Genomic DNA, 274,042 nt, shown 5'->3' with positions numbered 1-274,042 from the left:
ATTACTATATTCCATATAATAATTAAAATACTTACATACCTTGGATATAAAGTATCTATCTATCTATCTATCTATCTATCTATATAATTGTTATTTCTTTTAGTAAAAAACCTACATATGTTTATTGCCACAGTGTTTTTTCATGATAAGGCTTTTCATGGTAAAATCATTGTAATGAAGAGCTTCCTATATACATTTCACAAGAATAGGCATTTTAAACAAATCTTGACCCGTTTATAAAAGGATTTAGAGTGACAGCAAATTATCAGTTGTGTTTCTTATGTCAGAGCATGAGATGTCTTTGAACAATACTTCAGATCATTTCTACAACAAAATTGCCTTTGTCGTATTGTTCTTAGTCATGACAAATAGCAGCTTTTATACAATCTGCTCCGATAAATCTGGGTTTCAGTGCGATTTTACTGTGTAATTAAACAGGCTGAGCAGTGTGGGATTAAAGAAGAGCCTGATTGGCTGAGAGCATCACTGAAAGAAAAACAGAAAACAGTAAAATAATTTACTTAAACACTTCTGTTATTTTTTCAGATGGTCTGATAATGCTACTGTGGCTCTGTTTAACAAGTGAAACAGTAGAGTAAGTTTTCTGGTAGAAAGCTTCTTTCCTAGTTAGTTAAAAACTAAATGAAAGCAGGCTTTATCTCAACAATATAAATCTTTCATTTAAATTGGCAACATTAAAAGATTAAAAGATTATGTTGGAGTATTGTAGTACTGTACATAGGGGTAGAGTAATATATCTGGGGCATACTCTCACAAGTGAAACTTAATTTAAACAGACAGGGAGAAAAAAAATGATCAGTAATGGTGTCTCCACCGGCAGAGACTCTTATCTACCTCTCAATCCAAACTCAGTATACTCCGTCGCAGTTGAACTGCCACAACAATATTAACCCACACACATAAAACATATAACTCATCACAAATTAGCAACAAAAGCTCCCCTAGATAAGCCCAATCAAAACAAAAGTCAACCGCTAGGCAGGCTGGGAGTTTAGGAATCTCCTAAGCCCTCCCACACAAGCCACACAACATTTGTAAAATGTCGATTGACCATATCTTTGTTTTTTATAAGAGACACTGTGGACACACTGACATGTGAAATGGTTAGGATGTTATCTGTTATATGTAAAAACCCTATAAAAACTCCCAGCATGAAAAAAGACATCCATCTGTTTTCTGTGAATCAACTGAAAGAATTTGGTGTCAGGAGTAATTTGCAGTCATTTAGATGATGTCACAATAAAGAAACCTGCTTAGAACCACCTATTCATAGAGCCCCTCTCACTAGATCATTTAAAGAAAGAACATTTCGCTCAGCTGGTTGAGAACCTCAAACTGTACACAGCAGGATTAGCCATCAAACTTCATCTGAAGTAGGGATCTGTACCTACCATAACATGGGGTGTAACAGCAACAGCTTATTTGCGTAAAAGTGACACAGAGGCCTTAAACAGCTCATTATGAAAGGGACTGAAACTGGAGCTGAAGCTGGCGAGATCTCTTTAAGTGAGAGTGATTTTGTGTAAAGAACTTCATAAAAATGTTTTGTATAGAATAAAGGCCTATGCTACCTTGTGTTAAGATATAAAATATCATTAAAAAGAATAACCACCAATTTATTTTTTATTTTCTTATAGTCACATTTATGATTGTCAAAGCTTTAGACAGCTGTGTGTTCTAGACACAGTGCAAAGTCCATTACAGGAGCTGTGTGAGATCTGGCAGAAGCTGCTGAAGCTATCTCGGAGGCAGATATAGGAAAGGAAGGAACAGGGCCATTGAGCACAGCCTCAACTTAGAGCTGCATGATGAGAGTCACTCGAATGGAGCTACGTGAGGAGCCCCCCCGCCGTGAACAACATCACCACAAGCAAGTGGCTGCTTAAAGGGGATTCATTTCACTAGAATCTGCCTTGAATTGTTTTTCACCTGCTACCTACTGTACAGTTCCATTTACTGCCCTCTGGTTAGAAGGGCTGCCAGCAACTTTTAGATTTTTAATGCAGAACAGACGAGTATGAATAATAAAACTAGAAGTAAAATTAGTAAAATTTTGAGTTAAGGGACAAATCCACCAACATCTTCTTAAAAATTGCTTCTTAAGCAGCAAAATAGTAACATCAAACTGTGTTGTTAAGAATAGTTAATCCAATATGTTTTCATTGTAATCTTTTGCCTTTTTTTTAATTAGCATAAGAACACTGAAGTTTTCTCTTGCACCCTATAAGAGAAAGCAATCTGAAACCAGCTGAACTATTTCGTCTACAAAGGCTGATGCATGGCTGTGATTATGCCCATTCAATCTCTCAACTCCTGCTGAAATGGCCCAGTGGCTAAAAGCCCCAAGGTGGAAAATACATGCACAGTTGGGGGTGCTGATCTAAATGTCAGGTATATCTCTTAACTGCTGGTTCTAAGTTTTGGCAGCCTAAACACTGATATTAGGTATGATCATTTTTTGCAAATAATAATTTTAGCAACATTTTCAAAAGGTTCCAGGAAGGTTAGCCTGTTACATTACATAAATAATGTTCCAGGACTGTTCTAAGAACATGTGAAATAACAATGGTTTGCATTACAACATTATTACAATGTTTCCCACCTAGCATTGCCAGCTGGACCAATACAAACATTAAGGTAACATTCAATCTAACACTCACTGTGTATGTTAGTTCTTAAAGTTCCAGTACTGTGTTAGTAGGAGGGGGAAGTGTGGGGGTGTCAGGATGCTGGGTGAGTGTGTGCTGGTAGCAGGATTGGGATAGGGGTAAAGCAGGGAGAGAATTCAGCATCCTTACAGCCTGATGGATGGAGCTGTCCTTCAGTCTGCTGGTCCTCACCCTGAGACTCCACAGTCTCCTCCCTGATGGCAGCAGGCTGAAGAAGCTGTGTAGTGGGTAGGAGGGATCTCCCGCCAGGCGGAGAGCTGTACAAGTCCTGACGGGTGGGGGGAGAGCTGCCAATGATCTTCTCAGCTGCTCTGCCCGTACCACACGGTGAAACAGCTGGTCAGGATTCTCTTGATGGCCCCTCTGTAGAAAGTGTTCATGATGCGGGCGGGGGCTCCAGCTCTTCTCAGCTTGCGGAGAAAGTAGAGACGCTGATTTGCCTTCCTGGCCAGTGATGCTGAGTTGGTGCTGCAGGAGAGGTCCTCTGTGACGTGCACACCCAGTAACTTGGTGCTGCTCACCCTCTCCACAGCAGTTCTGTTGATGGACAGAGGTGTGTGCTGTGTGTGAGTTCTCCTGAAGTCCACAACAATCTCCTTGGTCTCCTCTTCGTTCAGTGAGAAATTTTTGTTTGGTCAGACCAAATCTTCGGTCTGGACCCTGGTTTGCAGTACCTTTCAAACCAGCTATTTTGGTTTAGACCAATCTGAAAAGTCTAAAGGTCTGGAATAACAAGGTACAGAAGGTGTGAAAGCACCTACATATTATATAGAGAGACATAATTTTATGGTGCCATAATTTGTATCCAAGAGTCTAAAAGAGTTTTAATTGACTCATTCTCCCATGGTGGGTAGAATGACCCCTCCTCTTCCCCATTACTCAGTGTGATACTAGTCAGTGATGTGTAGGCAGTACATCAAAAAAGATGTGGTTGCTGGTTCCACATGTCTCGTAGGAAGCACATGCTAGCACTCATCCTCCCACTGTGGGGAGTATTGTTTGATGTGGGTAGTCCTATCTAGTGGGAATTGTGGAATTGTGTCCCATCTAGCAGTGATGAAATTGGTGAGAAAATTATATAAATACAAATTTTACTAATCCTGAAAGGATATGTGTGACTGAATGCTTATAGGCAGCGTTATCGACAAATAGAAAGAAACAGAGGAATAGTAGCTTACTTACAGCTAAAGAATATCCATTAGGCTCTCTCTCAACGGCAGATTTATCACCACCAATGTTCAGGTAGCACTCTACTAAACAGACCAAAAAGCTTCAGACCGTCAGTCACTGTCTACAGAGAACCCAACATCCAACACCAGAAATGAAGATATGACAGAAGGCAGGTCGGGGGCTAGAAATATCTGAACCACACAGTTTACAGATTTCTCCAGGCATGCCATCGCCTGCTGCACCATTCACTGATATGCCAAATGTCATGGGACAGGCATTGGTATTTTGTCTAGCACCAGGAACTAGTAGGACTTTTGCCATGTGCCCTGGGAGCTAAAGAACACCCCTCCTAACAACTGCATTCAGCTACTTTAAGTACATATGTACAAATGCACACATAGCTGGTCTAGTCCTTAAAAATAAATAATTCCAATACAATAGGACTCTCAGCAGATAAACATGGCCCTATTTGCACCATGCCTAATGCCAAGTCAAGAAATCATGAAGTAAACTAAAACATGTTAAACAAACCAAAAACAAACCAATATATTATGTTTTAATTAAACATAGCTTGGAAATGTTTACATCCATCATGGATGTAAAACCACTACTTTTGTTGAAATTTATTTGTATATAATATTAGCTTAGCTCAATATAAGCTATTTTCACAGGGGCCTTAAACATTTGCACAATATCTATATAATTCTACTATGGGGATCAAATAACTGCCATTTTCTATTAAACCATGTTGTTGTGTATAAAGTCTTGTTGTTCAGATACTGGTATGAGTTCAGTTCGTCAGGGGAGATATAATTACCTGAGGGCAAAACCTTTAACATACAATTAAAGGCTGTTGTGAGAACATCATTTAAAAGGAAGGACAAAGTTAAACTGATCCTGTCATTTTTAGCTAAATGGCTAATAACAGCCAAGCAATCCTGTGCTGGTCTTGGGTTTAGATGATTAAAGTTGTAAGATGAAAAACATCAGGTGATTTTTACAGCCTTTTTTCCGCACTACAACAGCAGCAACAGTTTGATGGTAGTCCGGAGGGTGTGAGAGGACTAATATATAGAAAAGGAAAAGTCAAGATTTTGTGCAGTTTCTTATTATATTTAATAATGTTATGCGCTCTAATAACTTGTTTCTCTTCTTTATAATTGTGCTATTCTGGTGTTGTGTAATTCCATTATTTTTTTTCAACAAGACAATGCAAAACCACATGCTCCACACATCACTGTGGCATGGCTGTGGAGAAGGAGGGTTTGGGTGCTTGACTGGCCATTCTGCCTTTCTAAATTGTGAATAAAAGAGAATGTCATACATCAGTGTGTAGTGATTCACCCGGGGCTACCTTAGGTAAACCTGTAGATCATATATTATGATTAAATGCATAATTTACTGAGCTGCAGTAACTCTGTGTTCTCGCTGTGCTCTCAGTACTTTTAATTCTTTACTGTTTTCTTTCATCTACTTTTCTATGAGTATTTAAAAAATAGTTGAATGAAACCAGAAAGAAGAAAAATATTAATTTTAAATATATATGTGTATGTATTTGTTAAGTTCACTGTACTTAAAATTATATTACATGAACTTAAAATTTATTAGGTAATCGGTTACAACAAAAGTTTTGAGTTTAGTCAACTTATCGGGTTTTACTGTGCATTTGATCATTTGTTTAGCTTTAACAGAATGTTCCCTCTCTACCTTACAGTGTACAATTCTCTCTCTGTAACTTCATTATTCCACTTGCTAATTTCACTTAGGAACACGACTAACAAAAAAGCTTGAAGAGCCACTGGAGAAAGGAGCTACTAGAGTTAGAGACTCTTCATTACTGTCAGACTGATGAGTGTAAATTTAGTCTTATCTTCTTCTCCAAATACGAACCTGCCCTCTAATTGTTATTATTCTACTCTGCATCACTGGAACAGAAACTTTGTGATGAGCAATAGAGGATAGTTTTAATAACAGAGTTAAATAAGACAATGTACTTTAGTTAACTCTGTGTGTTCCTTTTATCTGCTGAAACAGATGTACAACTTAAAAACAGACACCACTGATTTTTTTCCCAGAAAAACTATTGCAATTAAACATGTGGGAACCATGTTCTTTTCTTTGTTGGCCTTATTCTATTTTCAGTAAATGTGCCTTTTTCACAGGTATAACAAAATAAAAATTGCAATCATTTTCTTGGAAAACTCTTCATTTTCTGGATTTTTTAGGGGTGCTAACACGGTTGTCCATGACTTTATGTGTGTGGTTAATGTTGCTATTCTACAAAAACATGACTTTGCCATAAGATATTAGGAAGATGCTGAATTACGGATACTTAACAACTATAAAACCAAAAAATCATCAGTGTTTGGTGATGTTAGAACTATCGGCAAATAGGAGAGAGGAATAGTAGCTTACTTACAGCTAAAGAACACCCATGATGCTCTCTCTCAACGGCAGATTCATCACCACCAATGTTAAGGTATCCTCTACTCTACAGAACACAGACATGATGGAACAAAATGTTTTAGACCTTCAGTCCCTATTTACAGAGGACCCTACAGATCTGATGACCCAACAATTTTGAATAGATGGTAAGATGTTGTATTTAAGAACCTACAGTGAAACCCCTGAAAACCTTGTTCTAAAGTCCATATTTAGATTTTTGTTTGGATACTAGCTAATGCCAGTAATTTACAAGAGATGTTAGCATTAGATATTCTGAGATTTTTAGCCACGTTGTGTCACATCCTGCATTAAACAACACATCAAAGTCAACTGAGGCTGATTTCCAGGTGACACTGGTCCTTTTATATGTGGCATTAATGCTACATTCCAGCTTTCAAACATGGTGGTGGTAGCAAGATGGATTGTGGTGCTTTCATCCAGTGCCGTTTCATTCAGAAAACACTGCAGGAGAAACTCAGCTAAATAAACGATGTTGAGTTCTAACTGTAACACTGAACCTCCTTTAGGACAGAGCCAACCATTACTGTGCATCAACGAAATGTTAATTGTTTTATAAAAATAAATGCTGACAAACAGCTTTGCATTTCTATTTCTCAGATACTTACACACACACACAAAATGTGGTAAGTACAATTAGTAGACAAGGAGATTTGACCTACTAAGCCATGCTGTCAGCCTGTGTTTTCTGAAACAGTAATTACAGGTTGAACATGAGCACACACACACACACACACCAATTAATTATGTACCCAAGACTTGGCAGTAGAAAGAGGCAGCTCATGCTACCAGCTGTGTGTAGCTGTGCTGTGGTCTATAATGAGAGATCTGTTTTCTTCTTAGACGATATTTGTTGTGTGACCAGAACCAGCTTAAATCACAGCACTTTCTCCTTCCTCATCAGTGTGTGTGAGTGTATTCCAACTCAGAAAATATTTCAGGTCAGTACAGATGTGAAGACCTAATTTCTGTTTAAGATACAATTTGGGATAAACTAAAAAAAAAACAACAACTAGGAAATAGCTTTGAAATTTTGCGTGGTTTCATTCAGGGAGGTGACTGGACATGCTATTGGTCAGCTGATATAAAATGACCCTAGTAGAGCTTTGATATTTAAAGTTGTCTTGGTTGCTCTAAGTGTTTCCTCCTCATTCCTTTGAGATCTTGCTGCACTTGACATCACTAATTAAGGCTTTGGACCTGGATTTCAGTAAGCCACAATGAGACAATGAGTCATGTAAAAAGTGCCGTATAGACACATCTCAATGTCTTCATGAGGGAGATTCACCTGGAATAGTTTTCTCAGCGTCTTAAAGGAGTTCCTGCAGGTGCTGAACAATAGTTGCTGCATTTCCTTCCAGCCCTAATCCTAACCTGACATTACCTTAAATAATACCAACAAAAGTGTATTACATGGTAATAATTGTATATTATTTTCATTGTTACCACACCAATACAAGGTTAATCAATTCCTGTTGTTGGTTGCTGACACTGTTGAGCAAATGCAAATATGCATGACTTAGGTGGTCAATAATTCATGTAAGAGTGCAAGTCGGCAATGTTATGAATTATCCCTCTGGAGCAGAGAATTAAAAAAGAAGAACCTAAAGGAGAGAAAAAACAGCGAGACAACGGAAGGTTTTCATCTACAATATTACAATATTCTTTTTCATTATCAACCAGGCATTCAGTTTATGATCTGGGTTTTCAAAATGTGCCCAATAGCTAGCATTAGATAGACTACCAAATATAATTTAAATATTCATTAAAGATATCAGGACTGTTCAGTATTTATGTGTTAGACTAAGAGGCTGTTGTGGTAGATAATAATGGGCGATATTAATTAAAGTTGGGGACTGAAAACATCTAGGATATAGCCTTCCAGTACATTCATGGACCTGGAAATACTGCGGTATTTTGTCCCCTCTCTACTGAGGAATACTACTGCTTACTGTTTAAAATAAAAGCTTTAAAGACTGCAGCTTAAAATCATCAATTTTTATTTACACCTTTACACAGTTGAAGGAGTTCTTTTTTATATAAAATAAATGGCTGACAGTGTGTGGTGGTCTATGCTGTTTTTAGCCAGAAGAAGTTAATTAATAATTGATAAACTGTGGTGTTTTCCCTGTTCTTCTTTATTTCCTCCTTTATTTCCCTCTGTCTCTCAGACAGCTTGGTGATGGTCACTGGCAGTTGGAAGCAGTGGTCGTGACGGCGCATTTGGAGGTATGATTTATTCCATTAGGCGCTCATTCCCTCGTCGCCAGTCTCCAATCAGCGGCCGCCACTGTATGAGGAGTTTGCGGGTTTTGGAGAGACTGAGCGCGCATAATCAACTCATCTGGGCTTTGAGGCAAAATGAGCAGAGTATTATTTGCTTTTCTGAATAGGGTCCTTTAATGGACCGGTATTAGACCGCATCTAAAGATCTGCGCAATCCAGGATCTCCAGTGATCAGACCCGTTAAACGTTGATACGGGCTATTAGTGAAATAGCCAAGATCTTAACGGTGGTTCACGCTAATGTCCCTAAGGTGAAGCTCTCGGGACCATTTAATAGATCTGTCTGCAAACACCTTGAGGCTTTATGATGTTCTTAAATCATCCACATATCAGACCCCTGCCTTAATCCTGCACAAGCTGAAGATCCAGCGGAAAATAAATCAACCCATAAAAAGTATCTCAGACATCCAGTCTTGAAGAATTGTCTGAAATGTATCCGTGACACATCGATCTGTGAGCTCATAATTCTGTCTCCCGCGTATAAAACATACCTGCCTCTCTGCAGCACAGATATCAGCTTTATGAATGAGTCGCTTCACTGCAATACGGTGGGCTGGAGTTCCTCCGACACGGCGCGTGTTTTTTGTTTTTCCACCCGTATTTCTTCACAGCCAGCCCCTCGCATCAGGATTGGCTGGGTTTGTCTTGACACTTAAGCGTAGTCATGTTTCATAGGCTGTTGGCTGTTGGTTGGTTGTTGTTAGCTGGAATGATTCTTGGGCTTTTAACTATAGATTCAATCTTTTAATTTGTACTATTTGTACTACTCTAATATTTGTATACAACAAACATCATTGAGTGGCATGATCAATTGATACCAGTCAATACCAGCCCAAGGGGAACTGGTTTGCTAAAATAAGAGAGGGCAAACCAATGTGACCTGTGAGTGCAGTACGAGTCAATAGTTTCAACGTTTTAATTCTTTTACTTTTTTCCTACATTGTAAATGAATAGTGAAGTGATCCAGACTACGAAGGAACACATAAAGAATCACGTAGTAACTTTAAAGTGTTAAACAAATCAGGACTCAAGTATACCAACTCTACCTCTTCAAAACACAACTAATGCTCTCAAACATATTAAGAGCCAAGCAATTCAAGTAATTAACTCTTGACAAGGAAAGAGAAGTAGAGATATAGAAAAACAAAAACAATGAATGAGCAGTTGTGTTAGTACTTTTGTCCATACAGTGTACCAGCCATCCCAAAACAGGTGTAGGGGAGATAAACAGTGTGTCTCAATTCAGGGGCTGCATCCTTCGAAGGACGCGGTCTATGAAGGTGTGTCCTTCGAAAGGATGGGTAGGCTACAATGGCAGTACTGAAATGGGACAGTCTCCCCTACGGAGTATTTCCTGTTTCCTGTTTGAGATTCTACCCGCCACAACCAAAGTCAGAGCTGAGAAATGAGGCAGAGATTTAGATTTTCGTTTTGCTTCAGACCACAAAATACAAACCTAATTAATTCCAGGTTAATTAAATGTGCAGTTACTTTAATGTTTTAAATGTGCACGGGTGGAACTGAACATAAACAAATAAAAGGGCGTTTGAAATGAAGTTGGAAAAAAGAGAATAAATTAGAATAAAGTATTATTTAGTTATTTATTTAGTATTTACTATATATATATAAATATAGTATATATATATATATATATATATATATATATAGTATTATGTAGTTTCAAGATATATAAATACTATATATATAAACTAAACAATACTTATAAATAAACCAAATAATACATTAATACATACACACACACACACATATATATATATATATATATATATATATATATATATATATATATATATATATAAACTGAACAATATAAATGATATAATATATAAATAATATTTATAATATCTATAAGTATTTATATATCTATAAACTACATAATACAGCCGACTCCGGCCTTTTCATGCTGAAATAAGCCGGCACGCAATGAATCTTGGGATACTGTAGTTTGTGAAGGATACACCCGGTGCATACTTCGTTTCAGAGGAAAAGAAGGCTGCATTTGTCGGCCGCATTCGAAGGAGTCTTCCAAATGGGACAGCCAAGTCCCACAGTGGTGACGTAATCGGCCTTCAAATGAGTCCTTCGAAGGATGCAGCCCCTGAATTGAGACACACCTAAAGTGTACTGTCTTCTAGACTACTGGTCTTTAGGCCTTTCTCTCGCTTCCAAGGTCTACATTTCCAGTCTAGACACGTCAGTGAAAACTCAATTATGTTTGGAGCGCTTATTCTTTTTTTGCAGCACAACTCGACAGAACACGATAGCACCTGGCCCTTACACGGATCTCCTCATCTACAACATTTGACACTGAACACAAAAAATCATAAGGCACAATAATTGCAGGCACTTAAGTAAGTATTAAGGATTAGTAAATGCAAGTAAAGTGGGTGTGGCATGCTAGAATAAATAAAACCTAGCCTGTTCATTTTTGTTTGGAAAGTAAGTTTAACTGAGCCTTTAGTGTTCAGTGTCCAGGTTAATTTAAATAATACACAAACCAACACCTGTGGGAGCAGGTCTGTCTTGTACCCCCTTAGTTATAAAGTGTTGCTACCCTGTATACTGGCAAAGAAGAAGAAGTGCCATATTAGCTGCCCTTCACTTGGCAGTGTGTAATCTTAGGTGCCCCTTTCTTACAATAAACGATGAAAATGTTCAGAGCAGAAATATTCAATTATGGGTGGCCTTCCAAAAGATTGGTGACATTATAAAACATATGTACTGATGACACAGTTAGGAGCTCTCAGTTCCTCTGATAGAAATTGCGCATCCAGTGAAAAATAAAATGTGATGCAGTTCTGTAAAGGTGTTTGTTTTTACACCAGAATCAGAATTTGTTTAGTGTGAAAATGGAAAAATAAAACATTGATAAATAGACATTGCTGACAGCTGACTTTCTGTGTAATATATGCCCTGTGAGAAAATATTGTGGTGGTGCTGAGTCTGGACGGGTTAGCATGCTTGTGGTCACCATTTTTCTGCAGTTGGGTTTATTTAGGGAGGTTTTATGTTATGTTATTGTGGGGGGTGTTGTTTTATATGTATGTGTTTAAATTGTGTCGTTGTTTGGGTTGGATGGTGGATAAGAGTCTCCACTTGAAGAGCTGCAGTTTTATAAGAGAATTGCTGCTTATTGGTCATTCTGATGGGGAGGAAAAAAACACAAAATACGGAACCAGTGTCCCCTAGGGCGTTTTCACTGGGGAAGGTTTTACCAAAGTGGTACTGTGATGAGTCTTAAGGTCCCTCCAAAAACGCTTTGATAAAATTATGAATTTACTTCATTGTGACCCTGATTTCATTGTGTGTGTGCTAACAAATGTTTTCTGCATTTTGGAAAGGTGCCCGTATGTTAGACTAATATCTCCTCTGCATTGTCTGTAAATTATTACATTTCAATACACCCTTTGGGGTAGATTAGATTATGCTAACTGTGATTAACTGTGTTTTATATTAAATTAATTTTTTAACAATGACATAGTAAAACTAAAAAACACTAAAATGCTGCTCAGTGCTCTTTGTCTTCAAAGCTGTCAGGCTTTTTTATCTATCTATCTATCTATCTATCTATCTATCTATCTATCTATCTATAAAGCATTAATTTTTACTGTTAGTAATGCTGTTTTCTCTACACATCCTCTATTGGATGTTTAAATGGAGCTCACAACCCTCACCTCCTTCTGCAGTGTGAGATGAAGAAGGGTTACAGCAAGCTATAAAACTAAGTTTAGATCTTAATCTAAATCAAGGATGAAGATTATGTTACACCATTGCCTTTTGCCTATACTGGTGGCCCCATGTCTTCAGGTTGGTGCTGCCGTTTAAACAAACAGCACTGTGTGGGATTCTACTGGCATCAGGTATCAGGGGGCTTTGTGGTTCTACGGGGAGCCGCAGCCCTAGGTCAGATCAGCTGTGCACACGATCTCCAGATGATGAATCCATGACATCAGCCAGACGGAGCCTCCGTTAAAGTGACGCTCGCAGGCCGGTCCGCCGGGGGCGGGAGCGTCTATATAACCTGAACTTTAACAGAGCACAGCGCTAAATCTTCGCTTTACAGGGTCAGGAGCGGTCAGCAGGCGAGCGGCGGGACGAACAACTCCACTGGTCGCTGTTAAACTATTAGCTGCCAACGGGGTTTTAAGACCGACCGCTGTACCAGGGTCCTACAACTAAGGTAAACTGAGCTTTGGGTTTTTGTAGAAAGTTTTGTTCACTTTTATCCACTTTCTGCATTTTACTGAGTTTTTAACTCCCGTTCTGACGAAGTTCTATTGGGTATGTGTTTTTAGAACCAGGGTCCAGCTGAAGTGGACATGAGGGCAGCGTGCCTCATCCTCCTCTCCTTCCTTGCGCTGTGCAACCTGAGCGGGACGCAGTGCCAGAACATCCCCGCTGCTGAAGAGGAACCCGAAGAGCGCCCGAGCCTGGAGGAGATCCTGCAGCGCGCGCAGACCCTGCTGATGCGCGCCATCATCAAGAAGATGGAAGAGGAAGGCAATGCAGAAGGTGGGCTTTAGAAATTATCATAGAGTAGTGAGGGTTATGAATTAATTATGTTCAAGTAGGCTACGCATGCACGTGCAGTTTAATGCTGTGTTGCACTGGAATAGTGTAGTAAATCCACAAACCATCAACAGCAACACTGTACCTTTAAACCTTAGATAGCAATTACATGGACTTTACTTGGACCCAAAATCATTCAAGAAAATGCATTTTCAGCCTTATGCAATGCATTTACCTATAAATGCAAAACTACATTATTAATTATAAACTTTCAAAATGGGATAGTAACGTTATTACGACTGAAATGCTTCAACATAGGCACACAGTGGGCAATAATAACCACCAACCAAAATATAATATTCTGGTAATACAAAGTTCTATCTGTGGTAAATATATTACAGTGAGACATAAAAGAGACATAAAAGTTTCGGTATTTGCGTTTGACATAAGGCTAAATTCAGGTAGCAGGTCCAAAACTTGTCTTGGTTAGTTTTAAATTACACTCTTAAAAAAGGCACAGAACTGCCGCTGACTATACTTTTACTACCTTTAAGGGACCTTTAGTATATTTAATATTTGGGGGAATATTTGTAATATTAATTTGCAGTTGTTGTTTTTTTTACTTTTAAGGGACGATTTGAATTCGAAAGATCATATTGCCCCATTCAGTTTAATTTGGCACCGTTTAAACAAAAATGAACATCTACAATACATTTTATGGCAATCCACAGTGAGTAAAGCTATTCATTCCTAAGGAGCAATCTGTTTTTTGTGCAATCTAGATTTACTGTGATAAAAGGAAATACCACAAAACTAGTGAAGTCATAGTTTTTAAAGTATCTTGTGATTTTTATTCTTCTGTCTAGCACAATCAATGCCGAATTTGGTATAAATGAATGAAGAATAAAACACTCACTTTATTGATGGCACTTCAACGGATCTGGTTGAAAAACTCCCACGTGTTTATAAAAAAAACATTATTTAAGGTTTTTAATCGTATTTTTTTCGGTCCCCAGAAACGTTCGCTCCTCAGTCAGAGTGGCTGGAGAAAAGGCAGCATCCGGGGAAGCGCCAGCACCCGGGCAGGCGCGAGGAGGAGGAGGAGGAGGAGGACGGAGATTACCCCGAGCTTCAGAAAAGGCAGCACCCGGGTAAGCGCTGGATGCTGGAGCAGATGATGGAGACCCCCGGCGCGCAAAACGCGCTTCTAAACGAGCTGGCCAAGCGCCAGCACCCGGGGAAACTGCTCGTGCTGTACAGCAAGCGGCAGCATCCCGGCCGGCGCGAGGCGGGCGCGGAGGAGCCGGACTCCGGTGACCTGTGGGAGATGGACAAGCGGCAGCACCCGGGCAAGCGCTTCTGGGACGCCTCGCCTTCAGACGCGTCGGCAGGCACTCCCTGCGACCTGCTAGCTTCTTCCCCAGGGTGCAGCAAAGCCGGCCTGCTGCTCGAGTTGCTGCACAGCGCAAGCAAAAGCCGCGCGGAGGAAAAGCGGCAACACCCGGGCAAGAGGATGATCCTGGAGGAAGATCTAAGTGATGTGGAGTAGAGAGATGAAGAGAATTAAAACCGCATCTATAAACAAATTTCCCCTCTGAGAGCCACATGAGATCTGAAGCCGTAGTTTAGAGACGTTTTTGTCTTTTCTGTGTTTTTTTTTTATTTTAGGCAAAATGGAAAAAATGCTTTATCATTCTTGTGTGTCCAGATATGTCACTTATGCTTTCAGCTTTAAATAAGTTTCTGTACTAGTTAAGATCAAATATGTTTAGCTGGCAGCTGGTTAGGCCGTGTCTTTAAAATAATAAATAAATGAATAAATACCGAAAATAGTGCAACACTTTCCAAACTAAGCTAGGCTGACATCTCATGTGGCCATACTCCCAGAATGAACCGGTTTCTGCTTTCCACAATAAAGCTATTTGTGTTAGTTCTGTAAAACTGGAGTGAATATTTCCCCGCGAAATGGGAGGCGCGAATTATTTTTCTACAGTATGTACGTGCATGAGTTTGAGAACTTGTCGATCTGTAAATTATTTTTGTTTCTATGGTTATACAGCATAATTGTAAATTATAATGATGTATAATAAAAATGCTTTCCATGAGAATGACTGCACGTGCATCGAGGAGAACACCAGCAGAGAGTACATGTGCGTGTATGTGTGAGTGCGTGTGCGCGTTAAACAGGCTGCATGAACACAATGCCAAACATAGTCAGACTTTTATCTTAAACTAACAATGTGGGTCTTTACAGTTTTTAAATTAGGCACATGATTATTTTACTAAAATGTTGTTACTGGAAAAACGATCATGGCATTTCCCAAACTTCACCATATGTTTAACTGCATGCAGGAAAAGTGCATTTATCTAAAACAATCTTTATTGCACTCTATTTGTTAAAGGGTCAATACTTAAGCTATTTTCTTTACCAACTCATGAATTGACCAGGGTGTGTCATTATGTATTAAGTGCTGAATAATGTGCTAAGTTGAAGCACTGACAAAAGTGATTTAACCAATGTTTTGATATGGAGCAGAACTGTTTCTGTTTTGCTTCTAAATCTGCTCATTTCCAGTGACGCCAGTTTGCCAGCTATGCAATAATAGCAGGCAGAGCTCCAACCACAGAATAGAGCAAGCTAACTAGAAACTACAGTGTTAGAGGAAATACAACTGAAAAAGCATTTGAATCTGTCTAAAAAGCTGCGTGAAGTCAAAATTGGCAACTTGTTTGATATATGAGGACAGTTTTTGATATATGAGGACAGAGCCCCAGGAGTAGGAGTAGCTACAGGATGGATGCAGGCTAACTAGCTAATTATCTCCTGAACAGGTAAGACCTCAGCTGTGTTTTCTGTTAAACTAAGCAGTAATTCAAGCAAAGGGTGTTTATGGGATAATAGACTTAGATAGCTAGCTAGCTTTGGCTAATGCAGCCATCAGTGTAGTTGGCAGAGTCATTTAAAATCAGTTTATAACGTAAAATTCTTTAAACATTGCAAATGTACTTTTAGCTGATAAGCCTACAGAGTATAGAGACTTACAGTGTATCACAAATTTGAGTACACCCCTCACATTTCTGCAGATATTTAAGTATATTTTTTCATGGGACAAAACTGACAAAATGAAATGTCATGTGACACAGTAGTGTTACTAGGTCTCAGGTGTGCATACACAGTAAAATCCACAGTGTTAAAATCACAGTGTAAACATGCTTTAACTCTCTAGGGGTTTTTCTAACAACCCTCGGTGATAAACAAATCACAGATTTGGTGTTATTATTCAGAGTTAAAATAATAGGGCTCCGCCCCTTGATTCTGCTGTGTTTGTGTGTGTGTGTGTGGTTTAGCTTTGTTGTGGTGGTTCCCCTGATGGAGCCATATTCACCCTCTTGGTGTTGGGTTGGATGGTGGATAAAGGTCTCCATCCAAGAGTTATTGTGTTATTATGGGGAGAACCACTGCCTTTTTTTTTTTTCTTTTTTTTGGCAGTTTTTGATGGTCTCTCTTGTTCTAAATAAAGCTTAGATAGTATGAAAAGGTAATTTATTATGTGGTGTAGCTCACATTTGATAATGTTTTATAGATACTCTGGTTAATTGTTTTTTGGGTGAAAGTCAGAAGATACACAAATATAAATTCAAACCAACTTAAAAAATATGAATCAACAATTGTTGTTGTACCATGTTTTACAACCCTACAGTGTTGAATTATGAGAGTTACATAGGGTTTATATATGATTCCATAAGCTGTTGAATTAACTCAAAATTTTAACTCTTGTGGTAGATTTATTTTAACACTATAGTGAGTGGGACCATATGTTATCTAGGACAGTGTCGAATTAAACTCTTACAGAGTTAATTTGACACTGTAAATTTTGCTGTGTAGGGAGCAGGTGTTCAATTTTGTTGTACAGCTCTCACACTCTCTCATACTGGTCACTGAAAATTCCAACATAGCACCTCATGGCAAAGATCTCTCTGAGGATCTTAAAAGATGATTTGTTGCGCTACATGATCTTCCAAGGCTACAAGAAGACTGCCAACACCCTAAAACTGAGCTGCAGCACAGTGGCCAAGATCATCCAGTGTTTTAAAAGAGCTGGGTCCACTCAAAACAGACCTTGCGTTGGTCGTCCAAAGAAGCTGAGAGCATGTGCTCTGTGTCACATCCAAATGCTGTCTTTGAATGATAGGTGCAGGAGTGCTTTTAGCATTGCTGTAGAGATTGAATCCATACACCACACACTACATCAAATTGGTCTGCATGGCACACTAGAACAAAGTATCTTCTGAAGTCTGTACACAAGAAAGCCCACAAGAAATGCTGAAGACATGTCAACAAAGGACATGGATTATTGGAACCATGTCCTATGGTCTTATGAGACCGAGATTAATTTGTTTGGTTCAGATGGTCTCAAGCATGTATGGCAGCAATCAGGTGAGGAGTACAAAGATAAGTGTGTCATGACTACAGTCATGGTAGTGGGAATGCCATACTCTGGGGCTGCATGAGCGCAGCAGTTGTTAGGGGGTTATGTTTCATTGAGAGACAAACTCCAATATGTACTGTGAAATATTGAAGCAGAGCATGATCCCCTCCCTCTGGAAACTGGGTCTTAAGTCGGTGTTCCAGCATGATAATGACCCTGAACACACCTCTAAGATGACCAGAAGAGCTGAGGGTAAAGATGATAGACTGGCCATGACTCCAGATCTAAACCCAATAGAACATCATTGGGGCATCCTTAAGCAGAAGTCTCGAATATCCACCAGCTCCGTGATGTCATCATGGAGGGGTGGAAAAGGATGAAAGTGGCAACCTGTGAAGCTCTGGTAAACTCCATGCCCAGGAGAGTTAAGGCAGTTCTGGAAAATAACATTTTGACACTTCAGGAACTTTCACTAAGGGGTGTACTCACTTGTGTTGCCTGTGGTTTAGACATTGATGGCTGTATGTAAGTAATTTTGAGGGAAGAATACATTTATATATACAGTTATATACGCTGCAGACAGACTACTTTTAATTGTGTCAAAGTGTCATTTTGTCAGTGTTGTCCAATGAAAATATTCCTAATTATCTGCAGAAATGTGAGGGTTGTAATCACTTTTGTGTAGGTTTAGTTTGCTCAACGTAGCAACCCTTGTGTTTTGAAATTGATGCCATTTAGAACTTAGTGTCGTTAAGATATACCTCCCCCCCTAGGCCAATATACCTCCCAGCCGAAAATTAACTTTGTGAGTAACAACCTGGTAAATTGTTCTGAACTAGAACCCAAAGCCTTATAACCCAGGTTGAAACACTTACACAATATCAGCATTAGAGCTTAACCACCTGTATGTAGGTCAAATATGTGGTAACACTTTATAATACTGTTCCATAGTTAATAGGTAACTAAGCAGTAACTAAGCAGTAACTAATTAATAGTGCTGCATTAACACCTAAATATTTTCTATTAACTACCAGGGAGTACTGAATAATTACTCAGTAGATAGTACTGAACTAATGATTATAGTACTTCATTATTAACTTCACAATAATTACTGAGACTTACATATCTCCCAGAGAACTACTTACTAATTATGTCTCCTTTATAATAACTATCCATTAATTACTAATTAATTACTGCTCAAATCAACATTAATTACTGAAAACCCTTACATCCCACCTGGGGAACTATAGATCTAAATCAGGCATATTTGAATTAAATGCATATTAATTAAAGGCATATTTGAATTAAGCAAGTGACACCATTTGTAGTAGTGGTAACCTTAATTACCTTATTATCCTCAGTTACTTCCAAATATTAGCAACATATAGTAAAATACTTCAGTGTGTATTACTCTGCATAACAATCATTTTTGGAATAAAAAAACAACAATATTATTGCATAGAAGACCTTGATGAAAGTTCTCCAGAAGGCATCTCAGACTCTAAGAATGACTGTAAGACTGTAATAATGTAACAATCATTGCTTTAACACTAGGTATCAGCCTTATAAAAGTGCATCTTCAGCGTTTGCAGTCTCACAGAGATTTATTTCACTGCGCACTACAGCGGACGCAGCTCTCCTGGTCCTTCGTGTAAATTCTCTGCTGTGCTGCTGCTGCTGCTGCTGCTGGAAGAGGGTTAAGAGAGACTCTGCTGCTTTCATATTTCTGTATTTGATTGAAAATAAACTAGTAATCAAGATATTGAGATCTTTTCCAGCTTATTTTACCCCTGGATCAGAGGAGGACTCTTTGTGGGTTGTTAACCAGCTTTAGGATGTGTGTTAGCTAGCTAAGTTAGCTAAGTTAGCGTTAGCCAGCTAAGTTAACTAGGTTATGTGTGTGTTAGTTAGCTAGTTTAAATGTGTGTTAGTTAGCTAGGTTATGTGTGTTCGTTTGCTAGCTAAGTTAACTTTTATGTGTGGGTTAGTTAGCTAGGTTATATGTGTGTTAGTTAGCAAGCTAAGTTAGCTAGAGGAAATGTGTGTGTGTTAGCTAGGTTAATTGTGTTAGCTAGTTTAAATGTGTGTGTGTTAGTTAACTAGGTTAAATGTGTGTTGTTATTATTATTATTATTATTATTAATAATGTATATTTCCCTTTATAATACTGTGACATGTTCTGCAGTAACTCCTAAAGAAGAACACAGTACCTCCTCAGTAATTAGTAATTAGTTACCATTTTTCTCACTTTATAATACTGTGGTATGATTTGCAGTAACTCCTAAAGAAGAACACAGTAACTCCTCACTAATTAGTAATTAGTTAACATGTTTCTCACTTTATAATACTGTGGTATGATTTGCAGTAACTACTAAAGAAGAACACAGTAACTCCTCAGTCATTAGTAATGGGTTACCATGTGCTGCTGTTAACTCCCGAAAAAAGAAGACAGGGACCCCTTATTAATTATCTATGAAGAACACAGGGATGCCTAGTTCGTTATCTAACACAAATATTTATTCATTTAAACATGATTTCCCCCAGAATAAGGATGTAGGACACAACCTACAGTAAAGCTGTATGTGAGCCATCACATCTCCAGGAGGACTGAAGAAGAGCACAGGTTTAGAATAAACACCTGTAACACACTGACAGAACATTACAAAAATGGGGGTTAAGCAGACTACTGCACATTTCAGTGTGTCTAACATTTGGAAGATATTGAGCATACTAAGGTAAGTAAGGTTAATATATGATGTGTCACTGACTTTAATATCACCACTGATAGAATAACCTGCAGCAGCAGATAAACACACTGATAGAGGCTAGCGGTCTGGCGCTGTGGAATTACCGTAATTACCCTAATAATGCGCACTCAAAATCTGTGAGACTGCAAGGCTAAAGATTAACGTTTATAAGGTTGGTGCTTAAAATTAAAGCAGTGACCATTAAAACAAAATTGAGTACAGTCAGTCTTAGAGTCTTCTGGAGAACATAAATAATGTCTACTATGTAATAATATTACGTTATAAAGTTTTTTTTTTTCTTTCAAAAAAGGGGTTTAAGCAGATTACGACACACTGTAGTATTTTACTATATGTTGCTAATATTTGGAATATAATGATGATAATAAGGTAATTAAGGTCACTACTACTACAAATGGTGTCACTGGCTTCAAATATGCCTTTAATATCACCACTGATAGAATAATTGTTTGTGTAGACTGTGTAGGTGGGATGTAAGGGTTTTCAGTAATTAATGTTGATTTGAGCAGTAATTAATTAGTAATTAATGGATAGTTATTATAAAGGAGACATAATTAGTAAGTAGTTCTCTGGGAGATATGTAAGTCTCAGTAATTATTGTGGAGTTAATAGTGAACTACTATAATCATTAGTTCAGTACTATCTACTGAGTAATTATTCAGTACTCCCTGGTAGTTAATAGAAAATATTTAGGTGTTAATGCAGCACTATTAATTAGTTACTGCTTAGTTACTGCTTAGTTACCTATTAACTATGGAACAGTATTATAAAGTGTTACCCAAATATGTAAACTGATGCATTTGTTTTTGTGACATCTCAAAAGCAACAAATTTAAATTAATCTGTTTTTGCAGAACAAAGGAGTAAGTACATTTTAAAAATATTTAACCTTGCTTTTGCTGGAATAGCTGTAGAGAGAAGGCTTTTTGTGAGCCTTCAGTGCATTGCTTTTTTAGTGCATTTCCAGAGTGGTTTGGTTTTTGAAAGCTGTGTTGTTTCTAAAAAATGTGTATCATTTAGGTCTTGCTGCATATAAGCAATTAGAAAGGACAAACTATGAAACCTAGGCCAGTCTCCCTCCCACGCCTCAACTTCAATGAAGCTCCAGAACTGAGCTAGTCTTACTGCCTGGATATTACTGAAGCTCATTAAAGAACATCCTGTCTGACTACTCCTCACTTGTTGAGCTGGTTGAAGGCATAACTGAATATAGATATCTCACCCACAGCCTACAGGTTGGAACTCCCCAGAAGAACACAGGGCACCGTTGGCCTCTGAACCAGTAAAGGTGGAAGATGAGGATAATAAGTAGACACTTGGTGTTCAGCGTAGGACTGATCAATAAAAAGCATAAGAGTAAGTGGGTTATATTGATAGGCGTGAGCTGTGTGGTGCCTGTAATTGGGCTGAAAAAGAGACTGGCATGACTGGAATTAATGAACCTATGTGCAAGTACCTTTTCTAATTGCCTCGTTAGAACAGTGAAGGATTGATCTGGCTGTTTTACCTCTAACACAAGATGAAAATCTTCTTCTACTATACACACACAGGCAAACACAGGCACTTCTACATATACACACTGCACACAAGGTCTGTGTATACACACACATAATATTAAAACCATGGACAGTGGAAGAGTCTAAAGATAATTGCCATTTACATTGGCACCTGTCAATGGGTGAGATATTTTACCATTTTATTTACTCATTAACTCATTAAGTCATTTAAAACTCAAAACAATCCGAACACCAGCATCTTCTCTGGGCCACATCCGATTTATCATTATTGAAGTTAGATGTCAGCCTCTCTTCACTTATGATACTTAATTTTTTTTAAATGTTGTCCCTTTGGCCTTATATGAAGACACTACCTGTACCATCTGGTGGTCATATGACAACAATACACTCAATAGATTCAAAATAGGATGATGGGAATTCCAGTCAATAGTTTCTACAGCCAGTCCAGAAAGAAACATGGGGAAGGTAAAAATTCATATCCAATTTTATGTTTGAAACTAGTTTATTTACTTGTAGAAAGGTCAAATTTAGCAAGGATCATTTATAAATGAGTTTTTGTAGGTACAATGAAGTGAGCAGGATGGAAAAAAATCTTGAATGAACAACTAATGCCCAAGAAACCGTGTTTTTTTTTTTTTACATTTAGACGGGGGTTGGATCTTGACCAAGTTTAGGTCACTAATGCACTCTCTTTTTGTCCAAAAAAAATAATGTAAAAAAAAAAATGAGTAGGTGCGTGAGGATTAAAGTATTGAAATATATGGAGGTTTGCACTCCTGAATAAATATCAGTGTAGTGGCTGTTTCTGCTCGGAGAAATGAGGCGGAGGTACAAAAAGCAGCTAATGGCCTGCGAGGTGATGTGTGGGAAGGAGCATGAATTTACTTCAAAACTGAGGCTTACTAAAAAAAAAAGGCCCTAATACTTATCTGTACTAAACCCTCTATTAATAGAAATAGAACACAAGAGCATGATGGTTTTACTCAGGATGTTCTTTAAAATTGCAAACATATTTGATGAGCAATAAGAGCCATTTATTTGATGAGCAATAAGAGCCATACATTATGTATAAGTTACATATACATCACATTATTGTTCTCTAATCAAGAGAGTGTTAAATCAAAGAGACATCTAAGTTAATATGATGATAAGTAAGTCAATAAATATATTTAAAAATCATTATTTTCAGCATTTTCGGATGTAAAATATTGAGCTGAATTAAACAAATCAAACATGATGTCTTTACACTGACACGTCACGTCTTGGGATGTTGCTGAACTGAATGTAGATTATACTTTCATTTGTCTATAAGAACAGACAATTCCAGCTGGATAGTGGAAAGCAGTGCCTTCTCGGCACATACAACACTGTTGGTCGAGGAATGTTAAACACACACACAACTTCAGAAATGGAATATGTTCCCATTGAATCAGAATAGTCAAAGATCAGATGTACTTAATTAAGAGCATGGAGAGAGTCACTACTAAAGTCTGTGTTAATATTATCAGGGAATGCTGCAAGAATCCTGGACTGCAGAAGTAAACGAATGAATTAAATCTGGTTCTGTAACCAACCTAGACTAAAATTTTAAGAGTCGCTTGCAGTGCAACAAAATGAAAAACAAAGTAGATAATAAGGATGGGTGCCGAGTGGGTGCCCACTGATGACGGACTAAAAGATGTGCAAAACTGTAAACTGTACAGCAACAGATTCAGATCTAATTCTCTTCTTTATATACAGGGTGGAGCAGCTGGAGGTAGAGGTGTGTAATAGAGTGGAGTACAGTGAGTATCAGGGCCGGAGTGGGCCTCTTTTTCAGCCCGGTAGTTTCATGCCCAAATCCGGCCCACTTTTTCCACGGAGGAGGAATTTGAATAAATGAAACTATTCAAACTATTCAGCTAACTCTTACAATGTCTTTTTATTGCGTATACGTTCAAGTATATGTTGGTAACAAAACACCCTTCACTTAAACGTGTTTTAAGGTAAAGATTTAAAAGGTAAAAGATGTGATAAATATAAAAAGTATTTACATTTGTACAGGATCAATAAGTTGAAATTAAAAATAATTTGAAATCAAAGTTGCATATTTTCCCCAATAGAGAGGTGTTCTATTGTTAGGTTTACGCTAAACTTTTAAGTAGCTTTACTACGCATGTGCACTGGTTTCTGCAACTTTATTAAAAATTGTGTCATTGTCTATGGACAAGAGAATTTTCTTCTCTGTGTACATTAATATGAAGGCCTCCAGGAGTTCCTGAGACAGTGAGTTTCGTAGCCTATTTTTCATACATGTTAACTTAAGAGAAACTACGCTCGCATGCAACCTGAGTGCTTGAAAGGGTCAACAGAAACTTATATTCCAGCCCAATTATATGGTAAGCATCTGGGTTTGCTGCTCCGAAGCTAAAAAAACATTCCATTAATGAGTTCGGCTATTAATATATTACACTTCTAAATTATGTTTATTATTTTCAGCTTGAAACTGGACATTTGTGATTAATTGTGTGTATTGGGCTCTACAAAAAAAAACTCCGCTAAGTCAACATTGCAAACATTGCTGCAGCTGGAGTCTGTCCTCTGTAAAACCAGTTTGTTTATTTTGCACATTTGGCAGCTTCTTTTTCCATCTTCTTTCTTTTTTTAAATTTGGCTTTTTCGGCTCCGCCTGGCCTCTTTTTACCCTCCATCACAGCTAACTGACGCTTCGTGCTATTCTGTTGTTGTATTTAATTTTATCGCTCCAGGGGATAATTCCTTTAGATGGTTGAACCCATCTAATGCGATGTAGGGGATGTGCTGTCAGATGAATAGAGAATGCATACATACACTGTAAACCCGGATAAGTTGAATTTACTTTAAAAATTTGAGGAAACCGGTTGCCTTAAAAATGTTAAGTAATGGGTTAAGAAAACTTAAGTTAACATAACTTAGAACATCAAGTTATTACAATTAAACAGGAAGTTGATTTATTTTTGTTATATTGTAAGACTGCAGTTAAATGGAGAATGCAAGAATAATATTAGATAAGTGAAAGATAAGTGTCAGAATTATTTTTCCCGTCCAACCGTCCCAAACTCGAGATTGTCATGAGCTGGCCCATCGGGAATCCTCCCGAATCTCCGATTAGCCACTCCGGGCCTGGCGAGAATACATAGTGTTTAAATACTTCAACAGCACTGCTGTATCTGATCCAGTCGTACCAGCATCACAACATACACTAACACACCCAGAACCTGTAACTGATCTGGCCCAACAAATCATAGAATTGCTTGTAGAAATATTTAATGGAAAGCAGAGTAGATCATGTGATGACTGTAGTAAGAAAGTCATCACTTTATTGTCAGTAAATAGCAGAATAAGCCCCCGCCCCCACACACACCTCTTTACCCCCACCCCCGCCCCACAACACCCCTTTACCCCCCCACACACCTTTTCAGTCCAGTGCAGGGGATCGAACTGCTGACCTTTTAAATGGAAGCCATGTCTCTATCCTTTATCCTTTACGTCACAAATGACCCAAGAGGCTAACCAGTCCCAGAGGCATTAACAATACCAGGTCACTGTGCAAAATGGATGGAGTTTAGCAGATGGAATTTAATGGATGGAGTTTAGTTTACCTGGTCTTCAGGTAAGGGATGCATCAGTCAAATAAATTAATGTCAAGGTATAATAATTTTGTCTCATATTTTATTAGTTTCTACTTCTAGGATGTAAAGAAAATCTGATGTAATTTAGGACATATTAATGCAGAAATATAGACAACTCTAAAGGGTTCACAAATGTTCCAGCACCAATGTATGTTGACTTTAAAAGCAATTGGATGCTTAATTGATTATAACTTGGTAAAAGGTTTCATTTGTGAAAAGCTGAGCCTTCCACAGAAAAACATGATTAGAAAAAAGTATATAAATTGCATATATTGCAAATTTTAAAGCAGTAAAAATCAACTATACACAAAATAATTGCTTGATCATCTCTTATTCTCATGGGACAATAAAATGAATTGTGCCCTTGGTCATTTAAGGTGGGTGAGAAATGTCAGACTCATTGAAAATCTATTTGTATAAATATCATCTCTTATTGATGGTGGGACATGCTCCTGTTTAACAAATGCATAATTAATTGATTTTTTTTTTTTTGAAAAAGCATAATCAATATTACTTATTAGCTGAGCACAATAAGATCAATCCTACACATCCACGCACACAAAACCATAGTTTTTTTTTTTTACTCCTGGGTCTCTTTGAGTAAGTCAAGTCAAGTCAAGAGGCTTTTATTTTCATTACATCTGAGTACAGGTACACAGTGTAGTGAAATTACATTCCTCCGGAACCATGGTGCAACATAGAACAACAAGCAATAGACAACATAAAGTGCAGGAGTGACGACAGTGCATATAAAATTATAACACTAAATAACAATAAATACAATAAATACAAAAGACGAGACAATTTAAAAGACAGGACAGTGCAGTACCGATACAGTATAATGAAGTGTATAGTGAGGATAAGGTGCAGAGATGTGTAACATACTGTAACATATAGAACATATATAATCACAGCAGTTACTGAGGTAGATTTATAGTTTATAGTTTTTGAGAGTCACAGCTAATATTGCTAAAAGGGATAAAGACATGTGTGACTCTGTGTGCCGAGTGTGTGTGGGTAAAGTTCAGTCTTTGTGTGTAAACAGGGGGGGGGATGTTCAGCTCTGTCTCTGTGTGTTGAAGAGTCTGACTGCCTGGTGGATGAAGCTGTTGCAGAGTCTGGTAGTGGAGGCTCGGATGCTCCTGTATCTTCTGCCGGACGGCATCAGAGCGAAGAGTCAGTGTGAGGGATGGGTGGGGTCATCCACAATGCCGGTGGCTTTGCGGATGCAGCGTGTGGTGTACATCTCGGTGATGGAGGGAAGAGAGACTCCGATGATCTTCTCAGCTGTCCTCACTATCCACTGTAGGGTCTTGCGGTCTGAGGTCTTGCTTTCTGCAGTCCCTCTGTAGAACATGGTGAGGATGGGAGATGTGCTTTCCTCAGTCTCCGCAGAAAGTAAAGGCGCTGCTGGGCTTTCTTTGTTATGGAGCTGGTGTTGAGGGACCAGGGGCCTCATGTACTAAAGGTGCGTTGTTGTTGGAGATGGCAGTGTTGGCATTATTGGAAAATATTGCTAATGGCCGAATTTATATAATAATAATAATTATTATTATTATAACATTATACTCTGCGTAATTGAGGGAGGAGGGAGGATTGGCAGGTATGATGTTTGATAAATCCGGAATTTTTTGTGTGTACGGAACTTTTCAGGTCATGAGGCCCCAGGTGAGGTTTTTTTGCAAGGAACTTGGTGTTTTTCACAATTTCCACAGCAGAGCCGTTGATGGAGTAAGTGCGTTGGCACAGTAGTCATTGAGGCAGGACACTTGGGGCTTCTTTGGCACAGGGATGATGGTGGTCGTCTTAAAGCACATCGGAACGACTGCAATGCTCAAAGAAACATCGAAAATGTTTGTGGGAACATCCGTGAGCTGGTCTGCACATCCTCTGAGCACTCTGCCAGGTATCTGGTCCTGGGGCTTTCCATTGGTTGACTCTGAGTAGAGTTCTTTGCACATTAGCTGAGGACAGGTACAGTACACAGCAGAGGTGTGGTCTTCCGTGCCGTCGTATAGTTCTGTGCTTCCCTGTGTAGAAGGTGTTTAGTGCATCTGAAAGGGAGGCATCACTGTTACAAGCAGGTGAAGGTGTCTTGTAGTTGGTGATGGCCTGGATGCCCTGCCACAGGCACCAACTATCAGTGTCCTGGAAGTGGTTGTGGATCTTCTCTACAGCCTTGTTCCCTGACTTGAAGGCCTCATCCCGGATTCTCAGCAGCACATGCACCTCGGTTTTGGAAACAGTAACATCCTCAATGCACTTGCTGATGTAGCCAGTCACTGATTCAGGTTGATAGAGTCATCAAAAGTAGCAGCTTCTCTGAACATGTCCCAGTACAGTGTGCTCAAAACAGTCCTGAAGAGCAGAGATGGCTCCTGGAGGCCAGGTTGTTACTTGCTTCTTCTCTGATTTGGCACGTCTGATGAGCTGTCTGTTTGCTGAGATGGGCTCCGCTCTGTACATGCCGGGAACGTTTGTGTGAACAAGATCCAGAATGTTAGCCTCCTGTGTTTGCAAAGTCCACGTGCTGGTGAACAGGGGCGTAGCAGCAAATTCTGGGCCCTGTACACTCTCAATGTCAGTGGGCCCCTATCAATGCCAGTACACGAAGAATGTGAGCAAAAAAAGGAAAAATTAGGTTTTAAGCTACAATCTCTGGCGAAAATGTATGGCAAAAAGCATAAGAACAATTATTTTTGATTATTATTGAGATCACAGTTATTTAACATGATTATTCATTGGCTTTGGTAACATCATGAATTTATTGAGTGTTGACAATAGCTTTTGAGCACATCACTGCACTGCAATGCTAAGGCTTTTTACCAGACCAAAGTAATACATTGCTTTATTGCTTAATATAATACTAGTGTGCACTTGAGTGCGCACAGTGATATGGGTAGGCTATATACATGTTGATATACAGTATGCAGCATGAATACTGCTGGGTGGAATATTTATTAAGTCTCAGCATAGCTCTGCTGTGTTAGTAGACAATAGGCTATAGCACACGCACTGAACCAAAAGGCTAATTAACTTACTTTAAACCTAGGTAAACAAATTGCATTTAGGCAGCAATTATACCAGTCACCATCTTTCTCTCTTTCTTTCGAGAACCAACATACCAACGTAAGGTGTGGTCGGAGGGGGGGGGGCTCTCCCTTGAATACTTAAACAACGATCTCACCTTGTCTTTGCTCATCTCTAACCTCAGGCTCATCTTCAGAAGAGCCGCCAGGACTGACCACTGCTGCTCCTGCGCCACTGTTTGTTTCTGAAACTGGTTAATGTCGATAACTAACGTTAGGCGGCTTATATTTACAGCCGCAAGCAGACTGGTTGCCAGCTAGCTAAGCTAACACATGAGCATACAAATATCAGCAGCAGCTGTCTGGAGTGGACTACAGTGACTTTAATTGGACTTTGCATAACAAGCAAACTCAGTTCACTTTATGGAAAAAAAGCCGTCTGATTTCCAGTGTTGGGCACTGATTTACTAACTGAGTTACTCCACTATAAATGTTACTAGTTACCAGTACAAGTAACTATTGCGTTACTTTTGTGTTACTCGCCCCTGTAATCACAAATAATCACTTTTTTCTGTATTCTGTTTTTTTATTAGTTACATCCAAGTAAAGGTGACTTTACAACCTAAACATGTAACTTCACATTACATTTACTATTGTTAGAAACATTTATGCTAGAAATGTCTGAATTATATACATTTGACAAAAACATCAGTTATCAGTTATCACCTAATATTTTAAATAATATAACAAACTACAAATGAACAGAAGTCAGGTTAGATCAGTGTTTCTCAACCCAATTCTTACATGTTCTACTGCATATTCCCACTGTTCTGCATATTCTACAGCTTTCTCTGCTTTAAAGGCACTTAATAAAGTAAGTGGCGGTATGATGTGTCTAATACACTGCTGATATACATAATGATTAATTTATGATCCATAGGGGGCTTTTAACAAGTAAACTCAGTAAATGACTGTTTATTAGCTAATCAGTTGGATCTGATGGAAAACACAGTTTTAGGGCAGGGATCAGGGTTAAGAAACTGCTTTAAACTACCAACATAAAGTATTGTACTAAATTCTGTCTATCCCCTACATCCAGCTTCTAGCTAACTTGTTAGCTAAATGTTTTCCGTTCATTAGAGCTCACAGTAAGTCCTGTAATCCTAAATTAATAAACACAGTTTGAAAGTAAAAGAGTGATTAGCTGATCAGGTACAGGGCAAGTGGAACATTACATATATTTTACTTTTTTTTTCTTAAACCTTGACTGCCTATCTGGCTAATTCCAAAGTTAAGCTAACTGACTCACACAGCTCCAGTTTATTAATCACACAGTGATTTAAATCTGTGTGTGCTGATTCAGAGATGTTTTTTAACCAGATGTCAGAAACATATCATCACAGTTTACATGGTTAGCTCTGTTACCTTTCTTTTAGAACAATCTCTGTATATCCATATGTATTTTAAATCAGCTGCTGTTGAATCCCGCTGCTAAATCTCACAGTGAAGGGGGAGGGGCTTCCCCCCACCAGCACAGTGACTCCCCTCCTCTTGCCGCAAAACCTACTGAGAGGCGGAACTTAATTGCTGAACCGGCTCCGTGATTGGCGTTAAGAGATTTTCCATTTACACACAGAGGTCTGTCTCCACACTAATAGTACAGCTGAGCTAAACGGAACGATATCATTTCCATCAAATCCACCGGTTTCTACGCCAATGGGCTAAAGTAACGTGCAGTAACGGGGTGTCGGAAATGGTAACGGCGTTATAGTGACAGTCACAGTAATTAGTTAGATTACTCGTTACTGAAAAAAAGTAACAACATTGTAACACCATTTATTTCAACGCCGTTACTCCCATCACTGCTGATTTCTACTTTTTGGGCAGATTTCTGCTTTATGGACTAGATCCCAGATCATTCAATCTGGGTCACTGACCTTGTTGCTGGTCGCTGTCGGGTGGACTAAACCATTTTGCGCCTCCAGGAGAGGGCCTCCAGAATGTCCAAAATGTTGAGAGGACTGTGATTAAAGTTCATTTCCTCAGTTGATGTTATCAATATATTTGAAAGATTAATTAATAAATAGTTTATTGGAGGGCCCAATTCAATAATATAAACATCACAACAAAAAAAATAAAATCAGGATTTTCTAGACGGGCCCTGGGTAGTCAGGTTCATTTTTCTCCCCACCACCACACCCATGCTGGTGAAATCTAGGCAGCAGAGCCTTCAGGTTACTGTGATTGAAGTCACCAGCAACAATAAACAGTCTGTCTGGTGTGAGTTCTGTAGTTTAGTGATGGCAACATACAATTTGCGCAGAGCACCGTTAGCATTAGCATTAGGTGCTACATAGACTGCTATGTACACTGTGCTATTATGTACTCAGTGCTCAAAACTCTGATATGGCTGTCAATAATCTGACGGAAGTTTTAAGCTGTCTAATCACAGCTCAAGTTGTCATAATAAGTAGTTAATAAGTGTCCGTTCTGAAAAATATAGAGTTAAGATAGTTGTCCATCATAAATAATCAGCTACTTCACCAACAAACAGCATGTTTTCACATGGATGACCAGCGCTCATCCACACTGACCATGAAATACCAGTCTAAGCCATCTGAAACAGCAAAAACTGCTGGATTGTTCAGCAGGGAGTAATATATTCAACAATTCAGAACAAATCAGTGCCAGCAGTCAGTCCTGGTGTTTCCTCACTGTTCCTCTGTTCAGATACGTTACGAAGTTTGGTACCCCAGGTGTGTCTATGTGTGTGTGTAAGTGTGTGTTTTATATAGGCACTTATTGGTAACCTGCAGTAAAACAATTCACAGAGGCTACAGTTACACAAGTAGAATGATGATGGGAGCGACATTAGTGCATCTGACTGATATTCTCTAAATTAAGCTTCAGTCTGCTGTTTCCATTAGCCTCTGCTTAAACATTTTATCATATGGTGCGAAAATCAATGTTACATCGACCTCCACTATCTAACCCAAAAAAGTTTACATGAAAATGATTGCTTTCTCTTTGGAAGAGCATTAAAGGGACTATATGTACATTTTTACTTTATTCTCTGCTTGCTTCTTTATGTACCTGAACAGACTTTGGTCTGAGTGTATCAAGTGCAGCAGAGCTGCTGGAGGTTTTAAACAGAGTCTCTGCAGGATTGAGAATACAGACAGCAGCTTCCTTTAACAGAATAATAACAGACTGTCTAGGGAACAATATCTGAGTTAGGATTCGTTTAAAGTTCTCCTTCCGCTAAAATTCTTGTTGTTTTATGAAATACAGTAGGTCTGTTCCTGTGTTATTTATGCAAATAACACATAAGTGTTTTATGCTTTGCCCAGTAATTCAGAGCTAAGACACAAATGGTTAGAATTTGTCTATGGTACAACACCAGCGTAGTACAATTACGATAGGTAGGTGTGTATTTAGAACAGTTCTGTTTACACTAGAGAAAAGTAGAACCTCGGGGTGGATTTTTACTTTCTGGACCTGGATTACCCACCTCTGTGAGTAACTATATGTTTTACATACAATATCTGGTGGATTTTGTGTTTTACAGAGACTCTAAGACTATGTCAGTGGCTGAACTGCACTTAGCAGGGCATTACACATGTTGTAAAGTAACATATGACATTGCAAAGACTGTTATTACTGTAAAAATGTTTGTCCTCTCTGTTGTCCTCTCGCTGCATTGCAGTGCTTCTAGCTAATCAGAGGCAATATGTTCGCATGTATAAATATTCATGAACAAGAGCCGGAATCCTATAATTTCTCCCCGCCCACTCTTCCTCGGAAAAAAAACATTTTTTTTTCACAAAACACAGCTCACATGATATTCATTCATAGTAGAGACCACAGCTAGATATATTAAAATAAAATAAAAATGATGGAATGAAACCTTTAAGGATAGTACACAGAATATTCCATTTAACTTAACATTCAGGTACAGTACCAGTCAAACGTTCGGACACACCTCAATAATTTTTTGAAGACTAATAATAAAGATGGGTGATTTGGGATGAGCTGGAGCTTCACAGAAAGAAGGAAAAGCAGCAACTATTGTTTAGCACCTGCAGGAACTCAGGAACTTCAAGACTCTGAAAAAACTATTCCAGGTGACTCTCCCTCATGAAGACCCTGAGATTAAAATAACAAGAGTGTCCAGATCTGTCCTCAAAATTTAATGTGCTTCTTATAAATTCTAAAATATAAAATATATTATTTTTGTTTATAAAAGAATTCTGCATGTGTTCCTGTATAGCTTTAATATAGTGTTCAATATTAAATGTAAAATGTAAAAAATAATAGAAAGAAAGAAAACACTGAATGAGTGTGCAAACTCATGACTGACTAGATATTACATTGAATGCTAGTTTATATAGCTGATAATTTTTAAATATTCTACAGCAGTCTCTCAATTAACAACTCTTCAACAATAAGTGAAGACAACGGTGCAGCTGTTCTTATTTCGGATCAAACAGTGCCTCCTCCTGGTGACAGTGTTAACACAAACAGAATACATACAGATTTACTTGTTTCAACTAAAAAACAAGAAAGCAATTTTTAGTAACAATAAAAAAGGGTTAAGCTCTGAAATTCACCCATTCACCCCACATAACATTGTAGTGATTAATACAACCTATTTTTTGAGTGACAGCACTAATGTAAATATAATTGTTTAATTTTGCCAACCTAATACTTTTTTTAAATAGTGGGTATGGGTTAAGATCTCTTTGAGGCTCTCAAGCAGACCACAGGGACCACTGGTGAACCAAGTGACCAGCCTACTGAAATTACTCCAAAAGGGCATGAACAACTCATCCAGGAGGTTACAAAACAACTCAGAACAACAAGTAAAGAGCTGCAGGTCTCACCTGCCACCTGTTTGTGACCGTAAAGGACCAATGTGTAATTTATTTTCAGTAGTAAATGATACAGTGATGAAGATGTATCATCAGATATTAAGGAAACATGTTGAGTGAAAGCACTGGCAGCTCTTGTCAGCAGGGCTTCAGCAGTACATTCCTATTTGGAGTGTGCAGTCCGTCCTGGGTATCTGTGTTTGTTTTGTCCTGTCTCCTCCTGCTGCTCATTCCCCAACACTAACTCCACCTCCGAGGTAGCCAGCACTTACTGCAAACGATCTGTGGTACAAAGCTTTTTTTTAAGCTATGTAGCTGCTAAGGTTTAACTGAACCAGCCCTGCTAGCTTCCAGAGTGAATATTGGCAGTCAAATCAAATTAAATCAAATTTATTTGTATAGCGCTTTTTACAACTGTTTTTTTACAAAGCAGCTTTACAGAAACATGATCACAGGACAAAGAAACAGGCAAAACATTAAACATAGAAAATACAGGATACAGAACCCCCAGTGAGCGCGGAGGCAAGGAAAAACTCCCTCAGAGTTGCAGGAGGAAGAAACCTTGGGAGGAGCAGGACTCACATTTGATGGGGGACCATCCTACACTGGTCAAATGGCTTTTAAATTTATTTACAGTGCATCCAGAAAGTATTCACAGGGCTTCACATTTTCCACATCTAGTTACGTTACAGCCTTATTCCAAATTGTATTAAATTAATCTCTTTCCTAAAAATTCTACACAAAATACCCCATTATGACCATGTGAAAAAAGTTTTCTTGAGAGTTCTTGAGAAAATGTATTAAAAAAAAAAAAAAAAAAGAAATCATATTTACATAAGTATTCACAGCCTTTGCTTATTTCTTTGTAGAACCACCTTTGGCAGCAACTACAGCCTCAAGTCTTTTTGAATATGATGCCACAAGCTTGGCACACCTCTCTTTAGGCAGTTTTGCTCATTTCCCTTTGCAGTACCTCTGAAGCTCCATCAGGTTGGATGGGAGACGTCTGTGCACATCCATTTTCAGGAAGAGTCCTGGTGGTTCCAAACTTCTTCCATTTACGAATGATGGAGGTCACTGTGCTCATTGGGACCTTCAAAGCAGCAGAAATTATAGCAATAAGTTTGTTATTTTAACTAAAGCTGTCTCAGTGCTATGATGAGGCCTAAATCCAGATTAATTTTTTTTATAGATCTGGTTTCTTTAGTTTGTCTAGTTCTACTGGGTCTACAGGAGAGAACATTAGAGTTGATAAGTCTGGAAGCTTATCTGTAAATTGTTGGGCTGTAAAAGGCGTTATTGAACGTTTCATAGAGTAGCTAGGGGATGTACGTATATTATGACTAAGATGTAATTTAAATGAAATAAGGTAATGATCTGAAGTTGCGGAGGATTGAGAATGAATATTCAGGTTATCTATGCTCACACCCAGGGTCAAAACTAAATCCACAGTATGATTACAGTAATGAGTAGGTCCTGTTTTAATTTGAATAATACCAACTGAGTCTAAAATCGATGTGAATGCCTTTTTTAATGGATCATCCAACTTTTCGAAATGAATGTTGAAGTCTCCAACTATAATCACTTTATCATTACTTACTGCTAAATCTGTGACAAAATCACTAAATTCTAGATAGAACCCTGGTGGTCTGTAGATATTAATTAAAGAAAATGCATTCTTTTTTGTAACTGGTTTAATTATACTAGTATAAAGAAGCTTAAAAGAAGTAAAATTATCATAGTGTTTCTGATTGCTAACTAAAGTACTTAAAATATATTGAGAAATGTCTAAGTATGCTGTAAATATACTAACAGATGTATGTACTTATTTAAAATATATTAAAACTACATACTTTTATCAAATGTTAGAAAGTAAACTTTGATCATACTTTCATTCTAATTTGTATTCTATTTTTAGTGTATTTTAAATAAATATGCTACTTTGAAGTACACTTTTAGTTTAATGTAATTTAATATACTTCTAAAATACTTATTTCTAAATATACTTTTGCACATTTTAGCAAAGTGTGTTAAAAACAACTGTTACAGCAGTGCACTTAAAGTACAATGTATCAAACTTTTTAGAAAGTATATTAAATTAATACGTTGGTCAAATGTTTTAGAAATACACTGAAGTATTACATTAATATAACAGTTAAAATGTATTTCAATGCTCTGTAATTATAATTAGGAAAATAAATTTTACATTTAAATTCTAAATATAAGTAAATTATAGGATACAGTGTTAAATTTCCATTTTAAAATAATTTTCCAATTTTAAAATATGTTAAAAGTTATGCAAAGTTATTTTATTATATATATGTTGGATGTATATATTTGTGTAGTGTATTCTTGCAAATATATGTTGAATTTTAAACAAGCTTTAAAAAGGTAAAATGAATAAGTAGAGCTCACATTCATCAACACTATTTTATTTCACATATCATTTGAACAAGCAAAGACTATCATCCTGCAATCTTTTAACATCTCTTCTAAACTCATCATCAAGTTTGTAATCAAGAATAACTGTGTTTTACATCACACCAAGCAGATACAAAATTCTAGTCACACAGAAAGGACTTTAACCATATACTAGACAACCATTTTTAGTCCCTTTCAACATTATTTGGCAGTGGAATAACATACATCTTGTCTTTTGACATAACCAGCACACATTTTCTTTTGAGTGAGCAAGGATGCACTGCAAATACATTGGTTGTTGGTGTCAACAACTTCAGTCATAAATGTAGAAGATATGTTCAGCTGAATATCTCTGCAGAGCTGTCTGCATTTTGCAAGCTCCTTTACCAAAACACAGGGGACAGCAGGAGCTTCATCTTCTGATTTAACAGCCACCAAACTCATGATTTTGCAGAAGGTTCCGTCTGTTAGCTGTACAACTGAGTTGTTTCTCTTTGTTAGATTTGTGCTATTGTAAGAATGATACACAACACTGTTTGAAATGAAACGGTTGTAAAATGAACCTGAATGCACTTTTACTCCAAGTAAATGTTCAATAGCCATCCTTTGCAGCACAGATGTACTATTATTTTTGGGCAGCCAAAACCTCTCACACAACCTGCAAACTCTTTAGACCTCTTTGTTTGGCCAGCGATACCATTGAGGTTTTCAAACAGCTGTCTCACATTGACATCTGCATTTTCCATTATTTTCTCAGCTTTTTTGGAGAGGCTTCTCCACCTGAGGAATCTCCTTACTATTTGAGTAGGCACAAATGTTGTTCCAGTAAAAAAACTAAGCAGAGTTCCATTAAACGACTCAAATGGAAATGTTGACGTCGCCCACAATGGCACACTGTCTGCCATGTGCATCAACAAATGCACATTGAATGAAACATTAGCAGCACCATATAGTTTCTCAAAGTTAAACACAAATTTACGAAGTGCTTGTTCTGCCATATCCACATGGCTCAGTTTGATGGCATCCTGAAGAAGAATTTGCATTGCAAAAACTAGTAAAAAAAGATGATTCCCATACTACTTCTTCAAAATGCCGTTTAAGACAGGCATTGAATAAAAGAGCAAAAATGACCTCCATTCACTAGCTTTCCAAAATTTCCGGTCATTGATTGACCTTGGAGCCCTTGTGACCTCTACAGGGGGTTTAATGGCAAGCAGTTGCTTGTCTATATTGCTGGCATTTCTGCCCAAGTACCAGTCTTTGTCATGGTGCTTACTGTCTAGCCAGAGAGATGCCAGCTGTCTAGTGGTCCCCAAGCAGACACAGTGTTGATACTCAGGAACAAAACCTGTGATGATATTAAAGCTCTCAAGTTCCATAAGGGGGGATGGGCCTTTTACACCCATTACTGGTTCTTCTGGTGTTGCTAACATTGCATGCTCAAAATGATTTTGCTCTCTTCTAAGAGGTGGTTCTGGTGTCTCTCAGGCATATGGGCCACCACCAGGGTGGAGGCAGAAATCACACCCATATTTTCCATTGAATTGTTTTGTATTTTTAAGGAGGGGACGTGCAACAGAATCTGCACAACAGATCAGTGTATGGACTTTACTTGTGTGTTCTTTACTTGAGTCTTTCCATATAATTCCAGTTTGTTCCAGACATTTGAGCTCTGCCACAAAAGTTGTCAAGAATGTGATCATATTTGGATTGCTTTCACCAAACCATAAGCATGGGATGCATATGTTAGCTTGCCGATCTTTTGGTGGAAGTTCTATGATTTGACACTGAATTGGCCATATCTGATAATTATTGCTTTCAAAAACTGGAACTCCATCACAGTTCCATATGACCGAAATGTCATCATCTCCCATTTTGCCACTCTGTTTCAGGTTTTTATATTCTGCTCCGCATTGTATGTCACAAATAAGGCCAGTTTCTGATTGTTTTTTGCATACACTGACATTAGGTTTCTCCAGAATGTCCACTATCTGCCTTGCCAGACTAAGTACAAGGAAATAAGAACCAACTGCAAGAAGAGCAGTTTGTTGGAGCTGTCTCACTGGGTCCTCTGTAGCTTTCACATTTAATGCAATAGAAATGTGGCACATAGTGGCCAAACTTTCCATAGGCTTTATCAAAAAGATACAGGGTGGCTGGCACTAAACCAGGAAAATGTTCAGAAGATACTGAAGAGCTACACCACTCAGATTGTGCCTCAGTACATATGATATGAGCAACAGCAGGCTCTGTCCTTTAGTGAGTGAAGCACCAGGGTACACAGGGTCATCAGCCTGTTCTATCTGTGAAAGAAGACAAATAAAGAAATTATTACATGCATATATCATATAATTAAAGCAATTTAAGCCTATGTTCTACAACCCCAATTCCAGTGAAGTTTGGATGTTGTGTAAAACATAAATAACAACAGAATACGAAGATTTGCAAATCTATTTCAACTTGCATTCAATTGAATAAACTACAAAGACAAGACATTTAATGTTGAAACGGATAAACTTTATTGTGTTTTGCAAATATTCACTGATTTTGAATTTGATGCTGCAACACGTTTACCACTGTGTTCCATCACCTTTCCTTTAACAACACCCAATAAGCGTTTGGGAACCGAGGACACAAATTTTAGAAGCTTTAAACATGCAATTTTTTCCCAGTCTTGCTGGATGTACAACTTCAGCTGCTCAATAGTCCTTTCCCAACTATTCTGGAACGTTTTGCATTTATTTGTTTGAACATTCACTATATTGTTTTTGTAATGTATTCAATTGAATATAGGTTGAAAAGGATTTGCAAATCAATGTGTTCTGTTTTTATTTTTGTTTTACGTCCCAACTTCATTGGAATTGGGCTTGTAAAATATTTAATATTTTATTATCATTATTATGATGATGGTCATATGAAACATGCAATATAATATACACAGAAACAGTGGTATTGATGAGTTTTTCTAAAGGGCCCACCAGTTAAAGGAACCATAAAGCGCACCAGATTATAAAGTGCACTGGATTATAAGCATTAAGCCAAATAAAGGTCAGATAAGAAAAATAAGGCCTGCTATTTAAAAGAATAAAAAATCAACAAAATTTTATAATAACAGGAAAATAAATATGAAATAGAAAAATAAGCAACTAATTTCAAAATATAAAAACAACAGTAGACAAACAATAAACTAATATTACCAAAAAAAAAAAAAAAGTAAATCACTATGAAGCGTTACACTGATAGAAGTTAAGGAGCAGCGGGCAGCGTGACGGTTCTAGTGCAATAATTAACATGCAAATACACAACAGAGTGCCGTGTACCACATAAAATTGGTTCGAGGTCAGTAAGCATTTGTCAAAATGAAAGAATTTAAGTGCAAATTAAAATTATTATATACTACTATCTTTTATGATAATAAATTATATAGTCCTAAAAGTATGGTATAGATCATAATATTAAATTACCTTCAATGAGTTTAAACGTTGATTCTCATGCAAACAGGAAATATATAATAAAAGCTGATATATATATAATAAAAGCTGATATATATATAATAAAAGCTGATATATATATATAACAAAAGCCAATATACATATAATGAACTCTGATATATATATATATATATATATATATATATATATATATATATAATGAAAGCGATTTATATAATGAACTATGATATATATAATGAACTCTGATATATATATATATATATATATATATATATATATATATATATATATATATATATAGAAAGCGATATATATATAATGAAAGCCGATATATATATATATAATGAACTCTGACATATATAATGAACTATGATATACAGTATATATATAATGAAAGCTGATATTTAAGAGGTAAACGGGTGGTCCGCACAGTAGGCCTGAGAGACTGAAGGTGGCGTTGTGGTTCAGCCGGCCGCAGCTCCTCACGCAGGGGAGGCCGACCACCGGCAGGCAGCGCGGCGCATTCTCTCCACGGAGGTGCAGCGCAACCGCCCCGCGAGCTGCTTTCGCTTTCCCCGAGCCGAGGATGGTCCACCAGCGTTCATTATATATATATCAGCTTTCATTATATATATATCGGCTTTCATTATATATATATCAGAGTTCATTATATATATCGGCTTTCATTATATATATATCAGAGTTCATTATATATATCGGCTTTCATTATATATATATCAGCTTTCATTATATATATATATATCAGAGTTCATTATATATATATCGGCTTTCATTATATATATATCGGCTTTCATTATATATATATCAGCTTTCATTATATATATATATCAGAGTTCATTATATATATATTGGCTTTCATTATATATATATCAGGTTTCATTATACATATCAGCTTTTATTATATATATATCGCTTTCATTATGTCACGTCTGGTGCTGTTAGTTCATCTGTCCCTTCCACACCCAGCTCTAACGGAGGCTCTCAGGTTAACAACTACACTACCCAGAATGCACCACCCGCTGACATCACGCACACACCTGATCACATGACACCTCACCTGCTTCCTCAAGGAAGTCCTGAATACTGATTACTGGCACTATTTAAGAGCACACCACACACACACACGCCGCGTATTGTAGGTTCTCCTCATTACAAAGCGTTTCTATATCTCTTGTCTCAGCTATTTTCGTGTATGACCTTGCCTTTTGTTTTCTCGACGCCGATTATTGCCTTTGCCTCTGATATTGGATTTTCTGTGTTTGACCTGGACTGTGTTTTCACTACTGCCTCTTGGATTATCTCTGCTACTGGATATCTCGTGTATGAACTCTGGAATGTTTCATGATTATGGTTTGGTTTATTTTATAATAAACATAGTTTTATCAGTATCTGTACGTGTCTGCATTCTGTACAAACCATGACAGAATACGCAGCCGTTCAAGATTAGGTAACAGATACTGGGGCTATTAGATCTGGTTTAGCCAACCAGGGTAGGGTAGGGTACGCTCGCTGGTGTGACCCAAGCCGTTTCTGAGCTAGCCCGCCAACAGGCTACACAGCAGCAACAGCTTTCTGGGCTGCTAGCTAACCTCAGAGGCTTAACTGAGCCTAGCCCCAGCCCGTTAGCTGCCTCCAGTATGCCCAACTTTTTCTGTGTATAAACCGGAGATTTTTGATGGGGATCCGGAAAAATGCAGCGGTTTCCTTTTGCAATGCTCTGTGTTTTTTAGTAATTCACCACCCACAACCGATAATGCTAAGATCGGTTTTATTATCTCCTGACTTTCTGGTAAGGCACTAGAGTGGGCTACAGCTATTTGGGAGGAAGTTTCTGGGGCTAGTTACGCTGATTTTTTTACCCTTTTTCGCTCAGTTTTCGATCATTCTCGCTATGGACAGTCGAATGGAGAACTTTTGCTGGCTCTCAAGCAAGGTCAGAAGCCGGTGGCTTCCTACGCGTTGGAGTTCCGCACTCTAGCAGCTGGTAGTGGATGGAATAACGCAGCTCTGCTTAACGTGTTGAGATGCGGACTCAACCCTGACATACAGAGGGAGTTAGCCTGCAGAGACGATTCGCTTACCTTGGATCAGCTCATTTTTCTCTCTATTCGTTTGGACCAACTTCTCTCACGCCGCCCCAAGACCAGCTCACGCACTCAACAAGCTCCTGTGACTCTGCCCCGTACTCCCACACCAGAGAAAGCTGCGCTGTCTGCCCCAGAGCCCATGGACGTCCAGAAAACAAGACTAACTCCAGAGGAGCGGCAGCGCCGGATCCGGCTTCATTTGTGCCTTTATTGCGGGGAGGCTGGTCATTTCAAGGCTGAGTGTGGTCTCCTGACCTGACCTGTGAAAGCTCAAGCCCTGAGACAGCGCGTGGAGTGCGTGGTACATAAGCAAAACTCAATTCTTTGTTCCAAGTGTTTCTTATTACAAGTAAATATTATGTTACCTGATGGTATGCTCTCTGTCCCAGAGCTTGTAGATTCCGGGTCGGAAGGGAATTTCATCAGTCTGGACCTGGTTAAGGAGCATGGCGTACCCACCGAGAACTTCTGCGTCCCCTATCCATTCATGCTGTGGACGGGAAGACGGTTCGCTCCAAGCCAGTTACTCTGCAGACGCTACCAATCACCCTACAAGCCAGCGCTCTTCATTTTGAGGAACTGCCACTCTTCGTGCTTCCCAGCACCGAGCATCCAGTTATCCTGGGCATGCCATGGCTCAAGACCCACGATCCCACGGTTTCCTGGCGCGATGGGGATGGGTCTCCACTTCTGTGGAAAGTCCCGAGGTTTCTGATCCCCCTGTTATTCCCACTGAATACTCAGATTTTCTAGAAGTTTTTAGTAAAGATAACGCTACTTAGTTGCCTCCTCATCGCTCCTGTGACTGTGCTATCGACCTAGTGGAGGGTGCCACTTTACCCATAGCTAGAGTTTACCCCCTCACTCTCGATGAGGAGAAGGCTATGACTGATTACGTCACCGAAGCTTTAGCTCAGGGTTTCATTCGCCCGTCGAAGTCTCCTGTCGGTTGGGGCTTCTTCTTTGTGAAGAAAAAAGATGGGGACTGAGACCCTGTATAGATTACCGAGGTTTGAATGCTATTACTAAGAAGTTTGCGTACCCATTGCCCCTCATTCCATGCGCTCTATAACGCTACCTATTTTACCAAGCTGGATTTACGTAGAGCATATAATTTGATCCGCATTAGGGAGGGGGACGAGTGGAAAACCGCGTTTACTACTACTAATGGCCATTATGAGTATTTAGTGATGAGTTATGGTCTCGCTAACGCCCCCGCAGTGTTTCAGTCGTTTATGAACGACATTTTTAGAGATATGATTAGAAAATATGTCACCCTTTTTATAGACGATATATTGATCTATTCGTCGGACCTAGATTCCCACGTGCAGCACGTGCGCTCGGTTCACCTACGACTTTTGGAGAACAACCTCTATGCTAAAGCCGAGAAATGCGAGTTCCATCTTCAGAGAGTCGCATTTCTCGGCAATGTCATCAGCTCCCAGGGAGTTCTCATGGATGACTCTAAGGTAGATGCCGTAACTAGCTGGCCCGTTCCCCAATCCATCAAAGACCTTCAACATTTCTTAGGATCACATTCTGCCCTTACTTCTGGTCACCCCGTTGTTACACGTACGCTACAACTGATCTCAGCTCGCTATTGGTGGGAAACCATGCGAGCTGACATACAATCATTCGTAGTTTCATGTTCCGTCTGTGCACAATGCAAAACACCCAAAACCCTTCCAGCTGGTAAACTACGTCCTCTGCCTGTTCCTGAAAGACCATGGTCACACATTGCCGTAGATTTTGTTACTGATCTACCTGAATCAGAGGGGTACACTACTATTCTCACAGTCATGGACAGATTTTCTAGGGGAGTTAAATTTATCCCTTTTTCTGCACTACCTAATGCTCTTCAGACAGCTCAGGCCATTTATACACACATTTTCAGACATTTTGGGGTCCCTGAGGACATTCTTTCTGATAGAGGCCCACAATTTACCTCTAGAGTTTGGAAATCCTTCTTTGAACACTTAGGTGTCCACGTCAGTCTTACCTCTGGGTTTCATCCCACCAGTAATGGGCAATGTGAAAGGGTAAACCAGGAACTAGGCAAATTTCTGAGATTATATTGTTTTAAACATCCTTCTGATTGGTCTCAGTACCTCATTTGGGCTGAGATGGCATAGAACTCTCTCATCAACTCCACATCTGGTCTCACACCTTTTCAGTGCATTCTGGGGTACCACCCTCCGTTGGCTCCATGGACAGCGTCGTCTGCTGAGATACCTGCTGTGGACGACTGGATGAAGCGGAGTGAGCAGGTGTGGGAGGAGATGCATCAACAGGTTTCGGAGGTTTTACGCTAGTATAAGGAGCAGTCTGACAGACACCGAGGTACCACCCCCCAATACCAGCCCGGAGACGGGGTTTGGTTATCGACCCGGGTCCTGTAAGAAACTATTGCCCAGATATATCGGCCCATTTAAAGTTTTGTCTCAAGTTAACGAGGTAACTTAACCGATCGCTAACAGTTTGTGAGGATAAATGATATGTCTTCCAGTTATACCAAGGTAAGATATGGAATTCCACAAGGCTCTATATTTGGACCATTATTATTTATGTTATATATGCTCCCACTGGGCAAAGTTATTAGAAAACATGACGTAAATTTTCATTGTTATGCGGATGACACGCAGCTCTTCATATCAGCCAAACCTGATGACAGAGTCAGATTAAAGAAAATCGAGGATTGTGTAAAAGATGTGAAATCGTGGATGTCGCACAACTTCCTCCTATTAAATTGTGAAAAAACAGAAGTTCTCCTATTAGGCCCCAAAGCTGCTAGAAATAAATTATTAGACTTAATGCTAAATCTGGCCGACTTCTCAGTCACACCTGGTTCAGCAGCTAAAAACCTTGGAGTTATTATAGATTCAGATCTAGCATTTGATAAACACATATCTAATGTTACTAGAACAGCTTTTCTACACCTACGTAACATTGCCAAGCTAAGAAATGCCTGATCCAATTACCTCAAGGCTAGATTATTGTAATGCGCTACTGTCTGGATGTTCCTGCCGTAACTTAAATAAACTTCAGCTAGTTCAAAATGCTGCAGCCAGGGTCCTCACTAAAACGAGAAAATTTGACCATATTAGTCCAGTCCTATCAGCACTGCACTGGCGTCCAGTCAAATTCCACATAGACTATAAAATTCTCCTGTTAACGTATAAAGCCCTACACGGGCTCGCTCCTGAGTATTTACGAGACCTCATCTCCTATTATGAACCACCGCGATTACTTAGATCTCAGGGTGCTGGTTTCTTAGTAGTTCCTAAAATTCAGAGGAGCTCTGCAGGAGGAAGAGCTTTCTCTTATAAAGCGCCTCAACTCTGGAATAATCTCCCCGAATATGTTCGGGACTCAGACACAGTCTCAATCTTTAAGTCTAGACTGAAAACTTACTTGTTTAGTTTAGCTTTTGGTAATTAATGTTTTTTCCTTTAGATAAGGCTGCAGATTCAGGGGTTCATGGACAGAGGGAATTGTGGGTAAACTGAGATGCTGGTGCTGTTGTTCTTTCACTGCACACGGTCACTCAGGTTTGTGGAGGGTGGAGTGGGTGGATGCCAGTGTTTCAGGGAGCCTCCATGTCTGTTACCTTCTGGCTCTCTCCCTTTAGTTAGGCTGTTTTATTCAGTTCTGCCGGAGTCATTTGCCACACTCTGATAATGTTTTAATATTCTCCGTTTTACATAAATCCAGTCAAAACTAATTCCATCTCTCTGCCTTCCTCCGAGTTACTGACTGCCCACCTGTTTGACCCGATACCGATGCTGGACCCTTGCTGGGCTCTCGCGTCTCCTGTCCGGCCAGACTGATGGAAGTTTCTGAATTCAGCTCTTCTCCACCACCACCACAGATCAGCTGCTCATCGACCATCTTACTCTCCACTACAGATTACATCCAAGCCATTAGTGGCGCGCTATTATAGTCCTGAATATATAAAACCTATATATGTGGATGTATAAAATACTTTTTAAATTTGAATTTAAAAGCTGTTGACCAGTGGTAGGATGGTCCCCCCTTTAATGTGAGTCTTGGTCCTCCCAAGGTTTCTTCCTCCTCCTGCAGCTCTGAGGGAGTTTTTCCTTGCCTCCGCGCTCACTGGGGGTTCTGTATTCTGTATTTTCTATGTTTAATGTTCACCTGTTGTAAAAAGCGCTATACAAATAAATTTGATTTGATTTGATTTATATATATATATATATTTATATATATATAGATGCTGGAGACGCTTTAACCTGCCTGTGTGCACATAAACTGAAAAAAAGACTCGAATCACTCGAATGAAAGAAACCGTGAGAACGAACTGTTACATTGTTATATATATGTAATATATATAATATATAAATATATAATATAATATATATAAATATAATGCCCAATAAAATCCAAATGTTAATTTATATTTTTGGATAAAATATAAATGGATAACTGAAAAAAACGCTTTGCCAGCCAAATTGTGATCATACCTGAGGTGGGAACATTTATTTTTTAAAGGCTTAACGTTATCTAATCAACTATCAGATCAAATAATACAAACACAAATATTTTTTAGGATTTTTTCATGAAAAATATGATCCAAATGCCACCTATCTCACAGAACCACCAACTTATTCAAGTAAACAAATTCAAATTTGGCATACAGAAAACATGCAAACTACAACAGGCACATAATGGTAATATTATTTAATTAATGTATGTAAAATGCTCACCTTTTTGTTTTGCAATCTTCTGTATTTGGTTGTTTCACTGTATTTGCTTCCAACTACAATACTCAGAACGCACCACACCATGACATCACGCTCACTCCCGATCACATGACAGACCACATGACACCTCCAGGAAGTCCTGAGTACTGATTACCCCTCAGTATAAATAGACCATGCTCAGGCTCACTCCTCGCCGAGTAATTGTTATGTTCGTCCTGCAATACAAAGCGTTTCTCTAGCCCTCTATTGTTATTCTGTGTATGATCCTGTTTTCATGTTTTCATGTTTTTCCGACTTTGATTTATGCCTACACCTGTGTATTGGATTTCCGTGTATGTCCTTGACTGTTTATTGTTTGTAGATTACTGCCTGCTCTGTGATACCTCCTTGCCTGTGTATGAACTTTAGACTGTCTCTCGTTTATGGTATGGTTCCCCTACGTTATATATCTCTGGTATTGTACCTGCTCATCTGTATACCAACTGGTTCTTTTAATAAAGCCTTTAATTTGTATCCGCACAAGTCTCATCCTTGTCTGGCCCTGACATATTACTCGGCCACGATGACAGAGTCTGTGGATACGGAGTCTATTAAATCTGGTTTGGCTAACCAGGGCAGGCTACTCGGGCTACACCAGCAAACGCTGGCTGGTGTAACCCAAGCTATAGATGAGCTAGCACACCAGCAGGTTAGTCAGCAACAACAGCTAACCGAAGTGATTGGACACCTTCGGGGTTTATCTGCCCAGACCACTAGCCCTGTAGCTAACCCAGTAGCTACACTCTAAGAAATATAAGTACAGATTTGTACTTAAAAGAGTACAAAGCTTGTCGCTGGGGCTGTACCTTATATTGAGGCACAAAAAAGTACCTTTCAGTGAAAGTCCTTTTTTGTACCCATGGTTTTTGTGGCAGTAAAGATTATAAAGATTATAAACATTATCATCAACTAAATATGGCTCAAAAACTTGATGATACAAAATTGTCTGGCTTTCAAATAAAAAATGTGCAATTTAAATATATATTGTTCATTAGTACAGTGATGCAGAATACTGAATGTACCCTTTGGCTGGTTAAATGGTACAAATTTGTACTTATTGCTGTTAGAAATGACTTTGTACTTCAGAGGGAACAAATCTGACCCCGTAAAGACCAATATTGTACCTTTGAGGGTACAATTATAAAGAGTGTACCTTCGAGTACAAAAAAGTACTCATATCGTACCTCTGTTTTTTAGAGTGTACACAGAACACTACTCCCGGATCAAGTACCTCTGTCTGTAAACCCGAAGTATATGATGGCAACCCGTAGAAATGCAGTGGGTTTCTTCTCCAATGCTCTGTGTTTTTTAGTAACTCCCCACCTGCTACTGATCGAGCTAAGATCGGGTTTATTGTTTCTCGGCTCTCCGGTAAAGCTTTAGAGTGGGCCACCGCCATCTGGAAAAGTATTTCAGAGTCCAGCTACGACTCTTTTTTGATTACTTTCCGCAGTATTTTTGATCATACACGCTATGGGCAGTCTAGCGGGGAACTCTTGCTAACCCTTAAACAGGGAAAAAGACCTGTAGCAGCTTACTCTTTAGAGTTTAGAACGCTAGCAGTGGTTGGAATGACCCAGCCCTCATTAATGTTTTTCACCACGGACTCCACCCTGAAATTCTGAGGGAGCTAGTTTGTAAGGATGACTCACTCACCCTGGATCAGCTCATCTCCTTGTCCATCTGCCTGGATCAGCTCCTTTCCAGAAGACCCAAAGCTACAACCCAGTTTCCCGTGGTTACGGAAAACCCAAGCCTGCACTGCACTCCAGTTCCTGTAAACGCCACCTCTCCGGACTCCGAGCCCATGGACATTAAAAATTCCAGACTGTCTGCTGCGGAAAGGCAGCGCCGGATTTGTCTCCGCCTGTGTCTCTACTGTGGTGAACCAGGTCATTTCAAGGCCGTGTGTGAGCTCCGACCCAATTCTACTAAGGCGTCAGCCCTGGGACACATGGTACGTACCCAAGTAACTGAACATAGAGCAACATTTTTTACGTTACCTGTTGTAATCACCACTCAAACAGATATGTTTTGTGTCTCAGCACTTTTAGATTCCGGGTCGGAGGGTAACTTTATCAGCTCGGACCTGGTTCAGGAGCACGCCATATCCACACAAGAGCTTCCACGACCCATCTCCATCCACGCTATTGATGACGGTGCGCTCCAAACCCATCACCCTTCAGACTCTGCCTCTCATCGTCCAGACCAGTGCTCTACATGTGGAGGAACCAGTCGGATCAGGTTTCTTCTTTGTGAAGAAGAAGGATGGGGGATTGAGACCCTGTATCGATTATAGAGGTCTGAACGACATTACTAAAAAATTCGCCTACCCGCTCCCACTCATTCCGTCCGCCTTAGAACAATTATGCAACACGCAGTATTTCATGAAGTTGGATCTCCGCAGCGCGTATAATCTGGTGCGCATTAGGGAGGGGGATGAGTGGAAGACAGCTTTTACCACGACTAATGGCCACTACGAGTACCTGGTAATGAGTTATGGCCTTGCTAACGCTCTAGCTGTCTTCCAATCGTTCATGAATGATGTTTTCCGTGATTTTCTTGGCCATTTTGTTGTCGTTTATAGACGACATTTTGATCTATTACCCTGATCTTTCCACGCACATCCGACAGGTTCGCCAGGTGCTCCAACGTTTACGGGAGCAAAATCTCTTCGTCAAAGCTGAGAAATGTGAATTCTATGTACAAATGTTATTAGTTCGAATGGTGTCCTGATGGACGATGACAAGGTCTCAGCCGTCACTAGCTGGCCAGTGCCACAAAGTATTGAAGAAATCCAGCGATTTCTAGGTTTTCTAATTTCTATAGACGGTTCATCCGTAATTTTAGCTCTTTCGCCGCTCCTCTTAGTACGCTCACCAAAGGCGCCGCTAAGAAACTAAAGTGGTGTTCCGAAGCGGAGCGCTCATTTACTGAGTTACAGGCAGCATTCACCACAGCTCCCATCCTCAAGCACCCTAAACCCGAGTTGCCTTTCGTAGTGGAGGTGGATGCCTCCGAGTCCAGTGTAGGCGCGGTCCTCTCGCAGCGTAGTGGGTCGCCACCCAAATTGTTCCCCATAGCCTTCTACTTGTGCAAGCTCACTCCTGCAGAGCGTAACTATGGTATCAGGGATAGGGAACTTCTAGCGGTCAAGCTAGCCTTAGAAGAATGGCGTCACTGGCTGGAAGGCTCCGCCCATCTGTTTACTGTACTCACTGACCATAAGAATTTGGAGTATCTCCGCACTGCTAAGCGTCTAAATCCCCGTCAAGCATGATGGTTTCTATTTTTCTCGAGATTCAATTTCTCTATCTCGTTTCGCCCAGGCAATCGTAATAGCAAAGCTGATGCGTTGTCCAGAGTCTTTTGCGCTTCGGACAGTGCATCTCCCTCGCAAGAACCTGAGCGTATTTTGCCTCCCTCTGTTCAGATCGCAGCCATTCAGTGGGAATTAGATGAAAGTATTCGCCGACATAATGCTAATCAGCCTGGTTCGGATGATTGTCCGCCCAATAAAACTTTCATTCCTACTCAATTTCGAGACAGGTTAATTACCTGGGCTCATTCCGCGTTAACTTCAGGCCATCCCGGTGTCACGCGCACTTTACAGCTCCTCTCAGCCCGCTATTGGTGGGATTCTATGCGAGCTGATGTTCACAATTTCTTCACCTCATGCTCCGTCTGCGCACAGTGCAAAACCCCGGAAAACCTTCCAGCCAGTAAGCTACTTCCTCTCCCTGTACCTGAGCGACCTTGGTCGCATAAAGCTGTAGACTTTGTTACTGACTTACCTGTATCTGATGGTTATACTACTGTGCTTACTGTGGTAGATCGATTCTCTAGAGGGGTTACGTTTATTGCTTTTTCTGCCTTGCCTAGTGCCTTTCAGACTGCACAAGCCATATATACACATATCTTTAGACATTACGGTATTCCTGAAGACATACTCTCTGACCATGGTCCACAGTTTACTTCTCGTGTGTGGAAAGCATTTTTTGAACATTTAGGGGTACATGTCAGTCTCACATCTGGTTTCCATCCTGAATGTAACGGTCAGTGTGAGAGGGTTAAATCAAATCAAATAAAATCAAATTTATTTGTATAGCGCTTTTTACAACCGGTGTTGGCACAAAGCAGCTTTACAGAAACATGATTACAGGACAAAGAATCAGGCAAAACATTAAACATAGAATATACATAATACAGAACCCCCAGTGAGCGCAGAGGCAAGGAAAAACTCCCTCAGAGCTGCAGGAGGAGGAAGAAACCTTGGGAGGACCAAGACTCACATTAAAGGGGGGACCATCCTACCACTGGTCAAATGGCTTTTAAATTAATTTTAAAAAGTCTTTCATACATCCACATAGGTTTTATATATTCAGGCGTATAGCAGCTCCACTAATGGCTTATAGAGTAAGATGGATGATGAGCAGCTGATCTGTGGTGGTGGATGGAGAAGAGCTGACTTCAGAAACTTCCAGTCTGGCCAGACAGAAGACATGAGAGCCTGAGGGTCCAACATCCCTCGGTATCGGGTCAGACAGGTGGGCAGTCAGTAACTCGGAGGAAGGCAGAGAGATAGAATTAGTTTTGACTGGATTTATGTAAAACAGAGAATATAAAACATTATCAGAGTGTGGCAAATGACTCCGGCAGATCTAAATAAAACAGCCTAACTAAAGGCAGAGAGCCAGAAGGAAGGGGTTAATCAGGAAGGGGTTAATCAGGAACTCAGGAAATTCCTCCGTATTTACTGCCACAAACACCCTACTGACTGGTCCCAGTTTCTTATCTGGGCTGAAATTGCACAAAACTCCCTCGTAAATTCCACTTCTGGTCTCATCCCCTTTCAGTGTGTTCTGGGTTTTCAGCCTCCCCTTGCTCCCTGGACTGCTGTGTCTACCGAGGTGCCTGCTGTTGACGAATGGATGAAATGCAGTGAGCAGGTGTGGGAGGACACACAACGTAAGGTTTCCGAGGTACTACGAGCGTACAAGGAAAGGGCTGACAGATGTCGTGGTGACACCCCCAACTACCAACCTGGAGATCGGGTGTGGCTTTCTACCAGGGACTCGGGTTTGAGGGTAGTTGCAGAAAACTCCTGCCCAAGTTTATTGGTCCCCTGAAAGTTTTGTCTCAAGTTAATTAATTTACGTACAAGCTGGAGTAACCTCCTCAGTATCGCATTAACAATTCTTTTCATGTGTCTCTCCTCAAGCCTATGGTCCCGGGTCCGCTTGCTGACGCTGCACCGGCTGACGTGCCACCCGCGGCAGTGGAGGGGGAGGACTCGTCTACGTATGCTATCCAGGAGGTGCTGGATTCACGCAGGCGTGGAGGTATTCTCCAATACCTCATTGACTGGGAGGGATATGGTACGGAGGAGCGCAGTTGTGCGGCTGCCAAGGACGTGCTGCATTACTCGTGGAGTTTCATGCTCGTCATTCTGGTAAGTCTGCCCCTAGGTCCCGTGGACGTCCCAAGCGCTCCCCGGCCAGCTTTGCTCCAGTTCGTCGGGTCTCCCGTTCCAGGGGACCTCGCCTGTCCGGTACCTCCGCTGCGCCATCTGCTAAACAGCTGACGATAAACAGCTTTTGTTTAGTAAGAGCCTTAATTTAACCTTAAATGACATAACCTGATAAAAAAAAATTTGCAGTGTGTGTGTGTTTGAGGGGGTGGGGGATTGAGAGAGAGAAAACATACAAAGTGGAATTTCAAATATTTTGTTTATTTTGTTTGAATGTTTTTTTCTTTTCTTTTTTTTTTTAGGCAAAGAATGCAAATCTTTCCCAGGCAGCAAGAGCTGACGTGATGAAACGTTTGAAGACTACCCTTATTTCCTTTTTTATAATCATCTGCATTGGCCGATATTTCAAACCGTTACTTGCTGATTTATTTATTTTATGCTGTAAAGGACCAAATTATGGTGGCCACAGTACTACAGTTAGCTAAGACTGTCTGCAGTACTTTAACATTCATTGATTTAAGCTAATTTTTTATTTATTTGTATTTCTTTCAAAACACATTGAAGCTGTAACCAGTCTATGTAAGAACTATAAATGTGAAATTAGATTTCTCATGAGATACATTTCATTTTATTGTTTGCATACTGTTGGTTAAAAGCTAAAATGAATGGCAAATAAATGTTAGATTTGTTTCTAAAGTTATACCCCGTGTCTAGACCCTCTGTATGTTATAATAGTGTATATCGGTATAGGCCCAGAATTCCCACATTGGTGCATCCAACAAAAAAACCTTCTGACATCCACACAAGATACTTCTGACGAGATAAACATTGACACGGTTGACACAAATATTGACATGTTTGAACAGAAAAGTTTACTTTATATGTTTTCTAACTTTTTATCTTTTTTTTTTTAATGATTTTTCTTTGAAGGCAACTTAAAGTTTCTTCTCTGTTTTTAAGGATGATGACGATAATGTTGGTGTGTCACATTCAAAATTCTGTGGTCCACTTGCTGCATCAACTCACAGAGAGGTAAGTCCTAAATTAGTCAGTCAACCTACGATTTACCTTGAGAAAGCTGTATAGTGGCAAGAATGCACTTACTCTGTATTGTCAAAACTATCTGCTTGCCTGCCTGGCATCTGGTGGCATCCTAGATCACGACACCACAGTGCTGGAATGCACTGAGCTCCTGAGAGCGACACTTTCTTTCAGTAGTGTTTGTAGAAGCAGTCTGCAAGACTAGCTGCTTGCTTGGTTTTATATAGCTGTGGCCATGGAAGTGATTACCTGAATTCAGTGAATTGGGTGGGCGAGCAAACACTTTTGTTAATACAGTGTACAATAAAATAATTATTTATAATGCCTCTTATGCAGTTATTGTGATTTGTTTTGTATTCTTATAAGTTGTTATTGTTCAAAAAACGCTTCTGTTTACATTGGTGTGACTAGTTTCATATATTTAAATATTCTTGGGTTGTCAACTTTAAAGCGATAACGCACGTGATTAATGTGGAATCAGTAACGCGTTATCATTTTTTTTACGCAAGTTAACCACGCAACATGGTTTGACCCCAACTTCCGCTGAAAACTAACTGCACTGATATGATATTTTTTATATTGCAGTTGTTTGATGAAGATAGTAAAGAAGAAGAAAGCCTTCTAGGTTGTCACCAGCCAGAGAAAATCATGGTAGAAATTGATAATGATGCCATAATTACATCCCTCTGTGGTAAGTGCACATTAAGATTTGAGGTTGGAATAAGTTATTTTATATGTGAGAAGTACTATGAGAATTTAAGGCTGTCATAGAGAGTAAGCAAGTGATATCACATTTGTTGTCCAGTAGAAGTATCAATAGCATATACTATGCATATATCCAAGTGTGGATGGGTGTAAACCATTAAAAAATTAACTGTAGCTGCTGTTGCAGGATATTTTTTAACACTTAAGAAAGCCCCGAGTTTCACCTCTTTGTGGTGCCATTCATGTGCATTCATCTCATAAAATATTTCCAATACAATTTGAAGGCAGCACTTTTGTAATCACAAAAACTCTTAAGAACAACTGGCTTTGTTGAAATCAGTGTAAGGAAACCCAATTTTGGCTACGTATTGATCTCCAAAGACCATTGATTCTTCTGTCGTTTCAATTCTTTGCTGATCAGTTGTTTCCTTGCAGGTTTGGCCGTTTACATGATACCATTGCTGTTAAAGTTTGTTTTGCTTTCACATTGCCAGTGGTGTGCCACTTTGCTTTCTGCTCTGCTTGACACTGGCCAGTTGTTGTTTTGTGATTGCTTCTTGCACAGAGGATCACATGCTGATAATAGGTGGGCTTTTTCAAATAATGTCACATCTGTAATCTGTGTTGGTTCGAGAATCTCTAATAGAGACCAACCTGTCCGCTCACAGTAGTAGTGATGCTAACACCTAAAGTTCCTTTGCTTTTTTAGCAAGTGTGGTTAGTGGTTAGTTACTATTTTAGCCATTTAGCTCAATTCACCTCCATTCACGACTTACTCGCCAGCAGATTTCAATGTCAGGAGCATCAACTTCATCATCTGTACCAGATGACGAGGTTGAAATGGTACGTTAAAGCTCATTGCTTTGCTAAGCCACTATATATTTGTATATATATATATATATGTTACACTCCCCGAGCCCAGGGTCAGTGTACCTGTAAACAGGGTGAAAAGGATGAGACACGTGGAAACATGGCTTGTCTGTTCAGCAGCATCTCAAGTCTTTTTTTATTAAACAACAGCAGTTTCTTATTTTTATAATCTCTGTCTCATGTTTTTTCAATATTAATTACTGGTATCAACAATATGAATTGAACATAAAAGAAAAGAAGATAAAATATAGCTGTACATATACAATTATATAGACACACCCATATATAAAATATACATTTAACACAAAATATATGCATATATAGATACATCTCTTAAACTACATCATGAATTTCATGTATACTAAAGGCTAATGATACTTTATAGCCCAACTGAACATATTCCTTAGTACTAAAGGCTTAATAGGACATTCCTTCTGGACATGTGTAGCTAGCTTACTTGGTGATACAGTGCAATATTTAAACACTTATAGAGCATAAAGTTAACACATCAGCAGATACCCTTTTTATGTTTTAAGAGCTTTACAGAAATATATATATATATATATATATGTTGTGTCTGTAAAAATATATTTATAAAGTCACACGAGTAGAGAGATGTTTAGATGCCAACAGGCTAACATGCTTAGGAAAATATCTAAAGGACAAAAAGGTAAGTAAGACTAACATACTGCCTTTTAACTGTTATTATATAAAAATATAATCAAAAACAGGCTAATTTGCTGCAGTTTCAATTTATACAACCAAAGAACCATAAAAAATAATGAAAATAAAACGCCAAGGAGTACTGCTTTAAAACACGAACACTAACACAGCCACCATTTTCTGATCTCCGACTCCATTTTCTAGACAAAGGTCTAACGTTAACAGATTTATGAACTTCTATTGTGCTTAAACTTAACTCATATGTAAAAAAAAATATGTGTTTATACAGTCTACAGACCGACTGAGTGTAGAGTTTGTGTACTTTTACCACATTTCTCACGTGTAAACAGGGTGAAAAGGATGAGACACGAGGAAACGTGGCTTGTCTGTTCAGCAGCTTCTCAAGTCTGAGAAGCAGAGCTGCTAGCTGCAGTAGATATCAAATGCCACAGTGCACCCTACAGGACATCTCAGGCAACAACAACATCTGATTTGAGCTCTCACAGCAGTTCATAAGGTAGCAGAATAAAATAAACAAAAAATGATAACAATAACAAAAAAATAATTACAAATGTGACCATCACTTTGTGGGCGTCACACATACATACATACACTCAATATATGGCAGCCACTAGGTCCATACGTCTACATTTAACATTGGAAGTCTGCAAAGGTTACTAAAAGTTAAAAATTTCATGTATATTTCTGTTATAATTTTGGTATTTCATTTATGTTATGATATAACAGGTCTTGGAAAAAAGGACACATTTTATATACAGTCAATGTCCTTTTAGAATGGTTTAATGTGGTGTTGACAATCCATCTTTGCATGGCATCAGTGTTGATTATTGATATTTCCTCTTTTTTTTGTCTTATCACACAGCAGTCCTTGGCCAAGTCTAATGTCAAGGTTCCCAAAAGATCCTACCAAAGACTCAACCGAACCAGGATGAGCATCTTTGCGCAGGAGCTGGCCGTGTTGGTCTTTACCAAAGAAACCTTGAGAGAATCCACCCTTACCGGAAAGACTTCAAAGGGAGCTCCTCTTAAAAGACAGCTTGATGTGGAGAAGGTGCATGCCATAACAGGTAAGCCAATGAAAAGGGATGTGTATTGTTCCAGCAAGTTTACCAGTCAACAACTTTTCTTAACTGAGGTTAAAAATAATGTTTCACTGTGTAATTTGTAATTTTAGTTTAAAAGCAGTTGTAAAAACTATAACAAACTTTTAATTAGATCTACTTGCACAGTAATCATACTTGTTAATAATGCTGATATGTTTCTGCTCATATATTTTTTCTTAACTCTTAATATTGATTGAATTCTAGATTTTATTTTACCAAAATACCAAGTACCAAAAGCAGTACAATACCAGCAGAGGTTTTTTCCTGTTGTAAGACAATACACATGATACAATTTTCTTAGGTATGTGTAAGCTGAAGTATAATTAATTTGTTTTCTGTAACAGATGCAGTAATGGAAGAATTTCCCAATACATCAGCCTCAGATGTGCGGACTGCAATAAGAAGAAAATGCAACAATGAGCAGTTCACAGTGAAAAAAACTGATTGACTGATGCTGTTTATGTCAAGTCAAGTCAAGTCAAGTAGTTTTATTGTCAATGCTGCATATGTACAGGACATACATAGAATTGAAATTACGTTACTCTCCTTCCCAATTTTACAGCAAGTACAGATAATGGATAATAAAGAAAAAGGGGAGACACTATGTGTACAATACAGCAGCAGGGACACAAATAGACATACATGAGACAAAAACAAGGTGCAGTAGTGGTGGGGGTGAAATAGATATATAAATAGAAATAAAAAGAAATAAAAATATAATCTAAATGAGTGGGAGACACTATATGTACAATACAACAAAAACACAATAGACATTTGTGAGACAGAAGATAATAGTGCAATATTAATGGTGATTAAGATCAAGTGACAATATAAATTGGACAATGTAAAACATTTGCCACTTCATTTAGATTGCATTGGAACTGTTGCAACAAGTTACAAAGGGAAGATATTTCTTAGTTTTATTTTTATCATTTGTCCTTTAAGTACATGCCCCTACAGAGAGTTAGTTAGATCTCTGTTTGCTGAAAACGTTAAGATAAAAAAACAAAAGGTTTAGAAAATACGGTTTGTTTGTATGTTTCACTTGTGTTGATGTGAGCTGTTGCTGTAATAACTTGCTAATTTCTCCTAAGACTGTGGTCACTTGTAATGGAGTGCTGCATAGTCAAGCAAAGATGTACAATTAAATGTTTGCATTAATCAGCATACGTTTATTCTTGTTTCTTTTTACAATAAGTATGAGCAGTGAGTGAAAACTTAAATATTATGTATTTGTATTCATGATATAACAATGAAGTAAGCTTAAAATATATTTTCTGTAACAAAATATACTGATTGAAATGGATACATTTGTAATGACATTATAAGCTAATAGATTCAAAACACTTCTGCATATGTATTTGCGTATTTAATGTATAATTAAAAAGTTAACTTAAAATACATTTACATTTAAAACTCAATAGTCTGCATTGTCTAGTCTTTCTTTAGTTAAATTAAAATACATTTTAAATGTCAAATAAAAATTGTAGTACAGTATATTAAAATATATTTTTATACTCAGCAAAGTATACTAGAAGTGTGCTACTCACAAAAGACAGGAACAAGAAGCATATTTGAAGGCTAATGTAAATATATTTAACATCAATTTTTAGTGCATTGCTAATATACTTGGTATATAATAGTGATACTATTGTAATACTCATTAAATGTATAATGATTTTACTGTAAGCATATTTAAAATAAGGGGTTACATACATGAAGTAGTATATTTAAATGTTAATTAAGTATATTTGAGATCCATTTTAGTACAGTTAAGTACACTTAGAACAAATTAAGTAGAACTTTTGTACAATTTTTATACAATAAAAGTATAATAAGTACAAAAATAGTTGTTCCATTTTAGCACACTTTAAGCATACTGACTAATCGTGCAGCTACAAGTACACTTTAGTGCACTATAGCATAATGATGTTTAGTATACTTTAATATACTTTTTTTTCACTAGGGTCGGATTGTGTAAATAATTATAGTCTGCAGGGGTGGCTTCATTTAATGCTACATATTCATTTGGCCTAATCCAGGTTTCTGTCAGACACAGAACATCGAATTTCTGATCAGTTATCATTTCATTCACTAGAACTGCTTTTGAATTTAGAGATCTAATATTAAGTAAACCAATCTTTAGGTTTGAAGTGTTAGTGCTACAGTCTGGATGTGATTGTTTAATATAAGTTAAGTTATTTGGATTGACTGTTTCAGTTTTTTGACATTTTTGTTTGACTCGGGGGACAGACACATTCTGAATTCATTGGTATCTTGGTAACTTCTCTTTGCAGCTCGCAGACGGTCGGTTAAGCCTCTCTGTCTGTGGCCTGGTCCTGGCTCTGGATTGTCAGCACTAACACTACTTTGCCGACTAGCTGAAAGACTATGAGCTATGCTGCATGAAAGTCAGGCAGCACCCTCCTGCGTGGGGTGGACACCATCCCTACCTAAAAGACCAGGCTTGTCTTCAAAGTATAGCCATCTATAAAGCCCACATGATTTTCTGCACACCACTTGGACATCCAGTGGTTCAGCGAAGAAAGCCTGCTGCAAGCTTCATCACCACGCCTCATTGGGATGGGGCCAGAGCAGATTACCTCCTCGGACACCGTCTGGGCCTGTTTAATCACCTCTTTAATATTACCCTTAGGTACTTCAGACTGCCGCAGGCGAATACCATTGGCCCCTACATGAATTACTACCCTCGAATATCTCCTATTCTCTAACAGCCTAAGGTTGCCACTAATGTCCGGTGCTCTGGGTCCCAGTAAACAAGTAACTGTTGCCTCTGGTCTAAAGCAGTAGCTAAATTCACGTGTCGGACTATAGAGTCTCCTATAACCAGAGTACCTTTTTTTATATAATTTTATTGTAATTTTGTAATTGTTATTGTAATATATTTTTCCCCATTTTCTCCACAATTTACATGGCCAATTACCCAACCCACACATTAGGACTCCCCCTATTACTAGTGATGCCCCAACACACTAGAAGGGTGAAGACTAACACATGCTTCCTTCGATACATGTAAAGTCAGCCACCGCTTCTTTTCAAGCTGCTGCTGATGCAGCATTGCCGAGCAGCCAGTGCGCTCAAATGAAAGCACAGCGCCTCGGTTCCAGTACATCAGCTCACAGACGCCCTGTGCTGTGGACATCACCCTAGGAGTGATGTGGGGAGAGAGTGCCATCTACCCACCTGGAGGGAGCAGGGCCAAGAGTAGAGCAAGCTAACAGCAGCACACCAGCAGAGCAGCAGACTAGAGTGCAGAGTAGCAGAGCAGACAGTAACTTTGAAAGGTGGAGACTTAGAGCTCAGAAAGACTACAAGACTAACCCAGAGCTAGATACTTTTCTCCTGAACAGGTAAGATAACTGGCTAGCTAAATCAGTCAGGTAATTTATCGCAACCACCAGGTTAGCTTACTTGGAACTGGTGTTCCAAATAAATAAAAAAATTGAGTGTTCACATTCATTTTAATGGTCTGTGTGCAGCTGGGATAACAGGGCAGAGGGTATCTGAGAGACCTAGATAGCTTAGCAAGGTGTAGCTGTCTCAAAGGTGAAGAGCCTGGGCGGTGCTTAGGTCTGTCTCAGGTGGTCATGCAAAGCACGGGGGGTGAAATTAGATCTCTCTCGGGCGGTCCAGTGAGGAGTCCAGACGCATGTCTCTCAGGCAGTCCGATACAGTGCGGAGTCCAAACGGATCTCTCTCAGGCGGACCGGTACGGCATGGAGTCCGTGCAGAGCAAGGGTGTTGAAAATAGAATCTTCAGGCGGTCCGTTACGGAGCGCAGTCTGCCTGGAGCCCGGGGGTAAAGCAAGATCTCTCTTGGGCAGTCCGCTACAGAGCGGAGTCCATTTGCAGCACAGTGTCTGACATGGCATGAAGTTAGCGTGGAGCACAGGTGGTGAAGGTAGATCTCTCTCAGGTCCAGCACGGCACACAGTCTGCAGGGAGCACGGGGGGTGAAGCTAGATCTGGCTCAGGCTGTCCAGTACGGTGCGGAGTCCACACAGAGCATGAGTGGTGAAGCTAGATCTCTCTCAGGCGGTCCGGTATGTCGCGGAGTCCGCACGGATCTCTCTCAGGCAGTTCGAAACAGTGCAGAGTCTGCACGGAGCAGGGGGGGTGATAACGCGGGGTGAAGCTAAATCTCTCTCAGGTGGTCCGGTACGGCGCAGAGACCGTACGGAGCATGGGGGTGAAGCTAGATCTCTCTCAGGCTGTCCGGTACAGCGCGGAGACCGCATGGAGCACAGAGGTGAAGCTAGATCTCTCTCTGGTACAGTGCAGAGTCTGTGTGGAGCACAGGGGTGAAACTACCCAGATAGCAAGTGTAAGTTGGCTCAACGTCATTGTTTACGTTGGTTTGACGTTGGGTGTCAACCAATATTTGACGTCTCAGTGCGGTTTAAAGTGACAGTGTTTGTAAACAGTAATTATGTTGGGCGTCAACCAATGTTTGATGTTTGGCCTAGGTTGGCCTAATGTTGGCTTCTGACCAGTTAACATTAGCAAGACAAGGGCTTTGTAAACCTTTATATAGTAAAATCTATTAGCCCACAAATATGTATAACTGAATGTAAAAAGAATGTTACGTATTAAATAACCATCAAGAATGTGAAAAAAACAACAATAAATGATTGCTAAAATAATTTACTGAATGTATTTTGAAGTGGAAAAAACATGTATGTGATACATAACTAACACTAATATAAAAAAAACCAGTGGACATGGAGTCAGTCACTGAAAGAGAAAAAGAAGACTATTCTAAATGAATTATTTACATTTTAAAATTATACATATTTATTGCTAGTTAGTGCAAAGTAGTTTAAAAGCCAAGTAATAATTACATCAAGCTGAAATATTTTGCCTTCCTTCTACAAAATGTATTTCTGTTAATTTGATTTAAAAATAAATAAATAAACAGAAAGAGATTATGTAGAAGGAATGTTACATATTTAACTTGATGTAACTATTGCTTGGCTTGGCTCTATATATATATATTCCAACATTTTCGGCCACAACTGTATATACTGTATACTTTAAAATATATTTTGAATAACAGCATTATATTATAAATTATTATATATTATCTTAATTTAACCTTACCCCGCTACATTTGAGTTTATCCAACTGCGTTTAGGTGAATTCAGCTTCAACTAATTTAAATATGAACACACACAAGCCTGAATTAACGGTCGTTTTTCCCTGCGTGTAAATGACCACGCGCTTCAGAATCTCAGCATTTGTTTCATGTACAGCCTGTGCATGGTTTAAAGCACATGTGTCAAACACAAGGCCCGTCCTTTTATGTGGCCCGCGAGAGCTTGTAAAATGTTAGTGTCTATAATAAATAGGTCAGAAGCGTGCTTTGACCAAAAACTACATTTCCTACAATGCTTGTCGATTGTGTTACCCGCGAAGTTACGGCTTACTGCCACTACACGGCAGTGTAGTCATTGATGTGGAAACCCTGCCAGAGGGAAGGCGTAACTTCGCGGGTGTAATTGAGACATACAAATGTTTATCCCATAATGTCCAGAAAAAGAAAAGTTGTCACATGTTCAAAAATCTGTCACATGTTCTTAACAGCTCACAATTTTTTATTTTATATTTATTAAGGCTTATTTCAATATCAAACGTTTTGATCAAAGTTAATATAACTTGATGTCATTATATTCACTTGAATAGTTTGGTTCTTGATTGATGGAGTTTTTGGATTTCATAACATGACAAATTAAAAGGATTTATGTTAATAGAGCAACAAGCAAACATTTTTTCCATGCAACTGTAATATTTGATTGAATAAATAATATATTGAGAGTTATTTAACATTAAGGAGTAATTACATTCATTTTATATTACATTTGGTTACATTTTATTACATTTCTAAGTTACATCTGGCCCTCAGAGGACAGCCAATATGCCAATGTGGCCCTTGGCTAAAATGAGTTTGACACCCCTGGTTTAAAGGCTTAGACTTCACCTGTGACAGCTGAAGTGCTCCGTGTACACAACACACACACACACACAAACAAGATGGGAGTCAAAGTGCCAACGTTGTTTTGGATGCACACACCTGTTTTGGAGCATGACTGGAACACGGCAAGCTGCGGTGTGTGTGTGTTCTGTGCCCTGTGTGTCTGTCTGTGGGTTTTTGTTTGTTTCCGTGAACACGAGCCATGGAGGAGCCATGATCCAATATTCGTGTGTGAGACTTGACAGTTTGGGAATAAACTAAAGACCAAAGTGAGACTGACATTGGAAAAACGTTGGCATTTTGACGCCGACCTCCGCTGCTTAACGACCTTTATCCAACGTTCTAAAAATACTGCCAACCACAGACCAACGTTGCTCTGACGTCGAATTTCTACGTGTGACATAGGCGACATTTGCCAATGTTGGGCCAAAGTACTTGCTATCTGGGTAGATCTCTCTCTGGCGGTCAAATACAGCATGATGTAACTTTAGGTCCCTCTCATGTAACATACAGTCAATATAACGCTAGATACAGGTTTAAGAAGAGTTTAGAATTGCCGTATTTCTCCTCTCTCCGCTCGCTTGTATTCTAAGTTCTCCGTCTCTCCTACTTTGTATAGATTCAGCGTCCTAAATTTGTGTCTGGCTAGGGGTGGTCGGGGCCAAGGGCGTATGAGCCACCCTATAGGGTCCTAAAACAACATTTGTGGAATTACTTTTAATTACAAGTAATCCCTTTTTTCTGTTTATTATTAGTTACATCCAAGTAAAGGTGACTTTACAACCTAAACAAGTTACTCCACATTACATTTACTATTGTTAGAAAAAAAAATATGCGTGCAATGTCTGAATTATACGGAGCCCCTAAAGGGACGTGGTGTATTTTTCTTTTTACATAGAAAGTGGTGAGCACCACTTACTAAGTCGTGGGCACCACATACTAAGTTGGAGCACCACATACTAAGTCGTGAGCACCACATACTAAGTCGCGAGCACGACTTACTAAGTCGTGAGCACCACATACTAAGTCGTGAGCACCGCATACTAAGTCGTGAGCACCACTTACTAAGTCGTGAGCACAACATACTAAGTCGTGAGCACCAGATAATATATAAAGATAATTCAGATAATTCTATAAAAATATGCCAGTTATCACCCGATAGTTAAAATAATAACAACAGATTTGGTTATTATTATTATTATTATTATTATTATTATTATTATTATTATTATTATTATTATTATGCATTGGCAGGTCAATTCTGTTGTATAGTTACATTTTCTTCAATCTTTAAAAAGAAACATATTAGCATTGGATCCTGTGCTTTAAATTTTTATGCACTTCTATAATGGAAAACACACAATTTTAGGGCAGAGACCAGGATTAAGAAACTGCTTTAAACTACAGACATAAAGTACTGGACTAAATTCTGGCCATCCACAACATCCAGCTAGCTAACTAGCTTTTTTTCCCATTATAGTATACAGTAAGTCCTGTAATCCTAAATGAATGAACACAAATTGAAAATGAAATAGTGATTAGCTGATAAGGTACATCAGGGCAAGCTGAACATTACATAGTTTATTTTTTCCTTAAACCTTGAATACCTATCTATCTAATTCCAAAGTTAAACAAATCCACCTGTCTCTAATATCCCCCCGGTTCCTATGCCAATGTTCGGGGCAGACTACTCTCTGTGGTGTTTTGAAATTGGACTGCTGTGATTATTTTACGTGACTTAAAGGGTTTGGAGTTGCCTAGTCAAAGTCTGGTTGATATGCTGTGGTATGACCTTAAACAGAAAATTTTTGCTCGAAAACCTTCCAGTGTGTCTGAATTCTGAAAAGAAGAGTGGACAAAATTTCCTCCACAGAGATGTGAAAGACTCCTTGCCAGTTATTTGTAAAGCTTGATTGCAGTTGCTGCCACCAATCAAGTTATTAGGTCAAGAGGGCAAATACTTTTTCACACAGGGCTAGATTGGATTGGAATTTTTTTCCCTATAGTAAATACAATTATCATTCAATTCATTCATCATTTTTTATATTTACTCTTATCTTAATCTGATATTAACGTTTGTTTGATAATTGGAAAAATCTCAGTATGACAAAAAAGCAAAAACAAAAGAAATCTTTAGATGGGGAAAATACTTCTTCACGCTACTGTATGCACTGTTTAATTATTACATTGATTTTGAAGTTTTTGTTAATGTTTTTCAAGTAAATTGCCTTAAATATGTTGTTTCAATTCATGTATTTAGTTAGCAGTCATTATCCTATAAGAAGTGCAGATTAACATAGAACACATTTTGTTGGCAATTCTGCCTGATCGCAGTGTCCCTTCCGAGCTGCCGTATCAAAATCTTTAGATGGGGAAAATACTTCTTCACGCTACTGTATATGCACTGTTTAATTATTACATTGATTTTGAAGTTTTTGTTAATGTTTTTCAAGTAAATTGCCTTAAATATGTTGTTTCAATTCATGTATTTAGTTAGCAGTCATTATCCTATAAGAAGTGCAGATTAACATAGAACACATTTTGTTGGCAATTCTGCCTGATCGCAGTGTCCCTTCCGAGCTGCCGTATCAACTGAACGTGGGTCACATGACCCACCGTGTGATGAGGCTGCGCTGCTGCTGCTGTCGAGCTGAGTTTCACCTCCTGCAACTTCACACACTCTTACACGCCCCAACACACATTCTCCCATTCCCCGGAGCCGCAGCGGACTGCGGTAAGACCCCGCCGCGGCTCTGAGTGACTGTACGCCGGTGTAATTGCGTGTTTAAATTGTGCGGAGGCTCCTTCCGCCGCGGCTCTGCTGCTGTGTTATGCTGTAACGGGGGTTATAACAGTATCAGCTCCGACACAGTGCCGTTACTGAAGGTTTTTTACTGTCTCTAAAACGTTTAACCGCTATAATGTACTATCCTACAATCTCTCAGGACTGTCGGAACAGTCCGAGCTCATTTATTATCATTATAATACAGCGTTCATACACGCCCAGTTAACCTGCACGCAGCTAGCTAGGTTAGTTGGCTAACGTTAGCAAGCTAAGCTAACCGTTTAAGCTTTTGTTAACGCGTTATAAATCTCATCGGGTATTAATCGTTAGCTAACTAACGTAGCTAACTATATTAGTACACACCGTCTGTCGTTCTAAATAAGACTTAGAGTACCAGTAATTCGAAAACACCTTAAATTCTGTGTTTTTTAAATGTTCTGTATTGTATATTAATACCAAAGTCATCTAAACATCTGAAATTATTTAGTAAACAAAAAAGTGTTAAACAAACCAGAATATGTTTTAGATTTTTATTTTTTTTAAAGAAGCACCTCTTGCTTATTTGACTATCTCTGCATTTTCTGTGTTTCTATAAATAAATAAGTAAACAGGAGAAAAAGAAACATGATATTCAGATGTTTTATGAGTAAATACTGATCCTGAATGCTGAAGCTGTAAGGTTTAACACTGATTGATAGAGAAGACAAAAGAAGAGATTAGCAGGGTCTGGTCTTAAACAACAGTAGAGATGAATATAGACTCCTTTGTGTGTGCTGTAACTAATTATTAATGATACCTAATTACTAACATATTTACTGTATTTCTCTTTTCAGAGTGATGGAGAAGGTCTGGAGTGTGTGCTGCCTTCAGTCAGATATGCTATGAGCTTTTGGATATCACCCATTGTGCCATAGTACACCCAGCACATTTGTTCAACCCTTGACCCATGGCCTCTAGTTACCCTCCTCCGTTTGAAGGCTCAGCTGAGGTAAAGGAGGGCTTCCTTTGCCCTCTTTGTCTGAAGGACCTGCAGTCTTTCTATCAGCTGCAGGACCACTATGAGGAGGAGCACTCTGGAGACAGCCACCATGTTGGAGGACAAATAAAGAGTAAGTGCTTTTTAATACATTACCTTGGTTAAGTGGTTCAATCAATGCTTGACTTGGCCAACAGATTTTAGTGTTACAATACCAAAATTATGATATTTGATAAGATACTCCTCTAAATATCTCTACGTATTTCAAAGCAAAATCCAAAAATGTCAGAAATTAAGCTATTTTTTGTTTTTTAAATTTATAATTAAAAAAGGAAAAAAAACATAAAGATGAATACATTAAGAATAAACATCATTGTTAACATCTTTATTTATTTATTTTTCCTTTTCTCTTTAGTAAGAACATAATAGGTCTTTGAAATATCTTTGATAGTTAACTTTGTATTTGCAAGTAGAACTCACTGATTAATCTTTTAATGATATTATGGCATTATACATCTATGGTAATCGCAATTCCTAGCAATAGAAATTCGTATTATATATGAGCCATGATTAAATTTACTAGTACAGCTGAGAGTGCCTGATTTTTATTATTATTTTTAGTTTTTCTTAAAGTTAAGGTACAGGAAGTTTGGGCCAGTCCAATTGTATAGAGAGCCCTATTAGTGGTTATTTAAAAAAAATAAAAAACAAAAAAAAACATAGTTATTAGCCTACTGAAAAAGACACAAAAACACTCCCACTCCTCTGAGTTATTTTAGAGGATATAAGCATGATGTAATTGTTTTCTATAATATTCAATAAAGGAATTCTCAGAATTATTAAAACAAGTCTGCAGTTCTGTGTAGAAGATGCTTTGCTATTTGGAGCTGTTTCTCGTCTTTCTCGTCTGGTCTGCAGGTATAAAACATACTTAAGAGACGGGTATTGATGTTCATGGCTTATCTGACTGTCAGATTCGTATGCTAAATAATTCCATATTTGGCTTTATGCGTGTACTTTATGTAGAAACTGAGGACTGTCGGGAAAAACGTTGGTATTACGCTGTGTTCTGTGCAAACACACTGCCCCCGGTGGCACTCCTATTTAAAAATATTCTCATTCTTACCAGTACCAGTACTGCCGACCTCACTCGAAATTCCATAATTCATGTTACCAAGCTGGCTTTACTCACAAGATAAACACCTTACAATTTAAACCAATGTGGGTCTTCCCAAGTTGTCCCCTGAGGTACTCTTACTTTTGTTGTGATTTTTTTTTTTTTTTGTAATGTGGTAAAGCCAGAGGCTGCGGTCTGAGTTCTCGTTTGATAAAATAAACAAGTCTGAAGCTTGTTTTCGGTACATTTATACTTCTGACTGCCACTACTTCCACTACCAGTCATTACAGTACCAGCACAACTGGTGCACTATTCTATTATAGGAATCACTTTGATATATTTTCTATGTTGTCACTCAGGTTTAGTGCAGAAGGCAAAGAAGGCCAAAGACAAGCTTCTGAAACGGGATGGAGACGAGAGAACTGAGACCAGCTATGAGTCTTTCTACTGTGGAGGAGTGGACCCCTACATGTGGGAGCCTCAGGAACTGGGTGAGACTGAGGGAATTACTGCTAATGACAGAGCACAATATACCTGGCACATTGTAATTGGAGAACTTTGTATTTCTCTGATACCGATAGAAACGTTGGACTGATAATATCAGAAAAGGAAAAAATAAAAAAAAAAGTCTGAATGAATGAATTCACAATGTCACAAACTTATTTGTAGCTGAAACTATTGCATAGTCATCAGTTGACATTTATTATTTCAGTATTGTCTTTTCCTTTTCCTAATAAAACGCACCTTACATTTTTTTTATACGTTGGCTAGTCAAGTCTAAGTTAGTTCATTCTGTTTGATTAGGAGCCACTCGGAGTCACCTGGATCTTTTTAAGAAACACAGAGCTGCCAGGATTGATCATTATGTCATCGAGGTCAACAAGCGAATCATTAGGTTGGAGAAGGTAAATATTTTGTAAAAAATACTATGTATATTTAATTATGGCACAGTTGTGTCAGTGGTTTGGTTAACAATTTAACTTTAGTGTGTTTGGTCATGTGACTGGTTATTACACCTTTTCATAAGTGTGAGAATCAATATTTTTATGTCACTTTTTGTCATTTTGGTCAAGAATAATAACTATTTATAGTGTGTTCATGTTTGGAATTCCTTTTTTTAAACATTTTTAACATTCTAATAACATTTTATATTTTGTATAATTGAGTCCATTCCTGTAACTCCCTTTTCATTCAGCATCTTTAAAACCATTTCAGCTGTAAACTTACTAGCCACAAACCCGTTGAATAAAGAAACATAAAAGGAAGACAACTTTTTGAGCAACAAACCAATCCAAACATCAGTATGTAGCTGTATAAATTAATGCACACATGCATTAGGGTTAAGGGTTAACACAGAAACAGATCATCATAGCCTTAGATATGAATTGATATGAACTGAATTCTATAACTCGAGCAACGTAAATAATAACCAAATCATGTCTTTGTTTTTTCTAGCTTACTTCCTTCGACAGAACCAACATGGACGCTGGGAAGATAAGAGGTGGGGCAGAGAGATGAAAAGATATTGTTACTGTGGTCATTACAGTGTTGTGACCAAAACATGGTTTATTATTGTTATTTTAATTTCAGCTTTGGAGAAGTCAGTGGTGCCGTGGGTGAGTGATCACGATGTACCGTTCTGCCCCGACTGTGGTGGCAAGTTCAACATCAGGAACCGACGCCATCACTGCCGGCTCTGTGGATCCATCATGTGCAGGAAGTGTATGGAATTTGTGCCGCTGCCGCTGGCCTGTAAGTTGCATTGTGCACACTTTCATAGACAAGAGTTGCAGATGTTTCAGCCAAATGTTAAAAAAATATTTTAAATATTATTTTAATACTGTTGTGAGAGGGCCATGTCTACCACTGGTTTAGTGTTTCCTCTTCCTTAATAACAATCTATAAACTCATGTGAAATGAGGAGCACCCATTGCTGGAGTTTTGACTTCTCTTCTGCGAAGCCATACTGTTGGTTGCAGTATGTGCTTTAGCGTTTTCTTGATGAAATATCCAATGCCTTCCTGTCAAAGAAATTGTCTGGATTTGAGCATATATGTTTTTCTAAAACCTCTCTATACTATTCAGTTGATAATAGCTTTCCAGATTACAAAAAGGTAATAAAGTATTTATTTGAATTTGTAAGTGCTTTTATACAAATATTACAGATAAGGATTGTGTGCGTAAATATTTATATATAATGTAAAGTACACTGTATGATTGTTGTCAGGTAAACTAACCAGCAGCACCCGAGAGGCACTGTTTGTGCCAGGCAGTCCAGGGAAGGGGGGGTCCCCAAGTGCTGGAGGTCCTGCAGCACCACAGCAGCAGCTTCCACGTCGTGGTTCTATCAGCAGCCTATCTTCAGTCAGCTCCGTGCTGGAGGAGAAAGATGAAGACCGCATCCGCTGCTGCCGCCACTGCATGGAAGCTTTGCTCCGTCACCAACACAAGCTGGAGGAGAAAGATCATGTGCCTGACATTGTCAAACTTTACGAGGTACAGCCTGAATAAGAGCTGAGGTCAGATATGGTGTGCACAGGTGTTGTAGCTGTCTATGCTGTTCTTCAGCCATGTGTCGCATTTACCTTAAAAGAACACATTATTTATGGTACTGCTCCACTGACATGTAAGGGGAGAAAAGCAACTCTAACATTGCTACGCCTGGATTAGCGCACGACAAAATCTACTTTAAATATCGACCAGACTGCTTCTCTTCTCTGCATTTATCCTCACAAAGAGCTTTAATCCAGGGTCACACTAAACAATGTTTGCCCCAATTCTAGTCCCAATTACCTATCCAGTTCAGTCTGTTTAATTGGCTCTGTTCTGCGCATTTTTTTTATAAAGTTTTCATGTGGTGTTGTTTTTTTGGATATTATTTAGAAAAAGATTTAACACTTTGTTGATTAGATTTCCTCAAACTAATTGTTTTTTATTTTTCTTTGTTCTTACTGACACTGGCAAAATTCCCATTCGTTTCCTCCCATTGCTATGCTGTTTCTTTATGTTGAGTTTGTCCTCCTGTGTCTTCCTGTTCGCAGAGACTGAGGATCTGCATGGACAAGGTGGATGAGAAAGCTCCAGAGTACATCCGCATGGCCGAGTCACTCCAGTAAGTCTTCCTGCTTTTGGTGTGTAAGCAGCACCATAAATTTAGTTTATAAGTTTAGCACTGGCCCATTTCCCTGAGTGTCAGTGTAGCCTCTTCTCTATATATACAGCTGCTAGAAACTCAGAAAGTCAACTGTTTAGTTGAAATAGTATTTTGCTTTCTTGTTTCCAATAGGGTTGTGAACATTCTGATACATTGTGGTTGGGCTCTGTGACTAAACTTCAGGGAAAAATGTTACTTATTTAACTTCAACAACTTTGCAAATTCAATTCTATTCAAGTATCCCTTTCACAATTAAAAAAAACTAACAGTTGGCAAAAAACTAAATGTTAGTTCAAAATGTCTAATATACACCAAAAAGTGTAATAATTTTTACTTTAGCATTTGAAAGAAATGGTTACTAAGCCTTTACTCACATTAGGCACGGTTCGGTTGAATTGTGCTCGCTGCTGAGTGGGCTTGCCGGAGTTGTGCCGAATTAAGCACCCCCACCAGGGTGCAAATTACAAGGGGTCAGCCCCCCCCCCCCCAATTAAGACTAAAGGGGTAAAAACATTTAAGTATACGTCTTACATATAATGGTAATAACTACAAAAACAGTGCCGTATCTATGCCTGGAAGAATATTGTGATATGATTTCAAGCACCCCTTAAGTGGATCATACCATTTCATATTAATAAGCATTCCTTTCCTTTTGCCTGCCTCATTATTAGTATGGTGGCTTGCGTCATGTTAAGGTACATACGCTGCTTAAGCTACAGCATTACGTGTAAGTAGCTTTCTATGTACTTAGCTTTTTTAAATATGCACTTTAAACACACTTTTCCTTACATAAATAACTATTACTAACTATTAAAAAAATATTTCTAGATGAAGAATATCAGTTATGTAATAAAAAAACAGCGTTGGCAACCCCTGTTCTATAACTTATTAGTTTTATGATTCACCATCTACTTACTTACTTGTTATGATCCATTATATTGTAAATCCAGGTGCGCCATGACAAAAAAAAAAATAATAATGCCTAGGCGTGTTCTTTATGGGGCGCGTTTTCAAGCGCCTGTGTTTGGCAGGAAGTGACAGGAGGGTAGATTAGGAAGGAGTGGATGGGCGCCTGATTAGTGCTGTGCTTCTGTTTTTTTGATGTGTATTATCAGGGTCGTTGCCTGGGTATGTAAAAATCCGGGGCTCAGCCCAGTTAATTATATTAGTTTATCAGCTGATCCGGCGGAAAGCATACACTTTTAGAGCAGAGACCAGGGTTAGGAAACTCATTTAAACTAAGTATAGTACTAAATTCTGGCTATCCACAACATCCAGCTTCTAGCTAACTGGTTAACTAAATACATTTTCGTTAATTATAGCTTACAGTTATCCTGCAATCCTAAATTAATAAAAATACAGTATTCTCCTGAAAATAAAATAGTTATTGGCTGATCAGGTAACTTACATCAGGGCAAGTTAAAAATATAACGTGTAGTTTTTTTTCTTCCTCAAACCTTGATCTGTGTGTTTTGATTCAGAGACGAGTCTTTTTAACCAGCTATCAGAAACAATCTCATCACAGTTTACATGGTTAGTTCAGTTACCTTTCTTTTAGAAAATATCCAGATATGTTTTGACATCAGCGCTGAAACCCGGTTCAAGAACTCTCAAAAATCGTTCCCCAGTGATCGTGGGGGGGCTGGGGCGGGGCTTCCCTACAAAACCAGCAAGCTGATTGGCTGTTTCTCCTGAAAGGCGGAACTTTATCCTTGAACTGGCTCTGTGATTTGTGTCAAGAGATTTTTCATTCACAGCGGACAGCGACCTGTCTCCTCACTAATAATACAGCTGAGCTGAGCGAAACCATTCGGGGCTACTGGAAATGTATTTAGCGCTAAAGCCCCGTAAGTCCAGCCCAGGCAACGCCCCTGTGTATTATCATACATGAACAAACAGCTCTTACAGAAAATGCCGTCTAGAAATAATTTTTCGTCATCGATTTTGCGCCCCTCTAGTGCAGCGCCCCTATGCGTTGCATACGCTTCATACCCCCTTTTTGCTCCACTGCCAATAGCATTGTGTGTGTAGACATTACAGTAAGGAAGCGAGACACTGTAAGGAATGTAAGATTTCTTTTTAGTGTAGGGCTGCAGCTATCGATTATTTTAGTAATTGAGTACTCTACTAAAAAATCGATTAGATTAAACAAGTAATTGGATAAAACATATTTGCTCTCCTAAAATGTAATTAAAAATACACAAAAGAAAACAAGAAATTTTACTTAATAATGAATGATCAGTTGTTGTTGTTTTTTTTAATTTACAGCATACATTTCCACACTGCAAAAACAATCATAAATAAATAAAACCCAAACTAGACATAAATACCACAAGTAATAATTGTAGTAGTAATAATAATAATTAATAATATATTAATTACTAGAAAAGGAAAGTTCGATAACGAACTTTAAGTTGGCTTGGAAAAGTACGTTAAATAGTTAAATAACGTTGAATAGTTAAAATGGTTGCTAAGATATTTCTGTCTAAAGCGTGTGAAGAGTGGTTGCTATGCTGTTGACTTTCGGCTAAATGTTGAAGTCCAAAAAGTTTTGGCTAACATGGTGAAAAGCTTATAATTATCTTATAAAGTAAAGTGTTGCTAAGTGGTTGCTAGGTAGTTGCTAGGCAGTTGCTAATGTAGTCCACATCGTTGCTTAGTGCTTGCTAATTGGTTGCTAGGCAGTTGCGAACATATTCCAGGTGGTTGCTAAGCTGTTGCTAACTTGTTGCTAGGCAATTCCTAACGTATTCCAAATGGTTTTTAAGTGGTTATTAGGCAGTTTCTAATATTTTCCAGGTGGTTGCTAACTGGTTGCTATGGTATCTGGGGTGTTTGCTAAGGTGTTGCTAGGTGGTTGCTAAGGTGTTGCTATGGTATCTGGGGTGGTTGCTAAGGTGTTGCTAGGTGGTTGCTAGAGGGTTGCTAGGTGGTTGCTAAGGTGTTGCTATGGGATCCGGGGTGGTTGCTAAGGTGTTGCTATGGTATCCGGGTTGGTTGCTAAGGTGTTGCTAGGTGGTTGCTAAGGTGTTGCTATGGTATCCAGGGTGGTTGCTAAGGTGTTGCTAGGTGGTTGCTAGGGTGTTGCTAGGCGGTTGCTATGGTATCCAGGGTGGTTGCTAAGGTGTTGCTAGGTGGTTGCTAAGGTGTTGCTATGGTATCCGGGGTGGTTGCTAAGGTGTTGCTAGGTGGTTGCTAAGGTATTGCTATGGTATCCTGGGTGGTTGCTAAGGTGTTGCTAGGTGGTTGCTATGGTGTTGCTATGGTATCCAGGGTGGTTTCTAAGGTGTTGCTAGGTGGTTGCTAAGGTGTTGCTATGGTATCCTGGGTGGTTGCTAAGGTGTTGCTAGGTGGTTGCTAGGCAGTAGCTAAGGTGTTGCTATGGTATCCTGGGGGTTGCTAAGGAGTTTCTAGGTGGTTGCTAAGGTGTTGCTAGGTGGTTGCTAAGGTGTTTCTAGGTGGTTGCTAAGGTGTTGCAATGGTATCCGGGGTGGTTGCTAAGGTGTTGCTAGGTGGTTGCTAGGCGGTTGCTTAGGTGTTGCTATGGTATCCGGGGTGGTTGCTACGGTGTTTCTAAGTGGTTGCTAAGGTGTTGCTAGGTGGTTGCTAAGGTGTTGCTATGGTATCCAGGGTGGTTGCTAAGGTGTTGCTAGGTGGTTGCTAAGGTGTTGCTATGGTATCCAGGGTGGTTGCTAAGGTGTTGCTAGGTGGTTGCTAGGTGGTTGCTAGGGTGTTGCTAGGTGGTTGCTAAGGTGTTGCTATGGTATCCAGGGTGGTTGCAAAGGTGTTGCTAGGTGGTTGCTAAGTGGTTGCTAGGGTGTTGCTAGGTGGTTGCTAAGGTGTTGCTAGGTGGTTGCTAAGGTGTTGCTTTGGTATCCAGGGTGGTTGCTAAGGTGTTGCTAGGTGGTTGCTAAGGTGTTGCTAGGTGGTTGCTAAGGTGTTGCTATGGTATCCGGGGTGGTTGCTAAGGTGTTGCTAGGTGGTTGCAAGGTGGTTGCTAAGGTGTTGCTAGGTGGTTGCTAGGGTGTTGCTAGGTGGTTGCTAAGGTTTTGCTAGGTGGTTGCTAAGGTGTTGCTATGGTATCCAGGGTGGTTGCTAAGGTGTTGCTAGGTGGTTGCTAAGGTGTTGCTATGGTATCCGGGGTGGTTGCTAAGGTGTTGCTAGGTGGTTTCTAGGGTGTTGCTAGGCGGTTGCTATGGTATCCCGGGTGATTGCTAAGGTGTTGCTAGGTGGTTGCTAAGGTGTTGCTATGGTATCCGGGGTGGTTGCTAAGGTGTTGCTAGGTGGTTGCTAAGGTGTTGCTATGGTATCCTGGGTGGTTGCTAAGGTGTTGCTAGGTGGTTGCTATGGTGTTGCTATGGTATCCAGGGTGGTTGCTAAGGTGTTGCTAGGTGGTTGCTAAGGTGTTGCTATGGTATCCTGGGTGGTTGCTAAGGTGTTGCTAGGTGGTTGCTAAGGTGTTGCTAGGTGGTTGCTAAGGTGTTGCTAGGCAGTCGCTAAGGTGTTGCTATGGTATCCTGGGTGGTTGCTAAGGAGTTTCTAGGTGGTTGCTAAGGTGTTGCTAGGTGGTTGCTAAGGTGTTGCTAGGTGGTTGCTAAGGTGTTGCAATGGTATCCGGGGTGGTTGCTAAGGTGTTGCTAGGTGGTTGCTAGGGTGTTGCTAGGTGGTTGCTAAGGTTTTGCTAGGTGGTTGCTAAGGTGTTGCTATGGTATCCAGGGTGGTTGCTAAGGTGTTGCTAGTTGGTTGCTAAGGTGTTGCTATGGTATCCGGGGTGGTTGCTAAGGTGTTGCTAGGTGGTTGCTAGGCGGTTGCTAGGCGGTTGCTAAGGTGTTGCTATGGTGTCTGTGGTGGTTGCTAAGGTGTTGCTAGGTGGTTGCTAAGATGTTGCTATGGTATCTGGGGTGGTTGCTAAGGTGTTGCTAGGTGTGTCTGACTGGTCGCTAGGCAGTTGCTACCATTTCTAAAGTGGTTGCTAAGCAGTTGCTAACGTTTTCCAGGTGGTTGCTAAGGTGTTGCTATCTGGTTGCTAGGCAGTTGCTAACGTATTACACATGGTTGCTAAGTGGTTGCTAGGCAGTTGCTAATGTTTTCCAGGTGGTTGCTAAGGTGTATCTAACTGGTTGCTAGGCAGTAGTAGATAAAAAGAAAGAGTGTTAAATGTAGAAGTACAGAAAAAGGGAGAGCCTGAAATAGAGAAGTAGAGAGAAAATCAGCGTGAGAAGTAGAGAAAGAACACCCGAGAATGTGAGAAAAAGAGTGACAAGTAGAGAGAAATATTGAGCGAGAGAAAGAGAATTAGGGAAAAAGAGAGATCGAGAAATAAAGAAGTAGAGAAAGAAAGAGGATGTAGTAGAGAGATAGATAGAAAGAGAAAGCAAGACAGAAAAGTAGAGTGAAAGAGAAGTAGAGAGAAGAGCGAGAAATAAAGAGTAAGAGAGAAATAGAGAAATAGAAAAGTAGAAAGAAAGAGACATAGAAAAGTAGAAAGACTGAGAAATAGAGAAGTAGAGAGAGAGTGAGAAAGAGAGAGTGAGAAATAGAGAAGAAGAGAGCAAAAGAGAGTGAGAAATAGAGAAGCAGAGAGAGAGTGAGAAATAGAGAAGTAGAGAGAGAGTGAGAAAGAGAGAGTGAGAAATAGAGAAGTAGAGAGAGTGAGAAATAGAGACGTAGAGAGAGAGAGAGAAATAGAGACGTAGAGAGAGAGTGAAAAAGAGAGTGAGAAATATAGAAGTAGAGAGAGTGAGAAATATAGAAGTAGAGAGAGAGAGTGAGAAATAGAGACGTAGAGAGAGAGTGAGAAAGAGAGAGTGAGATAGAGAAGTAGAGAGAGTGAGAAATAGAGTGAGAAATAGACGTAGAGAGAGAGTGAGAAAGAGAGTGAGAAATAGAGACGTAGAGAGAGAGTGAGAAATAGAGTGAGAAATAGAGACGTAGAGAGAGAGTGAGAAAGAGAGTGAGAAATAGAGGAGTAGAGAGCAAAAGAGAGTGAGAAATAGAGAAGTAGAGAGCAAAAGAGAGAGTGAGAAGTAGAGAAGTAGAGAGCAAAAGAAAGAGTGAGAAATATAGAAATAGAGAGAGAGTGGGAAAGAGAGTGAGAATTAGAGAAGTAGAGAGCGAAAGAGAGAGTGTGAAAGAGAGAGTGGTTGCTAAGCAGTTAATAGGTGGTTGCAAAGCCCTGGCTGGGGTGCCGGGGTGTCCAAACTTTTGACTGATAGCTGCTCCATACAGCAGCTCCTCCATACACTCACAGTACTGGAGGAGCAGGGGAGAGAAGGGGTTCCGTGCGCAGAGCTGCTCGTGTGCGAGATGGAACTCTGGGCCCCCCATTCATTTCTATGGGAAAACTTCGTACGAAAATTGTACGAAAACCGTACGTCGTATCACTTCGCAACCTCCTATTAATTTTAAGATCTCGGTAAGATCTATAAGCTCGCCAAATTTGGTCTTCGTATCTCAAAAATTGTGGCGGTTACGGACGTTTAAAATTTCGCCCCATTCATTCCTATGGGGAAAAAATGCGTACGTTTACGAAGTTTTTACGAAAACCGTACGATAAATCGCTCCAAAAAGCACAAGCACGCTAAGTTGGCATAGGTCCTACGATCCGTGAAAGTTTCGTGATTCTACGTTGAAAGCTCTAGGAGGAGTAGCGTACAGAAAAAAAGGCGTAAGAATAATAATAATAACTAGAAAAGGAAAGTTCGATAACGAACTTTAAGTTGGCTTGGAAAAGTACGTTAAATAGTTAAATAACGTTGAATAGTTAAAATGGTTGCTAAGATATTTCTGTCTAAAGCGTGTGAAGAGTGGTTGCTATGCTGTTGACTTTCGGCTAAATGTTGAAGTCCAAAAAGTTTTGGCTAACATGGTGAAAAGCTTATAATTATCTTATAAAGTAAAGTGTTGCTAAGTGGTTGCTAGGTAGTTGCTAATGTAGTCTACATCGTTGCTTAGTGCTTGCTAATTGGTTGCTAGGCAGTTGCGAACATATTCCAGGTGGTTGCTAAGCTGTTGCTAACTTGTTGCTAGGCAATTCCTAACGTATTCCAAATGGTTTTTAAGTGGTTATTAGGCAGTTTCTAATATTTTCCAGGTGGTTGCTAACTGGTTGCTATGGTATCTGGGGTGGTTGCTAAGGTGTTGCTAGGTGGTTGCTAAGGTGTTGCTATGGTATCTGGGGTGGTTGCTAAGGTGTTGCTAGGTGGTTGCTAGAGGGTTGCTAGGTGGTTGCTAAGGTGTTGCTATGGGATCCGGGGTGGTTGCTAAGGTGTTGCTATGGTATCCGGGTTGGTTGCTAAGGTGTTGCTAGGTGGTTGCTAAGGTGTTGCTATGGTATCCAGGGTGGTTGCTAAGGTGTTGCTAGGTGGTTGCTAGGGTGTTGCTAGGCGGTTGCTATGGTATCCGGGGTGGTTGCTAAGGTGTTGCTAGGTGGTTGCTAAGGTGTTGCTATGGTATCCAGGGTGGTTGCTAAGGTGTTGCTAGGTGGTTGCTAGGGTGTTGCTAGGTGGTTGCTAAGGTGTTGATTTGGTATCCAGGGTGGTTGCTAAGGTATTGCTAGGTGGTTGCTAAGGTGTTGCTAGGTGGTTGCTAAGGTGTTGCTATGGTATCCGGGGTGGTTGCTAAGGTGTTGCTAGGTGGTTGCAAGGTGGTTGCTAAGGTGTTGCTAGGTGGTTGCTAGGGTGTTGCTAGGTGGTTGCTAAGGTTTTGCTAGGTGGTTGCTAAGGTGTTGCTATGGTATCCAGGGTGGTTGCTAAGGTGTTGCTAGGTGGTTGCTAAGGTGTTGCTATGGTATCCGGGGTGGTTGCTAAGGTGTTGCTAGGTGGTTGCTAAGGTGTTGCTAGGCGGTTGCTAAGGTGTTGCTATGGTGTCTTGGGTGGTTGCTAAGGTGTTGCTAGGTGGTTGCTAAGATGTTGCTATGGTATCTGGGGTGGTTGCTAAGGTGTTGCTAGGTGTATCTAACTGGTCGCTAGGCAGTTGCTACCATTTCTAAAGTGGTTGCTAAGCAGTTGCTAGGCAGTTGCTAACGTTTTCCAGGTGGTTGCTAAGGTGTTGCTATCTGGTTGCTAGGCAGTTGCTAATGTATTACACATGGTTGCTAAGTGGTTGCTAGGCAGTTGCTAATGTTTTCCAGGTGGTTGCTAAGGTGTATCTAACTGGTTGCTAGGCAGTAGTAGATAAAAAGAAAGAGTGTTAAATGTAGAAGTACAGAAAAAGGGAGAGACTGAAATAGAGAAGTAGAGAGAAAATCAGCGTGAGAAGTAGATAAAGAACACCCGAGAATGTGAGAAAAAGAGTGACAAGTAGAGAGAAATAATGAGCGAGAGAAAGAGAATTAGGGAAAAAGAGAGATCGAGAAATAAAGAAGTAGAGAAAGAAAGAGGATGTAGTAGAGAGATAGATAGAAAGAGAAAGCAAGACAGAAAAGTAGAGTGAAAGAGAAGTAGAGAGAAGAGCGGGAAATAAAGAGAGAGTAAGAGAGAAATAGAGAAATAGTAAAGTAGAAAGAAAGAGACATAGAAAAGTAGAGAGAGTGAGAAAGAGAGAGTGAGAAGTAGAGAGAGAGTGAGAAAGAGAGAGTGAGAAATAGAGAAGAAGAGAGCAAAAGAGAGTGAGAAATAGAGAAGGAGAGAGAGAGAGTGAGAAATAGAGAAGTAGAGAGAGAGTGAGAAAGAGAGAGTGAGAAATAGAGAAGTAGAGAGAGTGAGAAATAGAGACGTAGAGAGAGAGTGAGAAAGAGAGTGAGAAATAGAGAAGTAGAGAGAGAGTGAGAAATAGAGACGTAGAGAGAGAGTGAAAAAGAGAGTGAGAAATATAGAAGTAGAGAGAGTGAGAAATATAGAAGTAGAGAGAGAGAGTGAGAAATAGAGACGTAGAGAGAGAGTGAGAAAGAGAGAGTGAGAAATAGAGACGTAGAGAGAGAGTGAGAAATAGAGACATAGAGAGAGAGTGAGAAAGAGTGAGAAATAGAGAAGTAGAGAGAGGTGAGAAATAGAGACGTAGAAAAGAGTGAGAAAGAGAGAGTGAGAAATAGAGAAGTAGAGAGAGAGTGAGAAATAGAGACGTAGAGAGAGAGTGAGAAATAGAGAAGTAGAGAGCAAAAGAGAGAGAGAGAAGTAGAGAAGTAGAGAGCAAAAGAGAGAGTGAGACAGAGAAGTAGAGAGCAAACGAGAGAGTGAGAAGTAGAGAAGTAGAGAGCAAAAGAAAGAGTGAGAAATAGAGAAGTAGAGAGAGAGTGGGAAAGATAGAGTGAGAATTAGAGAAGTAGAAAGAGAGAGTGAGATAGAGAAGTAGAGAGAGAGTGAGAAATAGATAAGTAGAGAGAGAGTGAGAAAGAGAGACTGAGATAGAGAAGTAGAGAGAGAGTGAGAAATAGAGTGAGAAATAGAGACGTAGAGAGAGTGAGAAAGAGAGTGAGAAATAGAGACGTAGAGAGAGAGTGAGAAATAGAGTGAGAAATAGAGACGTAGAGAGAGAGTGAGAAAGAGAGTGAGAAATAGAGGAGTAGAGAGCAAAAGAGAGTGAGAAATAGAGAAGTAGAGAGCAAAAGAGAGAGTGAGAAGTAGAGAAGTAGAGAGCAAAAGAAAGAGTGAGAAATATAGAAATAGAGAGAGAGTGGGAAAGAGAGTGAGAATTAGAGAAGTAGAGAGCGAAAGAGAGAGTGAGAAAGAGAGAGTGGTTGCAAAGCCCTGGCTGGGGTGCCGGGGTGTCCAAACTTTTGACTGATAGCTGCTCCATACAGCAGCTCCTCCATACACTCACAGTACTGGAGGAGCAGGGGAGAGAAGGGGTTCCGTGCGCAGAGCTGCTCGTGTGCGAGATGGAACTCTGGGCCCCCCATTCATTTCTATGGGAAAACTTCGTACGAAAATTGTACGAAAACCGTACGTCGTATCGCTTCGCAACCTGCTATTAATTTAAAGATCTCGGTAAGATCTATAAGCTCGCCAAATTTGGTCTTCGTATCTCAAAAATTGTGGCGGTTACGGACGTTTAAAATTTCGCCCCATTCATTCCTATGGGGAAAAAATGCGTACGTTTACGAAGTTTTTACGAAAACCGTACGATAAATCGCTCCAAAAAGCACAAGCACGCTAAGTTGGCATAGGTCCTACGATCCGTGAAAGTTTCGTGATTCTACGTTGAAAGCTCTAGGAGGAGTAGCGTACAGAAAAAAAGGCGTAAGAATAATAATAATAACTAGAAAAGGTAAAGTTCGTGAACGAACTTTAAGTTGGCTTGGAAAAGAACGCTAATAACGTTAAAAAGTTAAAATGGTTGCTAAGCTTTTTCCGTCTGAAGAGTGTGAAGAGTCATTGATATGGTGTTAACTTTTGGCTAAACGCTAAATGCTAAAAACGCTGAAATCTAAAAACATTTGGTTAAACGCTGAAATCTAAAAACATTTGGTTAAACGCTGAAATCTAAAAACGTTTGGTTAAACGCTGAAATCTAAAAACGTTTGGTTAAACACTGAAATCTAAAAACGCTTGTTTAAATGCTGAAATCGTAAAACTTTTGGTTAAACTTTTGGTTGCAAATGTGTTGCTAGGCAGTTGCTATCATTTCTGAAAAGGTTGCTAAGCTGTTGCTAGGCAGTTGCTAATGTTTTCCAGGTGGTTGCTAAGCTATTGCTAACTGGTTGCTAGGCAATTGCTAACATATACCAGGTAGTTGCTAAGGTGTTGCTAGGTGGTTGCTAGGGTGTTGCTAGGTTGTTGCTAAGGTGTTGCTATGGTATCTGGGGTGGCTGCTAAGATGTTGATACGTGGTTGCTAGGGTGTTGCTATGGTATCCGGGGTGGTTGCTAAGGTGTCGCTAGGTGGTTGCTAGGGTGTTGCTAGGTGGTTGCTAAGGTGTTGCTATGGTATCTGGGGTGGTTGCTAAGGTGTTTCTAAGTGGTTGCTAGGTGGTTGCTAAGGTGTTGCTATGGTATCCAGGGTGGTTGCTAAGATGTTGCTAGGTGGTTGCTAAGGTGTTTCTATGGTATCTTGGGTGGTTGCTAAGGTGTTTCTAGGTGGTTGCTAGGTGGTTGCTAAGGTGTTGCTATGGTATCCGGGTTGGTTGCTAAGATGTTGCTAGGTGGTTGCTAAGGTGTTGCTAGGTGGTTGCTAAGGTGTTGCTATGGTATCTGGGGTGGTTGCTAAGGTGTTGCTAGGTGATTGCTAGCTGGTTGCTAAGATGTTGCTAGGTGGTTGTTAAGGTGTTGCTAGGTGGTTGCTAAGGTGTTGCTATGGTATCTGGGGTGGTTGCTAAGGTGTTGCTAGGTGATTGCTAGCTGGTTGCTAAGATGTTGCTAGGTGGTTGCTAAGGTGTTGCTATGGTATCTGGGGTGGTTGCTAAGGTGTTGCTAGGCGGTTGCTAGGTGGTTGCTAGGGTGTTGCTATGGTCTCCGGGGTGTTTGCTAAGGTGTTGCTAGGTGGTTGTTAAGGTGTTGCTAGGTGGTTGCTAAGGTGTTGCTATGGTATCTGGGGTGGTTGTTAAGGTGTTGCTAGGTGATTGCTAGCTGGTTGCTAAGGTGTTGCTTTGCGGTTGCTAAGGTGTTGCTATGGTATCTGGGGTGGTTGCTAAGGTGTTGCTAGGCGGTTGCTAGGTGGTTGCTAAGGTGTTGCTATGGTCTCCGGGGTGTTTGCTAAGGTGTTGCTAGGTGGTTGCTAAGGTGTTGCTAGGTGGTTGCTAAGGTGTTGCTATGGTATCTGGGGTGGTTGCTAAGGTGTTGCTAGGTGGTTGCTAAGTGGTTGCTAGGTGGTTGCTAAGGTGTTGCTATGGTATCTGGGGTGGTTGCTAAGGTGTTTCTAGGTGGTTGCTACGTGGTTGCTAAGGTGTTGCTATGGTATCTGGGGTGGTTGCTAAGGTGTTGCTAGGTGGTTGCTAGGTGGTTGCTAGGGTGTTTCTAGGTGGTTGCTAAGGTGTTGCTATGGTATCCAGGGTGGTTGCTAAGGTGTTGCTAGGTGGTTGCTAGGCAGTTGCTATCATTTCGAAAGTGGTTGCTAAGTGGTTGCTAGGCAGTTGCTAATGTTTTCCAGGTGGTTGCTAAGTGGTTGCTAACTGGTTGCTAGGCAGTTGCTATAATTCCTAAAGTGGTTGCTAAGTGGTTGCTATGCAGTTGCTATCGTTTTCCTAGTGGTTGTTAAGGTGTTGCTAAGTGGTTGCTAGGCAGTTGCTATAATTTCTAAAGTGGTTGCTAGGCAGTTTCTAACGTTTTCCTGGTGGTTGCTATGGTGTTGTTAAGTGGTTGCTAGGCAGTTGCTATCATTTCTAAAGTGGTTGCTAAGTGGTTGCTATGCAGTTGCTATCGTTTTCCTAGTGGTTGTTAAGGTGTTGCTCAGTGGTTGCTAGGCAGTTGCTATAATTTCTAAAGTGGTTGCTAGGCAGTTTCTAACGTTTTCCTGGTGGTTGCTAAGGTGTTGCTAACTGGTTGCTAGGCGGTTGCTATAATTTCTAAAGTGGTTGCTAAGTGGTTGCTAGGACGTTGCTAATGTATTCCAGGTTGTTACTAAGTGGTTGCTAGGAAGTTGCTAATGTATTCCAGGTGGTTACTAAGTGGTTGCTAGGCAGTTGCTAACGTTTTCCAGGTGGTTGCTAAGGTGTTGCTAAGTGGTTGCTAGGCAGTTGCTAACGTTTTCCAGGTGGTTGCTAAGGTGGTTGATAAGCAATTATTAGGTGGTTGCAAAGCCCTGGCTGGGGTGCCGGGGTGTCCAAACTTTTGACTGATAGCTGCTCCATACAGCAGCTCCTCCATACACTCACAGTACTGGAGGAGCAGGGGAGAGAAGGGGTTCCGTGCGCAGAGCTGCTCGTGTGTGAGATGGAACTCTGAGCCCCCCATTCATTTCTATGGGAAAACTTCGTACGACATTTGTACGAAAACCGTACGTCGTATCACTTCGCAACCTCCTATTAATTTAAAGATCTCGATAAGATCTATAAGCTCGCCGAATTTGGTGTTCGTATCTCAAAAATTGTGGCAGTTACGGACGTTTAAAATTTGGCCCCATTCATTCCTATGGGAAAAAAATGCGTACGTTTACGAAGTTTTTACGAAAACCGTACGATATATCGCTTCAAAAAGCACAAGCAACCTGAACCGCTATAGGTCCTACGATACTGTAAAATTTCGTGGTTCTACGTCAAAAGCTGTAGGAGGAGTAGCGTACAACAAAAAAAGCGCGGAATAATAATAATAACTAGAAAAGGTAAAGTTCGTGAACGAACTTTAAGTTGGCTTGGAAAAGAACGCTAATAACGTTAAAAAGTTAAAATGGTTGCTAAGCTTTTTCCGTCTGAAGAGTGTGAAGAGTCATTGATTTGCTGTTAACGCTAAATGCTAAAAACGCTGAAATCTAAAAACATTTGGTTAAATGCTGAAATCTAAAAATGTTTGATTAAACGCTGAAATCTAAAAACGTTTGGTTAAACGCTGAAATCTAAAAACATTTGGTTAAACGCTGAAATCTAAAAACGTTTGATTAAACGCTGAAATCTAAAAACGTTTGGTTAAACGCTGAAATCTAAAAACGCTTGTTTAAATGCTGAAATCGTAAAACTTTTGGTTAAACTTTTGATTGCTAATGTGTTGCTAGGCGGTTGCTATTATTTCTGAAAAGGTTGCTAAGCTGTTGCTAGGCAATTGCTAATGTTTTCCAGGTGGTTGCTAAGCTGTTGCTAACTGGTTGCTAGGCAATTGCTAACATATAACAGGTGGTTGCTAGGCAGTTGCTAAGTGGTTGCTAGGCAGTTGCTAATGTTTTCCAAGTGGTTGCTAGGCAGTTGCTTAGTGGTTGCTAGGCAGTTGCTAACGTTTTCCAGGTGGTTGCTAAGTGGTTGCTAGGCAGTTGATAACATATTCCAGGTGGTTGCTAGGCAGTTGCTAAGTGGTTGCTAGGCAGTTGCTAACGTTTTCCAGGTGGTTGCTAAGTGGTTGCTAGGCAGTTGCTAACGTATTCCAGGTGGTTGCTAGGCAGTTGCTAAGTGGTTGCTAGGCAGTTGCTAACGTTTTCCAGGTGGTTGCTAAGCGGTTGGTAGGCAGTTGCTAACGTTTTCCAGGTGGTTGCTAAGTGGTTGCTAGGCAGTTGCTAACGTTTTCTAGGTGGTTGCTAGGCAGTTGCTAAGTGGTTGCTAGGCAGTTGCTAATGTTTTCCAAGTGGTTGCTAGGCAGTTGCTAAGTGGTTGCTAGGCAGTTGCTAACATTTTCCAGGTGGTTGCTAGGCAGTTGCTAATGTTTTCCAGGTGGATGCTAAGTGGTTGCTAGGCAGTTGCTAACGTTTTCCAGGTGGTTGCTAGGCAGTTGCTAAGTTGTTGCTAGGCAGTTGCTAACGTTTTCCAGGTGGTTGCTAAGTGGTTGCTAGGCAGTTGCTAACGTATTCCAGGTGGTTGCTAGGCAGCTGCTAAGTGGTTGCTAGGCAGTTGCTAACATTTTCCAGGTGGTTGCTAAGTGGTTGCTAGGTAGTTGCTAACGTATTCCAGGTGGTTGCTAGGCAGCTGCTAAGTGGTTGCTAGGCAGTTGCTAACGTTTTCCAGGTGGTTGCTAAGTGGTTGCTAGGCAGTTGCTAACGTTTCCAGGTGGTTGCTAGGCAGTTGCTAAGTGGTTGCTAGGCAGTTGCTAACGTTTTCCAGGTGGTTGCTAAGTGGTTGCTAGGCAGTTGCTAACGTTTTCCAGGTGGTTGCTAGGCAGTTGCTAAGTTGTTGCTAGGCAGTTGCTAACGTTTTCCAGGTGGTTGCTAAGTGGTTGCTAGGCAGTTGCTAACGTATTCCAGGTGGTTGCTAGGCAGTTGCTAAGTGGTTGCTAGGCAGTTGCTAACGTTTTCCAGGTGGTTGCTCAGTGGTTGCTAGGCAGTTGCTAATGTTTTCCAGGTGGTTGCTAAGTGGTTGCTAGGCAGTTGCTAACGTATTCCAGGTGGTTGCTAGGCAGTTGCTAAGTGGTTGCTAGGCAGTTGCTAGCGTTTTCCAAGTGGTTGCTAGGCAGTTGCTAAGTGGTTGCTAGGCAGTTGCTAACGTTTTCCAGGTGTTTACTAAGTGGTTGCTAACTGGTTGCTAGGCAGTTGCTATAATTTCTAAAGTGGTTGCTAAGTTGTTGCTAAGTGGTTGCTAGGCAGTTGCTAACGTTTTCCAGGTGGTTGCTAAGGTGTTGCTAAGTGGTTGCTAAGCAGTTAATAGGTGGTTGCTAAAACCTGGCTGGGGTGCCGGGGTGTCCAAACTTTTGACTGATAGCTGCTCCATACAGCAGCTCCTCCATACACTCACAGTACTGGAGGAGCAGGGGAGAGAAGGGGTTCCGTGCGCAGAGCTGCTCGTGTGTGAGATGGAACTCTGGGCTCCCCATTCATTTCTATGGGAAAACTTCGTACGACAATTGTACGAAAACCGTACGTCGTATCACTTCGCAACCTGCTATTAATTTAAAGATCTCGGTAAGATCTATAAGCTCGCCGAATTTGGTGTTCGTATCTCAAAAATTGTGGCAGTTACGGACGTTTAAAATTTGGCCCCATTCATTCCTATGGGAAAAAAATGCGTACGTTTACGAAGTTTTTACGAAAACCGTACGATATATCGCTTCAAAAAGCACAAGCAACCTGAACCGCTATAGGTACTACGATACTGTAAAATTTCGTGATTCTACGTCAAAAGCTGTAGGAGGAGATGCGTACAACAAAAAAAGCGCGGAATAATAATAATAATAATAAGAAGATTACGAAGAACAATAAGTTGGCTTTTCCAAGCCAACTTAATAATAAGAAGATTACGAAGAACAATAAGTTGGCTTTTCCAAGCCAACTTAATAATAATAACTAGAAAAGGAAAGTTCGATAACGAACTTTAAGTTGGCTTGGAAAAGTACGTTAAATAGTTAAATAACGTTGAATAGTAAAAATGGTTGCTAAGATATTTCTGTCTAAAGCGTGTGAAGAGTGGTTGCTATGCTGTTGACTTTCGGCTAAATGTTGAAGTCCAAAAAGTTTTGGACTGGTTGCTATGGTATCTGGGGTGGTTGCTAAGGTGTTGCTAGGTGGTTGCTAAGGTGTTGCTATGGTATCTGGGGTGGTTGCTAAGGTGTTGCTAGGTGGTTGCTAGAGGGTTGCTAGGTGGTTGCTAAGGTGTTGCTATGGGATCCGGGGTGGTTGCTAAGGTGTTGCTATGGTATCCGGGTTGGTTGCTAAGGTGTTGCTAGGTGGTTGCTAAGGTGTTGCTATGGTATCCAGGGTGGTTGCTAAGGTGTTGCTAGGTGGTTGCTAGGGTGTTGCTAGGCGGTTGCTATGGTATCCAGGGTGGTTGCTAAGGTGTTGCTTGGTGGTTGCTAAGGTGTTGCTAGGTGGTGGCTATGGTGTTGCTATGGTATCCGGGGTGGTTGCTAAGGTGTTGCTAGGTGGTTGCTAAGGTGTTGCTATGGTATCCAGGGTGGTTGCTAAGGTGTTGCTAGGTGGTTGCTAGGTGGTTGCTAGGGTGTTGCTAGGTGGTTGCTAAGGTGTTGATTTGGTATCCAGGGTGGTTGCTAAGGTATTGCTAGGTGGTTGCTAAGGTGTTGCTAGGTGGTTGCTAAGGTGTTGCTATGGTATCCGGGGTGGTTGCTAAGGTGTTGCTAGGTGGTTGCAAGGTGGTTGCTAAGGTGTTGCTAGGTGGTTGCTAGGGTGTTGCTAGGTGGTTGCTAAGGTTTTGCTAGGTGGTTGCTAAGGTGTTGCTATGGTATCCAGGGTGGTTGCTAAGGTGTTGCTAGGTGGTTGCTAAGGTGTTGCTATGGTATCCGGGGTGGTTGCTAAGGTGTTGCTAGGTGGTTGCTAAGGTGTTGCTATGCTATCCTGGGTGGTTGCTAAGGTGTTGCTAGGTGGTTGCTAGGCAGTTGCTAAGGTGTTGCTATGGTATCCTGGGTGGTTGCTAAGGTGTTTCTAGGTGGTTGCTAAGGTGTTGCTAGGTGGTTGCTAAGGTGTTGCTAGGTGGTTGCTAAGGTGTTGCTATGGTATCCGGGGTGGTTGCTAAGGTGTTGCTAGGTGGTTGCTAGGCGGTTGCTTAAGTGTTGCTATGGTATCCGGGGTGGATGCTATGGTGTGGTTGCTAAGGTGTTGCTAGGTGGTTGCTAAGGTGTTGCTATGGTATCCAGGGTGGTTGCTAAGGTGTTGCTAGGTGGTTGCTAAGGTGTTGCTATGGTATCCTGGGTGGTTGCTAAGGTGTTTCTAGGTGGTTGCTAAGGTGTTGCTAGGTGGTTGCTAAGGTGTTGCTATGGTATCCAGGGTGGTTGCTAAGGTGTTGCAAGGTGGTTGCTAGGTGGTTGCTAGGGTGTTGCTAGGTGGTTGCTAAGGTGTTGCTATGGTATCCAGGGTGGTTGCTAAGGTGTTGCTAGGTGGTTGCTAAGGTGTTGCTAGGTGGTTGCTAAGGTGTTGCTATGGTATCCGGGGTGGTTGCTAAGGTGTTGCTAGGTGGTTGCAAGGTGGTTGCTAAGGTGTTGCTAGGCGGTTGCTAAGGTGTTGCTATGGTGTCTAGGACATTTGCTAAGGTGTTGCTAGGTGGTTGCTAAGATGTTGCTATGGTATCTGGGGTGGTTGCTAAGGTGTTGCTAGGTGTATCTAACTGGTCGCTAGGCAGTTGCTACCATTTCTAAAGTGGTTGCTAAGCAGTTGCTAGGCAGTTGCTAACGTTTTCCAGGTGGTTGCTAAGGTGTTGCTATCTGGTTGCTAGGCAGTTGCTAACGTATTACACATGGTTGCTAAGTGGTTGCTAGGCAGTTGCTAATGTTTTCCAGGTGGTTGCTAAGGTGTATCTAACTGGTTCCTAGGCAGTAGTAGATAAAAAGAAAGAGTGTTAAATGTAGAAGTACAGAAAAAGGGAGAGCCTGAAATAGAGAAGTAGAGAGAAAATCAGCGTGAGAAGTAGATAAAGAACACCCGAGAATGTGAGAAAAAGAGTGACAAGTAGAGAGAAATATTGAGCGAGAGAAAGAGAATTAGGGAAAAAGAGAGATCGAGAAATAAAGAAGTAGAGAAAGAAAAAGGATGTAGTAGAGAGATAGATAGAAAGAGAAAGCAAGACAGAAAAGTAGAGTGAAAGAGAAGTAGAGAGAAGAGCGAGAAATAAAGAGAGAGTAAGAGAGAAATAGAGAAATAGAAAAGTAGAAAGAAAGAGACATAGAAAAGTAGAGAGAGTGAGAAAGAGAGAGTGAGAAATAGAGAAGTAGAGAGAGAGTGAGAAAGAGAGAGTGAGAAATAGAGAAGTAGAGAGAGTGAGAAATAGAGACGTAGAGAGAGAGTGAGAAAGAGAGTGAGAAATAGAGAAGTAGAGAGAGAATGAGAAATAGAGACGTAGAGAGAGAGTGAAAAAGAGAGTGAGAAATATAGAAGTAGAGAGAGTGAGAAATAAAGAGAAATAGAGACGTAGAGAGAGAGTGAAAAAGAGAGTGAGAAATATAGAAGTAGAGAGAGTGAGAAATATAGAAGTAGAGAGAGAGAGTGAGAAATAGAGACGTAGAGAGAGAGTGAGAAATAGAGACGTAGAGAGAGAGTGAGAAAGAGTGAGAAATAGAGAAGTAGAGAGAGTGAGAAATAGAGACGTAGAAAAGAGTGAGAAAGAGAGAGTGAGAAATAGAGAAGTAGAGAGAGAGTGAGAAATAGAGACGTAGAGAGAGAGTGAGAAATAGAGAAGTAGAGAGCAAAAGAGAGAGTGAGAAGTAGAGAGCAAAAGAGAGAGTGAGACAGAGAAGTAGAGAGCAAACGAGAGAGTGAGAAGTAGAGAAGTAGAGAGCAAAAGAAAGAGTGAGAAATAGAGAAGTAGAGAGAGAGTGGGAAAGATAGAGTGAGAATTAGAGAAGTAGAGAGAGAGTGAGAAAGAGAGAGTGAGATAGAGAAGTAGAGAGAGAGTGAGAAATAGAGTGAGAAATAGAGACGTAGAGAGAGAGTGAGAAAGAGAGTGAGAAATAGAGGAGTAGAGAGCAAAAGAGAGTGAGAAATAGAGAAGTAGAGAGCAAAAGAGAGAGTGAGAAGTAGAGAAGTAGAGAGCAAAAGAAAGAGTGAGAAATATAGAAATAGAGAGAGAGTGGGAAAGAGAGTGAGAATTAGAGAAGTAGAGAGCGAAAGAGAGAGTGGTTGCTAAGCAGTTAATAGGTGGTTGCTAAACCCTGGCTGGGGTGCCGGGGTGTCCAAACTTTTGACTGATAGCTGCTCCATACAGCAGCTCCTCCATACACTCACAGTACTGGAGGAGCAGGGGAGAGAAGGGGTTCCGTGCGCAGAGCTGCTCGTGTGCGAGATGGAACTCTGGGCCCCCCATTCATTTCTATGGGAAAACTTCGTACGAAAATTGTACGAAAACCGTACGTCGTATCGCTTCGCAACCTGCTATTAATTTAAAGATCTCGGTAAGATCTATAAGCTCGCCAAATTTGGTTTTCGTATCTCAAAAATTGTGGCGGTTACGGACGTTTAAAATTTCGCCCCATTCATTCCTATGGGGAAAAAATGCGTACGTTTACGAAGTTTTTACGAAAACCGTACGATAAATCGCTCCAAAAAGCACAAGCACGCTAAGTTGGCATAGGTCCTACGATCCGTGAAAGTTTCGTGATTCTACGTTGAAAGCTCTAGGAGGAGTAGCGTACAGAAAAAAAGGCGTAAGAATAATAATAATAATAATAATAATAATAACTAGAAAAGGAAAGTTCGATAACGAACTTTAAGTTGGCTTGGAAAAGTACGTTAAATAGTTAAATAACGTTGAATAGTAAAAATGGTTGCTAAGATATTTCTGTCTAAAGCGTGTGAAGAGTGGTTGCTATGCTGTTGACTTTCGGCTAAATGTTGAAGTCCAAAAAGTTTTGGACTGGTTGCTATGGTATCTGGGGTGGTTGCTAAGGTGTTGCTAGGTGGTTGCTAAGGTGTTGCTATGGTATCTGGGGTGGTTGCTAAGGTGTTGCTAGGTGGTTGCTAGAGGGTTGCTAGGTGGTTGCTAAGGTGTTGCTATGGGATCCGGGGTGGTTGCTAAGGTGTTGCTATGGTATCCGGGTTGGTTGCTAAGGTGTTGCTAGGTGGTTGCTAAGGTGTTGCTATGGTATCCAGGGTGGTTGCTAAGGTGTTGCTAGGTGGTTGCTAGGGTGTTGCTAGGCGGTTGCTATGGTATCCAGGGTGGTTGCTAAGGTGTTGCTTGGTGGTTGCTAAGGTGTTGCTAGGTGGTGGCTATGGTGTTGCTATGGTATCCGGGGTGGTTGCTAAGGTGTTGCTAGGTGGTTGCTAAGGTGTTGCTATGGTATCCAGGGTGGTTGCTAAGGTGTTGCTAGGTGGTTGCTAGGTGGTTGCTAGGGTGTTGCTAGGTGGTTGCTAAGGTGTTGATTTGGTATCCAGGGTGGTTGCTAAGGTATTGCTAGGTGGTTGCTAAGGTGTTGCTATGGTATCCGGGGTGGTTGCTAAGGTGTTGCTAGGTGGTTGCAAGGTGGTTGCTAAGGTGTTGCTAGGTGGTTGCTAGGGTGTTGCTAGGTGGTTGCTAAGGTTTTGCTAGGTGGTTGCTAAGGTGTTGCTATGGTATCCAGGGTGGTTGCTAAGGTGTTGCTAGGTGGTTGCTAAGGTGTTGCTATGGTATCCGGGGTGGTTGCTAAGGTGTTGCTAGGTGGTTGCTAGACGGTTGCTAGGCGGTTGCTAAGGTGTTGCTATGGTGTCTGTGGTGGTTGCTAAGGTGTTGCTAGGTGGTTGCTAAGATGTTGCTATGGTATCTGGGGTGGTTGCTAAGGTGTTGCTAGGTGTATCTGACTGGTCGCTAGGCAGTTGCTACCATTTCTAAAGTGGTTGCTAAGCAGTTGCTAACGTTTTCCAGGTGGTTGCTAAGGTGTTGCTATCTGGTTGCTAGGCAGTTGCTAACGTATTACACATGGTTGCTAAGTGGTTGCTAGGCAGTTGCTAATGTTTTCCAGGTGGTTGCTAAGGTGTATCTAACTGGTTCCTAGGCAGTAGTAGATAAAAAGAAAGAGTGTTAAATGTAGAAGTACAGAAAAAGGGAGAGCCTGAAATAGAGAAGTAGAGAGAAAATCAGCGTGAGAAGTAGAGAAAGAACACCCGAGAATGTGAGAAAAAGAGTGACAAGTAGAGAGAAATATTGAGCGAGAGAAAGAGAATTAGGGAAAAAGAGAGATCGAGAAATAAAGAAGTAGAGAAAGAAAAAGGATGTAGTAGAGAGATAGATAGAAAGAGAAAGCAAGACAGAAAAGTAGAGTGAAAGAGAAGTAGAGAGAAGAGCGAGAAATAAAGAGAGAGTAAGAGAGAAATAGAGAAATAGAAAAGTAGAAAGAAAGAGACATAGAAAAGTAGAGAGAGTGAGAAAGAGAGAGTGAGAAATAGAGAAGTAGAGAGAGAGTGAGAAAGAGAGAGTGAGAAATAGAGAAGTAGAGAGAGTGAGAAATAGAGACGTAGAGAGAGAGTGAGAAAGAGAGTGAGAAATAGAGAAGTAGAAAGAGAGTGAGAAATAGAGACGTAGAGAGAGAGTGAAAAAGAGAGTGAGAAATATAGAAGTAGAGAGAGTGAGAAATAAAGAGAAATAGAGACATAGAGAGAGAGTGAAAAAGAGAGTGAGAAATATAGAAGTAGAGAGAGTGAGAAATATAGAAGTAGAGAGAGAGAGTGAGAAATAGAGACGTAGAGAGAGAGTGAGAAAGAGTGAGAAATAGAGAAGTAGAGAGAGTGAGAAATAGAGACGTAGAAAAGAGTGAGAAAGAGAGAGTGAGAAATAGAGAAGTAGAGAGAGAGTGAGAAATAGAGACGTAGAGAGAGAGTGAGAAATAGAGAAGTAGAGAGCAAAAGAGAGAGTGAGAAGTAGAGAGCAAAAGAGAGAGTGAGACAGAGAAGTAGAGAGCAAACGAGAGAGTGAGAAGTAGAGAGCAAAAGAAAGAGTGAGAAATAGAGAAGTAGAGAGAGAGTGTGAAAGATAGTGAGAATTAGAGAAGTAGAGAGAGAGTGAGAAAGAGAGAGTGAGATAGAGAAGTAGAGAGAGAGTGAGAAATAGAGACGTAGAGAGAGTGAGAAAGAGAGAGTGAGATAGAGAAGTAGAGAGAGAGTGAGAAATAGAGTGAGAAATAGAGACGTAGAGAGAGAGAGTGAGAAAGAGAGTGAGAAATAGAGGAGTAGAGAGCAAAAGAGAGTGAGAAATAGAGAAGTAGAGAGCAAAAGAGAGAGTGAGAAGTAGAGAAGTAGAGAGCAAAAGAAAGAGTGAGAAATATAGAAATAGAGAGAGAGTGGGAAAGAGAGTGAGAATTAGAGAAGTAGAGAGCGAAAGAGAGAGTGAGAAAGAGAGAGTGGTTGCTAAGCAGTTAATAGGTGGTTGCTAAACCCTGGCTGGGGTGCCGGGGTGTCCAAACTTTTGACTGATAGCTGCTCCATACAGCAGCTCCTCCATACACTCACAGTACTGGAGGAGCAGGGGAGAGAAGGGGTTCCGTGCGCAGAGCTGCTCGTGTGCGAGATGGAACTCTGGGCCCCCCATTCATTTCTATGGGAAAACTTCGTACGAAAATTGTACGAAAACCGTACGTCGTATCGCTTCGCAACCTGCTATTAATTTAAAGATCTCGGTAAGATCTATAAGCTCGCCAAATTTGGTATTCGTATCTCAAAAATTGTGGCGGTTACGGACGTTTAAAATTTCGCCCCATTCATTCCTATGGGGAAAAAATGCGTACGTTTACGAAGTTTTTACGAAAACCGTACGATAAATCGCTCCAAAAAGCACAAGCACGCTAAGTTGGCATAGGTCCTACGATCCGTGAAAGTTTCGTGATTCTACGTTGAAAGCTCTAGGAGGAGTAGCGTACAGAAAAAAAGGCGTAAGAATAATAATAATAATAATAATAACTAGAAAAGGTAAAGTTCGTGAACGAACTTTAAGTTGGCTTGGAAAAGAACGCTAATAACGTTAAAAAGTTAAAATGGTTGCTAAGCTTTTTCCGTCTGAAGAGTGTGAAGAGTCATTGACATGCTGTTAACTTTTGGCTAAACGCTAAATGCTAAAAACGCTGAAATCTAAAAACGTTTGGTTAAACGCTGAAATCTAAAAACATTTGGTTAAACGCTGAAATCTAAAAACGTTTGATTAAACGCTGAAATCTAAAAACGTTTGGTTAAACGCTGAAATCTAAAAACATTTGGTTAAACGCTGAAATCTAAAAACGTTTGATTAAACGCTGAAATCTAAAAACGTTTGGTTAAACGCTGAAATCTAAAAACGTTTGTTTAAATGCTGAAATCGTAAAACTTTTGGTTAATCTTTTGATTGCCAATTTGATGCTAGGCAGTTGCTATCATTTCTGAAGTGGTTGCTAAGCTGTTGCTAGGCAGTTGCTAATGTTTTCCAGGTGGTTGCTAAGCTGTTGCTAACTGGTTGCTAGGCAGTTGCTAACATATTACAGGTGGTTGCTAAGGTGTTGCTAGGTGGTTGATAGGTTGTTGCTAGGGTGTTGCTATGGTATCCGGGGTGGTTGCTAAGATGTTGCTAGGTGGTTGCTAGGTGGTTGATAACTTGTTGCTAGGTGGTTGCTAAGGTGTTGCTATGGTATCCGGGGTGGTTGCTAAGGTGTTGCTAGGTGGTTGCTAGGCAGTTGCTATCATTTCTAAAGTGGTTGCTAAGTGGTTGCTAGGCAGTTGCTAACGTTTTCCTAGTGGTTGTTAAGGTGTTGCTAAGTGGTTGCTAGGCAGTTGCTAACGTTTTCCAGGTGGTTGCTAATTGGTTGCTAGGCAGTTGCTAACGTTTTCCAGGTGGTTGCTAGGCAGTTGCTAAGTGGTTGCTAGGCAGTTGCTAACGTTTTCCAAGTGGTTGCTAGGCAGTTGCTAAGTGGTTGCTAGGCAGTTGCTAACGTTTTCCAGGTGGTTGCTAAGTGGTTGCTAGGCAGTTGCTAACGTTTTCCAGGTGGTTGCTAGGCAGTTGCTAAGTGGTTGCTAGGCAGTTGCTAACGTTTTCCAAGTGGTTGCTAGGCAGTTGCTAAGTGGTTGCTAGGCAGTTGCTAACGTTTTCCAGGTGGTTGCTAAGTGGTTGCTAGGCAGCTGCTAATGTTTTCCAGGTGGTTGCTAGGCAGTTGCTAAGTTGTTGCTAGGCAGTTGCTAACGTTTTCCAGGTGGTTGCTAAGTGGTTGCTAGGCAGTTGCTAACATATTCCAGGTGGTTGCTAGGCAGTTGCTAAGTGGTTGCTAGGCAGTTGCTAACGTTTTCCAGGTGGTTGCTCAGTGGTTGCTAGGCAGTTGCTAACGTTTTCCAGGTGGTTGCTAAGTGGTTGCTAGGCAGTTGCTAACGTATTCCAGGTGGTTGCTAGGCAGTTGCTAAATGGTTGCTAGGCAGTTGCTAACGTTTTCCAAGTGGTTGCTAGGCAGTTGCTAAGTGGTTGCTAGGCAGTTGCTAACGTTTTCCAGGTGGTTGCTAAGTGGTTGCTAGGCAGTTGCTAACGTTTTCCAGGTGGTTGCTAGGCAGTTGCTAACGTTTTCCTAGTGGTTGCTAAGGTGTTGCTAAGTGGTTGCTAGGCAGTTGCTAACGTTTTCCTAGTGGTTGCTAAGGTGTTGCTAAGTGGTTGCTAGGCAGTTGCTATCGTTTCTAAAGTGGTTGCTAAGCTGTTGCTAGGCTGTTTCTAACGTTTTCCTGGTGGTTGCTAAGGTGTTGCTAACTGGTTGCTAGGCAGTTGCTATAATTTCTAAAGTGGTTGCTAAGTGGTTGCTAGGCAGTTGCTAACGTTTTCCAGGTGGTTGCTAAGGTGTTGCTAAGTGGTTGCTAGGCAGTTGCTAACGTTTTCCAGGTGGTTGCTAAGGTGTTGCTAACTGGTTGCTAGGCAGTTGCTATAATTTCTAAAGTGGTTGCTAAGTTGTTGCTAAGTGGTTGCTAGGCAGTTGCTAACGTTTTCCAGGTGGTTGCTAAGGTGTTGCTAAGTGGTTGCTAGGCAGTTGCTAACGTTTTCCAGGTGGTTGCTAAGCAGTTAATAGGTGGTTGCTAAAACCTGGCTGGGGTGCCGGGGTGTCCAAACTTTTGACTGATAGCTGCTCCATACAGCAGCTCCTCCATACACTCACAGTACTGGAGGAGCAGGGGAGAGAAGGGGTTCCGTGCGCAGAGCTGCTCGTGTGTGAGATGGAACTCTGGGCCCCCCATTCATTTCTATGGGAAAACTTCGTACGACAATTGTACGAAAACCGTACGTCGTATCACTTCGCAACCTCCTATTAATTTAAAGATCTCGATAAGATCTATAAGCTCGCCGAATTTGGTGTTTGTATCTCAAAAATTGTGGCGGTTACAGACGTTTCAAAATTCGCCCCATTCATTCCTATGGGAAAAAAATGCGTACGTTTACGAAGTTTTTACGAAAACCGTACGATATATCGCTTCAAAAAGCACAAGCAACCTAAGTTGGTATAGGTACTACGATACTGCAAAATTTCGTGATTCTACGTTTAAAGCTGTAGGAGGAGTAGCGTTACAGAAATTGTGGCGAGAATAATAATAATAACTAGAAAAGGTAAAGTTCGTGAACGAACTTTAAGTTGGCTTGGAAAAGAACGCTAATAACGTTAAAAAGTTAAAATGGTTGCTAAGCTTTTTCTGTCTGAAGAGTGTGAAGAGTCATTGATATGCTGTTAACGCTAAATGCTAAAAACGCTGAAATCTAAAAACATTTGGTTAAACGCTGAAATCTAAAAACATTTGGTTAAACGCTGAAATCTAAAAATGTTTGATTAAACGCTGAAATCTAAAAACGTTTGGTTAAACGCTGAAATCTAAAAACATTTGGTTAAACGCTGAAATCTAAAAACGTTTGATTAAACGCTGAAATCTAAAAACATTTGGTTAAACGCTGAAATCTAAAAACGCTTGTTTAAATGCTGAAATCGTAAAACTTTTGGTTAAACTTTTGATTGCTAATGTGTTGCTAGGCGGTTGCTATCATTTCTGAAAAGGTTGCTAAGCTGTTGCTAGGCAATTGCTAATGTTTTCCAGGTGGTTGCTAAGCTGTTGCTAACTGGTTGCTAGCCAATTGCTAACATATAACAGGTGGTTGCTAAGGTGTTGCTAGGTGGTTGCTAGGGTGTTGCTAGGTTGTTGCTAAGGTGTTGCTATGGTATCCGGGGTGGTTGCTTAGATGTTGCTAGGTGGTTGCTAACGTGTTGCTAGGTGGTTGCTAAGGTGTTGCTATGGAATCCGGGGTGGTTGCTAAGGTGTTGCTAGGGTGTTGCTAGGTGGTTGCTAGGGTGTTGCTAGGTGGTTGCTATGGTATCTGGGGTGGTTGCTAAGGTGTTGCTAGGTGGTTGCTAGGGTGTTGCTATGATATCTGGGGTGGTTGCTAAGGTGTTGCTAGGTGGTTGCTAGGGTGTTGCTAGGTGGTTGCTAGGGTGTTGCTATGGTATCTGGGGTGGTTGCTAAGGTGTTGCTAGGTGGTTGCTAGGGTGTTGCAAGGTGGTTGCTAGGTGGTTGCTAAGGTGTTGCTATGCGGTTGCTAAGGTGTTGCTATGGTATCCTGGGTGGTTGCTAAGGTGTTGCTAGGTGGTTGCTAGGTGGTTGCTAAGGTGTTGCTATGCGGTTGCTAAGGTGTTGCTATGGTACCTGGGGTGGTTGCTAAGGTGTTGCTAGGTGGTTGCTAGGGTGTTGCTATGGTATCCGGGGTGGTTGCTAAGGTGGTTGCTAGGTGGTTGCTAAGGTGTTGCTATGGTATCTAGGGTGGTTGCTATGTGGTTGCTAAGGTGTTGCTATGCGGTTGCTAAGGTGTTTCTAAAGTGGTTACTAAGTGGTTGCTAGGCAGTTGCTAACGTTTTCCATGTGGTTGCTAAGTGGTTGCTTAGTGGTTGCTAAGCAGTTTCTATCATTTCTAAAGTGGTTGCTAAGTGGTTGCTAGGCAGTTGCTAACGTTTTCCATGTGGTTGCTAAGTGGTTGCTAGGCAGTTGCTTTAATTTCTAAAGTGGTTGCTAAGCTGTTGCTAGGCAGTTGCTAACGTTTTCCAGGTGGTTGCTTAGGTGTTGCTAAGTGGTTGCTAGGCAGTTGCTATCATTTCTAAAGTGGTTGCTAAGTGGTTGCTAGGCAGTTGCTAACGTTTTCCTAGTGGTTGCTAAGTTGTTGCTAGGTGGTTGCTATGCAGTTGATAACGTTTTCTAGGTGGTTGCTAAGGTGTTGCTAAGTGGTTGCTAGGCAGTTGCTAACGTTTTCCTAGTGGTTGTTAAGGTGTTGCTAAGTGGTTGCTAGGCAGTTGCTATCGTTTCTAAAGTGGTTGCTAAGTGGTTGCTAGGCAGTTGCCAACGTTTTCCAGGTGGTTGCTAAGTGGTTGCTAAGCTGTTGCTAGGCAGTTTCTAATGTTTTCCTGGTGGTTGCTAAGGTGTTGCCAACTGGTTGCTAGGCAGTTGCTATAATTTCTAAAGTTGTTGCTAAGTGGTTGCTAGGAAGTTGCTAACGTATTCCAGGTGGTTACTAAGTGGTTGCTAGGCAGTTGCTAACGTTTTCCAGGTGGTTGCTAAGTTGTTGCTAAGTGGTTGCTAGGCAGTTGCCAACGTTTTCCAGGTGGTTGCTAAGTGGTTGCTAAGCTGTTGCTAGGCAGTTTCTAATGTTTTCCTGGTGGTTGCTAAGGTGTTGCTAACTGGTTGCTAGGCAGTTGTTATAATTTCTAAAGTGGTTGCTAAGTGGTTGCTAGGACGTTGCTAATGAAATCCAGGTGGTTACTAAGTGGTTGCTAGGCAGTTGCTAACGTTTTCCAGGTGGTTGCTAAGGTGTTGCTAAGTGGTTGCTAGGCAGTTGCTAACGTTTTCCAGGTGGTTGCTAAGGTGTTTGCTAAGCAGTTAATAGGTGGTTGCTAAGCCCTGGCTGGGCTGCCGGGGTGTCCAAACTTTTGACTGATAGCTGCTCCATACAGCAGCTCCTCCATACACTCACAGTACTGGAGGAGCAGGGGAGAGAAGGGGTTCCGTGCGCAGAGCTGCTCGTGTGTGAGATGGAACTCTGGGCCCCCCATTCATTTCTATGGGGAAACTTCGTACGATAATTGTACGAAAACCGTACGACATATAATTTCGTGAAGCATATTTTCGGAAAGAACGCGATATGTTCTATAAACCAGCCGAATTTCGTCTTCGTATCTTGAAAATTGTGACGTACACGAGCTTTCGAATTTCTCCCCATTCATTTTCAATGGGAAAAATTTCGTACATTTACGAAGTTTTTACGAAAACCGTACGATATATCGCTTCAAAAAGCACAAGCAACTTAAGTTGGCATAGGTTCTACGATCCCTGAAAATTTCGTGACTGTACCATAAAAGCTGTAGGAGGAGTAGCGTTGCAAAAAACATGGCGAGAATAATAATAATAATAAGAATAAGAAGATTACGAAGAACAATAAGTTGGCTTTTCCAAGCCAACTTAATAAGAAGATTACGAAGAACAATAAGTTGGCTTTTCCAAGCCAACTTAATAATAATAATAAGAAGATTACGAAGAACAAGAAGTTGGCTTTTCCAAGCCAACTTAATAAGAAGATTACGAAGAACAAGAAGTTGGCTTTTCCAAGCCAACTTAATAATAATAAGAAGATTACGAAGAACAAGAAGTTGGCTTTTCCAAGCCAACTTAATAATAATAATAATAATAATAATAATTGAATAATTAATACTTTTATAAATTAAGTTAAATTATTTCAACTTAGGATTTCTAAGTTTTTTTCTAAGTATTAAATATAGGGCATTAATCAATAATAAAGGCATAAACATTGGCTTTATGTTGTGCGTCTTAGCTTCTCAACAGCAGAGATCTCACTAGTTCTGTCAGTAATGGATATAGGATGTTTTTGTAAATATATCAAGCCCTGTGGAATAATTGTGACAACAAAAGTATTAAAAATGTTTTTTTGTTGTTGTTGTTTATTTACATTTTACACTACTCAGACCTAATTTTACATGTATTTGTTTATAAACTCAACAGCGCTGTGTTTACTGTTTACATAAAGCCTGTATTAAGTCTAGAACATGTCTCTGTTGAAATAAACTAACCACACACATTAGACAGTATTCCTAATAATCCACACTCCACAGGGCTGTCGTTATGTTAAGGTACATTAATGTTAATCTCATTGATTTATTATAAGTTAAATTTAACTGCTCTCTGCTCCAAAAACCTCCGCCTCCTCCACTTCCTGCTTCCTGTGTGTATGACGTAATGCTAAACGCGCTTTTTCACATTAAAAGTCTGCGCTAAATTCTGTGCTCTGCGTTTTAATTAATTAAACGATTACTCGAGGCACAGAAAATGAATCATTATTTTTTTTTAATCAACGAACTCGAATTACTCGAGTAATTGTTTCAACCCTAGTTTAGTAAAGCGCCTGCGCTGTACTTGTTTCCATTTACATCCCCCCCCCCCAATTATCATTGTATAATTCGCACCCTGACCCCCACCATGAAAAGCACCCTCTTCTTAATAAAAGCGTAGAAGCCACCTCTACCAACCCGGCATGGTTCAGAGCGATCACACTAGCCAGTTGAGCCATGCTTAGGAAGGTGACCGTGCCCTAAATCACCCTCAATCAACAGGGTATGTCATACTGTACAATTTAATTATTAAATCCGTTCTATAAAATAATAAACACAATATAAAATTGAGTTTAAAGGATATACATGGCAAAAAAAATTAAACCTGTCCAGAATGTTAAAATTATATAAACTGTTTGTTTATATAATAGTCTGTTGTATACTAGAGCACAAGGTTAAGATTTGTTTTGTCAATTTGTGATTTTTTAAATATTGAATGTGTTGCAGTAGCTTCTTTGGTTTTATTAATCATTCATGCAGATTTGTGAACTATGTTGTAGCCATAGACATAATTTAGTATTCATTTGTCTCTTGCAGTGCCGGTGAGATCACCTATAACCTGGAAACTGCTGGTGTTCTTAGGATGGAAGTGCAGAAATACTATGAGCACATTGATGCTCTGAGGTTAGTCGAAGGCAGAAGTCACAAACGTCAGAGTAGTGCTGGGCGATATACCGGTTCATACGGCATACTGGAGGGGAAATTGAAACCGGTATGCATCATACAGCCATAACGCCAGAGGCCCTACAGAGTCCCGTGTGGAACAGCACTGCAGAAAAAGCATACAGCTTAACTAGGTAACATATTGGAGTGACTGGAGTATATAGACATGAATACGAACTGGAGTGAGAGGAATGGAATTGATCCACAGTTTGAACAAACGTTCCTCTCGTACCCCAGACAAGCCCAGACTTGGTCCTGAATGCGGAGTCTTGTGCAATAGAGCTTTTGAGAAATAGCTCTCTTAAATACTTAAACAAGGACTTATAAAATAAGTAAGTAAGTAAAATAAAAAAAATACTGTGTTCTACTGTGAAACTGGCAGAATTTAGAAAAATACCATAATATACATTTTTGGTGATACCGCCCAGCACTATGTCAGAGCTGCTCTCAGTCTTAGAAAAGTGCACATGAAATTAGAACGGATGCTATTGAACATGCTTGTGTTTTGTAGTAAGAAGATTTTAACACTAGGGATGAAAGATGATGTGCAGCCTCACCAGAGGACACTCCAACTGCAGAGGATGGTGCGCTACTCAGCCACATTGTTTGTACAGGTGAGACACTATATATATATATATATATATATATATATATATATATATATATATATAATAACTATATATGTGTGTGTGAAATGTGGGTTGAAAAATTTAAAGGGGCCGAATATTTTTGCAAGGCAGTGAGTGTGAGTGTGAGTGTGAGTGTGAGTGTGAGTGTTCCCCCACCCCCACCCAACTCGCACTCCCAACCCTAATCCAGCATGCCCACTGTTTTACAACTAACCACTGTGTGCCGTTCAGCAGAGCGCTGAGAAGGGGTTAGACAGCCATGGCCCCGCCCCCGGAGTGAAAATCATGAATCTGATTGGTTAGATTGTCTTACGACTTTGCTAACAGACTCATTACTACACTCTTCTCAAAATCAGGAGAAGGATCCACGCAGACACACGGGGGCAGAAGCAATTTTAAAAAGTTCTGATTGGTCAGTACCGCTGTCAGTCAGATAAGAGTCCTATAGCAATATTATTCGCCCCCTTGCATTAATACTTTGTAGCGCCACCATTCTTCCTTGCAAAACAGCTGGAGCTCAGTGAGGTTGGATGGAGAGCGTTTGTAAACAACAGTTTTCAGCTCTTTCCACAGATTCTCCATTGGATTCAGGTCTCTAACACCTGGATACCTGGATTTATTTGTGAACCGTCCAATTGTAGATTTTGCTTTATGTTTTGAATCATTGTCTTGTTGAAAGATAAATCTCCGTCCCAGTCTCAGGTCTTTAAACTTCTCAACAACAGTATCTCAGACCTGCCTGGTTTGTTCCTTGGTTTCATGATGCTCTCTGTGCTTTAAACAGAACTCTGAGACTATCACAGAGCAGGTGCATTTATACAGAGACTTGATTACACACAGGTGGATTCTATTTATCTATCATCATCATGCATATCTCAGAACAGTTTTAGTTATACTGAACTGATCTCAGTAAGGGAACTTGGTCACGGTTCAGTTCATTCTCAGAACACAGCTGCCCTGCCCCCGCCCAACGCACCGATCTGTTGTCTGTCCAGTTCAGACTTCCAGCTCCGACCCAGTCGGAGATCTCTCTCTCGCACGTGCACACACACACACACACACACACACACACACACTGCTCCTCATCCCTGAGATTTTTTATACTCCTCAAATTAGGTTCGAATGCAGAAATTCTCACAACCAAGCTGAGACATTTACAATCCAATTTATCTTACAGCACCCAACGTTAATTTTATCTCCCCTCAAACATACAGGTATATACTATTATTTTAATTGACACCAGTAATATACATATAATTGCATTTTGCATTTCTTACATTAATTTTTTTATTTACATTTAAATATCCACTCTAAACGTTTGCGTCTGAAGAATAACAAATGTTATTAATCGCAGTTAATCACAGAATTTTGTTGTGATTAATAGGATTATTTTTTTCATCGATTGACACTACTTATATATATATATATGTATTATTTATTATAGTTATTATATTAGTTATATATATATATATATATATATATATATATACAGTGCCTTGCAAAAGTATTTGGCCCCCTTGAACTTTTCAAATTTGTGCCACATATCAGGCTTCAAACATAAAAATCTGAAATTGTAATTTTTTCGTGAAGAATCAACAACAAGTGGGACACAATCATGCAGTGGAACGAAATTTATTGGATATTTTAAACTTTTTTTTAGAAATAAAAAACTGAAAGGTGGGGCGTGCAATATTATTCAGCCCCTTTACTTTCAGTGCAGCAAACTCACTCCTGAAGTTCAAAGAGAATCTCTGAATTAACTTCATTTAGGTCAACATTGGATAATAATAGTATATACCTGTATGTTTGGGTGCTGTAAGATAAATTGGATTGTAAATGTCTCAGCTTGGTTGTGAGAATTTCTGCATTCGAACCTAATTTGATTAGTATAAAAAAATCTCAGGGATGAGGAGCAGTGTGTGTGTGTGTGTGTGTGTGTGTGTGTGCGCGTGCGAGAGAGAGAGATCTCTGACTGGGTCGGAGCTGGAAGTCTGAACTGGACAGACAACAGATCGGTGCGTTGCGCGGGGGCAGGGCAGCTGTGTTCTGAGAATGAACTGAACCGTGACCAAGTTCCCTTACTGAGATCAGTTCAGTATAACTAAAACTGTTCTGAGATATGCATGATTGTTTTTTTCAGTTGGTTATATAGATGTAATTACGAAGACAGTTGCTCTTTTCCATCCAGCCCCTCTGTCCACTTAAGCAAAGTGTGTGTGTGTGTGTGTGTGTGTGTTTATCCTACAGGAAAAGCTTCTGGGTCTGATGTCTCTTCCTACAAAGGAGAAATATTTGGAACTGAAAGAGAAAAGGAAAGTGGAGCAGGAGAAAAGAATCCAGCAGGAGAGACTGGTGAGTAGTTCTATTATAAGACCGAATATATAAATATATATATATATATATATATATATATATATATATATATATATATATATATATATATATATATATATATTTATATTTATACACAGGTCCTTCTCAAAAAGTTTGCATATTGTGATGAAGTTCATTCTTTTCCATAATGAAATGATCAAATTAAACTTTCATATATTTTAGATTCATTGCACACCAACTGAAATATTTAAGGTCTTTTATTGTTTAATACTGATGAATTTGGCATGCAGGAGCAAGAGGGTAAGACACAGAAAGAAATTTCTGAATGAATAGGCTGTTCCCAGAGTGCTGTATCAAGGCACCTCAGTGGGAAGTCTGTGAGAAGGAAAAAGTGTGGCAGAAAACGCTGCACCATGAGAAGAGGTGACCGGGCCCTGAGGAAGATCATGGAGAAGGGCCGATTCCAGACCTTGGGGGACCTGCGGAAGCAGTGGACTGAGTCTGGAGTAGAAACATCCAGAGCCACCGTACACAGGCGTGTGCAGGGAATGGGCTACAGGTGCCGCATTCCCCAGGTCAAGCCACTTTTGAACCAGAAACAGCGGCAGAAGCTTCTGACCTGAACAGAGAAGCAGCACTGGACTGGTGCTCAAATTTTGCATGTCATTCGGAAATCAAGGTGCCAGAGCCTGGAGGCAGACTGGGGAGAAGGAAATGCCAAAATGCCTGAAGTCCAGTGTCAAGTACCCACAGTTAGTGATGGTCTGGGAGCCATGTCAGCTGCTGGTGTTGGTCCACTGTGTTTTATCAAGGGCAGGGTCAATGCAGCTAGCTATCAGGAGATTTTGGAGCACTTCATGCTTCCATCTGCTAAAAAGATTTATGGAGATGAAGATTTTATTTTTCACCACGACCTGGCACCTGCTCACAGTGCCAAAACCACTGGTAAATGGTTTACTGACCATGGTATTACTGTGCTCAATTGGCCTGCCAACTCTCCTGACGTGAACCCCATAGAGAATCTGTGGGATATTGTGAAGAGAAAGTTGAGAGACACAAGACCCAACACTCTGGATGAGCTTAAGGCCGCTATCGAAGCATCCTGGGTAGGGCTGGGGCGACGCGTCGACATAATCGACGTCATCGATTACGAAAATACATCGATTTGCATAACGTGCGTCGGCGCGTCGTAAACATGGCGGCGCCTGGGGAGAGCATTAGAGGTTAGATCGGTCCCAAAAATTCCGACTGGCTGTTTTCGGGCTGTTTGAATGAGCGAAATATGATCAGAATTATGTTAAATTACACTGTAACATAGAGGCATAGAACTATTATTTAATTAAAATGATTTTTAAGAACAGCTAAACACAGTGCTGCAGGTCAAACGCGGAGGAGTTCACGTGCGAGAGAGAGAGAGAGAGACAGAGAGAGAGAGAGATTTGCGTGTTCTGGTGAGAGCTACTCACAGGTGAAGGTTCTCTTTGATCTCCTCGTGCTCATATTCTAGTCCCATTCATAATTCTGCAGCTCCCTCAGTGTTTTCTGCCGTATTTTGCGGCTAGCGCGAGAGCTTACAACTGACACCGCGGACCGCGAGGTGCCGCCGCGCTTGTGCCGAATCCGACTCTCTGCTGAATCTGACTCCCGCTTCGCGGACAGAATCGGCACAACACCCCCGCTGTAGAACTGCGGTAGTGAAAACAGCGCTTATAAATAAATTAGTTTAGTTTCACTTTCAGTTTTCGTTATTTTCGTTTTTTTTTTTTAAATAAAAATATAATTAAAAAACAGATGCCTACATCTCGGACTATTTTCTGGAGCCCGGGTCGGATTTCCGGTCGGGCCTCGGGTCATGTCGGGTTCGGACCAGAGAATCTAAGCTCTAGAGAGCATGGACTCCGGAGAGCAATCTCCAGCTACAAAAAAACGCCAGCGGGCATCTAAAGTTTGGGAGCATTTCACGCAAAAGGGCAACAATGTGGTCCTCTGCCATATGTGCAAAAGGAGCACTTGAAGCGCAAACATCCAGGAGCACTATGTCAACAGGGTCACACAGTAAGTTACCGTTTACATCAGGGTCTCCGCGAGTGTCCTTAAAAAGACTTAAGACTGTCTACCAAAGGTTTTAAACCTGCCACAGGCAGAAATTATACAGTTTTGGTTTATATTTGTGCATGGCATTTCGCAGTTTCCAGAAACAGTAGCATTATTCATAAGTTCAGGCCTTAAGTTATTTTAGCTAGCGCCGTCGGCGCTGCGGTGTTACACCGTTTTCTGTCACCGTCGGAATTTTGTGACCAGTGCTCACGGTTATGAGCGTTCATTGGCAAAACGGAAGCTTTCTATACCTACACCTTACCCTCAGCCCTAAACTAAACCGTTTTGGCCAGTCGGGGTAAACATTAGAAACGAACACGTTTCGAATCGGCCAGTGCACCGGTCTGCTGAGAACTACTTGCCAGTGGTCACAAAATCTAGCGGTCACAGAAAACAACACACGGAGGTGGTGTATGGGAGCTTATCCATTTTTAGCGTTATAGATCTAAACAACGTGTTGTACATGTAAGGGATTATAAGTGTGGGGTTTGGTTTAGTAGGCTTGTGTTGTTGTTGTTGTTATTATATATAAATATAGTAATTTATCGTTTGCTTTAAAACGTAAAATAATAATTATTTAAATATGTTTCTCAATAAATAGATTAGTCGACTAATCGAAAAAATAATCGTTAGAATAATCGTTTAAAAAATAATCGTTAGGGACAGCCCTAATCCTGGGCCTCCATAACACCTCAGCAGTGCCACAGGCTGATTGCCTCCATGCCACGCCGCATTGAAGCAGTCATTTCTGCAAAAGGATTTAGACCAAGTATTGAGTGCATAACTGAACATAATTATCTGAAGGTTGACTTTTTTTGTATTAAAAACACTTTTCTTTTATTGGTTTTTGAGATACTTTTTTGCCAAAATCATCAATATTAAAACAATAAAAGGCTTAAACTACTTCAGTTGTGTGTAATGAATCTAAAATTAATGAAAGTCTAATGTTTATCAGTACATTACAGAAAATAATGAACTTTATCACAATATGCTATTTTTTTGAGAAGGACCTGTATAAATCTATGTTAAAAGAGAACTCCTGTGTGAAATGGACTTGGCTTGTAGTGAAACATGATAATGAGTTTAAAAAAATTCATCACTGTTCTTTCTCTGCATTCCCAAATACAGCGCTTTTAGTCGATTATCCCAACAGGTGTACAATGCTATTGATAGGGTTTGCCATGAAAAGAAATGGCTATTTTTACACCATCAGTCACCTACAAGGTGATGACAGAACAGGCTCCTTCCTACCTGCACTCACTCCTGAAGGCTTATGTTACCTCCCTGCCGACGCGCTCCTCCAATGAACGTCGCCTCGCTTTACCAAACAAACATTCACACAAAGCAATCCAGACTGTTCTCATACAGAGTTCCCCAATGGTGGACTATTTCACTATTTCCCTTTGACCTTCATTAGGCCCTGTCAAAAATGTTTTACCTTAAACTTCTATTACACTTTGTACATCACTGTTGTAAGTTGCTTTGGACAAAAGTGTCTGCCAAATGTAATGTAATAAACAAGCTCAAAGTAGGCCCTCCTTTCAAAGGTCCTGACATTTAGGAGAACTTTGGAAGTGCACATCTTAATAAAGCTTTAGACAACCATCTTACCTGTCCCGGTTTAGAACAGCTGATATTTGAGAGCAGCCCACACATGCATTTAATGCATTAAGGTCACAAAAAGATGCTGTTTACTGCTGTTACTTATTTTAATTAACTTTCAGAGCTATGTTAACACAGTTACTAGTAAATAATTAAGTTTTCCAATGGAACAGTGTTTGTTATTGCTGCCTTTCTCCTTCTTCCACCTACAGGCAGCCCTGGAGTCACAAAAGCGTCATTCTGAAATCGACAAGAACCGTACAACCCTCAACGCTAATGGAGATGCCCTCCGGCCCGCCGGCGGCCCTCGCATGACCAAAGCCGGCGGCTGGTTGCCCTTGTCAGACACTGCCCACTCGCGCAGCCGTGAACTGGACGACCCTCTGCTGCAACAGATTGACAATATCGAGTCGTTCCTGAAACAGGCGAGGGCGGCCAATAGGACGGACGAGATCGCCATGCTTGAGGAGAACCTGCGGCAGCTGCAGGACGAGTTTGACGCCCAGCAGACTAGCAGAGCCATTGAGCTGTCTCAGCAGCTGGCTGATGAGGAGAGCCTGCAACAGAGCCAGATCCAGTACCTCCAGAAAAAGAAGCTGGAGGGTAAAATGCCCATTAGAGCACAAACCTTGGATTTCGGAGAAGTGAGAAATGCAGCAGAACGTACAGAGAAGGAATTCGATTCCAGAGAAAATCTAAATGCAAGCCCAGTGCTTAGTACACTGCTTAAGACTCAGTCAATTAAATCATTCCCACGTTTACCTGGGAATTCGCCACCACTGCAGAGAGATGAGCGCGCACCGACACCCCCTGCTGGAGAGACCCAGAACAGCAGCGGCACTGCTTCTCTAAATCCATTCGATGAGGCAGATTCCACGCCGATTGAGGAAGATCCAACAAACCCATTCAGTGAAGAAATCCAGAAAGAACACAGCCAAGTGTTGAGCACACAAAACAAAGAGTACAACCCTTTTGAGGACGAGGAGGATGAGGAAAAGGAAGGGAATAACAGTGGCTCTGGAAATCCCTTTGAAGATGAAGATGACAATGGTAACGACAACCAAGGTAACCCTTTCAAGACACCTAACAAAACTCTTAACAAGACACCAGCAGCTTCAACCAATCCCTTTGACAATGACCATAATGAAGGCCCAGCAACGGACGACATAATCGAAGAAGAGTTACTCCTGCAGCAGATCGATAACATCCGAGCATACATTTTCGATGCCAAGCTAAGCGGTCGCACCGATGAAGTGGAACTGCTGTCACAAAACCTGAGAGAGCTACAGCGCACCCTACAGCAGCAGAAGAGAAAAACACACTGACCTCCATCCACCTTTCCTCCTTAGCCTTTCTCCTGATGTACAGTAGTCAGGACACATTTAATGTCCTGAATTGTCTTGCCATTTGTCACAGTTAAAAACAGACATACATACATACATACATATATATACACACACACACACACACACACACACACACACACACACACACTGTGCTGGGGGTCCACAGTCCAGCAGGTTTGGTGCTGCTCAAAAACACCTATTCAATGTGGACCAGATGTTTCTAAGCAGTAGACTGTGTGACCCTTTAAGACCAGGAGCAGTTTTCATCCCCTGGACTATAGTTCCACTCACTCACAGAATCACAAAGGCATGAACTTCTAACTGGACACTGCTTTCAGATCTTGTTATGTATAAATAAGTGGGGTTGAAACAAGACTTAACAGATAAAACCTGGTGAGAATTACTGATCTGAACAAACTATTATTTCAGGGTTCTTCAAATCCGTTCCTGGAGGGCCATATTTATTCATTTCTGGAGCTTTGTATAGCAAAGAACTTGACAAATTGATATTTATTGCCATACACGGCTTAAAATTATGTATATATCATATATAAGGTTCAGAGGTTAAACTAAGGCTGCACAGTTTATTATTTCAGTATCTTCATTGTAATTTAAGCAAAAATCAGGATTTTTTCTCAGAAACTCACAAAGGTCCATATCTTAGAATTGATTATATTTACTCCTTAAATACACAGACTGCATTGTTAATTATCATGGCATGTTGGATCATTGGCTCATTTACATGTGGGGTAGGGCTGCATGATACTAAACAATACAGATATTGCATTATTTGTGTGTACTGCTACATTTTGGATTATGCAGTGTTTTGAATGAAGATTTCCTGTTGAATGGGACATTGTAGGCTTAAGTGTAGGCTTAATCTCGGGAGTGTCTCGGAAACTAGTTCGGAAAATCATTTGCAGATGTGCACAGACAGTTTTTCACTACAGGAAATGTTCTGCATAAAAAAGAACTGGCATCTGTGTAGAGAAGGTCAAATTACAGTTTAAGAAACATGTTCTGAATCATTTATAAAACCTATAAAAGTAATGAATAGGTTGTAGCTTTTAAATGTGATTTTTTTTTTTTTGGTGCGTTTACTATGCTCAGATTTACACGGCGTGGCACGCTGACCCTCCTTCACCCTCAGAGAATTTCTATTCGTATTTCAACCTGCGATCTCATTAATTAAGTCTGTGACATGACAAACTGTAAATTACCCAGAAAATGACCATGTGGGCTCACGCCAACATTTTCTGGACTTTTTTTCAAAGAAGCTGTCTGGTAAAGGGTAAACTGATTAGAATGTGTGTTAACATTAGAGCTGTAAGATACATTTTATAATATTTTTATAGTTATTGTAGTTATAGTTTTTTTAAGTAAATAAGAAATAGAAAAGGCTTCAATTAGTTTGTGAATATAAAACAAATTAAAAATGCATTTCCTGCGTGCACCAGCAGACTGAGGACTTTGATCCTCTGACAAAATGAGGCTGGAGGTAGAGTGACATACAAGCTGACAGTAAACACATATTAAACTGCTTCTTAACCTGAAAAACATTAGTGCAGCCAAGTGCCAACAAACCGTAGAGAAGCTTAAACTAATTTGGAATTTTCATTGTATTTTACTTCAGGTTATCTAATACTGTTTTCACATATCAGATGTTTTGTCTGTACTAAACGTTTAACACATGCAGCTTCTCTCTGTAGTGAGTTACCGTTTGTGTGTGTTTTGCTGGACACTGGCCTTCAAAGACTGGATTTGAAGAACTCTGCATTTCGTTCTTGATTATTTAGTGCTTTTTTAATCTTTTGATATTGTTTGCTAATCTAATACAAACAGCCTAACACCTTGTGAGCCAAGCCAACAAACATGCCGATTCAAGCACCTTGATTGAAAATCATGCACTTTTAACACAAGGTAACCATTAATGGAGAACTGCTAGCCTTTCACTAAAGCCACATTAGAGTTGACATCAAGTTTTGTTATGGCTAATTGTTTATTTAAAGAACTGGACATTCTACTGCTTTTTAGTTTCAGCAGGCTGGGAATTACACTATTGTTACATGTGAGAATTGAGGCTTTCTCTGAAAAAAGAATTAACAAACTTCCTGAAAGATTTTCATACTTTTGTGGTATATGTGTGATACTTCACTCATTGGCAGAAATAAATTACGCACCAGGCAACAGGATGACCTGTACATCACTGAGCTTTTAGTCTTCTTTCACCACTAGCAGGGGTGACTGTGTTATGTAAAAGCTCTTCAGATCACAACAGAGGTTGGGATAGTGTGTCACCCAGCAAATGCAGGATTGACATGTTACCACCAAGCCTTCATACTTAAACCCAATAGTTGTGGGATCCCAAATTTTACCTGTATTTCTCACATAGCAGTCCAGGTTTACCCTCTCAAATTCTGTCAATTAAGCAAAATGTCTTTGAGTGTATGGTTGAGGCATGTCTAGCAGTCATTGATCTCTCTCTGGGAGGTGCACTACCCAGAAGTAGATGTTGATGTTACTGCATGCTGAGCTTTGCAGCAATCCAGGGCCGTTATATTTTTGACAGTAAGCGTTTAACTAATGACCAGCAGGCTATTTATTTATAAGTTACTGATTAACACTAGCATGTAAACATGGAAACACAAAGCTGAAGCATGTATGATGACCCTGCATGCAGACCTTATGAGCAGCATAACATCTTTGGTGGAATTAAAGAAAGTGAGTATGTTGGTAAACTAACAGATTCTAAATGCAAACTCTGAACGAAAGCCTTTTTCATGTGTTGGCCTCAGTGTGAAGTTAAACTACAAACTTGTGAAAGTGGTGGAATGTCCCATGTAAACAGTCCCAGCATCATAACACCTGACTTAACATGTTTATGCCACTAAATGCAACTTCTTCTAGCTGTGCATAACTTCTCTACATGGTTATGCTGTACCTTTACAGACTTCTACATTTTTAATGCCATTGTTGGATGTATGCTTTATTATTTTAGCTAAACTTTAGCTACAAAATTGACATTTTATATAACACTAAATCAGTTATGTGCTGTTTAAAATGTTCTTACTCTACAAACATTTCACTTTAATTGAAGAGCGTAGCTGTTCATTTCATGGTTGTGTTAGGGTTAAGGCTTATGTATCATAAACCAGCAGTATTCCACTACGCAGACAACTGCACAGGATCAAGCGTGGCGCCTTTCTGAAACATGTCTTGATGTCCTTCTAACAAGGAGTAGGCTGAAGTAATGTGTAACCGTCTATGAAGTGTCTGGTGACTGAATAAAATGCCTGTAAACATTTTAGAGCTATCAGAACATAAACACTGCACTAATAAAAAATGACCAAGTAAGAACAGAAGGATTAGATTGATCTTTTTTTTTTTTGCTTATTTGCAATTAATATTGGAAAGAGGTTGTGCTCAGTTAGTGGGGGCCCTGGTGACAAACCTTGGCACTGCAACACTTCTCTTCCTGTTAGTCTAGACAGAGCAGGGCTTTAGCATCCACTCAGTGGCCACTGTCACAGATTATAGTATTAAACACTTTATTTCTCATTCTTAATGTAACAAAAGACAAAAACAACTATGCCAAGGCTGAAATTTGTTAACTCTTCAGCTCTTCTGCATGACCTGAACATAGAGCTGAAAGCCCTGACATGAGTATTTTTTTCATGAAGTGAGTTTAATCCTTTAGTTCTACTCCGATCGTTCCCTTTCCCGACGCCTCTCAAAGTCCTTAGTCCTCAGAACTAGATGCCATTTTTGCTCTGTATTTGCCGGTCATCTCTTTGGGGAGGGGTACAAGGCCAGGGTGAGGAACCTGACCCTCCACTTCGCTTATGCACTCCCGCAGGAAGTACTTCTTTGGCCCGAAGTTTGCTGGATTTGAAGCTTCCATCTTGGCCAAAGCTTCAGCCTGAAGAACCTTACTGTGAAAAGAGAAGAAAAAACACACATTACACTTCTATAATATATAATACAATGCTCAAAAAAAAGGGAACACTTAACACAATATAACTCCAAGTAATTTAAAATTCTGTGAAATCAAACTGTCCACTTAGGAAGCAACACTGATTGTGAATCAATTTCACCTGCTGTTGTGCAAATTGAACAGACAACAGGTAGAAATGAGAGGCAATTAGCAAGACGACCCCGATAAAGGAGTGGTTCTGCAGGTGGGGACCACAGACCACCTTTAGTACTAGGGCTGCAACGATTGTCAACACGGAATTTCATTGTCGACGTGTCACTAATGTGTGATGGAGCGGGACATGTAGTCCCGCTCCCGCAATTTGATAACTAGCTAAGAAAATTATAATAATCACACTATGATTCACATGCAAGCAACAAAAACCCCTCAAAAAATAATCCTTTGGAGGATGGACACACACACACACACACACACACACACACCCACCAATGGGAGATTTTCAGCATCTCCAGCAGGCACGTGCAGAGGGGAGGTGGAGGGTGCTTGAGCACCTGCCTGTTTGGGTGGGTCTTTCTCATCTGAATTGTTCCGGAATCAACCAAACCTTATGCTTATTTGGCCAGTGAGGTTTTAGTGTGGGCGCGAGAGAAAAACGGTGATTTAGTAAACACAAACTAATTATATCTGACTCTGACTTCTATATTACTTGTGGTGGGTTAAACTACTACAGAAAGTTTAATAAGGTGGGTTTAAACAGGATTAACTCCTTCATTAACATTACTAACACTAGCTAAGTGTTAGGGGAATACTGTATTCTGTACACTATGTTAACATTGTTATAGTAACTATATAATATACAGCTCTGGAAAAAATAAAAGACCACGATTATTTTATTTGATTTGTTCTTTGAATACCTCTGGAATATGGTCAAGAGGAAGATGGATAATCACAAGCCATCAAACCTAGCTGAACTGTAGTGTGTTTTTAAACATTATTGTGTTTTTCCACTTTAATGTTGTGTGTGACTCCAAATCCAGGCCTCCACTGGTTAATAAATTTGATTTCCTTTGATGATTTTTGTGTGACTTTGTTGAAAGTTGAATGTGCTGACAAAGTATTCAGTGAGAATATTTCATTCATTTAGATCTAGGATGTGTATTTGAGTGTTCCCTTTATTTTTTGAGCAGTGTATATTATACAGGTCCTTCTCAAAAAATTTGCATATTGTGATAAAGTTCATTATTTTCTGTAATGTACTGATAAACATTAGACTTTCATATATTTTAGATTCATTACACACAACTGAAGTAGTTAAAACCTTTTATTGTTTTAATATTGATGATTTTGGCAAAAAAGTAAAGAAAAAACAAAAGAAATTAGCATATTTCATCCGACCAATAAAAGAAAAGTGTTTTTAATACAAAAAAGTAAACCTTCAGATAATTATGTTCAGTTATGCACTCAATACTTGGTCTAAATCCTTTTGCAGAAATGACTACTTCAATGTGGCGTGGCATGGAGGCAATCAGCCTGTGGCACTGCTGAGGTGTTATGGAGGCCCAGGATGCTTCAATAGCGGCCTTAAGCTCATCCAGAGTGTTGGGTCTCGCGTCTCTCAACTTTCTCTTCACAATATCCCACAGATTCTCTATGGGGTTCACGTCAGGAGAGTTGGCAGGCCAATTGAGCACAGTAATACCATGGTCAGTAAACCATTTACCAGTGGTTTTGGCACTGTGAGCAGGTGCCAGGTCGTGGTGAAAAATAAAATCTTCATCTCCATAAAGCTTTTTAGCAGATCAAATCTCCTGATAGCTAGCTGCATTGACCCTGCCCTTGATAAAACACAGTGGACCAACACCAGCAGCTGACATGGCTCCCAGACCATCACTAACTGTGGGTACTTGACACTGGACTTCAGGCATTTTGGCATTTCCTTCTCCCCAGTCTTCCTCCAGACTCTGGCACCTTGATTTCCGAATGACATGCAAAATTTGAGCACCAGTCCAGTGCTGCTTCTCTGTAGCCCAGGTCAGGAGCTTCTGCCGCTGTTTCTGGTTCAAAAGTGGCTTGACCTGGGGAATGCGGCACCTGTAGCCCATTTCCTGCACACGCCTGTGTACGGTGGCTCTGGATGTTTCTACTCCAGACTCAGTCCACTGCTTCCGCAGGTCCCCCAAGGTCTGGAATCGGCCCTTCTCCACGATCTTCCTCAGGGCCCGGTCACACTTTTTCCTTCTCACAGACTTCCCACTGAGGTGCCTTGATACAGCACTCTGGGAACAGCCTATTCATTCAGAAATTTCTTTCTGTGTCTTACCCTCTTGCTTGAGGGTGTCAATGATGGCCTTCTGGACAGCAGTCAGGTCGGCACTCTTACCCATGATTGCGGTTTTGAGTAATGAACCAAGCTGGGAGGTTTTTAAAAGCCTCAGGAATCTTTTGCAGGTGTTTAGAGTTAATTTGTTGATTCAGATGATTAGGTTAATAGCTTGTTTAGAGAACCTTTTCATGATATGCTAATTTTGTGAGAATTTGGGGTTTTCATGAGCTGTATGCCAAATTCATCAGTATTAAAACAATAAAAGATCTTAAATATTTCAGTTGGTGTGCAATGAATCTAAAATATATGAAAGTTTAATTTGATCATTTCATTATGGAAAAGAATGAACTTCATAACAATATGCAAACTTTTTGAGAAGGACCTGTAATGAACAGCACACAACAGTCCACTCACAAATGCATGTATAGCTGTCCATTACAGCAAACTGTAACTGACATTTGTATTTATGACATTGGTGTAAATGTAAGATATACTCTTTAGGAAAGTAAAAAAAAGCAACAAATATTACATTTTATGCTGCTTTAATGGACACATTTCTATAGCTGTGGTGAGCAACTCACAAAACCCAGAGTGGATTTTCAGGGGTATGTGTATTCTTCTATTGATTGAGTGGAACGGAGAAACTAAAATTTTACATTAAATTTGGGGGGGAGGCAGTGGACCTTCTTTAATGAAAAAAGAAATCACTTACGTTGATTTGCCCAGAATTTTCCTTATATGCTCCGATATTTCTTTATAGTCCTTTCCTTCCACGTCCATCAGCACCTGCTCTCCATCATCTACGATTTATTCATACACAAACCAAAATGTGCCAGTCAGTCATGTTGCTATCGGTCATGATGGTTTTAATGTATGTTTAATGTAATATTTAATTTGTATGTCTGGGAAATTAAAAATGAACATACCCAGGTAGAACCTGAGGAAAGGAGACGGTGTCATGTTTTTAAACATCATTATTTGGACCCATGGATTTTTGTACTGGATTTGTGGAATGCTGAAGAACACAAACTTCCTGAAAAGAACAAGGATTAGAATGTGGTTATTATCAGACTTATGATCAGACTGTCTCTTACAAAACTGGTTAAAACTGTAACAGAACAGTGTGTTCAGCATGACATACTGAACACACAGACAGTAATACCCTCCTCTGCAGAAATTACAAACTGTAAAAACTTTTATTAAATTTATTATATTCCACCAAATGGGTGCCATTTGTAGTTGTAACTGTTCCAAATTAATTATTTTATATTTTATTTTATTTTATATTTTTACAACTCTAAATCTAATAACACAAGTTTTACTTAATTTTTCACAAGGTTTCTAAGCCCAAGATGGTTAAACTTTTCTCAGTCCTGGGACCAAAACTCATGTCATTTAAAAAGTTAAAATGTTAAAAAAGCAAGTACAATAATTTATTTTATTTATTCTCAAGACAGTGTTTATTTTAAAGAAATAGTTCAAATAATTTATATGCATGACAAAAAAAAACAGTTTTTGTAAAATATATGCAAAGCTATTTTTATATTTTCAAAAAAAATCCAAACCTAAAATTGATTTAATTTACTATAGTGCAATTTATTAAGCAAATGGATAAATGATGAACTAGTGCTGGACGATATGGCCAAAATTTATATTCCTTAATTTCAGTCGATACGATATAATTTCGATATCGATATAAATACTTTGAAGGCCTCAGAAAAACTGCTAAGAATCCCTGCAATGGAAATCTGTACACTGATGTCTGAAATTTTAATTTCAGTCTTTAAAGCCTCCTCTCACAAAAAACTGTATAGTACTTTATAAATAAAAAATGATCAGAATAAATCAATGCTCACTTTTATTTGCATGTAGCAAAATAAAAACATGACATTCCTGCACTGTAAAACATTACAGCCACATTAAGTTATGTGAACTTATTTGTTCTTTTCAATTCCAATTGCCATGACAAGTTTAGTATATTGAATTCACGTTCCTTCTTTTTACATAAAAATGACTTAAAATAACATATTGTCTTAACTTCCTGTGAGTTATTCAAATTTACCCAAGTTTATTCAACTTACGTTTTTAAGTTATTGGTTAAAAAAAATGAAAGTGTGAAGATTTGAAAATGCAGAGAGGTAGAGTGATAGGCAGCAAGTTAGAAAAGACTGGAGTACTTTTTACAACTTTTAAAACTGTGGGCACATTGGGCTAAACACTTTTTAACCGACGCATAGCAGTTAATAATAACAAGGAGCAAAAAACTAAAGGGGATTACTTTCAGCTGCGGAGGGACACGCCTATCTTCGGACTCCTTGAGTGCGGCGTGAGTCACCAACACTCCAAAAAGTAATTCTGTGTTTTAGTCAGAAGAACTAATGTTATTAAGTTGAGTGAACTCACCGGCCAGAACAACTCAATTGTTTTCAACCGGAAAACTTAAAAATGTTTGTTGAGCCAATGAAAAAATGTGATTTCAACCAACTCCAGCTCTTTCTACAGTTGGTTCATGCAGCTTTCCTATTGGTTCCTGGTACCATATATCTGCATATTGTGGGTTTTAGGTGCGGACCGGAGCGGAGCCGAGATCCGTTCGGTTAGGGTCGGTTTCGCTTCATCGCGGGCGGGTTTCAGGTGCGGAGCGGAGCCGAGCGCAGCCGAGATCCGCTCGGTTTCGCTTCATCGCGGGTTGGTTTCAGGTGCGAAGCCTAGCCTATCTGGCTACGTGCCTGTATGATTGCGTCATCACGCACTGACGTAGCCCGGCTATGTTCAGCGCTGCAGTGAACTGACGCCGCTAAAAAACGCCTGTCTGTAAATAATACATATCGATATGTCACAAAAATTATATCACCGTTATTGAAACATTTCTTATCGCGATAAATACCGATATCGAAATATTGTCCAGGCCTATGATGAACCAAACAGAATTGGAAAAAAAATAGTTTACATTAACTAATATTCAAATTAATAAATCGATAAACCATGATATTTAGTAGAATCATCGGTTGTCACTTCCTGTTGTAGAATGTTTCAGATTTTTTTCTTTTTTTTGTTTGGAATTCCTTGTTCCCTTTACCTATGTAATATTGCCAGTTCTGGTGGAGACTTTGGGTGTAGTTAGATCCTTCCCCATGCTTCACAGTTAGTGAAACGCATGAAATGCACTTTTTTCCGTCCAAATGTACATTTGCACATTGTAGTCACTAACATGCATGCATATATAAACTACTTAACTTTTTAAAATTAACTTTAGGTCTTGCTGACTTGCTGAAGTAGGCGCTGACCTACACAATTAAAATTATTTATCGTGTTTTTTATTCATAATTATTCTGTTTTAGGGGGAGAATTCGACAGAACACCGGTGTAAACCAAAAATGCCAGAGCCGATTTTTTGTCCCAGTCCAGCCCTGGCTATGTAGCTGCTAAGGTTTAACTGAACCAGGCCTGCTCGCTTCGAGGCTTACAATTTACAGATCGTTTGCAGTAAGTGCTGGCCACCTCGGAGGTGGAGTTAGCGTTGGGGAATGAGCAGCAGGAGGAGACAGAGGACAAAACAAACACAGATACCCAGGACGGACTGCACACTCCAAATAGGAATGTACTGCTGAAGCCCTGCTGACAAGAGCTGCCAGTGCTTTCACTCAACATGTTTCCTTAATATCTGATGATACATCTTCATCACTGTATCATTTACTACTGAAAATAAATTACACATTGGTCCTAAAAAGATACTTTAGATAAGTTCTTTAAAATGTTTCGGATTGTTGTCTTGTTTTTTTTTTATTAAACTACTTTTTTCTTTGATTAGTGAACAGTTTGTGCGATAATATGGATTAGAACATTACTCAAATAGGTCTATTCACTGTATACCTGTAACTCTACCTCTTTACAACTTTACAACTGATGCTCTCAAACACATTAAGAGACAAGAAACTCAAGTAATTAACTTACGACGAGGCACAGCTGTTTCTATTGTTGTGTAAAATAGTCAATAGTAAATACGTGTGTGTATATATATATATATATATATATATATATATATACAGAAGAGACAGACTGACCTTGCTCCTTCACTCAGGTCTCCATGTGTGTTATAGTTCACCGTCATGATCTTCACCGAGTTCTTAAACACCACCTCTCCTCTCTGCAGATAATCCAGAGTTCTCCGGATAGGAAACCTTCCCTTCATCGGCATGATCTCCTCTTTACTCCCCGCGCTGCTCTAAAATCATTAATTCAGTAATATCAGTACTGTGTGTGTGTGTGTTAGAGAACGCAGCTCCTCTTCCTGCAGCTCCTACAGTCAGAGCGGTGTCGCCGCCCTGCGGGTTGGAGGGTTTGTTACAGTAAAGTGCCAGACAAGCGGTACTGAAATGAAAGAAAAGTAAAGAAAACGCTTTAATCTGTGAGGTAAGTGTTTATTAGCTGAGTAAAACACTAGCATTACAAAAAATACACACGCACTGTTTTCCTTAAAACATCTCATAATCTCTCCTCGTCTGAGTTTAATAGTTATTTCTAGTTCTCATCATATCAACACCTGGTTCGGTAGATGGTTCTTCAGCTTGGCTCACAGGATATAACATACTACATACTAGTTAAAAATAAGAAATCATTGTTACGTTTTTCTGTATGTATGTTTATTTGCATCTGTTCAAATCATATGTGGTGCTTTTTTAATCATATTGCTGAGATAAATGGATTAGTGTAATTTGCTTTTGCATAGTATTATATATATATATATATATATATATATATATATATATATATATATATATATATATATATATGGTATTATAATTTAAGGTAAATATTACAAACACAAAATTAAATTAGCAAGAAAATATAATTATAATATTATAATTATATACACACCTTGGTATATTTAAAAAAATATCAAAATAAGAAGTGCCATAAATACATTGATACTTTTATTTGAATCCCACTATTTCTTCTATTTAGTCTATTTCTCTTTCTTTGTAAATTTTGTTGTTGTTTTTTTTTTTACTATATTTTATGTTGTTGGATTAATAGTAATATAATACAGGAAATTGACAAATCCTGCACCTAACAGCTGGGGTTATGCATAGGGCTCAGCCAGGATCCACTACTCACTCAACTAACAACAATAGCAAAACCACCACAATCTGATACTGGCTCGACAAGAATCCAGAAGCACAGCCTAACACTATGTTCATGGTCCATTGCCTCAACTGCCAAGTAACAGACCTACCAAAAAATAACCTATGAACACATAGAATCCCTCCTTAATCTAAGCTCACTTCCTTTAACTATGGCAACAACACACTTACCTAAGCACAATCACACACAATAAATCACATTATAAGTTGCGTGAGCAGAACACAGCAACCACTACCATCTGATACTGGCTCGACAAGAATCCAGAAGCATAGCGAACTATGTTCATGGTCCGTGCCTCAACTGCCAAGTACTCAGACGTCTACAAAAACTCATGAGACAAATTATTACAAGAGCAGGACCACACCAATCCCCTTCATCCAAACTTTAACACAAACTTCAGTGCAAGCTCTTCTCGGGGGTCATCAGGCAGGCACCTTCCTTCGTCAGTGTTTCGCTGAATTAGGCCCACGACACCTCCAGAAGGCTCAACAGTGAAGTCTGGCGTCCCAGACCCACCCCCCTCCAAGCTTGCTGTAGAAGCACAAACTCACTCCCTTCCCCACACAGCCTCAGCCCTTCTGAACCACAACCACTGACTAGATCTTTCAGCTACATCTGACAACTCCTTCACTACAGTCCTTAGCACACGACCTCTAATTCCGAATTCAGACAGCAGTCTTGTGGCAGACTTCGCAACAAAGCCTCTAGTACCTACCTCTACCGGTCTAATATACGCTTGCCACCCACGCTCTCTCACCTCAGCCACCAAGTCTGTATACTTCAGCCTTTTCCTTTCATAAGCTCCATCTACCTCGTCTTCAAACGGAACAGTCAGCTCTATAAAATACACTATCCGCTTACTTTCAGAGTACAACACTACATCCGGCCTCAAGGTTGTAACCAGAATGCACTGTGGGATCTGCAGTTTACTACCTACATCCACTAATAACTTCCAATCTCGTGCATTGGCCCACTTACCAGCAGTTTTCAAGCACTGTGCTGTTTCTCCACTATGCTGCCCCTCACGCACAAACGTTATTACCCTACTGCAACCTACCACGGGCATGTTATTAACTTCTAACCGTTTCTTATCAAGTGCACCTGCAAGAGATCTAAGTACCTGATTATGCCTCCATGTGTAGCGCCCCTGGGATAGACTCACCTTACATGCCGACAAAATGTGCTTCAGCGTGCCACTTCCTGCACATAGCTTACAACTTGGATCCTCACCCACCCACTGAGCAAGGTTTTGTGGCGTTGGCAGAACATCATATGTAGCTCTCAAAAGAAACTTTATACGGCCTGTATCCAATCCCCATAACTCTCGCCAGGTGATTCTCCGCTTCTCTACACTTTCCCATCTCATCCACTGCCCCTGTTTACTCTGCCCTGCTGCTTTTGCCCTCCTTGCTTCCTCCTCCTGCTCACGAATAAACCCTGTAACCATACGCCTTTTCTCAGGTGATGTGGCCTTGCCGAATGCTTTCCAAGAATCACCTAAACCTAATCCTGCCCTCCCATTTTGCACCTGCCCCACAACATCCCTGTGCTCCAGTGCCCTCCTTGCGGCTTGAGTAGCTTCTCGAGCATTCCACTTTCTCCCAGACCTAGTCACTGGTGCTGTTGCTTTAACCAGCCCGTCTTTTGACCCTAACAACTGCATTTCACGTCCTACCTTAGCACATTTGAACTCCTCAACCAAGCTCGTCAACGGCAGTTCCAGCATCCCTCTCCCACACCACGCCACACTACTAAGGCAACGCGGCACCCCCAACCATGTCCTTATAGCCTTGCTCATAACCCTTTCTAACCTCTCAACTTCAGAAATCGGAATATCATAAACTGTAAGTGGCCACCTTAGACGAGGCAACAAACCAAACTGCAGACACCACAATTTTAATTTACCTGGCAGAAAAGACTTATCAATTCTATTAATGGCCTCCACCATTTCTGTCCTCAACCCTTCCACCTGCTCTTTATCATTCAGTGCTGCAGTATACCACCTACCTAAACTCTTAACTGGCTTTTCCAATATAGATGGTATGACTTCTCCCTCCATCATAAACCTTTCTTGTATCAATTTCCCTTTAACGATTGATACACTCCTAGACTTGCTCGGTTTAACTTTCATCCTAGCCAGCCTAAGATTATCATTTAACTTCCCTAGCAGTCGCCGGGTACATGGCACCGTGGTCGTTAATGTTGTCATATCGTCCATAAACGCCCTAACTGGTGGGAGCCGGGTGCCATCATGCAGCCTCTCCCCGCCTACGACCCACTTAGAAGCCCTAATAATCACCTCCATTGCCATCGTAAACGCTAGCGGTGAAATTGTACAACCTGCCATTATACCTATTTCCAGTCGTTGCCAAGATGTGACACACTCCCCTACACTAAAGCAAAACTGTATGTCTTCAAAATAGGCTTTAACTAACCTTGAAATCTCTTCTGGAACCCTAAAAAAATTGAATGCCTTCCACAACAATGCATGCGGTACCGAACCAAAAGCATTAGCCAGATCTAAAAACACCACATGTAGATCCTTTTTCTCGGCTCTTGCTGTTTGAATCTGATGCCAAATCATACTATTATGCTCTATGCAACCAGAAAAACCTGCAATTCCTGCCTTTTGTACAGACGTATCAATTAAATTATTTCTTTTCAGGTACGTTGCTAGTCTACGTGCAACCACACTAAAGAAGATCTTACCCTCCACATTCAACAAGCTTATGGGACGGAACTGATCAATAGCCACAGAATCCTTTTCTTTTGGGATAAGAACACCACCTGCTCTGCGCCACTCCTTTGGAATAATCCCCTTCTTCCACACTATAGCCATTAGTTTCCATAGAAACTTCAAAACATCTGGTGCACTTTTATATAATCTATATGGAACCCCATTTGGCCCTGGGGCAGAACCTGCCTTTGCAGCCTTCACCACCTCCTGAACAAATTGTAAAATTGCTGCCTATTACTGGTCAACTAAGTTGTTAAGTACAAAAAGTCAATTAAAAAAGAAAAAAAATGCATTAAACAAATTGTTACAATACAACATATGAACTAACCACTTAGCCACTTAGTTCCTTACATTTTGGAAAGTAGCATAATGTATTTTGAAAACCTACTTGAACATTTCAGTTTTTCTACAGTAAACAGGTTTTCTGCAGTAAACATGCTGCATTACCTAAAGTAAGCTGATTGGTTGGTGATCCGATTCCGAAGATACAGAGCTCTGTGTTTAAAAGGTTATAACTGAAGTTTAAAGGCTTTAATATTACATCTGTGGCACAAACATTAAACATTTCTTATTGTTCTGTGTTGATGAAACTAGTAAAGCTTTCAGTATAAAAGTGAGTTTGTTAGACACCAGGGGGCGCTTTCCTGAGTGAGTCCAAAATAAATGGGTTCATATGGAGCATTTGAGCAAAATCAGAGTTTAATCAACGTTTGATATTTTTATACTGAAAATGTACTAATTCCCTCAAAACAAACATCATCAAAGGTTTCATCACTGCAGACGAAAATTTTAAGCTTTTGAATCCCAGTTATAAACTTTTAAACAAGCTGTGGCTGGATCAGCACTTAGTAACAGTAATGCTATCTTTTCTTTTGATTAGAAATGTTGGAAAAATAAATAAATAAATTAGTAAAGTCAATTTTCTTTTCAGAAGAATCATGCTTACAGTGGCGGGTCTATGTAGAAGGTAGACATTAGTAAAATCAAATGATGACACTATAGCTTACAGCTAACCCTTAACAAACCTCAAAATGTAAACAGACCACTCTACTGCTCTCCAAACAACAAACACAGACAACAGGTTGAGTGGACTGTGACACCATCAGTCTACAATACTCAACTTTTTCACAATATTGAAATTTTCTGAGATATTGACTTCTGGGATTTAATTCGCTGTATACCGATGAAAATCAACACAATACTTATAAAAACTGTGTGTAATCAATTTATATATAATTATATGTTTTGGACTGAATTACTAAAATAAATGGACTTTTCAACTTTTAGAAATCACCTGTATATTCAAATTCTGATACGTGAAATCGTAGCCTTTTCAAACAATATCAAAAAATATAATATTAATTAGCACTGGTTTGAGGGATCTATGTAGTAAAATAAGGAACAAAATATCAAAACGCAAATAACTATTTTACTCAGTACCACCACATTTATACTTTTTACTCAACCGTAAGAATTCCTATATCTTAACAGGAAATAAATGAAAAATGGAAATAAAATTGGCTGCTTTTAATTTATTTTTCTCCGGTAGATAAATATGTATTTCTAAGACACAACAATTATACTCCACCTTGATACAGCATTTAATAAAATGCTACCTCATGCACTGCAATGCACTATATATACAAACAAAACTGCTTAACATTTTTATGCCAGAGGAAAAAAAAAAAACTGCTTTACATTAACATGCAATCATTTTAATGAAATTACATGTAGTATAAATCTCATTAAACATGTTACCACAACAGCTTTAAAAACAGTCTTGATGGGGTTTAAACCCAAATATTTAGGTAGGCCATCATACAGTACACATACATTTCAGGTATGTAGCAGATTTTCATAACCACCTTATGGTTGATGCCTCCCCCTCAAAAAGGGCAAAATTATGCATTTCACAATTTCTTATAATATTCATAAGTGCATGACTGTACTTTGAGTACATTTCACAGAAGACACAGCTATCATAATAGCAAATGACAGAAAAGCAGGAAATACATTAAGAAAGAATGGCTTTCAAAAATAAATAAAAAAAACCTTGATGCTTAAAGAAACCAGCTGGTAATAAGGCAGATGCATGTTGTGAGATGTGGAGTAAACTGAAAACTTCCTAGATGTGACTTAAGTCGATAAATAAGTTTACACTAAAAACTGAACATCATCAGTCCATGTTCTAATGAAAAGCCTAATAATGTATCATTAAAATAAATATAAAAATAGGAAGGAATATAAGCAAGATGAATAAGGAAAATGTAAAAAAAAAAAAAAAGTGAAATAAGTTAGCTATACTACTGTAAGCTGATTGTCCGGTTAGCAGAGGTGTTCTGTAATATATCAGTAATATATCAGTAAAATATCAGTGACTCCCCACTCTCTAGTATGGCTACATAAACAAAAAAGGGAAAAAGATTATAGCAGTGAAAGATATTGACTAAATACGCATCAATCATTTTGGGGTCAGATTAAGTGTGAATTTACACTAAAAGGGATTTTTATTAAACAGTTATTCACCAATCACCGGTGTTGCAGTTTAGTCCAAACCTAGCTGCAAACAAAATGCTGCTGTAATAGTGCTACTTTATCAATCAGAGATCTTACTCTGATAAATATTGCAGATTTGATTCAGGGCTTCATGTTTTTTTAAACATTCAGGTTATAGAGACACTGATGCCACTTTTTGCATAGGAAACTCCATCAAGGCTTTAATGATTGTATCTGGATGACTGGCCTTGAGTAACTTTCCTCACTACATTATATGGAGATGCTTACTGAATTACAGCAGACTATATAATAGCCTACCAAAATCCTTAATACACTGTATTAATCTTGTACATGGTGGAAATTGAAAAGTAGCCCTAATGTCTCACAATTCTCTCTGTTGTCTGCAGCTTTTTTCCGTATTGAAATGGAAAAAATAATGCCCAGATAGTAGAACTAAAAATTCCATGATGCACCACTCAGAGAACTACAATGCATCCATCTTAAGTAACATCCACCTTCAGTCAGATGATTTCGCTGCTACGGCTCTTCTGCAGGCAGAGCTTGCTTGCATTAGGAAAACACAAATGTTAAAGAACAAAAAACATTTTTTTATATAACTTTTGCATCCATCAGCATGAAGGCGAAGGAGCTGCAGGATTTAAGTAAGCATCTGCAGGTCCAGAGAGGTCTCGATGTAGTCATGCAGTTGGGCCAGTGATCTGGCTGTTGTAATCTGCAGTCTCCATTTTTAAAATGTAAGGGATGATGCTGTCGATGGGAACGTTTCCGATTAGTCCAGTAAAGAAAAGTTCCTCTGTAATGCTGGAGCACATTAACCTCAGCGCAGGCAGACGCATCAAAGTCCGTGCCAGCCTGTAAATTCAATCAGAACAAGCAACTAATAAGGAAAACGCTGATGTTAGATGAATTAAAAGATTTGTAAGAGAGCAGTGCAAGTTCCCCCAGCAGATTCTTGTTTAATTCTTTAACTTATGTCACAGAAAAATGCATTAATAAGTTTACAAACTTTTTTTCAGAGACAACTAAATTCCTCCCACTAGATCTCTGTGTACACATTGGTTGCAAGACTGCTTTTTTCTACCGGAGAATTAGCAAGGTTACTGGTCTCGTCCTGTATTGCAACCTCACTGCATTAGCACAGTGCTACCGGTTTCTTCTCAATTTCCCATCAGTTACACCACATTAGCATCGAGACATTAGAGAGCATAGAGATCATTAATGCCTCATCCTCCTTCGCTACAAGTTCATCCCGCACCCTGGATACTGACCTCATCCTACAATGTGACCACGGTGTTAGCACACTGATAACCAGCCTTATCCCACATCACTACCAGCCCACCGCAATGTTGGCATTAACCACTTACAGGATCATAAGGTCATCAAGCCCTTTCCTATCGGTTATGTGGCCCCCGAGTACAGTTATCTAATCAAGAAAAACAGACCCAGTTTGATTAGTGAGCGCTCCATGCCGAAATGTGTTCTTTTTTTTGAAATCCACAGGAAAGGTTATCCTTCATGCTCAGAACTTTGGTTTGGTTGCAGTGGAAAAGTGGGCCATGTTTTTGTGAGGACAGACAATACTACAACGCTGGACCATTGTAACAGATACTGTCACATTCAAGGGCGTAGGAGCGGGCTTGATATTGGGGGGGACACATTTGCCAATATGAACCCAAGCCCACCCAATAGTTTCCTAGAACAACATTTGTGGAAATTACTTTTAATTAAAAGTAAATTATTATTATTATAAGGTGATTTTACAACCTAAACATGTTACTCCACATTACAGTTACTGTTGTTAGAAAAAAATATGCATGCAATGTCTGAATTATATACATATGACAAAAATTATCAGTTATCACCTAATATTTAAAATAATATTGTCAATTCTGTTGTATATTTACATTTTCTCCTGCACTCTTATTTTTTTCTACTGAGAGCTCTTCTTAAGATGGTGTTCTTTTATGTAAAAGAATGTAACTTTACGTTTCATAGAGACTTTTATAAACGTCAGGATATGTGGTCTTACTGTGAAATACAAATGAACAGAAGTCACGTTACAGCAGTGTTTCTCTTACATATTCTACTGCATATTAAAACTGTTCTGCATATTCTAGAGCTTCCTCTGGTGGATATACATGATTAATTTAGGCTCCATAGGGGGCTAAAGGATTTTAACAGGTAAACTCAGTAAATGACTGTTTATTAGCTGATCAGGTGGAAAACACTAGTTTAGGGCAGTGATCGGGGTTAAGTAACTGCTTTAAACTACCAACTTAAAGTACTGTACTAAATTCTGGCGATCATCTACATGCAGCTTCTAGATAACTAGTTAGTTAAATCAATTTTCGTTCATTATAGCTCACAGTAAGTCCTGCAATCCTAAATGAATAAACAGTTTGAAAATTAAAGTGATTAGCTGATCAGGTACAGGGAAACATTACATATATATTTTATTTTTTTTCTTTATGCCTGACTCCCAATCTAGCTAATTCCAAAGATAAACTCACTCTCACAGCTGCAGTTTATTAATCACAGTGAGTTTAATCTGTGTGCTGATTCAGAGACGTGTATTTTTAACCAGCTATCAGAAACATATCATCACAGTTTACGTGGTTAGCCTGCCGTTACCTTTTTTTATTTTAGTAAAATCTCCGTATATCCATATCTGTTTTAAAATCAGCTGAAGCTGCTGCGTGTCCCGATCCCGCTGCTAAATCTCACAGCGAGGGGGCGGGGCTTCCCCAACAGCAAACTGCCTCTGCTCCGCGCGCCGCAAAACCAGCAAGCTGATTGGCTGTTTCTACTGAGAGGCGGGACTTAATACCTGAACCAGCTCCGTGATTGGTCCGGTCTGTCTCCTCATTAATAATACACCTGATCTGAGCGAACTGATGTCATTTTTGGGGGGGACAAATCCAACTGTTTCTAATATTGGGTGGGACATGTCCCACCCATCCCCCCCGGTTCCTACGCCTATGGTCACATTGCTATGTTACTCCCAGCCTCTAGGGGTATGAGGGGCATTTTGAAGAGATATTTAATGCAGGTGAAGAAGAAAACAGGTAGGGCCTAGTAGGTTACAAGCCCATTTTCATGGGGCTGTCTAAATACTGCTACCTGAAGCTCTCTTCTTAACCTTTATCAAGGAACTCTATATGTTCCTGAATTGATGTAAGTACTGTGAGATTTGCTAACTCAAGCTGGTAATCATTCATGTTTTTATTCATGTGCATGTTTATGCTAATGCTAAGTGGGTGGTAAGGCCAATGCTAATGGGGTGATAATGCTAATTGCTCATATTAATGTCATGCTGGTGCTAAAGAATGTGCTTAGTAATCTGTGACTAAGTAATCTGTAACTAAGGTCTTATAGTCTGCTAAGGCTAGTGCACCAGTGCGCCTAACTCTGTTTCTTAGGTGTACCAGCACAAATGTTAGGTGCACCCAAATTTTCGAATGCATTGACTAACACCACAGTTTTACAGGTTGACTTCTTTTTAAGCCCTGTCCATCTAGGCAGGATTTACTTGTAAATAATAAACTAACAATCTGGTCAGCATAAAGTTTTTTATTTGAAGCGCAATTCTAAAAGAAAGGTAATATACGGAAAATGTGATTGTGTTTAAAATGCTTTATTAATTTAAGCTTAAATCTCTTAAGATAAATGAAATAAAAATTAATTGTAAAAGTGTAGGTGTTTTAAGGGCTTTAAACCAACAACTAATAGCTCAATATCTTATGGATTATCCTCCATGACCCAAGACCAATTTTATAGTTACTTAAATTACAAAGATTTTTTTGAAAAAAAGTCTTACATGCCAGCGTTTACTCATATGTCTTAAAGAGTAACTACACCATAAGACATTTTTACATTAATAGTTGAAATTTGTTTCACTGCAGTAATAATCTATACCAGCCCTGCTTAAATGCTTACAATTAGATGCAATTATTAAGGTAATTTGGATATTTGACCATATTTTTATCAAAAGTGTATTAAGTAAAGTCAAAATAAAATAAAATTGATTTTCTTTATTGTTCTTGGTTTACAAGTGTAAGTCTACAAGCTGATCTAATGACCTTTATTATGACACTGTTTTAAATAACAGATTGATTTCTAAGTGCTGGTTAGAGTGGGTAGGATCTGTTGTTGGATTATGATTATAAAGATGGCTAACGGCTAACTAGAGATGCTAACCAAGCAACATCAATCACTGTTTTTAACAACAGATGGGTGTTTTTGTGCTGGTTAGTGTTTGTAGATCCTGTGATTTTATAGGATATGTGGATTATGACTATAGTTTACTCCAGTCTGTAGTTAATACCTTTACAACACCAAAGTGCTGCTGTCTGTTCAATGCTAGCTAAGCTAACAGACTGCTGGTATTAATGAAGATGGCTAGCGGCTCACTGGCCATGCTAACTGTATTCCAAGCTAAATTAATTTCTGTTTTCTTAATTGTTGAAAACATGCCTTGGTCAGATTCTGAGTGATGTTGAAGTATAACTATAGCCCAGCATCAGAGAGGAAAGAAAGTGGACATAACGCAACAAAGGATACTTGGACTCTTGAACTTTTTTCTTCTCGACAAACACTGTTTTTTTTTTTTTTCCCCAAATACATCAATTTTTTAACAAACCTCTGGAACACTGGACTTAATGGACAAAGGACTCGTGAGGAAAAACACGTAAATATGGGTTGGCAATGGGTGTATTGAGGGAACAAAGGAGGGCATCTGGTAGTTTGTGTATGAAATTAACCAGGTGATATTTTGTAGCAAAAGATGGGAGCCCACCCTTATTTTTGTTTTGACATATTCCTAAATGCATCGTCTTTAAAGATCCCACTTCCACTAAATCCATCAAACATGTGCAAAACTGATGTGAGAATAAACACAAAATCCCATTTCAGTGCTCTGTGGGGCTAATATTACCTTTCATTAAAATGTTAATAACTGAACATTAACTGCTAAACAGGAACACAACTAGATACAGTTAAAAAACTGCTTTAAAATATCTAATCCCAACCCATTGAATTAAATTAGGATGATGTTGTTATTAAAGACTGTACCTGTAAGTGTCATCTGGATAGGTCTTTTGCACATAGTCCTGCAGCTCCATCTGTGCTTTTTCCTGGAACTTCTCAATCTGACTGCTGCTGTTCAGACCTGGATGATCTAAAAAAGATATATATTTTTAATGAAGTCTCACATCAGTTTGGAACATCTCTTTAAATAAAACAGTTATTGTGCTTTTCTTTGCACTGGTTTAACAGGCTGCCCATTACTTGCCTACAAAAACAGTCAAGACTGGAACCCTTCCTATAACTACTATAGACAGCATGGACATGCCAAAAATCATTGGATAGCAGAGGTCTGATAGTGGATGACAGAGGTAATAGGACATTACCGGTGGTGTCTGGCTGTGTGTGAACAGAAAAGCAACTCTGTCAGAAATTACACCCACGTTCAATGCAGGAGACCACACATGCATATCTCACATGTTCTTTAACTTCCAAGGTGCAAAACAGAGCAATATGTGTACAGTCATTGTACATAGGTGACACGAGTGAATTAACAGAACACATCAGCTTACTAGTATAGAACTGGTGTATACTTTAGTATATCTCCCATATGTGGACAAGAGAGTAAAACATATCTTCAAGAAAGCAGAGAATTGTCACACTTCCATGATACAGTCACTCTTTTACCTTCACAGAAAAAAGCTTGGAAAAGGTGTTTACCTGGACTGAAGAGCACAATGGCTTTCAGGTAGGCATATTCATAGCCATCTGTCTCCAGCTTGACCATGCTGTTACAGAACTCCTGCAGCTTCCAGATGTGCTCCATCACCAGCTTTACACGCTCACTAGACAGCTTGTCTTAAAACAGAAAATTAGTCATTAGTGAACAGGGCTAAAATGTGTACAAGTTATTTAGCTGTATGCTAGTTATCTACAAAGCATCTAAAATCCTATTAAAATCATGTGCAACTCAGTGTTTTGTGGAAATTGGTCAAGTTACAATACAAATCCTTTATATTCATATTACACACAATATATACCTATTTATCTTTTTATACCTTTCAGTATTTATTTACCTTTCAGTCATTCTGTAACAATTGAAGGCAAGCAAGGACAGACCTACCGTCTTGTATACTTGTCTGGAGATGATTGACGATGGCAGCGAGGATAGTAGAGAGACTCATGACCTGAGTGCACTGAGCCAGACCTAATGTGAATAGCTCGTTCCAGCACGCCCGTACCAGAGACGTGTTACACTCCTGCCTACAGTACAAATAAATATGAGTAAACTGCCAAAACACAGTTAAGCACCACGATGCAAACAATTACATACAAGATTACAGTAGCACACACCCGAGAGCAGCGAAGGCTGGTATGGAGCGCGCCCAGTGCATGGATAGAAAAAGCAGACGAGATGCAGACTCGCAAATATAATGTACATTCAGAAACTCAGGCATCGGACTTGGCATCATCAGCTACAAAGGAGAAATGAAGAGAGAGAAACATTCATTCATTTTCTTTTCAAGGGAGTGTAAATGCACACTCACAGCTTGCCTAATCCCTGTAGAACTAACCGACATGGCCCAAACATCGATTTTCGATTTTTAATCAATTTTCTTCCCTACTTAAAATCAAACTACAGATGACAAGTTTTTATATATTTAGTTTTCACTTAAAATGTCTCCTTCATGGTTAAAGTGCAACCAGAAACAAGCAAAAAAACTGTAAGAACATCCACTAACTTTTAGAAAGCTTTCTCCAACACAGTTTAGGTATTGACACAATACACCCTCAAACTTAAAAACTACATAAATAAACACACTCTCGAAAAACAAATAGAAAATATAGCCGCAATCAGCGGGTTCAAGCACCAACTGGCACAATGGTGCCTACTAGAGCATAGGATGGTGATGTGTAAGAAGGTCTACAATAATTGGAGACACCCTGTCTCATTTACAGATTATCAAAAGTCTTTCACATGTTGAGCAGAGGCCTTTTAACATGATCAGTGAAGTTTGTAGAATATTCATTAAGTGAGAAGTTAAGCATCATGGCGCCCCCCGAGGCGGACGTGTTTGCTCGCTCTGCTCGAGTTTGCCGTTTTTATCTTCTTTTTTGGACTTTTTACGCTCTCTTAGCAGTACACAAATGTCGTGCACTGCTAGTATATGACAGACAAACTCTGTTGGACATCGCATCACACAGTAATTTTGGATTTACTGGCTTTATTCCACCGGAGCTGCAACCCATTGTTCGCTCCCACAGCCACCGGCGCCGCCAGGAAGACCCAGCGGCGCCGACCCCAAGCGAGTGCGCTGACCCAAGGAGAGCGCTTCGGAGGCGGCGACGCAGGCGAGGCAAGAGAGGAGGGCTACATGCTAAGCTAAAGGCTCGCGCTAGCCGACCACCGCTGCCCAGCCTCCTGTTAGCTAACGTGCGGTCTTTGGAAAACAAATTGGACGAGCTGAGAGCGAGGATTACATCACAGCGGGAATTAAGAGAGTGCTGCGCTCTTATTTTCACCGAGACCTGGCTCTCAGATAAAGTTCCGGACAGCGCTATTCAGCTAGAGACTCACTCCGTACACAGAGGAGACCGGACTGCAGCCTCCGGTAAGGCTAAAGGGGGAGGTGTGTGTGTGTTTGTAAACAACGCGTGGTGTGGAGACATACAGACCGCTTATAAGCACTGCTCACCAGACGTGGAGTTCATACTGCTGAAATGCCGTCCCTATTATCTACCACGGGAATTTACTGCTGTGTTTTTAGCCGCTGTTTACATCCCTCCGCGGGCTAACTCTACGGCAGCGCTCGGCAAACTCCATGATGTCATCAGCATGCTGGAAACGGCTCACCCTGATGCCGTCTTCATCACCGCAGGGGATTTTAATCAGTGCAACTTACGGACTGTGTTTCACAAACACTATCAACACGTGGACATTCCCACCCGCGACAAGAACACCCTTGACCATGTGTACAGCAATGTACGTGGTGCATTCAGAGCCGGACCTCGCCCCCACTTCGGACAGTCAGACCACATCTCAGTGTTCCTTTACCCAGCCTACAGACAGAGACTCAAACAGGCAAACCCTGTTACCAAAACAGTTAAACTGTGGTCTCTGGAGACTGAGGGCATCCTGCAGGACTGTTTTGCTACAACAGACTGGGATGTGTTTAAAGCTGCAGCCACAATGGAGGACTCCTCTGTCTGCATAGAGGACTATGCTGAGCATGTGTCCGGCTACATCAGCACTTGTGTGGATAACATCGTGCCCACCATACAAGTGAAGAGATTCCCCAATCAGAAGCCCTGGATCAACAGCCATGTACGACGCATGCTGCGTGCTCGCTCTCTTGCATTTAAATCAGGCAATGAGACTGAGTACAAAGCCGCAAAGTACAGACTGAGGAAGGCCATCACAGCAGCTAAGAGGCAGTACAGGCAGAAACTGGATGGCTTCTACTCCACTGCTGACTCCAGGCAGATGTGGCAAGGCCTGCAGCACATCACAGACTACAAGACTACCACCAGCACCTTGAGCACTGCAGACACCCTACCAGATGACCTCAACACCTTTTACACCCGCTTTGAAACACCCAGCACTACCACCGAGAGGCACACACAGCCCTCCACACCCCCCTCCCCCCCTCTGACAGTATCATCAGGCCAGGTATACAGAGCTCTGAGGAAGATCAACCCCCGCAAGGCGGCAGGACCAGACAACATTCCTGGAAGGGCCCTCAGAGCATGTGCTAACGAACTGGCTAACATTTTCAGCTCCATTTTTAATCTTTCCCTCAGCCAGAGTATTGTTCCCACTTGCTACAAGAACACAACTATTGTCCCCCTCCCCAAGAGGAGCCCCCCAACCTGCCTGAATGATTACAGGCCAGTAGCACTCACTCCGATCATTATGAAGTGCTTTGAGAGAGTGGTTCTGGATCACATCCAGTGCAGCATACCGGACACTTTGGACCCCCTGCAGTATGCCTACCGTCCCAACAGATCCACCTCAGACGCTATCGCTGCTGCCCTCCACTACTCTCTCTCCCACCTGGAAAACAAAGACTCCTACATCAGGATGCTCTTTGTGGACTACAGTTCTGCCTTTAACACGGTCATTCCTCACAAACAAACTGTATGTACTCTGCCTGCACCCGACCCTTTGCAGCTGGCTGTTGGATTTCCTGACTGGCAGGCCTCAGTCTGTCAGGATTGGAGACAGGACTTCAGCCAGTATCACCACTTACACAGGCACCCCACAGGGATGTGTCCTCAGCCCTATCCTCTACACCCTGTTCACCCACGACTGTGTCGCTTCCCATAAGGACAACATCATCCTGAAGTTTGCAGATGACACCGCAGTGATAGGACGTATCAGTGGCGGAGATGAAGCGGCTTACAGGAGGGAGGTGACAAGACTGGTGTCATGGTGTGAGGACAACTACCTCGCCCTCAACACAGACAAGACGAAGGAGCTGATAGTGGATATGAGGAGGGAGAGGAGACCTCATCAGCCACTGTTCATCCGGGAGCTTGAAGTGGAGAGGGTGAACAGTTTTAAATACCTGGGCATCCACATCAGTGAGGACTTCACTTGGACATTGAACACCACACAGCTGGTCAAAAAGGCTCAACAGCGGCTGTACTTCCTGAGGAGGCTGAGGAAGTTCAGGATGTCTCCCAAGATACTCTGCAACTTCTACAGCTGTGTTATTGAGAGCCTCTTGACCAACTGTATCACCGTGTGGTACGGCAACACTACTGCGACGGACCGTACACGCCTGCAGAGAGTGGTAAAGACTGCGGAGAAGATAATCAGAACTCCACTGCCCTCTCTGCAGAGCATCTACCACCAGAGAGTCCTCAGGAGAGCTGCCTCCATCCTCAAAGACTCTACCCACCCCCAGCAAGGACTGTTCACTCTTCTGCCTTCAGGCCGGAGGTACAGAAGTGTGAAATGCAAAACCACCAGGCTAAAGAACTCATTCTTCCCCACTGCTACCAGACTCTTGAACCTACCTCAGAAATAACCATTCACATTACTCTCTACACGTTTACATGTCAAGGACATTTCTCAGAGACACATGCTTACTTTACTTTGCAAAATTTTATAATTGCACTACTGAACCTTTTGCACTTTTTTCATATTCCACTGCTGTAGATAACATGTACTTACTTGTAAATAATATCCATACCCCATTACTGCTTTCATGTATATATTTCCATCATGGATGTAAAGTTAACACTAATTAATATTTATATTTTGTTTTTTATTCTTTCTTTATTGTATATTTTCTATTTTTATCTTTATGCGGCATACTTGGCGAGGGGCAAAGAAAGAATTTCATTGTACGAGGAAACTTGTTTCTTACTGTGCACATGACAATAAACTCTTTGAACTTTGATCAAAAGGTGTCTACATGTTATGGTAATTGTTATTGATCAGGAGACTTCAAACTAAATGTGTTGTGGTGTTCAGACTGACCTTTTGACCTTTTCTTGAGGTTTTTGACCACACAAGTTTATATTAACACACGGGAGTTCATTTTCTGACATGACATGTAATTGCAAATTGTTCCAATTCCAGTTCTGAATAAAATGGCGCATCGGGCAACGTATAGCCTGCCAAAAATGCCTGCTGAATGCTGATTGTGTTCAGCCATTTTGATTTATGAAGCTGCCTATTCTATGAACCTTTAGAGTTTGTATAATAGATTCTGGATGCAAAGTTTCAGGTTGCTAGGTTGGACAGTTGCTGAGAAATAGTGTTCCAGATTTAACTGTTGGAGTGAATGGGGCATATATCCGGAAGGACTCATTTGCATATTGGTCAAAATTCCTAGGACTCGTTCGCAAAAGTATGTTTTGCATATTATGCACATTAGCAAAATCTAAGCAGACAAAAGTGCATGGTCCAAATTGAAAAGCTGTAGGTATTGAACAAGGAATCCAGCAAAAAATAACTTTGAATGTAGGTCTTATGGTTCTTGAGTTATTGAGCAAAATGTGAAAAATGAATTTCCTTGTTTATAGCGCCACCGCTTGACCAATTGGTGCCATTTTTATTGTCCGCCGAGACACACTGATCCTACATCTACCTACCAAATTTCATGTCTCTAGGCATTACAGTCTAGGCTGCATATATGCTTTTTCAGGAGGAGGAGGAGAAGAAGGAGAAGAAGAAGAAAGTACAATTTAATATGCTATTAAGTAAAGACTTTTCCCCACTGGGCTTGACTTGCAAAACAAAGTTTTTAATAAATGCTAGTGTAATGAATATGCCCCCTGAATATGCAAAAAATTCTAAACTGTAGTGCATACACAACCCGGTACACAGTTGGAAGATGTGTCAGGGACAGTAGATTGTTTTACTTTGGATGGTGTGCTAGTGCTGCTGCCGCGTTCATTCGCTGGGAGCAGCATTTCACCCACTCCGTGGCACGCTTCTGTTTAAGGTGTTGAATTAAATTAGTTGTGTTGCTCCCCCTTTAAAAGCAAACGGTTTTCGAACACACCTTACAGCGCAGACTTGTTTGGTCTACATTCGACACTGCAAAACCGAACCAATTCCAGATCGTGGAGCTAGTTGCTCCTTTTTCGGGCACAAGCTCTGCCATCATATTATTTGTGTTTGGGGGGGGAGGGGCTAAGCTCACTCTGACCTACAGGAGCCAACAGGGTAGCGTCGATGGTGGAAGTTGAAACTCAGAGGACAAAACAATTTTCATAAAAACAAACTGTAAATTTAAATTAATCGATAAAATCGACATGGAACAGTAGTGAACCTTCCCAGGAGTGGCCGGCCGCCCAAAATTACTGCAAGAGGGCATCGACGACTCACACAAAAGACCCTAAAACAACATCCAAAGAACTGCAGGCCTCACTTGCCTCAGTTAATGTCAGTGTTCATGACTTCACCATCAGAAAGAGACTGGGCAAAAGGAGTTCCTAAACGAAAACCACTGCTGAGCAAAAAGAACATTAAAGCTCTGTCTCAACTTTTCCAGAACGCATCTTGATGATCCCCAAGACTTTTGGGAAAACATTCTGTGGACAGATGAGAAAAAAATGGAACTCTTTGGAAGGTGTGTGTCCCAGTACATCTGACATAAAAGTAACACTGCATTCCAGAGAAAAAACATTATACCAACAGTAAAACATGGTGGTGGTAGTGTGATGGTCTGGGGCTGTTTTGCTGCGTCAGGGCCTGGAAGACTTGCTGTGATAAATGGACCTATGAATTCTGCTGTCTACCAAGAGATCCTGAAGGAGAATATCCAGCCATCTGTTTGTGACCTCAAGCTGAAATGAACTTGGGTTCTACAGCAGGACAATGATCCAAAACACACCAGCAAGTCCACCTCTGAATGGCTGAAGAAAAACAAAATGAAAACTTTGGAGTGGCCTAGTCAAAGTCCTGACCTGAATCTGATTGAGATGCTGTGGCATGACCTTAAAAAGGCCGTTCATGCTCGAAAACCCTCCAATGTGGCTGAATTACAACAATTCTGCAAAGAAAATTGAAGCCAAAATTCCTCCACAACGCTGTACAAGACTCATTGCAAGTTACCGCAAACGCTTGCTTGCAGTTGTTGCTGCTAGGGGTCGCCCGACCAGCTGTTAGGTTTAGGGGGCAATCACTTTTTCACACAGGGCCATGTAGATTTGGATTTTTTTCTCACTTAATAATAAACACCTTCATTTAAAAAAAGAATTTTGTTTTTACCTGTGTTGTCTAATATTTAAATTGGTTTGATGTTCCGAAACATTTAAGTGTGACAAACATGCAAAAAATCTGGAAATCAGGGAGTTGTTGTGGCTGACCTGTGTTTGATCTGTTTATGAATAAAGTATGTTTTTGTTTCTATGGGCAGTTTTAATGCTTTAAATGAGAATATTGTAATGTTCTGAGTTCAACAGAGATTTAATGGAGGAAATACACTTAACATGCTAGTGCTTATTCTAACCTACCTTAGACAAAGAAAACACCATCAGCTGTATGTGAATGCACACAAGAGTGAGAGTGTGTGTTTGAGTTAGAGAGTGAGAGACTCTGAGAGTCTTTAGTACAGTGAAGGTGTCTCGACAGTGCGGATGAAATTATTGTATGGTTTGATAGCAAGAGGTAGTTTGCTGGATTAGTGCTGTAAACAGCATGACAGCACGAGCAGCCACGAACACTTCCACATACAAGGTTGGAACAACATGAGGGAAATGTGAGTTAAACGGTATGCATACACAGAACATGGAATTGTCCATGAGTCATAGGAGTTTAAAATGTGTAGCTGTTTGGCAAAATGCATAGCGATGCATAATCGATTTTTAGTGTTTGTGAATCGATTCAGAATTGTCCATGTCAAGATGCATCTAAGCGTTGGAAATTTTCCCACCCTTAGCTAGAGGGATATAAAGCCGCCCAGCATTGAACAAGTCAACCGTGAACTTTTGTCCATATTATGCAGACGTCTTTAAATTAGGGCTTTAAATCATGTTTCTCATCCTGGTCTTTGCAATGCTTGGTAGGTGTAAAATTACAATACATTAATTGTTACTTTAACTTTCAGTTAAAACAAAATCCACAACTGGAAACTAAAGTCAAGTTTGAGATTTGAAGAGCTAGGAATTGTGGATAATCTATGGATAATTTACTAGATAGATAGCAGCTGGTTTGCTAGCAGTGTGAAAGTTCAGTCTGTACTAACCTTAAAGCTGACGTGCGTGTCCGTAAGTAAAGGACCCTCCACTTCTATAAGAGGTGTAACCTGATCTCTGCTGATCACCTGTATTGTGGCCCCGCCTACACAGTCAGCCTCTGAGAGGTTCTGCCCCTCACCTACCTCATTGGGGTTTAACGCTTTGGCCAGAGTGTCAAAGGCACTGTGTTAAAAACATAAACACATTTTATAGTCAACACAACGTCATCACACACATCTCAACATGCATTTCAGATTTTTACATTATTTTTTATAACAAATTTAAATCAATTTTAAATAAATACATTGTCAACCCACTGAAAAATCCAACACACACACACACACACTACCGTGTAATTTTACTGGCTGACTCCTCCTGCTGGCTGTCTGAGGTATCTCCATTATTGAGTGAGTCATTAAGGTTTGCCAGTGACGTCACCACATTAGCCAGCGTGCCCAGATCGCCGTGACCCGTCTCTGCCTGAGGGTCAAAGTGTTAAAGAAAATTTAACTAGGTTTCAAAAGACTCTCAATGTATAATGTAAATAAATCCACAAGAAGATGTATTATCTATTAGCATTTACATTAAACAAAACACATTAATATTCTTTAATTATTATAATTATGTTACCTTAGTGTCTGTTGCAAGGAGTAACGTGCCATCAGCCTGGATGAGAGGCTGCTGAATATTCACCAGCATCCCAGGGTCCAATAACCCTGACCTACCGAGATGACAATATTGACAAAATTAGCCAATCAGGACATTTGATACTAAAAGCTTACAAACAGACATTTGGGGGCCGGTTTCCCAGACAGGGAAGCCTAGGCTTTGACTAGACAGCAAAAAAAAAAAAAAATAATAATAATAATAATAAATATATATATAATAAATATATATATATATATATATATATATATATATATATATATATATATATATATATATATATATATTTGATCCCAGTCTGGAAATCCCACCCTTCTGTGTATAAACTGTGTCTGTGTTTTAGAGCCTGCTAGGTTAGTCAAACTGTGGTCTATTAAGGCACATACATCTGACCATGGGTTTTACCGTGAGCCGTCTTTCTCTGTGATAAAGGTAGGCGTTGCTATGAGAGGACTTCGTAAGTCTTTTCGGATATAGATTTTCTCAGTAGAGGCAGCGCAGTTAGCGGGCTTCTCTCTGGGCAGGTCTAACGGCTTCCTTTCACTCTGTACAGCTGCAGCATCAAAAACACACAGTCACAACCTTAAAACATATTAAACAGTAATATAAACTGTTATAAAGCAACACTGAATAATAAATTGATCAGTCAGAGCCTGTGGGATTTGCTATGTTTCAAATACTGCTTCTGTTTAGACCATTGTGAATATGTTTAGGGCTAGGCAAAAACTTGTATATCCATAAGTTTAAAAGAGAAATGATGACATAAGATTTATATTATGATAAAACTTTCATTAGTGTATGTTTGTTACACCAAAACACAGCATGCTGTCTATTTAAAAAGTAAATATACAACTATATCAAAGTAACACATTTTTTAAATAAACGTATAAACTGCACTTTAAGATGCTCCTCCTTTAATTACTGTGTCCCTACTGCATAACTTGTACAAAACAAATATTTTGGAACATATCAATATTTACGACACATTGCCCAGCCCCAATGCTCGATTAAAAAGAAGTGTGTGGGGGAAAAAAACGCACACTCCATCTTCATGCCCATCTCAAGGCACTTTCTGAGGCGGCAGAACTGGCAGCGGTTGCGATGATGCTTGTTGACCACACAGTCTTGGTTACTACGGCAACTGTATGTCAGACTCTTCCTGACACTTCGCTTGAAAAAGCCCTTACAGCCCTCACAGCTCACTGCGCCATAGTGCCTCCCTGTGTAAACACACGCACACAAAGGAATGAACATTAAAAGGGCATTAAAGGCATCTCGTTACTATTAGAAGAGTAATAATGTCTGTGTGCATTACTAGTGATAGGGTTGAAAGTGTTGGGTATGTATGTCATATTGTAAGTCTGTGTTTCTACCTGAAGCTTTATCTCCACAAACCACGCAGTACTCTACAGGCTGCGGTCTGCCCACCTCTCCACCTTTACCCAGTAGCCTCTCCACTGACACAGCATCTGCAACAAACTGCAACACAAAGAGAAAAGTCACCCACAATGCAAAGCACTGCAGAGCACAAACATGGCAGGGCGGATAAACTGCATGTTTAGAATAATGCAGGAGGTAATAATGCAAAACATATGGTAAAAATTGAATCTATTGTCTATATGTTAAAACCTAAGGCCATACTCAATAACTGCGAATAAAGTTTGTCCATTAGTGAATTTTTGGAAAAGAAAGTACAACTGATTTTGTTATAAATGTTTGCACTGAGAGCAGACAGTAACATGCATTAAAAGTTGCAGGTTACTGGACAGTGCAAAGGACTATTTTTGAAAGAAATGTAATATTTTAAAATATTCTGTTATTAAAAAGCACTTGAACTGCTTTAATACAAGTCATGAGCAAAGGGTTAAGACAGCATTATAAGATTTTCAAAAACTGCAAACTAGCATCGTAAACGTAAGTAGGAGGGATTCTGCTTCCTAAGTTCATTTTGTACCATGTTGGGTTGATGAAATGTCATTTATAGCCCTTCGTTTTACTTTAAGCAACATTCTATAGTGTTTTTATTTTACAATAACAACAAATAACTTTCTAGCTACACTGGTCTTGACATGTGGCTAACTCCATCATATAACTTTGGAGAAGTGGGCCGCAGTGCTCGCAAAAGCTGTTGCCTTAGTTGACAAATCTTGCACTTCCAATTCCAGTTCTGTGTCTCTCAGCTTGTCTAGAAAAGCGTGTGTTCTGGGCTGGCTCGCAATGTTTTTAAACTTGTGTGTTTAGAAATGGTCACCTGTATTCGGCCAGGAACGAGACTGTCGGCCGTAGTAAAGATGAGCTGTTTTGTGCTAGGGCTATCTGGGGATGCTAGGATAACTTTGCCTGCTGGTGTGCCATCATGAGCAGCCAGAATAAACTGCTGCTTAGAAACACTGGCAGGATCCACCGTCGTCACAATCTGGATCTTTTGGCCTGTCTGCTGATCAGTCACAATCTGTATGAAAAAGAGCGAAAGAAGTATAACCTATTACAGTGAATATTTTTCTACAGGATTAGTACTAATTTGGAAATAAGCACAGAAATGTTTTATATATGCATTTTTACATGTATATTAGTTTTGTTACATATTTATTTACTGTATGACTCCATGTGTGGAAAATGAATGACAATACTCACCATCCTCTTTAACACAGTAAGACAATGCAATGTGAGTGTACCTGAATTCTCTGTGGTGTGGTGACAGAGGGGTCAGTCGATATGATCTGAATGCGCTGAGGAGAGGCATTCATCACTGGGCTGTCTGAAGGGGAAGACTGCATCTGTAAAGACTTACACACATACGCAAAAGCAGGATTTAATCACATCATCATTTACGTCACATTCACACACATCAAATGGGGCAAGACGCTGTCTTGGTAAACTCTCCCTTTAAGGGTCAACTGCAGTGTTTCCATGGTGACCAGTCATCCTACATGCGGAACCCGCATGGTAAAACCAAATCTATCACAATGCATTGCACACAACATCAGCTGAAATGTGAATAAAACTGAATGTTTTTTTGATATCAGGTAAAGAAATTCAGCCACACAGATATTATGTCTGTATGGGGATGCTCTGTACTGGTGTAGCCGATTACATAACAATATATTTCATGGTGTAAATATACTATATGAAAACGTTTATGCTGGAGATATGACACTACACTGAATTTTTATTAATTTCAAGAGTACACTATTAAAACATTATACGAAAATTATAATAACTATATGTACGATACAGTATGGAACTCCCTAGCTTGCTAAACAATGAAATTATTACTTTTAAACAAACACACAAATTTTGTTCAACGTGTTGTATCAGTAGATTCATTAATTTATATTTTAGTACAATATTTATTGATTTATTTGTTTATCATCACTCACCTCTGCAACCTGCTCAGTGGTCACTATCTGCTGAGCCAGCACCTCCAGACTGGTTGTCATGGCGATATAAGGTCATTATTGGTGTCTGACTGGACCAATGCCAGTGCCTCATTTGTTAACAGTCCCACCTGTACACATTTTGGAACAATATATTATTGTTTAACTAAATTTTTATTGTCTGCCATTTATTAAAAATGCATAGAAACTATCGCAGTGTCCTACAGGATTAAGTTCCCAGACAGGGATTACACCTAGACAATAATATTTTTGCTTATGATGATTTTTATACTATGATAGTTTCCTTAATATTATAAAAAAAACAATCACCCTACTGACAGTTTCACAATATGATGAATCATAACATCTGTATCAGGATACTGTATCAGGATACAGTTTATGCCAATGCACTGAAATAAACGTCCTAATAATAGGTTTATCCCTATTTGCTCTAATAGGGATAATGGAAAGAGCACCTGCTTCTTAATAGGAAATACTTTACACTACTTGTTTGAACACTATTGTAAAGATTTTATTGCATGCAGCATAATTGTGTGGCATTCTTGTGGTAAGATACTGATTATGGATGATTAGTTCTGGATCACGTGCCAAAATTAACGGATAGAGCTCCATCTATGCAGAGAACACTGCACTGTTCAAAAAATGTAAAGCTGATGCTTGGCACTGGGCCAAGAATACTGCACTTGAATGTAGTTGCACCAATGTGTCCCATACTAATTAGCAGTTTGCTTTGATATGGAGATTACAAAATGTGTGTGTGTGTGTGTGAATCTTAATCTAAGTCTACTTAAAAGCAGTGTTTCCAAAAGATATTATACAGTAATGGCACTGTGTAGTATTGGCACTATGCAGTTTTGGCAAAGGGCAGTATTGGCACAGTGCTGTAGTATTAGCACTGTTTAGTAGTCTTAGCACTGTGAAGTATTAGCACTGTGTAGTATTGGCACAGTGCAGTTTTGGCACTGTGTATTAATATTAGCAAAGTGCAGTAGTATTGGCACAGTGCAGTAGTATTGGCACAGTGCAGTAGTATTGGCACAGTGCAGTTGTATTCGAACAGTGCAGTATTAGCCTTTGCAGTAATATTTGCACAGTGTGGTAGCATTAGTACAGTGCAGTATTAGCACTGTGCAATAGTATTGGCACTGTGCAATAGTATTGGCACTGTGTAGTAATATTAGCACAGTGCAGTATTAGCAGAGTGCAGTAAAGCACTGTGTAGTAGTATTGGCACAGCGCAGTACTGGCACTGTGTAGTATTGGCACAGAGCAGTATTGACACAGCACAGTATTGGCACCGTGCAATAGTATTGGCACTGTGTAGTAGTGTTAGCACAGTGCAGTATTGGCACAGCGCAGTAATATTGGCACAGCGCAGTAGTATTGGCACTGTGTAGTAGTATTAGCACAGTGCAGTATTAGCAGTAGGGCTGTGACGATAATTTTATTACCGCAATACCGCGGTTATGGGACGTCACCGCGGTGATGAGCTCATTACCGTCATTACCGCATTTTTTTATGGCTGTCAAATCTGATTGACTGCGTTTTGAGCGGTAAAATGCTCCATATAAGCACAACTGTGGTGAATTCAGTATTAATATGTCAAGTGTAAGTCCTACACTATAGGGCTGTGCAATATATCAAATATATTTTGATCGCGATAGATATTGGCGCACTGGCGCGGCAGCGAATGGGTTAAGCAAAACGCGGTGCGTGGTACTCATTGAGGTCAGAACAGCTCTGGAGTCTCCTGCTCACTTCGTCTCCATTGAGGCTGCTGAAGAGAGTGAAGATTAGCAGCACTAATATTGGCTCGGAAATGGAAGCTACAGGGCAGGCTCAGTAAGTTGAGAAAAAAGGAAGAAAAAGACTCAGAACAGAAGAGAATCATCTGCAAGATTTGCCGGAAAGTGGTGTCTGCACCTCTCGCCAACACATCAAACTAATTCACCCACCTCAAGGTAAACCATAGAGCCATGTAAGGTGTTCCGTGGTCACATTTTGAGAAAGTAAAATATATTAATTCATTGTCTGGCTGCTGGCTGTTCTGCGTGAGCACCGCGGAGAACGCGCGGCATTGCGCCTCAGTCTTGGTAAAAATAGTAAGGTTGGTTGAAGTGTAGTTCAAACAGCAAAGCAATGATATAAAACTATAACCACCATCTTTACTGAAATGTTGTTATCTGACCAGGTCTGAGGTAAAATGCGCTGCGCCTTGTCTCTTTCACAGCACGCGGAACTGAGTTCAGAACCGCTACAAATATAACCATATGAAACTCAGTTCAGATAAATAAACTTCAGATGAGTAAGGACACGTAAAGTGAAACAAAAATTGTCAAACATAAAGGACAGGTTTCTATTATTTTAAAATGGAACTAATGTCTTTTTTTTGGTCGGTTGTCTCTTGCGAGCCGATTTCTTAACGTCACGACATTTTAATCAACATATTATATGACGCGGGTCCCGTCAGGATATCTTGCGGCACAGACAGAACTGAATTGTTATTGGCGGGAACAGGAGTTTAATCAATCCAGAGGATGTGGGAGCACATTAATAAATAGTTAAGAAAATTGTAATAATCACGCAGTGATTCTCATGCACGCAACAAAAAAAACCCTAAGCACAAAAAAGGAGCGGAGAATGGACCGACACGCGCACACACACACCGATTTTTTTTTTTTGTAATGTGGTAAGAAACGTGACCGCACTATTCAGCGCGGTTTTAATAAATATTTTTTTTTATTTTAAGCACTAAATGTAATTTATTAAATTTATTTAGGACCGCGGGGCAGGTGCGGCAAAACTGTGTATGTGGCGGGCTGATGCGGGATTAAAAGAAGGATTTTTTTTGCGGAACGGTAACGGGACAAAAAAGAAATGATGTCTGAATTAATTTCCTCCAATCGAATATAATTTAACATGGTTTAAGAATATAAAATAATTTATAAACAAACGAAATATTTAATATTGAGCTAATAGCCCAAGTGCAAAAATACAAAATCTGTAATACTCTGCACTGCACAATTCAAACGAAATAGCCGTAACGCAGCTGCGCTCCTGCCCTGCGATGCAGCCAAAGCCTGGTGTGAGGCAGCAGAAATTCTGGGGTGAAAACTACATAACTACACAACATAAGGAGACATAATGCACTCCAAATATTCAGGAGGGAAGTGAAATAAATGATACTGTACAGATATAATCTGTATCTAGTAGATATTTAATGAGAAATAAGAAGAGTGTGAATAAAAAAAAAAACAGACGCCTATCACAGACTTCTTGAGCCTTGAGCCCGAACGGCCCGAGGAAAGGGGTGAGAAATATATTTTTTTCGGGGCCGGGGGTCAGTGGAAAATTTTGCTGTGGATTAATTCGTCTTTTTTTTTTTAAACGAATATTAGAATATTCGCTACCAATTACTGCCGAATATCCTGAGCTCAAAACCGCTATTCGGGCCAGCCCTAAAATAGATCTATGGATGGAGAAGGGGGAGGCGGACAAGCTCCTCCTTCAAAAAGTCTGCACGGAAAAAGACAGGTTAGCTGTACAATGACGAATTATACAGGCAGCATATGTTCACTTGTTATGCTGTATTTATGGTTTATGTAGAGGTTGTATGTAGGCTGTATGGTTTGAAGAATAAAGATTTGTTACCAATAAATTTGCGTTGTTTTTTTTTTTGTGGGGGGGGGTGGGGGGGGTGGGGGGGGGTCTCGCGGTTAACCGCAATATCGCGGTGATGCGTTAGTTTTTTACCGCGGTTATAAAAAATCAATACCGCCCCAGCCCTAATTAGCAGAGTGCAGTATTAGCACTGTGTAGTAGAATTGGCACTGTGCAGAATTGACAAACTGCAGTACTAGCACTGTGTAGTGGTATTGGCGCAGAGCAGTATTGGCACAGTGAAGTATTGGCACAGCACAGTATTGGCACAGAACAGAATTGGCAGAGAACAGTATTGGCACTGTGTGTAATCCCACTGTTTAATTTCTAAATTTCTAAATCCCACCTTTGATGAATAGGGTTGCAACGATTAGTCAATATAAACGACAATGTCGATTATAAAAATTTGTCGTCTCCAAATTGTTGACATCATTAATTTGTAGCACTACACAAATTAGTGTGGACAATTACTGTGGATAAAAACACAATCGGTGAAGGGTAATGGGCTCAATCACACAGATTAAAATTAACTCGCTCTGCGCCCAAACACAACAGATTACACATTTCCTCACATAATAGCAGCACTTTCAAGGACATTTCTACTGCATTTAAATTTCATGTTTAGCTGTTTCTATCATTTTGAACTAAAAGAGAAATCTAGAAACAGGAGCCATACCCACACCAAGAAAATATGGAGGGTATGGCAGAAATAATCGTTGACTAATCAACCAATCGACAAATAATCAACAGAATAGTCGACTAACAAAATAATTAATAGTTGCAGCACTATTGATGATCGAATCGCACTTGCCAGAAGGTACAGTATCGTCTTGCATATTTCCAAGCGTTTCTATTTTTACACTGTTCCCAGGGCTCCGATCTCGTGCCCGGGGCAGAGTAAACAGAGGCCAGCTGGGAATACGTGAACAAACCAGCTCAGGTTAATAACATTATTTAATAATAGTGCTTACGTGACATGCTCTTGTCACATTTATCATTTATCATTTTTGGGAGCATTTTACAACAAAGACTGGTGGTGTTAGAAGCGCTAACTCGTTTGTACTAGTAAATATTAAAATTATAGACCTTTAATAATTATGTAATTGTGGGTCATTATATCTAATAGATATATCTACACACACACACACACACCAGTCATTCATTTTACATGTCATTTTACATGTCTGTAAATGAATTATGAATAGTATCTTCGCTCATTTATTATATTTATAACATATTTTTGACTAGATGTAATGAGCATTTTGAATATGGCTAGTTTTAAATCTCTATAATATTAATTGTGGTTATACACTATTTTTCACTGCTAATAATTACATTATTGAGGTCTAAAACTAGAATTAGTATAGACACAGTGTTGGTAAAAGCAATAACAATTTCAACCAGTCAATTACTTAAAGAAATTACATATACCTGTAACTGAAATTGTTATATGAACCTTGCAATTACAGACCCTAAAATACTAGTTTTAAGTGAGTAAAATTCCATGTAAATCTGTAGTAACATATGACCTATAGAACATTAAGCATATACTAATAAGGCGAATCAGAATGTTTTTTATAAAGCTATAGATATGATATTATCACAAGTGGTATTGCATCATATACAGTGAGTATCGTGAGTGATATTTCGATCAGAAACCCATATCTTGATGATAGCAGTCTTAAAAGCAGTGAAACATTAATACTATTAATTGAATTACTAAAATTTATGCAATTTTTAAACTGGCGTAATCAAGATCAGTATCAGTAGGGTAATTCCATGAGTGTGAAATTAAAAGGCTCGTTTTAAAGCGAAGCTCTGAGGAGTTAGTAAGCTGCGTGGCTAAAGACCCACCGTTATAACGGTAGTTCAGGACAGCAGAGTGTGAGAGAGTGTGTGTGTGTTTCATTCCGGTAGAATTAGATAACCTATCTAAACAAATCTCTACCGTAAGTGTTTATTAGTGTTATAACTAATTTACTAAAGTATTTAACGTTAACTGGTTATGTGAGGAGACAGTATAACTGAGCGCTCACACAACCCACAGCTCATCAAGTGTTTAGTTAAAAATGTCACAAAATGGAGAAGCTGTCTAACAGCCGTCAGCGTCAGGATACAAAACCCGAGGCTGAATTAAATCAGTTCGTTCAGCTAAAATAGAGATAGTCTGGTTTTCATTTAGCCGCAATGGAGCATCCCGGCGGCCCGCGGCAGGTCTGGGGTTTTTAGCGCTGCGGAGAAAACCCAAAAAAGCCGCCGCGCTGCAGGAAGGCAAAGGTAAAAGGCCGAGTTCACTGCGCTAGGCTAACATGCTAACCTAGCCTAGCTGGCTAACAGGCTACACTCCGTTATAGCGCTGGGGTTCCTCCCCGGAGCGCACGGCTGATCCGCGGGCGGATCAGCTGAGGGAGAAATATATACGCGGCTATGATTTTCGCGGACAAGCGGTAAACTCAGCCTGCAGCCGCCGGCTGGTTTATTCTTCCGCGAAAGAAGAAGCTGCAGCAGCAGCGCCACCTCGGACCGTGCCCCCGCTCGGGCCTGCCGTTACCGGGCTTTCTGTGCACGAGCAAACTGACCGCGCTTATTATTCCGCAGATTTTTGAACTGCATTATTCCGCAATAAAACTCACGTACTTACCTCGGATTAGGACAAAAGCAGGCGCGCCCGCGGTGTTTCAAACCAATTATTTGTTATTGTTTTTTGCACTGTGAAAGGTCATAGTTCGTGACCCCGTTTCGGCCTGTTGGGAGGAGTGTGTGTATGTGTGTGTTTTTTTTTCCCTCGTTTCTCTGCGCTCGTGCAGCGGCGGCTCCGGCAGACTAACGCAGACAGACGTCACCCTTTTGCCTCCCTGAGAGAGCGCTGATTGGCTGAGGCTCGCGTCTGTCAGACCTCCATTAGTTTAGTAGAGCGACGATTGGCCCGTGAACACGCTGTAAACATTTCATCTTTTGTTTGAATAAGTCCGTCATTTGTAGGCTTGTATAGCTGTTATAAAAATTAGCTGCTAGTTGTGCTGCTCTATTGATTTGCTTAGGCATGAGTGTGGCCAAAATTCATGTGGACATAAGCTGACGAATAAAATATATCACGCAAATTAAAAAAAAAATGGGATTCTGTGTAAAATATAAAAAAAAAATTAAATAAAAACAGAATGCAAAATATATATGCCCAAATGTTATTTACAATAAAACATTGAACTCATATCAGATCAACCGTAAAATGAAAAACAGTAACTCATTTAGAACTTGATGGCAGCAAGTCATGTAAAACGTTGGGACAGGCAACAAACAATACAGTAAGATACATTGTTTATCCAAAGCATTAGCACCACCTACATACAAAAAAAGAATATCACCAAAAAAAATATTTATTTTAGTTCAAAAAGTGTCATATATTGTATAGATTCATAACAACCTTGTGATCTATGTTAAGTATTTTGTATTTTTTTATTGATGATCATGGATCACTGGTATTACACACCATGAAGTCAGTGTCTAAAAAAAGAATAATATTATTATCATAATATAATAAGAACAATTGAAACTTGGCAGTGTTTTTAAAAATGTCCTGCTGGAAAATCGGCATTTCTATAAAGCTTGTCATCAAAATTAAGGGAGGCATAGTGCTGTAAAAATGTCCTGATGCTGCACTTAATTTGGATTGGACATAGCACAGTGTACCAAGACCAGCAGCTGACCTGGCTCCACAAACCACTACTAACTGTGGAAACTTCACTATACTTCAAGCAACTTGTATTGTGTAACTTTCAACTATTTCTCCAAACTCTGGAACCTTGATCGCAAAAATTAAATTACTTTCTGCCTAATGCTATTAATGAAGCAAGTGGTATCTATCAGTATGTATTTCTGAAGCTAATTAAACAATATCAGTGTTCTTTAGTTAGCTCATCTAGTATTAATAAATAAAATCTAATAATAAATAAATGCACTTAATTTTAGCTCAAGCCATCTTCTAGCTCAAACCATGTACTAGCCAACACCTGACATAGTTTCATGTTTATCTGCTAAATTTTACTGGGAGCACTTGTCCTCAGGGACTAGACATGCTGTGTGTGTGTGTGTGTCTAACAAAGTAGAACTATTTTACTACTGTACTTAAGTAGTAAAATGCTGTACTTTACAGGAGTATTTTTTTTCTCCTGCTTCCACTGTTACTTCACTACATATTTTTACATGAGTTTAATACTTTTACTCCGATAAATTTTTTACCTGCTGCATAATCACTTCTTACCAGCGGCATCGCCAGTAAGTTTTAGGGGCTCAGGAACCGCTAATGACAATCTACATTCTCTCAATAGTCCGAGCGCGTGTGTGAATGCGAGCGTGTGTGACTGTGTCTGTGGCCAGTCATTCAGTCAGTCATGGATATTGGGTTGGGTTTTCAAAATAAAGGGCCATATTCAGATTAAAGTGGAAAAAAATAGGTAAAAAATAAATGAATGGTCTTTCAGTGTTCAGTGTGAGCAGATGCCCTGAAAAACCCACACTGAACTTGAGTAGCTTTTCACTATTTAAATTAGATCAGATAACAAAGCTTCAAGAGGTATTTTTTGATAGAATTCTTTTAATGTTTTATTTCCTTATCTGTTGAAAACACACCTGCCCCCTATACATAATAGCTTGTGTATCTGATTTTGTTCAACATGTTCTCAACACCCCTAAACCTCTTATCATAGAATCCCCCTGCTCATAAAAAAAAATTAAGAATCATTCCAAACCCACATTGTTACTAAAGCCAGAGCGCTAGATTATCTGCACTGTCACCGGGTTTGAGGAAGCTGCTCTAATCCCTTGGCCATTGACAGCTTTAGTTTAGATTTTACAATAGTGATAGACCAACTAGTGACCTTTTATGCTGAATTTGTTAAAATATCATAACAGCTTACTGCTTAGCTTCTCTTTTGGGTAAGTTTGTTTAGAGAGTTAATTCAAAACTTTATGTAAATGTACTCTACCCTGTCAATTCCTGTTCTTGTGCTGTTTCTACAGCCACAAGAACTGTGAGCATCATTTAGCCTAAACATCCGAAATAATATAAACAACATGACTTCTTTCTGTAATAATTACACAATACAATACTTTTACTTTTACTTTCAGAACTTAAGTAGAATTTTGTAAAATGAACTACTTGCAATACTTAAGTACAAAAATGTTGAATACTTTAGGACTTTTATGTAAGAACTTCTACTCAAGTCACATTATTGACAGAGTACTTGTACTTTTACTCAAGTCTGGATCTCTAGTACTTTATACATGTCTGGTGTTTGTGTACATGTGTGGATTCATACATCTGGAATGGGTACAACTTAAAGTAAAAACTGCATTGATGAGAATGTGTGTCTATAAACACTTAGAACAAAAGTATATTTAATATAAAAATACGTGTTTATTTAAATGAACATTTATAAAGATAAATAATCTCATTGGAAACCAAAGGAATCTGTAAATCCTGTGTGTGTGTGTAATCTGTAGAGTGTGTGTGAAACTTCTTTGTATGGTGCACTCGGAACACAGGCCTGACTCAGTAGGAAGTGTCACCTGACTTGGGTCTGATCCAAGAAAATAACCAAATGAGATCAATCGACATTATGAGCCTCTAACATCCATCAACTGACCGTTACAGAAAGAGTACACACTCAGATATCAGTTACTTTACTGGTATACCTCTTTCTTTTACTTATAAAATGTTAAAATAACTAATCTGAGAAATACGGGTGGGAAATTGAAAACCAGCATGAGAAAATTAGCACCTTTAAGCAGTCTCAATACTGTTATATTTACCCACTGATCACGAACCTATGTAAGAAGGCCATCTGAGCGCAGAACAGTAGGAACTGCATGAGATCAGTACACTTACTGTCTCAAATTCATACTCAGAAGACATAGGAGTCAAGCTGAAAATAGGCCAGTTTTTTCATTAATACTTGAGTTAGGTATTTTAGCTTTAAATTGTCTCCCAGTAACAATAGTATGCTATATTACTACCTTACTACATGATGTCTGAGTTGGTATTAAAAGTTGATAATGATAGATCAAGGTATGCTATTATTAAACAAGGTAGCTAAAGAAATTGGCAACTGGTTTCTCAATCAATGTACCAGTGTTTTATAGTGAATCTAGCCATAGTTTATCCCACATGTCTCTCATTGCACAAGTCTGTAAACATATGGGAAGTGAGTAGAGCAATTCCTGGTTTTTGGACAGAAATGTGTCCCATGTTTTCTATTGGTGAAAGGTCTGAACTACAGGCAGAGTCTTCTTCTGTTAAGCAATGATATTGTGATGGATGCAGCATGTGGTTTAGCTCTGTCTTGTTAAAATACAGTGAGCAAAATATTAGAAAAGTATTAGAATACCCTGTGACTTTGCAAGTTCTCCCACTAAAAAAATCATAGAGGGTGCATGTCCACTGTGAGAGACATAATCTAAAAGAAATCCAGAAACCACAATGTATGATTTTTAATAAATGATTTGTGTGTTACTGCTGCAAATAAGCATTTGAACACCTGAAAATCAATGTAAGTTTTTGGTACAGTAGCATTTGTTTGGGGATATATGTCCCACCCAATATTAGAAACAGGTGGAATGTGGAGACAGACCGCTGTGTAAATAGGAAATCTTTAATCTTTCACATCTCTGTGAAGGAATTTTTGTCCACTCTACTTTTCAGAATTGTTTTAATTCAAACACACTGGAAGGTTTTTGAGCAAAAATGTTCTGTTTAAGGTCATACCACAGCATATCAACCAGACTTTGACTAGGCCATTCAGAGGTGGACTTTGGATCATTATCCTGCTTTAGAGCTCAAGTACACCTGAGCTTAAAGGTACATTCTGTATGAAATGCAGAATGGGCATGTGCATGTGAAATAGTTACAGCAGTCCAATTTCAAAACACCACAGAGAGTAGTCTGCCCCGAACATTGTCGTAGGAACCGGTGGATTTACCTCAGCTCAGCTGTGCTATTAATGTGGAGACAGACCGCTGTGTAAATGGGAAATCTTCAATCACGGAGCAGGTTCAGCTAGAAAGTTCCACCTTTCAGTAGAAACAGACAATCAGCTTGCTGGTTTTGCGGTGCGCTGAGGAGAGTCAGTGTGCTGGTGGGGGGAAGCCCCTCCATTGCTATGAGTTTTAGCAGCTGATGTTAAAATAAATCTGGATATACTGCGGTTTTACTAAAAGAAAGGTAACGGTAGGCTAACCATGTAAACTGTGATGAAATTGTTTCTGGCAGCTGGCGACCAAGTGTTTTCTAAGTGCAGATGGCGTGATCCCGGTGTAGCAAAGGTTTAAGAAAAAGATCAATTATGTAATGTTCAGCTTGCCCTGATGTACCTGATCAGCTAATCACTATTTCATTTTCAAATTGTGTTCATTCATTTAGGATTACAGGACTTACTGTATACTATAATGAAAAAAAAACTAGTTATCTAGAAGCTGGATGTAGTGGATAGCCAGAATTTTATCCAGTACGTTATTTCGGTAGTTTAAAGCAGTTTCTAAACCCTGGTCTCTGCCCAGGTGTTCCACCTGATCCAACTGATCAGCGAATAAACAATCCTTTACTAAGTTCACCTGTTAAAATCCCTTAGCCCCCTATGGAGCATGAATCAATCTTGTTTATTCAGCAGTGTATTAGACACATCATACCACCACTTACTTTATTAAGTGCCTTTAAATCAGAGGAAGCTCTAGAATATACAGAACAGTGGGAATATGCAGTAGAATATGCAGGAACAGGGTTAAGAAACAGCTCTAACCTGACTTTTGTTCATTTGTAGTTCACAGTAACACCACATATTCTGAGTAAATAGAGGGATTCCAGGTGAATCCAAATGTTTTTTTTTTCTGACGTCTAACGCTTATATTAACTTCTGTCAAAAATATATATGGAACGTAAAAGTTACATTCTTTTTCAAAAAAGGACACCATTATAAGAAGTGCTTTTAGAAGAAAAAATTAAAAGCGCAGGACCCAATGCTAATACGTTTTTTTTAAAGAGTGGAAAAAATTTACATATACATATTTTTATATAATTCAGACATTGCACACATAACACATAAATCCACAAATGTTGTTTTAGTACACTATAGGGTGGGCTAGCAAATGTGTCCCCATTGCAATAATTTATATATATATATATATATATATATATATATATGCGCGTTTTCTTTATTTTCATGACTATTTACATTGTAGATTCTCACTGAAGGCATCAAAACTATGAATGAACACATGTGGAGTTCTGTACTTAAATGTACATAACAAAAAAGGTAAAATAACTGAAAACATGTTTTATATTCTAGCTTCTTCAAAATAGCCACCCTTTGCTCTGATTACTGCTTTGCACACTATTGGCATTCTCTCAATGAGCTTCAAGAGGTAGTCACATGAAATGGTTTTCATGTGTGCCTTATCAGGATTAATTAGTGTTATTTCTTGCTTTATTAATAATCAGTTGTGTTGAGCAGAATTTAGGTTACTACACAGCCGAACTGTTAAAATTCATACTATGGCAAGAACCAATCAGCTAACTAAAGAAAAACGAGTGGCCATCATTACTTTAAGAAATGAAGGTCAGTCAGTCTGGAAAATTGCAAAAACTTTAAATGTGTCCCCAAGTGGAGTCGCAAAAACCATCAAGCGCTACAACGAAACTGGCACACATGAGGAACGACCCAGAAAAAGGAAGACCAAGAGTCACCTCTGCTTCTCAGGACAAGTTCACCCGAGTCACCAGCCACGGAAATCGCAAGTTAACAGCAGCTCAGATCAGAGACCAGTTGAATGCCGCAGCAGACCCATATCTGTTCAGAGGAGACTGCGCAGATCAGGCCTTCATGGACAAAAAGCTGCAAGGAAACCACTCCCAAAGAGAGGCAACAAGCAGAAGAGATTTGTTTGGGCCAAAAAACACAAGGAATGGACATTAGACCAGTGGAAATCTGTGCTTTGGTCTGATGAGTCCAAATTTGAGATCTTTGGTCCAAACTGCCGTGTTTTTGTGAGACGCAGAAAAGGTGAACGAATGGATTCCACATGCCTGGTTCCCACTGTAAAGCATGGTGGAGGAGCTGTGTTGGTGTGGGGGTGTTTTGCTGGGGACACTCTTGGGGATTTATTCAAAATTGAAGGCACACTGAACCAGCATGGCTACCACAGCATCCTGCAGCGAAATGCCATCCCATCAGGTTTGCGTTTAGTTGGACAATCATTTTTCAACAGGACAATGACCCCAAACACACCTCCAGGCTGTGTAAGGGCTATTTGACCAAGAAGGAGTGTGATGGAGTGCTGCGGTAGATGACCTGACCTCCACAGTCACCGGACCTGAACCCAATCCAGATGGTTTGGGGTGAGCTGGACCACAGAGTGAAGGCAAAGGGGCCAACAAGTGCTAAACACCTCTGGGAACTCCTTCAAGACTGTCGGAAAACCATTTCAGGTGACCACCTCTTGAAGCTCATTGAGAGAATGCCGAAAGTGTGCAAAGCAGTAATCAGAGCAAAGGGTGGCTATTTTGAATAAACTAGAATATAAAACATGTTTTCAGTTATTTCAGCTTTTTGTGTTCGTTCATAGTTTTGATGCCTTAAGTGAGAATCTACAATGTAAATAGTTATGTGCCTACAATGTAAATGTACAGTGCCTTGCAAAAGTATGTGGCCCCTTTGGACTTTGCCACACAAAAAATATGACATAAAAACATAAAAATATGAAATTGTATTTTTTGTGAAGAATCAACAAGTGGGACACAATCGTGAAGTGGAACTAAATTTATTGGATATTTTAAACTTTTTTTTTTTTAATTAAAAACTGAAAAGCCCCAAGCGCAAGAATACAGCTGCAAGTCGCTTGGGGTATGTCTCGATGTTTTTGTCCATTCTTCCTGCAAAACAGCTGGAGCTCAGTGAGGTTGGATGGAGAGCATTTGTGAACAGCACTTTTCAGCTCTTTCCACAGATTCTCGATTGGATTCAGGTCTGGACTTTGACTTGGCCATTCTAACACCTGGATATGTTTATTTATGAACCATTCTACTGTGGATTTTACTTTATTTTACCTTTTTTGCTTTTTTTATCACTGTCTTGTTGGAAGATAAATCTCAGTCCCAGTCTCAGGTCTTTGGCAGACTCCAACAGGTTTTTTTCCCAGAATGGTTCTGTATTTGGCTCCATCCATCTTCCCATCAATTTTAACCATCCTCCCTGTCCCTACTACGGAGCATTTATAGATGCTTGATTACACACAGGTGGGTTCTATTTATCATCATCAGTCATTTAGGTCAACAATGGATCATTCAGAGATCCTCACTAAAAGTAAAGGGGCCAAATAATATTGCACGCCCCATTTTTTAGTTTCAGTAAAAAGTATGTAAAATTATGTAAAAAGTATATTTGGCTGTTTGTATTTTTACTATATTGTAAAATTACTAAAACAGTTGTTGTTGTTTTTTATTTGTTGCCTTTGTGCAAGATTATACATGTAGAACACTCCTGTATGTTTTGGGAGCGCCTTTACTATAAAACACCTGATTCGAATAATAAACTTGTTATGAAAAGTAAAATTATACATTTAAATTTGATATATTCACAGGAACTCTAAAGGTCGGACAGTGTGCTGACTGGACTGCTCCGCTGGGGGGCGCCCGGAACAAAAGCAGCGTGCCCCCCGTTTCAGCGCGTCGCATCTACGTTAGAAATAGGAATTCGTTTTCAGGAGATCTGTGGGGAAATCGCCTTTTTCTTCAGAAAACCTGGATTTAATGATAAAATGTGAACATTTAACTGCTTTCTTTTTATGAGGAGAGCTCAGATCCGGCAGTTTACCGCTTTATACACCCCGTGTATCCGTCCGCTCTCCGCTCTCTGCGCTCTGCGTGAGTGTGAGTGTGTGTAGTGTGTGCGTGTGGGCGTTCGGCGGCGGGCGGATGAAGATCAGCGGATGTTTGGGTTGTTAAGCACCGAGGTCAGCTCTCTGGAAGCAGACAGACACTTAAAGGTTTGTAGGAACAAATTTCAACATATTTCCCCTTTAGATATATCAAAGAATGAGATTCACATGCTTAATTTACTGTAAAATCTGAGATACTGGGGAGTTATTAGTTCAGTTGTATTAAACCGTTCTGCAGCGCTGAGTCAGTATTAGCATTAGGCTAAGTGTAGCTATAGGCTAGCTCAGTAAATCTCCCGCTGTTTAACCGGATAATTTATTATCGTTGATTATTAAATTCAGTTATGTCATTTTTAAACATTCACATCTTTAACAGCTTTATGCTTGAAATTATATTAAGTAGTAATGAGCAAAATTTGCTGAAAAAGTATCAGTAGTATATTATTTGTCATTAAGTATCTAGTAATAATGGAATAAACTGACAAAAAAAAGAGTCGAGTCGAGTATCAAATCAAATAAAATCAAATTTATTTGTATAGCGCTTTTTACAACTGATGTCACAAAGCAGCTTTAAAGAACAGAGAATTAGACAACGAGGCTGAAGTTGGTTTGATATTCGCAGCTCCCGCTTCACTGAACCACCGTGAACTAAAGGGAGCGTTCACAAACACCCGCTGTTCCTCAGATTATACTAAACACCTCACAGATCAACACTGAAGGAGATATAATAAAGAAAAGCAGTACAGCTGTTTATTAACAATGTAAATACGTTATTAAATATGTTATTAAATGTTATTTTATATACACGACCTTCCATCACTTATTTTCTCCAGTTTTACTTACAACATGAAATTGCTGTTCTAGTGTAATTCATTCATTGTAGAAAAGAGTAGAAAATAACTTAAATAGAGAATTAGCCTCCTACTTTAAAGAAAACCTGGCATTATCCTGGCCGGAGCTAATTGTACAGTGTAAAATATTTATTTTAATTATTGAATATATAATTAATAATTTAATATAAAATAAAAAATATTTTAAATTATATTTTAAAAGCCATTGCGTTCAGAAAATATGAGGCAGATGATCAAGTGTGATTTTAAAGGATTTTTTTCATCTTGGGACAAACCAAATACACATGATATAAAGAGTTCTAGTCTTCTACTTTAGGGAAACCTAGAATTAGCCTGGCCCGAGCCGATTTTTTACTGTAAAATGAATTCGCAAAATGGCATGCGAGCCATAATGCACCAAAAATTAAATATAAAGCTGATGTTCCAGTACGATTTTGAAGGATATTTCATCTTGGTGCAGACCAAATACACATGATTTGAAGAGTTCTAGTCTTCTACTTTAAGAAAAACTTGGAATTAGCCTGGCCCGAGCCGATCTTATACTTCAAAATGAACTGGCATCATGGCCAAGAGCCATAATACACAAAAATTGAATATAAAGGCAGTAATTCCATTGTGGTTTTGGCAGACTTTTTCATCTTGGGCCAGAACAAACACACATGATTTGAAGAGTTCTAGTCTTCTACTTTAAGGAAAACTTGGAATTAGCCTGGTCCGAGCCAATTTTTTACTTTAAAATGATCTGGCAACATGGTATACCAATCCATAATGCACAAAAAAAATTAATATAAAGCTAATATTCCAATGTAAATTTGAAGGACGTCAAAAAATCGTCTCGTGCCAGGCTAATTCTAGGTTTTCCTTAAAGTAGAAGACTAGAACTCTTCATCTCATGTGTATTTGATCTGGCCCAAGATGAAACAGTCCTTCAAAATCACACTGGAACATCAGCTTTAATTTTTTTTTTTTGTGCATAATGGCTCGATATGCCATGTTGCCAATTCAATTTATAGTAAAAAAAAATCGGCTCCTTAAAGTAGAAAACTAGAACTCTTCATGTGTATTTGGTCTGGCCCAAGATGAAACAGTCCTTCATAATCACATTGGGACATCAGCTTTAAATTAATTTTATAAAATCGACTCAGGCCAGACTATTTCTAGGTTTTCCTTAAAGTAGAAGACTAGATCTCTTCATATCATGTGTATTTGTTCTGGCCCAAGATTTTTCTTTTGCAAAATGGCTCGCTATGCCATGTTTCCAGTTACCTAGAATTAGCCTGGCTCGAGACGATTTTTTGACGTCCTTCAAACTTACATTGGAATATTAGCTTTATATTAAATTTTTGGTGCATTATGGCTCGCATGCCATGTTGCCAGTTAATTGTATAGTATAAAGTTGGCTCGGGTCAGGCTAATTCTAGGTTTTCCTTAAAGTAGAAGACTAGAACTCTTCATATCATGTGTATTTGGTTTGTCCCAAGATAAAAAAAAAAAATCCTTTAAAATCACACTGGATCATCTGCCTCATATTTTTGGAGCGCAATAATAAAATAAAAATTTTTTTTTAAAAATAATTTTTATTATATATTAAATTATTAATTATATATTCAATAATTGAAATAAATATTTTACAGTATACAAATAGCTCCGGCCAGGCTAATGCCAGGTGTTCTTTAAAGTAGGAGGCTAATTCTCTATTTAAGATATTTTCTACTCTTTTCTACAATTAATGAATTACACTAGAACAGCAATTTCATGTTGTAAGTAAAATTGGAGAAAAAAAGTGATGGAAGGTCGTGTATATAAAATTACATTTAATAACATTTGTATATTCACATTTTTAAAAAACAGCTGTACTGCTTTTCTTTATTATATCTCCTGTGTTGGTCTGTGAGGTGTAATATAAACAGTGGGTGTTTGTGAACGCTCCCTTTAGCTCACGGTGGTTCGGTGAAGCAGGAGCTGCGAATATCAAACCAACTTCAGCCGGGGAATAGGAGGCTGCGAATATAGAGCCAAACGAATCTGGAGCTGCGAATATCAAACCAACTACAGCCTCGCAATTAGACAGAGCATATAATACAGAACTTCCTGTAAGGAAAGGAGCTAAGGAAAATGGGAGGACCATTCTACCACTGGTTAGATGCTTTTAAAGTTATACATCCACACAACTCTATTATATTCAGGGGTATAGCAGAACCAGCAATGAAAGCAGTTATAGTTCATATACATTTGGATGTAATCTGCAGTGCAGAGTGAGCAGTTAGTCTGAGGCATGTTGCAAAAACTGGATGATGAGCAGCTGATCTGTGGTGGGTGTTGGGAGGAGCTGACTTCAGAAACTTCACAGTCTGGCCGGACAGGAGACGCGAGAGCCTGAGGGTGGAAAATCCATCGGTATCAGGTGAGACAGGTGGCCAGTCAGTAACTCGAATGAAGCAAAGAGATGGAATTAGTTTTAACTGGATTTATGTAAAACAAAGTATAAAACATTATCAGAGTGTGGTTAATGACTGCAGATCTGAATAAAACTAAAGGCAGAGAGCCAGAAGGTAACATAGGGTGCTTTCACACCTGAAAGTCCGGACCGTGGTCCGAACCAAGGTTCATGTGTTTGCTACATTGTATATATTTGTTTTTACACTGCAGTTTAGGGAGCGCACCAGAGACCTCTGTGTGATACTCCCACTTCCTTACATCATCACTTACGTATCGATGCATTTTCCTTAACTTGACGCTGATTGGTTTTAGAAGGACACGTGTCTGACGTTGGCGTGTTGATAATTCAGCGGGTGGTTCATTCGGTGGGAAGCCTTTCCAGGATAAGGATAAAATGAATAAACAGATTAATTTTGTCTCCATAGTAGTGCTGCTATTGTGGTTTTAATATCAGCAGCAGCAACTTCAGGCAGAGTACCCTATGTTAGTTCAACCGGACCATGGTTCAGAAGATCACCTCTCTTGGTCGGACCAAAATCTGGTCCTTTGGTCCGGAGCGTGGTTCGCGGCCCCTTTCACACCTGCTACTTTGGTTCGGACCAATCTGAAAAGTCCGAAAGTCTGGACCAAATGAGGCAGGTGTGAAAGCACCCTAAGACACGAAGGCACCCTGAAGTTTTTAGTTGAGACTGTGTTTTGAGTCCCGAACATATTCTGAAAGGTTATTCCAGAGTTGAGGCGCTTTATAAGAGAAAGCTCTTCCTCCTGCAGAGCTCCTCTGAATTTAGGGAACTACTAAGAAACCAGAACCCTTAGATCTAAGTAATCGCGGTGGTTCATAATAGGAGATTTGGAAATAATCAGGAGCGAGCCCGTGTAGGGCTTTATACGTTAACAAGAAAATTTTATAGTCTATGTTGAATTTGACTGGAAGCCAGTGCAGTGCTGATAGGACTGGACTAATATGGTCAAATTTTCTTGTTTTAGGAAGGACCCTGGCTGCAGAATTTTAAGTTACTGCAAGAACATCCTGACAGTTGCGCATTCCAATAATCTAGCCTTGAGGTAATGAAGGCATGAACTAATATTTCTGCGTCATGCAGTGATCAGGCATTTCTTAGGCTGGCAAAATTCTAAAAAGACCATAAAAACAAATTGACACATAAAGTAAAGTATTTATACAATATAAAATAATAAAACGGATAATAATAGTACAATTAAAGTAAATGATAAGAATGATAAGAAATGATGAAATGAATAATAATGAACTAAGAACATAGAAATAAAATAATACAAAATAAATAAATAGTAATAAATAAAAATATAACAAATGAAAATAATTACATGATTCAGTGATCCTAGCGAGCTTAGCTTCATTGTTTCCTGTAGAGAAGTCCAGCTTGCTGGTGTTCTCTAGCTAAAAGCAGATTTTTTTTATAAATGACATCATCGTAGTCCAGGACTGCTACAAATAAAGGGTAGGTTTGAAATAAGTCTATAGTTAGACAGTACACTAGGATCAAGATTTGGTTCTTAATCAAAGATTAAATTACTGTTATTTTAAAGGCTTTGGTTACATGCCCCAGGTTCAACTATGAGTTTACTGTTCTGCTATTTAATGAGGAGATAATTTTCTCTGGTTCTAGTTGTGGAAGTGGGTTTGAAGGCTTCCATCCTAACTCCGGTAACTGAGTTTTGTTCTATGTCAGGCACACCAGGTGACAGAGAGGATGTGCTATTTATCTGTTCATTTTTTTCCCCAAATGTTTTTAGAAAAAAAGCTGCTGGTGTAAATAGCTGAAATCTGAGGTTCAGTACCTGCCTGATTTTAGTCAGGCAAACATGCCAAGATGCATGAAAACTGTGATTAAAAACCAGGGTTATTCCTCCAAATATTGAATTCGGGAGAACTGTGGTCCGTAGTTTATAGAATAAAACAACAATATTCATTTTAGTCTCACACATATCTTTAAATTGCAAAATCAGATCAAGTCTAGATTGAGAGTATGATTACATTAATGTGTGACCTACGCATTACTGTAATCATACTCTGCATCTGTTATATTTTGAACAATAGGCTTTCAAAAGGCATTCTTTTTTGTAATTGGAATATTTATATTGGTGTAAAGGAGTTTAAAAGAAGTGAAATTATCATAGTGTTTATGACCGCAGACCCCACCTCCTCTACCAGGAAATCTCGGGTTGTGTATATAATTATAGCCTGCAGGACGACCGGTTCAGGCTAATTGAATGTTGGATAAAATTGCCTAGGTGTGAGTTTGTGAGTGTCTGTCTGTGTATGGATTGGCGGACTGTCCAGGGTGTATGGGTGATTCTCATGAAGCTGCAGGGAACATGTCCATGACAATTTTTTTTAAATCAATACTTAATTCATAAAAACTCGGATATTGTGTGTAGAGACCGACCGATATGGGTTTTTCTAAGGCCGATGCCGATACCGATCATTAGTGGTCAGAGTCAGCCGATGGCCGATGTGACCTGCCGATTTTTAGGGCCGATATGCTATCGTATTATATTTATTTGGCATGCTTAAAATCATACTAGTAAGAGGAGGCACAACAGTTGTAAACTTCACACAATTTATTGAAAATAAGGTTAGCATTTTATAGTGACTTTAATGTTACTATATCACTATATGTTAATAAAAAAATATTAATTTTATTTAGATTGTATTATCCATAACATTTTATTTTATTCATTATATAACATATGTTCTATATACACTATATATTCATGTTTATAGTAGAAATATTATGTTGGCTATTATATAAAATTTACTGTAGGGGCCTACTAATTAACAAATGTATGACTTGTTGCAGTCTGTTAGTCTATTAATTATTCATTTTAATATGTTTAACAGAGTGCAAGAAGACTTCCATAATGTGACAACTTTAGATAGTTACTCCAAAACGGCAAAGCTAATTTCTTCTTCAACTCCATGCAGTTGAAAACGAATGGACATGGGAGGACAATGTTATAAAATGTTCACATTAGGGCTGCAGCTATTATTTTACAAAAATGGGTGACGTTTAAATTAAGAATAAAATTATAAATAATGCAAAAACAGACAGGTGCTGTAATTTAAATATAGCTTTATCTGTTTTTTTTCTTCTTCAAATGAGCTCCTTAGCCAGAGAAACGCGTCTCATCAGCTGTACTGGAGGTTCGGTGCGTGAGCGGAAAATGAGTTGAGAAAGCTGAAGAGCGCGGACTTTATAGGTTCAGGATAAAATGAGCTTTTATCAGAAAAGTCTGGAGGGGGTTCTAAAGTAGAACCCGACAAAACAGAAAATTCTGCTCATCGTTTCATTTAATATCTAACAGCGCAAACCGCTTTAAACGGGTGAGTTTTACAGCAGAACAGCAGGAGGCGGCATGATTTAATGTCTGTTTGTAGTGAAGGAAAAAGAGATGTTTTATTTTAACTCCATTATTTTAGAAACTATTTGTTTTATTAATTCGTTTACAATAAAGCTTATTTATATACAGTGTTGGGAGTAACGGCGTTAAAACTAACGGCGTTACTAACGCCGTTACTTTTTTTCAGTAACGAGTAATCTAACTAATTACTATGACTGTAACTATAACGCCGTTACTATTTCCGACACCCCGTTACTGCACGTTACTTTAGCAGCTCTATGAACTTTTTTTTTTTATTTCGCTTTGCCCTGGTTAACCCCTCCTCTGTCCGGTGAACTTGAGCTTCTGGCCGCTGTGCCTGTGGTTTGGCGTGGTGAAGTGAGGCACAATTGTGACGATTTGCGTGCTCTAATCAATTCAGTGATTGCCGTGGACAACCCAAGTTCCGAATTAAGGACGTTAAGCTCTTTTTAGCTGCTCCGGTTTTTGTGCTGCTTTCTATTTTAGAGCTTAGATTCTCTGCCCGAATCCCACCTGACCTGAGGACCGACCCGAAATCAGGCTCCTATTTTTATTTTATATAAAGCTCTGGTGTGATAATTACAACGTTGCTAAGTAACCAATTATTATTGTTCACTAAAGCGAACGAAATAGCGAAAATTGAAAGTGAAAAACATTTGTGTTAACTGAATCTAATAAAAACGGTAATTAAAAGGAAAAACATAACTATCTCGAACTGTATTTTGTGTTTATAAAACTAACTAAAACGAACTGAAATTACTGATAGAATACCCTCATTTTTGTGTTTAATTTATTTATAAGCGCTGTTGTACAGCGGAGTTGTACAGCGGGAGTTGTTGTGCCGAGCGCGCGGCACTCGTGGTCCGTTAGTCCGTTAGACGCGTTTTTCCGCTTTTTTCAGTATTACAAGTTTTAGTAATTTTCTTTGGTTGTGTGGAGAATTTCGTTTTATTTTTTTGAAATTCGTTAGATTATATTTTTGTCAACATTTTGGGTTTATTTTCGTTTGTTATTTTTTGTTATTTTTCTGAAATTTTCGTTTCTGAAGAAGAGACGTCAGTTATTTTATACTAGAGCTTATAGATAGCCTGATTTGATTTGATAGATAGGGCTTGCCTTGCATAGTCAGGGCGCATTCCAAATGCACTCCTGCCATCAACGCTAAGCATAGTTTCGTTTGGAGAGAAATGCTACAACATGCAGTTGAAATTCTATTCTTTTTCAGTAAATGAAGCAACATCACAGATTACTAATCATGAGAGAAAATATAGACTTTGGGACACTGGATTGTAAAAATGGATGCCTTACCCGTTGAAAGTCTTGCTCACTCTTGAAACCTTGCTCTGCGTTCCAAGTAGCTGCCCGCAGATGTGCCGGATTAAAATCGGCGCGGCCAAATAAGAAAATCGGCCGATGCCGATTGATAAAAAAATAACAAAAATCGGCCGATTAAATCGGCTGGCCGATCGATCGGTCGGCCTCTAATTGTGTGTAAAGTGAATAGGGAGTACTGTATGGATCAATTGTTTTCATCATCATATAAAATTATTTTTATATAAATTAAATAAAAAATATATGGAAATTCTCATTACCGTTATGTGTCCGTATCCCTTCTTTCTAATTTTAAGTTAAACCATATTCAAAGTACTAAGCATATCGAATCAATAAAATAGGGTAAAGTCATTTAAAATATCTATATTTATACGATATAAACTTTTTTGTGTTGAACAAAAAAATGTACTTGATTTTAAACAAAATATCTGTGTCCGAACAATTTTTTTCTCATTACCGTTTCATGATTTCACCCCCCTATAAAAATTACACTGTGCCTTTAAATTGATCAGCTATCCCATGATGCATCACTTCAGAGACAAGCTTCAAAATGGAGATGAGGTCAGTTGGTCACTCTTCTCTCCCTTTGAGAAATCTGTGTTAATATTGCTAAAACTGTCCTCAGTTACACTGTCTATTATCATTACCGTTATGGTTTAATACTCATTACTTTAAAAAATATAAAAATAAATTATTTCATGAATATTATCACAATATAAGGCTTTGACATCTGGCAAAGTTATAGGTTGTTAGCATATTAGCATTTTAAGTTATTTGTGAAATTAGCCAAGAGCATCTCATTACCGTTACTCAATATTCTCATTACCATGCATTGTGAGGGCCATAACTGTAATAAGAACCATTGAGCTGGTAATGAGATTCTTATGTAAGACTGCTAAAAGAGTCATTTAACAGAGTTTATTTGATCATTTATGGTAATTCATTATATATATATATATATATATATATATATTTATCATTTTTGGTAATTATAAATATATATATAGATGATGGTTGTAATTATAATTATTTTCGTGTGATTTTTACTTTCTGATGGAAAAAGTAGCTTACATGCAGGTGGATTTTCCACTATTTATGTAGTACATAACAGTCTACTATTTACTATAAAAAAAAAATATATATATATATATGTATATATAACTATGTCATTGATGTTTATACTCTTTTGATTAGTCTAATGATTATATTCATTTTTTGAAGACTGACAGAGATTGAACGCAAGAAGGCAGCAGCCAAGGCTAGAGTTTCTTGAGATTTGCTTGTTTTTCTGGTTCCATGGTTTGTTATACAATTGCCTTAACCCTTGTGTGGTGTTCATATTTTTGCTACTCGTTTACTTTGTTACTTGTATTTAATTCAGCAAAATTAAGCAATTTTACATTAAAATGCTTTACACATGCTTGCTTCACCTAAATTGCAAGCAATATAAACAGCTTACATGGTTAATATTTGCCCTTTACCTTTCTTATGTTACATTTCTTTCAAAAAGTGCTACTCTTTTTTATTAGTTTTTATTAGTATAGAATTTGTTTAGTTTCAAATTTAGAAAAAATATTTTTTTTCAGTTTCATTTGATGAAAAATGAAAACGGGTCCCACAGACCCGAACACCACACAAGGGTTAACTAAGTTTCATTACCGTTACATTTATTCTCATTACCGTTTAATTGTGTTCTCATTACCGTTATGGATCTAAAATGTTAATTTATTTTAAATGTTTCACATCTTATCATAACTTTCCTTCATTTTATTATAGTATATCCCTCACCTGTTGTCCACATGAGTTTTTGATCAAACATATTCTAAAATAATTTCCAATAATTAAAAAATTAAAAGATATTTTACAAATGTTGTATCGGTAATGAGAGTTGCTTAACTATAAATAAATAAATAAAAAAGATCAAAGTAATTGTCAAGGACTGTGCTGTTAAGTTGATGGAATTTGTTGTGGAAATATGAAATTAATCATCAAAAAAAGTTTTGAACCGTTGATCTAGCTTCGTCATTTACTGTAACGGTAATGAGAATTATTCTGGATCATATCAGATTCAAATGATAATAAAATTCTATTTTAAAAAAAATATATGAAAAAATAATCAATATAGTAAAATACACATTCTATTTTAGCTTTTCAACTTGAAAAAATGCTGCAATGAGTTGAAAAACTTTTTTATGTTAATGTGAAGGTCTTCGTGAGAATCACCCGTATACTGCCTTCCGCCTGATGCTGACTCCAGCCCCTCCACGACCCTTAACGAATAAAGAGGTTGACGATGAGTGAGATCTAGAGTTGTGTGTGAAAGTGAAGAACTAGACTAATAGGTGAGAGAATAGCTGTAAGGAAAAGTGCAGGAACAGAATGAGTTGTGTGGGAAGTACAGGGTGCAGAATACTGTATATTTGATAATATTCCTAGTAGGTGCAGTATAAAAAAAAAGCTGGGTTTGTATAGGTGGCATTCATTGAGGCACAGAACATTTGAATTTCTGATCAGTTATGATTTAATTCACTATAACTGTTTTTGAAATTAGAGATCTTGTTTTAATTAAACCAACCTTTAGGTTTGAAGTGCTAGTGCAACAGGATATGATTGTTTAATACTGTGAAAGTGCATAACCAGTGAGTGAATTTGTGGAATACGGCTTCTTGCCACTAACAGAGAGGTAAACACTAGAATTTCTGACTGGGTTTCTGTGTAAATGAAAGTAATGTCGGAAACGCCAAAAATGGCTATGAGTGGACAAATAGCAATGTAATTTAATACTAAAAACAAAATTGTAAGACCTAAATTTCAAGGAGAACCATAACATTTACATTACTGTTATTTTCTGTAACAATATACACTCTCTGGCCATAAAATGTCTTGATTGAGAATAGGTGTGGCAATAATTAGGCCTATGTGTGGTTAGAGACAGTGTACTCAGGTGTCAGAAACCACCGTGACGGTATGTTTTTTACAAAAACACCTTCATTTAAAAAATAGCATTTTATGTTTACCTGTGTTGTCTTTGACTAATCTTTAAATTGGTTTGATGTTCCGAAACATATAAGTGTGACAAACATGCAAAAATCAGGAAGGGGGCAAACACTTTTTTACACCACTGTACTTATTTTTTCTAGACAAAGAAACACTAAAGCAAAATTCGGTACTGATTCACTTTAGATGATGCAGATGTAACCTTTCATTTTTGGCGGTGTTTTTGAATGTAGAACTGCTGGTGCATTTTGTCTTTAGAAAAACTAAATTTAACATGTATTGTGTTTCATGAATTTTGAAAATGTCTTTAAAGGTATCATTCTATAGTTTTTAAATTCATTTTAAATATGTTTTTTTTGTGGTCTCTAATATAACTGAATGCCATGTGAGACATTTTTAGTGACTATTTCAGTAATCAAAGCAGGGCTAAATATAGTTTCTGAATGAAGACAGGTTTTGGGCTTTTGCACGTACATGCAAATATATCAACTCTGATTGGCTAATAGAAGTAAATCAACAACCGAATGGCTTCAACAAAAGAAAATACGCCTTCTGGAGAATCTTGACCTCAACCCAATTGAAGTGCCATGACCTCAAGAGAGCGATTAACACCAGATATTCTAACAATATTGCTGAACTGAAACTGAAGTTTAGTGAAGAGGAATGATCCAAAATTTCTCCTGACCGTTGTGCAGGTCTGATGTACAACTACAAAAAAACGTTGGTAACGGTTGGTAATTGCTGCCAAAGGAGAGTCAACCAGATAATAAATCCAAAGGTTCACATACTTTTCCCCCTCACTGTAACATGTTATGTTCAATAAAGCCGTGCAAACATATAATTTTTGTGTGTGTGTATTAGTTTAAGCAGACTGTGTTTGTCTATTGTTGTGACAATTTATGCAAAAACCCAAGTTATACCAAAGGGTTCACATATTTCTTCTTGCAACTGAATAACACTGAGTGAAGTTAACCCTCCACTTCACTTAATGATGCCAGTGGGTGGCCCTGAGCCGAGGTTGGCGAGGCCATGTAGTCGCCGGTTGATGTAGACACCCTAACGTCTCTTCAGAGGCTTTTCTTTTACTAGCTACTGCAGACCTATAGAGACCTATAGTATTTCACATAAAACGAGAAAAAATTGATTTTAGCAGAATGAGACCATTAAAGCACATTAACTTTTTTTTTTGCCATAACACCCACCTGAGATTTCATCTAATTGTTTTATTTTTTCATGCAGATTTGAAGAAACTAATCTGGAACTAAGCCTAAGCTCCAGACTTTGCTTTACTCAAGAACACACAGAAGGCCTGTAAAAGATGGAAGGAAAAAACAATGAAAAATGTTGAAATCCCCACAGAAACCACGCCAAGATTTGTGATTAAACTGACATCAGCAGTAATGGTGGTTCGAGGCTTATGGGTCTGTAAGGTCCGTGTGGGAAAACGCATAGGACATTCTGGGCTGGTCCCTGTCCTGTGCCTGTTGGTCTTCACCTGTCTTCTAGCGGTCTTCTTTATTGACTACATTGACTCTTGGGTCACCTCTCTTGGAATGAGTAGAATAGGAAGTGCACATGGCGGGGTTCTTCCTCAGAGCATGCCTCCAACCCGACCCGAGGAGTACCTCCTCATGCCAAGCCCTCTTGTCTGCCAACGTGCCAAACCATACCTTATCACCTTGGTGACCTCAGCCCCTGCCAACCAGAAGGCCCGCCAGGCTATTCGTGACACCTGGGGTGGGGAGGTGCAGGTCCGAGGCCACCGGGTTATGACCCTGTTCATGGTGGGTCAGTCATCAGACCCTGGCCTTGCCAAACAACTGGTGGAGGAGGCGCGAGAGAAGGGGGACTTGGTGCAGGGTCGCTTCCTGGACTCTTACACCAACCTGACTCTGAAGACACTGTCCATGTTGGCTTGGGCGCAACGTTTTTGCCCCCAGGCTCGCTTCCTTGCTAAAGTGGATGATGATGTGATGTTCAACCCCAGTGCATTGTTGCACTATCTCGCCATCAGTTGGGAGGGATCACAGAATGAACTGGAAGACCTTTACCTTGGCCGCGTTCACATGAGAGTAGCCCCGAACCGCAATCCGGCCAGCAAGCACTTCCTGCCTGAAGCTGTTTACAGAAACACAGTCTTCCCTGATTACTGCAGTGGAACTGCCTACGTTCTTTCTAGGCCCGCCGTGCTAAAACTATCACTTGCAGCTGCTGCTGTGCGTTTACCCAAACCCCTTCCTCCTGAGGACATCTTTGTGGGTTTGTGTGCCCATGCAGCAGGTATCGCACCCACCCATTCACCGTTCTTCTCTGGAGGACCACCTGTACCATATGGGCGCTGCTGCTACCAGGCCATGGTGTCTGTTCACCACACTAAGCCAGAAGAAATGCTCCACTACTGGGCAGATGTACATTCCACAGTTCCGTGCTCCTGGTTGGGAGTTCGAACCTCGTTTGGCATTTGCAGGTTAAGAGCATTTCTGGGAGCCTTGCTTGAGGCTTGAGTACACCTGGTGAGTCAACAGGAGAACTTGTGTAAGGTTGCACAAATGCAAATGCGAACAATCACTGTGAGCTGTTATTATGTGGCTTTATTTTAAAATGTGCCAGTCAAATTCAAAGTACTTCAATGTAAATGACATGATCAGGACCTTGAAAAAAAAATCACAATCGCATATTGTTCTGTCTGTTATAAATATATGCTTAATCCTATTTGAGCCTTACTTTTGTTGGCAAAAGCCGCACTACCCCTTACAGCGCCGTTTCCAGTGCGTTCCCCCTGAATTCTTTTAAATAGTTGAGATGAGTAGAGAAGTCAAGAAGAGTCAGGATACCAAAGTCTTCAGCAAACTTAACAGTTTATTTCAGAAGATCTTCCGGGAACAATGCTCCACTCAGAGAGTCAAGGAGAATGTTTTAAAAACCAAAAGACATACACAAGATTATATAGATCATCCCACTATGGTGTGAGTGAAGAAGGTTGACCAGCCCCCTTTGGTCCCATAAACTGTATCCTATCGTGACATGACCCTGTGCCTGCCTGCCACCTATGTCTTCGGTATAATAAATCTATTGTCCTCCCGTCTGGTTCTTGCAACATAATTTCAGTAGAAGTTCCCTCCTTATCTTTGGTCTGAGGGGACGGGTCAACCTCCCTCTCTTTCAAGGTCTAACTAACCACAGATGGCTACACATGTGTTGTGAAACATTCCTGTACAAACTCAATTAAACTACATTTGTTATATGATTCTAAAGAGTACTGTGTCTGTTAACATATGATCACCAACATGAATAAAGTGCTAAATAATTCCCTTTTGATACAGGTAACATATTGATTGATTAACATATTGAGTAAACCTTATTAAAATCACTAATGGATTATACTGATTGGTTTTTCATTAAGTATTTTGTATGATTATAGGACAACAATGTTTTAACCCTTAATTGATAGTTTCCATGATTATAAGACAATGTTTTAACCTTTTAATTCTCAACACTTTCCTTTACTTTCTTAAAAAGAAATCTTGTCCTAAACCCAATTGCATTGGTTTGCAAACAGTTTTGATTTTTTAAGAAAATTCCTAGAAAGATATGGGTGAGTGAGACCTATTGTTCTAAACAAATGTAGTAAACAAGCAGTAAAGAACCAATTTACTTACATTCTTTATGAAACATTTTTAATCCTAAAAAAATAATTCTCAATTATATGCAAATTTCCCAGTTATTTTAAATTAAAAATTTTCTGAGGCTCTGTTCAGCAATTTGTTTAGTCTAGATTTAGCCATAATCTTGGTTTGGGAAACTGCCCCCTTGTGTCTTCCTGGTTTCTTGAAACATGATGTTGCACAGACAATTCCATACATTTGTTGGCAGTCTTGTTTGTTTTATGTTGTTAAACTTTTGATCAGTAATGTATTTGTTCTTTACAATGCTACTTATTGTGTTGTTCCTTCTATCAAAATCCGTTCATTGCAAATGTGAAATGCATTGCAGTGAGACCATAGGGTTGGGGTGGTATAAGAGTAAATGGTCGGGCACTGTGAGGAGCTTACTGATTGGTGTTGCCATGCTGTAAAGACAGAAAAAAAAAATAAGATGCTTGCAGTCTCTCAGGCACGGACTTAATGAGTGACAAACCGTATTCTTCATCAATCGGGCTCCAGTTTTCTCTGATTGCTGTTGCCAGATCAGCTTTGCAGGTTGGATCCTTGTCATGGACCATTTTCTTCAGCTTCCACCAAAGGTTTTCAATTGGATTGAGATTCAGACTATTTGCAGGCCATGACATTGACCTTATGTCTTTTTTATGGAATGTTTTCACAGTTTCTTTATGGCAAAATGCATTATTGCATTATTATCTTGAACAAATCAATCAAACACTAAGAAAACACTAAATCTACGCTGCTAGTAAATAAACAGAAAAGTGTTACTGACCAAAATAAACGCTTTTCAGGAGAGATATAAGTTATGTGTAAATATTTACAGACACTAGAATTTTTATATTTATATGTCAATACCGCAGGAATGTGTCCCAACATTATCTCGGATCTCACATACTGTTAATATATAGATAATAATACAATATTTTAATAAGAACAACTCTAATCCATCGCTCCAGCTAGAGTTTAGATTTGGCAAAAAATCCAGCCTGAATCTCTCCGCCCTCATAAACTGTAATTAATAGCGAGGATCTGATTTAAACTCCATATTTTTAGTAAGTAATGTTACAGCAATAAAACTGAGCTTTTAACTAAATTTACAAATAGTTGGAAAGAACGAAATCTGTTTTAGTGATGTTAAACAGTACAATACGAAAAAAGCCTGTTTTCTTTTACGAAACTGTGACAGTGCTAGTCAGTTTCACTGCAGCGAGGGAAGAGGATGTTAATCACTTATCTAACCAGCCTGTACTGATTTCTGCACCCAATAACCCTTTCAATAACCTCCAATAGCCTTTAATAGTCTTCAGTAGCCTTCAACAGTCTAACCTGTCTAAGCCTAACCTTTTTTTTTTCTACAGGGCTTAGACATGGTGTGTGTGCATTTGCACACCTGTGTCAGCATTGGGTGCAAGTAGCTGAATGCTTAAGAAGAGGTGTATGAAAACATTTGGAGATTTGTTATTTGATTATCCAAGTTTGTGTGAGTAAGGATTGACTTCAGTGTTCTGCAATAATCAGAATATGAAGTGCATTAGATTCCCAAACCTTTACTGCATGCAGACTGGTGTTTATCCTGCCCCGCAAACACCTGATTCAGCTCATTTACAAGTTTAGGTGGTGTGTTAAAGCAGAGGCAGGTAGGTGTTCTCTGCTGCATTGCTATTAGCCAATCAGCTAATTTGCATGTATATATGCATGAGCAAGAGCCAAAACCTGTCAGTGACCTAAAACAGGGCCAAATGGAAACACCTGAGCTTCTTTTTTTTTCTTCAAAAAATGGCTCACATGGCATTCATTCATGTATATATGTATGTATATATATATATATATATATATATGTATGTATATATGTATATATATATGTGTACGTATATATATATGTGTGTATATATATATATATATATATATATATATATATATATATATATATATATATATATATACACACACACACACATACATACATATATATATATATATATACACACATATATACATATATATGTGTGTATATATATATATATATACACACACACACATATATATATATATATATATATACATACATATATTTATGTTTACAGCTAAATTATAAGCACATTACAGCACAAATTTTCAGGTATGTGTATTCATTTATTTTGCTTACCAGTACAGACAAGTTGTGTACAGTATACAAACAGAAATTATTAACATTTCAATATGAACAGCTCATAGAGCAAACATCTGAACTGCTTTTGGAGTACAGCATCATGAATCTTCTAATAGAAGCCACGCCTCAGTAAGTTGTGTGTGTGTGTGTGTGTGTGTGTGTGTGTGTGTGTGTGTAAAAAAAAAAAAAAAAAAAAACTGAGCAAACTAAAGGTGGGTTCCTTCTTCTAAACCAAAGTCCCTATTTCCTCAGACGGTTAAAGTCCACAGCAGTGTTTTGCTCTTAGCACAGAGCTAGCCGACTTTTTTAAATCTATCTAACACAGACAATTCCCCTCCTTTCAGCTGCGCCTTTGCACTCTCTTTCCTCTTCTTCTCTTTCTCCATTCTCTCCCCCACAGTTTTCCGAATCACATCCTGCAGGAAGAGAAGATCAACAAGTAGTAACAACAAGTAATCTAGAGATGTTATAGGCTTAATATAAACATGAAGGTAAATGTTTAAGTATTTGTGCTTGCTAGTGAGTAAAAAAAGAAAATACCCTTTGATCCTCATGGGCAACTTTATTCTTCCTCTTCTCCACAGAACCGGCTGAGCTTCTGCCTCGCTTTCTCATTCTGGGCTTGAACTTCTTGTGGGCTAGCGGGTCATAGCCCTGCATCACATACACAAAAATTCGTAAATACAAGAGAAGCATAATGCAAGAGACGCAGATACAGCTACAGATAAGAATACAGTTAGATACAATAATATGCAGAATAATAGTAAAAACTGTTTTTTTCCTTTTCTGCAATATATTTAGTAATATATAAAAATACAAGAATAATGTCAGGATTTAAACAATGCACTTTGTATGGCCATGATTGGAGTAAAATAAATGTTAGGAGAGATATAATCAGTATAAACAGTGTGAGCTATTAACAAATAACAGAGCATGTCATACAGCATTACAACCAGCCCTTTACAAAACAAGACAAAATAAGAAACAAACACCACCAAATTTTGCCACCAATCTATTTAAGCTAATCATTTAAAAAATATACTGTGTTTAAAATATTGCAACACTTTATTTTCCTGCATCCATCGTAGCGTCTTTCATTGCAAATTTACAAACCTGGACTGTAAACCTAAAACAACAAAACTATTTTCAGAACAGAAAGGCAAAGCTCGAGCCAACCTTGATTTAAATAATAAATATTGTGACCATAAAAAAAAAAAGGAAATCTGTTTTAGTAAACTCACCACAGCCTCCACTCTCTCCTTATGTTTCTGCTCAAAGGTGGCGTTGTCCACTTTACCCAGCATTCCCGGGTCCAAGCTGATCAGCTCAGGCTGCACCTTCTCCAGTAGAGCCTTAACCTCCCACTCCTGCCTCTGCTTGGTGCTGCGGTATGGGTTCATATCCAGAGCATCGAAGTTAGGCTCACCAGAACCTAGACCAAAATCATTCTTGTCACACTACAGTAAAATACACAAGCCCAACATTTTAAATATCACCCAGTTAGCAACCAGGCCAACATAGCCACAATAAACAGTAAAATACAAACATGAACTTTATTATGCAATGTCCTTATTTACCCCACCACAGTATAATGCCACAAGATCAGCTAACTGATGACCATGTTAGCTCATATGCTAAGTACCAAGTTAAACAGATTATACTCTAAAAAGTGAGCACAATGACAATTCATTATGCCAATACTTGCTACAGTACAGTGCAGCACATAATGTCTTTTGTATAAAACTACTCCTACTGCCTTCATTCAGTGTGAGGTGTGAGATGTGATGTGTGTGAGAGGTGTGTGTGAGAGATGTGAGGTGTGTGGGTAAGACCTGAGATGTGTGCGAGGTGTGTGAGATGTGAGAGGTGTGTGGGTGAGATGTGAGAGGTGTGTGGGTGAGATGTGAGAGGTGTGTGTGAGAGATGTGAGGTGTGTGGGTAAGACCTGAGATGTGTTCGAGGTGTGTGAGATGTGAGAGGTGTGTGGGTGAGATGTGAGAGGTGTGTGGGTGAGATGTGTGTGTGTGAAATGTGAGGTGTGATGTGAGAGATGTGAGGTGTGAGAGGTGTGTGGGTGAGATGTGAGGTGTGTGTGAGATGTGAGAGGTGTGTGGGTGAGGTGTGTGTGTGTGTGCGAGATGTGAGGTGTGTGCGTGAGATGTGAGGTGTGAGATGTGAGAGGTGTGTGTGTGAGGTGTGAGGGTGAGATGTGAGAGGTGTGTGGGTGAGATGTGAGAGGTGTGTGGGTGAGATGTGAGAGGTGTGTGGGTGAGATGTGAGGTGTGTGTGTGAAATGTGAGGTGTGATGTGAGAGATGTGAGGTGTGTGGGTTAGATGTGAAGTGTGAGAGGTGTGTGGGTGAGATGTGAGGTGTGTGTGAGATGTGAGGTGTGTGTGAGAGGTGTGTGTGAGATTTGAGATGTGAGGTGTGTGCGTGAGATGTGAGGTGTGAGAGGTGTGTGGGTGAGATGTGAGGTGTGATGTGAGGTGTGAGGGTGAGATGTGAGGTGTGTGTGTGAGGTGTGAGAGGTGTGTGTGAGGTGTGAGAGGTGTGTGGGTGAGATGTGAGGTGTGTGTGGGTGATGTGAGAGGTGTGTGGGTGATATGTGAGGTGTGTGTGTGAGCTGTGATGTGTAAGATGTGAGAGGTGTGTGGGTAAGATGTGAGAGGTGTGTGGGTGAGATGTGAGAGGTGTGTGTGTGAGGTGTGATGTGAGAGATGTGAGGTGTGAGAGGTGTGTGGGTGTGAGGTGTGTGTGTGAGGTGTGTGGGTGAGATGTGAGGTGTGTGTGTGTGAGAGGTGTGGTGTGTGTGTGTGAGATGTGAGAGGTGTGTGTGTGTGTGTGAGATGTGAGGTGTGTGTGTGTGTGTGTGAGATGTGAGGTGTGTGTGTGTGTGCGATGTGAGGTGTGTGTGTGTGAGATGTGAGAGGTGTGTGGGTGAGGTGTGAGAGGTGTGTGGGTGAGGTGTGAGAGGTGTGTGGGTGAGATGTGAGAGGTGTGTGGGTGAGGTGTGAGAGGTGTGTGGGTGAGGTGTGAGAGGTGTGTGGGTGAGATGTGAGAGGTGTGTGGGTGAGATGTGAGGTGTGATGTGTGAGAGGTGTGTGGGTAAGACGTGAGGTGTGAGAGGTGTGTGGGTGAGATGTGAGAGGTGTGTGTGAGGTGTGATGTGAGAGATGTGAGGTGTGATGTGAGAGATGTGAGGTGTAATGTGAGAGATGTGAGGTGTAATGTGTGAGATGTGAGGTGTGATGTGTGAGAGGTGTGTGGGTGAGACGTGAGGTGTGAGAGGTGTGTGGGTGAGATGTGTGTGTGAGGTGTGAGATGTGAGGTGTGTGGGTGAGATGTGAGGTGTGTGGGTGAGATGTGAGATGTGTGGGTGAGATGTGAGGTGTAATGTGAGAGATGTGAGGTGTGAGAGGTGTGTGGGTGAGATGTGTGTGTGAGGTGTGAGGTGTGTGTGTGAGGTGTGATGTGTGAGAGGTGTGTGGGTAAGATGTGAGGTGTGAGAGGTGTGTGGGTGAGATGTGAGGTGTGTGTGTGTGAGATGTGAGAGGTGTGTGTGAGGTGTGATGTGAGAGATGTGAGGTGTGATGTGAGAGATGTGAGGTGTGTGTGTGAGATGTGAGGTGTAATGTGAGATGTGAGGTGTGAGAGGTGTGTGTGGGTGAGATGTGAGGTGTGAGAGGTGTGTGTGGGTGAGATGTGAGGTGTGATGTGTGAGAGGTGTGTGGGTAAGATGTGAGGTGTGAGAGGTGTGTGTGAGATGTGAGAGGTGTGTGTGAGGTGTGATGTGAGAGATGTGAGGTGTGTGTGTGAGATGTGAGGTGTGTGTGTGAGATGTGAGGTGTAATGTGAGATGTGAGGTGTGTGTGAGATGTGTGTGTGAGGTGTGAGATGTGAGGTGTGTGAGGTGTGAGATGTGAGAGGTGTGTGGGTGAGATGTGAGGTGTGTGAGGTGTGAGATGTGAGAGGTGTGTGGGTGAGATGTGAGGTGTGTGTGTGTGTGTGAGATGTGAGGTGTGTGTGGGTGAAATGTGAGAGGTGTGTGGGTGAGATGTGAGAGGTGTGTGGGTGATATGTGAGAGGTGTGTGGGTGAGGTGTGAGAGGTGTGTGGGTGATATGTGAGGTGTGTGTGTGAGATGTGAGGTGTGATGTGTGAGATGTGAGAGGTGTGTGGGTAAGATGTGAGGTGTGAGAGGTGTGTGGGTGAGATGTGAGGTGTGTGTGTGAGGTGTGAGAGGTGTGTGGGTGAGATGTGAGGTGTGTGGGTGAGATGTGAGAGGTGTGTGTGTGGGTGAGATGTGAGAGGTGTGTGTGGGTGAGATGTGAGAGGTGTGTGGGTGAGATGTGAGAGGTGTGTGGGTGAGGTGTGAGAGGTGTGTGGGTGAGATGTGAGAGGTGTGTGGGTGAGGTGTGAGAGGTGAGAGGTATGTGAGGTTTGAGAGGTGTGTGTGGGTGAGACGTGAGGTGTGAGAGGTGTGTGGGTGAGATGTGAGGTGTGAGAGGTGTGTGTGGATGAGATGTGAGAGGTGTGTGGGTGATATGTGAAGTGTGTGTGTGAGGTGTGAGAGGTGTGTGGGTGATATGTGAGGTGTGTGTGTGAGATGTGAGAGGTGTGTGGGTAAGATGCGAGGTGTGAGAGGTGTGTGGGTGAGATGTGAGGTGTGTGTGTGAGATGTGAGGTGTAATGTGAGAGATGTGAGGTGTGTGGGTGAGATGTGAGGTGTGTGGGTGAGATGTGAGGTGTGTGGGTGAGGTGTGAGAGGTGTGTGTGTGAAGTGTGTGTGTGAGAGGTGTGTGTGAGTTGTGAGGTGTGATGTGAGAGATGTGAGGTGTGATGTGAGAGGTGTGTGGGTGAGATGTGAGGTGTGTGTGTGAGGTGTGAGAGGTGTGTGGGTGAGATGTGAGGTGTGTGGGTGAGGTGTGAGAGGTGTGTGGGTGAGATGTGAGAGGTGTGTGTGGGTGAGATGTGAGAGGTGTGTGGGTGAGATGTGAGAGGTGTGTGGGTGAGGTGTGAGAGGTGTGTGGGTGAGATGTGAGAGGTGTGTGGGTGAGGTGTGAGAGGTGAGAGGTATGTGAGGTTTGAGAGGTGTGTGTGGGTGAGACGTGAGGTGTGAGAGGTGTGTGGGTGAGATGTGAGAGGTGTGTGGGTGGGTGAGATGTGAGAGGTGTGTGGGTGAGATGTGAGGGGTGTGTGGGTGAGATGTGAGAGGTGTGTGGGTGAGATGTGAGAGGTGTGTGGGTGAGATGTGAGGTGCGAGAGGTGTGTGTGGGTGAGATGTGAGGTGCGAGAGGTGTGTGTGGGTGAGATGTGAGGTGCGAGAGGTGTGTGTGGGTGAGATGTGAGGTGCGAGAGGTGTGTGTGGGTGAGATGTGAGGTGTGGGTGAGGTGTGTGTGGGTGAGATGTGAGGTGTGAGAGGTGTGTGTGGGTGAGATGTGAGAGGTGTGTGTGGGTGAGATGTGAGAGGTGTGTGTGGGTGAGATGTGAGAGGTGTGTGGGTGAGATGTGAGAGGTGTGTGTGGGTGAGATGTGAGGGGTGTGTGGGTGAGATGTGAGAGGTGTGTGGGTGAGATGTGAGAGGTGTGTGGGTGAGATGTGAGAGGTGTGTGGGTGAGGTGTGAGGTGTGAGAGGTGTGTGGGTGAGATGTGAGAGGTGTGTGGGTGAGGTGTGAGGTGTGAGAGGTGTGTGGGTGAGATGTGAGAGGTGTGTGGGTGAGATGTGAGGTGTGAGAGGTGTGTGTGGGTGAGATGTGAGAGGTGTGTGTGGGTGAGATGTGAGAGGTGTGTGTGGGTGAGATGTGAGAGGTGTGTGGGTGAGATGTGAGAGGTGTGTGGGTGAGATGTGAGAGGTGTGTGGTGTGAGATGTGAGAGGTGAGAGGTATGTGAGGTTTGAGAGGTGTGTGTGGGTGAGACGTGAGGTGTGAGAGGTGTGTGGGTGAGATGTGAGAGGTGTGTGGGTGGGTGAGATGTGAGAGGTGTGTGGGTGAGATGTGAGGGGTGTGTGGGTGAGATGTGAGGTGTGAGGGTGAGATGTGAGGTGTGAGGGTGAGATGTGAGGTGTGAGGGTGAGATGTGAGGTGTGAGAGGTGTGTGGGTGAGATGTGAGGTGTGAGGGTGAGATGTGAGGTGTGAGGGTGAGATGTGAGGTGTGAGAGGTGTGTGGGTGAGATGTGAGAGGTGTGTGGGTGAGATGTGAGAGGTGTGTGGGTGAGATGTGAGAGGTGTGTGGGTGAGGTGTGAGAGGTGTGTGGGTGAGATGTGAGGTGTGAGAGGTATGTGAGGTGTGTGGGTGAGATGTGAGGTGTGAAAGGTGTGTGTGGGTGAGATGTGAGAGGTGTGTGGGTGAGATGTGAGAGGTGTGTGGGTGAGATGTAAGGTGTGAGAGGTGTGTGTGTGAGAGGTGTGTGTGAGGTGTGATGTGAGAGATGTAGCATTTTAGGTTTAAATAAACACTAGACTAGTAATAATTATTACAGCTGTGTTCCCACAGAATACAGCTTCTGGTTGAGGAAAATAATTTGCACATCAAATCTTACTGAAATAAAATGTTTTGACCATTTCTAGTGCAGTTTGTTCCTGAAGACGTTATTCCATTATAAAGGCAAAACATATTTAGGCTTAAAACAAATTCCTGTTTTGGTGTGTGCATGCACTGACCTGGCACTATCATACTGGTGAATCCTTCTGCATGTCCAACACCCAGGACGTCCTCAAAGGGGCAAAACCCAACACCCCACACTGTCCCTCTCACCCGATGGGCCATGTAGGGCTTCGTCACTGGAGCACCTCCACAAGCATCCCGGTACACCTGTAAATAAACACACTCTTAAGTAAGTTCAAAATTCATTTTAAAACATAATAGTACTAAGTCAATACAATGAACGGTAAATCTTTACTTGGATGGTCCATTTGATGGCCTCGTTGATGCTCAACTGACATTCAACTAACATTCAACTAAATGTCTATTAACTGCAACTTAAACATATGTTGAATTTAAAGGATTCAAAAGAGAACATAATCCTACACCTAACCCTAACCTTAACCCTTAATCAACCATAGAACTGAACCCTACACCTAACCGTAACCTAAACTTTAACCCAAACTCTAATCTTAACATTTAAGCATTTAGAGTTAGGTTTAGAGTTGAATATAGGGTTACATTCAATAGAGAATCATTTACTTTTAACTATGTTAGTTGAATGTCAGTCAAGCACCATCAAATGGACCACTGTTAGAAATTCGGCCTTCAGGAACCAGGTGTCTGATTCAGGAGTCAGGAGACGGCTTCAGAGTTGACTTGAGTTTATTCACGTGCAGACAGAAAATCTACACGGGCACAGCTTAGTCAGTCGATCAGAAGCAATCTGACTAGGGATATTTTGAGGGGACATTATATACATTGGATCCTACTTTGAACACTGCAGGGTGGTCACTTAAATGGGGGGTTTCAAATTAGCATATAAACGATGAGGGTCCCTGCAGAGATGAATGGTCAGAGATAGTGAAAGATTGACACCTCAAGTTTTGTAGCAGACATGATGGAGCCACAATTGGGGGAATAGGAGAGGGTGAAAGAGTTAAAGTATAATTTGTTATGGACAGAATTCTATTACCATCCAAGTAAAGTGTTACCCAATGAACTACAATGCTTTTCTAGAACTGTGAGAGGTTCTAGGTTCTAGAACCTCTCACATCTCACATCTCACCCACACACCTCTCACACCTCACATCTCACACACACACCCCTCACATCTCACCCACACACCTCTCACACCACACACTATATTTTCTACTGTCTACTTTCATAGACAGTTTGGTGCTGCTACTGAATATATATATATATATATATATATATATATATATATATATATATATATATATATATATATATATATATATATATATATATATAAAGAAACCACTCAAAATATATTAATAGGTATATGTTTGAATAAAATGAACGTTGTTGTTTTATTCTATTCTATAAACACCCAAATTTCAAATAAAAATATTGGTCAAATTAACTAATAAGATGTAGTGCATTTACACCTCAAATAATGTGAAGAAAACAAGTTCATTGTCTTTTATAAACAACAACAATACTAAAATTGTATCTAAGGAAAAGTTCAAAATCAATACTTGGTAGAATATTGCAGCTTTCATGTGTCTCGGCATGCTCTCCACCAGTCTTTCACACTGCTTTTGGCTGACCTAATGCCACTCCTGGCTCAAAAAAATTAAGCAGTTCGACTTTGATGGCTTTTGACCATCTATCTTCCTCTTGATTACATTCCACAGGGTTGGGCTGGCCATGACAGGGTCTTGATCTGATGATCCTTCATCCACACCTAAATTAATCTAGCTGTGTGGAACTGAACATTGAAAAAAAAAAAAAAAACATTGGGTTGATTCATGTGTCATTCGCAAAGTCCAAACTGCACAATTCCAGCCTTGCTGAAGCATCTCCCGATCATCACCAATCCTCCAACAAATTTCACAGTCGGTGCAAGACACTGTGGCTTGTACACGTCTGCAGGTCTCCATCTAAACATTTGAGCAAAGCTGAAAACTGGACTCATCAGAGAAAATAGTCTTACTCTAGTCCTCTATAGTCCAATTCTTATAATCTTTTGCAAACTTGATTCTGGCTCTTCTTTGCTTCTCATTGGTACTTTTTCTAGCTTGAGTCCTGCCTCTAAAATATTGTTTTGAACTGTTCTTTTCATGCACTTCACTCCAGCTGCCATTCTTTTTATAGGTCACTTGATGTCATCCTGCAGTTGTTGACTGACATTCAATCTCCAGACCTGAACCTCTATTAAAAAAAAGAGGAGTGGAATAAGGTCACCGAAAAGCAGTGTGAAAGCTTTCATGCATCTTGGCATGCTCTCCACAAGCCTATGATTAAAAATCAGGGTAATTTCACCAAATATTGATTTCTGAACCCTTAAAGCATTAGCGTTGTTATTTCTCAATGAATATTAACTTTTTTTCTTTGCATTATTTAAGGTTTAAAAGCACTGTACCTTTTTCATTATTTTGAGTTAGGGTACCTCTGGCAAGCACATGGAGGTCACCCCACACCGTAACTGACCCACTGCCAAACCGGTCATGCTGGCGGATGTTGCAGCAGCAGAACGTTCTCCACGGGGTCTCCGTCCTGCACGGTGTTGGGCTCTTAGCACAACCCCCATCTGTGGAAATTGTTCCCTCATTCCACCCTCATTCGTTACTGGGAAAGTGCATTACACCTGCAATCATTCCGTCTGTCCGATCAATGCCTCCTTAACTTCTGGTGTATTCCCGGCTGCTTTTAAAACAAGCACATGTGACACCACTGCTTAAAATGCCTTCTCTCAACCCCGCCCAGGTTAATAACTACAGACCGGTCTCACTACTACCTTTTCTCTCTAAAACATTAGAGAGAGCAGTTTTAAATCAGGTATCTGGTTTTCTCACCCAGAATGACCTCCTGGACCAGAGCCAATCAGGTTTTAAAAAATGGACACTCTACCAAGACGGCTCTGTTGCCTGTGACAGAAGCATTAAAAACTGCCAGAGCTGCAGGTCAGTCCTCAGTGCTCATTCTGCTGGACCTCTCGGCTGCCTTGGACACGGTCAACCATGACTTCCTTCTAACTATACTTTTTTAAACATAAGGGACTGGGTGCTCATTCAAGGTGTTGTGGCTAGGACAGCTGTCCTCAGCCCATTCACTATCCACTGGGGTTCCCCAGGGCTCAGTACTGGGACCCCTTCTCTTTTCTATATACACCACCTCTCTAGATCAGGTTATCCGCTCACAGGCTTTTCCTACCATTGCTTTGCTAATGATTCAAATTCAAAGAGTTCATTGTCATGTGCACAGTAAGAAACAAGTTTCCTCGTACAATGAAATTCTTTCTTTGCTCCTCACCAAGTATAAAAGATAAAAATAGAAAATATACAATAAAGAAAGAAATAAACTAACTTAATATAAATATTAATCTGGTGTTAAATTTACATCCAGAATGGAAATATATACACGAAAACATTAATGTGTTCTGGATATTATTTACAAGTAAGTACATGTTATCTACAGTAGTGGAATATGAAAAAAAAAGTGTAAAAAGTTCAGTAGTGCATTTATACAATTTTTGTAGTGAAGTGAGCATGTGTCTCTGATAAAATGTCCTTGACATGTACATTTGTAGAGAGTAATGTGCAGGGTTATATTTGAGGTAGGTTCAAGAGTCTGGTAGCAGTGGGGAAGAATGAGTTCTTTAGCCTGGTGGTTTTGCATTTCACACTTCTGTACCTCCAGCTTGAAGGCAGAAGTGTGAACAGTCCATGCTGGGGGTGGGTAGAGTCTTTGAGGATGGAGGCAGCTCTCCTGAGGACTCTCTGGTGGTAGATGCTCTGCAGAGAGGGCAGTGGAGTCCTGATGATCTTCTCCACAGTCTTTAAAACTCTCTGCAGGCGTGTACGGTCTGTCACAGTAGTGTTGCCGTACCACACCGTGATACAGTTGGTCAAGAGGCTCTTAATGACACAGCTGTAGAAGTTGCAGAGTATTTTGGGAGGCATTCTCAACTTCCTCAGCCTCCTCAGGAGGCTACTCCTCAGCTGTTGAGCCTTTTTGATCAGCTGCGTGGTGTTCAATGTCCACGTGAAATCCTAACTGATGTGGATGCCCAGGTTTTTAAAACTGTTCACCCTCACTACTTGAATCTCTCTGATGAACAGTGGCTGATAAGGTCTTCTCTCCTCCCTCATGTTCACTATCAGCTACTTTGTCTAGTCTGTGTTGAGGGCGAGGTTGTTGTCCTCACACCATGCACCAGTCTTGTAACCTCCCCCATGTAAGCCGCTTCATCTCTGCCACTGATGCATCCTATCACTGCGGTGTCGTCTGTGAACTTCAGGATGATGTCTTATGGGAAGTGACACGGTCGTGGGTGAACAGGGTGTAGAGGATGGGGAAGAGGACACATCTCTGTTGGGTGCCTGTGTAGGTGGTAATACTGGCTGAAGTCCTATCTCCAATCCTGACAGACTGAGGGAGGCAGGTTGGGGGGGCTCTTCTTCGGGAGGGGCACAAAAGTCGTGTTCTTGTAGCAAGTGGGAACAATACTTTGGCTGAGGGAAAGATTAAAAATGGAGCTGAGAACGTTTTGTGGCACATGCTCTGGAATGTTGTCTGGTCCTGCTGCCCTGCAGGGGTTGATCTTCCTCAGAGCTCTGCATACCTGGCCTGATACTGACAGAGCTGGGGAGTGGGGCGTGGAAGGCTGAGTGTGTGTGTGCGCCTTTCTGTGGTAGTACTGGGAGTTTCAAAGCGGTTGTAGATGGTGTTGTGGTCATCTGATAGGGTGTCTGCAGAGCTCAAGGTGCTGGTGGTGGTCTTGTAGTCTGTGATGTGCTGCAGGCTTTGCCACATCTGCCTGGAGTCAGCAGTGGAGTAGAAGCCATCCAGTTTTTCCCTGTACTGCCTCTTGGGCTGCTGTGATGGCTTTCCTCAGTCTGTACTTTGCAGCTTTGTACTCAGTCTCATTGCCTGATTTAATTGCAAGAGTGCAAGCTTGCAGCATGTGTCGTACATGACTGTTGATTCAGGGCTTCTGATTGGGGAATCTCTTCACCTGTATGGTGGGCACGATGTTATCCACACAAGTGCTGATGTAGCCGGAAACATGCTCAGCAAAGTCCTCTATGCAGACAGAGGAGTCCTCCATTGTGGCTGCAGCTTTAAACACATCCCAGTCTGTTGTAGCAAAACCGACCTGCAGAATGCCCTCCAGAGACCACAGTTTAATAGGTTTGGTAACAGGGTTTGCTTGTTTGAGCCTTTGTCTGTAGGCTGGATACAGGAACACGAAGATGTAGTCTGACTGTGCGGCTCTGTATGCACCATGTACATACAAACACACACACACACACACAAACACACACACAAACACCTCCACCTTTATCCTCACCGAAGGCTGCCATCTGGTCTCCTCTGTGTACGGAGTGAGTCTGAATAGCGCTGTCCGGTACTTTGTCTGAGAGCCAGGTCTCGGTAAAAATAAGTGTGCAGCACTCTCTTAATTCCCGCTGTGATGTAATCCTTGCCCTCAGCTTGACCAGTTTGTTGTCCACAGACTGCACGTAAGCAAGCAGGAGGCTGGGCAGCGGTGGTCGGTTAGCGCGAGCCATTAGCTTAGCATGTAGCCCTCCCCACTTGGGATCAGTGCACTCGCTTGGAGTCCGTGTCACTGGGTCTTCCTGGCGGCGGCGGTGGTGGCTGTGGGAGCGAACAATGGGTTGCAGCTCCGGTGTAATAAAGCCAGTAAGAGAAGATAAAATGGCGGCGTGTGCACAACGCGAGGCTCACTGTCTCTCCGGATTTTGCTTTTTAGTAGTTATTAGTCTACTGGTTTTGTGGGCCCTAAATTGGTGATCAATATATGCTATATTACCTTTATAATAGTATATTTGGATAAAAAGTCTAGAGTTCACTAAGTTCTGTTAAAACAGGTGTCTGACCCTTTCTCTGAGGCCTGTACAGTCTGTACCAAGGCGTGAGGTGTTGGTCGAGGCGACCTTGGGTTTTGGCTGACTTCAGCAGAAAAAGCCCAGACGTTCCCAAAAGCCCCCACCTTTGTTCACCCAAATACTGTATAAAAGTGTGTGTATTCCTCTGTATTATCAGAAGACTGAAGCTTCCTGACCCTATCTGGCTGACTTCAAGAACAATAAAAGATCAACTTAGAACTTCGGAAAGACTCGTCTTCTCCTTTCTTTAAACTTGAGGCACTCGTCTGTTTTTATCTTCTTTCTTTTAAACTTAAAAACTTTTATATTGATGCATGACTAGATAAAGTTCTAGAGCTCATTTTAGCTAGCCCAGGCTTCCCTTTCTGGGAGGCCTAGAAGAGTCGTGAAATAACCGCGACATTTTGGAGCCCAACTAAAAGGGGCTCGAAAAGAACCCATACGCAGTAACGAGACAAACAGCCGTGACATCCTGTGGCGAAGAACAGACAATCCACTTCAGTGCTGAAGGAAAGGTGAGCATAAAAACCTTTTTCAATTTAACTACTGAAAGGGAAATTTTGTGTTTTCTTGGTCACAAAGATGTCATTGCCTTAGAGGTTAAAAGATAATTTTAAACCTTTGTAAAAGATAATATAACCACTAAGTGTATTTGTAATTTGATTGTAATTGTAATTGTAATTGTATAATAAGCAGACGAGGGCTGTGATTTAAAGAAAGATATATACATATTTAGAAATATGTGTATAACATCATAAATTGAAAACAATTGACCAAATTTAATAAAAACGCCTGATGGGCATCTTAGCGTCTAGACGCCTAAATTCAAGTAAATTACAATAAAATAATTGTATGTTAAATGTCTGTCTAGTGTATGTTGTATGTTTCATCTCCCGGGCGTTAAAGACGGGACACGTCACAAGGTGCGATCTTGAAAGCACGACGTTAGACTTGATAAAAGAACATGAAAAAAGAGAATACAGAAAAGAAAACAAGTATAAGAGCGACGCCAGAGAGTGACGCGTGCGCTAAAAAGGAAAAATAATAAGAGCGACGCCAGAGAGAGAAGCGTGCGCCAAAAAGGCCTAAAAAGAGTAAGAGAAAAAAGGGGAAAAGACTTGGACACCCGTCTGTCTAACAGAGGGTAATAAGAAACTCAAGTCCGTCTCTCTGTTCCATGAGCGTAAGTTGAAACACTCTATCCTGACTGTTTACAGCGGAGATTGATTTTCACTCGGAGAAAAACGCTTAGTGCAGAACGCCACTGTAACTGACGGAGAGACGAGGGAAACTATCCTAATCGGCTAGTGGGGTATATGTTTTGTGTTGTCTGTTTACAGTCTGTCTTTAATAATGTCTGAGATCTCCATTTTTGTTAAAATATTAAAATGATGGCTGTGCAACATAGAGGTACCTATGATCATTTTGTGTAAATTATTATTGTCACATGTATGAGTGTGTCAGTGTTGAAAGGGTTTGTGATGATTGATTCCCAGGAGAGAGGTGATTGCATGTATGTAAATGTTATTAGAAATGGTTGAATTTGATATATGTACATTATTGGTGTGCAATATTGCTGCATAGAATGAACTACACTAATTAGCACAGACGTGTGCTGAGAAGAGTTGTTAGAATAGTATGTTTACGTAAAGCCTAACAGGAAGTTTTGATAGAGTGTTGAGTGTTGACAGAGAGAGAGAGAGAGATAAATAAATAACAGAGATCTCTAGAGACCTGGGAAAGGTAAATGTTATGTGTTTGTTTGTCACTGTCTTTGTTTAAAAGCATATGCTGTGGTTACCATCTTGACTGTTTTTAGTATATACAGAGCTCTTAATATATGTAAATGTATAAGCACAAAGCAAGGAAATACACAAGAATTAAATAGATCTATGACACAAGAGAAAAAGCGCTAACAACATAAATGTTTGTTTGTTTGTTTGTTTGTCTGTAAACTATATGTTTGTTTATAAACCATCATGAGCTTCTTTGAGCCCGAGCAGTACAGCTAATGTAACGGGACAAAAACAGTTATTATAAGTATAAAATATTATTGATTCCATAGACCCCAATACACTGTTTTTAATGGTAATATAACTTTTATGAGCTCCTGAGCCGAGTCATAACGGTTGAGGAGACATAGACTGAGATATTCCAGATAATGAGCCTTTTGGAGAGACAGAGATGTTTGCGGTTAAACGCTGATCAACGAAGAGTGTTGAAAAATAAGCTCTGATCTACCTCTAAAGGGACAGAACAGTGAGTGTCACTGATAATTATACTAGTGAAGTGTTCAGTATTACTTATCAATAAAAATGTGTTAAAAATGGATGCTAATAATTATGGAAACATGCTTATGAGCTTCAAATTTATATTGTTAGGGTGATTATATAAGAATTATGACTATACTGAGTTTGAATATGATTTAATGTTTCAGCCCTTGCTCAATATGTTTTACAAGTGAAAGTGTTATTTTCCTTGAAAAGTCGTTAGGAACTTAAGTACGCTACAATTAATAGTACGTAAATTAATAATGAATGTTTATATTACTCTATGTTTGCAAACAAAGCCATTACTGCCTAATAATATGTGCGTCTCTTAGTCTATTCATTTTTACAGGTATTCAGTTAACCTCAGTTTGCAGAGAGAAGAAGAGACCGGGGGCGAGAGAGGGGCAGACAGGCCCTCACGCACACACACACACACTCACATACTCTCTTGCAAACGCACACTGAAAAGCACTCTTACACACTGCGCACCTACACGCAGGCGGACAATGCCTTTAACAATCACACCTATAGTTATATACGTTAGTAAACACCTATAACATGAAAGAGACCATGGAAGAATTTTAAATAACTATATGATTACAGAAGACCCAGAGTTTGTCACACAAGCTGCTGTCATTACTCTCTCAACAGCCATTCCTAATGATCTACAAGGTGCAACAGGCACGCAGACTACACCTAATGTTTCTGCTATTATTTTTAGGGAAAACAAACCTACTAAGTATTATGAAACAAATACAACTGACCATATATTCACAACACATGACTGCTCCATTACTGTATTCGGAATCTTGATCAGTCAAGCTGGGAAGGTATATTTTGTGAAGTATATACTGGCATTGATTGCTCACCAGCAGGTGTATGTAGATATTCCAACATCAGTTTATCAAATAATTGAGAAAGCTGGAGCAGACAACCCAGATACTTACTGAGACTGTGACTGGAGTTGTTGTGTGATGTGACATGATTGTTATTGTGATTAAATTAACAGGGATCTCAATGTGATAATGCAAGTCAAATTATCCTGCTTCTTTCACACATGGAAAGACTTTAATCAAATTCTTTCAATATGGAAAACCTTCTAAAAAGAGTACCATAAATAATGTGACCTTTGCTGGTACTATTCCTCATCTGTCACGTTGATGAGGTTATGATAAATTACAAAATCCTTATTTTTTCATTCTGAAACTCTCACCATAAGACATGGTGTCACACCATATGACAGATCACATCACACAACAATCTGAATGCGAAAATCTGTATTGTCTGCATTCAGCTAACAAATGAACTTGGTTTGGCAAATGACTGAAACCATTTTCGGTTACAGCAGAAACACAAAATTGTTGAATAACATGTGAATCATGCTCAACATAGAATACATTAGCTACTCCACTTACTGTATTCATTACACTTTAGATACAGGAATTCTATTTTTTTTTTTTTTTCCTTTTTAGTAAATCATTGCATTTTTTTTTTTTTTTGTTGAATGAATATTATTGACATGAAAATAAGCCAAACGATGGTGGATCTGAAAGCTGTTGATGTATAATTATAAACAGTGGGCTAGTAAATATTGTGACACATTTTGGTTTCTACTTAAAACACAAACTGAAGACTCATGTGTTTATGATATATGACTCTACTATTGGACTATTTTGTGCTGAAACTGAATGTTCAGGTGTACTATAGTGAACTGCAACTGTGTTAGATGAGTGAATGCTATACAAGTATTAAATTTGTGAATAATATGCTATAAACATCAGTTAAAAGGACAACTGCACATTTAAAAATAATAACAATTATAATAATTAATTAATTAATAAAAATGTGATATGGCATGGCACCATATAACATTCATTTTTGGGACAAAATGTTTTTGTTAGGGGTGGATTATCAATACATGATTGATAAATAAATTACTTAATTTGTTTCTTTGTATTACAGATCTAACTTTGTGAAATGTGATTGGGACAGTCACTTCATATAAGCTTTTTCTGGTTTTGATTGTAAATTTTAAGAAATTAAATGTTAACCCCCATTAATGCTCTGTAAGTTCATATGAAACAGCACTTTGTACACAATCTCATCAAAGTTTTTACATATTCTTCTGTAATTCATCTATATATATTTGACATGCCGATGTACAAAACTCACAGGCTGCTCAATTTCTTTGTTTTTCCTAGTTATTTTCTGGTCAATAGAACGCTATGTTAATGACATTGGGTATGATTCTTTCGTATGTTATTTTATTTTGATGTTTGTTTTGTTGTGCCTTGTGTTACAAATTTTGGTTAAGCAAAATATTTCTGGTCTTACTGTCCAATGCGCTGTGATTCACGTTTCCTTATTCTTCTAATGTCAGACTGACTTGTCATTTTATGTCCTTCGACCCTTTTCCCTGGAGACTACGGGTCAGGGTGAAGTGCTAGTAACCTCTCCCTTGACCTGCACCGTGCCTTTCTACGTGGCGTAAAATCACAAAAGGCGGAAGACCATCGTTTTACCCTTTTTTGCTACTTCCTGTTTTCTGGATTTGAACTTTGTACTCGTTTCTTGATCTTTGCATTTCTTCTCCAACTCTGTGGACTACTTAATCGAGCACCCTTTGCATTTTCGTCCCATTGCTCCATTATTTGACATTATAGTTTGTTTATTGTATTCCACGAGTGCCTTTCACTGTTTGGTGAAATGTTTGACGTTGGATATGTATATTGTGCGAAAGGGGGGACAGGCTTATTTTGGATCACTTGTCTACTTTGACAGGCTTAATTGGCTTAAATTGACTACTTTTTCCTACGCCCACAATCCCAACACAAGTGAAGAGGAGCCCCTTACATCGGTGGGGCCTACGGTGTGTGCATTGTTTTGGTTAGCTTACACGACTCTCATAGGGGAACTATGAGATACTCTGTTTCAGGTACGACCTATTGACCTGTGACTGCCTGATCAGTTATTGCATCTGGTTCTCAGGGGGGGCTTCCTGACCTTGACTTAGTTCGGGGCTGGCTTGCCTATACCTTGGCTCCTGGTGTACCCTGCTGTATCATAGGCTCCGGTTGGGTTGCTATTGCCTGATGCCATGTTTGACGTGCCACACTATGCTTGAGCAGTCGCCATTTTTCCGATTGAGGTGGGGAATGTGGGGTAACAATAATTTATAAAAAACCTGTAACAAATGGCCATCTTAATACTCAAGATGTGTACACTCTTTCAGGACCTGTCTGACCCTCCTGATGGACAATATATTATTATTTGACTTACATATATAATCATTTATTAACATACCAATTATATATACTCATCAATTTATATATCCTATGTATGTAATCCATTTTGTTGATCCATATCATGTGTGAGTCTTCATACCTTTTGTAGTTACACCATCATTTATTCATCTGTTTTGGTGTTATAGATGCTATGTATAATCATGTATTTCCTACTACTCTGTCATATTTGCTCGCATTTATGCATGCAAATCGTGTCGGATCAGCATGGCTTGATATGGGCTTGGGACTTATAAATAGCACGGAACCTGCACCTTAAAAATGTTAAAACTTAGTTCAAAACTTGATCTTTATTTACTAGATAACAGCCAATCACTTAACCAATCCCACCACAATTGATGCGTGGGATAAATCCCACGCAAGGGGGGAATGTGGGCCCTAAATTGGTGATCAATATATGCTATATTACCTTTATAATAGTATATTTGGATAAAAAGTCTAGAGTTCACTAAGTTCTGTTAAAACAGGTGTCTGACCCTTTCTCTGAGGCCTGTACAGTCTGTACCAAGGCGTGAGGTGCTGGTCGAGGCGACCTTGGGTTTTGGCTGACTTCAGCAGAAAAAGCCCAGACGTTGCCAAAAGCCCCCACCTTTGTTCACCCAAATACTGTATAAAAGTGTGTGTATTCCTCTGTATTATCAGAAGACTGAAGCTTCCTGACCCTATCTGGCTGACTTCAAGAACAATAAAAGATCAACTTAGAACTTCGGAAAGACTAGTCTTCTCCTTTCTTTAAACTTGAGGCACTCGTCTGTTTTTATCTTCTTTCTTTTAAACTTAAAAACTTTTATATTGATGCATGACTAGATAAAGTTCTAGAGCTCATTTTAGCTAGCCCAGGCTTCCCTTTCTGGGAGACCTAGAAGAGTCGTGAAATAACCGCGACAGTTTCCACGTTTTTCTTCATCACAAACTGCCAGGCGAGCATCTCATACAGCCAGCAGTTTTTGTTAGACATTGTTTCTCCCCACATTAATGGAGTTTTTAACGATCTGGAGCTCCCTTTGGAAATCTCGAGAGTGCCGTGGACTACGCAGCCGGCTCCCCACAGGTAAGCGAAGCCGGCGCCAAAACCATAGACAGAGCCGGGGCAGCGAGGAGGGCTACGTGCTAAGCTAAGGCTAAGCCCCCACCGATCGCCAATTCCCAGCTTATTTCTTGCCAATGTCCGGTCTCTGGCGAGCAAAATGGACGAGCTACAACACAGAGATGGGTCAGGGAGTGTAACATCATGATTGTGACGGAATCTTGGCTGAACAGCAACACTCCGAACAGCACGGTGGAGCTAGACGGGCGGAGCATGTTCAGAGCGGACAGAGTGGCTGAGGACTCCGGTAAGAGCAGAGGTGGGGGTCTATGCATCTATATAAACAAACTGTGGTGCACGGACTGCATAGAAACTAGACGTCAGTGCTCTATTAATCTGGAGTATCTGATGATCAAGCTCTGTCCATTTTATTTGCCGAGAGAGTACTCAGCTGTTATTGTCACCACTGTTTACATCCCTCCTGACACTAACGCTAAGCTAGCTATGAAGGAGCTGAGTTTGGCAATTAGCAATCAGCAAACTGCGCACCCAGACTTTTTTTTTATTGTGGCAGGGGACTTTTATCACTCCAGTTTGAGATCCGTGCTGCCAAAATTTCATCAAAATGTTTCCTGTTCAACAAGAGGAGACAAAACTTTGGATCATGTTTACACAAACACTGTAAGACTGTACCCCTTCCACATCTGGGGCAGTCTGATCATCTTTCATTGTTTCTGCTCCCGAAGTATGTGCCACTCATCAAACGTGTGAAAACATCAATAAAGGCTGTTAAGGTGTGGCCAAAGGGGGCAATTTCTTTACTACAGCATCAATTTGAGAACACTGACTGGAGTACTCCTCTAAGGCTACCACAGATGCACATACAGACTTTGATACACGCACCTCAGCCGTCATGAGTTCAACTCATGTATTGACAATGTCACCTCTGTCAAGCATCTGTAGATGGTGACAAGGAGAAGCTGTATGGGAGAGTGATGCGAAAGAAGCCATTTCTGCAAGCACGCCACAAACAGAGTCGCCTGAGGTATGCAAGCATGCCACAAACAGAGTGGCGAGCGTGCAGAAATGGCTTCTTTCGCATCAATCTCCCATACAGCTTCTCCTTGTCACCATCTGCAGCAAGATGATGCTGCAGCTCTTTGGAGGTGGTCTGTGGATTGTCCTTGACTGTTCTCACCATTCTTCTTCTCTGCCTTTCTGATATTTTTCTTGGCCTGCCACTTCTGGGCTTAACAAGAACTGTCCCTGTGGTCTTCCATTTTCTTACTATGTTCCTCACAGCGGAAACTGACAGGTTAAATCTCTGAGACAGCTTTTTGTATCCTTCCCCTGAACAACTTTGATTTTGATGTTGAACAATCTTTGTTTTTAGATCATTTGAGAGTTGTTTTGATGAGCCCATGATGCCACTCTTCAGAGGAGATTCAAATAGGAGAACAACTGCAATTGCAATTGGCCACCTTAAATACCTTTTCTCATGATTGGATACACCTGGCTATGAAGTTCAAAGCTTAATGAGGTTACCAAACCAATTTTGTGCTTCAGTAAGTAAAAAGTAGTTAGGAGTATTTAAATCAATAAAATGAGGGTGCCCATACTTTTGCACAGGTCAAATTTTGGTTTAATGCATATTGCACATTTTCTGTTAGTACAATAAACCTCATTTCAATCCTGAAATATTACTGTGTCCATCAGTTATTAGATATATCAAACTGAAATGGCTGTTGCAAACACCCAAATATTTAGAACTAAAAATGATTAAGATTAATAGGGGTGCCCAAACTTTTTCATGTGTGTGTGTGTGTGTGTGTGTGTGTGTGTGTGTATGTATGTATGTCCTCATAGAGATCATGACAGGTTGACCAGATTCCAGATATCATGCTTCACAGTATATTTAATAACACAGGGCCAATCCTCCTGCTGATATAAAATGTTTATTTCCTTTATTCATGACTGGAACTAATTGGATTTATGTTCCTTTGGTTGCAATAACTAAAGTAAAGAAACTGAAGACCTCTGCGGACCAATGCGTGCTCTCTCAATGTGGCATCACGCGCTCTCCCGACACCGTGCACTCTCCCGACACTGCATCACGCGGCAGGGGAACTGAAGCCGAAGCACAATATATGCGAGGCTGCGGGTAGTGACGCCCCACAAAATCTAAACACTATTACTTAACTATAACAATAGAGTATTTATATATATATATATATATATATATATATATATATATATATATATATATAAATATATATATATATATATATATATATATATATATATATATATATATATAAATATATATATATATATATATAAATATATATATATATATATATATATATATATATAAATATATATATATATATATATATATATATATATATATATATATATATATATATATATATAAATATTATATATATATATATATATATATATATATATATATATATATATATATATATATATATATAGTAGCAATCCTAACTGCATTTCGTTGCTGGGTACTCGTACTGAGCAGTGACGAAGTTGAATCTGATCTGATAAAAACGGCAAACTACAGCAGAGCGAGTAAACACGTCCGCCTCGGGGGTGCCATGATACCACCCAGCTCTATCCGTTATTCTCTCCTGAAGATCATTCAATCTCTGCACGAATATCACTGTCTCTCTCAGACATATTCTAATGGATGAAGGAGCATCATCTCCTGCTAAACCTTTCCAAGACAGAACTTCTGGTTTTACCAGCAAAACCATCTATCCAACACAACTTCACTACAACCATCGACTCTCTCTCTCTCTCACCGACAAATTTTTTTAAAATCCACCCAACTCTTGATACAAGCAGTGGTCATCTCACGGCTTGACTTTTGCAATGCCATACTAACGAGCCTCCCAGCTTGTGTTATAAAACCACTTCAGATGATCCCGAATGCAGCAGCACGTCTGGTCTTCAACCAGCCAAAACGGGCACATGTCACCCCACTGCTTACTGAGCTCCAGTGTCTACCAGTTGCTGCTTGTATCAAATTCAAAGCTCCTGCAATCGCCTACAACATAGGTCGGCAATAGGTGGCCTGCGGGCCAGATGTGGCCGGTGAGTAGGGCTGTTGCAATAGCCGCAGTATAGCAATATCGCGCTATTGACAAAAAAAAAAAAAAAAAACACGCAGCGTGTGGGACATAACCGCCGAAACCACGATAGAGCACGCTTTGGTCCGCAGAGGTCTTCAGTTTCTTTACTTTAGTTATTGCAACCAAAGGAAAACCTTTTATATCAGCAGGAGGACTGCCTCTGTGTTATCAAATATACTTTGAAGCATGATGTCTAGAATCTGGTCAACCTGTCATGATATCTATCAGGATATCTGGTCAACCTGGAATTGTGTTTATTGACTTAGTTCCAACTGTACACTCTAAAAATGAGGAAAGAAAAGTAATATAAAAATGTATATAATGGAATTTGGGACAGTTCTATAAATGGCTCATATGAGACCTGCTTTAAATCTGTAACACTATATTAAATTTTTATTGCTGGCCTAAAATAAAAATACAATGTTTTTAAGATGTTCATTTGAGAAGGGAATTAATACAGCAATTTTGATAAATCTGATCACTTATTCCAATATTTAAATGTGTTTTATACGTGACCAAATGTAATTGCAAGATGCAGGACAAATTATATCATCATATTACACTAAAAAATATTATCCTTTTTATAGAATTAATTTGTAAGCCTAATATAAATTAATAGCCAAAACTAATTGCCGTCCCCTGGCCTACAAGGTGATGACAGAACAGGCTCCTTTCTACCTGCACTCACTCGCTCTACCAAACATTCACACAAAGCAATCCAGACTGTTCTCATACAGAGTTCCCCAATGGTGGAACAAACTACCTTCCACTACCAGATCAGGAGAATCTCTCGCTATCTTTAAGAGACTCCTGAAGACAGAGCTCTTCAAAGAGCTCTTACTCTCCTAACACCTCTAACTAACTACCTTCTACTACCAGATCAGGAGAATCTCTCACTATCTTTAATAAACTCCTGAAGACAGAGCTCTTCAAAGAGCACTTACTCTCCTAACACCTCTAACACACTAACTACTTCTAACCCCATTTTCTTCTTCCCCTCCTAAACTCCTCTATCCCACTATTTCCCTTTGACCTCCTTTAGACCCCGTCTAAAATGTTCTTACCTTAAACTTCTATTACTTTATGTACGTTATTATTGTAAGTCGCTTTGGATAAAAGCGTCTGCCAAATGTAATGTACTCACTATGCTTCTCCTCTGCTTGGTCTTTTATATATCGGGCCTTAACTAGAACTGTGCCTGTGAACTTCCATTTCCTCACTATGTTCCTCACAGTGGCTGGCAGCTGAAATCTCAGATAGCTTTTGAGATCCTTCCTCTAAACCATGATGTTGAACAATCGGTGGTCTCAGGTCATTTGAGAGTTTTGTTCTGAGACTTCCATGTTGCCACTCTTCAGAGAAGATGCAAGAGGGGGGGGGGGGGGGGGGGGGGGAGGGAAATAAAATAAAAGCTGTGAAGTGCTGATTACTAGGAATACTGTCAAATGTGTGGCTAGTTTATTACAACGGAGAGTTCTAGACTTAATACAGGCTTTATGTAAACAGTAAACACAGCGCTGTGGAGTTCAGAATATAAATCAAACACATATTAAAGTTAGCTAAGCTCAAGTTACTTTGGCCAGAAACAATATGCTTGATTTTGTGTACAATATGCTTCACTCTCCTGGTGTGTTGGGGCATCACTGGTGATAGGGGGAGTCTTAGTGAGTGGGTTGGGTAATTGGCTGTGCTAAACTGGGGAGAAAATTGGAAAAAAATTAGAAATAAAATTATACTAAAAAAAAGAAAAAAAAAAAGAAAAAAAGAAAAGGGTCTAAGGACAAAAAGTCATCTAAGGGATATCCAGAGGGTAGGTGGGAGTAATCTGAAAAAAAAAAATAGTATTAAAGAGGGTGCGGATGTTAAAAAACAGGTGACGAATCCGAAAAAAGAAAAATGCCTAATTGGAAAATATCTAAACAAGTGAGAAGAGGGAAGGTTGAATTCAGATGTTAATTGAGCAAAACTGCAGAACGTCCTATCTTTATAAAGATTGTGAAAAAAATGAATACCACTGTTATGCCAGGTAAGAAAAGCAGGGTCACTCAATGTAGGTAAAAGTAAGTTATTATTTGGAAGAAACGATGGGGTTGGTTGTAAAAAGCCTGAGCGGTAAAGGGGAAGATAAGGTTGCAGATACCGAAGACTGAGAAAGGGAGTCAATTTCTTACCTAGTCCATAGCAAATTAGGGTAGTGGAGCCAACAAAAAAAACTTTCTGAATGTGGGCTGACCAGTAATAAAACTGAAAATAAGAAAGAGCAAGCCCCCCATCAAATCTAAATCACTAACAAAAAATCTCACCCTGGGAGCCTTTCCATCCCATATAAGAGAGATCATATGGGATCAAGAGCTTAAAAAAAAATTCTTGTGGAGTAGTAAAGGAAGAGTATGAAACAGAAAGAGAAACTTTGGCATGATATTTATTTTAACTGCATTAATTTTACCAATAAGATATAAAAGAAGAGACCTCCACTTTTGTAAGTGCAATTTCATTTGATCAATCAGAGGGGTAAAACTGTTATGGAAGACAAGAGGGCAGGGTACATGAAACATGGATCCTCAAGTACCTAAACCTAATATTACTAAAATCTGTGACATATAGCAGTTGTCTGCATACAAAGATATCAGTTTGATTCTAGATCTGTCTAAAACTGGGTCAATTGAGCAGTTAAGGTCTCCACACATAAACATGAGATGAGTGTTTAGGGAAGGAATAGAGCTAAATAACTGCATAAAATTAGGTACATTAAAGTTATGAGCATAAATATTTACCAGCAAAACTGGGATATTAAATAAGGTACCGCAAATCAGATACCTGCCATTCCCAACTGTAATAGTTTTATCTGAGACCGTACTACCGATAGGGCAGCATGAAAACAAAATAGAGCTCCCGCAGAGCAAAATATCTCCCTTACATTAATATGCTATTGCACACACAAACATGTAGACATGTATGTGTGCCCTCTGCATACACAACTGTCTATAGTTAAGCAAATAAAATCAAAGAAATGATGGCTAAACAAATGCCTCAGCATAAAGAAGGAACAAGTAAAAGAAGGCAAAGAGTAGCCAGAATACTCCAAATTACCATGACAGGGAAATCTTGGTAAAGAAAAAAAAATGAATGAAATGATGAATGAAATGATGTTAAAATGTTACAAAAGCGAGGTGTTTACAGCGTGAGGGGGCACAGTAACTAGTCAGAACAGGTGGAAAAAAATAAATAAATAAAGGGAGATAAAAAAAGAATATAAAAGGTCCAAAATATTATACAGGCCTGAAAACGGGTGGTTTTTCGAGGACTGTGTTTGGAAGAAAAGTCCAAAGATAGCTCCGCTTATCAAAACGGAGCTTCGAGCCGTTATGAGTGATCCAACGTCGGGTGGGAAACGGGAGGCTAAAGTGGACTTCTTCCACATCCCGCACCAGCTTACAAGATTCGTTAAAAGCCGCATGGGCCCTCGCAACCTTAGCATTGTAGTCACTGCCGGACACAGTAACCCACTGGTGTTGCCTGGCTCTCTTTAAAATATCAGCGAAGTCAAAGTAGTAGTGCAGCCTGGCAACAATGGGTCAGGGGTTTTCGCCTCTTTTTGGGGCCAAAGAGCGATAAACGCAGTTAATCTCTGATGCTTTATCCAAGTCGAAGGCCTGCCTCAGCAGTTCGGACACTGTACAACTAGTGAGCGAGAACGCCTCCCCTTCTGGGACTCTGACGATTCTGATGTTCTGGCGCCGAGACCTGGACTCCAGGTCCTTGCACTTAGCATCGAGTGCGGTCACCTCCTTCGTTAAAAGTTCCATTTTAGCCTGCAACGCTAGCACATCCCCAGAGTACGAGGTCAGCGAATGCTCCATGTCCGAAACGGTAGATTTCAGAGTGGAGAACTCAGTCTTTAGGGCAGTAAAATCATGTATAATCTCGAAATTCATATCTTGTAACTCAGACTTTATCACTGCCCTGAGCTCCACCGCCACAGCTTGAGCAATCTTCGTTTTCAGAGTGGAGGCATCCATCATCTCAACCGGAGCGAGGTGTTTAGGCGCAGGGAGGGCAGAGGCACTCGGCGGCCAGACTGTATTTTGAAGAGCAGGCCGAATAAGTGGCTGTGAGGGACCGGGACCTTTAGACACTTTAGCAGCTTTCTGAGGCACAGTGGCCACCACCAAACAAGTCCAGAACCAAGAAAAGAAAACCAAGAAAAGAAAAAAAAAAAAAAAAAAAAGAGGTAAAAAGGATTTAAAAAAAAAGTGTCTACTCCATGCCGCGTCACACCGGAAGTCCCAGACACTTTTGGTCAAACAGTTTTGATTGGTCAAACAGTCTCTTTTGGTTGATGGATAAAATATTAAATTACTACTATCTATTATCTATTAGTACTATTACTACTAATACTTAGGGTTCATAAATGCACGACCATAAACATACTGTTTTGTGTCATTTAGTCTTAATGATGTCAATTTATTCGATCTGAGTAGTGCAAAACGGAAATAAACAAAAAAGCAACATTTTAAATAAATTATTCCACAGGTCCTGATATATTTTGGAGAACATCCCTTGTCCAAGAAGGAGAATCCACCAGCTTGGTGGTAACGGAAAGCAGAGTTTATCCAACAGTGGCAGAAGTGGTAAAGTCTCTGCTGTTCGGAAGCTAACATGCACAACACAAAGCCAATATTTATGCCTTTTTATTTGATTAATGTCCTATATTTTTGATACAGGAAATTCTTGTTGAAAATAATTTAACTTAAATTCATAAATTATTAAATTACTTGTGGTATTTATTTTATTTTGTGATTATTTATATTTGAATTTGCAATTTGGAAAAGTATGTTGTAAATTTAAAAATATAAATGATCTAAACAAATTAAATCAATTGGCCATTCATTATTAAGTGAAAAGTTTTTTCTTCTCATGTATTTCTAACTGCTCTTTAACCAAGCAAATGTGTTTTATCTGATTACTCGATTACTAAAATAATCGATAGCTGCAGCCCTTATATACGTGCGTGCGTGTGTACCTGTACTATATCTCCAGTAGCAGCACTGAGCAGTCCTCTCTGGCTAAGGGAGAGGCAGGAAGCTCCAGCAGGCAGGAAGAATGAATGAAGGGGTTTAAAAGCTCTGATATCGTAAACCTTCAGCTTCCTGTCCAGTCCTGATGTCACCATGTACCTGTAACACACATACCTGTTATATTAACTAGCAACTTATGTCAGTTATGCCATTTGTTGTCCCAAATTTAAGCACTTGAACACTGACCAAATTGTACATTTTATTTAAAGTCACTGTTCATACACCTTTTACAAGGTAAAATTCAAGAACTTTCAAGGCCCATTTCAAGATTTTCCAGCATCTTTCAGCTGTGGTAAATTAATGACAACAATAAAATCTCAAAACTGCAATTCAGCGATATTCAATATATCGCAAAACTATTCTCCAAACTTTACAGTGACTATGCTACTGAGAAAAAATCACTTCTAAGTAAGTAAATAGAAGGTATTATAAATTTATTGGTGTCAGTTTTACACAATTTAAATACTAATGTTCTTTACTGTGTGTTTACCCTATTCCTTTGATTGAGCAGTTACTGTAATATGTCAAATTCGGGGGTGAGTTGAGAGCATTTATACATACATTCACTCAAAATTATTGATTTGCTTTTTGTCACACAGCAAGAGATGGTATTATGTTTATTTGAACACAATCAGAATTGTGTTTGGTAATTGCAGAAGGAGAAGAAATTAAATTAAAAGTTTTATGATTCAAAATGTATCACCTGCCTGTAGAGTTTGTTTGCTATCCAACTTGATTGGGTCAATAATGAAACTGAGACACAAAAAATCACTAGGCAAATAACTTGCAATAATTATTTACTGAAAATGTAGAGGTGGGTAACCCAGGTCCGGAAAGTAAAAATGCAATCCAGCGCTTTGTACCAACCCTCTGGGCGGCTCTGCTGCAGATAACAAAACCCTGGGTTGAATTTTTACTTTCTGGACCTGGGTTACCCACCTGTAGTATTTTCCTGATCATTATTTTTTTCCCCGGGTACATTGTACAATCTGGACTTACATTGTCATTGTTTGCTTGAGGGTTACAACCGTATAAAAAGACAGAATTCAAGCATTTTCCAGGATTTCAAGCATCCTTTCGAATCCTTTAAAGTACTGATGATATCTTCAATATACTTCTTAAACTTAAATACCGATACCATATTATTATCCTAGAATATCTTCCCTTTACTGACTAATGACATGCAGGTAAAACAGTAATGCAGAAATTTAACACAACAATGACAAATTTATATGAGAAGCAATCCATTTGCATTTAATATAAAACATTTTATTTAAAAACAATGGTTTTAATGATGTTTTCCTTTTTTTATTTAGATATTTCTATATTCCAATGTCTAAACATTAATAACTAAAGGTTTATTGGTCCTTATAAGTAATCAGTAAATGCATTATTTACCTAACGTATTCTTATTATATCAGTGGTATAAAATGGTTTTAAAAACACTTACATTTACCACAATTATATATAATTTATTTATAAATGATAAAGATTGGTTATTATGATGGGCTTTCTCAGGGTAAACATGCTATCTGACCAAACAAACTAGTTTGTTTAAAACGAAGCTGTATTATGCATGCTATCAGCCACTAGAAGTTGCACCCACTGCATTTCCACTGATGTAAAAATACACATATTCATACAGCTTGTCCCAGTAAAGACAAATTCTGAAAATAGAATAGAACTCTGGAAAAGATACTGTCATACTGGCTATCATCAGGAAGGCATAGAGCAGGGGACACTGATAGGTGCACCGCGGTCCGGGTCCGGACCCAGACGTTGTCCAATCCGGACCCAAACCGATAAACTACTAAAAAGGATTTAATTCTGACCATGTTCATTTAAAGCAGCGGAACGTTTATTGTCTTTATGGTTTACGTGCTTTACAGCGCAGTAAACTTACAGACCAATCACGTGTGCTTTAAGATCACCAAACGCTCACCTCTGCCAATCAGATCTGTGCAGATGCGAGAGCGCAGAGCCACACACACAGGCGAAGCAGGCGGTGAGAAGTCGGAGAATAAAGCGAGAAAAGCTAATACAGATGGTGCGCACCAGAAAAAGAAATTAAAATACTACCTTTATAAAACATATTAACAGTAATGTAACCTTGCGGTGTTACTTGGAAGAATTAAAGAGAAACAAGCGAGACAAGAGTGCAAAATAGTTCACTTTACTCCACCTGATCAGAACTCCTCAGCAAGAAAAAAAAACTCCCTCACTCGCAGGCGTGCTCTCTACTCCCAAACAACCCTACCTCATAACTAAGGCAACCCCAAGGGGACAAAAAGCATTGGCAAATCCCTCATCAGTTTTACACAAAACATAAGGTATGCTACAGTAATAATATTAAATAAAATAAAACTACCCGTGTTAAAAAAAGCTGATATTTTGGCCAAGTTCAGCAAACATTTCTCCATATATTGTACGATTTATCATTCATGTAATTATTATTATGACAGGCAGGCCTAAATCTATTATAAATAAAATCAAATAGAATAAGTAAAGCATTTTGAAACAAAGTGAACATACAGATTCACATTATTAGACTCGATATGTTAAATTATTGAGGGTGTTTCCATTTGTTTTATGATAGGTTGATAATGTAATTATTGTGACAGGTCTATTTAAAACAATAAATAAAGTTGAAATATACTAGAATGTGTAATTTGTTTTGACTTTCATTTGTTGATAAAACACTGACAGAACTGCTATAGGCTTCTTCAGTAAACAGAATAAAACACTGAATTATAACACAAGTTATAAGGTTAGTCTGTCTAACCTTAGCCTGATGAAATTTTCTCTAACTGGACCAAACTGAATTCTAATCAAATACCCCTGGCATAGAGTATGAACTGGGGAGATCTTAGTTATAACCCTTACTAATGAGAGTTCTGGCCACATAGTAATACTTACGTCCCAGTTTTGTCCACTGTGAGGGAGCGGACACCTCCCCGGTGACACAGCATTTTAACAAGAGGCTCTTTCTGATTGGGTGACCAAAGAGTGACCGTGCCATTGGGGTGACCAAGGTGAATTACTGCATTGTACGGATTCTGTGCCATAACATCCAGCCGGCCGCATCTCGTGGGGATGGCAGCCACCTCCTTTCCCACAGACACGTCCAGATACTGTAGGAAGCCTGTGGCACTCTGAGTGAGAGATAAAAAAAAAAAACACAGTGACTGTAAATCAGTGAAGAAAGTCACCAGTTTCTTCACACTTCTAAAAGTGTGCACACCAGAGCACGAAATAAAAAACAATACAAATACAAGTAAATCAACACCTTTAGAACATGCCCTGAAATGCTAGGTGCTACAGGATGCACAAAATATTAATCTGCGGGACCGATCGGCTGCAGGACCGTGTCTTTACCAGACACTGTGTTGTTCACTGTGGGTGGTAATGTGTCCTAACGTGATGTTACACGTGACCTAACTTCAACTCCAATAATCGTCTTGTAATCAAGCACACTGGCAAGTGTTCAACCTAACTAACAAGATATCACCTCACATCTTATACAAGTGTTAGCATACCCAAACATCATGATCAATTTTCACTACATACTGCTATCCAATATATGTATATAAACTGATACACTAAACTACTGTAGCCTGGAGGTAGGTAGCTTTCTAAAATCTTGTCAGTAAAATCTGCTTTTACAAGGTTGATGCTCAATCCATAAGAGTACAAATTAACACACATTATTATACACGATGACAGTGAGGCTTTGTTCACTGTGTGTTGGAATTTCCAGTGCAGCAACAGATCCAAAGATATATTTTAAATCCACAGTGATAATAAATGTACAGAATGAGTAATATAATATAATCAGTCAGGTACAAGAGTCACAGTAATTAAAAGGAGCTGAGCTGCATCTGAGCCACCTATTCATAATCCACCTAAACGTCATACAAATTTACTATTTACTGGAGGAGAACCAACATCAGAACATCCTGACAGAGAAAAACATAACAGTTCTGAACACAACTGTACTCCTTTATGATCAGTTGTCACAGCAAGAGCTACTTTAGACTGCCTTTACTTTAAATATGATACGACGAGAAACCATTTAATATGAACTGACGATATTCTAACACAAGTCCTAAAAGTGGGCGTGCCAGAATAAGGATAAGAACTAAATATATGGACAATATTAAACAACTTTGTCTACATGAGTAACTTAAGTAACAAGAAAAAGTGCTGGGCTGCTAGCTAATCATTAACGATGTTCATTGGAATAAACCACAGCTTTTTTCTAATAGTCCTTAAACAGAAACATTTTCGTGATGTACCGCTGTGGCCAGGAGGAAGTGGTACGGGAGGAACTGCATGCGCAGAACATCATTAAATTTTTTTATGCAGTGCAGCTCCACACCGCTGGAGTCGTAGATGTGCAGCCATTTCTTCTGAGCCACTGCAAACATGGCCTCTGAGTGAAGCCACCTATTATAGATAAAAAAAAAACAAGAGACAAAAAAAACCTGAAAGACGCAAAAACTGTACTTTATGCTAATTTTACACTAGAAGCCAAAATTGTGTTTAAAAGACTAAAGAAAACCTTGCAGAGGGGTTATTTCCCATTATGTTCTTGATAGACATTAAAAAGAAACTGCTCAACAGCAGTTTGTTCTTAAAGAAATTCAATTTTATTGGAATCAGAGAACAAATACAAGAAAAGGACAAAAGCCACACTACAAAATAACAGGAAATATATGGTGTTTTAAGAGTAAAGAGACAGGGCTCTATGATCATGTGTGACGTTCCCTTTAAGATAAATAAAAAAAAAAAACAATCAATCTATCAATACAAGAGTATGAGTGAATGAGAAAAGTGTGTGTGTGTGTGCGTGCGTGTATACACGTGTATACTTACTTTATGTCTTGAACTGTCTCCATTACGTTTATTTCACACATAAGGTTTTTGGTCTGCCATTCTATGCAAGTCACATGACCTCTCCTCCCACCTAGTAACAAATGCCTGAAAAAAACAATATGATTATTAACATATAATGCACAATATGGGCAAAAGTATTCAGACAATACTCATTTATTATTTCTTCCAAAATAAAGGGTGTTGAGGGAAAAGGGGTTATTTTGCTTTTGTTGAAGCTACTGTATCTCCTTTTAAGGGAAAACTATCTGGCACGTTTTGGAGCACAGCTTTGAGGATGCATTTAGCAACAAGAGCATGAGTGAGGTCACCCCCAACTCACTGCCAACAGACCCCCAACTCATCTCCACCTCGTCCCCAACAAACCCCCAAAACTCTCTCCACCTCATCCCCAAGTTTCCGGCAACCAACCCTACCTTTTGGAGCACTGCTGTGAGGATATTGTTGCATTTACCAACAAGAGCATGAGTGAGGTCAGGATGTTGGATGTTCACCGTCGTATTCAACTCACCACCAACAAACCAACCCAACTCATCTCCACCTCATCCCCACCTCATCCCAAACTCACCACCAACAAACCAACCCAACTCATCTCCACCTCATCCCCAACTCTCCGCCAACATAGCCCAAACTCATCTTCACCTCATCCCCAACTCAGCGCCAACAAACCCCCAACTCATCTCCACCTCATCCCCAACTCAGCGCCAACAAACCCCCAACTCATCTCCACCTCATTCCCAACTCACCATTACCTAAACCCAAACTCACAGCCAACAAACCCCCAACTCATCTCCACCTCGTCCCCAACTCAGCGCCAACAAACCCCCCCAACTCATCTCCACCTCGTCCCCAACTCAGCGCCAACAAACCCCCAACTCATCTCCACCTCGTTCCCAACTCACCATTACCTAAACCCAAACTCACAGCCAACAAACCCCCAACTCATCTCCACCTCGTCCCCAACTCAGCGCCAACAAACCCCCCAACTCATCTCCACCTCGTCCCCAACTCAGCGCCAACAAACCCCCCAACTCATCTCCACCTCGTCCCCAACTCAGCGCCAACAAACCCCCAACTCATCTCCACCTCGTCCCCAACTCAGCGCCAACAAACCCCCAATTCATCTCCACTTCGTCCCCAACTCAGCGCCAACAAACCCCCAACTCATCTCCACCTCGTTCCCAACTCACCATTACCTAAACCCAAACTCACAGCCAACAAACCCCCAACTCATCTCCACCTCGTCCCCAACTCAGCGCCAACAAACCCCCAACTCATCTCCACCTCGTCCCCAACTCAGCTCCAACAAACCCCTAATTCATCTCCACCTCGTCCCCAACTCAGCGCCAACATACCCCAAACTCATCTCCACCTCGTCCCCAACTCATTTCCACCTCGTTCCCAACTCACCATTACCTAAACCCAAACTCACAGCCAACAAACCCCCAACTCATCTCCACCTCGTCCCCAACTCAGCGCCAACAAATCCCTAATTCATCTCCACCTCGTCCCCAACTCAGCGCCAACAAACCCCTAATTCATCTCCACCTCGTCCCCAACTCAGCGCCAACAAACCCCTAATTCATCTCCACCTCGCTCCCAACTCGGCGCCAACAAACCCGTAAATCATCTCCACCTCGCCCCCAACTCGGCGCCAACAAACCCCTAATTCATCTCCACCTCGTCCCCAACTCAGCGCCAACAAACCCCTAATTCATCTCCACCTCGTCCCCAACTCAGCGCCAACAAACCCCTAATTCATCTCCACCTCTCTCCCAACTCGGCGCCAACAAACCCCTAATTCATCTCCACCTCGCCCCCAACTCGGCGCCAACAAACCCCTAATTCATCTCCACATCGCCCCCAACTCGCAGCCAACAAACCCCTAATTCATCTCCACCTCGCCCCCAACTCGGCGCCAACAAACCCCTAATTCATCTCCACCTCGTCCCCAACTCGGCGCCAACAAACCCCTAATTCATCTCCACCTCGTCCCCAACTCGGCGCCAACAAACCCCTAATTCATCTCCACCTCGCCCCCAACTCAGCGCCAACAAACCCCTTATTCATCTCCACCTCGTCCCCAACTCAGCGCCAACAAACCCCTAATTCATCTCCACCTCGCCCCCAACTCAGCGCCAACAAACCCCTAATTCATCTCCACCTCGTCCCCAACTCGGCGCCAACAAACCCCTAATTCATCTCCACCTCGCCCCCAACTCGGCGCCAACAAACCCCTAATTCATCTCCACCTCGCCCCCAACTCGGCGCCAACAAACCCCTAATTCATCTCCACATCGCCCCCAACTCGCAGCCAACAAACCCCTAATTCATCTCCACCTCGCCCCCAACTCGGCGCCAACAAACCCCTAATTCATCTCCACCTCGTCCCCAACTCGGCGCCAACAAACCCCTAATTCATCTCCACCTCGCCCCCAACTCAGCGCCAACAAACCCCTTATTCATCTCCACCTCGTCCCCAACTCAGCGCCAACAAACCCCTAATTCATCTCCACCTCGCCCCCAACTCAGCGCCAACAAACCCCTAATTCATCTCCACCTCGCCCCCAACTCAGCGCCAACAAACCCCTAATTCATCTCCACCTCGTCCCCAACTCGGCGCCAACAAACCCCTAATTCATCTCCACCTCGTCCCCAACAAACCCCAATCTCATCTCCACTCTGTTACCAACATTCCACATCTCTTACCCAAGTCATCTGTACATCACATCAATACTGGGATTTACACTCCTCTACCCCACACCTGACATTAGGAATCATATTTATCTGCTCATATTCTATTTAAAGGCTGTGTGTATATGTGTATGTGCACACATCTTTCAGCAATTAAATGAGCCAAATCCAAACATTAGCATATAAATGAATAGATGAATGAATAGAAATAACTGTGATTAATCACAGACTAAACTAAAAAGTGACAATACTAAGAAAGAATACTGAAAATAAACTTAGCACTCACCTGCCAGTCCTGCTGTAATCTAGTCTGTATGGTCCAAACTGGGTCAGATGCAAGTTAAAGTACTGCAAAGACAAGAATGTATACATAAAACCTGCAACTTGAAAGGTTAACATAATAGATATAATAGATAATAGAAATATAATACAACTAACAAAAAGTTGCACTTCATAATATATCCTAAAGCAGTGTGCCTAAAACTGAATACTGCATTTACACATACCAATAAACAGTTCCAGCACTCGTCTTACATCATGATAATCCAATTAACTGTAAACAGCAGGCTTCAATTATCATAATTCACTTAGTCCAAGTTAACCTGAGTCCTCTAAAAATATCCAATATACCTACAATAGCTTGATTATTCTGGTTTAAGCATGCAAATACATAAAACCTTTGCAACTCTTTTCTGCATTTACTTACATTAACAAAACAAAAATGTATTGTTTAAACACTTACAATTCTCTTTTAAACATTCCTTCAACAATCTGTGCTGTTTCTTATCCAAGTAACACAAGCAAAACTCAAAAGAGAAAGAAATACTGAGTGTTTACTTGATTTACAACATAAGAGCAAACTGTTGAGTCTGTGTAAACTTGGGTAATCAGATAATAAAAAAAAATAGTTAGTTCACAGAGTCAGATCATAGATTTTACTCTGCAATCTGTGATATCTTTAACACATTGAGCTGCAATATGAACAAACATCAGCATTTACAGCCAACTTGAAGGTTCTGTGTAAAATGCTGCTCACTTATTTCTGAAACCATAGTCTATTTTCACGAATGAGCAGATTGAAAAATGTTCAGCATTAATATTACACAGACTGAAAAACATGTTTACTAAACAAAAATCTGATTTCTATTCTTTACTCTTATCTAAAAAAAAAAGAAAGAAAGAAACGAAGAAAGAAAAAAGAAATTTATGTACACGACTATCCGAATAATCAGGTACGTGTAGTAATCTATTAATTATCAGATTATGAAGTGAATGTAAACAAACACTCTAAGGACTCCACTTTTTAAAAGTGGAAGACAAGTAAACATTTTGTTCTGAATATAAATATGTGCAGTGGCTTGCAAAAGTATACATATCCCTTAATCTTTTCCACATTTTGTCACCTTAAAACCACAAATTTAATAAAATGTATTTTATAGAGATTTTAAGTGATACGCCAACACAAAATAACAACTTTAAAGTAATTTAGTCTCAATATAAATACAGCTGTTCTGTATTGACCTTAGTGGTTTGTTAGAGAACAATAGTGAACACACAGCATCATGAAGACCAAGGAACTCACCAGACAGGTCAGAGACAAAGTTGTGGAGAAGTTTAAAGCAGGGTTAGGTCATAAAAATAGCCCAAGCTTTAAATATCCCAAGGAGCACTCGTCAATCCATCATCCAAAAATGGAAAACGTATTCTACAATTACAAACCTACAAAGACATGGCTGTCCACACAAAACTGACAGATCGAGCAGAGAGCACTAGTCAGAAAAGCAGCTGAGAGGCCCATGGTCACTCTGGAGGAGCTGCACAAATACACAACTCACGTGAAAGAATCTGTCGACAGGAAACTATTAGTCATACACTCCACAAATCTGGCCTTTATGGATGGGAGGCAACAAGAAAACCACTGTTAAAAGAAAGACATAAGAAGTGCTGTTTGTACAGCAAACATGTGGAAGGAGGTGCTGTGGTGGTGCTTTCGGCCTAAATATAAACTGATTTTTTGGCAAAAAACTAACACTGCTCATAATCCTGAACACACCATCCTCAGAGTAAAACATGCTCTCCACCCAATCTGGCTAAACTTAAGCTGTTTTGTAAAGAAGAATGAGCAAAAATCTCAGTCTCCAGATGAGCAAAGCTGGTAGATATATACCCCAAAAGACTTGCAGCTGTAATTGCAGTGAAAGATGACTCTACATGGTATGGTTCAAGGGGATGAATACTTTTGCACATCACACTTTTCAGATTCTTATTTGATTAAATTTTTAAATCTATGTATCATTTGTCATTTCACTTCCTATTTCACAATTATGTGCTATTTTGTATTGGTCTGTCACTTAAAATACATTTAAGTTTGTGGTTGTACGGTAACAAAATGTAAAAAATTCAAGGGGTATGAATAGTTTTGCAAGCCACTGGATATACAAAAATGAAAGCTTAATCTTTTAAAATGTCATGCATGTTATGAAGGGGGTTTTTGATGTAAGGTCAGAATTTATTCATTATTGGTTTAACATATAAGACTATAAAATTATCCTCTCTCATATACAGCTACAGTAACTATCTTGATTTGGAGAAGCTTCTTAGATTTACTTTGGACTAATCTTTACATGTAAATATATATTCTGTGTCACAACTTGCCTTTGATCCAGAAGTGATGTCCACAGCTTCTGCTATGTCTTCCTGTGAGATGGTGCATGTGTCCTCATCCTCCTCTCCCTCCAGAAAACTTTTAACACATTTATTGAGATATGAATCCAAAAGTGTGTTTCATTAGCAGTGTACGATCTATGTCACAATAAAATAATGGGTGCTAATAAGGAACATTACCCAGCGTCCTCAGTGAGCAGGAGGTCATATCGTGCAGACTGATTCTGAGCCAGGTCAGAACCTGCTTCAGACCTAGTAAGAGTTTCTCTTAGCTTCAGTCGTGTTCCTGCAGGCTGAGGTCAAGGAAAGAAGCATTTATTTAATGCTCTTTAAAACTCTTAATTGAATATTTTTAAAACTCTTATAATACATGAGGCAAATATGATTCATACACAAGCTTTTATTTGTGTGTGTATTGTACAGCTGTATCTCCAAAACAATTGACACTGAATCCAACTCGATCAGCACAACTTTGATCAAAGAACCATATGAAAGCATATAAAAATAGAACTCTTCAATCAAAAATCTTTGAATTTGTCCTGTGTTTGTTTTTGGGATCAAAGGCAAAAACAGTGAAAAAGGTAACTTTATAACTGCATCTCTATTTTTAGCTTAAATATATATTTTGTGTGGAGCATGCGTAACTCACCACTTCAAGTTTATTGCCTCTCTGGAACTTCTTCATTCGCTCCTCTGGGATAGGCGCATCACCGGGGAAAGGGTCAGTTTTCTAAATAAAGGAAAATTAATGAGTGCAACTTTTGGCCTTTATTTAAAAAAAAAAAAACACACAAACACACACAAAACATCTGCAACAGAAACGTATCATGTGTTGCATAGGCTGGTAAATTATAATAAAGGAGTCAATATGTAATTACAATTTAAGATTTTCAAATGGAGTAACTGTATTAAGCCACACTTATAAACATTCGATTTGACACAAGCACACGATACACAATCCTTATGTATTTTCTATATTTCTAAAATCAATTTGGACTAAATTTATGAAAAATAACTAAAACCACAGTAAATTAAATTTAATTCAACTTCATCATTATACTGATACTGAGCAGTACAATACATTAGTAATCCATTAAAAAACTAAAGTAATATTCACAATTATTAATGCTTATTCGTGTACAAAAAGCCCCCAGGACTGCCACAGAGCAGGTGGTGGGTTATTCTCAACACTACAGTGACAATAGCATGATGGTGGAGGTGTACACAAAGGGGAGTCGGATTCTGACAGAGAGCTAGAATTCAGCACATCACATGGCAAAGTAACTCGCTGAACCCACAACTAAAATTCTACAAACCAATTATTAATATGAAGTATAGAGAGACTCCACCAACCTACCTGATAAAGATAAAATGTAATTAAGTTATTTAGTCTGCAGTGTGAATCCAATTCTAGTCAGCTTAAATACTGTACATACAATGTAACAAACACACAAGCCTTGGTAAAAACTCTGCTCCAGATTTTCAGGAGTAAAAAACATTTACAATAATAGTTCAGATAAATCCAATTTTCTCTTCATTTTGAACATATCCTAGCCAATTAGCTATGTCTTGTGTTCTGCAAATCTGAGGTGCAGCTGCATTGCTTCTTTAGACGCAATAACATGCCATAATTGATATCTGGTTGTGTTTATGAATAATTATAGGCTCAATATAGACACCCGATATGCCAGGGATGGGCAACTGGCGGCCCGGGGGCCGCACACGGCCCTCGTCATCACTCAGTGCGGCCCGCGAATAGATCAAAAATAATTTCATAATAAAAAAAAAAACAAACAAAAAAAACAAACAAAAAAAAAAACGTAATTCTACTTTTGACCGCTGCCAAACAACCACGAAAATTGACATTGACATCCAGTCCATTGTGAGCCAGCAGGCCAAACCACAGCTCTCTCATTAGCTTCAATAAATGTTGGGCCTCTTTGGTCTAGTTTTCTGCTATTATTGAATGAGCTATTTGCAATCAGTTTTTAAATCTTTTTTGTTCTTTGTTATAAATGAGTTCAAATGCCTTTTGCACTTTTATAAGCAAATGTTTTGTCCTTGTTGCTTATGAAGGACTTGTTATAATGAACTTATTTTACACAGAGGAACTACTGTATTTGCAATCAGTTTTTTAAGCAAACTTTTTGTTCTTTGATATGAAGGACTTCCTTTTTGCACTTTTTTTAAGCAAACGGTTTGTCGTTTGCCGTATTAAAATGCATTATTATGTTGTTGATAAATGTTGGTGCTGTAAACATACAGATATAAATTCATATAAAATTTTTTCTTATTGAAAATCATTTGTAGCGTTTTTCATATTCAATTATTTGAAGTGCGAGGTCATGTGGCCCTCCAATGGTCATGCTGAAAAAAATGTGGCCCTCTCCATCATGGAAGTTGCCCATCCCTGCGATATGCCATATTTAAGTTAAGAATCTCTGCTCATCAATTATCTAGCCTATTTAGCTGCATTTCCTTTAAGAAAATAAATATAGGGCGCCAAGTGGTCCAGCGGTCTAAAGCGCTGCCACTATGAGCGAGAGGTCGCAGGTTCGAACCCCCGCTCATGCAGCTTTACCATCGAGCTGCCGGCGCTCAGAGGGAGCACAATTGGTCCTGCTCCCTCTGGGTGGGTAGATGGCGCTCTCTCCCCACATCACTCCTATGGCGATGTCTGCAGCACAGGGTGTCTGTAAGCTGATGTATCGGAACTGAGCCGCTGCGCTTTCCTCCAAAAGACAAAAGGCGGTGGTTGACTTCACATGTATCGGAGGTAGCATGTGTTAGTCTTCACCCTCCTGGTGTGTTGGAGCATTACTAGTGATAGGGGGAGTCCTAATGAGTGGGTTGGGTAATTAGCCGTGTAAATTGGGGAGAAAATGGGAAAAATTAGAAAAAAAAAAAAAAAAAGAAAAAACATTTAGGGCGAAATAAGGCTTTTTTTTTTATAAAAACATGATTCATAATATGCATATTTCGGTTGTCCACATTTGATTTAATTTGTTATACATCATTCAAACCGTCTGGCTCTCAGGATTACGGAACTGCATTTTTACGGAACTGCAATGTACGGTTCCTAAATTAGAGCTGTATCACCTATCTGTAGACTTTGCTTGTTATCCAACTTGATAGGTTGAAAAGCTGCACATTCTTTTTGCAGACTTTGCCAGAGGCTACTCGTGTTTTTTTTTAACCTCCCGGCATATCAGTGATGTTCTCACTGACTGTGAAGGGACAAGGAAAAACATGAACTCACTGGCAGAGAGAAGCCCCATTTAAGATGCTAGCTAACGCAGCCTCCCGTCATGTTATTGCTGTTATCAGTGATGTCAGTAACGCGTTACTTAGTAACTTGGTACTTAGTTTTACCTTTAACATTTGATTACAAAATAAAACTAGGCCAAAGTAACAAAAATACACATGATGTCAGCCTAGACCATTTACATGGTTTTGTTTTGTAAAACCACTCCTTCCTGCCCTGCTGAGAACAACAGGTTCAACGTTCAAATTTACAGTGTTAAATATGTCAGGTCAGGAAAGACTTTCTTTATTTTATATATTTTTTATAAAAACAAGTATTTATGTAAAGAGAAATAAAAAAGACCATATTTTATTTTTTTATAAAAACAATTATTTGTTAAGTTAATTCAAGAGAAATGGTCTTTTATTTTTATAAAAATAAAATAAAAGGCATTTTCCATTAAAGGGAGTATTGGCAAAACTGGTTATAGTTTTTATGTTAAGGCGGCGGGAGATACAACTCAGACCTGCCTTGGCTCATGGATAAGAAGAAGGTTTCTCCATAAAATAGTAAAATACCCACCCCTGAAATGAACTTTCCATGAGTCCTTTCTTTCTTCTTCTTTCTCCATTCATCATGAGTCAGCTTGCCTTTTTCTTTATCTGTGTTTTCTTGCTTTGACTCATCACTGCTTTTTTCTGCCTCAACTTTTTTTGTTGCATTTTGCGTTTCTTCCCAATAACGCTTAGGAGCCTGAGATAAAAAGAAGAAATAAAAATTTAGAAATGTAAAATAGCAAAACAGTCTCAACATTTTCCACAACACTGGCCCTGAATGTATCTCTGACAACTGAAGAACAATCAATACAGTTTTTTAAGAAGATGACATCACAGTTTACACATCAATACACCTCACACACCCTTCAAACAATGTGTTAGAAAACATATAGAAGAACAAAACAAACTCACTGTTTATTCACACAAACACAATATATTGGGCAAAGATTACTGCGAAAATTTAACTTGATAATGTAATTATGGGAGAAGGCCTAATAAAAACAAGAAATTTGAACTCAAGCTGTGGAAGGATGCAGTACTAAAGACCAGCACTAATTTCTTCAAAGCATTGTTGCTCACAAATCATTTACATATTGTAAAGTGCTATTTGTCTCAAATAAACAAACATTAAAACACTTAAAAAAACGTATAATTATCCAGGTCAGTGACACATTGTCAGTGGGTTTTAGTGTACATAATCACATACTGATAGAGCTGGGTGATATGTAACAAAACACAAATTATCCATTACACACAGACAAATGTATCAGCAGTGGCAGGTTCTGCTATTCAAACGATCCTTCATGCTAAATACAGAGACTCCTAATTATTGCTGCACATCAACAAATTAAATATGATTTTGGTACAAAAACTAAACGCCATATATTTTACTGTGTAAGATTGTTTTTAATTACATTCAAGTGTTTGAAGAAGTTTTGACTGGTGAAATAGTTATTGGCCACTGAATAAATGGTGTACCTTGATCCCCATACTTATGAGATGCTCATTATCATACGAATATCACGTTACGATAAAATATCGATATATTATTCAATAAAAAATCATACAAAAATCCGACTCGCTGCAGGTTATTTAAAATATTTAGGAGGGAGTTTCTCTCAGAAGGTTTCAGTTCTTCTCTCCCTAAACTCGCTCTTTCCATGTAAGTATAAATAAAACACAGCACTGAAGTGAGCTCCGCGTAAGTGTACTGAAACCTACATTAACTAAGAAAAGCAACAGTTAACGTTACGGTAACGTTAGTTAATAGTACTCCACTCAGATATAGAAACACACTGTAATCCGAGTATAATTTTGGGTTCGCTCTTTTTTATTAACTACAGCATTGGAATCACAGCGTTCACACTAACTGGTTTAGTTCAAAACTGAAACTCAGACAATAAAACTGATATTAAAGTCATTGTAATACAAACACTTGCCTTTTTTTTGTTCTCCACGTGTTTTCTCTCCACCGCCACCTCACTGGACTCCGCCATCTTTCTTCTTCTTCTTCTTCTTCTTCTTTTAAGTAATGGCGGTTCACAATATAGCATGTATATCGCCACCTACTGCACAGGAGTGTGTGATATGATCATGGTAAATCATGGCATGACAAAAAAAAAAAAAAAACAGTCTATATTCTGCTCATCAGGTCTGTGTCATTTAAGTACTTCATAAGGCCTTTAATTCTATTGCTCTGCATTCCCTCTTCCTTCAAGATGTTTCGAAAATTATCATCTCCTCCCTGTTCTCTCCAGTATGCTCTGTGATCAGTGTATTTCCTGCAGTGAAAAAGAATGTGCTCTATATCTTCTTTGACTTGGCATTCAGTGCAAAGCCCATCAGTTTTGCCCAACATATGTAACGAGGCATTTATGCCAGCGTGCCCAAGTCTCAATCTTGTATATGCAACTTCCTCCCTTCTTCCAAGCCCCACTGATGTTATTCTCTTTCCCCCCACCTGCTGTTGCACATTAAAGTATTCCCTGCCCTTCGTGTCTGACTCCCATTCATCCTGCCACATCTTCAGAACTTCTGTCTTAATATAAGATTTAGCTTCCCCTTTACCTAATGGAACATGGATGTGTACATATTGGTGGCCTAATGCATCCCTGGCAGCTCTATCTGCAATTTCGTTACCCTTGAGGCCCTTATGAGCTGGCACCCAGCACAATTGGGCAATGAGCCCCAGATTACGGAGTTGAGACAAAAGCTGTCTCGTTTCAATAACCAAGTCATCTCTTACTGCCTTTCCAGAGATAAAGCTTTGCAATACTGAGAGTGAATCTGTGCATACGACTGATTTAAAAGGCTTGACTTCTTCAATCCATCTCAATGCAGTAATTATATCTTTCTTCTTCTTCTTCTTTGTCGAATTAATGGCAGCCAGCACTCCTGTCATTGGTGCATTACTGCCACTTACTGGATAGAACATGAAATGCTGAATTCTAAATCCTATTAAACAGCCCAGATAATTTAAGAAATTTAATCAACTTATATGTGTCTTGAATCATACTATGTATAGATAGATTCCCTACTGCCCGAACTCCTCCAAACACCTCTTCCCTTTGTATATCATATGCCACACACTGTATTAAGACATGTTCTATAGTCTCTGGTTGAGAGCAATACAGACAATTGCCATCCGGATGTTTACCAATTCTGAACAGACTCTGATTCAGTCCACAATGTCCTATACGTACCCTAGTAAGTACCAACTCTTCCTGTCTATTTTTACCTCTAATTATTCTCTGTCCTACTAACCTTTGAAACTTATAAAGATGCCTTCCTTTTTGTTCCCCATCCCACATACCTTGCCAAGTCCTAGTTACATATTTTTTAATGAGCAGCTTAGCCTCCTGCCTGCTTAAGGGCACTGAAACATTAATAAAGTCCAGCGTAAGGGCTCGCTTTGCCAACATATCAGCACATTCATTGCCCTCCACCGCCACATGAGCTGGTACCCACAGAAAGCCAACTGATAAACCCAAATGCTGTAACCTGAGAAGGATCATGAGGACGTCATAAATAATGTCTATCCTTGATGACTTTTGACCGTTCGTTAGGCTTTTCAAAACCATCTTTGTTGTACATGTCTTTTTGTCTACTTCCGCCGGATAACCCTTCTCCTTCCAGAGAGCATTTTGGTCGCGTCTTTTTTTCCTCTCCTTCTTTTTTATTTATTTTATAATATATATTTACTCTTTTTAAATAAATAAAAATAAACAAAATAAATAAAATCGTTTATATTAAGTGCTGCCAAAGATCTCTATGAAACTAAAATGACATTCTTTTTAATAAAAGGACACAATCGTGGGAGTTGCTTTCAGTAGAAAGAATTAAAACACAGGACCCAACGCTTTTTTTTAAAGATTGGAAAAAAAATCTAAGTATACAACAGAATTGACATTTCAATACATTCAAATAATAATAACAATAACAATAATAATAATAATAATAATAATAATAATAATAATAATAATAATAATAATAACCAAATCCGTTGTTATATTATTTTAAATATTAGGTGATAACTGTTTTTTGTCATATGTGTATTAGTCATAATGTGTATACATATGTATATGATTTGGATATTGTACGCATAATTTTTATAACAACAGTAAATGTAATGTGGAGTAACATTTTAGGTTGTAAAGTGACCTTTTGTTGGATTTAACTAATAATAAACAGAAGTACAGAAAATATATAAATAAAAAATATATTTTTTGTTTATTTCTGATTAAACGTAATTCTGCAAATGTTGTTCTAAGTCACTTTAGAGTGGGATTTGATTCATATTAACAAATGCTTCCCCCTGAATGTCAAACCCACTATTACGCCTTTGACTAAAACAGAAAATAAGTGAATTTCCAGTCCAAGCGTTTGTGTTGCTGCGTGAACCGCTGCAGGAGAAGGATTTCGGCACAACGTCAGTTCTCTGTTCCTCTTGTTTGTTTAAAGACTATTTCAACTTCTTGTAATTGGTCTGAAAGTCTGATCCATCTAGAAAATTGTTTCACACTGCAGAGGAACCAGACCATGGTTCAGTAGATCCGGACCGAGAACACCTCTTTTAGGGCGTTTTCACACCCGTAGTTCCTTTCTCTGGTCAAAATTAGTTGATGAGTTCGTTTACTTGGAAGAGTTTTTTTCTCTCTGTTTGTTCTGGTTTCACACAGGCATAAATGTAAACGCACCAAAATGCGCACCAATAAACCACGTGAGAAGGCTGTGTCCTCTGATTGGTCAGAGCTGTCTGGCGTGGGAGTAAACATACATATACGAAAAATATGGCAAGCCAACTAAGCCAACTAAGCCGAAAAGAAACACCTCCACGCGTACACCTATCACGTGTCCACACGTAAAAAAAAATCATCGTGTTGACAGATAAAGACGTTATCTTTTTACGTGTACAGACGTGATCTTTTTACGTGTAGAGGCGTAAATGGGTAATTATGCTACACGTATATAATAATAATAATAATAATAATAATAATAATAATAATAATAATAATAATAATAATTATTATTATTATTATAAAATTATACCCTGCGTAATTCAGGGAGAAGACATGGCAGGTGTGATGTTTTCGTGCACTTGCGCTTGATTTCAAGCTGAATGTGAAGTACTAAGAGAAAGTACTTGGAATGTGCGTAAGGAACTTTTTAAGGTCTGAGCGTACGGAACATTTTAGTAGGAAGTCCACGCAAGCCTTAGTACATGAGGCCCAGGGGCCTCATGTACTAAAGATGCGTACGCACAAAAACATTGCGTACGCCATATTTCACGCTCACGGTCTGATGTACTAAATTTGACTTGAACGTGTGAAAGTGCGTTCCCCCACGGAAGTTTTGTTTTGGGCGTACGCCTTTTTTTTTGTGCGTATGTATTGTGTTTTTGTCATTTGGCGACACTTAGAGGCGATGCATTGAAATTACAACTATTAAGATATCCTTTATGCACACATTGAAGTAAGCATTATTGGGTAAAATAAAGTAAATTAATCAGACACCCAGATAGCAAAAAGCATTCTGGCCGGATCCGGGCCGAGTCTATCACAAGTTCCGCGCCGGATCCGTAAAACGGTTCTGGGCCGGGGTCCAGATGCACAACGGGCCAAAACCGTCACGGATCCGTTTTACGTAGTCAAAAAGATACTGGGCCAGCACCAGTCCAGACCAAGCGTTTCAGGTGTTCCTTTAGACCGAATATGGGCCGGATCCGCGCCGGATCCGCTTACCGTTACACTCGCTGGAACAGGTCCGTTACAGATCTGGACCAGATCTGGATCAGCCCCGGATTAGTTCCGTATTAGCTACGGCCAAGCCACGGCCTTTTCACGTTCCCCAGCCTACTTATTAATGATTATAATGACATATTTCAAAATAAAAGTAGTAAAGAAAGAGCACTAAGCTATTTGACTTCTTTTTTACATTGATAAATTAAAAGAGTTTAATACAGTACATTAAATTACAAATGCAATATTTAAATAATATAATAAAAAAACATTAGTTGTAAATGCAATCCTTAATTAGGTTAGCTAAATGAAATACAATAATTACAAATGCAATACTTAATTAAGCTAATTAAATAAAATACCATAACTTATATATGCAATACTTAATTAAGCTAATTAATGAAAGTACCATCAGTTATAAATGCAATACTTAATTAAGCTAATTAAATAAAATACCATCACTTATAAATGCAATACTTAATTAAGCTAATTATATAAAATATCATCACTTATAAATGCAATATTAATTAAGCTAATTCAATAAAATACCATCACTTATAAATGCAATACTTAAGCTAATTAAAATAAAATACCATCACTTATAAATGCAATACTTAAGCTAATTAAAATAAAATACCATCACTTATAAATGCAATACTTAAGCTAATTAAATAAAATACCATCACTTATAAATGCAATACTTAATTAAGCTAATTAAATAAAATACCATCACTTATAAATGCAATACTTAATTAAGCTAATTAAATAAAATACCATCACTTATAAATGCAATACTTAATTAAGCTAATTATATAAAATATCATCACTTATAAATGCAATATTAATTAAGCTAATTCAATAAAATACCATCACTTATAAATGCAATACTTAAGCTAATTAAAATAAAATACCATCACTTATAAATGCAATACTTAAGCTAATTAAAATAAAATACCATCACTTATAAATGCAATACTTAAGCTAATTAAATAAAATACCATCAGTTATAAATGCAATACTTAATTAAGCTACTTAAATCAAATTTGATTTCAATTAAACAATTTATAAATCAACAGGCATTAATACAATTATTTTAATAATAAAACCATTTTTAATTCACATAATATAAACATGCAGACACAGACGTTTTTTTGCAGCCAGCTGTGCCTCCACTGATGAGAGCATTCTTGGACACTTAACACCACTACAGTGCAGCCTATAAAAAAGACAAAATAAGAAAATATTTTATTTCAGAAACAGCAGAAAAGAAGTGGCTAGAAATGAATATAGCGTACTAAAATGACAAGTGTTTTTCATTTGACCAAATTTCTAAAAGATATATAAATGTCACAGCTGTATTTAATAGGGGCCAGCTAATTTTCATTTATACCATTTCACGTAATAAATAATTACCATTTTACTGGAATTATGCACCCAAAATTAAAAGAAAGATAAATAAAAAGTGCACTTATAGCTTTGGGGTGCATTTCCCAAAAGCTTTGTAAGGCTAAGAACTTTGTTAACTCGTACTTAAAATGATATTGTATTTTATTTACAATAGAATATAAGTCAGCGGTTTTTGATAAAGGCATTTGTTGTTGCAGTTGTAATTGTGTTTTTGCTAATAAAGCGGCCAGGTGATAAATGTTCAGGTTAACCCTCAAGCCCCCTTAAAATTTTGCACCCTCTGGACACGTTTGTGGTAAAAATGTACAAGCACCTAAAAAATGCTCTTAAATCATTATTAGAGTTGCACGGTGTACCGAAGGTTCGATTCTTTTTCGATACTACGTCATCACAAACGATTCGGTTCTTTAGCGTTCGATGCTTTCGATACTGTATATAGCCCAGTCACTAGCTTCAAATGAGTCAAATTAGTAGGCGCGATTTGATTCAGTTCATAAGAAAACTGATTCACACCGCAGCAGTCGGTGTGGCAGGATTCAGATAAACTTAGTGTTCTGAACAAATGAATCGATTCACGCGCAAGCCAGCAGAGCAGCAGCGAGTGTAGAATGGCGACGGCTAAAATAACAGATGTCTCTCGTCCGCGACTTGTGGACAAAACGGGCGCGAGGAGTGAAGTGTGGGAAAATAGTCTGAGATGTAGGCATCTGTTTTTTATTTATATTTTTATTTGTAAATAAAATAACGAAAATAACGAAAACTGAAAGTGAAACTAAACTACTTTATTTATTAGCGCTGTTTTCACTCCCGCAGTTGTACAGCGGGGGCTGTTCGATTCTGTCCGCGAAGCGGGAGTCGGATTCAGTAGCGGATTCGGCACAAGCGCGGCAGCACCTCGTGGCGGTGTTAGTTGTAAGCGCTCGCGCTAGCCGCAAAATACGACAGAAAACACTGAGGGAGCTGCAGAATTATGTGTGGGACTAGAATATGAGCACGAGGAGATAAAAGAGAACCTTTACCTGTGAGTAGCTCACATCAGAACACGCAAATCTCTTTCTCTCTCACTCTCGCTGTGTCTCTTTCTCTCTGTCTCTCTCTCTCTCTCGCACGTGAACGCCTCCGCGTTTGACCTGCAGCACTGTGTTTAGCTGTTCTTAAAAATCATTTTAATTAAATAATAGTTCTATGCTTCTATGTTACAGTGTTATTTAACATAATTCTGATCATATTTCGCTCATTCATTTAGCAGACAAGCACCCTGATCTCTACAAAGAGCTGAGAAGTCGACAGGTTTGTGGAGTTAGTCAAGATACACTCTGTCTGTAGCTTTACTAAGATTTACTAGCGACTGCCAATAAATCACGTTAACACGGAGAGGAGTGTGCAGGAGTTTTGTTTTGGACCCGTGGTTTTCTCTATTTCTCCATTATCCCATTGGCTGTGAAACATGAACTTAAGATGTTCACGTTTTCGCGTTTCCATCGCAAATCTGTGGTCAGGCACGTAGCCTGCTTGATCGTTACACTGAACATGGGCTTATTAAAAACGGTAAACGGTTGATTAATAAAACGGAGCAGTGAGTGTTAAAATGAACATAACATTGTAATGTTCTTCTGTCTCTTTATTTTCCTTATTCAGAACTTAACTTCTGCCCGCCCGTCAGGTTCACATAGTCAGGCTACCATTACCTCTGGTTTTAGTTTTAGTTTTTAGGAAGTGTTTAGATAATTATGTTATAGTTAAGGTTATAATAACGAAACTTGTTTTTTGTTCAAATGTTTCATTGTAGAATAAAAACGTTTGCACCGATTGTTCAGTGTTCAATCCAGTTCAGTCAAAAATAAACATTTGATGTTCAAATATTTTTATCGTTTTTTTTTTTTTCTTCCAAGTATCGTTTTGGAATCGAGAATCGTGATACTACAGTTGGTATCGGTATCGAAGTCAAAATTTTGGTATCGTGACAACCCTAATCATTATACATCAATATTTTTTTTTTTACATAAATAAACTTTTTTTTTTTCATAAAATCACTTAATCAACTTCCGTTCTACCCAAAACTACCAAACATTAAATAATTTTCAGGATTTTAACCCTTTAAATGACAGTTTAAATATTTTAACTATTGTTGTATTTTGGCAAAAAAAAAAAAAAAAAAAAGAAAAACACAAAAATTATTTTCCACAAAACAAACAGCAGACAAATGAGGCATTGGTGACTATTAGAGTCTTGGACATGTAAAAGATTAGCAACAAAATTGATTTGATTGCATTATTATTTTTTTACGCAGTGCCAGATTTAAATTTTGCACCCTCTGGACACCTTTGTTGCCAAAAATGTACATGCACAAAATCAGCAATAAAATACTCATATACATTTTTTTTTGCTATTTCTTCATAAATCACTTAATCAAATCCAGCCCTGATCAAAATGATCAAATATTTAATACATTCCAGGATTTTAACCCTTTAATTGACAGTTTAATTACATTCATGATTAATTATTCATTAAAACCCCCCACAAAAGTTGTACTATTTCTCATATAATAAATATTAGATGTATGGGGCATTGGTAGAATTTTTTTATGTAGTGTCAAATACTCCCTCTGAACACCTTCGTGGCCAGAAATGCCCCATTGACTTCCATTGAAAACACATTTTTTTATCTCACTGTAATTACTGTATAAAATTATTAAACAGTTATTTAAATGGTTAAAATCCTGATTTGTGAAAAAAAAGCAAAACAATATTGATGTATAATGATTTAAGAGCAGTTTGTAGGTGTGTGTACATTTTTGCCATGAACATGTCCAGAGAGTGCAAAATGCGTCCAGAGAGTATGAATGACGTGAGAGTAAAAGACATTAGATTTAAAAAATTTAATGAAAATGCAGGTTTTCTGCAAAAATGCATTCCCCTGGCTGCAACATAGCCAAAACGATCACCAAATGAAAAAAAAGTTGAGTCAGTACATCAGTAGGTGGGCCCATTACATTCTCATTGAAGGCTAATGCATCCAAAATTGATTTAAATGCTATTCTCAGTGGGCCCTGTTTCTTTTCAAAATAGATATTAAAGTCACCAACAATGATAACTCTGTCAGAGTTGAGAGCTACTGCAGCTAAAAAATATACTGAATTTCTTAGTGAATTTTGCATATGGTCCTGGAGGACGGTACATAGTTATCAGCAGGAATGAATGTTGGGTTTTGGTGGCAGTAGATGGGCCTGCGACTATAAGGTTAAACAGTTCAAATGACTTAGCTTCAAACTCTGTATTTTGATTTATTCCTATAACTGACGACTACACCACCACCCTGACCAGTCCTGCATGGGTAGATGAAATAGCTAGAACCTGGGGGGAGTGGACTCATTTAGAGCTAAATATCCATCAGTTTTAACCCATGTCTCATAGAGAGTGCATTGTCAATGATAATTTAACCTACAGTAACTGATTTAGGTGCCAGCGATCTTATATTTAACAGCCCCGATTTAATGTGGTTGTTGCTGTAACTCAGAAGGACAGACGAGTTTGTATTAATTCTAATGGAGTTGTTAAAACAGATTTTCCAGCTATTTTGATAACGTGTTTTATTTACACTATTATGAAGAATTGACATACAAATAGTACAAGCAGAAATACCAGCAAACAAACCTACTTGGCTGGTGTGACTGGGTAGAGACAGTCAGTCTCAGCGTAGCACCGCCTCGATGTTCACAGACAGAAGCCTGTCTCTGTGGAACGGGGCCGGTCGCTCCCGAAAGCTCATCCCCACGTGGAGGGCGATGGTGCCGGGGTTCCTGCTTTGGCAATGCGCCCCAGGGAGCCGCTTGCCGACTACCAGCATGCAACCATCTGGAAGACATGAAATTGTGCCATTACTCTTAGATACTTTTAAATGTCTAACAATTGAATCTCCTATAATGAGAGTACCGCCCTTGGTAGTTTTCCTCTGTGCTGGGGGAGGCGAGGGCTGAGGACCTCGAACCATTTTGCGGACACCAAATCCTGCTGAGAAAGTTGTAAATAAAATTAATTATTTAACAAAAATCATAAATTGTGATTTCTGGATTTTTATTATGTCTCTCACGGTGGACGTGCACCAAAGATGAAAATTTCAGACCCCTCAATGATTTATAAGTGAGAGAACTTGCAAAGTCGCAGGGTGTTCATTTTCCTCACTGTATATATGTGTGCCTCTAGGTCAACTCAGTTCCACAGAGTTCCACCATGTACCACCTAACTGCCCACTGATTTTATGCTACAGGTGGTTTCCTGCAGACAACTGGTGATGGTCACGGTCTTAGCAAGTGTGCAGACTCCAAGTCTGTGCATTCTGTAACCCAGTTGTTACTGCACCATACACACACTTATATGGAATTCCCAAGGAAATACAGGATTTACAGGAATTGCAAAGGGGAGGAGTCAACAAAGACGCTCTTTGAACTTTTTGCAAAGCTCTATGGGAAACACTTGAAGAACTGGCTCGTTCTTTTCTCACGTCATGCGTTAGTTTGTTTGTTATTCGCTAAGATTGATCACTTTCAGGAAAAACACCCCTGTCCTATTTAGTGTGTCATGGTGACCATGTGTAATTACAGTGAGTCTGGAGAAATCCTGCAGTAGTTCTCTCCAGCTTAAAAAAAAGCAAAACATTTAAAACTGTTATTTTTAGTTTTCTAGTCAGGAATAGACAACTGATTAGGAATTATTTTAGTTCAAAAGGTGGCAATCATTTAAGATAAAGCAAAGGGATGAAAAGTAATGAAGTATTAGTACTTGGTTACTTTACTCAAGGGTATAGAGTTAGCACGGACACCAATATCCAGTGATTTTTTAAATGGTCCCCGCCAACAATTTGATTTGATAATTTGAACCTCGATCTGATAACGCCTGATGTAATTGTTATTATACGTAACAACACAAATGTTTTAAAAGGAAAGAAATGTATATTTCTTACCTTAACTACTCTATGTATAATGTCACTGCTCAGTGCATCAAGTACTGTTAGGATCCAGGCTGATCCTGCGAGGGGGAGATGCAGCAAGCGCAGACAGAAAACAAAACACAAACTTAAAAGCTATTCTGAACTTCAAAATCACTGTTTCACTCCACTGAGGTGTAATACACTGAATAATATTCCTCTCATGTCTGATCTGACCTCCACGGTGTTGAAACGAGGCTGAGAAAGTTCTGATAGCAGGGCACGCAAATACTTACATAGCCTTGTTTTAACACAGTGGAGCCCAGATCAGACATGAGAGGAATATTATTCTGTGTATTACACATCAATGGAGTGGAACAGTAATGCTGAAGTTGTAAATTTACTTCTTTAAAAATATAAATGCATAATCAAGAAAATCCTACACAATGCACCCTTAAGCTGACTAATCAACAAATTGTGATAACCAGATTTTTTTATCAATTGACAACTAATTTAAAAAATGTTTAAGACAAAATATATAGAATAACTATACCCATAATATTGTGCCTGCTAGTAACCATCTGTGTGCGATTTAATTACAAAAAAGATCATACAATGAACATTTTGAGGAAATGGTTGGCTTTCTTAATTAAAGGAGCATCATAAGAACTTTATTTTACTATCTCAAACAACATCATTCAGTGCAGCTAACAGTCACTGAAATACCACAAAGAGTGCTATTATCTTTTATTTACTACTTAAACATATATATTCACAGCATGCAGTGTTTTGGTGTTACAAGTCAGATTGATTTTTTTTTTTGTCAAATCACCCATGTTTTCTGGTTGCACCATTACAGTTTAAGCATGCAACTATTGTTTTTAAGTTTATATTTAAAGGTCACCTTCCGCGAAAATCCGATTTTTCTTGTTTTTTGTGGAATACAGTAGGTCTCTCCGAGTTGAATGTGTACACCTGCACATTAAACTGTTTTGCAGCCCCCATTGTCTGCAGGAGCTAAGCAAAGAAATCCCCCCTCCCCCCCTCCGAAAAACGGGTGAATTTTGAATTATCTTTCTGCCTATGTAGGCAGAAACTCACAGACCAGCCCACCTTGGCTCGAGAAACTCCCAGAGGCGGAGCTGAAGCGACGCAACATCACCGCTCATCAGTTAAGGTTCTTAAGGTGCTTGCACACTGCACGCGGTAGGTGCGGCGCGGTACGCTGACCCCCATAGGATTCAATAGTGTCTAGAGCGGTAGAGCGGTGCGTCGCTGCCGCGGAGCAGAGCGGAAAGCGGCGCGTTTCCCCGCCCATAACCACGCCTCCACCGCGCTACCGCTTACCGCGGGCAAAGTTCAACATGGTTCAACTTTGACCTCGCGGCAAGCGGTACCTCGGCAGAAAACGCATGACGTGAACTCACGCGACTAGAGAGAAACTGTAGTCCAAACAACAATAAACGTGCGCGAGAGACTAATAATAGCGATTAGTGAATCCCCTCAGCTGTACATCACTTCCCTACACTCATATAGAGATAACAGGAGGAAGAGAAGAATCAGAGCTTTGTTCTGAGGCTGAGAAACATATACAGATCCACAGAGGCTGTAGAGACTCAAAACTACAAAACACCGCTCACAGAGGTGATGGGTTTTAGAAAACTCCGCCTATTATCAGCAGGAGACGCTTGGCGTCAGCAGCAGCGCAACGCACCCGCAACTGACCAGCGTAGAGCAGAGCGGCAGCACAGCGGAATGCCGCGCGGCATACCGCGTTCAGTGTGCAAGCACCTTTACACACTGAACGCGGTACACCGCGCTGTATTCCGCTGTGCCGCCCCTCAGCTGGACGCTGGCCAGTTGTTGTTGCGTTGGGCTGCTGCTGACGCCAAGCGTCTCCTGCTGATAATAGGCGGAGTTTTCTAAAACCCATCACCTCTCCGAGCGGTGTTTTGTAGTTTTGAGTCTCTACAGCCTCTGTGGATCTGTATCTGTTTCTCAGCCTCAGAACAAAGCTCTGATTCTTCTCTTCCTCCTGTTATCTCTATATGAGTGTAGGGAAGTGATGTACAGCTGAGGGGATTCACTAATCGCTATTATTAGTCTCTCGCGCACGTTTATTGTTGTTTGGACTACAGTTTCTCTCTAGTCGCGTGAGTTCACGTCATGCGTTTTCTGCCGAGGTACCGCTTGCCGCGAGGTCAAAGTTGAACCATGTTGAACTTTGCCCGCGGTAAGCGGTAGCGCGGTGGAGGCGTGGTTATGGGCGGGGAAACGCGCCGCTTTCCGCTCTGCTCCGCGGCAGCGACGCACCGCTCTACCGCTCTAGACACTATTGAATCCTATGGGGGTCAGCGTACCGCGCCGCACCTACCGCGTGCAGTTTTACACACTGCACGCGGTAGGTGCGGCGCGGTACGCTGACCCCCATAGGATTCAATAGTGTCTAGAGCGGTAGAGCGGTGCGTCGCTGCCGCGGAGCAGAGCGGAAAGCGGCGCGTTTCCCCGCCCATAACCACGCCTCCACCGCGCTACCGCTTACCGCGGGCAAAGTTCAACATGGTTCAACTTTGACCTCGCGGCAAGCGGTACCTCGGCAGAAAACGCATGACGTGAACTCACGCGACTAGAGAGAAACTGTAGTCCAAACAACAATAAACGTGCGCGAGAGACTAATAATAGCGATTAGTGAATCCCCTCAGCTGTACATCACTTCCCTACACTCATATAGAGATAACAGGAGGAAGAGAAGAATCAGAGCTTTGTTCTGAGGCTGGGAAACATATACAGATCCACAGAGGCTGTAGAGACTCAAAACTACAAAACACCGCTCACAGAGGTGATGGGTTTTAGAAAACTCCGCCTATTATCAGCAGGAGACGCTTGGCGTCAGCAGCAGCGCAACGCACCCGCAACTGACCAGCGTAGAGCAGAGCGGCAGCACAGCGGAATGCCGCGCGGCATACCGCGTTCAGTGTGCAAGCACCTTAAGCACCTTTAGTACATGAGGCCCAGGTTTGTACAAACGTATATGTTGCTGTAGTAACTGAACGAGGCTTAAGTCTAGACTCGTGAGCCAGACTCGTCTTCAAAAGCCTGGCTTACTGAGTTAGCTCGCTTCGTGGAACAGCCCCCTGGTCAAATCAAAACAAATGCTCTATGGTAAAGGTGCTTGCACACTGAACGCGGTATGCCGCGCGGCATTCCGCTGTGCTGCCGCTCTGCTCTACGCTGGTCAGTTGCGGGTGCGTTGCGCTGCTGCTGACGCCAAGCGTCTCCTGCTGATAATAGGCGGAGTTTTCTAAAACCCATCACCTCTGTGAGCGGTGTTTTGTAGTTTTGAGTCTCTACAGCCTCTGTGGATCTGTATATGTTTCTCAGCCTCAGAACAAAGCTCTGATTCTTCTCTTCCTCCTGTTATCTCTATATGAGTGTAGGGAAGTGATGTACAGCTGAGGGGATTCACTAATCGCTATTATTAGTCTCTCGCGCACGTTTATTGTTGTTTGGACTACAGTTTCTCTCTAGTCGCGTGAGTTCACGTCATGCGTTTTCTGCCGAGGTACCGCTTGCCGCGAGGTCAAAGTTGAACCATGTTGAACTTTGCCCGCGGTAAGCGGTAGCGCGGTGGAGGCGTGGTTATGGGCGGGGAAACGCGCCGCTTTCCGCTCTGCTCCGCGGCAGCGACGCACCGCTCTACCGCTCTAGACACTATTGAATCCTATGGGGGTCAGCGTACCGCGCCGCACCTACCGCGTGCAGTGTGCAAGCACCTTATGGGTGGGGAATCTGGGGCCTCATGTACTAAGACTTGCGTGGACTTCCTACTAAAATGTTCCGTACGCTCAGATCTGAAAAGTTCCGTACGCACAAAAAAATCCGGATTTATCAAACCGTGCGTAGGCAGAATTCCACGTACTTTCTCTTAGTACATCACAATCAACTTGAAATCAAGCGCAAATGCACGAAAGCAGCACACTTGCCACGACTCCTCCCTCAATTACGCAGAGTATAATGTTATATTATTATTATTATTATTATTATTATTATTATTATTATTATTATTATTATTAATAATAATATTATTATTAATAATAATAATAATAATAATAATAATAATAATAATATTATATACGCATAGCGTATAATTACCCATGTTTTAAGTTTTATTATTCTAAGATAAATGCTTTCATTTAAATGCTTTAAATGAGTCGCCTACCAAAAAGACACACGTCACGCACTCAGCTTGTTTTCTTATGCTCTTGGAAATCTAAAACTGCTTATAAGCCAGTCATCATCATGGGCCAAAAAAACATAATGGTCACGGAAAATGCGCGCTCAATGAATTCGGCCATTAGCAGTATTTTCCAGTAATGCCAGCGCTGCATCTCCAACAACTCCAGCGCAAACCTGATCTAGGCTAAGTGGAAACACGTTAAACGATTATTTCTGTAAGACAATGAAACTGTCTGATTAATTTACTTTATTTTACCCAATAATGCTTACTTCAATGTGTGCATAAAGGATATCTTAATAGTTGTAATTTCAATGCATCGCCTCTAAGTGTCGCCAAATGACAAAAACACAATACATACGCACAAAAAAAAGGCGTACGCCCAAAACAAAACTTCCGTGGGGGAACGCACTTTCACACGTTCAAGTCAAATTTAGTACATCAGACCGTGAGCGTGAAATATGGCGTACGCAATGTTTTTGTGCGTACGCACCTTTAGTACATGAGGCCCCTGGTTCTGGTTCTGGCACATTTGTGTACTTTTTCTGCTCAAAGACATGTGTGTCGACGTACCTGTTAACCCCCAGGTAGGAATGTAACAGCAAGACAGAATTGTGTTATGGAACATTTTATGTTATGTTTTAAAAAATCAATAGCCCATGTTACAGTAATTTGAGCTAATAAACAGCTTTACGCTTGTTAGGTTTGTTTCCAGATCAGTAAAAGCTTAGTATGAGGTGATTGTGTGTGTGTGTGTGTTTTAAACTGTGTAAGTTGTGGGAGGGCGGGCCAAATCCACAAGGGCAAGGGTGGACAGAAAGAGGGGGAGGGGAAAAGAGAAAAACAGAGTAAGGCGACGTAGCTTCAATCTTAAAAGAAACATATCAAAAACAGAAATTCTTCAGGAAAAGGACACTTTTGCACCAGTCATGGAAGGAATTGATTTGGCTTCGGTAAGGTAACATTAGGATACACAATTCTTTCCCTTAGATGGATAATAGATTAGATTTGAAAATACGAACTGTCAGAAATAGAGCACTTAAATATGTTCTCATGGCCAAGGCTGAGGCTATAATGTAAAAACCTTTCCTGTAAAATTGTAGTAATTAACTGACAGCAACCCTGATTTTTATGTTTATTTAAACTTTTAAATAAATTGTTCTACCATTTTTATGAATCAAAGTTGTTACGAGTTTGGGCAGCATGGTAACTTCCCAGATACCAACCATTGGCCCAACATTGGCCAATGTCGCCTATGTCGCACGTCGAAATTCGACGTCAGAGCAACGTTGGTCTGTGGTTGGCAGTATTTTTAGAACGTTGGATAAAGATCAAGATCGTTAAGCAGCGGAAGTCGGCGACAAAATGCCAACGTTTTTCCAACGGCAGCTCCACGTTGGTCTTTAGCTTATTCCCAAACAGCCCAAGTCAGGGGGGGCCTCCCTGACCAGTTATGCTTAGGGCCTCCAAAACCTTAGCAGCGGCCCTGTATATACCCTTCTCTTTTTCAATGTGTTTTCTTTATTTTCATGACTATTTACATTGTAGATTATCACTGAAGGCATCACAATTATGAATGAACACATGTGGAGTTATGTACTTAACAAAAAAGGTGAAATAACTGAAAACGTGTTTTATATTCTAGTTTCTTCAAAATAGCCACCCTTTGCTCTGATTACTGCTTTGCACACTTTCGGCATTCTCTTAATGAGCTTCAAGAGGTGGTCACCTGAAATGGTTTTCCAACAGTTTTGAAGGAGTTCCCAGAGGTGTTTAGCACTTGTTGGCCTCTTTGCCTTCACTCTGTGGTCCAGCTCACCCCTAACCATCTGGATTGGGTTCAGGTCCGGTCACTGTGGAGGGCAGGTCATTTTTTGTTTAGTACAAAACTCCATGTGTTCATTCATAGTTTTGATGCCTTCAGTGAGAAAATGTAAATATGTATGTAAATAGTTATGAAAATAAAGGAAACGCATTGAATGAGAAGGTGTATCCAAACTTTTGGCCTGTACTGTGTGTGTGTGTGTGTGTCTCTCTCTCTCTCTCTCTCTCTCTCTATATATATATATATATATATATATATATATATATATATATATATATATATATATATATAAAGCCAAGTAATAGTTACATCAAATTAAAATATGTAGCATTCCTTCTACCTAATCTCTTTGTTTATTTATTTTAACTTGATGTAATATGTAATGATTACTTGGCTTTTAAACTACTTTTAAACTTAAAAAATGCACTCACTAGAAATAAATATGTATAATTTTAAAATGTAAATAATTCATTTAGAATAGTCTTCTTTTTCTCTTCCAGTGACTGACTCCATATCCACTGTTTTTTTTATTAAATTAATGTTAGTTATGTATCACATACATGTTTTTATTTTCCCTTCAAAATACATTCAATAAATTATTTTAGCAATCATTTATTGTTGGTTATTTCATGTTCTTGATAAATTTGTGGGCTAATAGATTTTACTATATAAAGGTTCACAAATATTGGTTGACTCGCAATGTCAGGCCAACGCCAGGCCAACATAGTCCCAACGCCAAATATTGGTTGGCACCCAATGTCAGGCTAACGTAGGCCCACTGGCAAAAATGACGTCCTGAAGTCCTGATCTGGGTTGATGTTCTCCTTTTATGTGCATGACTGTTTACATGGATACATATTGCCACTTTATTATATCCTGATGCAGTCTTGCAGGTGGATGGTCGTTTTCGCCTGAGAGTGTGATTATGTGTTCTTATGTGTTCAATTAAATAAAAAAGTCCAATTGGGTGTGTATCTAGAAAGTAGCTATGTAAGTATACTATATCATCAAATAACTGGTCCTTCAACTTACATAGAAACCATGTAAATAATCAGGTAACAGTTGTTTTAAACATTATTTCAGCAGATAAGAAGCTAATAAAACGTACCACATTCTTCCTACAGCTGTAGTCCTCATTTTTTTTGGTTTGATATAAATAACTTAAAGCAGGAAATTACTCAGTGAGGACAAGAGCATACTGTATGCTATGTCATTCTGTAACATGAACTGATATACATACAGACATTACTATTCTAGCACATTGGCATTAATTTCAACACACAGGCAGACCAATTACAGCTCCAAAAACAAAACAGCTCCAGTTTTGTTAGATAGAACCTTGTTTATGAGCTTCACTGTAAAAATTAATCAAAAAGTCAAATTAAGTATAATTGGACATTTCCAAACATTACTCAATTACTTTAAGCTAGGTGACATCACAAACACACGCAGTTGAGGTCCAGGTATAGGGGTCAATCCTAGAAGGGATAAACAGGTGATTATTAAGTTAAGGACCATATAGTGATACATAACTGAGTTTAAAATGTCGGAATTGTTTCCAAATTTTGACTGGAGACAACTACCTGGTTTGATGAATACTGTGTGACCGATATCAGAAGATGTGAACATATAGGAGCTGGAAGGAATGTGATCTGACTGGAATATGCTTCCATTTTGCACCAGTCTTGTTCAGGTTTATATATCCAAAAAGAAAGTTTGTATATTTGCTACCCAGTAATAGTATTTTAAGTTAAAAAGGCCCAATCCTCCATTCATTCGAGGTGCCTTAAGTACACTTGTTTTAACCTTAGGAATATATGGTTGACATGGTGGACAAGATAGTGTTATCTTGTCCACCATGGCAAAAAAACTCCTAAAGAAAAAGTGTTGGTGCTCAGCTATTATAGATGGCAATGCCGATTCAACTTAGTACCTAAGTATTTTATCTAAAATTTTAATGTCAACGTTCAAGAGGGAAATTGGATCGAAACTCCAAAACTCTGTTGGGTCTTTGTCTATTTTTTTTAAATAAGAGAGATCGAAGCTTGTGTTAGTGTAGGAGGGAGAATTCCACTTAAAAAGACTCATTAAACATTTCAAAAACAAAGATTTACTAAAATGTCCTCATCAATTTTTTTAATTTCTAATGTTGTGATAATAAGCTACGAATGCATAATTTATTTTTAAATGAAGTTGTAAGCTGACCTGACTGATGAAGAATTTGTGAAATCAGCCATGAGGCTGCCTGACGTTTGAGTTGATTAGTGAGAAGACGACCTGTCTAATCTCCATGATCATAAAAAGTAGTTTTTAAGTTTTTAAGTTTTTTAGTCCAGCGGTCTAAAGTGCTGCCACTATGAGCAGGAGGTCGCAGGTTCCAACCCCTGCTCATGGAGCTCAGAGGGAGCAAAATTGGCCCTGCTCTCTGGGTGAGGGCAGGGCCTCATTATGCTTAAAGGTGGCGCTGGACGGCACGAGGCGTCTGTGAGCAGATGAATCATAACCTAGCCGCTGTGTATTCTTCCGAGCGCACTAGCTACTCAGGCAATGATTTAACAGCAGCAGCTCGAAAAAGGGGTGACTAACTTCACAGTGTCACAGGTGCCACCGGTGATGGGGACACACAAAGGGGTGGGACAATTGGATAACCAAATTGGAAGAAAATGGGGAAAAATCAGAAATAAAAAAGTAGTTTTTGAATGTAGAATACATTGCTCTGCCTTATTGGATAAGTAGATCAAACTGAGATTGAATTTGAATCTTCTACTTACAAACAATTTTCTAAGTCTGTCTGTTGTGCAACTCTGTAACAGCAGTCTGCCACTGAACACACTCCTCTGCTTCATGATGGTGGTGTGAAGTGGGTGACTATCATTGTTCATGATAGAAAGCAGTTTATCCAGAGTCCCCCTCTCTGCTATTGTATAACCAGAGACTCCAGCTCCACTCCAACCACTGCCACGGCCCTCCTGACCAGCTTGTCCAGCCGTGATGCATCTCTCCTCTTCATGTTGCCTCCCCAGCACACCACAGCATAGAAGAGAATGCTGGCCATGATTGACTGGTAGAACATCTGCAGAAGCTTCTTACAGATGTTAAAGGACAGCTCTCCTCAGGAAATAGAGCCGGCTCTTCCCTTCCTGTACAGGGTGTCTATATTTGTTGACCAGTCCAGTTTGTCATTCAGCTGTAGACCAAGGTACTTGTAGGTCTTCACTGTCTCCACATCAACCCCCTCGTTGGAGACCTATGGAGGTCCACCACCATCTCCTTGGTTTTGGATATGTTCAACTGCAGTTGGTTCAGTCAGCACCAAGCAACAAATTCATCCACCTGTCTTCTGTAGTTTTCCTCCTGACCACCCTTGACACACCCAACGATGGCAGAATTTCTGCGGATGGCACATCTCAGGAGTTGTACTGGATGTCAGATATGTAGAGAGTGAAAAGGAAGGGGGAGAACACAGTCCCTTGTGGTGCTCCAGTGGTACTGACCACAGTCTCAGATGTACCATCAGTGAGCCTCACGTACTGTGGTCTGCAGATAAGGTTGTCTGTGATCCAGGACACCAGGTAAGGATCCACATGCATCTTCACCAGCTTGTCTCTGAGAAGTGGGGGCTGGATGGTATTAAAAGCACTGGAGAAATCAAAAAACATGATTCTCACAGCACTACTCCCCCTGTCCAGATGAGAATACATTCGGTGGACGAGGGAGATGACGGCATCCTCAACACCAATCTTCTCACGATATGCAAACTGGAGAGGGTCCAGTGCATGCTGTACCTGGGGTCTGAGAAGAGGGAGAAGCAGTCGTTCCATGGTCTTCATAATGGTGGAGGTCAAAGCTACCGGCCAGAAGTCATTGAGCTCATTGGGACAAGATTTCTTGGGAACAGGGACCAGGCATGAAGTTTTTCACAGCGTAGGAATCCTCCCCCAACTGAAAGCTCATGTTAAAGATGTTCGACAAGGGTAATCCAAGTTCAAAGGCGCAAGCTATCAGAAGTCTCTGGCTCACCTTGTCAGATCCAGCTGTTTTCCTTGAGGAGAGTCTTCTTAGCACTCCTGTGACTGGTCTGCAGAGAAGAGTAGGGGGAGGTGCGGGGTCTGTGTGAGGGAGACCTTAGCAGCACTGAGAAGAGGGAGGGAGGTGTCCTGTGGGGCAGAGGCTGAGGTTGCTGTGATGGCAGGGCAGACAGAGGCAGGGGAGGGTGAAACAGGGCAGTCAAACCGGTTATAGAAGAGGTTGAGTTCGTTCGTTCGCTCTCTCCACACCACCAACTGTTGCACTATCACTCCTTGGCTTGTATTCTGTGATTGTCCTCATACTGTCCCAGACTTCCTTCATGTTGTTATAATGTAACTTCTGTTTAACCTTCTTCCTGTAGGTCTCCTTCGCCTCCTTTAAGCAGGAATTGAGTTCCTGCTAAACATTATTAAGCTCCTCCTGATTATTGTCTTTAAATGCCCTCTTCTTTTTGTTTAAGAGGTTCTTTACGTTCTGATGTTCTTGAGCACATGGCTGCCTCAAACACACAGGACTACTGACAAAGGTCTACTGACTTCTATCAGACAGTTCAAATTTGTGACCCTTGCTTACCTGATAAAGGATGTATTTATGCATGCCTTGAGAGAAATACTAGTTCTCCTTGGGATGTTTAAAGCTTGGGATATGTGTTTATAACCTAACTCAACTTTATATCTGACCTGTCTGGTGAGTCAATTGGTCTTCATGATGCTGTTTGTTCAGTAGTGTTCTCTAATAAACCACTGAGGCCTCCACAGAACAGCTGTATTTATACTGAGACTAAATTACACACAGCTGCACTCTGTTAACTAATTCAGGGACTTCCGAAGGCAATTGACTGCACTGGAATTTATTTAGGGGGTTCATAGTAAAGGGGGCTAAATACTATTTCACATCAGTCTTTTCAGATTTTTTATTTTTAAGTTTGAAAATAATATTTTCATTTCACTTCAAAATTATGTGCTACTTTTTGTTGGCGTATCACTTTAAATCTCTATGAAATACATTTAAGTTTGTGGTTGTAAGGTGACAAAATGTGACAAAGTTCAAGGGGTTATTGTAGGGTAATTTACCACAGCATGACATGAAGATAAAGATAAAACTTGTATATGAGAAATCCCAGAGCATTAAAAAAAAGATTACCATTGAGTCAGTAAAGTTTAGAATTTAAAATATTAAAGTTTACTGGAAAAAAAGTTTCAGCATCACAGATATATAAAAGAAACTTAAATGAATAGATACATTAGAAAAGAGTAAAAAAGTACATAAACAAGTCAACACATAGTATAATTATAGAAAGAGAGAAAGCCAGTCGAGGGAGTGAGGACCCTTGGGCGTCTCCTCCCCTAACCTAACACAGACTTCATCCAAACAGTTATACGTTTATGCAAATGACATATAATTAAGAGGATTCAATGCAATTGAAAAAAATCTATCAATATGATTACTTTAGCTTGTTGTCCAGTTTTGATGATGTGATCTGCTCCAGCCTGTCTGAGCAACAACATCATGGTGTTGTTCAGATCTGTGTCCTTCGTGAACGTAGCAAACAGTGCTTGTGTTTGAAACAGTCCTTGAGTGTCCTAAAGTCTCTGAGAAGAAAAAACAGAAGAAAAGAGTGGATAGTGTGGTGTATTAAACTGGTAAAAACGCTGTATTCATATGAAAATGTGTAAGGAGTCTGTCTGTCTGTACGAGGGGGTCACTGAGTTTGCCTGGAGTGAAGGGGTTCGTTGGAACCTGGGCCAAGAAATGAAAACACCCCACATCTGTTTCCTATTTTTCCTTTGCCTGAAACATACATATGTCCTTTTATGGTAAAGAAATGTGATATGCATTCGTATAAAAAAACCCTGTAACACAAAGAGAGGGGGAGAGAATCTTCAGACACCCAAGAATCAGGAACTTCCACTCTCTCCACTGTCATTTCTGAAATTCTGTTATAATAAACTTAACCTGATTGATAAAATAGAAGACAGTGTGTTAAGTCTCATTTCTTCAAGAACCATCCATCAAGAGAAGACACCACAATAGAAAGATCTTCTGGCCTGTGTATGACTGTGTATGACGCCGTGTAGAACAGGCATGCACTGGCTATCTGAGGAGAGGTTCCCAATACTTTACTCAAAGGGTGGAGCGTTGTGTGTGTGCTCTTACTGTGAGACTGCACCGGAAGGGTGAGACTGCGGTCAAGCCAGCCCCCACTTCAAAACGCTTGGTCAAACTAGCCCCCACGCTGTTTCTTAGAGCGCGCATACACTGCAACATTGCGGCAAGCGTGAGAAGGAACACATTTCAAAATAAAAGTCCCCCCCCCCCTTAATGGAGTGGAGTATTAAAAGGAATCCACATGATATCACATGTTATGTCTGATATTTCATGTAGTCCTGGTAGTACACAAAATAAAAGCCCTGTAAATTATAACAATTATGTTAATTAAATAATAATAATAATACTAATACTAATAATAATACTACTAATAATACTACTACTACTACTAATAATACTTGTATGTGTCACTCACTTAAAATCAGAACATTTTGATGTGTCATTTCAAAATAAAGGCCCTTTAAATTATTACAATATTTTATTTCAACACAATGTTTAGACTGTTATTAAAAGGATTCTTCTGATATCACAGGTCAATATCATATAGTCCTGATAGTACACCACTTGTATGTTTCACTCACTTAAAATCAGAACATTTTGATGTGTCATTTCAAAATAAAGGCCCTTTAAATTGTAACATTTATGTAATTTTACACAATGTTTAGACTGTTATTAAAAAGAATCTGTCTGATATCACAGGTCAATTTCATATAGTCCTGATAGTACACCACTTGAAATTGAAATGTGATAGACAGATTTATCTTAATAGCAGTCTAAACCTAGTGTTAAAATAAAAGATTGTTACAATTTAAAGGGCCTTTATTTTAAATTGACACATCAAAATGTTTTGTTATTAAGTGGGTGACAAATACAAGTAGTGTACTATCAGGATTATATGAAATTGAACTGTGATATCAGACAGATTCATTTTAATAACAGTCTAAACGTTGGGTTAAAATAATATATTATTATAATTTAAAGGGCCTTTATTTCGAAATGACACATCAAAATGTTCTGTTATTACGTGTGTGACACAAACAAGTGGTGTACTATCAGGACTATATGAAATTGAACTGTGATATCAGACAGATTTTTTTATAACAGTCTAAACATTGTGTAAAATTACATAAATGTTACAATTTAAAGGGCCTTTATTTTGAAATGACACATCAAAATGTTCTGATATTAAGTGAGTGACAAATATAAGTGGTGTACTCTCAGGACTATATGAAATTGACCTGTGATATCAGATAGATTCCTTTTAATGACAGTCAAAACTTGTGTTAAAATAAAAATATTGTTATAATTTAAAAGGCCGTTATTTTGAAATGACACATCAAATTTTTCTGATTTTAAGTGAGTGAAACATACAAGTGGTGTTCTATCAGGACTATATGAAATTGACCTGTGATATCAGACAGATTCCTTTTAATAACAGTCAAAACTTGTGTTAAAATAAAATATTGTTATAATTTAAAGGGCCTTTATTTTGAAATGACACATCAAAATGTTCTGATATTAAGTGAGTGACAAATACACGTGGTGTACTATCAGGACTATATGAAATTGACCTGTGATATCAGACAGATTCCTTTTAAGAACAGTCTAAACATTGTGTTAAAATAAAATATTGTTATAATTTAAAGGGCCTTTATTTTGAAATGACACATTATAATGCCCTGTTATTAAGTGAGTGACACATACAAGTATTATTATTATTAGTCGTAGTAGTATTATTAGTATTATTATTATTAGTATTATTACTATTAAAATAACATCATTTTTATAATTTACAGGGCTTTTATTTTGTGTACTACCAGGACTACATGAAATTGACATGTGATATCAGACATAACATGTGATTTAAAAACCAGGACATTTCCTTACTTTCTGAAAAAAAATTTAACGTTCTGTTTTCCAGGCCTGGAAAGTGCTGGAATTTTGGAAAAAGTGCTTGAAATTGTAACTGCATTTACTTTACAACAAATAAACTATCTGACTAAATAAATTTGCTTAAAAAAATAGCAGAGCATAAAATAAAAAGGCTTCGCTCGCGCCTCCACGTATGTGTGACTACAAAGTCCGCTTCTTTCTTGTAATCCAAGAGGAGTTGGCTCACAAGGACCCGGCTCTGTTTTTTTAAAACAGGGACAGCAGGAGAGTTAGCTAGCTACGCTAAAAGCCAAGCTTTAGATTTATCTAAATAATAATAATCCGTGGTTACACATACAATTTACTATAAGGCTAGACGGGCACTGTTAACGCGGTGTTACCGTCCTCCAACGAGCCGCTGTTGGAGCCGCTTCAGCGCCGTGGAACGAGCTGATCTCCGGCTGGAGATAGCAATGCTAAAAGCCAAAGCCTGGTAAACAGTGTTGCCGAGCGGGTCGTTCCAGACACTGAATCCAGGCAAACAGCACCGGGGCTCGGAGCACGCTGACGCAGCGTTGACATACCTGTCAAGTCTCCCGTTTTGGCCGGGAAACTACCGTATTTTACTCCTCTTTCCCGCCGTCCTCCCGTATTAGTATTTTCCCCGTAAATTTCCCGTATTATATTAAAAAATTAAAAACTTTATTATTGAGGCGACTGACCGTTGTGTGTTTCTGAACCAATCGTGGTGCCGGTTCAAGAAGAAAGTCCCGCCTTTTAGGAGAAACAGCCAATCAGCTTGCTGGTTTTAAGGAGCGCGGAGGAAAGTCAGTGTGGGGAACCTTGATCACTGCCATAAAATTGTGTTTTCCAGCGGATACAACTAGTCGGCTAACAAACAGTCCTTTACTGAGTTTACCTGTTAAAATCCCTTAGCTCCCTATCGACCATAGATCAATCATTATGTATATCCAGCAGTGCATTAGACACATCATATCACCACTTACTTCATTAAGTGCCTTCAAACAGAGACAGATCTAGAATATGCAGTAGAATATGCAACGTGACTTCTGTTCATTTGTAGTTCACAGTAACACCACAGTAAGACCTCATGTCCTGAGTAAATAGAGGGGTTCCAGGTAATTATATGTTTTGAGCAACTATACAGCAACTTAGTCAATAGTGTGCCAATGTTTAAGCAAATTTGAGAAAAGTATAAAGAGAAAGAATGTTGCAAAAGAAATGCTAGTTATTTTTTATATATGTGTTGTGAATGTTAGAAATATTTTTTTTAATAGTTGAGGGCTAGTTTTAGGGCTTGTTAGTGTAATTTGGTGTAATTTACTATTTAGAAGGGGTAAAATAGATGGTTGAGCTGGAGAGAGAAAAAATGTGGAGAGGACTGAAATTATCTGAACTGATCAGGACTGGATTGAAGTATTAATATTATTAATATATAGATATATATTTATAATATAACAGAGTGCATTCCTGCCAAAAAAGTGAAGATTTAATGTAAATATCTAGAAAAGGTTTTATTTAGGCTGTATTATAAGTAGTAGGAATATAAGAATATCCACAGCATTTCAGTGTCAACAAACGTAGACCTATTACATTCTGATAATCTAATTGTAGTCTGTAACAGGTGGTTATTTTATATTTCTTGTAAACTTGTCTCAAAATATAAGGGATACTGAACCTCGGTTGGGCTAGTTGGATGGCTCGAAGCGGGCGGCGGAAAATTTCCCTTATTCATAAATCCAAAACTTGACAAGTATGATCGTTGACAGTGTCAAACCATACTACCCTTGTGTATGTTTAACAGTTGAAAAAAAATATGTATGTGTGTATATATATATATATATATACATATATATATATATATATATATATATATATATATATATATATATATATATATATATATATATATATGTATATATATTACTTTTTTATACAGTTGTAACCCTCAAGCAAACAATGTAAGTCCAGATTGTACAATGTACCCGGGGAAAAAAAATAATTATCAGGAAAATACTACAGGTGGGTAACCCAGGTCCAGAAAGTAAAAATTCAACCCACCTCTACATTTTCAGTAAAAAAAATATTGCAAGTTATTTGCCTAGTGATTTTTTGTGTCTCAGTTTCATTATTGACCCAATCAAGTTGGATAGCAAGCAAACTCTACAGGCAGGTGATACATTTTGAATCATAAAACTTTTAATTTAATTTCTTCTCCTTCTGCAATTACCAAACACAATTCTGATTGTGTTCAAATAAACATAATACCATCTCTTGCTGTGTGACAAAAAGCAAATCAATAATTTTGAGTGAATGTATGTATAAATGCTCTCAACTCACCCCCAAATTTGACATATTACAGTAACTGATAAATTAAATGAATAGGGTAAACATATGGTAAAAATTATTTGGTATTTAAATTGTGTAAAACTGACACCAATAAATCCATAATTCCTTCTATTTACTTACTTAGAAGTATTTTTTGTGGAGAATAGTTTTGTGATATATTGAATATCGCTGAATCACAGTTTTTAGATAATACCGTTATCATTAATTTATCACAGCCGAAAGGTGCTGGAAAAACTTGAAAATAGGCCTTAAAAGTGCTTGAATTTTATTTTGTAAAAGGTGTATGAACCCTGTAAATAGGACCTGCCTGAAAAAGTGAAGTCAATGTCGTCCTTAAAAGCTACACATCATGCTGAGATCCAAAGAAATTCAGGAACAATTGAGAAAGAAGGTAATTGATATCTATCAGTCTGGAAAGGGTAATAAAGCCATTTCCAAAGCTTTGGGAATCCAGCGAACCACAGTGAGAGCCATTGTCCACAAATGGCGAAGACATGGAACAGTGGTGATCTTTCTCAGGAGTGGCCGGCCGCCCCAAATTACCGCAAGAGCGCAGCGACGACTCATCCAAAAAGTCACAAAAGAACCCACAACAACATCCAAAGAACTGCAGACCTCACTTGCCTCAGTTAAGGTCAGTGTTCATGCCTCCACCATCAGAAAGAGAATGTGCAAAAATGGCCTACATGGCAGAGTTCCTAGAAAAAAGAACATTACAGCTCGTCTCAATTTTTCCAGAACACATCTTGATGATCCCCAAGACTTTTGGGAAAACATTATGTGGACAAAAGTTGAACTCTTCGGAAGGTGTGTATCCCAGTACATCTGGCATAAAAGAAACTGCTTTCCAGAAAAAGAACATTATACCAACAGTAAAACATGGTGGTGGTAGTGTGGTGGTCTGGGGCTGTTTTGCTGCATCAGGGCCTGAAGGACTTGCTGTGATGAATTCTGCTGTCTACCAAAAGTCAAGTCAAGTCAAGTAGTTTTATTGTCAATACTGCATATGTACAGGACATACAGAGAATTGAAATTACGTTACTCTCCTTCCCAATTTCACAGCAAGTACAGATAATAGATATAATAAAGGAGAATGGGAGACACTATGTGTACAATACAGCAGGGACACAAATAGACATACATGAGACAAAAACAAGGTGCAGTGGTGTGGGGGAGGAATAGATATATAAATATAAGTAAATAAGAAAAAATAGATATATAATTATAATATAAAAGAGTGGGAGACACTATATGTTCAATACAGCAAGACACAATAAACATACGTAAGACAATAGTGCAATATTGATGGTGATTGAGATGGAATGACAGTAAAAATAGTAAATAACAGTAGTGCAAATACGGTATATGGTATATAGCTTAAGGCTGGTAAAGTGAATAGGTGCGTAAGTCCTTAAAGTTCACAGTTTAATTAAGTGGAATTAAAGTGCGTATTGACAGTGCAAGTATATCAGTAGTGCAGGTGTTGTGTAGTGCAAGTCCGTTTGGAAGGGACCAGTACTTTGTGCATTGTAGTGCAGAGTTTCAGTACTTTATTAGTGGGGGGGTCAGGATGCTGAGTGAGTGTGTGCTGGGGGCAGGATTGGGATGGGGGGTAGAGCAGGAAGAGAGTTCAGCATCCTCACAGCCTGATGGATGGGGCTGTCTCGCAGTCTGCTGGTCCTCGCCCCGAGACTCCGCAGTCTCCTCCCTGATGGCAGCAGGATGAAGAAGCTGTGTAGTGGGTGAGAGGGATCTCCTGCCAGACGGAGGGCTTTCCGTGTGAGGCGGGAGCTGTACAAGTCCTGAAGGGAGGGGAGAGAGGTGCCAACAATCTTCTCAGCTTGTGGTGGAAAATAATGACAGGAAGAAAGAAATATTCAGAGTCTCTGAGTCTTGATCAGAATGAGTAACAAGATTTATTGAGAAGACACACGTAATGAATACAGAGTGAACTCCCGCCTTGCAAGAGTGCCACGCTCTCTTTATACCCCACCCTTACTATCTTGCTTCCCAATTATGGGCACAGTGCCACCATTGTGACACGTCAACTTCTTCTGACAGATGGTATGACATAATCCCTTAGTGGGCATATCAGGCTGGTTCTCAAAACATTGCAAGCAGAAAGGAAGATGACCCTGGCGCCAGAATTTGTAGAACAACTGTGACGTGCATTCCTTAACACATACACATAGACACACACTGCTGGCGCCAGATAGAGAAAACTCTTACTCAGCATTTCAAAAAAGCTCACTGAGGGTAGAATGTTCACAGTACACATTATCATCGCATAGAACAAAAAGTAATATCATTAATAGTCGTCATTGTTTATGAATCATCACACGTCATTGATTATGAATCATTTCAATAAACACCTTCCATCACATTCCCCCCTTTGATTCTGAATCAATAATGAAATTTTCTTTTTACAGCTAATTTTCTTTACCTTCATTAAACAAACGGTCTAGCCCAAATGCAGTATCTAACTCTATTGTATCTACTGTAACTTGCAGGAACTGGCCTTTCTTCTGCATATGGCGGAACAAAAAATTAATAGATATATATTAGAAAAGAGTAAAAGTACATCAACAAATAAAATCTCGATAGGTCAACACATTCGCGCGCGAGAGAGAGAGAGAGAGAAAGAAAGAAATAAACTAAAGCCAGTCGAGGGCCAGAGAGAATTCCTCATACTTCATCCAAGCAGTTATACATTTTGCAAATGACATGTGATTGTACAGAACTTATCAATATGATTACGTCAGCAGAGTCCAGTTAACAGCATGTTGTCCAGTTTTAATGACGTGATTAGCTCCAGCCTGTCTGAGCAACAAGTTCTTATCATGATGTTGTTCAGCACTGTGTCCTTCATGAACACAGCAGACAGTCCTTAAGTGTCCTAAAGTCTGTGAGAAGATGAGACAGAGGAAAAGAGTGGATGGAAAGATCTTCTGGCTATCTGAGGAGAGGTTTCCAGCACTTCACTCAGATAACTTGTTGTCTCCTAGTTCATATGCACTGGTCCCAGAACAGCAGAACAGCAGTGAAGCTTCTCTGCCACTCAGGGTCACGTTCTCCTCACAGCTCTTATTGTTGATGAAAACACTCTGACCTTCCTGATTCCTGAAAAAGTAAAAACAACCTCCAAAGCCTTGTGTCGCCGTGACAGTTAAAAAGAGAGCAGAGATCATAAGGTTATTAAGTGAATTATAAAGTGAACAGTAAAAATAATAACTGTATATATAAATGTATAAAACATTTAAGAATAAGAGTGTAAAGGTGTGGTTATCTCCAATCACACCCTTCACTCCCCCCTTCTAGACCAAATGGAATCATCCAAGATTCCATGATGGTCTACATAACGCCTAAGAAGCCCCGGGAGTAATGACAAGTGTCCGCATACAGAGTATGAGAACAAGTGTTTCTTCATCTCAGCTGTGGACATGCTGGGGCCTATTGCACACCAGTCCCCACGCCGGACTCTCCCTGCCTCGTCATGCCCACCATGGATCTGAGAAGATTCATAAACAAATTTTACTACATTAACTTTCTCTTTTTTTTTTTTTTTTTTCCCAGAATTACAACATGAAGTTTAAAAGTGTTAAAATCAAGTCAATGTTTTTCAACATTGTCACTGTTTTCGCTCTGGACTATAGAATACATAGTCTCAACATTTATTTATCAAATGCCTTCTTATTTTCTTTTAACCTTTCACATTGTCTAATTTAATCTTCAACCACAATAATGTATATATTTTTTATACATTAATTAGACATTTTGTTACACTAGATGCTGAGAAGCTGATCTACACCTTTGTTTTGATTAGGGTATTGTAATGCATTATTCTCTGGATTACAATTATTATTCTCCACAATTTACAAATTACATCGTGGTCAAAATGCTGCAGCTACAGTTCTAACTCACACACATAAAAAAGAGAGAAGATTATTTAGATTGGATTTTAATATTCATTTAGTGTAAAAAGTGTAAAAATCTCTTAACTGCTTAGCAGCTAAGTATATATCAGGACTCCTGACAGATCGACAATTCCAGCTCATTTGTTGAGAACATTTAGCGTTGCATTCTGTATTTATGCACCAAAGATTTGTAACTCTCTATCAGTTTATATCCATCAGGGATCACCCAGTTCTTCCTTTGAAGCACATCTAAAACTTATTTGTGCACTTCAGATTAATCTTAGTTTTATTTATTTTAAAATAGTTTGTTATGTGCCAAAATTCTTAATGCCAATCTGTAGACAAACAATCCTCAACTTTACACATACTCAGAAATCCTTAAAGCATTGTTCAGAATATTTAGTCTGATTAGTGCTGTTATTTGAGGGCGAACACACAAAGAGCATAAAACACCCCCTTTTTATTTTAGTTATTGAGTAGAGAGTTCAGTTCTTCCAAAACACTGATGAGTATGATGCAGTCAGTGCATTTCCTCTATATCCTTCGTAAACTTATTTTCCATCTGTTAACCTGAGTCTAAAAACATTTGGCTGATGTTAGAATTTTAATGTGTGTGGAGTTGTGTCCACAAGCTGTTGTAGGCATGGTCCACCTAAGTTTAGACTAACTAGTTCCTATGACAGTGATTTTGAAGCTATGAGCTGCAGTGGTCCTGTTTGAAGTTATTGGCCTAATATTTATTTTCCTTGTTCAGTTCCAATATATATTTTTGCGAACTGTGCTACCTGTAAATTAATTGCAAAAAATAAAAACATATTTAAGTTTCACTTGTTTGGCATAGTTGCAAGACTGTTAGCTGGTGGTTTAGCAAGCTAGTTATTATTATATATATTGAATTAATTTAGCATTAATATTAATGCACATATAAGAGAAAGATTTCTATCTTACCCTATATATATATATATTTTAAAAACTTTTGGAGCAAGCAAAGCTCTTTTTGTAGTTGATAGTCTACATTGATGTATTAATAAGATTTTAAATGGTTGATTTTTATTTAAGCCAGCATGCTTGGTTACTTTAGCTAGTTACAACTACATCTGAGTTTATATGTATTAATTTTGTCAAAAGCCAGTAAACAACTTCCCTTACATAAGCCTTAATGGAGATGATTGTTATTAAAAATGTTTTATACAAATCATAGTCATTAGGCAACATAAATTACATAATGTAAACCTAAAAAAAAAACTTTCCAGTGAAAATTGAGGGCCAATGTGTGATAGGCCTCTAATGTATTAATCTGCCCAGCAACCATGTTTGGCTGCTGTTTACAATGAAATTAAAGATTTTTTCCTGAACTAGATATTATTTTTAATTCATCAAAGTTTTTGATGAGAAACACTATTTAAAAGAGAAACAAAAAAAAGCTAAAACCTCCCTTTTTTTTTTTTTCCTTAAAAAGAAAGGTAAAACAGTCATAATTTGAGTCACCACCAGATTTAAAGTTTAACCAAACATTTTCTACATGAGGCATAAACATCAAAAATTAAATAAAATCACTCCTTTTAATGGAAAAAAGTAAACAGGCATAAAAATAAAAAATCTGGTCTCACGTCTCTGTTGCTGGCTCAGGCTGAGGGGTGGATCCACTGGGCTGATTGGCTGCTGGGGGTGGGTGGTGTTGATGGTTGAGCAGGTGCTGTCTGAAGCGGTCTCTGATCGCTCAGTTCTTCCAGATCTGAAACCAGTTTCCTGGACCAGTGCTGTAACATTTCAATCACAGCAGGTCCGGTGAAGACGCAGTCCAGCCATCGACCGACAGCTGGACCAAACACAGTCTCTCATCTGAGACTCTCCTCATGAAGTGCTCTGGTTCAGATGATGTTCACAGTACTGTTGCAGAGTACCCTGTCTCTGAGGATCAAAACTCCTGTGATGAGCACCACCCCCGCCTTCTCAAACACCCAGAAAACAGCACTGAGCAACATTCAGTCAAAAGAGAAAAATCCCTCCAAAAAAACCTTAAAAGAAAAAAATAATAATAAAAAAGAAATCCTGAAAGGAATTCTAACATGGTTAAAAATTGTTTAGCCTCATGAAATAACTAAAACAAAAATTATTTCCAGCCAAACAATGCTTGATATTTCTAAACTGTATAAACATTAACATTATATTGTTGTGCTCTGATGGGGACTCAAAATATAGCTAAGAATATGCAAGCAAGTTCTTCATTGCGAGAAATAGAAAACATATGGAAAGCAAAACAAAAAGCTCCATTTTTTATTTTTATTTTTTTTAAAAAACATCTGATGTCTCCTTGTTTAAAAGTCAGAAAGAGAGACCCAATTCACTGCAGCTCGTAATAGATACAATATTAAGTTTGTCAAATTAAAGCTTTCCAAAGAAAGTAAGATCTTTCCTTACTGGTTTCTAAAATCTACCATCCTCATTAAGAGAATCAAAAGATCAGCATAAACTGAGATACATGAGAACCACTAGAGAAATTAGATATGTGTATTCTTTAAATCTCATTCAGCTGAGACTGAGCTGAAATCAGTCTCAATAAAAAAAAGAATAATAATAGAAAAGGCCTAAACCACATGAAGACAGAAGCTGTGTTCAGAATGGCTCACTCATTAACTCTTTCACTATGTAGCATTTTCTATTTACTAAACGAATTATGGAACAACCAAACAATAAACCATGTTTGTCCTGCTCTGAGGACGTCTGATACAACAGCACTGCATTGCATTATAGTATATTTTGAAATCTCTAAATTTTGTGATGCATTAGGTTTTCCATAGTGAACTATATAGGGAATAGAATGTACTGCTGGGGTTTTAAACAGTACTCCAAAAATGGTTTATACACTATATAGTGCACTATTTCTGGAATAGGGAGCGATTCTGACACAGCCACACACACATTATATTCATCATTAGATTAGCTTATAGAATATCAGAGTTAGACAAATGTTAGAAACATACACACTTTCACACACGCACAGACACACACACACACACACACACACCAAATGTGATAGAAGATAGCAGAGAAGAGATGTTTTGTCTATCTCTCTCACTGCTTCATTCAACACACACAGAAACACACACACACTGTCTCAAAAGCCTGGAATCCTCATCTCTTTTCTGTTTCAATCAGGGATGACTTTCACAATGTGGACATTTGTACAAAACTCATCACTACTATTTAACCATGAAGCAGTCTAAACTGCCATCCTCAGAATTCTACAGCATTCTCCACAAAGATAATGAAACGTGTTACATTGAACAGTACCAGCATGGCTCAATATTCTGCCCTACTTTAATATATGTATATTGGGTTTATATGCTAATGATTCCAAACCTTTGAACAACACTACATAAACACACACACGCACAGACATACACATATAGTCTTGGCTCATTTGATTGAAAAGAGCTGCATCATGAATTTTTGGATTAAGTTTCAATTCTTTAGTTACTTGGGATCCCATTTTGTTCTCTCATTCGATTTTAATGACTCAGAGTAATTTAGCCCCAATAATCACGTCTCACCTTCCTTCTTCTATCCCTGCTTAATACACAATCAGTACCCTGTACTATTATAGTATTATTTATGCACTCCTCCCCACGGTCCCGGGACCTATTACTCTAATGACACGTCTATCAATAGAGGCCTCGCTATGACCAGGCTAGTCTTCTCTTTAACTTCAAAGATATATTTACATACATCAATAAAGGCCTCGCTATGACCAGGCTAGTCTTGTACACCGTCATGTAACTATACACTGTCCAGGGCGGAGTGCTGAAGGAAGGATGGAGGGGAGTAAATTAATTTAAGAACAATTGTTTACATTTAAAATTTCCTTAATGAGTAAATTAGTTAACCTGTCACTCACCACCAATGTTTGTCGATGAGGCCTGGATTTGCGAATGGGGGGGAGAGGCCGCACTTACCCCCGCGGTACTTGTCCTTTATTCTGTGGAATTTTCCCTTGCTTCTGGGGCCCAGCTGTTTTGCTGGAGAGCGTCCTCGGCAGGTGCTAGTCTCTCCCCCTCCGCCGCAAGACCATGCTCATCCTGTTCCGTGACGCCAAATTGTGGTGGAAAATAATGACAGGAAGAAAGAAATATTCAGAGTCTCTGAGTCTTGATCAGAATGAGTAACAAGATTTATTGAGAAGCCACACGTAATGAATACAGAGTGAACTCCCGCCTTGCAAGAGTGCCACGCTCTCTTTATACCCCACCCTTACTATCTTGCTTCCCAATTATGGGCACAGTGCCACCATTGTGACACGTCAACTTCTTCTGACAGATGGTATGACATAATCCCTTAGTGGGCATATCAGGCTGGTTCTCAAAACATTGCAAGCAGAAAGGAAGATGACCCTGGCGCCAGAATTTGTAGAACAACTGTGACGTGCATTCCTTAACACATACACATAGACACACACTGCTGGCGCCAGATAGAGAAAACTCTTACTCAGCATTTCAAAAAAGCTCACTGAGGGTAGAATGTTCACAGTACACATTATCATCGCATAGAACAAAAAGTAATATCATTAATAGTCGTCATTGTTTATGAATCATCACACGTCATTGATTATGAATCATTTCAATAAACACCTTCCATCACAAGCTGCTCTCACGATGCGCTGGAGGGTCCTGCGGCAGGATGCTGTGCAGGCCCCCTACCACACTGTGAAACAGCTGGTCAGTATGCTCTCAATGGCCCCTCTGTAGAAGGTGGTCATGATGGGGGTGGGGGCTCCAGCTCTTCTCAGCTTGCGGAGAAAGTAGAGACGCTGATTTGCCTTCCTGGCCAGTGACGCTGAGTTGGTGCTCCAGGAGAGGTCCTCTGTGATGTGCACACCCAGGAACTTGGTGCTGCTCACCCTCTCCACAGCAGTTCCGTTGATGAACAGAGGGGTGTGCAGTGTGTGAGTTCTCCTGAAGTCCACAACAATCTCCTTGGTCTTCTCTGTGTTCAGAGAGAGATTGTTGTGTTTGCACCAGGAGGCCAGGCGGCTCACCTCGCTCCTGTAGTGTGACTCATCGTTGTTGCTGATAAGACCCACCACCGTCGTGTCATCCGCAAACTTGACGAAGAGGTTGGAGGTGTGTGCTGGTGTGCAATCGTGGGTCAGCAGAGTGAACAGAAGGGGGCTCAGCACACATCCTTGTGGAGACCCTGTGTTCAGTGTGGTGATGCTGGATGTGCTGCTGCCAACCCGCACTGCCTGTGGTCTTCCAGTCAGGAAGTCTAACAGCCAGTTGCACAGTGAAGTGCTCAGCCCCAGACTGTCCAGTTTGTGTATGAGCTGTTGGGGGACGATTGTGTTGAATGCTGAGCTGAAGTCAACAAACAGCATTCTGACGTAGGTGTTCTTCTTGTCTAGGTGTGTGAGGGCTGAGTGGAGAACAGTGGAGATGGCATCATCGGTCGAGCGATTTGACCGATAAGCAAACTGGTAGGGGTCCAGGGAGGGGTTGAGCAAAGACTTGATGTGATGCATGACTAGTCGTTCGAAGCACTTCATGAGGATGGGGGTGAGTGCAACTGGACGATAGTCATTGAAACAGGATGGCGATGCCTTCTTTGGGACAGGGATGATGGTGGTGGCTTTGAAGCATGTGGGAACCACCGCCTGACTCAGAGAGGTGTTATAAATGTCAGTATAAACCTCTGCGAGTTCCCAGGCACAGTCTCTCAGCACACGGCCAGGAATGTTGTCAGACCCAGGAGCTTTCCGAGCATTGATCCTGCTGAATGCTCTCCTCACACTGTCTGGGGACAGCGTCAGCACCTGGTCACCAGGAGGAAGGATGGATTTCTGGGCGGGTGTGTTGTTGAGTGGCTCGAACCTTGCGAAGAACCCATTCAGGTCGTTCAGCAGAGATGTGTCACTGTCGCAGGTCTGTGGATGTGGTTTATAGCCTGTGATAGACTGGATACCCTGCCACAGGTTCTGTGTCTCTCTGCTGTCACTGAAGTGTTGGGAAATCTTCTTTGAGTACAGCCTCTTAGCTTTCCTGATCCCGCGGGACAGGTTGGCCCTGGCTGACCTCAGGCCTGCCTGGTCACCTGTTCTGAAGGCTGCATTTCTAGCCTTCAGGAGCTTGTGGACCTCTCCTGTCAGCCATGGTTTCTGATTCGCTCGAACAGTGACGGTCTTGAGGTCGGTTACATCATCAGTGCACTTGGTGATGTAGGCAGAGACAGTTACTGTGTACTCCTGAATGTCTGTGGAGTTGTTGTGGGTGGCAGCCTCTCTGAACATATTCCAGTCTGTTGTGCTGAAACAGTCCTGAAGTGCCTCTGAGGAACCCTCTGGCCATACTCGGACCTGCTTAAGAACTGGTTTGGTGACTTTAACCAGTGGTCTGTAAGCTGGCATTAGCATAATGGTGAGGTGATCAGAGGCTCCCAGGTGGGGGAGGGGGGAGGCTCGGTAGGCTCCTCTGTGTGTAGTAAAGACCTGGTCCAATATGTTGTTTCCCCTGGTTGGAAAGTCTATGTGTTTAAAAAGTCCAGAAAACACACTCTTTGGGTCTGCATGGTTGAAATCTCCAGCCAGAATGAGAAAAGCATCTGGGTGCGCTGTCTGCTGTTCATTGATGTACTGGTACAGTTCATTCAGTGCTTCACTCCTCACGCTGTTGTTGGAGGTCGGAGGGATGTAAACAGCAGCGATCAGCACGGCGGAGAAATCTCTCGGTAGATAGAACGGACGCCATTTGATAATCATCAGTTCCACTACCGGTGAGCAATGTTTACAGACCACAACAACGTTCCGACACCAAGCATCGCTGATGTAAACACAGAGCCCGCCGCCGCGGCTCTTACCTCCGTCAGCTAGCGCGCGGTCCGCCCGTTAGCATGTTAGCCGCTCCAGCTGAACGGCGTGGTCCGGGACGCTGTTGTTGAGCCAGGTTTTGGTGAAAACATAAACACAACAGTCTCTCACGGTCTTCTGAGTTGACTGAAGTAAGCGGATGTAATCCAGTTTATTGTCCAGAGAGCGTACATTGGCCAAAAGTACGGTGGGGATAGCTGGCTTGTGTGGACTAGCCGCTAGCCTCGCTCGGACACCCCCGCGCTTACCCCGTTTCTGCCTTCTCGCCTGCCGCCTGTGGCGCTTCCATTGTGGGCGAGCTGCAGCGGTGGGGGTCGGTGGGGGTGCGGGTGTCCGGAGCACGCCGCAGACTCTTCTCGGAGTCCGCGGTTTAACTCCAAAAGTGAGTTTCTGCCGACTCCAAGCAGAAACTCACGGCTGTAGGTGCGTTTCAGGACGTGAACGCACGACAAAGACGTACAAAAACACTGCGACTTACGAGACAAAAAACACGAAAACGCTGTTTCCTCGGGGGGGAGAGAAGCCGCAGCGTGTGCACGCGCCGCCATCTTGGATCAGAATATGGATCAGAATATGGATCAGAAAGATCCTAAAGGAGAATGTCTGACCATCTGTTCGTGACCTCAAGCTGAAACGAACTTGGGTTCTGCAGCAGGACAATGATCCAAAACACACCAACATCTGAATGGCTGAAGAAAAACAAAATGAAGACTTTGGAGTGGCCTAGTCAAAGTCCTGACCTGAATCTGATTGAGATGCTGTGGCATGACCTTAAAAAGGCTGTTCATGCTCGAAAACCCTCCAATGTGGCTGAATTACAACAATTCTGCAAAGATGAGTGGAGCCAAAAGTCCTCCACAACGCTGTAAAAGACTCATTGCAAGTTTTCTCAAACGCTTGCTTGCAGTTGTTGCTGCTAGGGGTCGCCCGACCAGCTATTAGGTTTAGGGGGCAATCACTTTTTCACACAGGGCCATGTAGATTTGGAATTTTTTCTCCTTTAATAATCTTTATTTAAAAATAGCATTTTGTGTTTACCTGTGTTGTCTTTGACTAATATTTAAATTGGTTTGATGTTCCGAAACATTTAAGTGTGACAAACATGCAAAAAATCAGGAAATCAGGAAGGGGGCAAACACTTTTTTACACCACTGTACATGTATAAAACAAGTAAGAATAAGAAAGCTCCGGAAGTAATGACAAGTGTCTGCATACAGAGTATAAGAAAAAGTGTTTCTTCATCTCAGCTGTGGACATGCTGGGGCCTATTGCGCACCAGTCCCCACGCCGGACTCTCCCTTCCTCATTATGCCCACCCTGGATCTGAGAAGTTTCATAAACAAAATGTTTATCATATTAACTTTCTTTCTTTGTTTCCACAATTACAACATAAAATTATTATAGTGTTAAAATCAAATCACAAGCTTTAGTCTCAACATTTACTTCTCAAATATCTTCTTATTTTCTTTACCTCTTGTCATAATTATAATATTTTGCTTAAATACCTCCTTATGCTGTGCATAACATCACATTATGTCCCCTGACATTTCACATGATCTAATTTAACCATCATTACTATTTACTACTCTTTTTACTCTTTTACCATTTACAAAGGGTGGGGCTATAATCTTGTTGTGGTCATAGACTTGTGTTGAACTTTTACATATGACATTAAAAATGTTAATAAAACTGCCTTCATTTTAGAAAATTAAACATTTTCTTACACTACAAGATGCTAAAAAGCTGGTAAATTAGACCAGCTGAGAAGCTGATCCACGCCTTTGTTTTGATTAGACTATTGTAATGCATTATTCTCTGGATTACCAGAATGTACGATTTACAAATTACGTTTTGTTCAGAATGCTGCAGCTACAGTTCTAACTCACACAAAAAAGAAAGAACATTATTTAGAATGGATTTTAATATTCTTTTATTAGTGCATAAATCAAAACTCCTGACAGAATTCCAGTTCGAGTGTTGAGATCATCGAGCATTGTCTTCTGTATTTATGCACCAAAGATCTATAACTCTATCAATATATATCCATCAGCCATCACCTATTACTACCTTTAAAGGGCATCTGAAAACTTATTTATGCACCTTAGACTTCTCTTAGTTTTATATTTTAGATTGTTTGTCATCCACCAGTTTTACTATTTTATATTATTATTACTACCTGATCTACCATTCATTATTTAATAATTTATATACCTTTAAAATAGTTTACTTACTATTTTTATTAGTATCTGTGGTTATTAAATCATCCTCTTCTTCTTTTGTTCTTATTTTTATTGTAAGCTATGCAAATCCAAACTGACCAAATAAAAACACAATTATTAATACCAGCAAATCTATGAATTGCTGTAATTTTACCTTTTTGCTAATAAAAGTTTTGCCTTTTGTATTTAAACTTTTATCTTTTACTGTAAGGCTTTTCACAATGCATCAAATGTCTTAACATGTCTGCTTTATTTAGTTTGATTAGTGCTGTTATTTGAGGGCAAATACAAAAAAAAATAAAACACCCCTTTTTTATTTCAGCCAAAGAATTCAGTTCCTCCTAAACTATATACTGTATTAGTATGATGCAGTCAGTGCATATCCTGTGTTTACTCCATATACTCTGTAAACTTGTTTCCTGTGTGTTAACCTGAGTCTAAAAACATTTGGCTAATGTTAGAATTTAATTTGTGTCTACAAGCTGGTGTAGGCATGGTCCACATAAGTTTAGGCGGTTAAGTGGTTTTAATGGCAGTGATTTTTAACCAATGAGCTGCGGTGGTCCTGTTAGAATCTGTTGGCCTAATAGTTATTTCTCTTGTTCAGTTCCTATATATATTTTAGCAAACTGTATCATCTGTAAATTATTTGCAAAAATAAAACATTTAAGTTTCACTTGTTGATTGGTTTGGCATGGTTGCAAGCCTATATATTAAATTAATGCAACATTATTATTAATGCACACCTAAGCAAAATATTTCTAGTATTTTATGAAAGCTTCTGGAACAACTAAAGCTCTTTTTGATCGTCTACATTAATGTATTAAATAAGATTTTCATAAGATTTAATAAGATTTTCAATGCATTTCAATGCAGTTTAAAACCCAGTACACAACTTCTCTTATATACGCCTTAGCAGAGATGGTTATTGCTGAAAATGTCTGATACAAATCATAGTCATTAGACAACATAAATAACATAACATAAATCTAAAATAACTTTTTAGTGTAAATTGAGGGCCAATGTGTGATTGCCTTTAATGTATTAATCTGCCTAGCAACCATGTCTGGTTGGCTACTATTAATTCTTCCTGAACTAAATATTATTTTAAATCATCAAAGTTTTTAGAGGAAAACACTCTTTAAAGAATAACAAAAAAATATCTGAAACCTCATTTTTTCTTAAAAAGACAGGTAAAACCGTCATCACCAGATTTAAGGTTTAACCAAACATTTTCTATGTGAGGCATAAACATTAAAATGTATATAAAATCAATCCTTCTTACTGAAAAAAGTAAAAAGGCATAAAAAGAAAAATAAGAAATCTGGGATGGGTTTCCCGAAAACGATCAACCTTAGCGAATAACGGACGAACTAACGAATGAAGGTTAAAGAACGTCTTTGTTGACTCCTCCCCAAAACAGCGCGCTTAATCGATCCACAAATATAGATTCAACACTGGGACCGTCAAGGAAGATGGCAGCTCTTTGAGTAGCTCCGTCGGGCCACTAATAAATCAAAATAATCTGGTGCTTCAGCCACTCAATCTTCGCACGGAAATGTTCAGTTTGATTACTATATACTCTGCTGACAAAACTTACATCGAAATTGATCAAGCCTGATCTGAATTTGAGACGAAATGGCGACCTCAAAATATTTCAAGGGAGCTACACCAGCACGCATGGCGACCAGACAGAGTCCGCCACCTAACGACTCCCAACAAGAACACCAAACTTCATCTGAACCTAAAGACTTGCTGACAGAAATCAGTAAAATGAATACTACCCTTCAGGGAGTTGCTTCAGATGTATCCAAAATCAAGGAGACAACGAACGAGTTTAAAAATTCAGTGAAGGCCGTTCAGGAGCGGCTTGAGGAGACGGAGAGCCGTATATCGGTGGTAGAAGACGCCACGGCGCAGCTAACGAGTGACGGGGAGAAACATGGAAAATCAATTGATATACTGTGGAAGCGGGTGGAGGACCTTGAAAATAGAAGCCGGCGCAACAATGTAAGGTTGGTGGGTCTAAAAGAAGGTAGAGAAGGCGGAGGTGGTCTGGTCAAATACATCCAGGGTATCCTTGCGGAGGGCCTGGGCATGGAGCTTGACAGTGAGCTGGAAATTGAGAGGGCGCATCGCTCGTTCATTCCACGGCCGAGTGAGGACAGACCGCCGCGCATGGTTCTCATCATATTGCTGCGATCCGCCGCGAGGGAGAAGGTCCTCAGAGCCGCACGAGAAAAGGGGCCACTCGACTGGGAAGGATGTAAGCTATCCTTCTTTCCCGATATGTCCAGGGAACTGGCAGAGAAAAGAAAATCCTTCAACACAGCGAAAAGATTGCTGCGGGAGAAGGACGTGCGATATGCGTTGGTGTATCCGCAACATTGAAATTCAGCTGGAAAGGGCAATCCAAGAGTTTCCATGTCAGGTCCAAGGCAGAAGTCTTCATACGTCAGCAGGTGGGTGAATGAATGGAACGAGGATGCGATGTAAGAGTGGTCAAATGTATAAAACTGGTGGCACAGGCGGGGAGACTCGGAATAGCTGCTGAAAAAAAGGCTAAGTTCGTTAGCCAGCTCGGCGCCTCACGGACCTCAATTATTATACCTCCCGACTAGCCGTTCTTTTGCTAGAAGTAAGGGTTCGATCCTCAAACGGCAACTAGCAACAGGAAGTGACACCCACTGGCACCTGTCTTTGAGGAGTGGCACTGGCCACGACGCTACTGGCCAGCTGCGCTCGCTAGCGGCATCTGCCATTCAGAAACGGATACATGCCGCTTAGCAAAGACACTTGCCACAGCTCCTGTGGCTAAAATAGTGGCTTTGCATACAGTTATACGCGATCGGGCATATTAATTTGAGGACTTTAGGGAATGTGTGGTTCACAGCTTAGTTGGTATTTGGATTTATTATTTAAATTGAGCAGTTTACGCGTATGTTTTGGACTTCCATGGACAGCTAATGGGCTATTATGGACGTGTTTGTGGTAACTTGATTTATTAGAGCAATTGTGGTAAAGGTAACATATTTCAATGCTTATTAAAAAAAATCAGGCTTGTGTCCTTGTTTTATTTATTTTTTTGTTCTTGGGCAAAGATTTAATGTATTATGTGCATGTATTATGTAACAATACTACTGTCTCCCTCATAGACACCTGCCTTTCAGTAGAGGCCACAGCGAGCTCTCATGGCACATGCCATTAGATCCATAGGCACCTGCCTTTCAGTAGAGGATATAGCAAGCTCCCGTGGCACATGCCATTAGATCCTTAGGCACCTGCCTTTCAGTAGAGGCTATAGCAAGCTCCCGTGGCACATGCCATTAGATCCTTTGGCACCTGCCTTTCAGTAGAGGCCACAGCGATACGCATCATATCAGTAAATATTATAGTACTTTAAAGCACTTTACTATCTGACCACGGTCACGTCATCTGCACTTAAAAAAAAGCTCGGTCGCGCTATCTACACCGAAAAATGCGCGTCTAAAGCGTGTTTTACGGTAGCCACGTGCACAGCGCACCCTAAAGAGCGGAGGCTCGCGCTTCTTGTGCGGAGACTGAAAGTGGAACATCTAAATAAACATAGTGTAAGCTTTCTATTTGACAAAATATACTAAATAGTTAAAATGTTTTAATAGTTTTAAAATTATATAATGTAAGGTTGCAGTTAAAATCCTAGTAATAAAACAGTAAAAGAAAAAATAATATGTTTGGTTTATTTGTATAAATATCTGTTCTGCTTTGTGATTGGTGGAAAATGTCACATGTGAGTTGACAGGAAGTGCATCAGAGTTTTGGGAGCGCTAACTGCGGGTGCCTGGTGCAGTAGTAAATAAACAGCGCTTCAAGTTGATAATCTGTCTCCATCCTGCTTTCGTTTTGATAGAAGAGTGATCCAACCACCTTATATCGAGCCCAAGACTTACATTTGGTGGCAGCGGTGGTTTATTTTGGTGTTTTTTGTGAGTTTTGAGCATCTTTTTTTTTTCTTCTGGAGTGTGCACAGCAGAATCTCTCCATTCTCCCTCCATTTTCACTCTTCTGAAAGCTGGTGAGCTAATGTCTTTTGATTTTTGCTGGAGATACTAAGGATTATATATATATTTTTTCCCACTGTTTTTGCTGTTTTACTATTTTGACTGAACATGTCTGAGGCTGATAGTGCAAGTGAGCACTTACCTGCTGAGGCGGAGCACCAACCACATGCAGTAGATGGCGCTGCTGGGCAACAAATAACACCAAATTGTCTGTGAGGAAACTTAAGAATTGAACTTCCAGCTGCTTATAAGGGAGGTGGCACAGAATCTTTCAGTTGGTCTCGCCGCTTTGAGGTAGCAGTACAAGCTAAGCATCCTCCTACTACTGACTTATCTAGAGTGTTAGCTTCAGTTCTGCCTACTCGCTTAAGTGATGCAGCATTTTTATATTGGGATAGCTTATCTCCTTCAGTACAGCAAAATTACAGACAAGCAAAGCAAAAACTCAGAAATGTGTTTGGCTCAAAATACACGCTGCCATTCTTTCAGACTCATGTGAATGCTCGACCTCGTAAACCTGGTGAGAGTTTGGATGTGTACAGTGCAGATATCACCCGCCTTGTGCTCGAAGCCTTCCCAAATTATGATGTCAATGCTCAAGAAGGGGAGAAATTTCGGCGTTTCGTGGCTGGTCTAGACCCAACTTTGCAGTCAAAAATTCATGAGATGGGTGCATCCAGCATGGATGAAGCTGTCGTAATTGCTAGCCGCTGTGAGAGAGCCCGTATGGCTCTACAGTTTGATGCTTCTTATCTGCCAAGCCCTGAGCAAGTAGCGATGGTTCGATCCAAGTCTTCTGATGACAAGCTTATCAAGGCTATCGAGTAGCTCACACTCACTGTAAGTGACTTGAAAAATGATGTACAACAATTACAAGAGAAAAATGCTCATCTTACTCAGCGCTTAAATTTGTGGTCTGTTCAGACACAGAAGAGCATGTCTTCCCGTGCTCGCAGCCCTTCTCCATCTTACCTCCATTCACGGCGCTTCTACTCACCTGATCGGTATTATGGCCACGACCCTAAGCCCTACTATGATTGTCCTTCTGCCTCTACTGATCGCTCCAGACAACATGGTATGGATAGACAGGAGAGACGCAGCCAATACCGTTCTCCAGAGCGCCCACTGTATTCAAGATACAAATCACATTCGTAGAATGACAACGGCCACAAGCGCAGTTCAAGTCCCATTTCAAAGCGAGAGATAGAAATGAGTCCTAACTTCAGACGAAGTGTTCGTTTCCAGTCTCCCGAAAATAATGCAAGCTCCTACTCCACCAAGGAGGGAAACTTCCATTAGCTGCTGTTGAGGGGCAAACATCAGCTACCACATTGGAGCCCCAGTTTTACACAGTGCACTCTCCACATGAACCTGACTCCAAAACTAATGACACTGTTTCAGCTAATATTCTTGCTACTGTGGAAGGCATTGAAGTGTCTGCATTGCTTGATACTGGTTCTACAATTTATATTGTGGGTGAAGATTTCAGAACTTCTCATCCAGCTTTAAAAAGACGCCCAATGAAGGCCTCCTTTGTACTCGCCCGCTCAGTAAATGGACAGTGCTTGGGCACCCTGACCCTAGGCATAAGGCTAGGGAGAGAATTATTGCAGCATGACTTTCAAGTTGTCAGAGGAGCTCATTACCCAGTTATACTCGGATGGGATTTTCTTGAAAAACACCATGCCCTTCTCGATATCAGTAACAAATCACTACTATTGTGGAACATGCGCCTTCCACTTTTGCCAAAAGGACATGAAGTAGCTGCCTGCTGTAATGTGTCTGTGCTAGCTCCTGCCAAGCTTCCTGCAATGAGCAAAACAGTCATCACAGCTTGTGTTTCCGGAGCCACAGCCGCTTCTCCTGTACCAACGGACTACGTACGTGTTCTTATACCTAACCCAACATGTAATGTCATTGTGGCCCACACACTCAGTGAAGTCCAAAATGGTATGACTGTTGTTCGTGTTTTAAACACTACTGAGGATGACATTGAACTGCAGCCTGGTCAACATCTGGGTGAGTTTCATTCCACCTTATGCAATGACACAACAGTCGTTGAAGAGACATGTTGTATGACTACTCCTTTACATTGTGAAACTACACCACCTGTGAAGATAGATGAAACAAACCTATCACATTCTCAAGCACAGTCATTAAAGTCTCTACTTATAAAGTACTCCACTGTGTTCAGTAGGCACTTAGAAGACAGGGGTCTTACAGGCATAATCAAACACCGCATACGCACTGGTGATGCTACCCCAATTAAGCAGAGAGCCTATAGAGTAACACCAGAGCAGAGAGCCGAAATAGAAAGTCAAGTGAACAAGCTATAGTCCTTGGGCTGCACCAGTTGTCCTAGTTCGCAAAAAGGATGGCACATGGAGATTTTGCCTAGACTATAGAAAGCTTAATGCAGTGACCATTAAAGACTCTCATCCATTACCAAGGGTTGACGATGCACTCGATGCTTTATCAGGCTCTGCATGGTTCTCAACCATGGATCTTCAGCACGGTTACTGGCAAGTTGAAGTAGAGGAGCAAGATCAAGAGAAAACTGCATTCACTACTGGCTCTGGGCTATACCATTTCAAGGTTTTACCCATGGGTCTTACCAATGCCCCAGCAACATTCCAATGTTTAATGGAAATGGTGCTTCGTGGTCTCCCATGGAAAACCTGCTTAGTGTATTTAGATGATGTTCTCATTTACAGCCGTTCTTTCAGTGATCATCTTTTGCACTTGGAAGAGGTTCTTTCCAGATTTCAAGATACTGGCCTTAAGCTAAACCCTGCAAAATGCTGCCTGGCCAAAGACCATGTCAAGTTTCTAGGTCATGTGGTGTCAAAAGATGGCATACAGCCAGATCCACGAAATGTACAATCTGTTGCGGGGTGGCCCACTCCACACACTCCTACAGAAGTCAGAGCATTTTTGGGGCTTTGTAAATTCATCAGACATTTTGCACACAATGCTGCTCCACTCCATGCACTTACAGAAAAGAATGTTCCATTTCGGTGGACTTCCCAATGCCAAGATTCATTCGCGTATCTGAAAAATGCCCTGTCAAATCCGCCAGTGGTTGCTTTTCCAGATTTCTCATTGCCTTTTAGTCTTTACACTGATGCTTCTGGTTCTGCCATTGGAGCTGTGTTAGCTCAGAAGCATGGGAGTCATGAGACTGTGGTCGCATATGCTAGTCATGTTCTCACAAAAGCTGAAAGAAAATGGTCAACATATGATAGAGAACTCTGGGCCATTGTTTGGTCAGTGAGACATTTCAAGCACTACCTTTACAAGCAACCGTTTGTAATCATCACAGACCACAAACCACTTGTAGGCCTTCGAAAAATCCCCATTGACAATGATAGAACTGGCCGTCGTGCACGCTGGTCTCTGGAACTTGACTCCTTCGAATGGACTGTTCTCTACAGAGAAGGAAAAAAACACAGTAATGCGGATGCTTTATCACGCCGTCCAGGGGCGTAGCAGCAAATTCTGGGCCCTGTACACTCGCAATGTCAGTGGGCCCCTATCAAGTACATGAAGAACGTGAGCAAAAAAGAGGTATTTATCTAAAATAAAAAGCATTAATAAAGTTTTAAGCTACAATCTCTGGCAAAAATATATGGCAAAAATCATGATCATAATTATTTTTGATTAATATTGAGATCACAGTTATTTAACATGATTATTCATTGGCTTTGGTAACATCATGAATTTATTGAGCGTTGATAATAGCTTTTAAGCACTGCACTGCAATGCTAAGGCTTTTTACCAGACAAAAATAATCAATTGCTTTATTGTTTAATATATTACTAGTGTGTACTCGCACCTACAGAGATATTGGTAGGCTATTTACATGTTGATATATGCAGCAGAAATATTGCTAGGTGGATCATTTATTAAGTCTCAGCACTGTTTCTCTTTTAGCTCTGCTGTGTTAGTAGACAATAGGCTATAGCACACGCACTGAACCAAAATAATAACTTACTTATAACTTATAATAAATCTCTCTCTCTCTCTCTCTCTCTCTCTCTCTCGAACCAACTTACCAACGTAAGGGGGAAGACCGGTTAATGTCGATATCTAACGTTACGCGGCTCATAATTATCTTTATTCTTACAGCAGCAGCAGTCTGGTTGGTAATTTGCTAAGCTAACGGCTTCACGTGAGCCTACAGACATCAGCAGCAGCTGTGTGGAGAGGACTACATTAACTTTAATTACACTTAGCATAACAAGCAAATGTTCACCTTTGTTCACCTTTGGGAAAGAACGCCGTCAACAGCTGCCTCCCCTCACTCTGCCTTCTTTCTTTCTTCTTCTGATAACCTGATTTCTGTTTTAGGGGCAGCATGAAGTCTCTAACCCCCCCAGGTCATTTAATCTGGGCTCACTGACGGTACACCTGTAGCCGGGTCGCTGTCTGGCGGACCAAACCATCTTGCGCCTCCAGGAGGGGGCTCCCAGAATGTCCCATATGTTGAGAGGACTTTAACTAAAGTTAATTCTCTCAGTAGATGTTATCAATAATTTTTGATAGATTAATTAATAAATAGTTAATTAGAGGGCCCAATTCAATAATAAAAATACCACTAAAAATAAATGAATAAATCAGGATTTTTATGGGCCCCTCTCCCTACTTGGGCCCTGGGTAGTCAGGTCCACTTTTCCCCCCACTACCACGCCCATGACGCCGTCCATATGTAAACAGACCTGAAGATCTTATCGTTACCCACAACCAAGCGGCCAGTTCAAATACCACAGTAAATGGGTCTGATCCTTTTCTTTATTCCAGTTCTGGCATGACACCACATCTCAAGCCAGTTAATAGTACTATCACTCTGAATTCACCACAGCTGCTCAGCCATGCCCCACAATGTTCCTCTGAAGTCACCTCATCTACTTTTGTACTTCAGTTTACAGAAGATGACTTAAAAGAGAAACAGCAACAGGACCCTGTCCTGTCAGAGGTCATGAGATGGAAAGCTAAAGGTCAAAGGCCACCTTACTGGCGAATGAAAAAGTGCTCACCTCTGGACCGAGTATATTGGCAAGAATATCACAGACTGACTTTTAATAATGGTATTCTCTGTCGTAAAGTATACGACACATCCTCTAAATCAGTGCTGCACCAAATAATTGTGCCAGATGTTTTGCAGGAAGGTGTTCTTAAGCTTCTTCATGGGAACCCAGTAGCTGGTCATCTTTCAGCAGAAAAAGTCTTGAAAGATGCACAACAGATTTGCTACTGGCCTTTCATGTCACGCGATATCCGTGAGTGGTGCAAGACTTGTGCTCCATGTGATGCTAGACGCAGTCCTACCCCTCACATGAGGGCACCTATGAAAACAATTGTTGCAAACTCACCTTTCCAAAAAGTTGCTGCGGACATCCTTGAACTCCCCATCTCAAGCCGTGGCAACAGATATGTGCTTGTCGTCCAAGATTATTTCTCCAAATATGTAAATCTTTATGCAATCCCAGATCAGCGCTCTACAACAGTAGCCAAGTGTCTCTTTGAAAACTACATTCGAGAACATGGCATTCCAGAAACCCTACACACTGATCAAGGTCGTCAGTTTGAGTCTGACCTCATCAGTCACCTGTGTAAATTGCTTGGTGTTAAGAAAACGCGTACAAGCTCATATCATCCCCAATGCGATGGTATGGTTGAAAGGTTTAACAGAACTCTCATTGACCAGCTGCCAACAGCCAAGCATCTTCACAGTCCTTACAGACTCGTTCACCTCCAGTTGCCAACTCTGAGCCACAAGCCTTTGCTGCTGACTCCCCTGAAACTCTGTTAGTGAGTCAACCTCCTGCCTCCCCTTCTGCTCTTGGGGGCCACAGTTCAAGTTCTTCAGTGCGCCCTGGTCGACGTCAAGTGAGACTGCCAAGTTACCTGAGGGAATATGTTCTGACATGAGACTGTTCTTACACATACCTACACATATACTGATCACAGGACTTTTTTTTCTTCAACTACTGATATTACCCTGCAGTTGTTATAGTATGAAACGAGGACGTTTCTTAAGTTATATCGAGCCCAAGACTTACAATAGTTTAACCAGGTCTAATCAACACATATACACCAGAAAGACTACTGCCTGTCTGTAGAACAGTGTTACGCTTTGGAAATGTTTGGAGTGCTATTAACAAAGCAAATCAAATAATTATTATGTTACAGCACTAAATTCTTAAAGATCTCATTCTCATGTATGCCAGATATGTATTTGAAGTTATGATATTACTGTATGATTTTGGAGCAATTGGATACCAAAAATGTGGAATTTTGGAGTGCTATAAAACCAAAAAATATAATTGTTATCAAATCAGACCATGTAATTCTTGAGGAAGAAATTCCATACTGTTATTGTCATGCATATCAAGTAATATTACGGCAACATTTTGGAGTAATTGGACACCAAACCCAAACATATATAAAAAAGAGATTTCGGAGTGTTATAAAACCAGAAAATCTAGATATCTAGAAGAACCATCCCATACTACATACTAGTACATAAATGATTTGCGCTAAATGCTTGAAAGTACTTAAATATTTATAAATATAATGCATATACAAATTGCCTTACTGAAATGCAGGTGCCTATGGATCTAATGGCATGTGCCACGAGAGCTCGCTATGGCCTCTACTGAAAGGCAGGTGCCTAAGAATCTAATGGCATGTGCCACGAGAGCTCGCTATGGCCTCTACTGAAAGGCAGGTGCCTATGGATCTAATGGCATGTGCCACGAGAGCTCGCTATAGCCTCTACTGAAAGGCAGGTGCCTATGGATCTAATGGCATGTGCCACGAGAGCTTGCTATAGCCTCTACTGAAAGGCAGGTGCCTATGGATCTAATGGCATGTGCCACGAGAGCTCGCTATGGCCTCTACTGAAAGGCAGGTGCCTAAGAATCTAATGGCATGTGCCACGAGAGCTCGCTGTGGCCTCTACTTAGGGAGACAGTAGTATTGTTACATAATACGTGCACATAAAAAAATTGGATGTTTGCCCGCAAACCAAAAAATAAATAAAACAAAGACACAAGCTCCTGTTTTTAATACGCATTGAAATATGTTACCTTTACCACAATTGCTCTAATAAATCAAGTTACCACAAACACGTCCATAATAGCCCATTAGCTGTCCATGGAAGTCCAAAACATACGCGTAAACTGCTCAATTTAAATAATAAATCCAAATACCAACAAGACCGTGAACGACACATTCCTGAAAGTCCTCAAATTAATATGCCCGATCGCGTATAACTGTGTGCAAAGCCACTATTTTAGCCACAGGAGCTGTGGCAAGTGTCTTTGCTAAGCGGCATGTATCCGTTTCTGAATGGCAGATGCCGCTAGCGAGCGCCACTGGCCAGTAGCGTTCGTGGCGAGTGCCACTCCTCAAAGACAGGTGCCAGTAGGTGTCACTTCCTGTTGCCAGTTGCCATTTGAGGATCAAACCCCCTCTCTTTGCTAGTCGCTGAGTGGATAGTCCCACTCGTTGGACTTTTCGTTGGACTTTTTGTTCTATTTTTTTCTCTTGTTGGTGGTTGTTGCTTTTAGTTTTCTGTTTAAATGTTTCGAAAAATGGTTCATATACCACATTTTTCAGTTAGACGGCGTTATGAAAGTAATGAAAAAGGGCAAAATCTTTATTTGATAGAAAACAGGACAGAATATTTGTGACAGTATGTACAAGTTATAGTTGGCATTATGGTTAACAAATCTATTAGGTTGGTGACTTGGAACTGCAACGACTGTGGAAGTCCAGTAAAAAGGAAAAAATGTTGATCTATCTTAAACAAATGCAAACAGATATAGCGTTTTTACAGGAGACTCATTTGACAGCTGGGGATACAGCAAAATTTAGGAGAGATCGGATGGGACAGGTTTTTCATAGTTTTAGTTTCATTCACATCCAGACAAAACGGGGTAATGATACTGATAAATACAAATTTGAACTTAGTTTTGGTTAAGGAGATAAAAGACAACGTGGGCAGAATTATTTGTATTGAAGTGCTCTTAAATGGAGTTAGACTGGTCCTGTGCAACGTATATACACCAAATAGGACGGAGGCAATTTTTTTTCATGATGTACATAAGATGTTGGGAGAGGTTAATGGAAAAATAATACTTGCAGGTGATTTTAATCAAGTGATGGATGCTAAATTGGACAAAAGTCATACAATAGGATCATTCTATCTTAGAGAAAGCATTGCCATTTACAAGTTAACAAAAGACTGGGGTTTAGTAGATATTTGGAGATTAATAAATAGAAAAAATAGAGAATATACATTTTTCTCAAACAGCTATAAATCATTCTCTAGACTGGATTATTTCTTAATATCTAAGTCCATGGTTGACGGGGTCATAGACTGTAAAATTGGGGTGATTTCTCTTTCAGACCATGCACCGGTTCAACTTAACGTAGATTTAATTATGGAAAAAGAACACAAAGGTAGATGGCGAATTAACACATCTGTCCTAAAAGATGAAAGTTTCTCTTTATCACTAGCGGATGATTTGAAAGAATCTTTCACACTTAACATAGGAAGCACAAATATTTCAATAGTCTGGGAATGCTCCAAAGCATATATTAGGGGAAAGATCATTGCCCGCCTCTCCAGACGCAAAAAAGAAACGGCTGCTAGAATAAAACAGCTGGAGACAGAAATTTCTAAATTAGAAAAAGAGCTTGTACAACAGTACTCAAATAATATATTTCAGGAGCTGTGTAAGTTTAAATTTGAGCTTAATTAAATTTATAATAGGATGGCAGAATATGCATTATTTAGATTAAAAACAAAGTTTTATGAACGTGGGGAAAAAGCTGGGAAACTTCTCTCACAGCAGTTAAGGAAACAAGATTCATCCCATATTATACATCAAAAGGTCTAGCTTACTCCTCTAAAGAAATAAATGAAGTTTTCTTTCAGTTTTACTCAGACGTATATAGCTCCACCTCTAAAGTGACCTCTAATGAAATTAATACATATCTAGAAAATATAAATCTTTCAAAGATAACAATGGAACAGATGGAAACACTAGATGCCCCAATAACACAAGATGAGGTACGCAGGGCCGTTTTATCAATGAATACAGGGAAGTCACCGGGACCAGACAGAATATTATAAAGCCTTCATAGATATTATTACACCAGTTTTAACAGAAGTATTTTCAGAGACATTAGAAAGTGGATTACTCCCACCAACTTTTAATGAAGCGCTAATATCAGTAATACATAAAAAGGTAGGCCCAAAACAAACCCTGCAAATTACAGGCCAATTAGCTTGATTAAATGTAGACTCCAAAATTCTGACTAAGATTTTAGCCACACGGTTGGAGGACGTAATACCGTCCATAATTAGTTCAGATCAGGTAGGCTTTGTTAAGAGCCGCTCCTCAACAGACAATCTGAGGAGACTACTGCATCTGACCTGGTTAAATAGATCTATTGATACTCCAGTTGCTGCCATCTCGTTAGATGCAGAAAAGGCGTCTGATAGGGTAGAGTGGGACTTTCTTTTTGAAGTCATACACAGATTTGGTTTTGGCCCTGTCATTATAAAGTGGATCAAAATTTTGTATGCCCACCCCAAAGCAGCAGTTATAACCAATGGAATAATTTCCAATTTCAGGGATGTCCATTAAGCCCTCTACTCTTTATAATGGCCTTAGAGCCTCTAGCTACCATAATCAGAATGGACGAAAAAATTAAAGGCATCTATGGAGGAGGAAAACAACACAAACTACTAATGTATGCAGATGATATATTGTGGCTTGCTAGAGAACCACAAGATTCCCTACCAGCCATAATGGAAGTAATTCAGAGATACTCTGATATGTCCGGTTACAAGATTAATTGGTCCAAGTCTGAGGCAATGCCAATATCAAAGGTCTGCCACCCTGGAATATTTAAAAGTTTTAATTTTAGATGGAGACCAAAAGAGATGACCTATCTGGGAGTCAAGCTGAGTGGGGATCTGGAAGATTTAATAGAGCTGAATTATGAGCCATTATTGCAAAAATTAAAATGAACCTGGAGGGCTGGGCAAGGTTAAAATCTTTCCTTATTGGGAAGAGTTAATGTCATAAAAATGGTGGTTGCACCACAATTCATTACATTATATTTCAATGATGATTCCACTTACAATACCTTCCACTATCTACAAAAAATGTGATAATATGGTTAAAGAATTTTTGTGGGACAAGAAAAGGCCAAGAATTAAAATGAAGAAATTGTATGCTACTAGAGAAGAAGGGGGTCTGGCTTTGCCAGATGTGAAATTGTATAATTTTGCATTTGAGATTAGTAAATTGGCTAAACACTGGAATAAAATAGATGACAGGACAGCTTGGGTTGCAATAGAACGAGAACTAACAGAGCCATTTCAGCCTTTAGATGCTTTGTCGCAATGCACATGTGGGAAAGACCCTCCAAATCCAATTACTGCTCATTCCAAAGAAGTGTGGAACAGTGTACATAAAATGTATAAAATGTCACAATACTCTCAGACATATGCTTCCTTATGGAACAATCCAGAGATCAAGATAGGAAAACAGACCGTATACTGGAAACACTGGCTTAACGCAGGTCTACGGACAATAACAGATATATTTAAGGATGGAATATTCATGTCATATAGGGAAATATTAGAAATATATAACTTGGAAGGCAAAGGGAATTTCTGGAAATACTTACAGTTGCGGAGCTGTATGATAACCAAACATAAAAGTCTAACTTCGCATTATTTACTAGATTATTTACATTTACCCAAAGAAAATCTCTTTGATCAAACTCAGGAAGATATATTAGGGAGTCCAGGGGTAAACTTGTCCAGTATAAAATATTACATAGATATTATTGGACACCACGTCGACTATATAGAATGGGCCTTATAAACAATGACTGCTGTTGGAGATGTCAAAAAGAGAGGGGCACCTTTTTTCACTGTATATGGGAATGTGCTTTGTTGCAATCCTTCTGGAAAGGAGTGTTGAAAGTGCTGGGTAACTGGATGGAGAAAAACCTACCAGTCTGCCCACAGTTATGCTTACTAGGCAATAGAGATTCGGTTAGAGACGTAAGTAAGATTGAATTTGAAATATTGATTACAGGTTTAAATACTGCATCAAAAATATTTTTAAAACACTGGAAATCAACGAAAATACCAGAGTTAAAGGAATGGTTGAATTTAATGACAGAAACTGCTTCATGTGAAAATATGTTAGCTGGAATGTCGGGGCAAGGTATAACTAGAAATACGGCCTGGCCACCCAATCTTCTCCTGGTTTATTTGATTTACCTTTTATATTCACTTATTATTTTATTTTATTATTTTGTTCCTTGTCACATCTGACTCTATGGATATGCTGACAAATATACATATGCCTATACATCTTGAATGTATGTACCTGTGTATATATATATATATATATATATATATATATATATATATACTATTTTTTTTTATACCTGTTGATTTGCCCTGTGTTTGTTGAAAAGTGTATGAAAGAAATGTGTAATAAAAAACTTGAATTACAAAAAAAAACATATACGTATGTGTATATATATATATATATATATATATATATATATATATATATATATATATATATATATATATATATTATTATTATTATTATTATTATTATTATTTTATTTATTTATTTATTTATTTTTAAACCAATAGGAATATCTTATATACTTTACACTCTGTAAAGCTCCAGCTCATCCTAAATTACTATTTCAGTTGGGTTTAGGTCAGGGGATTGTGAAGGCCATGCACCTTTTTGTTTACTAGATAATTCCATATGCGTCAATTATATTTTTCATGGTTTTAATATTAATTGACAATGTAAATGTTTTTTTAATAAAAACATTGAATGAGACGTGTCCAACTTTTGACTGGTACTTATATATTTAAAAAATTTATTTGTGGGTTTGATTGGTCAATTCCAATATGCCCAGTTAGACTACAATTCACAGACAAAGTTGACATTATAATATAATATAATATAATTATATTAAACTCATTCACTCACTTACTCACTCATCGTCAACCGCTTTATCCGTTAAGGGTCGTGGGGGGTGGCTGGAGTCTATATGAGCTGGCTTCGGACGGAAGGCACTATACACCCTGGACAGGCTGCCAATCTATCGAAAGGCAGACAGACACAGACAGACACACAGACACATCCACTCACACACTCACACCTAAGGGGCAATTTTTATCCGACATCCAATTAGTCTGAACGTGCCGTGTTTGGACTGTGGGAGGAAACCGGAGCACCCGCAGACACGGGGAATAATATAATATAATATAATATTAATAATTGTATGATAATATAATTGATTATAATTAATAGTAATATAATATAATTGCTTCAACCACGGAAATTACAATTTTTCTCCCTCAAAATTGGTGGTTCCTGGTGTTTAAGGTGCTGAACTGCAAGTCGAGATCCCCTAAAGAAGCTCTTTAAGAATAACGACTGGGTGAGGGCACTCGTTAATCTGCGAGCGAGTTTACATAGTACTTTAGTTAGGCACGGGTTTGGGAAACACTCTTTAATTAACGATCAATCTTAAGTACAAGTTAACGAAGTTCTTAGCGTTACGAAGCTTTCGGGAAACCCACCCCTGGTTTTGCGTCTCTGTTGCTGGCTTAAGCTGAGGGGTGACTCCCCTGAGCTGATTGGCTGCTGGGGGTGGGTGGAATGGGTCTACACCATTCTCTATACAAATAATGAAACATGTTACATTGAGCAGTACCAGCATGGCTTCAGCTACTACTGTCTACAGCTAATATTTTAATATATGTAGCTTTTATGCTCTATAACCCCGTTATAGAACTTTGGCATTAGCGGCTTTACACTTTTCTTATTTCAAATCAAATCAAATCAAATTTATTTGTATAGTGCTTTTTACAACAGGTGTTGGCACAAAGCAGCTTTACAGAAACATGATTACAGGACAAAGAATCAGGCAAAACATTAAACATAGAAAATACAGTGAGCGCGGAGGCAAGGAAAAACTCCCTCAGAGCTGCAGAAGGAGGAAGAAACCTTGGGAGGACTAAAACTCACATTTGAGGGGGGACCATCCTACCACTGGTCAAACGGCTTTTAAATTAAAATTTAAAAAGTCTTTTATACATCCATATAGGTTTTATGTACTCAGGAGTGTAATAGCGCCACTAATGGCTTGGATGTAATCAGTAGTGGAGAATAAGATGGACGATGAGCAGCTGATCTGTGGTGGTGGTGGAGAAGAGCTGACTTCAGAAACTTCCATCAGTCTGGCCGGACAGGAGACGCGAGAGCCTGAGGGTCCAACATCGGTATCGGGTCAGACAGGTGGGCAGTCAGTAACTCGGAGGAAAGCAGAGAGATGGAATTAGTTTTGACTGGATTTATGCAAAACTGAGAATATTAAAACATTATCAGAGTGTGGCAAATGACTCCGGCAGAACTGAATAAAACAGCCTAACTAAAGGCAGAGAGCCAGAAGGTAACATAGACATGGAGGCACCCTGAAACACCAGCATCCACCCACTCCACCGTCCACAAACCTGAGTGACCGTGTGCAGTGGGAGAACAACAGCACCAGCATCTCAGTTTACCACAATTCCCTCTGTCCATGAACCCCTGAATCTGCAGCCTTATCTAAAGGAAAAAAACATTAATTACCAAAAGCTAAACTAAACAAGAAAGTTTTCAGTCTAGACTTAAAGATTGAGACT

At 39.7% G+C, this 274,042-nt stretch overlaps 6 protein-coding genes and 1 long non-coding RNA gene across 12 annotated transcripts; 4 read left to right on the top strand and 3 right to left on the bottom strand.

The window, feature by feature from the left end:
• The first annotated feature begins 12,663 nt into the window (after positions 1 to 12,663).
• On the top strand, positions 12,664 to 15,246 carry trh (thyrotropin-releasing hormone). Its single transcript, XM_007241177.4, has 3 exons — positions 12,664 to 12,809; positions 12,925 to 13,141; positions 14,155 to 15,246. Exons 2-3 carry the CDS (start codon positions 12,949 to 12,951, stop codon positions 14,685 to 14,687), a joined length of 726 nt encoding a protein of 241 aa, XP_007241239.2. The 5' UTR covers positions 12,664 to 12,809; positions 12,925 to 12,948; the 3' UTR covers positions 14,688 to 15,246.
• Positions 15,247 to 64,589: 49,343 nt separating this feature from the next.
• Positions 64,590 to 111,348, top strand: LOC103046128 (rabenosyn-5). The gene is made up of 12 exons (XM_022670756.2): positions 64,590 to 64,739; positions 65,624 to 65,899; positions 67,243 to 67,374; positions 67,688 to 67,788; positions 68,339 to 68,384; positions 68,474 to 68,635; positions 69,111 to 69,379; positions 69,925 to 69,995; positions 99,853 to 99,939; positions 100,490 to 100,592; positions 102,855 to 102,959; positions 106,853 to 111,348. Exons 2-12 carry the CDS (start codon positions 65,737 to 65,739, stop codon positions 107,963 to 107,965), a joined length of 2,352 nt encoding a protein of 783 aa, XP_022526477.1. The 5' UTR covers positions 64,590 to 64,739; positions 65,624 to 65,736; the 3' UTR covers positions 107,966 to 111,348.
• Positions 111,349 to 111,517: 169 nt separating this feature from the next.
• mrps25 (mitochondrial ribosomal protein S25) lies at positions 111,518 to 118,566 on the bottom strand. The gene is made up of 4 exons (XM_007239890.4): positions 118,308 to 118,566; positions 115,170 to 115,276; positions 114,956 to 115,043; positions 111,518 to 111,918 (listed from the first exon to the last, which is right to left on the bottom strand). The coding sequence occupies exons 1-4, from the start codon at positions 118,439 to 118,441 to the stop codon at positions 111,726 to 111,728; spliced, it is 522 nt and encodes a 173-aa protein (XP_007239952.1). The 5' UTR covers positions 118,442 to 118,566; the 3' UTR covers positions 111,518 to 111,725.
• A 5,071-nt stretch (positions 118,567 to 123,637) lies between these two features.
• Positions 123,638 to 148,888, bottom strand: nr2c2 (nuclear receptor subfamily 2, group C, member 2). Of its 2 annotated transcripts, none has more exons than XM_049485670.1 (15): positions 148,727 to 148,888; positions 142,408 to 142,535; positions 141,703 to 141,813; positions 141,279 to 141,479; positions 140,401 to 140,506; positions 140,068 to 140,247; positions 139,433 to 139,580; positions 138,992 to 139,082; positions 138,711 to 138,841; positions 138,370 to 138,544; positions 131,018 to 131,139; positions 130,788 to 130,927; positions 130,385 to 130,522; positions 129,713 to 129,818; positions 123,638 to 125,494 (listed from the first exon to the last, which is right to left on the bottom strand). In XM_049485670.1, exons 2-15 carry the CDS (start codon positions 142,465 to 142,467, stop codon positions 125,320 to 125,322), a joined length of 1,884 nt encoding a protein of 627 aa, XP_049341627.1. In that variant the 5' UTR covers positions 142,468 to 142,535; positions 148,727 to 148,888; the 3' UTR covers positions 123,638 to 125,319. The 2 variants fall into 2 exon arrangements, with proteins under 2 accessions (XP_049341627.1, XP_049341628.1); XM_049485671.1 differs by lacking the exon at positions 148,727 to 148,888 and adding an exon at positions 147,940 to 148,631.
• Positions 148,889 to 156,776: 7,888 nt separating this feature from the next.
• Positions 156,777 to 171,276, top strand: b3galt4 (UDP-Gal:betaGlcNAc beta 1,3-galactosyltransferase, polypeptide 4). 5 transcript variants are annotated; one of them, XM_049485677.1, is made up of 4 exons: positions 156,777 to 157,116; positions 160,109 to 160,263; positions 161,286 to 161,363; positions 169,269 to 171,276. In XM_049485677.1, the coding sequence occupies exon 4, from the start codon at positions 169,364 to 169,366 to the stop codon at positions 170,531 to 170,533; it is 1,170 nt and encodes a 389-aa protein (XP_049341634.1). In that variant the 5' UTR covers positions 156,777 to 157,116; positions 160,109 to 160,263; positions 161,286 to 161,363; positions 169,269 to 169,363; the 3' UTR covers positions 170,534 to 171,276. The 5 variants fall into 5 exon arrangements, with proteins under 5 accessions (XP_049341634.1, XP_022526481.1, XP_022526479.1 ...); XM_022670760.2 differs by lacking the exon at positions 160,109 to 160,263; XM_022670758.2 differs by lacking the exon at positions 161,286 to 161,363.
• Positions 171,277 to 173,803: 2,527 nt separating this feature from the next.
• On the bottom strand, positions 173,804 to 218,351 carry wdr46 (WD repeat domain 46). The gene is made up of 15 exons (XM_049485672.1): positions 218,333 to 218,351; positions 216,688 to 216,748; positions 215,274 to 215,444; positions 212,097 to 212,177; positions 211,628 to 211,740; positions 211,439 to 211,526; positions 209,070 to 209,131; positions 206,072 to 206,176; positions 205,492 to 205,642; positions 204,113 to 204,348; positions 201,142 to 201,295; positions 180,503 to 180,653; positions 175,082 to 175,272; positions 174,381 to 174,494; positions 173,804 to 174,256 (listed from the first exon to the last, which is right to left on the bottom strand). The coding sequence occupies exons 2-15, from the start codon at positions 216,742 to 216,744 to the stop codon at positions 174,134 to 174,136; spliced, it is 1,797 nt and encodes a 598-aa protein (XP_049341629.1). The 5' UTR covers positions 216,745 to 216,748; positions 218,333 to 218,351; the 3' UTR covers positions 173,804 to 174,133.
• LOC125806082 (uncharacterized) lies at positions 175,727 to 180,096 on the top strand. Its single transcript, XR_007441402.1, has 7 exons — positions 175,727 to 175,946; positions 176,990 to 177,063; positions 177,121 to 177,169; positions 177,322 to 177,528; positions 177,949 to 178,104; positions 178,485 to 178,688; positions 179,916 to 180,096. It is a non-coding gene; the product is annotated as an uncharacterized LOC125806082 (long non-coding RNA).
• Positions 218,352 to 274,042: the final 55,691 nt, after the last annotated feature.

Source organism: Astyanax mexicanus, chromosome 12 (genome assembly GCF_023375975.1).
Source record: "Astyanax mexicanus isolate ESR-SI-001 chromosome 12, AstMex3_surface, whole genome shotgun sequence".
In the NCBI taxonomy this organism is placed as follows: Eukaryota; Metazoa; Chordata; class Actinopteri; order Characiformes; family Acestrorhamphidae; genus Astyanax; species Astyanax mexicanus.
The sequence above is the reverse complement of the archived record's forward strand: the minus strand, read 5'-3'. Positions and strand labels throughout refer to the sequence as shown.

Coding starts and splice junctions, on each gene's coding strand:
- trh (XM_007241177.4), top strand. CDS start 12,949: ATGAGGGCAGCGTGCCTCATCCTCCTCTCCTTCCTTGCGCTGTGCAAC. Junction 13,142..14,154: donor AGAGGAAGGCAATGCAGAAG/GTGGGCTTTAGA, acceptor TTCGGTCCCCAG/AAACGTTCGCTCCTCAGTCA.
- LOC103046128 (XM_022670756.2), top strand. CDS start 65,737: ATGGCCTCTAGTTACCCTCCTCCGTTTGAAGGCTCAGCTGAGGTAAAG. Junction 67,789..68,338: donor GAATCATTAGGTTGGAGAAG/GTAAATATTTTG, acceptor TGTTTTTTCTAG/CTTACTTCCTTCGACAGAAC. Junction 99,940..100,489: donor GAGCACATTGATGCTCTGAG/GTTAGTCGAAGG, acceptor TGTGTTTTGTAG/TAAGAAGATTTTAACACTAG.
- mrps25 (XM_007239890.4), bottom strand. CDS start 118,441: ATGCCGATGAAGGGAAGGTTTCCTATCCGGAGAACTCTGGATTATCTG. Junction 115,044..115,169: donor TTTCCTCAGGTTCTACCTGG/GTATGTTCATTT, acceptor AATAAATCGTAG/ATGATGGAGAGCAGGTGCTG. Junction 111,919..114,955: donor AAAATTCTGGGCAAATCAAC/GTAAGTGATTTC, acceptor CTCTTTTCACAG/TAAGGTTCTTCAGGCTGAAG.
- nr2c2 (XM_049485670.1), bottom strand. CDS start 142,467: ATGACAACCAGTCTGGAGGTGCTGGCTCAGCAGATAGTGACCACTGAG. Junction 129,819..130,384: donor CATTGTGCTCTTCAGTCCAG/GTAAACACCTTT, acceptor TATCTTTTTTAG/ATCATCCAGGTCTGAACAGC. Junction 125,495..129,712: donor TATCCAGATGACACTTACAG/GTACAGTCTTTA, acceptor TTGAATTTACAG/GCTGGCACGGACTTTGATGC.
- b3galt4 (XM_007239885.4), top strand. CDS start 169,364: ATGAAAAATGTTGAAATCCCCACAGAAACCACGCCAAGATTTGTGATT.
- wdr46 (XM_049485672.1), bottom strand. CDS start 216,744: ATGGCGGAGTCCAGTGAGGTGGCGGTGGAGAGAAAACACGTGGAGAAC. Junction 206,177..209,069: donor GATTACAGCAGGACTGGCAG/GTGAGTGCTAAG, acceptor TGTTTTTTTCAG/GCATTTGTTACTAGGTGGGA. Junction 175,273..180,502: donor CACCAGTATGATAGTGCCAG/GTCAGTGCATGC, acceptor ATTTTGGTCTAG/GTTCTGGTGAGCCTAACTTC.